The sequence below is a fragment of the Ostrinia nubilalis genome, chromosome 8, assembly GCF_963855985.1.
Source record: "Ostrinia nubilalis chromosome 8, ilOstNubi1.1, whole genome shotgun sequence".
Lineage (NCBI taxonomy): Eukaryota > Metazoa > Arthropoda > Insecta > Lepidoptera > Crambidae > Ostrinia > Ostrinia nubilalis.
The window spans coordinates 2782561-3070918 of NC_087095.1; the positions used below are offsets into that span (position 1 = coordinate 2782561).

At 37.1% G+C, this 288358-nt stretch overlaps 6 protein-coding genes across 11 annotated transcripts; 2 read left to right on the plus strand and 4 right to left on the minus strand.

Moving 5' to 3' along the window:
• Positions 1–41752: 41752 nt before the first annotated feature.
• On the minus strand, positions 41753–48547 carry LOC135073727 (oxamate amidohydrolase proenzyme-like). The gene is made up of 2 exons (XM_063967887.1): positions 48383–48547; positions 41753–43378 (listed from the first exon to the last, which is right to left on the minus strand). Exon 2 carries the CDS (start codon positions 43349–43351, stop codon positions 41765–41767), a length of 1587 nt encoding a protein of 528 aa, XP_063823957.1. The 5' UTR covers positions 43352–43378; positions 48383–48547; the 3' UTR covers positions 41753–41764.
• Positions 47742–81390, plus strand: LOC135073736 (calcium-binding mitochondrial carrier protein Aralar1). Its single transcript, XM_063967896.1, has 14 exons — positions 47742–47983; positions 49726–49864; positions 50669–50845; positions 52621–52907; positions 54647–54885; positions 59876–59966; positions 62653–62728; positions 63112–63320; positions 63443–63523; positions 65245–65457; positions 73819–73941; positions 74925–75027; positions 76111–76201; positions 76907–81390. Exons 1-14 carry the CDS (start codon positions 47933–47935, stop codon positions 77073–77075), a joined length of 2049 nt encoding a protein of 682 aa, XP_063823966.1. The 5' UTR covers positions 47742–47932; the 3' UTR covers positions 77076–81390.
• Positions 81391–81842: 452 nt separating this feature from the next.
• On the minus strand, positions 81843–86351 carry LOC135073723 (ubiquitin thioesterase OTU1). Its single transcript, XM_063967879.1, has 4 exons — positions 85805–86351; positions 85300–85472; positions 84894–85052; positions 81843–84692 (listed from the first exon to the last, which is right to left on the minus strand). Exons 1-4 carry the CDS (start codon positions 86205–86207, stop codon positions 84483–84485), a joined length of 945 nt encoding a protein of 314 aa, XP_063823949.1. The 5' UTR covers positions 86208–86351; the 3' UTR covers positions 81843–84482.
• A 600-nt stretch (positions 86352–86951) lies between these two features.
• On the minus strand, positions 86952–200724 carry LOC135073724 (tolloid-like protein 1). The gene is made up of 20 exons (XM_063967880.1): positions 200596–200724; positions 187649–187897; positions 131191–131444; positions 130543–131108; positions 129252–129579; positions 128649–128872; positions 126871–127049; positions 115452–115682; positions 105732–105872; positions 93928–94131; positions 93540–93652; positions 93081–93229; positions 92502–92707; positions 92073–92245; positions 91537–91665; positions 90701–90927; positions 90386–90500; positions 90026–90206; positions 89053–89303; positions 86952–88858 (listed from the first exon to the last, which is right to left on the minus strand). The coding sequence occupies exons 2-20, from the start codon at positions 187839–187841 to the stop codon at positions 88616–88618; spliced, it is 4107 nt and encodes a 1368-aa protein (XP_063823950.1). The 5' UTR covers positions 187842–187897; positions 200596–200724; the 3' UTR covers positions 86952–88615.
• Positions 200725–256876: 56152 nt separating this feature from the next.
• Positions 256877–263235, plus strand: LOC135073734 (methionine aminopeptidase 1). 2 transcript variants are annotated; one of them, XM_063967894.1, is made up of 6 exons: positions 256877–257306; positions 258563–258833; positions 259011–259182; positions 260524–260818; positions 261246–261382; positions 263025–263235. In XM_063967894.1, exons 1-6 carry the CDS (start codon positions 257192–257194, stop codon positions 263130–263132), a joined length of 1098 nt encoding a protein of 365 aa, XP_063823964.1. In that variant the 5' UTR covers positions 256877–257191; the 3' UTR covers positions 263133–263235. The 2 variants fall into 2 exon arrangements, with proteins under 2 accessions (XP_063823964.1, XP_063823962.1); XM_063967892.1 differs by lacking the exon at positions 256877–257306 and adding an exon at positions 258303–258488.
• A 2500-nt stretch (positions 263236–265735) lies between these two features.
• On the minus strand, positions 265736–286492 carry LOC135073726 (uncharacterized). Of its 5 annotated transcripts, none has more exons than XM_063967886.1 (8): positions 286261–286492; positions 273299–273495; positions 270128–270276; positions 268811–268884; positions 268593–268694; positions 268346–268492; positions 267164–268261; positions 265736–266827 (listed from the first exon to the last, which is right to left on the minus strand). In XM_063967886.1, exons 1-8 carry the CDS (start codon positions 286267–286269, stop codon positions 266615–266617), a joined length of 1989 nt encoding a protein of 662 aa, XP_063823956.1. In that variant the 5' UTR covers positions 286270–286492; the 3' UTR covers positions 265736–266614. The 5 variants fall into 5 exon arrangements, with proteins under 5 accessions (XP_063823956.1, XP_063823954.1, XP_063823952.1 ...); XM_063967884.1 differs by having other exon boundaries at positions 270125–270276; XM_063967882.1 differs by having other exon boundaries at positions 268811–268905; positions 270125–270276.
• Positions 286493–288358: the final 1866 nt, after the last annotated feature.

Genomic DNA, 288358 nt, shown 5'->3' on the forward strand with positions numbered 1-288358 from the left:
TATTGATGAAGTAGAATTAACATTATCAACCTTATAATGCTCCATTTGTACTACCCAATAGAAATAATATTATTCGCACAGAAGAAGGTCAATTTGGAACAATGCATGTCTATTTAGCCAGTTGACAGGTAGCTTAAAGACAGTTCATAAAAAATAATTCGTAACAACAGCAATAGTAATAACCAAAAGTATATTGGAATTTTATTGTTTTTTCTTTGGCTATTTATCAACTCTATCAGATCATGGATAAACTCTAAACTCTAGCTCGGTTAGGTTACACTTATTGATCAATAAGTGATCGTTTTTTTTTTTTCACATTTTTAAAGGCATCGAGTTGTAAAGAAATAGAGTACCTACTCTAGTTCAGTCATGTTTATGAAATAATTAATTTAATTATCATCATTTCAGTCACATCAAATGTCCACTGCTGTAAATAGCCTCCCCAAATGATTTTCAAATGAAATAATTATAAAAACTATGCATTTTATCATACTCTATCGACATCTACAAGAGCATTATGGAGTTGCTCCATGAACAGATTTTGAAACAATCTGTCCCAAATACGTTGGGAGCTCACGCCGGCTGTGTCCCAGGGACATTATGGTAACTCACAGCATGTCTGCACCAGCATTTATATTCTACATACGCCACGACACCTCGAGAGCGTGCTCGGAATAATCCATTACCCTTTGTTTTTAATTCATCCCCGATAATAAGCTTATTCCCTTCGTGTTCCCTTTTATCTTTCGCATGCGTTTTTCGCAGCTTATTATTACAACGCGCGACGTTTTCACAGCGTAAAGGACGTAGCATACTTATCAACTCGGAAAGGGATCGTAACAGTATCAACTCGTGTGCTTACCATGAGTTTACGTTAGATGTGCTCGCTAGCGACTGCGTAAAAAAATGACATTAAATGTATGACATATTGTGCAGCGCCCCTAGCGGCTACTTTCAAGAAATAAAATCTTCATAGATTTTTTTGACGTACTCGCTAGCGAGCACACCTCACGTAAACTGATGGTAAGCACACAGTTTACGTTAGGTGTGCTAGCTAGTGACTGCGTAAAAAAATGACACAAAATATATGACAGATTATACAGCGCCCCTAGCGGCTACTTTCAAGAACTACAATTTACATATAATTTTTTGACGCACTCGCTAGCGCAAATCTGACGTAAACTCATGCTAAGCACACAGTATTCTTTGTATGAAACTTCATACTGCAACGCACTTATCCGCACCGTAACGTAAACGCCTTGCCTTGCGATTGACAGCGCGCGAAAGGCAATGACAGCTTGCGAAAGGCGATACGGCGTTGATCCCTTTCCGAGTTGATAAGTCTGCTTTGAGCTTAATGCGGCGACTTTAATTATGCGAATTTTAATGGTTTTTGAGATATCATGCGTGCGCACGTATATTGCTGCGTTCGAATGAGGTCGTATAAATTATTCACTTAACTTTCTTTAATGGGTTCTGTACAAGTTGTTTGTTGTGTTTGAGCTGAGTTCCTTTACCCGTTAAGTGGGAGTTTGTATTGACCTTTGTATGTTTGTTTTTAATTGTTTAACATCTGCTCATGGTGAAGTAAACCAGTAGGTATTTAAGGGCTATATTTCACCGGGACACCATGGCGGCGCAACCAGTCGCCGGCTACCAACAAAATGTATACAGCTCTATAGAGAGTTACTCACCCGGTGTCCGTTTGATTGCGCAAAGCTGCATACATTTTGTTGGTAGCGGCGACTGGTTGCGCTGCCATGGTGTCCCGGTGAAATATAGCCCTAACAGTGTCATGTCGTTATTGATTTCTCATGATCTTACGAGGAATTTGTTACCATGAATTGATTGACTGTTATGAACTGTCGTTTAAAGTATGTCCTTAACAGAAAATAATAACATTGATCAAACTTTGTATGTAGTAAGGAATATCCTTAGGTACCTACTTCAACGAAGTGGAAAAGATGGACGACTGTTTTGACACAAAAGTCTGCACGTAGACATAAACTCAAACCAATTAAAATACAGAAAGACTATTAAAGTATACGTCGTTGCAAATTACAAAAAGTTATGTTTCTGATAGCATGTCTAAACCTATATTTGAAATACCGAGAGACTTTCACAGAAAATATTAGCTGTCTGGTATATAAATCTAGTATAAAGCGCCCATTAAGTCCAAAAAGCTTTTAACTTAAAATTCAAGAACAAATCTTGCGAAAAACCTTCTCAGTCGAGTCTAGATTATAAATTAGAGAATTGTTATTCAACACAAGCAATAAATAAAGCAGAAATATTGTTTGCTCGCAAGTGAGGCTCAGATGTCCACAGGTAATGCATCGGGCGGTGATCTATCATTTATTTCAACGTCAGAAATCCATTACGGCACGTCGTCTGACTCAGCCGTGCGACTATCTAGGATGTAGCTTCTCAAACTTTAGGAAAATCTACCCCTTCTCAGAACTCAGAGGAGAGTTGTGGCTTTTAGAACTTATTGACACTAGCGAGTAACAATTAGCGTTTTTTAGTTCAAGTCTCTAGCTACCAAATGCGTGCTGTTGCGAGCTCAACTAGAGTTTCCAAAAATCGACTACGTCACAACTTTCTTCTGTTACAACTCACCTCAGTGTTACCCTACCGTAGGTTTATTTAGGGCCTGTTTCAGCACTGATAGAGCCTATTTAGACCATAATAAGTCAAATAAATTTCCACTTTATATGACGATGAAATCTCAGACTTCTACTGGAACCGGTGAAAATGGTCCATAGTATTTTTGATTGGTATGTAAATGTGACCTAATGAATCAACCTAGGCAATATTAGTAATAGGTAGCTTGCTTTAGAAAGAGCAAGCATCAGTCGTTCAACCAATTACTACAACTAAACTACTAACTACTAAAGTCCACTGCTGAGTCTAGCAAATAAATGTAAGCGTTCACGAACTGTGGGATCATTCGAAGGTTTGACAAGCGCTGCCCTCTTCAAATACAGGTGTAATGGAGTCACCCTGCATGGATTTGTCAATATACATTGACTATTCGACAGTCTAGTAAATAATATAATAACCGAGGGTGATTGTTGCCAGATCAATCATGAGCATTGATGGATATGACAGCACCCATTATACCAAGCGAGACAAAATGGTTTTCAAATAAAATCTCTTCTCAATGGTCCATTAGCTTTTTCAAATCTACTCGGACTTACTTTTCTCATAGCTACAATACTTTATTTATCGAGTTTTATTTTTTTACCAGATATTCAAACACCGGTCATAAATGGTAACAGGCTGACTTGTTGTGCAACCATGTCGAAACGTCAAGCAAGGGTAATAATATCAAGAGTCGCCTCCACACCACTCTACCTAAAAATAAACTTGAAAAAATAGAACTGCCTAAGGTGGTAATCGAACCCACGATTCATTCAGTGTCTAAGTAGCTCATATAAAAGAGCAGTCTGTAGCCTGGCAAGCGAAAGGACGTGGATTCGATTCCCACCTTAGGCAGTTAGATTTTTTCAAGTTACTTATTTAAAAAAAAAGTTAAACATTTTATTATTTCCTAATTGAATTTTTCCTGTTTTTTACATATTACAATAAAATAAATAAAATAAAATATATTTCTTTAAATGAGTTTAATTTTAATAAGAAGTGCAAATTTATTTACATAAAAACAAAATACTTATTTTGTTTCACTTGAAACTCATCTCTCACTCACACAGCAACACCAATGGGACCAACTCCCATCACAATGAGAACCCAGCAAAATTTATACCAACGTCTATTCCAACATTTGCGTGTTCTAATATTCCATACATTTGAAACTTCGCTTTTGATCGTTTCACACAATCCTGGATCATGTTCAAACTTCTGTTAACACATTGTTCCTGAATGGGCAGATCACACAATGAAATTAGATTACATTGTAATCCGCGGATTACAACATAATCCGACTTAATAGTTAGTAGTCTGCGCCTCTAGGAGTATTTCTTAGAATTGCGTTTAATTTTCTTCTCGTCCCCTCAAGGGGGTACAAATAGCTACTTCAGTTATGCTAGCGGCTGAAATTCAGCCTGAATTTTTTGTTTGGAGGCTGGATTTTGCGCCCTGAGGGCCTAGTGCGAGTTTTCATCAAACGCGCAAAAAATTACATTAAATGTATGACGGATTGTACATCGCCCCTAGCGGGAAACGTTCAAAAACTAAAATTTTCATACATTTTTTATAAACTCACACTCAGCCCACTGTTGGGCTAAGAACTCGGCCATACGTCCGAGGTCTAGAGTTCGATCCACGCACAGTTCATAAAATCGGTTTTGTGTAGTAAGTAGTTTTATAACTCGGCTATGTTTTGAGTTTGATTGATCCCAGTAGAATAATTAACAATGTGATCATTATCTTATCCTATCCTACTAATATTATAAATACGAAATTTTGGATGTCTGGATGTTTGTTACTCTTTCACGCAAAAACTACTGAACGGATTTTGATGAAACTATACAGTATTATTATTTATAGCCCAGAATAACATATACCCTATAATTTATGACGATCTGTGACAAAAGAAATTTCACGCGGTTGAAGCCGCGGGCAAAAGCTAGTATTGGTAATACATAATAATATTTAATATTTGTCGTGTGTTTTCTAGGTTATAATATACATTATTAAATTTCAAATTAAATTATTCCAATAATAGGTATATTTTTGGTAGGAATAAACATAATAGACATCGTCATCTAGTCCCTAGAATACTATAAATGTGTATGTGAAATGAAATTCTTAAATATTATGAGTAATACCACATAATAATAATAATGACTACGTACAGAAGTTTTACTTCGCGAAGGTACCTATTTAAAAAATGTATGCTCAATGTCATTAACAATATGGTGTAATTTAGCCTGTCTCAAGAGTCAAGCACCATTTTGTTGACAAACGTCAGTGATCGGCACTGCGCCGAAGCTATAGGGCTGACTTCGGTAAAATGATGTGACGTGAGGTGCCAAACTGCGGAAAATGGCGGAGGAAATACATGATTTAGCATGAATTATCATGAATAATATTAACTACTTATTTACCTCTCAGTGTCTTGAGGCAACTTAAAAAAGTACATTCTGTGTTTTTATTATTATTTAGGCAGTTAAATACTGCACAGTGTTTAGTACACCATTTTCTTTATTTTCTTCCATCATACACAAGAATACGCGTGCGTGAGTCAATGTTCGCTCGTATGTGAGGCCTTGTCGAATGGTATCCTGTAGGTGGGCCATCGTGCGTGTTTTGTTTTCGATGTAAACTCGCGGAGATGAACAGGCCTGGTAATACTTAAAGTCAAGCTAGCCGCTTGGCCACTTATCACTTAACCATAAGACGCCAAGCGACGGTAAACCGCTTACGGCCAAGCGGTGTCCAGCCATTACTCCACAGCAAGTAAATACTTGTAACACTGCGAATGTCAGTCTTATTCCATACGAAATAAGGATTAAAGAACATGCGGAGCTTCGTCGTGATCCAACCGCAGACGCTGGTATTTCAAGCCTTGAGGTTTCCATCTCATGCCAGGACATGACATGTCATGCTAAATAATTACTTAAGCCATAGGTATAATGAGTCCAAAATGTACATCTTTAATATTATATTATTGCTTTGAAGTGTCTTGCTATCGATAACCATTTATGATAATGTGTAAATATTTATTATGTGAATGACAATTTACACACTGTGTCAATATCAAAAACATTAATAAAACCAAAAAGCAGCCTCCATGACAAGTTAGAAATACCAAGAAACATTTTGCACGTTTAGGACCTGCCCTTTTTTATTTGGGATTCTCGAAATATATTTCACAGTTGCTATTTTTAGCGGCGAAATGTTTAACGAACATCGGCCGAAAACTGTATCTAGTCAGATTTCGGGAGCGGGGTGGAAGCTTTTTAAAAAGGATTATATTTAATTAAACTAAGTGATCACGTCCTCGCCGAGTTGGAGGCGATTTAATAATGATTTAATATTGTGGCCGATCGCAGTCGTCCAGTACGGTGTTTACAATTTAGTTCTGCTGACACATCTCTTATGTGAATAACAATTCTACGAATGCTTACACTGTAGAGCGGAAAGTGATGACTTATCTTGTTTAGTCTAGAGCAGAGGGAGCTGACGGATGCATAACTCCTCCCTCCCTAAATGAGAAATTATCGGAAGTTTCATTTTTATGAGTATTCCGGTAATTTCGTTTACATAAAATTTTTATATGTTTGCGGAAGGCAATTAATACAATTAACATAAAAAGGATCAAAACTAATATAAATGTAAAGTATGTAAAATAAGAAGTGTCTGTTTCATTTTCACTAGCACTGATTGCTGCACTGTGTTTCAGGGCGTACGACATGTATTTGATTTCATCCAAATTGATTCCATGCATATTGAGTGCGCGTGCACCGGATAGCGTTGCGTTTACAGGTAGCTCGGGTAGGTGAATCACCGGTACGTGTTCTACGGCGTCTGATGAAATGTAGAGTCGATGGTGGATCTGCAGGCCATGGATTTCCAGGTCACAGGGCTCATCGATGGTGATGATGTACGTGCCGAAGACTGACTGCTTAATGACTTCGCTGTCGCAATGTTTGGTCAGCGTGCCTTTCAGTCTGCTGTACAGAATCCAGTTGTTCGCGTTGAGCTGCTGGAGTTTTACTTCTTCCAGCTGAATCTGGTGCTGCTTGCAGGAGGTAAGGTCCTTACTGAACCTCATCAGCTGTTCCACGCAGGTAGGCTCGTTATGTAGAGCCTGGTTGTCCGTAGAGCACAGGAAGCGATCGCCGGCGGCAAGCGGGCGACACGGTGTTACGATCGGTAAGTATTTCAAACCCTTCGCCAAAAGGTAAGGAAATTTGGGGAAAATGGAAAGCGTAACGTTTTGGGATTCTTGGAATATAGGAAGTGAGTATATCTTATAATAATTGTAAGTATAATTATCTATCAATGGTATTTCTAAAATAAATGTTATCTGATCCTGTTTCATATAAGATTTTACACAAATAGTTTCTTCTAAATTTAACAAATTACTTTCCGTAGGCTGGTAAACTAAATTGGCAGAGTTTGAAATTAACTTTAAATGATACAATAATTCTGTAGAGTTTACAATTGCTTGGTGTAAAATGGATACTCTACTTAATGCTAATGCTGTTTCTATTTCACTTAATCTTATAAATATTGTACGGAAACTACTTATGAATATGTTATACACTTCTAGTATGTATGTAGAAAAAGTCCAATCGTTTTGTGTGGACGTTATGTTTTGCAATAGGCTTTCAACTCGTTTCAAGCGTTCATCAATAATAATAGAGTTGTTGTTTATTTGCTCTGAAATATTTATGAAACTGTCGAACATTTTTGAGACCAGGGCAATTTTCTTAGATATTATCTTTAATCAGTTGCAGTTGAAGGGCCAGCGCCTGCGTCCCTATCATCAACAGAAGGCACCACCTGCGGAGGGCGTTTTATGTTTTTAATAGGCACTTTGGTAGTCCTATCACCTACTTTAATTGGTAAGATGTTTCGCTTGGCTTTGCCTACAACCTTTGCTTTTACATAACGTGGTTTGTCTTTGCTTTTACGCTTATTTACGTCTTTTGCAAATATTATGTTTCCTTCGGAAAACTCTATATCTGTTTCACCACCTTTCTTTTCCCTAATGGTTTCCTTTTTGGCTGTCGTTTTCTGAGCTATGTATTTATATAAGTGCTTTGTACGTTTCGCATGATCTTGAACTAATTGCTGATAATATTGCTTTTCGAAATTGATTCTAAATGGACTGTCTGAATCTGTATGACCAAAAACTACCTCAAATGGTGTTAACTCAGTTACAGAGTGGATGGTGTGGTTATATGCCATTACTGAATATGTCATAACTGATGCGGCATCTGTACATCGTCTTTCATATTTAGCCAATCTATAGATCTCTATAATTGTCGAGTGAAAGCGTTCGATAAGTCCCATAGAATTAGGGTTATTTGGGGTTCCGATGTGAAGTTCAACTTTATGTAAATTTAGAAATTCTTTCATGAGTTCGTTATTAAATTCGGTTCCTGGATCTGAGCTTATACGTTTTGGAATTCCGTAGAATGAGAAATATTTCATAAGTGCTCTAGTAACGTCTGATGTTGATTTGCTAGGTATCTCTATTGCTTGTCCTAATTTGCTGAAGGCGTCAATTAGGGTTAAATATGTGATTCCTTCAATACTGAAGAGATCAATGAAAATTTCCTGAAATGGGGAATCTTGAGTTTTAGTTAATTGTAAAAATGGTTTTATGGGTTTCCTATCGTATTTCATTTTACGGCAGGCTTCGCAAGCGTTAATGATTGCGGAAACTGTTTGTTGCATGTTAGGCCAAAAATGATTTCTACGAATTCTAATCAATGTTTCCTTAATACCACGGTGGCATGTTTTTCCTTCATGGTATTGGATAACTATTGCTTTTTGTTCACCCTCGTCTTCTATGTAATTTACCCGTTCTGTACACTCGTAAAACTGAACTACATCTTTCTTAAAAAGTTTAATAATTACGTCTGTGAAAATTCGTCTAAGTTGATCTGATTCAAAATAAATGAAATACTTTGTTTTAGGTTTGATATATTCTTTTAAAAACTGTTTTACTAATTCTGCATTATTATCAGGTAAATGTACTTCAAGAACCTTTTGCTTATCGCGTGAAAGGTTTTTGACTGAAAGTTCATTATTGAATCGTTCAAAGACTAATATTTGATTAGGTTTGTTATCGATTGCTTCGTTTAAGATTGGGATGCCTTGTGATTCGGTATCCTTTGCGGAATGAATAGTTTGTGAGTTATTTGATTGTTCATCGACACAGTCTGAATTATTTGACGACGGAATCGGATATTCTGAACCTAATTGTCTACTTCCTTCTGAGGATGTAGAGTCGGAAATTACTATTGTACTTCCTGATGATAATTTTTCTATTTTCTTTACTACTTTATCAACATGTTTTTGAATACGTTTTTCCTTTTTGCTAACATTTACTTTCATGGACTGATTATCTGAATCGATAGCATTTACTTTTATGCGGGATAACGCGTCTGCGTTTGCGTTTTGTTTACTGATTGATTCATTACGGTAATTAGCGGTTGCACTAGGCATTCTAACGTTGTCTGTGATTTTTTTGTAATTTAAAATGATTGGAATGCATGCAGTTTTAGTTCTGAGGACTCTATTTTTAATGTCGATTAATGCTTCCAATTGTTCCAATAAATCTTGTCCAATTACACCATCGTACCATTTGTGTACGTCATATAAATAAAATTTGTGGTATTTTCTGTATTTAAAAGTTGGCAAAAGAGGGATTTCTATGGTTTTGTTGTGCGTACTTGACGCGTGTGTACTCACAACTTGGAATGTTTCATTTCTTATGAATTCACTGAAATACTGATAGCCAATACGCGGACTGAAGAACGAACGCATGCTGCCAGTGTCGATCATCATGCGAGCATCCAGTTCCGGTAGGTAAATATATGGTAATGTTAATTCCGGATCGCAATTAATGTTTATCTGTTCTGTTCTTTGATGGAGGCTGTTTCGTGAAAATCCTGTTGGAATTCAGTTTCCTGGGTTTCCTCGGGAGTTTCCTCGAAATCAGGGTAATACTGTTCGCTGTACATGTTATTATATTCGTCTATAGGGTATTCACAATAATATTGATCGTAATACGACTGTTCTGATTCGTCGTAGTTCAGATCATTTAAGTTTGTTTCATTTACGTTGTTTGGTTTTGTAGCCGTACGCATAGACACGTCGGTCAGCTGCATACGTGGCGGCTGGACTTGTTGGGCTTGCTGAGCACCGAACTGTGGCTTATAGCCGAATTGAGGCGGTTTGTAACCGAATTGCTGAGGAGGATGTCTATAGCCAAACTGCTGGGGCGGTCTATATCCGAACTGCTGTGGAGGCCTGTAGCCGAACTGCTGCGGTGGCCTGAAACCTGGTTGATGCGGAGGCTTGAAATAGCCGAATTGTTGTAAAGGTTTATTTCCATATTGCTGGAAGGGTTTGTAGCCTTGATTAGGCGGAAGGCCAAATTTAAATTGTGGAGGAATTATCGGTTTGAAAGCATTAGAGCTGACAAAATGAGGCTGATTGCCTGAAAATTTCTGTTGAGTTGGCGTAAACGAATTGTTAGGTTTGGGTTGCGAATGCATTTTGCTTCGCATGTTATATTGGTCCATAAAGTTTACTTCCTCGAGCACAATCGAGAGGGCGGCTTCCAAAGTGGACGGTGCCTTTAGTCTCACAATGCGCACAAGGTTTTCTGGTAAATTATAGAGAAACACGTTTAACGCGGTGTTGTTGTATATGGTGATTTTGGCGTGACGGATTGACTCGTCTGCTATGGTGTTTACTTTGGATATAAGCATTGACCTGGTTGATTGCACGCGGTTGCAAAAGTCTGTGTACGATTCATTCGATCTGATTTTTAGTGATTCTAATTCAATATTAATGCATGCCTCACTACGCGGGTCTCCAAAATGTTGTGTCAGAATTTCCTTAAGTTCCGACCAGTTTGTTAAATTTTCTTGTTCTGATAACAGTGCTGCTGCATTTTCTGTAAGGCGGCTAGTGATAGCGTGGTACACGTATAAATCTTGCTCAACCCCACCTCTATATCTCGATATAACATACTCACATTTTTTAAGGAACAAATTTAGATGTTTTTTGTCACCATTAAAAAATGGAATTAATCTGAGCATCTCGTTGGGTATTGGCGTGATTTGTACGGATTCGATTTGTGGTGAAGCCATTTTTACTGAATTTAAATGTATTTAATTGATATGCGCCAGTCAGAATTTGTAACAGTACTTTACACAATATTCACAATTAAAATATACGTAGTGATTACCGTGTAAAACACACAATAAAATACACAATAAAATACACAGTAAAAATAAGAGTGGTTATTAATTTAATTGTTCAATTTCGAGAGACAATTAACTTAACAACTTTAATAATTTTTACTTTACACAATAAACTTATTTAATTCAATACAATTTATTTACTTTATTTCACTTTATTTCACTTTATTTCAATTTATTTACTTTATTTCAATTTATTTACTTTATTTCAATTTATTTTCTTTACTTTGTTTCAATATTTAATTCACTTAAATCTAAACGAAAAGTGTTAACGATAAAGTTTTATGACGAAAACACAAAATGCGATACCCTGGGAGAAGTTCTATCCCGGAGTAGCAATATTTCCCTACGATTTAAAAAGCATGAAAATTACACAGAGGATAAGGAGTGGAAGGATTGGCGAAAAGTTCTACTCACCAACCGACCGTTCTCTGCATACTCGTTCCACCCGTACTTCGATGACAAATTTATTTGGTTCGGCGGATTTATTAGTTTCCCGTAGTATCACGAATTTAAACGGCGGATTTTGACACCAATCGCGTAAACTTTAGGAAAACTTGCAGCAATAAATCCGAACGGCTGCGCCAGTCAGATTTCGGGAGCGGGGTGGAAGCTTTTTAAAAAGGATTATATTTAATTAAACTAAGTGATCACGTCCTCGCCGAGTTGGAGGCGATTTAATAATGATTTAATATTGTGGCCGATCGCAGTCGTCCAGTACGGTGTTTACAATTTAGTTCTGCTGACACATCTCTTATGTGAATAACAATTCTACGAATGCTTACACTGTAGAGCGGAAAGTGATGACTTATCTTGTTTAGTCTAGAGCAGAGGGAGCTGACGGATGCATAACTATCTTGACTATGAACCTCTTCAATATTTTGATAAATATGGATCTTCTGCGTATTGTTGCAAGTTATTTCCATTTATATTTTCATAATTGTACGGTTGTTTTTATAGAATCACAAAAACAATAATGCTGGTACTCACTTATTTATTATCAGCAAAGATTATTTTGTCAAAAAACAACGACGAAATTAATTTGTCACTAGCCATCGTTACTCGAGGTAGAATAATTTCTATGAACCTAAATTAGAACACCAAAGTTTTCTTGTGTATTTTTGCTCTTCTAACGGAGACACATAATAAGTAAAGAAAAAGCCCTTGACATCCTTTATTTGGCTACATTTTCCCACGACTTTCCACGTGTCTACGTCAAAAATATTTCCTCCAAAATTAAAGAGTCGGCAATAATTCTCGTATCTTGTCGTCCATCTTGAAAAAGCTCAAACTATTCCTCAAAGCTTGGGGACACAAATGAGATTAGCCAGAAATTGTATAAGCCTTGACACGGGCTGTAGTCGAGGATATAAGATAATGTGTACCTTTGTTACATCTGAGCTTTTGACTTTGGACTTTGAGACCTTTAGCTTAAGGTGTGGTGTAAGTTTTGAGATAGACGCCATAGCTTTAAAATAATTCACAAATATAAATTAAACTTACTATAACTATCTACTCATTTTAGTTCGTTTAGTTTGGGAGTCGAACCTTAACATCGAACTCCTCCTATGTTCTTCTGATTAATTTCGTTGCGGGTTCAATGACTTTATCTTTCCCCCGGGACAAACTTGACCTCCACTGGTTGGGTTTTTATTGGCGGTCAAGCTGTAGATTCTGGCTACTCAGGTGTTGCAGCAATGGGAAGGAGAGGTGGGAATAGTCTCACGTTGCGCTTTCCGATACGTGGCCTCCACTCCAGAATCTTACTGCCCCAACGGCCGTCAAAAATTTTGCTTACCTCACACGAAAATAGTTTTTATATACCCTTTCTTCTTTCCTGTAATTTTTATGTAACTTCCAATTGGTCAAACCTCCCACTCCTATCGCTCGCACCACCACCGAAACCAAGCAGGCGTGGTACGAATCCCGTCGGTAAATCTCGTAAAAAGGATTTGCCCCTTGTACTCACACCGATTTACAGTCACAGCGGCTCCATCTACAGCCGCATCAGTGTACTTCGTGGGTGACAGGGAAGGTTTTCTTTTACGAATTTGGCGTATTTTTACAGTTGTGTCGTATTTTTACGCATTCTGCACTGTGTGAACTTCAATTACGAGCTGCGTTCGCAACTTTGTAGGATTTGATATTGTTTCCATACCAATGTGCAGGCCAGTGAGTGCACAGTATGGAATGGGTAAAAGAGAAAGAATAATAACAAAACAATCGAGTAGGTAAACACTTTTCTCTGCTAACATAATAATCGCGATTATTAATTGTCAGGTAAATAAAGTTGTTTCGTATTATTTGTCAACTTTTGTCGGCTTCAATGTTTGGCAATACCTAGTCTGATGCCGCGTATTTTCTAAAACATTTGTTCTTTCGTTTCAGTCAAATGACCACTGCTGGACAAAGGCCTCCCTAAGGATTTCCACAAAATTCTAATACATTATTGTACTCAACACAGTCTTCGATTTCATTTAACCCTTCAAAAAATAAGCCGAGCTGCACCTTTTAACGATAACAACGATAGTTATAAGCCGTTTTTGCCTTCAATCTAGCCTCGCGGTTTATTTTTGCTCGTTAGCAATTTAACGATGTTTTCATGAGATTAATTAATCTCATTTAGTAAGGTTTCACAGACACTTCTAAGAAGGTTGGTAATTCTGATATCTACTTTTACTACTAATTGGATTAGGTACTAAGTATATGAAATTCCTAGATAAAGGTAAGCATTTTGCGATGGTTCCGTCCGTACAAGTACCTACCTATCGTATTCTGTCACAATCTTGAGTCTCTTTCTCTTATAGTCGTATAGTTTAACCTCTTGACTTCTTTTTGTTACCAATAATTTACTGCGCGCGAATAAGTAGTGTTGTTGTTTTAAACTTTCATGGTCACTAGCATTAAAGTAATGATTAACGGGATTGCTACCATGTACGTACATACCAGCTACTCCGTGATCATGGCGCTTGCAACAGTGCCGAAATATCGGAGGCTCGTAAATAAGGTACATGCTAGCAATCCCGTTAATAATTAATTACTCTTCGTTCGTTTCAGCCAAATGACGTCCACTGCTGGACAAAGGCCTCCCCCAAGGTTTTACTCTTATAAAGTGTTATTTAGGATCCTACTCTCCTAATCGAGTGTCAGTCAGACAAAAATACCGCCAATAACACTCATTTCAGCTACCTCCAGTCAATTATTTGTTATCTCTAAATCACTCAACGAGGGCTGGCCCTCACCTACGGCCGAGTAATAAGCCGTATCGTGGTTAATGAGAAAAATAATGGGCACCTTTATCTCACACCGCCGCGGGTGTTATCGCGGCCGCCAGCCCGGTGTTATCCAGCTTTGCGGCTGTGAACGTGTTAATGAGTGTTTCTTTTGCTAGGGCTGGTCAATTTTTTTACCCGACTGCGCCAGAAGGTGGGTTATTTCTAACGCAAAATTGCAGGGTTAAAATGTTATAGTGAAGTGCGAATAACTACTTATTTAAGGCGCTATCGTCAGCTGCTTCCTGCGGCCTGCTCAAGAATAGATTTACTAATAAAACTTACACGAGCGTTGAACACTTGTTTACAGTGACGTTTAGTATAGAAATGTCGTTTAAAACTACTGTAGACGTATCCTGGTTAGTGAAAAAATAATGGACACCTTTATCTCACACTGCCGCGGGCGGTATCGCGGGCGGCAGACCAGTGTTATCCAGCTTTGCGGCTGTGAACGTGTTAATGAGTGTTTTCTTTCGCTAGGGCTGGTAATTTTTTTTTTTAATGCCAAAATTGCAGGGCTTGAAGACTAAAATGTAAGGAAAATGACTGCTAATTAAAAGTTTTCCCGTATTCACAAACATTACTATGAGGTTTCGCGCGTGGACGCACGGGGTGACACACGAACCACAGAGCTCTATTTAACGCTGTGAGTCGCTGTGCGTTTGATTTGCTGCTTCACTTAAGCAAATATCGTGTATGAATACGGGCGTAGCTCCTAGATGATATAAAATATCTGTCTGTGAGAAAACCGTAAAGAAATAAATATTAAAACTCATTTTCGGAAGTGTTTTAACTGCTTGTTATTTCTAAGAATAACCTTTGCGTAGGAAGTTAAACAAAAGGCTTAGATTCGATTACAGATTTCAGAAATCTAATCTGTGCTTAATCTGTTTAGACTTTAGACAAACTATTAATAGCTAGTTATTTTAGAGTAAAAATAAAGTGGGCCAATGGTCGTTTACGTAAAATCATGAAGATTAGAAATTACAGGAGTGAGTTAATTTTATTTTGACCTTACCTGGACTGGACTACAAACTTTAAAAAGTAGTATTACGAATTATTTTTTGAAATAGTTTTTAACGTACGATTTGGAGACACAAGTTTCCTATTGGTTTTCAAGTAGCCATAAAAGCATTTTAAGAAATTTTTAAATCTACTATATAAAAATAAGTCGGGTTTTCCTCCCTGACGCTATAACTCCAGAACGCACGAACCGATTTCCACGGTTTTGCATTCATTGGAAAGGTCTCGGGCTCCGTGAGGTTTGTAGCAAAGAAAATTCAGGAAAAATTTAAAGGGGATAAAACGGGATCCACGCGTACGAAGTCGCGGGCGGCCGCTAGTATTGTATAAAGTTAAGTATTTGTGATTTAAAAATCTAAGACAACTAATTACAATTTTCTTTATCGTTGACATAAGAGGCTATAAAATAAGCATTTCTTTTCCCGGAAAACTGGTCACATACAAGATAGAAGATACAAAAACATTTAAATGTTATCATCTCTATTTCCTCAAAGAAACCCGTATCAAATAGGTACTTAGGTACTTGATTTTTAAAGCAAGCTGATTCGCAGAATTAGCCTGTGTCAATACTGTGAGACAAACGTCCAATACATTACACTTGCGTTCCAAGAACTATCGGATTCAGAAGGTTACCAACCGAAGACACGTTGTCGATGTTACCAGAAAAATATGAATTTAGTAATAGGGATGATGACTGGGTAATGAAATCGAAATTCTATTTAGTCCGTCAGACAGATAATAAAAAAATATTGGACTCATAAAATATTTTTGTTTTTTTTTTCATAATCGAATAATTACAGTATTATATTGAGTTGAAATGTCGCGTGACGTCACTTTTGAGTAAAAATTCTATTCAAGCGTGACGTATCGCGCCATTTCAAATGTAGCACTGTTATTATTAAAATAAGAAAGAAAATAAAAAATATGAGTCTAATATTTTCTAATTATCTGTCTGACGGATAAATAATTGAAATTTTGTGATCTAGCCTATTTTATGCAATTCCTAAATAACGATCGGAAATGTTATTACATTTGGAATGTCCATGGGTACAGTGGGTATTGTAGAGTGGGGAGAGCGCGTATAAATAAGTTTTCTAGCAGAAGTACTTTGCTTCTTGGCCAGTTTAAGTATTACAAAAATCCGTCAAGTGAGAATTACGCAATCTTGTAGGTATGTAAATATTGCCTCCATACATGTTATACATCGATATAAGTCACGAACAGTAGTTCACAACATTTTAGATATTTTACAAATTTCCTAAATACCTACCTAGTTATACACGAAATTTTTTACATTTCCTAGGCATTTTTATGCAGTTCCTAATATCCTACTTTTCAGGTAACAGATGTAATACACAAAATCAATCACAACAAAAAGCGTCCTTTTGTCACTGTATCACGTATCACGCTGTCATTCTGTCACTCGATACTCGGAATCGAATCACATCGTTACGGTACGTGTCATTCCGCGATACAGCGGAAGAATTGGCGTCAATTTTCAGGTGGGTTGGCTTGTCGCCGATTTGAATATTTCTTTGGCGTTTTCCCTTTGTAACACGAGTGATTTTTTATTTAGGTGAATACGATACTTAAGGATTCTATTATCCTCTTATTTATGAAATAGTGCTGTAGCTTTTTTTATTTATTTTATTCATAAAATCATTTTACACAAATGTTTTATGTAGGTAAGTTTGTGAGTTGGTTTATAAGAAGTAATCTTTGAAAATACTGAACCAATTTTGAAAATTCTTTCATCAATAGAAAGCCCCATTATTCCTGGGTGTACAATATATGACAGACCGGAATTCACACGTGAAAAGCCGCGGGCAAAAGCTAAGTGAGTAAAATCCCGTAAGTATCAAAGCACTACTTACTCCCTTCCATTACTGAAGGTTGCAGGTTCAAACTAATTTTGACAGCGCATTAACAACATAAAAGCCCCGATCGTCGGTCATCAGTGATGAGAGTGCATGAACAATCAATAGCATTAACAGCAATGAGATTAAACTGAAAGTAGGTAATTAAGTCGCTGACATAGCCCGACGGACTAGCAAGCTGAAGTGGCAATGGGCAGGGCACATAGTACGCAGAACTGACGGCCGATGGGGCAGCAAGGTTCTGGAGTGGAGGCCGCGTAGCGGAAAACGCAGCGTGGGACGTCCACCCACAAGGTGGACCGACGACATCATATCAAGGTAGCAGGAAGGCGCTGGACGCAGGCCGCTCCCACCCGGGCAACAAGAAAAGCATTGGGGAGGCCTATGTTCAACAGTGGGCGTCCTATGGCTGAGATGATGATGATGACGAATTAAGTGCAAGCAAAAACTAAAATGGCTTTTTATGGAAGCTTCATACCATCTATGCCAGACCTAAGGCCAGACCGATATTCACGCGGGAGAAATCGCAGTAAAAAGCAAGTAATTAACAAGAAGCATTTTTTTAACATTAAAAATTCAATTTTTATGGACAACGCACAATTAAGTAAACCAGCCACCAAACGCAATGTTACTACAGGCTCAATCTAATTTTGTCAGCACATTAAACAGCATAAAAGCCCCGATCGTCGTTGAACAATCAATGGCATTAACATTTATGGGTGCATTGCGATGACGCGATTAAGCTCCAAGTAATTAAGCTCATAAATCGTAACGCACGAAGCCACAGCTTTTCGCGCGCTCGTGGGTGTTGACATGTGTGACCAGGGGACACTTAATGGAAGATGAGCCTGGATTTTAAAGCCTACCAAACTTAATAAAAAGTGGCGAAGTTCAAGTCCGATTCACGCATGGCAGATTAAGCTTAATAGATTAATTATTAATGAAACTTAAATCAAGCAGACAACATTTTTATTAGGCCTAAATTAACTTGGCAAAGTCGCAGGCAGAATTTTGATTTTTCAGATACATTATTTCGTTATTATAAAGAACTTATTTTTTATGTTAAAATATTATGGTTTATGCTTTTATCGGATTATATCACAACGTTAATATGATTACTTCGACAGATAAAATAAAATCTTGTTTGAAAAACATTTCTAAATAAAAAACCTAAGCCAAATTCAATGAACGTTCTTCTAAAGCAAAAATACATAAAGTAATACGAATTCAAATTCACTTCGAGATTTTTAGCCTTCGCTGGCGAACAATAATCAAATTTGCTTCAGATTACACTAATGGCTAGGCTAAAAATGTAGGAGTTCTATCCAGTTTCTAATTGACAGAGTAACGTGGATTAAATCTGGTATGCATGGACTGCGGTAGAATAGTGTGGGGGCAGCCAATCCCGGGAATCTTTGCAAGATTAATTTAATATCATGAAAATGAAAAGTTGAAAATTATTTAAGATAAGATAACACTTTATTGCCTCGTTTTTACATGCTTTACACACATAGAAATAAAAAAATATTAAAAAACATAAGAGGCAAAAGGATGAGGCTCAGCATCAGCGAGGTCAGGCATACCCTACCCCGCGCTGATTTTCAGCCTCCTCCTATTTATTTGCAGAATGTGGTACATTACATGTTACATAATGAAGATGTCATAACAGTGATGGTAACTAATTAACTAACTGCTAGACTAGCAGGTAGTTAATTAATTTTAACACTATCTACATACTGGTTCTTTTAGCAACACTAAAATATCTCACAGTCATCTAGCTAGAACCTTCACGTGTAAATTTTTTGCAAAAAATTAACTGCGAATTAGCAATGCTCTACAATGTTATACAGCTCATTAGTGCGACGCTAAACTATGCAAAATTACAAAGTAATATAATATGTATCTACCAAAGGAAAAAGTAACGTTGGTTAAGCAGACTGCAGTGGCAACTATACCAATGAAATATTATTGCAAACACGTAAAGAAAATTCAGTATTTCACGGAGCGGAAAATTGAACTTGTACTTAATGGATGTAGAATTATTTAAGGTTCGAAAAGGATAGTGGGCATAATTTTGTATAAGTAACCAATCTATACTAATATTATAAATGCGAAAGTAACTCTGTCTGTCTGTCTTGCTTTCACGCCTGAACCACTGAACCGATTTTGATGAAATTTGGCATAGAGATAGTTTGAGTCCCGGGAAAGGACATAGAGTGGTTTTTATCCCGGTTTTTGAAACTTGGACGCGTGATTAAGTAACATGGCTTCGGTTAAGTTGTCTGCTCAGCTTTATTATACAACGATGTAGTAAATTGCGCTGTAAATTGTAATACACCGGGGAACATGAATAAAATCCGGGATTTCGTACAACACTATGCACGATCCCCGTACAAAAACAAATGTTTTTCCAGCAATTAACAGCTAAAATGTCTGTGTGTTCATTGTTGCGTGAATAATTAATTTGTTTCGTCGGCTGTCACATGGCGATCGAGAAAAATATTATGAGTGTGCTATGTGAGTCACAATGGACGGGATTACGGTAGATTTTATTTACTGTGCTCGTAAGAACATTGATTGTACAGTTTGCATACTATACGTGAAATTTTGTGAAAATGGATGTTCGTTACTTTGCTTGCTACCCTAAAACTACTGCATGGTCTTTGATGAGAAATACTAATAACTGATCCATGGGTTTTAAAGTTGATCGAGTTAACTCCTCGCTCTTAACTTCGACGCTCTGAGGGCTTAGTGTGCGTTTACATCAAACGTGGGCACTAGCGAGCGCTTTAAAAAAATATGAAGATTTTATTTCGAAAGTTTTGTCCCCTCAATTTTATTGTCACTACCCTACTACAATCATTGTATAATAACAAAACTCAATACTAAACTCAACCAGTTGAGTTACACCCGGGGGAAATTTAACTGTCTTTGAAGCAGCAATAAAAGTTGAGCGCGGTGTTAAGGTGTTACATTCTTTCGCCGCTTTGTATCTTTATAATTTACCGGTGTAGCTAGCAACTTATGTACTGGGAGTGACCATTTTCGCTAAGAGATGGCGCTACCTGTAGATTACATCGCGATTGAGAGATACTAAAGGTGGCAGCATAAAATAATTATCTACAGAATCATGTCAATGAACTGTATTGATTGAATTGATAAGTAATAGGCTGTTATTATTAATTTTGCCAATGGTTGTTATATATTATTTGATATTTCAACGGATCAAGCCCTGAATCGTGTACAGGCTTAGCGTTTTCCTGGAAATCAACACGTTTTGTAATATGGAATTACTTACTTCAAATAATTTCAAGCTATATGATTTAAATGACAGGTCATTAGCAAGGTAAATAAATGTGATAATGTATTATTATTATAAGACAAAATATAATTGTGCTCTATCTCAAAGAGAATATTGGTAATGGTAAGTTCAAACTATACAGGGTGTTTGGCGCATCGTGTGCCAAAATGATTTGGCAGATAGAATGGGTCATTTCCTATATTTTCAGCCCCTATAACACGTTCTATGCCAGGCGGCTACTTTTATATTAATTTTTTTAGTAATTTCACCAAAATACCCAAATCGCATCATTTAATTTCGATTTAAAAAAAAACTACTAGGCGTAGCCTCAAAGTAAATATTTTGTTTTGACGTGCATTGATGTAGAGTTGCATCAAATCTAAATTTACTGGCAAATATCATCTAGTTTTTTTTAATTCAGCTTTGAAGTTTTCCGAAAAGTTAAAAATGGGCTGAACATTTAAGTTTACATGGCTATAAAAAAATAAATAAAAGAGATAGCGATCTTCGGATTTTATCAAAACTTCTCTAGTCTATCCCCATTCAAACGGTATACTAATCTTATTTAAATAATAACAATAACTTCACAAATTCCTTAAATTAGTGCATTGACTCTACTCGGACTGATTTGCGAAATTTGTGTTTATAGCCCCTTAATGTGTGAATAGCACGTTATGAAACACCTAACAGGTAAAAATTATATCTTATGCAATGTAAAAACCTTTTCCCTATTGTTTTTCAATGTGGATTTCTTGAAATTAAAGACGAAAATAATTATTTTGATCGTTTATTAATTATTACAAATTTTGTTCAAAATGACCGCCTCGGCAACGTATACACTCACGACATCTTCTTCTAATTTTGACTGTTGTCGTATGCAGCTACATTTCTCTTTTTATTACTACAAAGGCGTTTTCTATTCGTGGATTAGAAGAGATGGCCCTATACAGTGGCCTGCACATTCCCCAGACCTAATTCCGTTAGATTTTTACGTCTGGGGACGAGCTAAAGAACTGGTGTACGTAACGGATTCAAACAATAGAAGAACTACAACAACGAATAAAAACGCCTTTGTAGTAATAAAAAGAAAAATGTGGCTGCATACGACAACAGTCGAAATTAGAAGAAGATGTCGTGAGTGTATACGTTGCCGAGGCGGACATTTTGAACTAAATTTGTAATAATTAATAAACGATCAAAATAATTATTTTCGTCCTCAAATTCAAGAAATCCACATTGAAAAACGATAGGGAAAAGGTTTTTACATTGCATAAGATACATAATTTTTACCTGTTAGGTGTTTAACGTGCTATTCACACAAAAAGGGGCTATAAACACAAATTTCGTAAATCAGTCCGAGTAGAGTCAATGCACTAATTTAAGGAATTTGTGAAGTTGTTGTTATTACTTAAACAAGATTAGTATACCATTTGAATGGGGATAGACTAGAGAAGTTTTGATAAAATCCGAAGATCGCTATCTCTTTTATTTATTTTTTTATAGCCATGTAAACTTAAATGTTCAGCCCATTTTTAACTTTTCGGAAAACTTCAAAGTTGAATTAAAAAAAAACTAGATGATATTTGCCAGTAAATTTAGATTTGATGCAACCCTACATCAATGCACGTCAAAACAAAATATTTACTTTGAAGCTACGCCTAGTAGTTTTTTTTTAAATCGAAATTAAATGATGCGATTTGTGTATTTTGGTGAAATTACTAAAAAAATTAATTTCAAAGTAACCGCCTGGCATGGAACGTGTTATGGGGGCTGAAAATATAGGAAATGACCCATTCTATCCGCCAAATTATTTTGGCACACGATGCGCCAAACACCCTGTATATTTGTGACCCTAGATTTTTGTGACATATTTTGACTCTAGTGATAATACGAATAATTTGGCACGTGTAAGGACCATAAAATTACCTAATTGTGTTTACGATTACAAATAATTAGGCTCCATTTCGAAGAGTAAATTAATCTTCGACGTTTCTGCGCATCAGATTTGAGTATTTTGATGAACCAATCGCCTTGTTCCGGCTCCCGGGACTCCCTGGGACAGACGTAAACTCCTTGAAATGCAGGGATTGAATGTAAGTCACATACGGTTTACGACTGAGATGTGCCATAATTGGATATCGGAGATAAGCTGTTTTAATGGCAGGACTTGGGTCGAATCAGACGTCCGTATTGAGAGGCACTATTATTCATGGATTTGGTCCGATTTTGAGACTCTTGTCGTCCAGCTAAATCTGCACTTACTATATTAGAATGAGTTGCTATCAGATAATATTTTACCTATCTTAGACCTGAAGTAATAAGATTGGTGAAGAAAAAGAAGAACTTTTTATAGATTCAGAAAGAGGAGACCCAAAAATTCCGATGGGTCGAAGATTACTGCGATACCTTGAATATAGTGAACAGCTTAATTTTTTTTAATAGTTTGCAAGACTGCATTTCTTGGGTGTTTGAAAACACGCATCTAAAACAGCCTGTCATCGTGTTACTTACAAAATTTTGTTACTTATGTGTATCGTTTAATTAAAACATGGAAGGATTTTTTAAAGGACAACTTATTGGGATTGGGTGGAACACAAATACGTAGACAGAAACATTATAAACGAGTACATCAAGCTAAATTCTGTGGCATCTTATATGAATTTGCAATGAGTGCTATTTTCCCACAAAAGTGCAAGTCTGATGTGCTCGATTGTACAACCCCAATCCCAAGTCTATAACGCGGCCATAGTTAAGAGTCGACGTCTGCTTTCCACACATTAGCGGAATAATAGCACTCAAAACATTTGGCCACAGAATAAGTAATAGTACAGGTACAGAAGGATTACTCCGCAAGACGATTTAAATAAATGCGAGTCTTGCTACGACGCGATACAGTGGAATTCAGCTCGCACAGCACTACGTACCTACAATTTTATTCACCTACAAGTTTTGTCTCTTTCTATCGCGTGCCTCTGAACTCTTCTTACGCTGTTAGGGTTGCTGTCTAGTGAAAAAATAATTAATCTACTTATTTGTAATGAGGTACGTAATAGGTAAGTATGCATTCATTATGGGAAACCTTGGGAGAGGCCTTTGTCCAGCAGTGGACGTCATTTGGCTGAAACGAACGAACGCATTCTGAGCAGTAGTCATAGTAGGTTAGGTTCCTATACTATCCTAAGAATTATTGATTACCTACATGGCCAACATACCTTTCAGCATCTTTGGGAAGCGAAAAAAAAAGATAAATCCGGTAGATTTCTTTTCGAATTTAAACACCCGAACGCCGCACAATATTTCTTTCTCTTTATGTCCATTTTTAAATAATACTTCGATCATAAAATTATAATCATACTACAACGCACGCCAGCGTCCTGACGGGCGCGCGCGTGACACTCGACTGATATAATACCCGCCGGCGGGGCGCTTCGCTGTAGGTAATTATCGGATGTACCGCGCGGAGTGAGCCAGGCCTGATTTGGCTTAATAGCTATTATTGTGGTCACCTTATAGCCGCTTGCGCTCTTCGATTGGCGCAGAGTAGTTATTCCCTTCGCTGAATAAAGCTGTATGAGCAGTTTTCTATGGTCCTGTAGGTGGATTTTGCACCCTGTGGGTCGAATTTAATTCCAAGTGAAAACCGCAGTGTGCAATACATTTTTACGAGGACCTTCGGCTAGTGTTTACTGTTATTGGAATCGCCTCGCGTTAACTGTATGCACTTATTACAACGCTGAGCGTTCGGGTTTAGTGGTTTGATTACTCATTTAGTTGATTGTTTATTTTGGTTGCGTATTTAGGGATTCCCGGATAAATATGGGCTGGATTTCAAAGGGGATCAAGTTGTTCCGGTTAATTATGATTATTGATTACCAAGCCCTCGAAGTAAAAGTGCTATGTTGGTTTAATGACTGATACTAAATATTTAAATGTACCTGAGTTAATGTTAGAGCTTTTGGCGGTTATGATTTTCATATAAAAAATCACGCGCGCGGACGCATTGTCAGTGTGTTGTGCCGCGCGTGTTTTCTATACAAACTGAGGTACTTGCATACAATAATTAAATCTGTCGCCCCGCGCTCCGCGGCGGAGCGCGGCACAGTGTGATAACCGCCTTTCATCTAATACTTGCCCTCGGCGAGATTCGATCCCTCAACCGCAGTTGGTGTAGTCCAGAATGAGAGCTCCTGTATCACCACTTGTGAAGAAAGTACCTGATAGCTTATTACGAACTTATCTGTAAGACAAACTTCGAATTTAGATTTAATAGATCTTGAAATAGAATCTTTTGTTAGACAGCGTTACTAAAAAAACTATAAAACTTTAACTGGAAGCTGTGAAAATGGATTACTTCACACCAATGATCGAGTTTCTTTCCCATTCAACTTTAGAAAAAGGCAACAAACATCTCACCCTCTTTCCTCAACTGAAAGTTTTCTTTCCACAATGCCATCCGTCAAGGAAGCTGAAACTTACCTAATTTACTAATGGCCACCGCATTTTCTTGATAGGTAAGAGACAATGATTATGGATCGCGAATTTTATGGTGTCACGTTTTTGTTGTATGAGATGGGAAAGTTTCTTGCGAGCCGTCATGTGAGGCGACAAGTTGGTCCCAAGTTTGTTGGGTAACCGTGTTCTATTGATATATTGGTACATCTTGTCCAACGATGTGGCTTAGGATGTGAAATATGGGGGAACTAAACTTTGTTTGTCAATTGTAAAACTAGTACTAAATCCTAGTTCAGCATAGCCGTGTCGTGAAACAATACATTTCCATAGTAATTATTGTTTCAATCAACGCAAAAAAACGGCAATAAAATAGAGGGCTCTCTATTTTCCCTCTCTCTCTCTGTGTGTGTGTGTGTGTGTTATTTATGCGCCATCATACTAAACATTTATGTCAATAGAAGCATTGGCAAGAAAATAATGCAATTTTGGGATACTCAGTGGTGCACAGATAGAGCTGTTTCTATTAATCTTAATAAGCTTTATTTCTTCGAATTTTTTTATAGAGACCTTCTTCAAACCCAACGTGAACAGATCATCAAATACTAAAACCCTAAACCCCCTTTCACTATCTGCGCAAACATAACAAGAACCCTTCCTGCATCTCAATTATGCTCGATTCCAAACTTTTGATTAACCAAGTCACCTTTGACGAAGGTTTGTTCAACTCCTGCCAATTACTGACCAGACAAGTGCGTTAAGGGAGAGTCCGCTAATTTGGACCAGTTTTTTTCAATCCCATTTTACACATAGTTTTCTTTTGTTTTTGCTAATGTCCATGGTATATAATAAAAGATACATTATTCAACTTACTATTTCATAAGTATTAATTAACATGATTGTTGTATATTTAGCACAAATCAACAAAGTAAGAGTTCAGAGCTTCGGTCCAATTTAGCCAACCGGTTCGATAATTTGTACCACAGGGTTACTAAATTGGATTTCAATAAATTTCAAGCCTATAAAAAATAAACTATGGCAAAATATTATACGATACATTCTCAACAAATTAGGAAACGAAAAGGAACAGTAGTTAATAACATAGACAATCGATATTGTTTTACACGTTATCACGATTTTGAGTACAAGTTTTGTAATTCCAATTAACGTAACGCACACTTATACCTAATCTACTTTGCCAGTCTTTTGCTTTCATTTATTGTTAGTCAAACATAACTACGCTATTATAACTTCAAAATATGATTTACTAAAAAAAAAATTCAAAATCCTTTGGTAAAGTTCCATACAACTTGATGTGGTACAATTTAGCCGACTAGGTGATAGTGCTTTTAAAAAATCGGTAAAAAACATAGCTTATAAATACCGAAAAATGTTTCAAATAATTGTAATACACACTAATTTACGCTTCTAAATAATATATTAGAAACACCCTGTGATTAAATTTAACAAAATTACAAACTAAACATGCATTGTCAAAAGTTACTTGAAAACAATGAAAAAATACTTTTCAAAATAAAACACACGTGTTTGTTGTCACGGCAAAAACCACATGGCTGATATTAATTGATTTTAGTTCATCATCATCATCATTTCAGCCACAGGACGTCCACTGCTGAACATAGGCCTCCCCCAATGCTTTCCATGTTGATCGATTGGTAGCGGCCTGCGTCCAGCGCTTCCCTGCTACCTTTACGATGTCGTCGGTCCACCTTGTAGGTGGACGTCCCACGCTGCGTTTTCCGGTACGCGGCCTCCATTCCAGAACCTTTCTGCCCCATCGGCCGTCAGTTCTGCGTACTATGTGCCCTGCCCATTGCCACTTCAGCTTGCTAATACGTCGGGCTATGTCAGCGACTTTGGTTCGTTTACGGATCTCCTCATTTCTGATTCGATCTCGCAAAGAAACACCAAGCATAGCCCTCTCCATAGCACGCTGTGCAACTTTGAGCTTCTGTATAAGGCCTATAGTGAGAGGCCACGTTTCCGAGCCATAAGTTATCACTGGTAACACACATTGGTTATACACTCTAGTCTTCAGGCATTGAGGTAATTTGGACGAAAAGATGTTGCGTAGTTTCCCGAACGCTGCCCAGCCGAGTTGGATTCGACGATTGACCTCCTTCTCGAAATTGGACCTACCTAGCTGAATCGTTTGTCCGAGGTAGACATACTTGTCGACAATCTCGAGAATTGAGCTCCCAACTGAAACTGGGTAGGGCGTAACATGGACATTCGACATAAGCTTCGTTTTGTCCATGTTCATCCTCAGGCCTACCTGTTGGGAAACTCGATTAAGGTCTTCGAGCATTGTGCCAAGATCTTCCAACGATTCTGCCATGACCACAATATCGTCGGCAAACCGAAGGTGAGTGATGTACTCGCCATTAATGTTTATGCCGAATCCTTTCCATTCCAGGAGTTTGAAAGCGTCTTCCAATGCAGCGGTGAACAGTTTCGGAGATATAACATCTCCCTGCCTAACGCCTCGCTGCAGTGGAATCGCCCTCGTGCTCTGCTCCTGTACTCGGACCGACATGGTGGCGTTTTTGTACAAGCACTTCAGCACCTCGATATACCGATAGTCAATACGGCACCGCTGGAGAGATTGTAACACTGCCCAAGTTTCAATCGAATCGAAGGCCTTCTCATAGTCCACGAACGCCAAGCATAGTGGCAAGTTATACTCCTCAGTCTTCTGTATAACCTGCCACAGCGTATGGATGTGGTCTATGGTACTATAACCTTTTCGGAATCCGGCTTGTTCGGGAGGCTGGAAGTCATCGAACCTACGCGCGAGACGGTTCGTGATGACTCTCGAAAACAGTTTGTAGACATGACTCAGAAGCGAGATGGGTCTGTAATTCTTCAGCAAGGTCTTATCACCTTTCTTGAAGAAGAGCACCACCACGCTTCTGTTCCATGCCTCTGGCGTAGTTCCCTGGAGTAGGACGGAGTTAAAGAGTCTCTGAAGGACTTTCAGTATCGGTGTTCCACCCGCATTCAGAAGCTCCGATGTTATTCCGTCATCACCCGGTGCCTTGTTGTTCTTTAGCTGTTTGAGAGCCATCCTAATCTCGTATAGGCTGATGTCCGGGATATCTTCGGTATAGTGTCGAGTTAGCTTAGCTCTTGGATCTGAAGTTGAGCTATCAACGGGTTTGGTGACCGAGGTATATAGCTGTCCATAAAACCTCTCGATCTCACCCAGAACCTCGGCTGTTGTTGACGTTACACTACCGTCCGCCGTCGTTAGCTTCGTCAGCTGGCTTTGCCCAATAGAGTTGTCTCTTGCGAACACTTTGGAGCCTTGGTTCCGCTCTATCGCCTCTTTAATACTGTTAGTATTAAAGTTGCGAATATCATGTCGCAAGGACTTCCTTATCTGTCTATTGAGCTGCCTATATGCCGTAGCGTCAACGGAGGACTGCAGCGTCATTGCACGTCGTTCTGCCATGAGGTTGAGGGTGTGGTCGGTGAGCTTTTGCGGCTTGTCTTTACGACGAGGTCTAAAGAATTTAAGCCCAGCCGCCTGGACAGTTTCTACGAACCCGTTATTGATCTCATCCACTGACTCGCAGTTTTCCAGGCATGCAAAGCGATTTGTCAACTTGATTTTAGTTGTGTATCGCTAAGTGTTGCAATTACAGGCATTCAATAAATACTTTACGAAATATTAGGGTGGTACAATTTACCCGGCGGTACAATATACCGAACTCTCCCCTATAAATTCAGCTATACAGGGTGGAATTTTGTAATGCCACCTGGAGGTAAATTACTACTAATACTGTAGATAGAAAAAATACTCAAAGGAAACATTCCTTTATTTTTGAAAAGAAATAGAACTGCATTCAAAGATTTCCTAAAATTTGCTTGCCACACCCGGGAATCGAACCAACTAAAATCTGTAAAAATCACACCCTGCATTTTTATTGCATCGATCGTTAGGGTTAAGTATAAGGATGAAATCTCTCTAACAAACTTGATAAATCAAATGAAAGGAAAACCATGAAATCTTAAATTATTTTAATTATGTACAGGAAATTGTATAGTAGAGTAGTAGTAGTAGTAGAGAATTTTCGAAACATTTTCGAAAATCTTTGAATACAGTTCTCTTTCTTTTCAAAAATAAAGGATTTTTTCTTTCAGTATAAGTTTCTACAGTATTAAGAGTACTTTCCCTCCAGGTGGCATTACAAAATTCCACCCTGTATACATTTTATTTGTATTCCCTGAGCAGCAGAGCGACGTAGAGTGGCGTTTAAACATTTTACAAAATAAAATGCAGCTGGAATGAGGCGCGGGAATAGGAACCTGTTATAATACCCTGAACTAGCACGTAGAACGTAAACTGGCAGGCTCACAAGTTTTGCATAAGATCGGTTACTTGAAAGCCGATGTTAGATTCTGCCAAAACTATGTTCTATCTTATAAGATTTTAAACTTCGGCGTTCCGTTTCAACTAAAATAGAGAAACACAGGTCTCAACGCGATGTTTTTTTATGAGTTAGGTACCTACATATGTATGTATTTATGTTTTATCTTCTTCATTCTCGTTGGGAAAAAGCGAAATAAACTGAATACCTACACCTGGACAAACCTGGGTAAACTGCCATAGCTGACGTCTGACTCTCTGGCTCGAAGGGTAATGGTTTAATTATGGGTAAAGTCATCCAATTTATTTTTTGGACAACTCAAGATGATGCAAGTCTGTAGCAACTAAAATTATTATAATAAGCTTTTTTCTTTGTAGTCACTCTCATCAATTGAATAGCTTTATATCATTTAGATGCCTAAGTAGATTAAAAGCAATATTTTAGTCATTCGCTCGTATTGTGGCCACGAATATAGCACTCAGTAACATTATGTACTTATTTTATTTAACAATAAATTAATCAATGAGGCCTATAAAGTGAAGTTATTACAAAGCTATCAAAGCTCAAAGCAATTATTAAGGTATCAAAATGTATTTATAACTTTAAAGTCATTCGACAGACGCATTAATAGGTTTTAGAACTATTGAGGTTCACTTTGTTACATTCAGAAATGTGGTTTCATTGATTTATTCTAATGCCTCTAATTATAAATTTTGGAACCCTTACTTCGTACCGAACAAAAACAAGGTCATAGATATCGATTGAAATGCTACTTCTTTTTTAACTGTAATTAAGATTAAGAATGAATTGTTCTGGAAACGCGTGGAACATGAGGTAACACGAGAAAAAAAATAACAAACAAAGTAATACAGTAGTTTTATGATATTTTTTAATAAACTTGAAATATTTCATTGTCAACAATCCAAGTTATTTTAGGGACAAAAAAGCTTAATAAATAACATGAGTCGTCGTCATACCTACGTCACCTAAAAAACTCGCCCCACGGTGAAGGCCAACATTTATTCATAGCAATAAATTACGTAGTTTTTGTGGGCCCTAGCTTAATCTTCAAGCACACCAAAATCCGTAAATAATGACGTTGATACTTGAAAACAGTGTAAAAATTAAAATAAAGTAGACTACCTAATGCCCCAAAAGTCCCAACTCTAGCTGGTTTGGATGCTTTTTAGCACACTTTTTGTCTTTCTTCCCATCTTTTTTTTCTCTTCATGAATGAATGATACTAATTAATATTCTCTGTGCCTTTGTGTGTTCTTTCGTTCGTTTCAGCCAAATGCCTGTGACTGTGTGTGTAATTCAAACATTTTTATTTCAATTTAAACCCATAACATTTCTTACTGCGAGCTGTGAAGTAGCATTGGAAAGCATTTTACTTCTCCAGACCAAGGGGACGTGCCACAGGTGAGCTTAGCGCAGATGGAATGTCGGGAAAAGTTGATTTACGCAGAACCACTTCATTTTAGTTACTCGTAAAAGCGGAGTAAATGCAGGGAAATCACTTCTCCATTGGTGCATTTAATATTCAACTTTCTTACATTTAAGTTTTGCATTGCGTCCTGCACATTTGTGCAAAGATTTTAAACAATTAACATCTAAATATAACTCAAAGGTGACTGACTGATTGACATGTGATCTACAACGCACAGCCCAAACCACTGGACGGATCGGGCTGAAATTTTTCATGCAGGTAGTTGACGTAGGCATCCGCTAAGAAAGGATTTTACGAAAGTCCACTCCTAAGGGGGTAAAACGGGATCCACGCGTACGAAGTCGCGGGCGGCCGCTAGTTTAGTATAGAGTTTCACTTTACTTGTTACTCAAATGGTACTGAAATTCGTAACACATGTTAAAAGAAGAAAAGACATGAAAATCTTTAGTAATACTGTCATAACTCGATGTAATTACCTACGACTGTACCACTTTTGTTCCAAGTGGTACAGCTTTTGCAAAAATGAACCATATTGCTATTTTCATAAGAACTAAAAGTTACGTCTGTATTTAGTTACAAAACAAATGTAGAGACAGTAGGTCCCTTAACATCCCATAAATCATTGGTTCTCAAAGTGGGGGGCGCCCCCCCCAGGGAAGGCGCAAAGACCTTTAAAGAAGGGCCCAGGCCATCTGTGTACTTAAGTTTAAAAAAACCTGCGACCGCTGAGAGAATGCATTCCAGACTGCTTGATACGACCAATAGATAATCTTATCATCCTTACCGATTTCCCGCCATTTGTATTTATCTGTGCACTAATATTACCTACTATTTATGTATGTTTAACTAGGCAATTTTATGCAGCTTACTATTTTATTTATTTTACCAATGGTCCCTGACCCTCACTCGGCATGGGGCACACTGAAAACCAGCGCCGTGGCCTTCGTCACCCGTTGCAGTGGTCATCTTGTTGGTGAATGGGTGGCACTGCTCAATTTACTCTTGTTTTTATTTTTTTCTTCTTCCATTATTATGTGCCACTGTCATGACGTCTATGTAATTGCCTGTATTTGTGTGATGTCCATTGTAATAAATGTATCTTTCTTTCTTGACTGGAGGAGGGGGGGCGCGGAATTTTTTGTATGGTCGAAAGGGGGCGCGCCTCAAATAAGTTTTGGAACCAATGCCATAATTAAAGGACAGGGCGAACACGGGGAGCGGTGCGGGTGAGTGCGAGGGAGAGTCGCATTCCAGCGAGGTACGCAGTTAGCTCAATGTAGAAGGATCTGCATTCTCGCTCGGTGTTTCTTTACGAGATCGAATCAGAAATGAGGAGATCCGTAAACGAACTAAAGTCGCTGACATAGCCCGACGGATCAGCAAGCTGAAGTGGCAGTGGGCTGGGCACATAGTACGCAGAACTGACGGCCGATGGGGCAGCAAGGTTCTGGAATGGAGGCCACGTACCGGAAAACGCAGCGTGGGACGTCCACCCACAAGGTGGACCGACGACCTGATAAAGGTAGCGGGAAGGCGCTGGATGCAGGCCGCTACCAACCGTGCGATGTGGAAGTCATTGGGGGAGGCCTATGTTCAGCAGTGGACGTCCTGTGGCTGAAATGATGATGATGATGAGAAGGATCTACTGCACTCGTATATACTGTGCCGCTAATTGGCAAGAGAAATGAGGGATTGCTGATTTCTTGTTTCTGGAAACTTCGTCCAGTTTATTTTTATTACGTTTGGAAAGTTTCACCGGAGAATCAAGTTGGGAGATTAAAGTTAGGCAAATCTGATGGGAATAAGATGGATGTTTGCAGGTATGTGGTGTGGCTGGATGAGCAACTTTATTTATTTTCCTTTATTTTATTTTCCTTTTTAAAACTTTTTTCATTTTTTAACATATTTTAGTGGAAACAAAATACATAAATTCCTGAGTAACCAATTAAAACTATTTATACTACTACTACTAATACTGAATAAGTTCTTTTTGAGTCGCTTAATCGTTATTCGTTTCGTTATTAAAATCGTTATTAATAGAGCTAGTTTGAAAAAACCTCTGGGTACAAGTAAACACCCAGCAGACTACAGAATTTTTGTCGGCTGATAGTTTGTTTATATCAGTATGAGGAACATACCTTTGTTGATTTGACCGGTCTCTCATAAAAATTGGAAGCCTATCAAACTATTGGCATACAAAACGTCTTTCGCCTAGGAGGAGTCTTACATTTACTTTCAGGTTTTTTAGAACTTATTTTAAGTAGGTACGGTCGCAATCACTAATTACTTTTACCTAAGTTGGCACAGTGTTGTACCTTGGTGCGCGTACATCTAGTAGGTATTCGTTTCAGCCAAATGACGTCCACTGCTGGACAAAGGCCTCCCCCAAGGTTTTCCACAATGAACGGTCCTGCGCTGCCCGCATCCAGGCTCTTCCCGCGACCCTTACCAGATCGTCGGTCCACCTAGTAGGAGGCCTGCCCACGCTACGTTTTCCTACGCTATACGCTAGTAGGTATACTCGTACCTAATCCAAGAACTACCTTTCAAGCCTGAGTTACTACACTTCCCCGGTTGGCTGCATAAGTGCAAACTCCCAAGTTCCTAACCAATGTTAATGCGGGACTTTTAAAACTAAACTATGCGCGATTAGCGAACGCTGTAGGGTTCAGTTGCTGCAAGTTTGGTGCTTGGATGAACACAGTTCGGTAACTAAGGCACTTTGTAACTACGCGAGCTAGATAGAGATCTGCGATGGTGCTCAATGAATGTTTTGGTCCGAGACAAGTTGTGTTTAATGTGTATTTAGTAGAAGTTGCTTGTAGATAAGTGCTAAATTAAGCTAAGAGCCGTTTTGCACTTGCGTATAAAGTGATATAGGTAATCTAAAGACCTTTCAGTTTGTCACACATAATATCAGGTCTTGGTTGGAGATACCAAGCATTTAAAAATTCCTGGTTAACACTTTATTTTTAGATGTACCGTCAGATAACGATCGGAAATTTTATCAGAAATCTATAAAACTGGCATTTATTCATGCAGTTCTTAATTACTTTAAAGTTTAATCTGTCTGATTGAATATGAGAAGCAAAAATAGTTAATTAAATTCTAGATTCTATTAAGTTTTACTTAGGAGGATAATATAAACCTTGATCTGGATTCTGGAACCAAATGGGGAGTTCCCCCTACTGAAAACCAAGATGTTTACCAAGCCTACATTAAATTAACGATATTACACAACAACTGCTCACATACAAAAAGTACAGTCCTGAAAAATGCAGCCTACAATATCTTCGTACTAATAGAGCCTAAAGTCAAAAAACAGTCTTAAAAAGTACGCTATTTGTTCGTCTCCAAGAAGTTTAGCAGGATTAACAGTATTTGAAGGTCCACTCCAACACCTAATGACACTATTAGTAAAGGACAAACTAAATTAACAGCGTTTGAGGTCAAGTTACTCGACTGACCAGTAACTTGGTGTAGAACTGTGAATAAATAATCTTTGAATCTTTGAACTGGTTAATAATTAAGGTAGTGTCTGCAACTTTGATAATGTGTAAATTATTCTGATAACTGTACTGAAAAGTTTACAAATTATAAACATCTATCCATAATAAACTTTGCCTTTAGTTAGAATATTGATAGGGTTTCAAACTATTCATTTATTGATTACTGTGACAAATACTGGTCCTTTTAGGTAAAAAGAGCTTACCAACGTTCATGTGTTGTGTGTAAATTCGGAATAAAAGTTGCGATAGGATTTTATAAATATTTTTTAATTTTCACGCAGAATAATGTCTGTCGGATCCGCTAGCTGTATGAAGAAAAAAATAAAAATGAGATGAACCACCATTAGTTTCTGTTCTGCGCATCAGTATCATACGATTAGACAATGCTTAAAAAACGTGCTAGTGTTGCCGAGACTCTTTTATTTCAAGTAGCGCCAGTCAGAACTGGAAACTGGCAGCAACCCAGCTCAATTCCCCGTCCTCTTATTTTTCCAACTTCAGCCGAATCAGAGTTCCTAAAAAAGCTATAAATCCTGTAATTTGTGTGACCCCGCTAATGTGAATGAATGGACAAAACATTCCACCTAGCTAAATTAAACTCTCAGAATAATGAAGTGGGGGCATTTGTCTCAATTTGCGACAGAGCTCGGTTTATTAGATACGTATTAAGTTGTGGCGCGTGTAGAGTAAGGGGATGCAGAAAGTCTGCTTTGGTTTACAAAGGTGGGGTATTTCGCAGGTACCAGTAGTGGCGCGATTTTTTCCAAGTGTCGGTAACGTACAAAGTTCAAGCTTCTTATTTTTATCAGTGAATAATACACTTGGCCAGGTAAGCACTAAATACCTTATTAACTTCATCCTACGGTTCCTCCTCGATTAGTTTAAACTATCATTTACCTACTTCGTGAAAACTCGACGGTAATCACTTACCATCAGGTGAACCGTCTGCTCGTTTGCCTCCTGTCACATTAAAAAAAAACTATCAAAATTTTACTGAACGAAATTAGTTTTATGCAGTTTAGCTGCCTAGTTCACATGCACATATCATGAAGATCAAAAAAGATGGTGTGTTGTAGATTTACCTACTTACATACTTTTTATTTCAAACTTTTCCGTCACACAAGAAATGATAAATGCTGCTTTTGAATGATTATACGAGTACGTCTCTTTCTCGTTTAATAACTCTTGACTGCATCGAATTAAGGGCTTAATTCGCGATTAAACTGGACGCACTATTCCTAACTACACTGTGGCATTAAGTTGTAGCAAGTTTGGGTCGCGGACTGGACAGAGGCAGGATCGGATTGTTTGACAGTTCGTTCCTAGTTTGCTGAGAGAGTGCCCTTATGAGAATTAACATTCTTGCTAGTTTATCAAGTTTTCTGTGCTGACACGTCAACTTAACATCTTTTAAAAACTGTTTGAACATCACTTGGTACTTTCTTTCGCATAAAATTGATTGACGAGCTTTAAGATATCTTAAAAGGCCAGTACACGTACAAAAGAATATTGTAATATTGCTCGATCGAATTCGATTGATTAATTAGAACCTACGAGCCTAATAAGTGGCTTACCAACAAAAGCTATTGAAGAAAAGACTGACACAAAAGTATTCATGGATCTAACCAATTACTAAAAGTATTATAGTTATAACGTTATCACGTACCGAAAAACACAGTGTAAGACGGCCACCCACAAGATGGAGTGACGACCTCATAAAGGGAGCAGGAAGGCGCTGGATGCATGCCGCTACCAACTGACAAATTATTGGCGAAGGCCTATGTTCAGCAGTGGACGTCCTGTGGCTGACGTAATGATAAAAATGGTGATGATGATTTTGAAAATAAACTTCTCATTTTAATATCAAAGCTCAACTTAAAAGTTCAACTTGTTCTTTGTTTTGCACTCGCTGCGACAGACAGTCAATTTGCTCTGCTCAAGAACTTATAAGAGATCAAACCCTCGTGAGACCATTGCGGTCTGATTGTCTGGCATGCATTGATTTTGTAAGGCAAAAGAAAATAAATCTTCTCACTAGCAGTAAGGTGGTTAATCTATATCTATACTTATAATAAATCTGTAGAGAGGTCAATTCTGTACATGAAATATATTTTCAAAATAACTATCAGGGGGTGATTAGTGATCGATACTGATGCCAAAAATGCAATCAGTAAAATTTTTGTCTGTCTGTCTGTCTGTCTGTCTGTCTGTATGTTCCTTATAGAAACAAAAACTACTGGACGGATTTTAACGAAACTTGGTACAATTATTGTTCATATACCTGGGCAGGTTATAGGATACTTAGGAATTCCCACGGGAACAGGAATTAGCGGGAAAATCCTTTTGTATGAAAAATCTAAACCGCTTAAGTAAGACTCTTGAAATTTGGCATGTAGGTACCTTAGTAAACTTAAAGCTTAGTTACAACAGGATATTGCAAAATTCCCACGGAAACGGGAGTTAGCGGGAAAAAATATTTGCATAAAAAATCTAAACCGCGTAAGATAGATGAAGGGGATAAAACGGGATCCACGCGTACGAATTCGCGGGCGGCCGCTAGTGTGGTTATAAATCCGCACCTATTACAAATTACAGAAGATCAGTGTTTAATCTTGGTATGCTGTCAACTGTACATACTTTTTTTTAAATTCTGGATCGTGTTACGAGTCCAAAACTCTTTGAAGCAATTAAGTGTATGACTATTCTCACAGCTCTAGCTGGCTCTGTATAGGTTCGAAAAGATCTAAAAAAAGATGTAGTAAAAGCTATAATAGACAGTGCGTCTTTTTCTTTACTGTGTCTTAATGACAACTTTTTCAACGACCACTAAACTATCTAACTAATTAGTCGTTATTTTGTAACAAAAATGTAGAGTCTACTAACTGGGTGTTATTTTGTAATAGAAATGTAGTCTGATGTGTTGTTGACTCTACATTAAAAGCAGGCGAAATAATTACCATCTACTCAAAACTGCAGAGCTACTCGCTAACGTCGTTTCCATATTTTCAAGTCTAAGGCCTCAGCCTCGAACTTAGCGGGCAGCGGCGCGGGAGCGGCGGCGGGGCGGGAGCGGCAGGATCTTATGCGTAAAATCAAATAGACCGGTTCTCGAAAACAGCGGCGCGGCAGCGGCGCCGGAGCGGGCAACGAGCAGGCAGCGGCGAGGGAGCGGGCAACGAGCGGGCAGCGCACTCCTTCTTTTGCCCACAATAAATCGAGCGTAAGGAATAAATTTGAATCGAAATAAAATTGTCGCCGTTGTTCAGACATTTCGTTCGCGAATAAAAACAAATATCTCGACAACACAACCCCGAACACAACACTTCGCCGCTAAAGCGCCGCGCGAGCTGCCCGCTGGTTTCGAGAACGGGTCTGCGTTGCCCGCCCCGCTCCCGCGCCGCCGCCGCCGCCGCCCCGCTGCCCGCTAAGTTCGAGGCTGAGGCCTAAATGTCTCTCTCACTCATGCCCGCATCTTGGAACGAGTGAAAAGGATGGACAGATCCAAAACTCCAGAGAACATTGCTGGAAATAAACCACTAATCTGTCGAATAAGCTGACGTGTCAGTATTCACGTTGATTCACGCCTATCCTTTGAAGTCCGCCGATGCCGGTTACCGATACGTCAGTGTGACGTCACAAACGACAACCCATCAAGGTATAGGTACTCAGTGAAATCTTATTGTGGTGGTAATAGATTCGATTTTGCAACCAAATATAGCTACAGTCTGTGCTGTCGGTTGTACCTTTGTAACAATAGCCTCACAATATATTCAGGCTTGACTGATTCTAGATCCAATGTGAACAGATATTATCTTAGGATACAGATTATATAATACGATCGGTTTAACCAACATTTAGTTTACCGCCAACTTAATGCTTCTCTAAATAGTAGAAGATTTACAGACTTAAACTTGTTTGTGCGTTTCAAAACAACTATTAGGTACATATTTTGAAGATCCCACTTTATAAATAACTAGCTTTCCGCCTGCGGCTTCGCCAGCGTCGAATTTTGTCTGTCACAGAAAAACTTTATCGCGCGCGTCCCTGTTTCAAAAACCGGGATAAAAATCCTATCCTATGTCCTTTCCCGGGACTCAAACTATATGCCTGCCAAATTTCATCAAAATCGGTTCAGTGGTTTAGGCGTGAAAGAGAGACAGACAGAGTTACTTTCGCATTTATAATATTAGTATAGAGTATAGATAAGAATACTCTGTACTAAATAAGTAGACATTATTTTTAGATACCTACAAAGCAAGACCATCCAAGTTATTTCTAATTTGGTAAGCAAAAACTTAAAACAAAAGTAGAAACACAAATGGAATTAGTTTTAATTCCACAAAATGTCACTAATTACTACAAAATAACTTCTCTTTTGTGTTCTCATTCATTCCCTTTTTAATTAAGCCCGTTCTATTCAATACGGTTTGTGTTTACTCAAAAGACTAATTAGTTAATTGAGTTACAGTTATTCATAGTAACAATGTCGTTATAAAATGGTCACTTGATTTACATTCGAATGTCTTTTGTTCTTATCGTCCAATAAACGAGAATTATAGTCGGCCACTGTTCGGGAAATCGGGAAAGTAAAGTATATTTCAAAAAGATTGTCTAATTTAAAACCGGTCTTGGTCCATAAATACGGGAGATGCAGTGAGCTTATTTCCCTCTGGACGCCTAAAGCGGATCTTTGCAATTTTGCATGAAGGTTGAACGGCTGTTAAATCTACAGGGTCCTTTAGTCAATCATTGAAATACTATGGAATCAGTAGTGAAATTTTAAACGAAATAAACGAACAGAAAGTGTAACAAATCAGTGAATTTTCCGTGGAAAATGGAATGTCATATCGCAAGATCCTCGCGTATACTTATCTCTTTTGCTTTGTATGTAGATACTTACTTACAAATGATACGAAGAGTTCTCCACCAATGTTATATAAAAGACCATTTAATTGCTAATTGAGTGAACTTAGTGAACAAGGTGAGAATTACATCCACGCCACCTCTCTACTTTTACGCTCAGTAGACTAGGGAAGTTTTTAGTAGGCATTTGTTTAAAGTCTAGTCCCCCACTAGATGGACCGACGATCTGGTGAAGGTCGCGGGAAGAACCTGGATGCGGGTAGCGCTGGACCGGTGGTTATGGAAATCCCTAGAGGAGGCGAAGAAAATCGGCATGACCTGGAGCGAGATCAAGCACGAAGCTCAAGACCGAACGCGATGGAGGACTGTTGTGGACGCCCTCTGCCCCATCTAGGGGACATAGGACCTTAAGTCAAGTAAGTCAAAGGGAGGCTTTTGTCCAGCAGTGGACGTCATTTGACTGAAAGTCTACTCATTCAACCTCTATTATGCTACTAATTTTAAAGTCCTATGCAATTACTCTCCCATTCCGAAGACTCCAACAAAGAATGTCGAAGATAACAAAGAGTGCATTGTGGGGCTTTTACTGGAATCATTTTAATCTCAGCATTTACCAAAGGGACAAGTCTAAGTGGCACAACTATTTTCTTGATTAAAAATAGACAGACATACTTGTCTTAGTAATAGAAATGTTTATTTTAATATAAGTAGGTAAATGTGTATTTACGCGCATATACAAAATTACGAAGTATTAAAGCTGTTTACGATGCAATGATACTTTAGCACGTTATTATTATACTATACAAACATGCTTTAAAATAAGTTTAAGAGACTCAAATGTATTATTTCGATAAAGGTACAATACAGTCTTTACTACAAGTAATACCTATCATTCCTAAATACAAAATACCAAATTTTTTTTTTTTTTTTTTTTTTTTTTTATCTCCAGCCGAAATTACCGGAGTTTGGTTTTTGCAAGGTAATGGTATTTTAAATATGCAGACAAATGAATGTACATATTTAGAGAGTGCAGGTAGCTTCTCGCCAATGTATACGAGCAAACTTGTAGGCTCCATACTTTACACACATTTATGTACAAGGTTTAAAATTAACAAAATAAGTAAGATTTTTTTTTAGAGGTTTTTTTTTTTTAATTGTTTTTTTTTTTTTTTTTATTATACATTTATGCACTTTTTTTTTATATATTATTTCTTAAGTACTATTGTATTCTTTTAAATTATTTACAATATATTTACACAGTTCTATGAATGATTTGATGGTGCTTTCCCTCTTTAACAGGTCCGATATTTCAAAAGGTTTTACTTTAAGGTACTGGCATATAGCCATGTGTTGCACTCTTTGCCGGATAAAACGCGGACAGTCTTTGAGTAGATGGAGTATATCCTGGACAGCATTTGGATCGCAATTACACTTGTCGGTCTCAGCTATCTTGAATCGATGTAAGTATTGTCGGTGATAGCCGTGACCGGTAAGAATTTGTGTCAGGTGGAAGGAGTATTCCACCTGAGCGAAAAGTTGGATAATGTTGTCCAGGTTTGGAAGCAAGTTACGAGTAAGGGCACCCGTGCTAGCAGTAATATACCGATCATTATTGAGACGTTGGTTAATTTCTCGTATACCGCGCTTTACATGACTGATCGGAAATCTAGAAAAGTCGGGAGCACGCTGAGAAGACGCTGCACTTTTTGCGGCCTCATCTGCTGTTTCGTTGCCTTCCAGGCCGGCATGTGCTTTAACCCAGACGAACTCCACGCATCCTGGATGGAGACGTAAATGATTATGAGTCATTACTGCCAAGCTGTTGGTGGTGTGCATATTTGCTAACTCTTGAAGAGCAGAATGGCTGTCCGAGAGAACTGTTGCCCTTTCGGTATTACTGGATTCTGTGGCCCATCTAACAGCACGTTCAATGGCTAACAGTTCCGCTTGAAAGACGGTACAGCTGTTGTGGAGCTTAAGTTTGTAAGTTATAGGCGTTTGGTTAGGCTTCACAATGACATACGCTGCTCCAACTTTACCATCCTCCAGCTTACTGCCATCGGTGAAGATCTTGGTGCCGTCAGATGGGCAAAGTCTGTCAATATCTTGCTCGGTATATGCCGAAGAGAATTTGATGCCCTGTCGCACTGCAGGGTGGGGAAGTTTTGCTGGTGGTGTGGGTTTTTGTAACTTGATGTTCGAAGGGAGATATGGGGAGCATTCCGAGAGTTTTGCACGCTCGGTGACGCAAACCTCGTGGACTTTTAGGTCAAGTGGAGTGAGCCGTGCAAGCGAGATAGCAGCAATAGTTGATACAGTACGGAAACCACGTATTATCTTAACAGCAAACCCACGCTGCAAGGACAAGAGACTTCTTTTAACCTTCTTGAATTTAATTGCATCACCCCAGATTCCGGCTGCATATGTGATAATGGGTTGGATGACTTGTTGGTATATTGTTGAGATGTTTTGGCTATGAACTCCCCATGTGGGGCGAACAAATTTACAAAGTGAACGATAGATTTTAAGAGCTTTACAGATGGTGTAGTCAACGTGTTTTGTGAAGGTTAGTCTTTGATCGATTATGATGCCAAGTAATTTTATGTCAGTCTTAAATTGCAGACGAATACCACGGTGGGTGATGCAAGCTTTACGAGCAGTCGGGGTAAAGCCAATCATTTGTGTTTTTGTAGGGATAAAATCAGTCTTAAAATTAAAAACCAGCTGCGCTCCCATCACTCCTCGGATCGAATGCACCTTCCATCATCCCATTGGCGTGCCTTACCAAAGCCCCAGCTTGACCAACCATTTCGTCATAAGCCTCAAGCATTCTAATTTTGTGCCCACGGTCCCTCAAATAACTAATCGTTTCTTCATCAAATCTGTTCTCCAAACTCAACTTGTCCCCGCCCTTTTTCAAGGTTTCGCCATAAACCCATCTAGGTGCAGACACAGATTTTTGTAATCCTAAACCTTGCACTGCATATCTATGAAATACCGCAGCCTGTGTTTGTGGTTGACCATCACCACCACGTGTCCCGTAAACCATAATTCGACCATCATTTAAAATTGCAGCAGCTGGGTTCAAAGTGTGTAAAGGTTTTTTCCCTGGCTTCAAAGACAAAATGTGATATCTATCCAATGAATACGATATACCTCTATTATGCCATACTATTCCAGTTCTAGGCAAAACCACACCACTCCCGAACGGGTGATATACACTCTGTATAAATGAAACCGAATATCCTTTGTCATCCATGACTCCTAACCATACTGTATCACCTGATCCTTTACCATTGGATATCTGATTGGCTTGATCTGGATTTATTCTTTTAGCCATAGATTCGATATTGAAAGAAGCCAACAAAAAATCTGAATCTACCTCCATATACTTTGGATCTGTGATATGTTTATTACGTAAGTCAAATGCTTGCTTTGTAGCCTCCACTGTTGCATGTATGAATTGCCCTTCATTAGTGCCTTTGATTCGCAAACGATCTAAAATTCCAAGGATACTTAGGGAAACCAAACCTTGCGTTGGTGGAGATGTGTTGAAAATCTCTCCACACTCGTGCACTATACTTATAGGTTTTTTCCTAACTGCTGAATAGTTCTTCAAATCATCAATCGTGATTGGTATGTCTAGAAGTTTCATATCAGCAATTATAGAATCTGCCACTTCACCTTTGTAAAAACTGGTCAATGAATTTCTTGCCAAACTTTTTAAAGTCTTAGCCAATACTGGCTGGCAAAATTTGTCCCCAACTTCAGGTAGCTTACCATCTGGTAAAAATACACTTTTAAAATCGTCTGACACGGATTGGGTGTTAACAAATCTTTCCAAATAACGGGCAAGTGAAACTGACACTGGAAAACCATGCTCAGCATAATAAATAGCATCTGTCAGAAGTCTTGAAACTGAGATTCTTTGATATCCGTTTTCTGTTACATAATTTAAAGCTTCATGCCAACCTGCTACTGTACCAGCTACTGTTATAGCTGATTTGGGGCCTGATACAGGTACTGCGTCATATCCTTTGAAGTATTCTTCAGTTGCTAAGCTTCCAGCGGCTCCACATGCTTCGATGACGACCGGTTCACCATGAGGAGGGACTATGAGCCAGAAACCATCACCACCAATGCTGTTCATGTGAGGGTATACCACTGCAAGGGTAGCTGCTGCTGCTACGGTTGCCTCCATGGCTGTTCCACCTTCTCTAAGGATGTTTATAGCGCTTTGCGAGGCTAGATGGTGAGGCGTCACCACCATGCCCCGAGACGCTCTGTTACTTCGTTCCATTTTATGCAGCACTTCTTCTCATTCAATCTAAAAAAAAGAAAGCAAGATATACTTAGTACACTAGTGAGTACTTCGTATCGACTAGATTTGTTAGTGCTTAAAACTAAGTTGTTAATCAATAGTTTCATAAATTTTGAGTAAAGACCGTTTAAACGCACGACCGCTTATGGTATTTATAAATATGTCGCTTTTCAAGTAAGATATTGCAAATAAGTAAGCCGAAAATCTGAAAGTAGACCACAGGAGCATAAATTGCACGTCCCGATAGCTTTTAAGCCCGATGTCGTAAATACTAAGAGGCTGTATCAAAAATTACCCTCAAGGGTCTGTACAGTAATGCCATAAAATAAATATCGATGGTAGATAAATACAGCTTAAAGTATCCACTCCACATCTTATGGTAGATGCACCGAAATTCCGTCAGGGAAATTCTTTACGAATTTAAAATCACTGGACCATTATTATATTCGTACATAAACTTTTCAAAATCAAAAATCGGCAATTTTTGATTTTGAAAAGTTGATCAACAATTGATGTTTATAGGTATTTTGTTTTACAAAATACAAGCAAGAATAGTTTGAGAACACTTATCGTATTCTAGAATAAGTAAGGGTGCAATGCATGCAACTTGTATTTTCTGAGAATAGAATTGGACGGCGACACGTGTGTAAAATTGATGTTGGCTAGACTCTGAGCATGAGTAACTACAACGAAAAACAAGGTACGGTGGAAAAATTTAGAGCTTTAACCTGAGTCAGAAGGAGTCAGAAATTAGTTAAGTTGTGAATTCGGTGATGTAAGAGTCTATTCACGAGGAAAAAAAATGAAAAATCGTCCCTATTAGCCTAGGCGCAGACCACCGACTTTTTGTCGGCCGATTTCTCATACAAATTGGGAGTCGACCCAACTATCGGCCGACTAAAAGTCTTTAGTCTGCGAGGAGTCTTACAGATAGGGAAGTGTTCCATTACGTTGAACACGTCAATGTCTAAATCTACAGTGAATACATCTAAAACTGGGCCCAGATAATGTGAGGACCTCGCTAGTCGGTCGTAAACCTGCTCTGAAATATGTTCGGCACTTGGGACATACTGCGATATTGAAAATGAAGTCTCTGTATGCATTGGGGGTTTTATGGCGGGCCGTGGCGCGTGACGAGCGAACACACTTAGGCTGGGTTGCACCATCTTACTTTAACTTTGACAAACATCAAAAATCTGTCAAACTCCATACAAAAAACACCGGTTATCGTCAAAGTTACGGTCAAAGTTAGGTGGTGCGACTCAGCCTTACCCTTCCACTGGTTGTAAAGGGAGACACTTTGCAACTCTATTCTTACGGTGTGATAAAGCTACGTAGTAGGTAGTTATTGTAGGTATCGGTGTAGTGTAGGGTGGGATGTAGAAAGGTGCAATCTTCAATCTGTATCATTAAAAAAGGACGGTAAAAAAGGACGGTGATGATGATGAAAAACTAAATTATTCTTAATTCAACGGGTCTAGGTTCAATTTGAGTCGGGTCACTATGGAAACGATTTATTCTAAATTAGTTTCTCCGTCGCGAGTTCCCTGAGGGTGTTTGAGTCGCTCCGGACAAAAAATAAATTTTTTTTTATAAGTAAGTAATACAAGGATGCAATTCTATTCCTTGATAGATGATAAGTTCAATTCATAATGTAAGTAAGGTTTTAAATTGAACACTAAACTCCCGTTCGTACTACTCTTTCGCAGGTTCTGCGTTCGTCGGGACGATTAATTTCACGTTGACCTTTGTTTCCAAAACATTGGACATTGAATCGATCTATTGTCTTAAAGAAGATTAAGATTGCGTTCTCCGAAGAGCACCATAAGCCGCAACGTGCCCATGGCAGACACAAGCTTGACACCAGTCAGGGTTGTGAACCTTGAATATTTGTTTTTACAACCCAATTCTACTAATCCTATCCTACTAAAATTATAATTGCAAAAGTTTGTGTGGATGTCTGGATGTTTGTTACTCTTTCACGCAAAAACTACTAAGCAGATTTTGATGAAACTTTACAGTATTGTTGTTTATAACCCAGAATTACATAATAGGCTATAAATTATGACGATCTGTGAGTGTGACAAACTAATTACACGCGGGTGGAGCTAGTTCAAAAATAAAATAAATAAATAGGTATCTATTAAACAAGATGGCTTGTTTTTGGAAAAAAATATTTATATTCACTTCATGCTGGAAGGTACTACACAATGCCCTTTGGACCCTCACGTGCAGGGCAGCCATTACGTTCGGGACGCGAGTGCCCTCACCACTCCAGACGACCAACGGTTACCTACGTTTAATTAATTTAGTTCCGACTACTTTCCCTTTGTGATATTATCCTAGAGAACTAGGTACACAAGTTCCTACGTATAAATATATTTATTTTTATTACCATATTGTACCACGCCAATAGGTAGGCTTATGTCATCTAATTTAGATTTTCATCATCATTACCATATTATTTTATGTACCTTTATGAAGAAGGTAAAACAAATTAATGTACCTCTAACTACTACGTAAAATCCGTGAAGATGCAGTAAACGCTTTGTATGTAGAGCTAAAATTCGCGTACAAACATTTATTTTTTATGTAAATAGGTAGGTGTGTGTAGGCCCTTTTCAGGGAACTTGTACACGTGTCGTCTCAAAATGTAGCATGCCCTGCTGATGGGGCACTGCACTTCGGGCATCATATCGACTGGTACTGAGAAGTGGCAAAAGAAACTCAGTCACCCTTTATCAGCCTTTTATTTATGTATATGTTACAGGAAATGTATGAATTCTAGGAATTGTATACTATTCCTAGGAAATGTATACAATTCCGAAGCTATTTAGGAAATGTATAAAATATTGCTTCAGAGATTTTTTAATACGCACATATCCTAGGACATGTATACTTTTCCTAGGAATTTTATAGAATTCCAATATTGTATTAGGAAATGTATAAAACTAAGCGGCACAAGCGCGGTCTTGTGATCGGGTGCCCCTCAGTAAGTACGCCTAAAATTTCCATTAGCCAAACCACATTGGCCGATAGGTACTTTTAACTCACAACTATAATAATATTGTTTAGCCTGAAAGTTGTTTTCGCACTATTATACTTTGGCTGAAAAAAATATTTTCCTATTGGCATACCTTTCTTTCGGCATCACGCATATTACGCTGAAGTATTGGAAAACCCTAATTTTAACATCTCTTTTATTAAACTATTATTGGCATGAAGGTTTTAGTACTCCTGTAGCTGGATAACAAAGTCTCGGTTAGGTTAGGTTAGACTTGCGACCTTACACATACACAGCGGCCGCGGCGCGGTAGCGCCATTTAAGTTTCGGAGAAAAAAAAGAAATCTTAATTACATTTCCGATTGCTGTTTAGGAAATGTGTAAATTTCCTAGGAAATGTGCCTAATATAATTTACATCACACATTTCCGGGTGATTTTAGGATTTATACACAAATCCTAGGAATTGTATACAATGACGGATTTCATACATTTCCTGTAACATATACAGGAACGCTTGGCTTGCTAGGCAACACTGAGGACATTTAGAGCATAAATTAATAGGTAAGTCCTAGACATTGATTGATTTTACGAAATTTGAATAGAGATGCGTTACGCGCACGAAAGGTGTGAACAAAGAGTAAAATAATTATACCAAGAGTAAAATAATTATACCAAGGTGTGAACTACTTACTTAGGTGTCAATCGTGCGTGAGTCACGATGACTCATGCATGCTCATTATTGCTCATGCCTATGTGACAGTAGTTGGGTGTTGGAAATGATCCAAAATGCGACCTTACATAATATTTTTTGGAAGCAATGTAAATAAATATACTCGGGCATATTTCTACACAACGCCATCTAGTAAAAATATAAGTAAAGCTTGTAGGTACTAAACCAGGCAACTGTGTTTTTTTACTTTCATCCAGTAGGTTCATTAAACTTAAGTTTTTAAACATGATAGCACTATCGTAAGTTATCGTAAAGAAGAAGCCAAACGCAATTTGCCAAAGAAAAAACAAAACACTACAAATTAACGAAATAGTAGCAATAAGCGACATCTAGTTAATGCTTCTAGATTTACCCTAACACTTTTTTCATGAAAAGTCCATCCGCTTCAGGAAATAAATTGAAATTATTTTACCCCGGAAGCTCGTCATTTATTTTGAATTTAGTGCTTAAATTAACAATTATCTGCCTGTAGTTTAATAATAATGTAGCACCTACATGCTATAAATATTTTTGTTAATAATTTCCTACATCCCTATTACGTCAAAATCTGCGAAAAAGTTAAAATTAATACAACCATGTTCAAGAGTCTTGCGATTTCTCTTGTTTCGCATAAAACAAAGGTCAATTAATTTTGTAGGATTACATTATAGCCGGGCGGTTGAGATGATCATGAACGCTGTGCGTGGTTAAACTAAAATAGATTTTGTAACATTTTTACGTATCGTGACGTGTTATCAAGGCAGACGAACTTCACACAATCGCTACTTATTTAAAATTTCCAGTTTTTACAGAAAAAAGTATTGTGTTGTGACGAAAAATACTGTAATGTTTAAATCGTTGTTAGGATCTCTGATTACTCAGGCCAGCTGTCAAGAGGTGGGTAAGTTTAGTTTTAACTTTATTGCTAAGGTTTATGTGCTAAAACCTTTTTGCGAAAATACTGAAAACTAGTGTTAAACATGAATGTAACATATTTTGTGATTTTAGCGTTTTAGTGCCCTTGAACAGTCCGCCCTTGAACTGCAATCAAACGTCACAATGCGGCCTTCTATCCTAATATTTGCATAACAACAACACCTGTTATCTAATAGCTAGTGTCAAGCCTTATCATTAAACTCCTACTTTCATTGACTATTGCACGAAAAAAAACAAATGAACAAAACTTTTGGGATAGAATAGCAATCTAACCTCCTTGACCTTTATTAAGATAGAAACAAAATGTCAAATTTAAATATTTTTTATTTTTAAAACACATTTGTAACTTGTAAAACTCACCAGTATTTTTTCTTGTTTTTACAAAATAGAATAAATTAACTGTGAATGGTTGATATGTCAGTCTTGTAACAGCAGCGCTGCAATAATATTCCCAAAGATAGCATGTTCAGTGAGTACACAAGATAAAATTGCCTTTATCAGTTACGTCAACTATTCCAATGGCCATCAATTCAGTTCAAATTGTGTCACAGCGACAATATGACTTCGCGTCGGGTAATTTCCTTTACATTATTATTAAATCTACAGATAGTTGAGTAAAAGTTGTTTGTTAGTGTTAATAAGTGCAATTGAAATAATGTCTAGTTTCCAGTGACATGTTAAATTACATCTTTAATTCAGTGACTAGAGTTCGAAATGGCTTGTTCTTTTACATCATAATTTACAGCGTTATTATCACTCGAATGTTAAGTGTCTCCCTAATTGTCACAATAGTATTTATTTCATAAGTATAGTTTCTTATAATGTGGTAAGTTCTAGATTGTAAATTGTTATTGGGTTTTTCACCTTATTTTATTACACTATCATGTTATAATGGGTCAGTAACGATTTTTCTTATAAGACTATTCCGTAAATAAAGGTTTTCTATCTTATCTATGAATGTGACTTACATAACCTATTAGAAGAGTATTGTTTGACCCACACAATTGAATGTCAGATAAGTTATCACGGACGCCATCGTATTAGGTTAATGTACCGTGACTTTCAAGTCTCTGTTAGTAAAGATGCAATTGAATTGAGCCAATTTATAGAGATGTATTCAAATAACTGACAATAAATATCATGAGAGTACCTAAACTATGTTTTAAAATATAAAAAAAAGGTTTAAAGATGTTTTCCCAGTGTTCATCATACTATTTACTCATGTCTTGCTAAATAATAATTAAAATTTTAAATGCATTCATGAGCTACGTGACAAAAAATGTTTACTCGTGTATTATAAGATAAATATTTTTCCTGCACAGTACGCTTAGTAACATTTCTGCATAATTGTTATTCGGAATTCGGGTATAATTTTACAGAAAGCTACTCTAAAGCTAACATACCTATTTAAGCAAAGATTCTATTACTGATCTTATATTTATTCCAATAAGATAACAATCTAAAATATGTTTATTCCTCTACGTATAATATGTATCATCAACTAAATAAACCAGTAGAATAAAATCATAATCTATGAAAAACTGTATTGCAAAGTTATTCTATGGAGTGAACAATATAAACCACTGTTGTAAAATTGTTGTTTGTGAAATTATGTTGATTACAAATAATAGTCAGCTCAAGGTTGTCATTACGCTCCTTAATTGTATTATTCCTTCGATACTTAATGCATTTGTTGCCCACAGGGGGCTGGTTATTTAAAAAGGGCCGATACAGAGAAGTTACATGAAATATTTCTGCAATACGCCACCGTTGAGAAGAATGGTGAGAAGCACATCACTAGCGAAGACTTTGTGAGGAAGTATCTAGGATTATTCGACGAAGGTGAGTGATCGTATTTACATATCTTATCATTGGTATTGTAGATAAAATAAATAGATAAGCCCATGGTAGTAAACAAATTAATGATGTATGTAAGTTATGGTTAATAAAAGCTAGACGTCACTTTGCTACGTAAATCACACATTGTTTGCATGTAAATAAATAATTTGATAATTGATTTTCTTATTAGAGTGATTTTTTTTTTATTTTCATATTTATTTACACCAAACTGTCACTCAATCGCTGGAATTACCATAACAAGTTGTTCTTTTGTTTAAATAACAACAATACCAAACAATATGTTATTCATAAGAATACATAAAAAACCACTAGGCAACATATAAAAACTACAAAAAAAGAAAATCAACCAAAAAGGCTTACATCAAATAATAAAAACAAAAGACGGCAATATCAAACTAGATTTTTACGTCATCAAATTTTGAACTTCAAAAACTAAAAAAGTGGTAAAATTAACTAAGCACAGAGGTTACAGTTAGATGCGGACGAATGTCCAAGTTTGGACAATAAGCCTAGGCGCAGACCACCGATTTTTAGTTGGCGATCGATCGGGCTGTTAATCTGTATGGTGATTTGTTATCGGCCGATTCTTCATACAAATAAGAATCGGGCCCAACTATCGGCCAATGAAAATTCGGTGATCAGCGCCTAGGCTAACTCGCGCCTCCATTTATGGCTTTACTGGGTAAGCCCCGCCCTTCTGGTAGGGAGAGTCCCACATAACCCTCTAGCCGTCCCCATCGGCAAACCATTTCCCGACGGAAAAAAATAGGATAACTTTTTTTCCAGATGACTACAACAAGGAATCAGTCAAGCTCATCGCGGGCATCGTGGACATGGACAAAGACGGGTTCATCTCGTTCTCCGAGTTCCAAGCCTTCGAGGGCCTGCTGTGTGTGCCCGACGCGCTGTACAAGACCGCCTTCCAGCTGTTCGATACAAATGGCAATGGACTGGTGGCTTTCGGTGAGATTTATATCTTTGATAATAATATAGTCCAGGGGTTCCTAAAGTGTCTGGACTTTCTACAGAAAGTAAAGAGGGCACCGTGAGTCAATCCATGACGTCGCGTTGGGCGCTTGAAAATCGATGATACCCTACCACTCCTACTTCTTTACCCGCCCGTCTTTCTACTGTATCTTTATCAAAGGCCTACCCTTTGAAAAATAGTTAATTATTGTAAGTGCGCCGCGGGATGCAAAAGATTGGGAACCCCTGGTATAGTATAAGCTCAAAATTATTCCTGTGGCTGAAATGATGATGATGAATAGTATGTCATTTGGTTCAAAAAAAGACCGCTAGAGACTTGATCTGGGGGCACGGCAGTGCCCCCACCAAGTCGAGCAAAAAAGCGGCACGGCCGTACCATCCTTTTCTCGAAGCAATTCAGGCCATTTTCGACCGCCTGTAACTTCGTTGTGGATAAAACTAGAAGGCTGAATTTTCATTAGCTATGCAGGCATTTTAAAGACACGGTATATTTCAAATTTCATTCAATTTGAACCAGTAGTTTAAGAATTATAACGGGTCAGTTTTTTAATTTTGTCACTCACTGACTGACTGACTGACTCACCGATCATCAAAATTCTAAGGCACTTCTAGCAGACCTAGAAGCTTCAAATTTGGAATATAAGTAGTGTTTGGTGTATGAATCAAGGAAAAACTAAAATATTTGGGGGCACGGTAGTGCAACCGCCAAGTCGAGTAAAATTTTTCAATTTCGGTCCAGTTTTCTAGATACATAACTGCTGTCTACAAAATACAAAAAGAAATGAGATCCCATCAAAAACAATACTTGTCAAAAAAACCAAGTCTCGCAACTCAGTTGTTCTACGGTAAAAAGTTGTGAGATCCATGTAATACCAAGTCCAGGCCAGGAAATCTTTAACGTTTTACATAAATATATTGACTTGGCCATCGCATGAAAACACGTGTAAATTAAATTATTTAGTGCGATGGCCAAGTCAATAATTTATGTAAAACGTTAAAGATTTCCTGGCCTGGACTTGGTATTACATGTATCTCACAACTTTTTACCGTAGAACAACTGAGTTGCGAGACTTGGTTTTTTTGACAAGTATTGTTTTTGATGGGATTACAATAATACTGGAACAACGACTTCAAAAATAATAATCTTCTCTATACATAGAACAAATCAATACGAAAGGCAAATAACCTTGCTACTTTCGATAAATTTAGAAATTATTTAGTCTTGTAACTAAGTAGTACTTGTAACTTAGTATGCAAATAAACAATTTGAATTTGAAAGTTATCTATTTTTAGAGATCGATTTTTTGCTCGCGTATTATACGATAATATTTCAGGTTATCATACATCAATGTTAACTTTAAGATTGCGATAGGGGGATATTTTTCTTTATCTTGACCTACTAAAGACAAAAAATTACCCTAACAACAGGAAAACAGTCCAAATTATCATTAACTAGCATTTGATGAGAAGAAAATTGAACAGCTCTAACTTCATATGGAACCTAATTGTATTTCATGCTATACAAATACTCGTAGTACCTATCAGTTATCCAGCCAGGTTATTTTTTAACTTCCTCTAGCTAGATATTTTATTAAATCATAAACGCAAAAGTTTGTCTATCAATATAAAAACACAAACAATCTAGTTTCCTTGATTTACGTATCCAAATCGGTATAAAATCACTGAAACTTTCTGATTTTCTTGATTACACATCCAAAGAAAACTCCCAATCTATCCGTATTTAATTACAGACGAATTCGCCGAGGTCATGCGCAAGACAGTTCTCCACAAAAAACTGCCTTTCAACATGGAGAGCACCTTCGTACGTCTCTACTTCGGCAAAGACAAGAAGCGTCTAGTCACATACCAAGAGTTCAGCCAGTTCCTCCATGACTTCCACGAGGAGTACGGAGTGGAAGCCTTCAAGAAGTGCGACAAGGATGGCAGTGGTTTCATCAGCGCTGGGGACTTCAGGGATATTATGCTGAACGTGAAAAGCCACTTGCTGACCAAGGATTTGAAGACGAAAGTGATCAATGTGAGTTTTTTTTTTTACACTGCACCATCTTCATCATTTCAGCCCCAGGACGTCCACTGCTGAACATAGGCCTCCCCCAATGATTTCCACAATGGCCGGGTGGTGGCGGTCTGCATCCAGCGCCTTCCTGCTACCTTTATGAGGTCGTCGGTCCACCTCGTGAGTGGACGTCCTACGCTGCGCTTTCCAGTACGCCATCTAGTCCCGAACTAAGCAAAGCCTGTACTATGGGTACCAGACTATGGAGATAAACATATTTAAATACTCAAACTTGTTATAACTACTCAGTTACGATAATCTACAAGTTGTATACCTCCCCAAAGTGGGGGTTTTTGTAGGCCAAATGATTACGAAGTAAATCAAAGAGGGTCGTGCGTGTGTTCGGTGGATAAATGATCTGATGGTTATGATGATAACAGGTTGTAGTAGAACCTCAATCTAAAGTCGCACTCTCTGGTCAGACTAGAGATACAATTTGCTTAAAATTGTGTAAAATCTCTTTTTCTTATCAAAATGTCGTAATGTGAAATTTGAGTAGCAACAGACACCAGATTCGTTATCACATTTAGTATGAGCAAGTTGGAAACCAGCTGCAACTCAAATTGGGCCTGAGACTAATCTATTAAATAATTAATCTCTTATCAGCGTTATCAATATCAAGACATCGGGAAACCATTTCAATTGGTGTGTGTGGGTTCTTACGTCAATCTCTCTGCTCGACCTGTGGTTGACTGGCAGATAATATAAAGTGTAAATAAAATAAAATAAAAAAATCGGATCAGATAATCTGAAATATAGTCTAGACTCTAGAGTACTCAATCACTTAAAAATATCAGTGAAATATTCCATTGTTTCACAAATACCTACATAATGCAAAAATGTGTTAAAAGTTACGTCAGTAACACATTGACGTCAAAAAACACTAGCTCACAAGATGTTTCCATATTACAAACAATCTATTGCATCATAAAATATTCTCTCGTAAACACTTCATTCACTCTACAATACACTGGCCTAATTTTTACCGATAATGATAAATAATCGTTTCTAGCCACACTAATATAAAACATGCAAAAATAACTCTACCAGCTACCTTTTCACGCTCAAACCATTGAAGCAATTTAGTGGTCTAAAATGGTTTGAGACTCAGGAAAAACTTACAATACATATTTTTGAAAGGGGGTCACGCGAGTCTTTCTGTAATAGACCGAAATTCATGCGAGTGAACCCGCGGGAAAATTCTAGTAGATAAGTAATAAATAATGTATCTACTGAGGATAATCATAGTGTAATCCAAGTATCTTTCAATGACATCTGATAGTATCATTGGTTACTAGCAAGTAGTTTTGTTATCTAAGACCTTCTTTAACCTTGATGTTTATCTGCATAGTTACATAATTATCTTATAAATAGAAACTGCATGTAGTTCAAAACAAAAAGTGCATTTGTTTATGTACAGGGAACAGGGAGGCAATAGGAAAAAATTAGAGAGGCAGGATGAATTTGAATTGCATTTGATATAAAGAAGTGTTCGGATAATCTGATTTAACACTGAATGTATTTTTCGTCTGAAACAATTTGACGGAGAAATTGAGCACACAACATTTTAAAACCTCTGCCGTTCATAACGCACAATTTTTCCATTCCAATTACCGTATTTATCTCTGCATGTGATTATGACCCTTAATTGGATGCTTTAAAGTCTACTTTCTCAAATAAAACACCCAAATCCATTCCAGGCGTCAGGCTTCCCCCAAGGCGAGCGCAAGATCAGTTTCCCCTTCTACATGGCTTTTAACTCGCTCCTCAACAATATGGAACTGATCAAACGGGTGTACCTTAACGCTACCAACGGCCATCGAACGCAGGAGGTCACCAAGGAGGAGTTCCTGCACTCCGCACAGATGATGAGCCAAATCACACCGTTGGAGGTGGATATATTGTTCACTTTGTGCGACACTCTGCATCACACTAACGGGTGAGTTTGGATTTCTCAAGTTACCACTTTTTTTAAACCTTAATGCTTTGTGTTAAGGTCATTTAAACTTGCTACTTTACAAACTTTTTTAATGGGAGACCACATAGATTTCACTTACATTACTTGCATTACACTATAAGATAAGATTTTAAACTTTCGCGTTCCTTTTTAATAACGTTAAACGTCACGTCGTGAGTGCATAATGTAACTCATTAATAAACGTCGCTTTAAGACCCGTGTCTTACTATTTTAATTGCATTACACGTTGCAAAATCCCAACCAAGTATTACAACGAAATTAAATGATACGTACATTTGTTCATTTAGATGTGGGTTAGGCGTTAATAAATGTCATGATTTTTAACTTCAAAAAATCGATGGGCCTCATAATATGAAATTAGAATAGTTAGAAAGACCAACACAAACCAATTTTTATCTAAATGCCATTGGATAAAATGATATAAACGATGATACATTAGCTTAACTAACGTAAAGATTGCTATGATAACTCTGTACTTGATATTTAAGCCCCTATTTACAGTATTTGCACTGGTAACAAGGTTAAATAAAGAATCGATTCCAATTTATATTCGGTCAAAGCAAATGTCACTGAACTTATACCCTTCGAGTATTTAACAAAAGGGACAAGCATTTTATCATTTTCGTTTACTACATGTTTTCAGATAATATTAGATATCGCGTTTATCTTTAATAAACTAGAATAAACTGGCTTAGTATCGTAAATGTTTTATAAAGTCCATCTTAGATTGCAAAAGTGTGACGGAAGCGTGGTTATAGCGTGATATTTACAGGTTTATTGCGAAAACAAGTGCTAGTCAATAAATTAGTAATCTATCTATACTAATATTATAAATGCGAAAGTAACTCTGTCTGTCTTGCTTTCACGCCTCAACCACTGAACCGATTTTGATGAAATTTGGCAGAGGACAGTTTATATCCCGGTTTTTGAAACAGGGACGCGCGCGATAAAGTTTTTCTGTGACAAACAAAATTCCACGTGGGCGAAGCCGCGGGAGAAAGCTAGTAATCAATATAAAACAAAATTATGACTCACTTTTATAATCTTGATCAGCAAAAAGACAATTGGTTTGAAAATATTCAGTTCTTTTTTGTCCACAATGTATTATTTTGACACTGTTTCTCCACAGAATGTAACATTAATACTAAGTTTAAATGTTGTTTTTGCTGGGTGACGACAGCTAACATCCGCTGATGTTAACTAAAATTGTTAGTTGTTGGCCTTTGACCGCGGTTATTGTCATTATTTTATGTCTCGGAGTTTTTAACCTTGACCGCGGTAACTGGCGCTATATTTATATCTCAGATATAGTTACAAAGGGTAAATAGACCTTTTTTAGTTAAACTGTCTTGACCAAGATTTGGCATTTATGAACGCATAATTTAGTAAAATAAGGCTGAGTTGCACCACCAAACTTTGACCGTAACTATAACGATAACCGGTGATTTTTGTATGGAGTTTGACATATTTTTGACGTTTGTTACAGTCAAAATAAGATGGTGCAACCCAGCTTAAGAATACTACATAAAATAAGTTAACAAGGAAAAATAGGCCATTAACTCTGTTAAACTGTGTGACGCTGGATCTAAAAATAAAGATATTGTGTATCTATACTTTTTGAAATAAAATTGAAAAATCTGTTATATAATTTTGACCAAGATTTGGCACTTATGAACGCTTCCTTCAGTAAGATTACTGCATTATTATTACTTAATTTTTAAACCTAGTGTAATGCAGGTTTCCCACTCAATAAGCCAATGATCTATTTTTTTTTTTTTTATGCATAACAAGGCAGGTATTTGACCACAATCGCAATTAAGATCTCGGGTGGCCCCTATGGAATGGAAATACACTCGACAGCAAATAAATCGCACCACCCGCGACGCGAACTTTAAAGATTTTCTTTTGACACAATAATGGTGCCCCAACAATATTGGTGTTATTTGAAAGCCCAATAAATATCCTTAAAGAAAAACACATTTAATTTCTTAATAAATGATTAAAATATACCATAAATGTGACTTGAAAAAAGACCTCACTTTGGGCTCACCTCTGGGATCAATTAGACCAATTTTTTTGGTTATAAAACCAAATAATGATCACACGTGTCCTCTTTAACAGATGGATAGCGATTAATCTCAACTTAACAGTTTTATAGTCATAAAAAATGGCTATAGCGTAACTTTTGAAGAAGTGTTTCTGGATCCTTGTAAAGACACATTTTTGGGGTAAAAACCTTTCCTTTAATAAAATGAAGTTTAGAACTAGGCTTTTAAATGTTGCCAATACTGGTGGGGAGTAGGGATGCATACGTTTGAAAATGCTTGTCGCGGGTGGTGCGATTTATTTGCTGTCGAGTGTATTTGTGGGGGGCCTTTGTCCAGCACCGAATGGCCTTTGGATGATACTTTCATACAAAAATACGAGATTTTTTTATTCCCTAGTTCTACTTCGGCAGTGCCGGGAGGGCCAGAGTATCAAGCTCGTCATACTGGGTTCGGTTAAGACAAGTGTGTTGCTATTACAATACGTTTGGCTCCCAGAATGATAGAGCGTTTCTCGGACCATTCATTGCGTTTGTACCGTTTTGAACTGGATGAACTTATTTGATGTTCAAATAATACGCACTGTACCTCTAGCATGATTAACTTTCGTCTTCGAATCGTTTGCGTATTCGACAAAATTCGATACTCAATCTTCGAATTAAACGATAACGTGACAATTTTGATTCTCAAAATAAGTTTCGTGCAACCATTTCTCATACTAAGTTCACTTTACGACACGTTCACAAGGGCGCTATTGTAGCTTTCGTACTAAATCTTTTGATGGCGATTCAAATACGCAAACGATTCGAACTCGAAAGTTTTTCGTGCTAGCCGTACTGTTTTAAACAATGTCTTTTTTGTTGTTTTGCATTAAGTACTTTTGAAGGTCATCCAATTCAAAATTCATAAGTAAAATTCACACCAGGATTAAATTAGACAACCAGTTATTTATTTTTAGCAAACAGACACACGAAAATGTCGATTAAATAACGTAATTTATGCATGAGCGAAACTCGGAATGAGCTTATTTAATTACGAGTATTATCACACTGATTATAAAAGATGTCACATAAAACTGACTATATTACCTACTCACTCACATCTTTGGAAGTATGCACATAGACCAGTCAATGAATGCCTTAACGACGGTGTAGAGAGAAATCCGTGGAACACAATTTCTGACCTCGGGACTTTATTTAGCCTAGTTAGGTGGTGAACATTGCAAAAGTCCCCGCCCTTAGCCCTTGAGCCGGCGGGGAGAGGGGGGTTTGAAGGTACCACTTTTCGGTTTTTCGCTTAATCCTCGGAAACTATGCGTCCTAGTGACATGACTACTATGAACCAAAAAAAGCTTATTCAATTTGCTACAGGTCCGGAGACCGTCAAGTTTTTCTATATCTTGTACAGTTTTTGCGCCATCTGCTCTAGAAGGTCTGTAAAATTGGAAATTTTATTTTTGTCTTACATGTTCTTTTCAGGAGAAAATCGACTAAATCAACATTGAGCAAACACTATAGACATGCGGGGGCATGTTAAGCCTAGTTCCAGGGAGGGGACTGCACCGTGCGTATATTTAGACGAACCAATTAGAGCCACTTTTGACTCCTCATCATTCAAAAACTACTGTGCATTAACACTTCAAATTTGGCTCATGTGTTGAGACTTGTAAGATAAACATCAGCTTCAAATTTCATAAATATACCTCAAACGGTTATTTAGGTATTGACGTTCAAAAATCGACATTTAGAACACTAACATCTATCTATAACATGTGAAATGTTAAAATTTACTGGTTTTTTATTTGTTCCTTTGTATTTACATAACTACCTTTCTGGATGCCAAATTTGAACCTTCGATGTCATCTGGAAGTGGTTAGAATTTGGTCTATAGGTCAAACATGTAGATTTTTGGACGCCAATACCTAAAGAACCGTTTGAGGGATATTTGTGAAATTTTAAACTGATGTATATCTTGCAAGTCTCAACACATGAGCCAAATTTGAAGTGTTAATGCACAGTAGTTTTTGAGTGATGAGGAGTCAAAAGTGGCTCAAAGTGGTTCGTCTAAATATACGCACGGTGCAGTCCCCTCCCTGGAAGTAGGCTTAACATGCTCTCGCATGTCTAGAATGATTGCTCAATGTTTATTTAGTCGATTTTCTCCTGATGGGAACATGTAAGACATAAATAAAATTTCCAATATTACAGACCTTCTAGAGCAGATGCCGCGAAAACTGTACAATTTATTGAAAAACTTGACTATCTCACCTGTAGCAAATTGAATATGATTTTTTTGGTTCAAAGTAGTCATGTCACTAGGACGCATAGTTTCCGAGGATTAAGCGAAAAACCGAAAAGTGGCACCTTTAAACCCCCCTCTCCCCGCCGGCTCAAGGGCTAAGGGTGGGGACTTTTACTATGTTCACCTCCTAACTAGTCTAAATAAAGTCCTGAAGTCAGAAATTGTGTTCTACAGTTTTCCATCTATAATGCTTTATTGACTGGACTAACAGTGCACGAAAACCCTTACAAATCACGAAAAAATGTTAACATAATATTATTTTAATAGCAAAATGAGAGACTTATGCCCGTTTTCACCATCAATCCCTATTTTTTAAGTGACCCCTATGAGAATATAATGCCTGTAAAGTGTTACCATAGGGGTCACTTAAAAATTAGGGATTGATGGTGAAAACGGGCATTATTATTTTATTTTTGAATTGTATTCAAATACCGTAATAACTTACACCTTAAATATATTCTTTTTTACGTTATAAAATAGGCTAAAAAATAGACGAATTATCACGGCCTATTACAAATTTCCACTTACTGGATTGTGGAAATACTTTCTTGTTCTTTATTTACGTTGGTTTAGTAAATTAACTACTGATTTGTCTATTCTTCCAGACGCATTGTCTACAACGATCTCAACTCAATCACACCAGAGCAATACTTCAAACATGTCACCCGAAGAGTAGCAGAAATAAAGGCGGTATCGGTAAGTATCCACCTGTCTCTCTCCCACCCGCAGACCGCCCATAACGCTGTCCCGTTTTAACGCAAAACTTCTCGAAAATTCTTGCAGGAGCCGGCACGGACGCGTTAGTTGAAATGTATGTTTAGTGTATATTAGTTTGTCGTTATGTGTAATATTTTGGAAACATCACTAACTTATAGCTCTGTATTTTCTCTCTTTCAATGCGCAAAAGGAGGAGGTAAATATGATAAGAGAGCCTTTTCGATTAGTTAACTTGTTGGAGCGCCTTATGGTGAGTACGGGTCACACGAGTTCATGATGTTTCTATGTTTACATTTTACATGAGAATGGTCGAATATTGCAGCGGTTGGCAATCAGTGGCCCGTGCTTCCTCTTACCGATGCTATAAAAAATGTAAACGTCGATGATTTTCATAAATATGACAGGTATGTCACAAAACTATCATATCTTACGATTGCATTTAACTCGCGCGCAATATGAAATGTTCCACGCACACTTTTTATGATATAGTTCAATATGTACAATTTTTAATGTTAATGTATTCAAAATGAGTCAAAAATCACCATACAATCGAATCGCTCGCTGTAGGTTTTTGCATCTTTATTAAAAAGTTAATGACTTGCCGTGAATAATTAGGACCCAGTTCGTCTTTTACATTTAATTTAAAAAATTATGCCCTTTTGCCCTAAAAGGTTGCCGACCGCTGCTATAGTATTCAAGTATTGACCATAAACTTTTAATCTTTCACAAACAACTCAAGGGCTGAATTTGAATCGCTGTCAAGTTAAGTTGCGCTATCCTTTTCTATCTAATACAGTAAGAACGAGACACTAATTTTCTTGTCAAACAGCGTTATTTCACAGTTAGCCCCATTAGGCTTATTTAAGCTAGCTTGCTCCTCTTAACATTGTCTCAAAAAACTATAATTTCATGTTTAAATTATATAAACTTACATTCATTAAAGCCCGGTCCGTGAGCACGTAGAATTTTGTCCAATGACCCCTAGCTACCCATCTTTATCGCTCGCGCGTAATTATATTGCTGTCGCGACTGTGCGACTGGTACCCGCAGTGAGTGTGCGAGCATAATTACGCGCGAGCGATAAGGATGGGTAGCTAGGGGTCATTGGACTAAATTCTACGTGCTCACGGACCAGACTATAGCTATATTCATAAGTTTTTGGAATGTTTTTATACAAAGTAAAATAGATACATAATACACAATTTGTCTTAAACATAAGTGGAAATAATTAGGTAAAGTTTAAACTAAAACTTCTATATGAGTTTAATTTGTGATTTCGATCTTGTCAATTACTACTAAAGGTAAAAGGGTGAATCCTCTTATTATTATTTACTGTTCAGTAGAGCTAAATAGTGTTTAAAATCGTTGTCATTTTCAAACAGTATCTTTATAATAAGTCGACTAAAATACAATATCCATTTCTTCAACTTCTTTCACGTTTAAATAATTAGCATGACGTCACATCACATTCCCTCTACAACCACAGGAATCTGCTTTAACTGTCACTTATTCACACATCTTTTCTTCCTTCATAACTTCTTCAAACTATACTTTTAGCTATCGTCCCGATAAAATAGATTATGTCTTTTAAATTCGCTAGCGCTATGTGTTCGTTTGTCACTGAGTACAGTCGCCAGCACATCAGCTAAAGTCCGGTCGCCGAGCAGATAGCATTTCGTCCAATGACCCCAAGCTACCCATCCTTATCGCTCGCGCGTAATTATATTGCTATCGCGACTGTGCGTCGGGCGGCCGCAGTGAGTGTGCAAGCGCTACAGTAATATTATTACGCGTGAGCGGTAAGGACGGTTAGCTTGGGGTCATTGGACGAAATTCTATCTGCTCGGTGACCGGACTTTACTCATGTTTGTTGCAAAATCGCACCTATTACAATAGGATAAGATGCAACTTGTACCGTACGATGTGCCGTCGTCTGGACCTGACGTACAGAGAAACAGTTACGCCTGTAGCACACCCTCGCGAAAATGCCCTGTCTTTTTTATAGCTCGCGCAACGAAAGTTGAGGCGGACACACACTAATATAATATTTGAATACAGAAAACACAAATACAGAATACGCAAGACTTCAGCGCAACAAGCATATACAAATACATTCAGTTTGCTCGTAGAAAATTGCGAGAAAGTACGAGTATTCTACTCTCTCAAAACTCAATAAAAGTAACTTAATAATAACTTAACATCCAATTAAACATTGATTCTGGCAGAAAAATAGGCCTACCAGTTAAAAAAAATGTGTTGATCGTCTCAACTCTCGCTGCGCGACCTATACGTTTGTTGACTTTCGGGGACTTATGCGTTGTACGATAAGCGAAACAATTTTTACGCACAGCAACCTTTCCCTATAGTGATTCCGCCTCTTTTGTGAAGCTGTATTAGCAAAACAGCTTCAAACAATATCAAGTAGACCAGTAGGTACGATCGGCGAATTTTTTTAGAACGAGCTATTCCTCTGTACGTCATCTATTCAGTGATTGTTTTCTATGTATAGAATCAGAATCATGGACAATCTTCAACACAGTTTTGGATATCAAACAATAGGACCTAACTAATATTAGGTATTTAATATTTATCCAATGTCGTTGATTGTCCACTAAATTAGTTGGTCTTAAAGAATTAGATTTATATTTGCGTGTGCTTGTTCCAGAGTCCAGAGGAGCGCAGTGTTCTCATTCAAATATTGGAGAGCACGTACAGATTCACGCTCGGTTCGATTGCCGGTGGTAAGTTGAAAACTCATAAATACTTTAAGAACTTTCAAAAATTTATCAATGAAAGAGTCGAATAAACTGCGAATATAAATAACCACGATTGAGACATAAACCACCCGCTATAAAAATAAGTTTCGTCCTCATTACCTACCCTCAGTAACTACCCCTATAAAATACAATATAATTCACGGAAGATTTCCTAACTCCTGGAGTTAATTTGTGCTAATATTTAAATTGTGCGATTTACGAAATATTAGTTTATCACACTGGGTTTACTTTTCTGGCAGGGAGAGCCCCATAACTATTGGTCTCACTGGGTCAATGCGTATGCAATTAAGTGCATTTCCCAGTTTAAAAAAGGTGACACAAACTTATCAATAAAATATTTCTTCCAGCCGTGGGCGCATCGACAGTCTACCCCATAGATTTAGTAAAGACCCGTATGCAGAACCAGCGTACAGGCTCCTTCATCGGTGAAGTGGCGTACAGAAACTCCTGGGATTGCTTCAAGAAGGTCATCCGGCACGAGGGAATATTTGGCCTTTATAGAGGACTTGTCCCTCAGTTGATCGGAGTTGCCCCTGAGAAGGCTATCAAACTTACTGTGAGTAGTTTTGAATCAACATAAATCATCATATCAGGTCAGGTTCGCATGTTTCTCCCTCACTTGGATGTGAAGAAAAAATATAGTAAATTATTTTGACTGACTTGTATTTTACTTTTCAGGTCAATGACTTAGTTCGAGACAAGTTTATGGACAAAAAGGGAAATATTTCCATATACGCTGAAATCATCGCTGGAGGTTGTGTAAGTAGTCACTCGATTTGACATTATTATTTCCCAAAAGCCTTCCATAAATACCTGTAACTTCAGGCTTACATTGTATACAAACCTTATATCCCTGTATACGTTGTTGGTTTAATAAATAAAAGTACTTGATAAATATTTTCCTTTGTTTATAAAGAGTGATCCGTCGCCGTACTGGCGATATTACTTGAAATTAATGAATAAAGTCCGGTCGCCGAGCAGATAGAATTTCGTCCAATGACCCTAAGCTACCCATCCTTATCGCTCGCGCGTAATTATATTGCTGTCGCGACTGTGCGACGGGCGGCCGCAGTGTGTGTGCGAGCGCGACAGCAATAATAAAAAGTGGTGACTGAGTTTGTTCCGGCGTTTCTTCTCAGCACTTGCCATAAATGTTTGTCTCGAAGCGCTGGTAGGGCCCAAAAGATAAGGAGACATGTAAAGTGCCCCATAAGGGCTACCTTTTCTTTTTTATTATTTTCTATTGACGTTCATAAGTGCCACTTGTGGTCTAAACTGAATAAATATTTTTGATTTTGATTTTAATATAAGTCATAAATCTTATTTGGCACATGATACAATATACAGTGTGAGTCACGTTAAAGTGTACATATGAAAATAGATGAAACTAGACCTATTTTTATCGACAAAAAAGAGGTCAAAAAATTTTTGAGATTTTTTTTAAATTTTTTATAGAATTTTTTTTCTTCCAATTACTTATTGTAAAGAAAACGTAATAACTTTTAAACTAAGCGGTATATCCTGATAAAATAAAAACAGTAATAATGCTAAATAACAGGCAATAGTAAAAAAATACATAAAATACACAAAAAATGCCAAAAAATAATAAAAAATGATACTTTTTGAAAAAAATCTGCTTAAAAATTCGTGTTTTTTTGGTTATTTGATAAATTTCTCCAAAAAATGCCCCTATAACAGGTGGTTTTTATTGTTTTGTATCATTCTCTATCGTATTACCTTTGTAAAACCAAAAATCGCATGTCTCTATCCCTATCACAACATTTGCTATGATCGTTTGAACTAAGCCTCTCCGGGCGCGCCATTCAACGCTTCGTTAACAACGAAACTGAAAATGGCTCTAGATTTGTAATTTTGATAAAGACAAGTTAGATTTCAAGTAAAAACAAAAGATTTCGAAGTAAAATAAGCATTTTAGTTAAAATTAAAATTGTCCCTACCTGTAGAGGAGAATAATGTTGTGATAGGCCTTTGTTCAAACTATCATAGCAAATGTTGTGATAGGGATAGAGACATGCAATTTTTGGTTTTACAAAGGTAATACGATAGAGAATAATACAAAACAATAAAAAACACCTGTTATAGGGGCATTTTTTGGAGAAATTTATCAAATAACCAAAAAAACACGAATTTTTAAGCAGTTTTTTTTTTCAAAAAGTATCATTTTTTATTATTTTTTGGCATTTTTTGTGTATTTTATGTATTTTTTTTACTATTGCCTGTTATTTAGCATTATTACTGTTTTTATTTTATCAGGATATACCGCTTAGTTTAAAAGTTATTACGTTTTCTTTACAATAAGTAATTGGAAGAAAAAAAATTCTATAAAAAATTTAAAAAAAATCTCAAAAATTTTTTGACCTCTTTTTTGTCGATAAAAATAGGTCTAGTTTCATCTATTTTCATATGTACACTTTAACGTGACTCACACTGTATAAAATCACTTTATATCATTTCTCCAGGCCGGCGGTTCCCAAGTGGTGTTCACGAACCCACTGGAAATAGTCAAGATCCGCCTTCAAGTGGCTGGCGAGATCGCGGGCGGGCAGAAGGTGCGCGCGTGGTCCGTGGTCAAGGACCTGGGCCTGTTCGGGCTCTACAAGGGGGCGAAGGCCTGCCTGCTGCGCGACGTGCCCTTCAGCGCCATCTACTTCCCGGCGTACGCGCATGTCAAGGTATACATTGGCAGTGCAGACAACTGCGCGTCACTACTCTCGCGCGTCACTAGACACTCGCACGTCACTAGACACTCGCGCGTCACTAGACACTCGCACGTCACTAGACACTCGCGCGTCACTAGACACTCGCGCGTCACTAGACACTCGCACGTCACTAGACACTCGCACGTCACTAGACACTCGCGCGTCACTAGACACTCGCACGTCACTAGACACTCGCGCGTCACTAGACACTCGCACGTCACTAGAGTCCCCGCCTCCTTGTGGGGCTCGGTCGCGGCGGGCAGAAGGTGCGCGCGTGGTCCGTGGTCAAGGACCTGGGCCTGTTCGGGCTCTACAAGGGGGCGAAGGCCTGCCTGCTGCGCGACGTGCCCTTCAGCGCCATCTACTTCCCGGCGTACGCGCATGTCAAGGTATACATTGGCAGTGCAGACAACTGCGCGTCACTACTCTCGCGCGTCACTAGACACTCGCGCGTCACTAGACACTCGCGCGTCACTAGACACTCGCACGTCACTAGACACTCGCGCGTCACTAGACACTCGCACGTCACTAGACACTCGCACGTCACTAGACACTCGCACGTCACTAGACACTCGCACGTCACTAGACACTCGCGCGTCACTAGACACTCGCACGTCACTAGAGTCCCCGCCTCCTTGTGGGGCTCGGTCGCGGCGGGCAGAAGGTGCGCGCGTGGTCCGTGGTCAAGGACCTGGGCCTGTTCGGGCTCTACAAGGGGGCGAAGGCCTGCCTGCTGCGCGACGTGCCCTTCAGCGCCATCTACTTCCCGGCGTACGCGCATGTCAAGGTATACATTGGCAGTGCAGACAACTGCGCGTCACTAGACACTCGCGCGTCACTAGACACTCGCGCGTCACTAGACACTCGCGCGTCACTAGACACTCGCACGTCACTAGACACTCGCACGTCACTAGACACTCGCACGTCACTAGAGTCCCCGCCTCCTTGTGGGGCTCGGTCGCGGCGGGCAGAAGGTGCGCGCGTGGTCCGTGGTCAAGGACCTGGGCCTGTTCGGGCTCTACAAGGGGGCGAAGGCCTGCCTGCTGCGCGACGTGCCCTTCAGCGCCATCTACTTCCCGGCGTACGCGCATGTCAAGGTATACATTGGCAGTGCAGACAACTGCGCGTCACTAGACACTCGCGCGTCACTAGACACTCGCGCGTCACTAGACACTCGCGCGTCACTAGACACTCGCACGTCACTAGACACTCGCGCGTCACTAGACACTCGCGCGTCACTAGACACTCGCACGTCACTAGACACTCGCGCGTCACTAGACACTCGCGCGTCACTAGACACTCGCGCGTCACTAGACACTCGCACGTCACTAGAGTCCCCGCCTCCTTGTGGGGCTCGGTCGCGGCGGGCAGAAGGTGCGCGCGTGGTCCGTGGTCAAGGACCTGGGCCTGTTCGGGCTCTACAAGGGGGCGAAGGCCTGCCTGCTGCGCGACGTGCCCTTCAGCGCCATCTACTTCCCGGCGTACGCGCATGTCAAGGTATACATTGGCAGTGCAGACAACTGCGCGTCACTAGACACTCGCGCGTCACTAGACACTCGCGCGTCACTAGACACTCGCGCGTCACTAGACACTCGCACGTCACTAGACACTCGCGCGTCACTAGACACTCGCGCGTCACTAGACACTCGCACGTCACTAGACACTCGCGCGTCACTAGACACTCGCGCGTCACTAGACACTCGCGCGTCACTAGACACTCGCACGTCACTAGAGTCCCCGCCTCCTTGTGGGGCTCGGTCGCGGCGGGCAGAAGGTGCGCGCGTGGTCCGTGGTCAAGGACCTGGGCCTGTTCGGGCTCTACAAGGGGGCGAAGGCCTGCCTGCTGCGCGACGTGCCCTTCAGCGCCATCTACTTCCCGGCGTACGCGCATGTCAAGGTATACATTGGCAGTGCAGACAACTGCGCGTCACTACTCTCGCGCGTCACTAGACACTCGCGCGTCACTAGACACTCGCGCGTCACTAGACACTCGCGCGTCACTAGACACTCGCGCGTCACTAGACACTCGCACGTCACTAGACACTCGCGCGTCACTAGACACTCGCACGTCACTAGAGTCCCCGCCTCCTTGTGGGGCTCGGTCGCGGCGGGCAGAAGGTGCGCGCGTGGTCCGTGGTCAAGGACCTGGGCCTGTTCGGGCTCTACAAGGGGGCGAAGGCCTGCCTGCTGCGCGACGTGCCCTTCAGCGCCATCTACTTCCCGGCGTACGCGCATGTCAAGGTATACATTGGCAGTGCAGACAACTGCGCGTCACTACTCTCGCGCGTCACTAGACACTCGCGCGTCACTAGACACTCGCGCGTCACTAGACACTCGCGCGTCACTAGACATTCGCGCGTCACTAGACACTCGCACGTCACTAGACACTCGCGCGTCACTAGACACTCGCGCGTCACTAGACATTCGCGCGTCACTAGACACTCGCGCGTCACTAGACACTCGCACGTCACTAGACACTCGCACGTCACTAGACACTCGCACGTCACTAGACACTCGCGCGTCACTAGACACTCGCACGTCACTAGACACTCGCACGTCACTAGAGTCCCCGCCTCCTTGTGGGGCTCGGTCGCGGCGGGCAGAAGGTGCGCGCGTGGTCCGTGGTCAAGGACCTGGGCCTGTTCGGGCTCTACAAGGGGGCGAAGGCCTGCCTGCTGCGCGACGTGCCCTTCAGCGCCATCTACTTCCCGGCGTACGCGCATGTCAAGGTATACATTGGCAGTGCAGACAACTGCGCGTCACTACTCTCGCGCGTCACTAGACACTCGCGCGTCACTAGACACTCGCGCGTCACTAGACACTCGCGCGTCACTACTCTCGCGCGTCACTAGACACTCGCGCGTCACTAGACACTCGCACGTCACTAGACACTCGCGCGTCACTAGACACTCGCACGTCACTAGACGCTCGCACGTCACTAGACACTCGCGCGTCACTAGACCCTCGCACGTCACTAGACACTCGCGCGTCACTAGACACTCGCGCGTCACTAGACACTCGCACGTCACTAGACACTCGCACGTCACTAGACACTCGCACGTCACTAGACACTCGCACTTCACTAGACACTCGCGCGTCACTAGACACTCGCGCGTCACTAGACACTCGCACGTCACTAGACACTCGCACGTCACTAGACACTCGCACGTCACTAGACACTCGCACTTCACTAGACACTCGCGCGTCACTAGACACTCGCGCGTCACTAGACACTCGCGCGTCACTAGACACTCGCACGTCACTAGACACTCGCACGTCAATAGACACTCGCACGTCACTAGACACTCGCACGTCACTAGACACTCGCACGTCAATAGACACTCGCACGTCACTAGACACTCGCGCGTCACTACTCTCGCACGTCACTAGACACTCGCGCGTCACTAGACACTCGCGCGTCACTAGACACTCGCGCGTCACTAGACACTCGCACGTCACTAGACACTCGCACGTCACTAGACACTCGCACGTCAATAGACACTCGCACGTCACTAGACACTCGCGCGTCACTACTCTCGCACGTCACTAGACACTCGCGCGTCACTAGACACTCGCGCGTCACTAGACACTCGCGCGTCACTAGACACTCGCGCGTCACTAGACACTCGCACGTCACTAGACACTCGCGCGTCACTAGACACTCGCGCGTCACTAGACACTCGCGCGTCACTAGACACTCGCGCGTCACTAGACACTCGCGCGTCACTAGACACTCGCACGTCACTAGACACTCGCACGTCACTAGAGTCCCCGCCTCCTTGTGGGGCTCGGTCGCGGCGGGCAGAAGGTGCGCGCGTGGTCCGTGGTCAAGGACCTGGGCCTGTTCGGGCTCTACAAGGGGGCGAAGGCCTGCCTGCTGCGCGACGTGCCCTTCAGCGCCATCTACTTCCCGGCGTACGCGCATGTCAAGGTATACATTGGCAGTGCAGACAACTGCGCGTCACTACTCTCGCGCGTCACTAGACACTCGCGCGTCACTAGACACTCGCGCGTCACTAGACACTCGCGCGTCACTAGACACTCGCGCGTCACTAGACACTCGCACGTCACTAGACACTCGCGCGTCACTAGACACTCGCACGTCACTAGAGTCCCCGCCTCCTTGTGGGGCTCGGTCGCGGCGGGCAGAAGGTGCGCGCGTGGTCCGTGGTCAAGGACCTGGGCCTGTTCGGGCTCTACAAGGGGGCGAAGGCCTGCCTGCTGCGCGACGTGCCCTTCAGCGCCATCTACTTCCCGGCGTACGCGCATGTCAAGGTATACATTGGCAGTGCAGACAACTGCGCGTCACTACTCTCGCGCGTCACTAGACACTCGCACGTCACTAGACACTCGCACGTCACTAGACACTCGCGCGTCACTAGACACTCGCGCGTCACTAGACACTCGCACGTCACTAGACACTCGCGCGTCACTAGACACTCGCACGTCACTAGAGTCCCCGCCTCCTTGTGGGGCTCGGTCGCGGCGGGCAGAAGGTGCGCGCGTGGTCCGTGGTCAAGGACCTGGGCCTGTTCGGGCTCTACAAGGGGGCGAAGGCCTGCCTGCTGCGCGACGTGCCCTTCAGCGCCATCTACTTCCCGGCGTACGCGCATGTCAAGGTATACATTGGCAGTGCAGACAACTGCGCGTCACTAATCTCGCGCGTCACTAGACACTCGCACGTCTCTGGACACTCGCGCGTCACTAGAAACTCGCGTGTCACTAGACACTCGCACGTCACTAGACACTCGCACGTCACTAGACACTCGCGCGTCACTAGACACTCGCGCGTCACTAGACACTCGCACATCACTAGACACTCGCGCGTCACTAGACACTCGCGCGTCACTAGACACTCGCACGTCACTAGAGTCCCCGCCTCCTTGTGGGGCTCGGTCGCGGCGGGCAGAAGGTGCGCGCGTGGTCCGTGGTCAAGGACCTGGGCCTGTTCGGGCTCTACAAGGGGGCGAAGGCCTGCCTGCTGCGCGACGTGCCCTTCAGCGCCATCTACTTCCCGGCGTACGCGCATGTCAAGGTATACATTGGCAGTGCAGACAACTGCGCGTCACTACTCTCGCGCGTCACTAGACACTCGCGCGTCACTAGACACTCGCGCGTCACTAGACACTCGCGCGTCACTAGACACTCGCACGTCACTAGACACTCGCACGTCACTAGAGTCCCCGCCTCCTTGTGGGGCTCGGTCGCGGCGGGCAGAAGGTGCGCGCGTGGTCCGTGGTCAAGGACCTGGGCCTGTTCGGGCTCTACAAGGGGGCGAAGGCCTGCCTGCTGCGCGACGTGCCCTTCAGCGCCATCTACTTCCCGGCGTACGCGCATGTCAAGGTATACATTGGCAGTGCAGACAACTGCGCGTCACTACTCTCGCGCGTCACTAGACACTCGCACGTCACTAGACACTCGCACGTCACTAGAGACTCGCACGTCACTAGACACTCGCGCGTCACTAGACACTCGCACGTCACTAGACACTCGCGCGTCACTAGACACTCGCGCGTCACTAGACACTCGCACGTCACTAGACACTCGCGCGTCACTAGACACTCGCACGTCACTAGACACTCGCACGTCACTAGACACTCCCACGTCACTAGACACTCGCACGTCACTAGACACTCGCACGTCACTACTCTCGCGCGTCACTAGACACTCGCCCGTCACTAGACACTCGCTCGTCACTAGACACTCGCGCGTCACTAGACACTCGCGCGTCACTAGACACTCGCACGTCACTAGAGTCCCCGCCTCCTTGTGGGGCTCGGTCGCGGCGGGCAGAAGGTGCGCGCGTGGTCCGTGGTCAAGGACCTGGGCCTGTTCGGGCTCTACAAGGGGGCGAAGGCCTGCCTGCTGCGCGACGTGCCCTTCAGCGCCATCTACTTCCCGGCGTACGCGCATGTCAAGGTATACATTGGCAGTGCAGACAACTGCGCGTCACTACTCTCGCGCGTCACTAGACACTCGCGCGTCACTAGACACTCGCGCGTCACTAGACACTCGCGCGTCACTAGACACTCGCACGTCACTAGACACTCGCACGTCACTAGAGTCCCCGCCTCCTTGTGGGGCTCGGTCGCGGCGGGCAGAAGGTGCGCGCGTGGTCCGTGGTCAAGGACCTGGGCCTGTTCGGGCTCTACAAGGGGGCGAAGGCCTGCCTGCTGCGCGACGTGCCCTTCAGCGCCATCTACTTCCCGGCGTACGCGCATGTCAAGGTATACATTGGCAGTGCAGACAACTGCGCGTCACTACTCTCGCGCGTCACTAGACACTCGCGCGTCACTAGACACTCGCACGTCACTAGACACTCGCACGTCACTAGACACTCGCACGTCACTAGACACTCGCACGTCACTAGACACTCGCGCGTCACTAGACACTCGCACGGCACTAGACACTCGCGCGTCACTAGACACTCGCACGTCACTAGAGTCCCCGCCTCCTTGTGGGGCTCGGTCGCGGCGGGCAGAAGGTGCGCGCGTGGTCCGTGGTCAAGGACCTGGGCCTGTTCGGGCTCTACAAGGGGGCGAAGGCCTGCCTGCTGCGCGACGTGCCCTTCAGCGCCATCTACTTCCCGGCGTACGCGCATGTCAAGGTTTACATTGGCAGTGCAGACAACTGCGCGTCACTACTCTCGCGCGTCACTAGGCACTCGCACGTCACTAGACACTCGCACGTCACTAGACACTCGCGCGTCACTAGACACTCGCACGTCACTAGACACTCGCACGTCACTAGACACTCGCACGTCACTAGACATCGATCGCTATGAAAACAAAATTCCTGATATGTGTTACCATAGGGATCACTTAAAAATTAGGGATTGATGGTGAAAACTGGCATTAGTCTCCACTCCAGAAACATGAGCCCACTATTATACCAGAGGCAAATACAGTGTGAGTCACGTTAAAGTGTACATATGAAAATAGATAAAACTAGACCTGTTTTTATCGACAAAAAAGAGGTCAAAAAATTTTTGAGATTTTTTTTTAATTTTTTATCGAATTTTTTTCTTCCAATTACTTATTGTAAAGAAAACGTAATAACTTTTAAACTAAGCGGTATATCCTAATAAAATAAAAGCAGTAATAATGCTAAATAACAGGCGATACTAAAAAAATACATAAAATACACAAAAAAGGCCAAAAAATAATAAAAAAATATACTTTTTGAAAAAAATCTGCGTAAAAATTCGTGTTTTTTTGGTTATTTGATAAATTTCTCCAAAAAATGCCCCTATAACCGGTGGTTTTTATTACTTTGTATTGTTCTCTATCGTATTATCTTTGTAAAACCAAAAATCGAATGTCTCTATCCCTATCACAACATTTGCTATGATCGTTTGAACAAAGGCCTGCCACAACATTATTCTCCGCTACAGGTAGAGACAATTTTAATTTTCACTAAAATGCTTATTTTACTTCGAAATCTTTTGTTTTTATTTGAAATCTAACTTGTCTTTATCAAAATTACAAATCTAGAGCCATTTTCAGTTTTGTTGTTAACGAAGCGTTGAATGGCGCGCTCGGAGAGGATTAGTTCAAACGATCATTGCAAACGTTGTGATAGGGATAGAGACATGCGATTTTTGGTTTTACAAAGATAATACGATAGAGAATAATACAAAGTAATAAAAACCACCAGTTATAGGGACATTTTTTGAAGAAATTTATCAAATAACCAAAAATACACGAATTTTTAAGCAGATTTTTTTCAAAAATTATCATTTTTTGTTATTTGTTGGCCTTTTTTGTATATTTTATGTATTTTTATAGTATTGCCTGTTATTTAGAATTATTACTGTTTTTATTTTATCAGGATATACCGCTTAGTTTAAAAGTTATTACGTTTTCTTTACAATAAGTAATTGGAAGAAAAAAAATTCTATAAAAAATAAAAAAAAAATCTCAAAAAATTTTTGACCTCTTTTTTGTCGATAAAAATAGGTCTAGTTTCATCTATTTTCATATGTACACTTTAACGTGACTCACACTGTATACAATTTGCAGCAGCAGCTTAAGTCCGAGCAGATAGAATTTCGTCCAATGACCCCAAGCAACCCATCCTTATTACTCGCATGTAATTATATCGCTGTCGCGACTGTGCGACGGGCGGCCGCAGTAAGTGTGCGATATTATATCTACTCGGCGACCGGACTTTAGTGGCCTTGAGTTAACGAGTCCCAATCTACTCAGCCAATGCAACAACACGGCTAATATTCACTAACCGCAAAGAGTCGCGGCAGTTGCTGCCATGAATAACTAGATTGATTACTACCTCTAACTTCGTGAATGTTTCAATGACCATTCTCCTCTATTTCAGGCTAAATTCGCGGACGAAAACGGCTACAACCACCCGCTAACGCTGTTAGCGGCCGGAGCCATCGCCGGCATTCCCGCCGCCTCGCTCGTCACCCCTGCTGACGTCATCAAGACCCGGCTACAGGTCAATTGATGAACCATTAATATAGTCTGGTCCGTGAGCACGTAGAATTTTGTCCAATGACCCCATGCTACCCATCCTTAACGCTCGCGCGTAATTATGTTGCTGTTGCGCTCGCACAGTCACTGCGGGCGCCCGTCGCACAGTCGCGACAGCAATATAATTACGCGCGAGCGATAAGGATGGGTAGCTTGGGGTCATTGGACAAAATTCTACGTGCTCACGGACCGGACTTAAGATATCTACAGGGTGTCCCAGAATGGGTGAATCAAACTGATAGGGGATTCAGATTTTTTTTAAATAATGTGCTCTAAACTCGAAATCTAGTCATTATTTTCAAAAGTTTGTTTACAGGTAAACGAAGCGATCATGTACAATTAATATTAGTAAGAAAAAAGTACAAATAACCTCCAAACGCAGCAATTATAGCCAGATACTTAGGCAAAGCTAATTTATAATAACTTAAAAAAAAATGATTTGTCCTTATGCGCTTAATTTTTTTTTTAGGGATAGTACATTAGTAGAGCTACCTCCCCTATCAGTATGTTTCACCCGTTCTGGGACACCCTGTATATTATAGGAGCTTAAAACATGAGCTACTTTTTATGTTCTTCGAAATTGAAATTGATCGTTTTTTCATCTCAAACTTTAAAAGCACGGGTTTTTGCCACGTATGACCAATTAGACCTAAGTTGCGCGCTGCGATAAGCGGTTATCACGCCATTTTATCGATTTTGCCTATACATTTGACGTCGATAAGAGTATATCACGGCACGCATCCTAGCCCGGGCCGCCCATGTTCAATAAAGAAGCAACAAAAAATTTTGTATTGATTTATCATTTCTCTATACATCTGTATATAAGTTATTTCATTCTAAAACACTTCTTGAGCTTCATATTGACCAAGCAACTGGGCCCAAACTTACGAAACGATTGAAACCACAAAGAAATAAAATTTAATTATTTATTTATTTTCCACTCTTCAGGTAGTAGCGAGATCTGGCCAGACGACGTATAACGGCGTAATAGACGCGACTAGGAAAATCTACGCCGAAGAAGGAGCTAGAGCTTTCTGGAAGGGAGCTTTGGGTAATTAACGTATTTTTAGAACGTCGTAGCTAGAATATACTTAATGTAAACTATGACCTATGATCACTGAATGCCCTAATATTTTTTTAGCACAACGTACTTTGCACTCAATAAAATACAGTAGGTAGCGCGTCTCAAATACACGTAGTCCACTAAGAGCAAAAATAGCGCCTGCACGAATAGCACCTGGCCTAGTCCACGAAGAGCACCTATCGATATTTTGTTCTCTCTGTTCGTAGACAAAAATGTAAAAAATCCACGAATATCAAATCGATAGGTGCTCTTCGCGACTAGGCCAGGTGCTAAATAAATAAATAAAAAATTATTATTTTTACTAGGAAAATTGCAACTTTTTACCTCTTAAGGACCTCCATAAGAAGTAAAAAATATTCATATTACAATTTACTCAGCTGTATTACGAATATTGAAAAAGTTAAAATATGTAACACAAAAGCTGTCCGAATTAATAGCATAAAATTATGTATCCAAGTTACATTTATTATGAACACGTTAAATCCAGGAGGTAAAGGACTTATTCTTGTTCTAAAATTTAATTCCCTATTGTACAGTCGCGGAATGAAAAGGTTCGTCACCTTAGTGTCGGTTTTCGCTTGCACTAGGGACTAGGTAATGTAAGAGTCAAACCTGCCAACATAACCGTGCAAGAAACATTGCTGCTAACATTTAAATAAATATGACGTTTGCTAACGAATAAGGTTTTGCTTGTTTATTTTTCTATCCCATCAGTGCAATGTCACAAAATGTAGTTTTTTTTATTTAATAGATAATGGCAGGTTGAACCAACAAGAAGGTTTTAGTTTATCAATCATAATAATCTTCTTGACAAGTTAAATTGTCAAACAACTTTGATCTGAATAATTTTGAACTTTACTGACGAACAGTTAAAGATTATTTTCTCTTAACTCGAGATTATTCTGTAACATAGTTTCAAAAGGTAATATCTCGCGATTCGTTGAAGGAATCGATTTGAAAACTGACGAACTTTTTCATTCCGTGACTGTACTTTTCTTTCCCCAAGCATTGAAAAGAGACAACGCTATAACATTGGTTGCATTATTTCAGCCCGTGTATTCCGTTCGTCGCCACAGTTCGGTGTGACGCTCGTCACATACGAAATTCTGCAGCGCCTCTTCTATGTCGACTTTGGAGGAACGTAAGTATTTTTAAAGCATAACCTATTTCGGATCACGATTTGACTAACAAAGTTACACGCACCTGTTGTGATGCACGTGGAACTTTTTCTACTACTCAAAATGAAGTACTTGAATGCACCAAATAAATACTATTAATTACAGCACTCAGTATCTATCTATATCTATCTATTATATAAAAGAAAGTCGTGTTAGTTACTCCACTTATAACTCAAGAACGGCTGAACCGATTTAGCTGAAAATTGTCAGGGAGGTAGTTTAGAGCCAGGAGAAGGACATAGGATACTTTTTATCCCGTTCGAAATAAAAAAAAAAAGTCTGCTTATTTATTGCCATTAAGGCGGAACAAAGTTCGCCGGGTCAGCTAGTTACTAATAAAATTCAGCTAAAGTCCGGACGCCGAGCAGATAGAATTTCGTACAATGACCCCAAGCTACCCATCCTTATCGCTCGCGCGTAATTATATTGCTGTCATGCTCGCACACTCACTGCGGCAGCACAAACATTTGTGTGCATATGAACATATTTGTTTGTATTGGACTGGGTGTTTTCTATGTATAATAAGTATATATTTACAAAAAAAAGTATTTAAGTATGTTTATATCCGTTGTCTAGTACCCATAGTACAAGCTTTGCTTAGTTTGGGACTAGGAGCGCAGTGTAAAATGTCCAAGGATATTTATTTATTTATTTTATTTATCTTCCAGTCGACCGACCGGCTCGGAGTTGCACGTGGCGACACCTATTGAGGAAGTCAAGAAGAAGGCCGATCACATCGGCGGGTACCAGGTCGCGATACCGGTCCTCACCGGCCTCGAAACCAAATTCGGTATCTCGCTACCAAGATTCTCGTTCCCGAAACCGGCGGCTCAGTAGGTACGGACCTAGTAAATACCACCTAGTACGGAACGTGATATTTAGTCACGTGATTTGGAATAAGCTATGAGTATGAGAGCCTAGATGAGGCACTCGATATTGGCGTCACGTAATGTTCGACAGAGTAACATTACGTCTGTATTGTAACTTTCTTCAGCAGTACTTGTTAGTCAAAGTTTTAATTTCATTTCTTAGTGCGGGCTTCTTTACAATATTGTATTGCATTCATGATTATTGGGCATTACAGAATAATGCTTCACAATACAAAAAATTATAATGATTAAAGGTTAATTTTAATTTCTAATTATTTTTAGGGCGGGACCCTGTGAAAAAAATATATCTATTTAAAATCACATGTAACTGATTATGTTAATTGTTCGTTTGCCTTGATTTACCGTCACTCTTTTGAGAAAGAAGCCGCACTATTCTAGTTATCATTCGCACTTACAGCATTTTACATCAAATCCTTCTTTTTTGAAGATTTTTTATATTAATTTTAATTTAAACCATTCGAAATCAGTCAAACTATTGTTAATTTGTTTTGTTATGACTTTTTGAGTGAAAATGTTTTTGAAATGATACTGATTATAAATTATTTATTTATAAACACTGCCTATTTGGGACCTAGATACATCCCTGTCATTTAAATTACGTATTTGTTGCCAGTTAACATTTAAAACAATCTTTCCACGGTACAAGCCTACGATTAACTTTTAACTTTTGATAAGGGTAACGCAACATCGTACAAAAGCGACCTACCTGATGTTAAACATTTGGAGATACTGAGATTAACGTATTTTTAGAACGTCGTAGCTAGAATAATACTTAATATTAACAGTTATTATATGACCTATGATCACTCTGAATTCCCTAATATTTTTAGCACAACTAGCGTAATTACTTTGCGCTCTATAAAATACAGTAGCGTGTCTCGAATACACGTAGTCCACTTAGAGCACCCGCCAAAATAGCACCTGCACGAATAGCACCTGGCCTAGTCCACGAAGAGCACCTATCGATATTTTCTTCTCTCTGTTCGTAGACAAAAATGTAAAAAATCCACGAATATAGCATCATCATTTAGCTAGTACCAAATAAATATTTTTTCTTTCTTTCGAATAGCATATCGATAGGTGCTCTTCGTGACTAGGCCAGGTGCTATTCCTGCGGGTGCTATTTGGGCGGGCGCTCTAAATTGACTATTCATCGAAAAACATTCTGAATTTGTATGAAACCCTTCTGTATTGCCAGTCTACAAATTAAACAATAAAGGACATTGTCAGAAACCGCCTTAGATACCTGGGCACAGCAGTAAAGTATCAAAATTAATCTCTTACTTTTTGAATACTTAAATATTAATTAGATTGTAACGGACACTTGAGGATTAAAAAATGAAATATTAAAAGTATTTTATATGTATTCCATAATACTATGACGACATCCGGACATTTTAGGGCGTGGCCTGCTCCATATCCTATGAAGTTCCATAATTTGTGTCGATAAAATCTATGTAAAATCGGCACAAGGCAATGCCGTACTTCATTGTTAGGAATCCATGTAATAGTGATGTTGACTGCGGTCATCATAGACAATAAGATACCGATCTTGTAAATAAAATAAATCGTCCAAATTGCTACAGTATGACTAGATTTTAATTAAAAGTTAAAAATATATTGCACGATACTACAAGAAGCTATCTAATGTGTCCAACTGGTCGAAGGTCATGAATAAAATAAAAAGAATTGTGATCATAACACTGATATAGACAATGACAACAATATGGGATCATCTTTAATATATCTGTTACAGTTTCAAAATTCGATGAAAAATCCAATGCCGCTTAAAGTGAGAGAAATGTCTAAAGTTCTAATAGAATTGAAAGTTTTATTCGCTCAAAATGCTTATAACAATAATTGGTAATACATTTCAAATATTAAGTACCTTTATAATGTATCGATAGAACCAAAATGATATCCTCTCAGCTTGGAAAGGGAAAACCCAGGATTGGGGGAGCGCTCCAGGCAATTTTTAGAACATTTCATAGGTGGTAGTAAATAATATTTATTTTATTATTAAAATTGAATATTTTGATATTGATAAAATTGAATATATCTTTCGATTCAAATACCGAATATTTTTCAATCGATAATAATTATCGAGAATTGTTAATAATATTCAATTAAAAGTTGTTCAATCCCTAGTCATGCATAGACTAAGACGGTAACCATGGAGATAGTTAGTTTGGTAAGTCACGTGTTAAATGTCAAAAGTGGAAAGTAAACATAGGATTCATGTTATTTATTTACGTGCAAAATGTAAGTAAGTAAATCATAAAAGTGGAACGCCGAGCTATTTCCAAAACCCGTCCAATATTATAATACAATTTGGCTGCGACAACTACAATACAGAACATCTCCCAAATCGATGTGCATAAAATAATATAATACAATACTAGTAAGTAAGAGGTTATGATAACAATATTGCTATCAATAAGTTTATAGAATTGGTCCGCCAGGAATAATTGTTCTTACATAAAGATTTGTGTCATTTAGAACCTAGAAAGTATTATTTCGGCACTGTTGATCTAACGGCGAACAATGTATGGAGAACGAACATTGTCCTTTATTATCCTAAACTTAAAGTCCAATTTCCAATGTTCCTTGTGATCGTAGGTCAGATTATACGCTTGGGCACGTCCATAGGTAATGCGTTATAATGCTTATGTAGTACGTAGCTGTGTATACGCTTATGTATAAGGTGAAATATACAAATGTACAATTTAATTGATCGTTTTATACAGGGTTTTAGGTAAATGGGTATATGAGCCGACACTAGCCCATGTTAACATATGCATATAAATGGTATGGTGAAGTCATAAAATTGATATCATAATTTTAATTATTTTAATTTTCATACAAATCTGATTTTATAAATTTTATTTTGTATGAACATTTAAAAAATTAAAATGAGAATATCATATTTCTGACTTCACCATACCATTTATATGCATATGTTAACATGGGCTAGTGTCGGCTCATATACCCATTTACCTAACACGCTGTATAATATCTATAAAATAGCCAAGAAATAAAATAAAGTTTTTTGACATTGTGAACGAAATATTGTACAGTTTATTGCGTATGTATTGTTTTAGAGAGTATTTAAAAACATTAAAAATATTAAAACAGTTGGCGCTGCCAAGTACTATAAAATTAAATATTATTACAATTATTCAATTTATTCCATTTAAGATAATTTTGCTGATTGAACAACTTTTTCGATGGAATCGACATCAAGATCGTTAATTTCCAAGTCGTGTTTGAATAGAAGAAAGATGATACCAAATAAATATTTTTTCTTTCTTTCTTTCTAATGAAGCTGTCTGTAGTAGCTCAGTTTAACAAGCACATTATACAGTCTTTTTTAATCTAAAATCCTATCTAATGTCTCACTAATTGCAACATTATTTCGCTAATTGCTATTGTATATTGCATTATAAATACTGTAATTAAATTAACATACAGTATTGTAAATACTTTGCACTATTTTTAGCATAACAAATTCTATCTAGCTGTTAGTAAATAAATCAAGGATTTTTATTATCATATTTTCTATGAATCTCTTCAAAAGGTTCCACGCCGCTTTATACGACAATTTATTAAGAAATACTCTAGACTCTGCAAGTTTTTGGACGTTCCAATATTTTTATACTTAAGATTAATTTCACACTATCACGGTAACCTTTACTATGTCGAATTTATGATTTTCATATCAGATTCAAATTAAGATATTGAAAAATAGCTTTTTTGCAATAATATAAGAGAAGTCATAAAATGTCCATAAAAGCGCACTAAAATATTTACTGGCTTATCTACTAACTTGTACTTTTTAAATGAAGTTGAGCTTAATTTATTAATCTTATTAGGGACCATTTACCAAATAATTGACCAAAATACACTGGCGATGTATTTTTCAAATTTCCTGCTTAATGCCACGTGACCACTTTTAGCCCCTCCCATATAGTATGTGGCACAATATAGTCAGTATTTGTGAATGGCCCCTACTAACCAGTGGTACGCAAATTCGTATTTGTACTATGGATGGCCCAATACACGATTGCACAAGTTGTAAACCCGAATCACTATTTATCTCTTTCTGTATCGATAATTATATTACTTATAAGCGAAATGTTGTCAAACAACGTTGTAAAAAGTGAATCATAGGAGTAAAGACAAGTGATAGAAAACTGATGTGACTACTATATTTATTGATATTGTACATTTTTGTGTTAAAAATAAATCGAATAAAACCTCGATTTCGTATTTTATTTCAGTAGAAGTATTTTTAAGCCGTGTGGATCTAACAGGGTTATTCATAATGATTGTCTCAATCATTACTAAACAGACAAACTTGTTATATTACTGTGTAAAGCCCGGTCTGTGAGCACGTAGAATTTTGTCCGATGACCCCAAGCTACCCATCCTTATCGCTCGCGCATAATTATATTATTGCTGTCGCGGCTGTGCGACGGGCGCCCGCTGTGAGTGTGCGAGCGCGACAGCAACATAATTACGCGCGAGCGATAAGGATGGGTAGCTTGGGGTCATTAGACAAAATTCTACGTGCTCGCAGACCAGACTGGGTAGAGCTACTATTAACAGAGTTTAATTCTGATATGGATTTTTTATAAAAGATTGTTGGCTGGAAATTGATTTCTACGTGTAATAAGTGGCGGGAAGAACTAGTAGGATGAAATGAAAATACCAGTAAAATTCAAAGCTCAAAAGAGTTTTATTTGACTTAACTGTGCGGTAAACGTAATGTAGTTAACACAACACTACTTTGGTGACATTAGATTACATTGAGCGTTTATACAAGACAATAAATAAATTATTACATCAAAACGAACGAAGGGTGTTAAAAATTAACTGTTAAAATTAACTCGTATATAATGGACGTGAGAAATAAACAATAAATAGAGTTTTTGAAGAATACGACAACACACAACTTGTATAATTTCACTATCTTAAAATATAGACTATATTGGATATCTACAACGTCATATTGTCAACTGTACATAATAAAATCCAATTCACAGGCACGTCTTAGTCGATTTTAGGTATTAATAGTCCATTCTTCAAAAACACTACATAATAATAAAAGTAGGTATTATTCTATGATACCTTCTGCCAGTCCATAAACTTGGCTGTTAAAAGGTACCCATGGTTTGTTTAAAAATAAGAATTAACTACTGTATTCGCTAACATCTTGATGTTGTGTCCACCCATGTACAGATTCAAAAAATATACGCGGTTTTATGTCAGGTGTGCGTAAGGTTTAAAATCGAATACACTCAACAAAAATAAGGTCAGAACTAATAGGATCAAAAGAACATTAAATAATAGATCTGTTTGTAGAAACGCAGTTTTAATTAAATAATTTATGACAATATGAGTATCACCAAAAAGCTACAAGCTTGATCAAAATGGTTGACAAAAACATTTTGAAAAATTAGAAAAACAATGTAGTCATGTTCTTATTTAACTCAGATAACCATGAAACGTAGAGAACAACAAATTATGGATTAAAATGTCAGTCACACATTACAAATTTTACTTGTAATTATTATTGCAACAATTTAGCCTATGAGATTTTTCTCAAACTAGTAGGAACTGTTTTTTGTCATGACCAATCCACATTGAATTCTGTGGTACAACCAAATATGTTAAATTAATAATAACTAAATATCGTCGTTTAGTGACAATACATCCCAACTGTTATTTTACAGGAGAAGAAAAAGCGATAAAAAATACGTAGGAAATATCAGAAGATTAGTCTACGCGAAATCGAATTTCAAGTTTGTATAATCGATTTGTTAAAGAATGTTAGTTATATTGTCACTTCAACGACGACACGCATTTTATTGCTATAAAACAGTTCTATTACATCTGTTACCAATTATCAATCCCAATTTTGCCATAAGCTTTGGGTGTTTATCTACGCCGTTTTAAATTCACGCAAGACACGCTTCTGAGTCAATACGTGGTTTTACTACAATAGCCAAACTTTATGCCTCATAGTGCCAAATACTATGAAAACGGTATCCTTCCGTTTGGCCAAATTACTTTTCGCCAAATTTCACTTCGCAAACAACTTATCGCCAAAGTTTCATTTTCCAAATGAACTTTTAGCAACTGTACTTTTCGCAACTAATTCATTTGGTCAAATTATCATTTGGCCAAATATTACTTGGCAAATGTTTTATTTTGCCAAATATTATATCCCAAATAATTTGTTTGGTAAAATTGCACTTCACATACTTCACCCACCGTTACCCACAAATCAAACCATAAGGCAGATGATCATGGTTTTCACAAGAATTTTATGTAAAACAAAGAGATTGCAGAAAACAGTATGGTTGCAGAAAGTAGGTATTGCATAAAATAGTAGGTTAGGTTAGGTTAGAACAGTGACCCTTAACGCGCGAAGGCGAGCGAAGCGTGCCGCGGCAGCGGCCGCCGAGCGCTAGAATCACCTCTATTGTTAATGAATCATTTGGAAATTTCGATAAAAAGAATGAAATATGAAAATTAATTTAGAACAAATTTTATATTAACTACCCACTAAACAAAATAATAACCACAAGTTAATTTGTATTCCATTCTATGCACCAATCAAATTATTTTGTAAATAGTGTATCGTGAAATATTTTTGCCAAATGAAACATTTGCCAAAACATACTTTGCCAAACAATAATTTGCTAAACAACAATATGCCAAAAACGGCATTTGCGAATTAAAAGTTTGCTATAAGTTGTTTTGCCAAATGAGAATTTGCCAAATGAAAATTTGCGAAACGTTGTTTGCGATGTGATAATTTGGGAAAAGTTTTTTGGCCAAACATTAGTAATCCTATGAAAACATCTTCTAAACTCACGACGTTTTCATATAACTAACATAATTTTATATTCGAGCGACGAGGCTTATCAATTAACGGCCTTGACTTTAAGTAACTTACACATGTAAGTGTACGAAAATTGTGACCAAATGATACCAATACTTTTTACTATTAAGGCAGTGTCAATTGCGATACTTGTCTCTACTCCACAAGTCACTAATGCCCAAGAAACTAACTACTTTGCATTCTAAAATCTATTTCATTTATATCAAAATCTTATTTGGTAAACCCATAATTTCACTGTCTTAAATAAGCTAGGTTGTATGAAAAATATTTTTTATATTAGTTCTATACTTTAAATTGTACAACATAATAATTATTCATCATTAACAACATTAATATATTTATTTCTGACAAAATTAGTTCTATGTGCAATCGCTACCAAACGTAAATGGACACAACTCAAGAAAATGTAACTAGAAACATAATAACATGTTTATAAATTAAATGCTAGACTTCTCCGAAAGATGTATGCATGGTTTCTTTAGCGTGCTTTTGGGCTTCAACTTGTCCAGTCAAGAACTTGTCACAGATCATACACTTTAGAGTAAACTTGTTTAAATCGGTGAATTGTCTAGATGATTTCGCTTCATGGGCTAGTTGTTCAGCTTCATGGTAAACATCCATATCTTCAGCAGGAAAAACTGTTTTGATTCCTCCCTAAAACAAAAAAAAATCAGTAACTTATGTTTAAAGCTTATCTTAAATATTTTACTCAGATTACACATCTCAAGGATCAAGAATTTGTTTATATGAGTGACCTGATAATTAACCCAATCAAAGTGGTACAACTTATTTACAATTTGTTTTAATCATAAATTTATATGTACTAGTATTAAATTATCGTAAACAGATTCTTACATCAGATTGTTCTAAATATAAAGGATCGTAGTGAACTCCATCGAAGAGTAGAAATACTCTTTGTCCATAGTTTTTATCTTCACCGAATCTATTTATTATTGCATTTAAAGTATCCACCACAGCCATTTCCAGTCCGTAGAAACGTGATAGGATTGCTACCTGCAATTATAAAACATAATGGAATAAGTTTTTGAAAAATGTTAGAAAAAAAAATTTTGAAAGCCTAACTATTTCAGTCACAATAAAATATTTTAATCTGAAATTCAAATTGCAAGTTTAATTTTGAGACATTGCATGCAGGACTCTTAAAATAATACATAACTATAAATTAATAGTACCTACTTTAACACCATTAATTAAATTAAATTTACAATGACATTAAAATACATTATTCTAGCTAGACTACCTCAATAGCTCCTCCCCATGAGCTCGGCTGTTGAATCCAGGCGCAGTACTCGGCGTTTGGCTTCCCAAGCATCGCTTCGTTGTATGTGTCTAAGTCGCTGGCCACCTCCATCGCAATGATCTGTCGCATGAGTGTGTGTACCGTTGTATCTACATTGCCATTTAATACAAAACCTGAAATATTCCAATAGGAAAATAAATTAAAATTGGAATCAAATTAGGAAGTAATTATGTAAAATCAATTTTTTGAGAGAACACTTTCCTTTTTTAAATAAACTTTCAATTTATAATACTGAGTCATTTCAAAGTGCAATGATATTGCAACAAAAGCATCCACAATGTGTAGGTAGCCTTTGTTTCAACATAATAATGAATGATCAACAATCATTGCCAGCTTGTAACAAATGGGCAATAAAAAAGTCAATAACACAATATCATTGGTTTTCTTGAACATACAACTACGTAGCAAATAATATAGGGCATAAAGTACGGTTCAAGATAAATACCTATACTTGTAAAAAGACATGAGTTGTCTGAAGGGACAACTTTCTTCATCAAAATGCCAGGTCTACATGACTCAATAGTCTCATGAGAGCCTACGCCATTCTCCACTGGTTTTTTCTCGATCTTTACAGGAGACTTCTCAGCCTGTGGAGGTGCCACTCCAGCCTTCTCCTCAACTATTAGGGTTTCGCCAGTTTTCAGACCTATTTCACTTATTTTCTTATTATTGTCACTGATATCCAGGGGTTTCGGTGGATAGCCACACAACACACAAATCCTCTCGAAGCTAACATCCGAAATGCTAGACAGAAACGTTTTTAGTTCACCAACAGTACTATCAGAGGTCAAATCTTTTATAACTTGTTGACCATTCTTGCTTTTCACTTTGAACGCTACTGCTGTCATTTTTGTCTAAAATTTTGATTTAAATATTAACTATTAAAATAAATCAACAGTGCCGCGTTGCAATTTCAATTTTTGGATCAAAGAGACGCCACAAATGAATGAATTAAAAATTACGGAATTGACTTTTTTGAAATGACAAATACATGACATGACAGACAAAAAATGACAAAGCGCGTTGCACTGACAGTTGAGAGTCAGTGTTGCAAGTAAGAAAAACTATTTCTAGTTAGATTTATTGCAGTCCGAACGAAACTCAAACTTATGCCATAAAATGTTGAATGTTGACATGTTTTTGTTGATTGTGTAAAGCAAAAGACCCGGCTTTAGTGTGTGCATTTGTATGTTAGTACCTAGTACCTAACAATATACAATGTATCCATTATGTGCAATAAATAAATAAATAAATTTAATAATTATCTGTGTCGCAAAACATCTTAGTAATGGATTAATTTGCATAAGCATGTGAAATCATTATGAGCAATAATATAATTAATTAAATTAATATTGAAATTACGAATTTTCATAAATCCTTTTATTTCACAAAGAATTCACTATTTCGCAATTTCATATTATGATTTAGCATTTTTCATATTCTATGAAATTTCATAATATCATATCCAATATCATTTAATTTTAGCTATGTTTATGTAGCTTTCGTGACATTTAATGCAATTAGTTGGATGTCAATGCATGGGGAGTTGATGTCAATGCATAGATGGGAAAAAAATTAAAATTAAAACCACATTATTAGAATTTCATGGCGTTTTAATAAAAATAACTTCCTACTTATAAATATTTTCATAATCTAAGTTATAAAACACTATCTTAATGTTTTTTACATGTCGTGAATAATTACACAATTTTTGGCACTATCAAGTCAGGAAAAGTAAAATACAACAGTTGTCTAATGTAAAAGAGACTTGTAACTATCTGTTACACAACACATTACTTAAGACGTACAAAACATTTTATCCATGAAACACTGCTATGGGTGGTTATGTACTTTATTGGTATAGAATAGAACAATTTGGCAAGCAATCGTCAACGGAATTGTACTTCCTTACTTGCTATAGTATACATTTATAATGAGAGTTGATTAACTATTAAATTGATATGGATTTGAACACCTAGCATTAACAACAAAATTAGTTTACACCTTATATCTTATTTTACATATTGTCAAGTTAATTTATTTCTATTTATTTGTGCTTCACTAATTTAAGAATAATTATTTATTTATTTATTATTAAGTTAAATAAGTCAAAATGCCGTTGCTTATAGTCTGTTCTAAATTTTGTTAAATTATTGAACTCGGGCCTTTTGTCTGAACTTCTAGATAGGTTTTGCTTATGAATTTATTGTATTAAAAAAAATATTAACGGTATAAATAAGTACCGTCATAAACTATGGCACTAGGTAATGTAATAAACAGTAAGTAACAGTTTTAATATGTCAGAGCTATTTTTTATTCTTTGGTAATTATGCAATATTATGACTACTAACAAAAATCGATTACGTACAGATTACAGCACATAAACCTATTCAATTGTCTTTCTAATAGTTAGGTATAATATTCTTAATGAGTATTTTTGTGGTAACCACTAGTTAAAATTAAGTAAAGAACATATACTTAACTATTTAATAATTTATGTACAGTTTCCAATCAGTCGTAAAAATAATTTCATTTAAACTTTTGCAGTTTAATATTATTATTAGTAGACCGTTTTTATTAAATATCAAAGTAATCAAGGTCAAAACGTCACAAGTGAGCTTAGTTATTTACCAAATGTGCGAATAACTAAACAGTTTTGTGTCTTTTAGAGGTGCATTATTGGCGGATTGCGAATTTTATAAAGGCAGTGGTTATTTAAACAAAAAGGTGTTTTGTTGAAGACTCAAATAATTACCGTTACAAGTTCTTTGCATGCGAAAAAACATTCAAGACTCCGCCAATACCTTTGATTTTAATGCACGCTCAACATTAGTTTAATTTATGCATCCTGTAATAGGTGAACGCTCCATCACGCGTTTTGTTGATTATGTCATACAAAACAAGCTTTATCTACGCCTGCAAGATACTAATAATGTGCTTCATTAAACAAAACATGCAAAATCCATAAAACATTATCAGTCTGATACGGACCTATAGTCCCAATAAAATTGACGTATGGTATATTTTTTATTTATCTGGCAACATTTGACAAACCAAAACTTTTATACCCGCGAAAGTTTAATTTGGAGTTTGCATTGCACACGCGCTAACCTTTCTAAGTTTTGCCATACACCCGTCGCGTTTTCGGAGTGAAACGACAAAATTACAATGGACCTGGACCTTTTGCCGGCAAAAACCGATTGTGCGTGTTTCTGTGTGGTCGCCTGTGCCTCGGATGCCGCGGTAATGGCCACCGTCACGTGGGCCGTCTAACGAATCTTGGCGAGGGGCCTCGGAGTCCCCGTCGCCCCACGACGAGTGGCGGCATACGTTCATCTTCTTCTTCCTCATCTTCTCCGCCTTCCGAGCTGTCTTCTCCGCTCCATACCTCTGGTGCGACGGCTTGGTACGACGCGGAGAATCCTTTGAATACGATGGAGTCATCTGTCCGGAACCTGACCAGCAACGCTTCGGTGGTGGACACTATTTCTGGAGGCATCTGTGGAAAATGGAAAACCATGAGGTAAGATTTGTTATCTACCCACCAAGGCACTTTTAATTTTATTGATTAGTCGAAGTTTTGAATGCTTAAAAAGTAATAAGATAATAGCTAATTAGTTAGGTATATTGTAGGCATGCTCCTATAGTACATAGCGAAAACCCTGAATAATCTAGTCTTAAGTTCCGAATTACCTTAGTCCCACAAAACGTGCCGTAGTCCCCAGCGCTCCCTTCCAATCCCCCGAAGACCTGGACGTAGTCATAGCCACAGTTAGCTTCTGGCTCCAGCTCGAATGTCAGGAAGGTCAGCCTTACGAACTGGCCCATAGGAGCTACGATACTCCAGTCGCAGTCTGCGCGAGATTCGTACGAGTCGTCGCCATAGCGCGCGTGGGAGTACAGGTGCTTGACTGTTTCTGATGCTGCTAAGTAACCGCCGCATGCTGAAAAAAGAAAGGTTGGTAAGAGCTGATCAGAAGACTAGCAGCTTTATCCTGCACGATCTAATCAAAACTGAGAAGATAGACAGATATCAAGACCAAAATCAGCTTCTTCCTTCCTGTCGATAGGAATAGTAGAGAGCAATAATGGCAATGCCAGATTTTGTATGGAAGGTGGCGTCTTATTTTTTCGCACGACCAAACCTTGTTTTTTGATTACAAAATAATGTTGTGTAATAAACCAAACTTTCTATGACATGTATACCTCTAAACTCAGTCTGAACTGAGTTACGAGCATGAGAAGTTTATTGATTTTACATACTAGATTTGCTTTTTGCGCGCAAGTTTTGTAAGAAATTGCAACAAAATTGTGATTCTGTATATGTAAACAAACAATACCATCCATTATAGGCTCCAGCCATCAGTGTGGAGCAGAATCAGCGCAATAAAAAGACCCATATCGACACAATGTATGTACCTAACTTCTTACTAGAAGTTAGGTGTACATTTATAATATGTGCCATCTTTTTTTGTAATAAAAAAACAAGGTTTGGTTGATGGCCGCGCGAAAAAAGAGACGCATTGTCTTTTAACTAGATTTATTGCTCTCTAATCTCTCTAACTTAAAAACAATCAAAGCTCTACAATCAGCACTAAAATTTTGACTTGTCAAAATCCCTAGTTTTCTAGATGTTAAAAAAATACTTTAATAAGACGAAAATTACCAGTAGAATGTGTAGCCAAGAATCCCTTTCTTTGCACAGAGGCGTCAGACTTGAACACCACGTACATCTGGTTCTGCGATGCCACCACTGGGTGCGGGATCTTGCTGCCACAGAAGCGGCCCAGGGTCTTCTCGTCAGCAGACGCTCCGTCGTAGATCGTGACGTGGTCGTACGCGCATTCCTGGACATAGAAAAAGGAAGGTATAAAAATGCCGTAGCAGAAAGGAATAGACAAAAAATTGAGCTCCATCTTAGATAGTGACGTGGTCGTACGCGCATTCCTGGACATAGAAAAAGAAAGAATATAAAAAAGTACCGTATCAAAAAGGGATGGATAAGAAACTGAACAGTCTGAATTACCTGATGAGGCTCCAGTTCAAATACGTTGAAAATCAGCTTGATGCGATGCCCAGGAGTTGTGGAGAACTGCCATACACAGTCTTTTCTAGACGGGTACGTGTCTGGATAGTTTGGGCTGTAAAAATATCGTTCATGAATTCAACATCATCATTGCTCGCGCTAGAGTTAAGTACAATGCAGAGTTTTTGGAACTTTTTTTTCTGCTAGCGCTCTGCATAAAGCGGGTTACAGACCAAGAGCTAAGCTAAACTAACTTAGCTTAGCTGTGACCTGTGACCGGCATAATCATGGTAAATGATTAGGACCATTATTTACCTGATAATAGTTCCATGGGGCTGCGTAACGTCATGTTTACAACCACCCTCTTTGCAATCGTGCTTATTTGGATGAAGAGTGAACCCACTGTGGCAAGCACATTCATATCCACCTAGAGTGTTGTGGCATTCGTGCTGACAACCACCGTTGTTCTCGGCGCATTCATCCACGTCGATGTAATAGACTGCGGCAAAGCCTGAGCGATGGACTGATGAGTCTGAAGTGAACTGGAAATAAATAATGTTTTAACTAAGTCACATAGTACTTCCTATGTCAAAGTCAAAGTCAAAATTTCTTTATTTGTTTAGACTAATAAATAGTTCTTACAAATCGTCTTGATTTTAGACGATTTGTATCGACGAATGTATGACGATTTGTATGACGATCGCTAAAATCAAGTGGCAGTGGGCGGGGCACATAGCTCGAAGAGCTGATGGCCGCTGGGGCAGGAAAGTTCTTGAGTGGCGACCACGAGCTGGAAGACGTAGCGTGGGCAGGCCTCCCACTAGGTGGACCGACGATCTGGTGAAGGTCGCGGGAAGTACCTGGATGCAAGCGGCGCAGGACCGGTCTTTGTGGAAATCCTTGGGGGAGGCCTTTGTCCAGCAGTGGACGTCTTTCGGCTGAAACGACGACGACGACGACGACAAATCGTCATTTTGCTCTTAAGGAGCCTCTACATGTCTCATAATCTTTTTACCCTACCAGCGCTTCGAGACCAACATTTGGCAAGTGCTGAGAAGAAGCGCCGCAACAAACTATTTTCACGTTTCTGAAAATGACCTAATAAGTTATCATGAGATCTGAGTTGGGTATGCTATGACGTCATAACTAACCTGGACCCGCAAGACTGAACCGTCTGACGTCACAGGCGGCGGCAGAGCGTTGCCGCAGAACGCACCGTGACGGCGAAGCACGTCGGCGCCGAGTTTGGAGTTCACCGTCACGCTATCGTACTCACATTCCTGGAACAAAAATTCGAAACATGTCTTGTTAAAGTCATGTACCCATTGCATTAATGAGAGTAACTTAATAAGTAACGTATTCATTCAATCATTCAATAAAAGATAATCGCCCGAATTCGCAAACGATGCTTGCATAACTAAGTGAAGCAGCAAATCTGGCGCACAGCGTTGAATAGAGCTCTGTAATTGGTTCGTATGTCACTCTGTGCGTTCACGCGCACTGTGAGACCTCATAGTAATGTTTGTGAATGCGGGCGTAAGACTTGGTTTACATGGACGCTGTACTTTAAATATCCTTTTTTTCTATCTTCATTCAAATAATAAATTATACGCACCAAAATTGAAGACCAACAAAATGCATACCACCACCATTTATTCAAAAAAACACATACCCTGACTATAGCTACCTGTTGGTACATGCTGTTGCCTTCCAAGTCAAAGTGGGTGAAGTTAAGCGTGATCCTATGCTGAGGGGGCGCCACAATCTCCCATAGACAATTCTTGGAAGGAGGGTAGAGGTCCGGGAAAGAGGGGGAAGTTATGGTCCCGTTCGGAGCATAGAGAAGACCTCCGCATGCATCTGAAATGTAGAGGTGGTTTAGACGAAGTACATTGATGAGGTGTAGGACTGTAAATAGATTTCAAGCAATAGTTTTCATATCACTTATGAACGAGTTATATGATTAGGTAGGGTTTTAAGACGATGACTCATTAACAAGAATAATCGAACGAGGAAAGATTTGCTAGAGCTTAAAAAGGGGGCCTTAAACGAGGAATAGAAGAAAGAAACATTGGTAGAGACTAGAGTTAGTTATAAAACCTGTTCGAATACTCACTCTCGCACTTCTTCCCGTCTGAATGCAGTTCATATCCGATATCACAAGCGCACTCATATCCTCCTAAGGTATTGACACAGGAGTGACTGCACCCGTGCTCAATGGACGCACACTCATCGAACTCCTTCATGAAGGTGGCAGAGAAGCCGGCCTTTTGGACAGTGCTGTCGGATTCGAAGATCACGAGCAGTTTGTTGGAGGTGGATCTAAAATAGAGAGAAGGAAGAAATACAATATTGTTATGAATAAACAGTGACATAGTGAATGAATGATATTAGTAGAGAGAGACAGTACAATTATTATTTTCTCATATAAAATAAATAAGGTAGATAGAGCTAATTTTTGCACCTATACATATTAGCCTACATACCTACTTACCTACTTACTTTCCGTACTAAGATGTTTTTAAAGTTAATTTCGTACCGAAAATAAAATTAATAATTCCTGAAGAAGAATACAAAGAGAGAGTAGAAGTTAGAGCGTTACTTACATTATCTACTAGAAACAAAATTAGATAATTAAATTATTTAGGTACACCAACTTGATCTTAATAAGAGGAATTCCCAGCATTAAAATTACCTGATATCCGGAGGTATCTTATGGCCACAGAACATGCCAAGAAGGGGGCTGTCCATAGAGTCACCATCTCGAATGAGCACCTTATCATACGAGCAAGTGTCGTGGTTCTCCACCTCGAAGGAATGGAACCGCAACGCCACTTGGTATTCCTATGAGAAATATCAAACTAATTAACAGTTCAAAAAGTATTTGAAAGCCACGAAATTTAATTAAAGCCAACTTTCCCACAAAATTCGCTTTAAATTAGACTCTTAACCTTTTTGCAGTCACAGTACTGACCACTTTTAAAATTCAGTTTAATCTGAGTTCGAAACTCAATTAACCGCAGCTAACCGAATAGGGAAAGAAGATTAAGTAGGCATTAAAAAAAGTATAGGATGAGAGGTTTTTAAAGTCAGGCAGTTGCTTAGAAATCGGGCTAATATAATAATATTTTTTTGAGGATTTGTTAAAGCTTACCGGTGGCACTGACAGGCTCCACACGCAAAGCTTATTTGGTTGGTAGTCATCAGGGTAGTTCGGAGACTCCAAGTGACCACTGCTGTCCACCTCAATGTCACCACCACAAACAGCTGCCACAAAAAATACTTTCATTACCCGACTGCGCGACGCAAAGTAGTAGTAATGTGTTTATTTTCAAACTCTATCAAATAAAGTCTCAAAACTTTTTACAAAATTACCTAATTTCTTTTCTTACTAAAGAGCATAACTTTAAATTCAAAACCATAAGCTCACATGGAACTTGGTCATTTAACATACTCGAAAATCTTTTTTCTCCATCGACAATAATTATTTTCACTGACTACTAAGTAGTCGTCGTTAGAACCTATTGAATTTACCCACATACCTTCATAATGTGCCTTAAATCCCTTATGCGGCTTCAGTCTTGGGCCAGGCTGGTAGACCACCGTTAGCCTGGAGCCAGTGGACCTCATGATAGGGCCCTTCCCTGAGCCGCAGATCCTGCCGAGCACGGGAGCGTCTGGCATGTAACCGTCGCGGACTTCTACCCATTCCGATCGGCATTCTTCAGATTTGTGGATGTCTATTTCTGTGGACAAATATGAATAGTTTGATAGTTATTAAAAAATTTTAGCGATTAGAGTCGCCTCTCAAACTAAATTGAACGGTCTAAGCCGGGAATCGAACTTCTTGTATAAAGAAACCGTAGCTAGCCTTTCGCTTGGCAAATGAGTGCTGTGGCTTATAAATCTTTAAAATTTTTAACGTTATGAGTAGACATTTTGTACGTAGCAATGGATAATATAATTATCGATCAGTAATAATAATTACGAGTAAGTAGGTTTGTAGATTCTACAAAAATCAATAAAATGTAGTTAAAAGATCCATACAATATTGTTCTTTTAATATTTTCAAAAGTTACAAGTGTACATTTTGTAAGTTACTTAGTTTGCTCATTTTATAGACTAAAGTTACGACTAACCACTTCCAAGATAACACAGCAGATTAGGTTAAAAGTAATAACTCTTAACTCGAGACCAACAAATCTGAACTCCACAAGATAAACGCGTCTGCAAAGTTGCGTCCAGAGTGATGGTTTGGCGGTGGGTTTAATTAACAAAACTATTGTCTTGGACGGATTACTCGGACTTCTGCTTAACGGAGATTTATGAGTGCCGGTTAAATTGCTGCTGCAACTAACGCCTGAATTATTATCGTTGGGGAACTGGATTTCCTTATCAAGAGAACCACTGGAGTAGTTTTATAAAGACCCGTTGGTGGTTGATGGTGGTACTCTAGTCGCTTTTGTTATCGTAAAAATTGCAACTCGCAACAATTGAACGTTTGAATTTGAAATTAGAAGTGCCGAATACCAATTTGTCTTTTTTTCTGAATTTGCCTTTAGTGGCCAGTCCTTTCTGTTTGGTTCTGTACCTATGTACTCCTTGTAATTTCTTCAAAATAGTTGAACACACGTTACAGCTGGACATAACTGTGGGTCTAGACAAAGTGCACTTTTTGATCGAATCGAAAATCGAATCCGTCAAAACTCCATACAAAAAAAGGCTTTTCGACCACTTTTCGACTGGTTTGCGATTAAAATGTGCACTTTGTCTAGACCCACTGGTCGGATAGCCAGAACTAGAAGGGATCTTTCCTTCTAACATCTTTCAAGAACAAATACTTTTCTGAATCAAATGAACAATATGGAAACTGCCCCACAACGATAGTCTTTTTGCAGCACATGTTCCCAAAAAAGTTAATTGATAAATTCCGAATCATCCACACCATCGCTTCCGACACTAACCCAATAAAACTGAAACAAATCAACGCGTGAGGTGATTAATTCGTAATCCAGCAGTAATTAATGTGGCTGATTGATCACCCGCCACTCTGATGTGCGCAATAATGGAATACTTATGTCAGACACCATTGGATGGATAGAGTAAGTGCCGGCTATCAATTTGTATTGCGCGGTGAGTGATAGCTACTAGTTGACGAAGATTTCACATCTATTTGGGATAAAATGGGAGAATGGGAGAAAAGATCCCAAAAAAAATCAATTTGTCATTATATTTATTTTATCTCATTAAAATGTTGGTATTTTAGGAGATATAAAACGTGTTAACGCGATTTGTCTTTTAACGATTCATATTTTTGTTCCAAAGTAGTTTCTAAGTTGTGATGGAACGTATAAAATATTTTGACGTGAGTGTAATTAATTAATAACGAAATCCTGTTATCCGATAAAAAAAAATTTTGAATAAGGCTTCCATGTCCAGTCCATTTTGGATTTGAATTTTCAACAACAATATCTTTATTATTCCTCATCTTTCGTCGCATAAAGATCTTAAAGAACTCCATAAACACAAAAGACGTCCACTGCCAAGGTGCTCAATTCAGGTTGTTCTTTGATTACAAAGTTTCCAACCCTTTCACGCCCCAGGATATTTCAAAACCCCTTATTTAATGTTTCGCCACCCTTTTAGACTTGGAAGCTGTAAGTATGGCAAAGATTAGTAACTTTGCTAGTCTGTACAAGACCTAAACTTTGGTTTGACGTGCACATTGGACCTTAGAATAATGTACGGCCTGTTATACCTCTTGCAAATAAAGACCCTAATATGTACTCACTCAGCCTATTTTAAACTTATCTGAAAATTTTCGCAGGTTCTCGGGTTTACTTGTTAGATACAACTTTATCAGCATAATGCTGAATCTGGCCCTTATTCTATTAAATTGACTACCAGATGTTAATTCTAAATCGTATTTTTACCTATGCCCTAATTGGGGATCGGAACTATGATTAAGATCTAAGTTTATCTAGAGAAAAATTCTACGTATTCTTTGCACGATTCAACGTTTTCCAAAAATAAACCTAAGTTTTTTCGATTGTTTCGGATAAATTGAAAGTGCGTAGTGGCTTATGAAATAGAGCTCAGTATTTCATCTCGATTCTTAACAAATACCTCGGAGCAGTCCAGCGGAATAATCCTCAGCAGCTGTCGTCGTAACAAATATATTTTGACAGCGGTCAACTCGTAATCTGCTGTCGGTACTGGCCGGGACAAATGGCTGTTCTGACAACCGTACTTAATCCCCTATTGTGGGCAAGTTGGGAGTTGGGCTTCGAGTAGTTTTATCAACCGACCTCGAGTTAAGACGATTACTACCTTACATGGGTGAAAGAAGTTTGAAGGGAAAATAATTTTAATTTTAAGTGTAAGATATAAACTGAAAGTTTTTTTCAGTGAGTTAATATTACGTTTTTAGGTAAAGATGGTGGATTTTCTGAAAGAAAATTCCAGTGTGTAATTTTTTGTTTTAAGTCGTCGCGTCTCGTAATTATCCTAATACCTATTATTCTAAATGTTTACCATGTAAACATTTTTATTTTTTTAGTATCTTATACAACAAACATACAACTCTCAATATTAACTTTGTACTTAATAAGAAAGACAGATTATTTATGTTACGTAATTATTTGATAGAATGGAAAATATAACGATTTTTAACGAATCATCACTAAAACCGTAACAAATCACGAGGAAACCTAATACCGTAATGAAAATGGGTTTTAACATTTCCATAGATAAATTAATTTACTAAAACTCTCACTAGCGTTTTGACCAAATAAATGATCTCCTGCAACAACAACGCAAATATATTCCAGTGAATTAATGAATTTATCGGGTCGCTTTTGTTTTAAGTGGTGTCACAGACAAGCTACATCAAGAGTCGCCATGTCCAATAGAGTTATTTGAGCAGTCTAGTTGAGCAGTGGGGAAAAAGGATTTTAAGCTAAAATTTAAGACACAATTATTTAGCCTCTAAATCATTGGTTCCAAATGTGGGGGCGCGCCCCCTAAAATTGAATAAAACAGAACTAGAGGTAACTGTAACTCCCAACTCTACAGTTAGTGTAAAAACGATAACACTCAGGGATCTGACCTGAGTAAGAAAATTCAGCTGATTGATTATAGAAAACCTTCTCTAGGTTCTGAAGTTTGCTTTTTGTTAATCAACCAAAATAGTTGAATTTTGCTTAAGTATCAGCATTTTTTTTATGTCCTCAGAAAAATATTCCATAGTACATTAAATACTTTATTGATCTACTGAAAATTAGCTTACAGATTCCACTTTTATGTCGCTAAGCAGCGAATATTTAATAACAAAAAGTACCTAAACTTAATAAAAAATAACAAATGAATTATTAATTTTCGCGCAGCCAATTTCTCATAAATTGGTGAAGAAGTGTGGGCAGTAGTTTCTGAAAAGGACTTTACTATGGACATTTCAGTGGCATCTATAGAGTTTAATAGTCTGCGAGGGCTCAGCTGCCGGCCACCAGGTCATAAATCTTGTAATGCCCTTACAGGAGAATCTCATTTCAATGTGTTGTGGACGGAATGCTTTTGAGTAAATAGAAAAACAAGTCTCGAACATTGTCTGCGTAATCAGCGACCCGCCAGCCCTCTGATAAATCCATAGGATGGTGACTATGTCCATACTATACATTTATACAATATTCAATATTTAAAACGCTTAAAACAATCGATTGCCTCAGGTGGAAATTGAACTCACACTCGTTTGCTTGCCAGGTGACTGCTCTGACCATCACTTGGCTAAGAAGGCAATAGTAATCCCGTCGAAACATTCAAGGGCCTACAACACAATAGTCCAGTCGGGGATCGAATTACCAACCCTTCGCCGACAGCTTGCTGTGTATTTTTACGGTCGTCAAATCATTTCTCAATTAGGCACCTACTAAGTAAAGTAAGTAGATCTAAAACTGTATTACCTACTTATGCTTTTCTGAAAAATTCAGATATTTTAGTAACGAAGAATAAGTGCAATAAGCCCATTCAGAGAGAGTATCAATGAGAATGCGTTTGGTGTATTTCTCAATACGAAATGAGAATAGTCCTTCTTTTATCATAAACCTACTTTAACCGCTCAAATGAAACTTAACAAGAAGGAAACTTCAGCCACCAGCTACGAACACGGTGTGTCATAAATAATCTGGGGCCTTTATTTCAGTTTTGTTTTTAGGCCAAGAATTTTCCATTATTCTCTTTACAGTGACCTCCGCGAAATATTCCAGAGTTATTTTTCGTATAATTTCCTTTTGTGATACCAAGATGAGAAGAGGTTCTGGCCAAAGTAATGAGGATCATTTCGATTTTTAGCTGTGAATGCAGATTTATAGGGCTAAGAAATCCTTAATACACAGTCCAAAAATTTTTGTTCTACGACAAAAATTGACGAAGTTATGGCCAAATTACTAAAAAAGTTCACTGACCGCCCGGGGACGATGACGTCATTATATCCGATCCGAACGCTGCCGGCGTACTGCGTGGATAGAAAATATTTTTTTCTAGCCAAACTATCAGTTTTAGAGAAAAACTTATAATGACATTTATTCATCAGAATAAAGTAAGCTATCGATAGGTAATTTTTAAAAATAGAAATTGTGAAAAATAACGCAAAAAATCCATACGCTCATACGATTCAATGGAACGCAGAGACGCGATTGGGGTCTCCGCGGTGGTATATTTGGCGATTTATTCAAATAAAGTGTTCATATTAAGTGTTGTTAGAGTCATATCTTCTTCCAAGTAAAATATAAAAATATATAAGTATTAATTTATTTACTTCTAACAATAAGGTATAGCTGAGGCAGATACACTCTGCCTAGGCTACAAGACATTGCTATGAAGATCATTTCGATGTACTTACGCAATACCTACCTGTTATTTAGTTTTTCTGAGTTAAACCTACGTACCTACCTATCTATTCGCCTTTCCCATGGGCGGGCCAGCTGCTGCAGGAAAGGACAGCTGCTCCCTCCTGGAAATCTATTTAATCTTAGCCTAGAAGCTGGGTATGACTCCCCCGCCCCCTTCCTCTCCCCAGGTCATAAGCTGGGCATGACTTCTTCCTCGGCCAGAAGTTGGGTATGATTTACCCCCCCCCCCCCCCCAGGCCCGAAACTGGGTATGACTTGACCCCCCCCCCCTCCCCCCAGGCCAGAAGCTGGGTAAGGCTAGCCCCTCCCCTCAGCCCATAAGCATAAGCTGGGAATGACTCCCCTCGGCCAGAAGCTGGGTATTACATACCCCCCCCAGGCCAGAAACTGGGTATGACTTGACCCCCCCCTACTCCCCCCAGGCCAGAAGCTGGGTAATGCTAGCCCCTCCCCCCAGCCCATAGAAACTGGTTATGACTTGACCCCCCCCTCCCACCAAGGCCAGAAGCTGGGTAAGGCTAGCCCCTTCCCCCAGTCCATAAGCATAAGCTAGGTATGACTCCCCCTCGGCCAGAAGATGGGTATGAAATTGCTACACTTTTTTAATCTTTGTAATTTTTTTTGTTCCTTTTTTGAATTAAATTAATTTAGATGAGAAATTTTTGATTGTCTAATTAATACTGGCCACAGCTAATACTTTAAAAAGCGTTTCAAATAAGCTGGATTAAAAAAAACATGACTGTCCGGTTATAAAGGTTAACCCTTCATAGATTGTCGCAGTAGTGGTAAATAGGTTGTTGTTTTGTCCAATTTAGATTCACTTGTTTTTGTTCATATCTGCATTCTATCGGCCGGAATATTCAAATGTTCTCTTGACAACTTTGTTAGCAGTTGTCGGCAGATGGCGAATCGCGATCGGTTGCATGTTTGGAACTATCTGATATTGTCTTTTGAATTAAGTGTTAGGAACGATAAGTATCTACAAAATCATTTATGATAAGAAGAGGTAATTACTAGATGTTAGAAAGTAACTGCCTACTAATGTAATTTAAGTCAATCCAACAATCCAACCCAATTTAGGAACACAAAACTTCTTTCAGGGTCTGAGTTCAAAATATCTGATAACACAGCTTTTCTGTGAAAGCCATTAAGGTCACGGGTAATATTATTACCTAATTCTAGCCAAGGTTAAATAGCAGACATAGGCAGGTATAGCCTAACAATTATTATTACTATAGGTATCACAAGCCCTAGTGAAAATATTTAAAAAATGTAACACTTTCAACACAACAGGGATTCAAAAAACTTACAGTAACTCGAAAAATAAACACGCAGTATAAGATTTAACCTTTTTAAAATGAGGTTTGTACGTAATACAAAAGATAGGGGATCGATCAGACCCATCGACGGCCGTAAAAGAGCGTCGAGTTGTGTGCTCAGGGCTCCGGACCCGGAGCCCAATTCCCCGCTAAGTGTCCACTCGAAGCCCCAAATTGTTGGGGCCATAATTTTGCGGACTCATGTTTAAGATATAATGGCAACTCAGGGTAAATATTTTATATTAATCGCTCGAAAATGGGAAGCGATACGGTGATAATCGTGGATCTTCCGAATTTTGACGAAGTTTAATGTATTTTTCAATGATTGATAATAATAATATTTTATAGTGGCTCGATGGGCCTCAATGTTGCGTGTAGTGTATGTACTTTGGGGTACCGTTACCGTCGTACGTACCGTAGTAATACATGTTAAACTTACAAGTAGTTAATAACTTGTTAAATGGTAAAACGTGAATACAATAAAGGCTATAACAAAAATTTTTTTTTACAAAATCGAGTGTGGAAAATGCGTGAAAATTCGAGCACCGAGAACGAGAAAAACAAAAGAACATCTCAAACAATATTGGTTGGCGAGGTAAGAACGCAGTTTTCTAGGTGGCCAGTAGTACCGCGCGGCCAAGGAGGCGGCCAATTTTTTTGAGAATGAAAGTTCGTGGTAAAATTAATTAGATAGAATCGTCACCTGCAGTTGGGACTAAAGTAAGAATATTGATAAATAAATGATTATTATAATTCATGATACTCACATTATGATAAGAATTTTTTAAATAAAAGTTACTGTCAATATAAAGAACTCTGCATTTTCATTTATTTTAATAAGCTACAATTATTTGGTCGTATTTTCAGTCAGCCGCCGAGTTCATTGACTGAACCAATTAATAAACATCATTGCTGAATTTAAATCAAAAAGCTGCGGGTAATTGCGTGTAAACCGCGTTTGTACTGCACACGAACTGTTGCGGACCGAAACAATTAATATAATTCGGAACGTAATTAAATTCGTGCCAATCCACCGCCATTAATTAACGGAAAATCGTTTTACATTTACGTTTAACTTGATTTTCGATATGAATTCGCGGTAATGGAACGGGGTCAAAAAGGTATATTTTAATAACTTTAGCAAATAAAGACAGCATTATCAGATCATTATTATTTTTCGTTAAAATTGCACTTATTTTCTTAAGATGCCACAAATGTCACAGTGATAAACACAGCTTGATATATGCTACGAGTAATGTGGTTCGCACGTAGTAATATCGTTTGTACGTAGGAATAAAGTTTTGCATCAGTGTCAGAATAGAATCAAACCCCAGTGGTAAACTGAACACTTAAAAAAATCTTCTCTTCACTGAAAATATTTGAAATTAGAGCTACGGTTTTCCCCAACCATTTTATAATAATTTGTTGGCCGTGATACATTTCCATAGTGTGAATTTTGGCTGCTCAATGCCCATGGCCAACAAAGGGTCATTTGTCGTAGTTCTGTACTGTATCTGAATCCCAGTGGAACAATTAATTCCACCACATGGACCGAGCGATGCCAATAATTAATTTGACCGCAGACCGAGTACGCTAATGCACACCTCACTGGCGGACCTTAATGTAGTCATGTTTACTATTGACATTTCAAATAAACATTATTTGATGAGATTGACATTAGGTAAAGTAAATGGAGAATGTTTTATGTTTCCAAATTTGCAATGAGGATGCTTTTTTTATTTCAATCTTATTCCGGCCATTGCTGAACAAAGTCCTCCCTTGGGGATTTCCACAACAGCTGGTCCTGCGCTGTTCACATTCAGATACTTTATGGCCGCGACATTTACCATGTTGCTTTTTAATCATATTATTAACAACAACAATCAATTTATTTGGTCTGTTCATCTCCGCGAGTTTACATCGAAAACAAAACACGCACGATGGCCCACCTACAGGATACTATTCGACAAGGCCTCACAGGGCCGGATCTACCTATGGGCTGATTGGGCTGCAGCCCAGGGCCCCGGGGTTACAAGGGGCCCCCAGATCCCGCTAAAAAGTAGGCCATAATTTGAAAAAAAAAAAAACAGTTGTCTGTAAAGTCGGTTTACGGACGATATTTTTACGTGACAACGTCATAAGAAAATATTGATTAAAAAATTTCTTTTATACAATGTACATCTCTATTTCGGTTTCTCTCTCACCCAAAGGTTACCGGAAAAGAGATTGCTACACAGTAATAAGGTCACCTTTTGTACAACTAATACTTGCGTAGATTTAAGTATTTATATTATCTTTATGTTTTTTGTGCAATAAAAAATATACATATGTATAAGAATAATTTACTGGTCATCACAAAAATCGGCCCACCTACGTTTTACAGGAAAACTCGTTTCTACTGACACAATCATGGTGCCCCAACAATATTGGTGTTATTTGAAAGCCCAATAAATATCCTTAAAGAAAAACACATTTAATTTCTTAATAAACAGTTAACATAAACGCGATATACAATAAATGTGACTTGAAAAAAGACCTCACTTTGGGCTCACCTCTCGGATCAATTAGACCAATTTTTATGGTTATAAAACCAAATAATTCAATTCAATTCAATTTATTCATTTAAAGATAACAATGATCCACATGGTTATTAAATGGGTGCCTTATACAACTATGTTAGTAATTTATTTATTATAACATACCACTAATTATCCAACCCGTTCGGTAAGAAGTAGCCGAAGGAAATGTCGGATAATAGGAGAGTACCTCTCCGCCACGGTCTTGAGGATACTGTTGGGGCTCGCCCGTATCCTACTGAGCAACGAGGCAGTCTTCTTGCGTAGGACAGCAAAGAAGCCGTCAGTATGCGACTGAGCAAACATTTCCGAAGCACTGCAGAAGCGAGGCAAGCCCAACAGCACCCTGAACCCGTTGTTATATTGGACCCGAAGGACGCTAAGCGATTTCTGCGAGTACGTGGTCCACAGGCTCCCCGTGTATAGACTCTGACAGTATGCTTTAAACAGAGTGATCTTGACATGGTCATTACATCGGGCAAACCTGCGAGCCAACATATTACACCTTACTGCCAGCGCCCTTCGTTCCCTCTAGATATCAACATGATCTTTAAGGTCATCAGTAACGTAGTGTCCGAGATATTTAAATTTAGTGACTCTGTTTAACTTAACCCCATTCAGCAAGAGGTCGGGTACCACGTTTGGACATTTACTGGCGGCTTTAAATACCATGTATTCGCTCTTCTTCACATTATACAATAAGCCATGGCATTTAGCATACCCTTCACACACACCCACCATCTTTCTGAGAGCCCCCACTGTTGGCGCCAGCAGTACCATATCATCAGCGTAGCTTATGTTGTTGATACAAACACCATCTACCCAGCATCCGATACGCATACTGCTAATGAGGTCATTTACGTATAGGTTGAAAAGCCTGGGAGACGTCAGCCCACCCTGTCTCACTCCGCACTGCAACCCATACTCCTCAGAAAAAGCGTTAGCCCATCTTACGCTGTTAATTTGGTTAGCATACCAATAATGGAATATTTGTGATACTTCTGACGGGACAACCTGCCTCCTCATCTTATCCCAAAGGATGTCATAAGACACAAGATCGAACGCCTTGGAGAGGTCGAGGAGGCATGCGTAAATGGGAGTCCCCCGATCCGTGTAGTACCTAACAGTGTGCTTAAGACTAAGGATGGCGCTCTCGGTCGACAGTCCAGGCTTAAACCCAAATTGAGCATCATGACGTGATTTTAAATATTTATCTAGTAGAGAGTCAAGCACACTGTCAAGGACCTTTGCCGTGATTGTAGCTAGAGAGATCGGAAATAATGATCTCACGTGTCCTCTTTAACAGATGGATAGCGATTAATCCCAACTTTTATAGCCATAAAAGTTGGCTCCAGCGTAACTACCTATTTTTTGAAGAAGTGACTCTGGATTCTTCTACAGACACATTTTTGGGGTAAAAACCTTTCCTTTAATGAAATGAAGTTTAGAACTAGGCTTTTAAATGGTGCCAATATTGGTGGGAAGTGGGGATGCCTACGATTGAAAGTGCTTGTCGCGGGAGGGTCGATTTTTGTGATGACCAGTGTATATCATTATAGAAACAGTTTTTTGGCATGGCTATTAGTTGAGTACTATGATAGGCCCCCAAGTAGTTTCAGCCCAGGGCCCCACAAATTCACGATCCGGCCCTGGCCTCACATACGAGCGAACATTGACTCACGCACGCGTATTCTTGTGTATGATGGAAGAAAATAAAGAAAATGGTGTACTAAATACTGTGCAGTATTTAACTGCCTGAATAATAATAAAAACACAGAATGTACTTTTTTAAGTTGCCTCAAGACACTGAGAGGTAAATAAGTAGTTAATATTATTCATGATAATTCATACTAAATCATGTATTTCCTCCGCCATTTTCCACAGTTTGGCACCTCACGTCACATCATTTTACCGAAGTCAGCCCTATAGCTTCGGCGCAGTGCCGATTACTGACGTTTGTCAACAAAATGGTGCTTGACTCTTGAGACAGGCTAAATTACACCATATTGTTAATGACATTGAGCATACATTTTTTTGAATACCTTCGCGAAGTAAAACTTCTGTACGTAGTACTTATTATTATTCTGTGGTCTAGTGTAATAAACTGATAGACCACCAATTAATTTTCTTGAAGATACGATCCCTTTAAACCTTTCCAAGTATGCTTAATGTGTATTGTATTGTATTAGGAGTAGGCTCTCTGCATTAATTTCATTTGAGAATAGAGTATCTATGCTGGACTGAAAAGTACGCCTGGGTAAATTAGAAACTTGTTTTTTGTAATTTTGTATGATGAAGAGTATGCTCTTCTGTGGTTAGAGTAGATGAAAACCACTCCCACTCTTCCCGTAGTAACCGTTAGATGCGACTAAGGAACAATCACTCGACATCCGCAATCCGTCTGACCAGCGTAGGAAGTGTAGATCAAATTCTCCATTAGTCTCTAGTTATTAAGAGTGTCCTGCACCAGCAGTGGAGACTGCATGACCTGCTGATGCTGTAAAAAGTAATTTAATTTTCAAGTGTAAAGCATAATGAAACTTACCAGTAATATTGAGCACGACTCGTTCACCATGCGTAGCGACGATCCGCCACTCGCAGCGCTCGGCTGTGGCCGGGACTGCCTCGGAGCCCCACCCGGGCGAGTTGAACCAGCCGGAGTTACCCAGCAGGGTTTTACCGCATTCTAGAAAAAAATAGTGATCTTTTAAAACCTGTAAACCTTTGAAAAAGAGGCTGACAATAGTGACTGCGTTTCTTGCGCTGCTTCTTCTCAGCACTGGCCCATTTATTGTCCTGAAGCAGTGGTAGGGTTAATGCAGGGACGTGTAAAAGTGCTTTTTTAAAGCCTGTTTGCAGAAATAAATGAGATTTATGAGTTTTTTATGACTTTATGATCATACTTTCTTTATGTACCCCCGAGTACAAATAGTTCATTTACGAGCACTTATGATTATGTTTTTTTACAGCGGTTTTACTTGAGAAGTTGCAAAAGTACCTACTCATGAATAAGATAAGGTAAAACTTAACTTATGAAATATAAAACGTAGTGTGGGCAGCCCCCTCTTCTCAACCGATAGGTAAACACGGCAACGCGACATTTATATGAGTAACTTAATGTACTCAAGCTATAAAAATCTGTGTACTAGAGGCACCCTTTAGCTAGGTGTGTTTTTCAGCGGGAAACCCTTTCACTGTTGAGCATCCTTCTGATTCTGAAGCCTAAAGTTTCAGACCATCATTTTACGTATTCTAACTAAAAGGAATAAAGTTTAATTTTCCTTCTCATTAGGTAACCAAATAACGCGAAATATGCTGCTTAGGAATTTTAGGTAACTGTATGGAAAAATAAAACGGTCTAGGCTAACTTTGCTTAACAAATATAGTAACTGGAAGTATCATTATTCAGAACAAAAGTGTACAAACTCCGTTTAATGTTAAATTACTTTACCTACTTTGGGTATTCCTTTTGAGAATCAAACTTTGAATTGATTAAGTTATACAATTTAAGTAAAGGACAACAATAATTTTGAGCTAAAAGTTTTAAAAGTGGAAAGTCCACCGCTAGTTTATAGGGTTACATACTCAAAGATAACTCTATAAAAAGAGTTTTTTTCTGATCTTTTTGTTTGTACAATTATTATTACCCTTAAAAGCATTTTGTAATACGCCGTCTATTAGTCCCAAGCTAAGCAAAGCTCGTAGACATGAGTGCCATGCCAGACAGCGGATAAAAAAATACTTGTAACTAAAAAATAATCATACAGATATTCGTATATCTTCGGGGATCGAACCCAAGACCTCTGGTAGAGCACGCGACCCCCTAGGCCAGGTGGTTTTTGACGGATTACAATTAGTAATGTTATTGGAAAAAAAAATTGGTATACCTTAGTTCTTTAGAAATTTCCCTAAATGTAAACAAATATGGCCAACTGACATTGACGAATTTTTAGTCTATGTCAGTTGATCTACTAGTGATGCGACAAAATCTCTCGTTAATCGCAATTCTGTAAATGTCATTTACGGACTGCAACAGACGATTATTAGATTTTTAAAGATCGTTTGTATAATTATTAAGATCAATCCTTCTTCTGATTGATATTGAGATCAGTAATGTGATCGTCAAAATAGGATCTTCTTAATCAAAGAAAATTTAATTTTCCCTTTTTTATTTGTTTAGGAAATATAATTTAAATTATACTGTGGGTCTAGACAAAGTGCACAATAAAATCGTAAACCAGTCGAAAAGTGGTCGAAAGGCCTTTTTTATGTGACACGACATGTGTATAATAAAGCTGAATTCAAAGACTTCTTCGCAAAGTGTGTTGTTGCATTCAATGAAGAAAAATTACATTGTTGAATATAACCTCGTTTAGATTTTATTTTAAATTAATATTATCAAAGTAATTGGTAATTGAAATAATTGAATATTTGAAATAAAATCAATAAAATTTACAGATTATTATCTATGAATATTGATAGACAATATTCATAGATAATAATCTGTAATAATAATTGAATATTTGAAATAAAATCAATAAAATTTACAGATTATTATCTATGAATATTGATAGACAATATTCATAGATAATAATCTGTAAATTTTATCGATTTTATTTCAAATATTCAATTATTTCAATTACCAATTAGTTACTTTGATAATATTAATTTAAAATAAAATCTAAACGAGGTTATATTCAACAATGTAATTTTTGCTTCTTCGCAAAGTGTGTTGTTGCATTCAATGAAGAAAAATTACATTGTTGAATATAACCTCGTTTAGATTTTATTTTAAATTAATATTATCAAAGTATAGCCTGACCAGGAACATAAAAACCTTCGCCATGTTGCGGAAAACTAATGGTACTAATTTCTTTTAATGGCAACAGTAACTGAAAACTTCATTGACATGTCACCTTGCATGTCAGTCTATTGCTGTCAAAGTGTAAACAAATTTTATTTTAAATGTGCGCAATTGGTTTTATGAATTAAATTGCTAAAATATTTTTATAGTCGTGAAAGAAAAGTGGTTCACAATGTGTTAAAGTATTTGTCGAAGAGAAATACTAAGGGTTCGGACAATATTTTCATTGAATAATGTTTCCGACAAAGGTTGTCAAATTGACTGACATGTTTATCGTATAGTACAGTCCACTATGAAAATTAGCTGTGGTTTGTTTCAACTACCTATTTGAAAATTTTGTCACTTTCTAAGTGTTGAATTTTATAGGATTGGGAAAGAAGTACCGAGTTTGAAGTGTTCATGAGCAGACATTGCAGTTGAATATTCAAGTTCTGAATTTGATTATTGATGAATAACAAAATAAATCTACTAGCTCGATTGATGGTTTCATTTAATTTATTAAAATCAGGTTACCTATAATAATATTTTTTCGTTAATTTATGAAAATATCAAATTAGCCCGTAATCCTGAATCCTGATACATAAAGTTAGCCTATTAATTTAACACAGGTACGACTGTACTCAGTGTTGCACTATCAAATGCAATTGACGCGCCACTATGCCAGGGTTTTTATGTTCCTGGTCAGGCTATAATTGGTAATTGAAATAATTGAATATTTGAAATAAAATCGATCTGGGGGCACGGCAGTGCCCCCGCCAAGTCGAGCGCGAAGCAAACACTGCCGTACCATCCTTTACTGGAACCATTTCGCCGCATTTTCGGGCCCCTATTTGAGAACCTCTGGATAAGACCAGAACGCAGAAAATTTTGTCATCTAATAAGCTATAATCACATACTTAAAATCCAAAATTTCAAGTCTGTGGGTCATTTAGTTCCGAAGTTAAGCGAAAGCAAAGTTTCGCATTTATGACACTCACTCACTCACTGATGATCATCAAAATAGAACTAGTACTTCCCATAAACTCAGAGAGCTGAAATTTGGTACAGAGTTAGGGTTTAATGGCCACATAAAGGGAAAACTATAAAAACTAGGAAAATCGAAGATCTGGAGTAACACCACATTCATAATCAATACTACTAGCGCCACACCGGCACCGTGGTGTTTGCCTGTACCGCTCACCGCTAGATGGCGCTAGCACTTTGAGCGTCGATTTTCTGCACCGCGGTGTCCAGATTTTTTTTCCTTTCTAGACCCCCCCGTCGATTAAGTTGAATGTTGTGTAATAGAGATGGGTTATACTAGGTAAATTTGATACTAGGTGCACGTATTCCTAGTATTTATTAATACTCGATCCAAATACCTATTCCACCTAGTACGTAGTAATTTAGCATACTTGATAGTGCGGATAATCCACGTAATATGACTTTAAAATACAATTTTTTTTGAAAAGATACAACCGTAGTATGAATAATGCAATTTGAAATTGAATAATAATTCCTCCCTTCATACTTCAACAGGCTGACTGTCAACTTAAAAGTTGGCGTATTTAAAAGATATCAATTTCATAAAAATATTTACATATTTTTTCTTATTTACATGAATATGGTTTGACTACGTTTGTGTGCGTTTGCTTCGTCGCGCTCAAATTTGTTTGGTCAGACAGAGACGGAGTGAATCTCTACGTTCGCACATAAGCTTAGCGAGAAATACTAGGTGCGCGTAATACACGACTACGGATTACGCAATAATAACCTCTATTACTTTGATGATAGGGTCGGAAATCGTGTAATTTATAAAATACTAGGTGGATCAAGTATTTAAAAAATTGGAATAGGTGCCGCCTAGTACTGTAAAATACCTAGTGTGTGGATCTGTTCTAGTAAATACGTCTCATCTCTATTGTGTAATTTGAATTTGGTTGATTTCGTTTATTTTAACGTGAGGTTCGCTAAGGTTAAGTTATTATTAAAACAATTCTGATTCGTTGTCCATTTTAAAGGTCGCTGTGTTTAATATCGTAAAAAAAATGTCGATAATATTAAAGGACGACGACGTTAAATAATTATGCCACATTCTACAAAAAGAAGTGAAATCCCACCAAAAACATTCTGTAAAAAACTAGCCAAGTCTCGATGGAGCTGCTTGTTTATCTCTAAAAAGTAATGAAATCTAGACAAAGTCGTGCCAAGTCTATGGTTCTTTACTGCGATTTCTTTATTATTATAGTTAATGTTGTGTGACTTGGCCGTTGAACAATCTTTATTAAGATAATCAATAATCATGCATAAGTATTATTGAAATACGCAGCTTTATTAAGCCTACAATAATTGACTGGTTATTAAATCAACGTTTTCCATGTGGCAATTTTCCATCGTCAATAGGTAGCGGTTCTGGCAACAGATTGGTGCAATGGTGTCATGGAGCACCTGGTTTTGTACCCTTCAACGGCCAAGTCACACAACATTAACTATAATAATAAAGAAATCGCAGTAAAGAACCATAGACTTGGCACGACTTTGTCTAGATTTCATTACTTTTTAGAGATAAACAAGCAGCTCCATCGAGACTTGGCTAGTTTTTTACAGAATGTTTTTGGTGGGATAAAATTTACAGATTATTATCTATGAATATTGTCTATGACTTACAGATTTTCCAGAGATAGGACCTAAATTATTAAACGTCAAATGTCGATTTGACATTTTAACATGAAGCACAAATTTTCACCATCCAAATATTTTGTTTTCAATGTTAGATTTCATATTTGTTTCATCATGAGAATAAAGTTGGTTTCATGAGCTTGTGAAATAATGTGTATGATATTAAGAAAACGTGAGTATTATAGTGTAATTGTGTGCACAAGTCTTTGTTTACATCGATGGAAATTTCTAAAGAATTTAGGATTACCTAGTTTGACTTTTGAGAAAACAATAATTTTATATTTCAGGGTTTCATCTCAAAGACTGAATATTTTTTTATGTATTTATGTAAATGTAGATTGTTCTACTTTTTGAATAATAAAAAATAATAATGAGACAGTTAAAAAAATAATCAACAATTTTTAAGTAAAATAAGTATAATTAAGGTTTATTTAATTTATTGTTTCTCTCTATTACGACAGATTAAATGAAACTGACTAAAGACTTGTCAATCAATTTTTATTCGGATTTCGGACGCATGTCGCCGTAGTAAGGACAATCTGTTCAGGTAGGAATTCTTGGATAGCTCAAACTTGGAGTGTAAGTGTGGTTGTGCTTTTCAGTCGATTAAGCACATGATGTCGTGCCCTGCGTGCCCAAACAACTGCACGCAGGAAGATTTAATGAACGCTACTGACAAGTCACTGACTAACTGACTGGTTTAATGAACGGGCAGAACCTTAAGGTTTATTGTCGACACGACAAGAAGAAGAATCAATTTTATTGCGATTAGACCTTACCGGAGACGACCTAGAGCGTGGTTATTAAACTGAATAGAAACATTACATTTTTACGAAAAAAAGGCTCCGTCTAAGCTGTAGCAACCATGACTACGGAGCTGCACCTTAGCGTACCCAAACTATTTTTATACGTTCCCCAATACTTACTGTAAATGGTTAAAAGATAAGCAGCATTTATCGCATCTTGCCAACATTTATTTGTAACTAGCTTTCCGCCCGCAACTTCGCCCGCGTGATTTTGTCTGTCACTGAAAAACTTTATCGCGCGCGTCCCTGTTTCAAAAACCGGAATAGAAACTATCCTATGTCCTTTCCCGGGACTCAAACTATTCCTATGCCAAATTTCATCAAAATCGGTTCAGTGGTTTAGGCGTGACAGCAAGACAGACAGACAGAGTTACTTTCGCATTTATAATATTAGTATAGATTATCTCCGATGTGTTAACGCGGAAAGTCACGTGACGCACGTGTCGGCACACGCAGCCGCGGCCGCGCCGGCGCACGCGTCGCCGCATTGCAACAGGGGTTTTGAGTCAAAACCCCTGTTGCAATGCGGCGTAAAATGTGTCGAATGTCAAAACTTTTGACATTCGACACATTTACACAACTTCTAAATCATTCAAAAATCTAGCAGTTTGAGTTCTGACATTGAAAATTTACATTAAAACGTACCTATATTAGGTAATCATGACTTTTTGGCAATTCAAAAGTAAACCTAGCAGACCAGTTTATTTGTTTTATATATAAATAACATGTGACAAAACTGACAGGATGATCCAAGCCTTCAAATCCTTAGCATACTGAAAATACTGATTTTAGCTTTATTTTTACTTTTACTCAATGATTTTATTGAGTCACATTTATCTTATTGCTAGAAATCATAATCATAATGCAATCTTTAATTAGAATTATTTTGCTTTCTTATTAAATTCCTGTAAATCCTGCAGCTATAATTCCTAAAGCGCGATTATAGGCTGCGATCTGCTCCGTGACGACGTATTCTACTTTAGGTGGTCTAAGTGGAATAGGCCGGGTGCTATTCGTGCAGGTGCTATTTGAGCTGGTGCTCAAAGTGGAATACGTCTCCGTAACGTCTACTAGTCTAGTCTGGTCAATAGTAGTCAGTAATAGGCCTTAGACCTAGACCTAGAACTCAGACCCATAACGGGCACGTGTCGACGCAGTGGGAGCGCGTCGACCTCGGAGCACCTTCCTTAGTTCATCTAGCAATAGATTCTAGTAACTTCCCACGATCGTTCATTGTACAGAAGACACAATCTTATGCAGATTTAGTGCCTGGGTAGGTGACAACGCATCGAGCTAACATACTTAGTTACTAATTAGTGCTACTTTGCAATATGCCACATCGTGAAAGACCTTTTTGACCTTTTTTAGAAAACGACTAAAATAAGCCATTTTCTTGTCAAATTACATTAATTTGTAAGTCTATCCTTGTACTTTTAACCCTTATTCAAACGCGAGCTGGTATGCATTTTTTTTACAAAGTTGAAGTGGATTTTGGGTAATTGTGGGTCACTTATTTCATATTTTTGATCAAAATTTATAAAAAAATAGGGGAAGGGGTAGTTTTTTGGGTGGTAAATAATTTACCATTATCCATTCATGACTACGAATTATTAAATGTTGGTGGTAAAATAGTTACCATTGTCCGTTTTGGTTTATTTTTGGTTCTTGACTAGTGACTTCCTCTTGGTTCTACCTATATTTTATTAAATATTTTGGGAATGAAATAAATATATTGTTTTTATATTTATTAATATTACTTATTATGCTTACAATTAGGATGCTTACCTTGAGTCTGAAACTAACAATTCACTAATTACGTAACGTCAAAACGTTACGTAAATAGATATCAAAATAACTTAAAATTTCTCCAAATATTTATTTAGTTTTATTTGTGCACATACAAAAAACAGCAGTTTTTTTATATATCATCAAACTTTTGTCAAGACGGGATCGGACAATGGTAAACTATTTACCACTTCTTTAAAATGTCTAAATTATATGAATAAATCAATTGCAGACGTTGCCTATAAGTGAGATTATACAATAAATGTTATAGTTTAGGAATTTGAATCCAAAAAACACTTATCAGAATTTTCGTTGAACAAAGTTTCAAAAATACCAAAAACGCGCGCTAAAAACTTGAAATTTTTCACACCAAAACCGTTTGGTTGACTTTGACATTACCTGACAGTGACAAATGACGTTGAAAAGTTGTAAAATGGCATAGATAAGTAAAAAAATATATTTAAAAATATAAATAAGTGACCAAGATATCTTTAAGTATTACCATATCGAAAATTAGGATTCTTTTTTAAAAGTAAAAAAAGTGGTAATATATTTACCTTTATTTGAATAAGGGTTAAAAGCTTTGATAAAATTTTTCTGTTAAAAAACAAAGCTTTCCTCATATTCGTAGCTTCGTAGCACTGACAACGTTACCGAGTAGAAATCATTAAGTTGTTTCATAATGTTGCATAAAATAAAATCTAGATAGTGTATTTGGCACCTAACTAGCTATCAATTTGAGGACCACGCGCGAGATCACGTGCGCGAGAGTGACAGCGTCCGCCGGCCTCCAGGGCATCCAATGGCGCTCCTAACGCAGGATCGCGCTGGATGTAGCGCCCTCCCTCTGCACGAGACCAAATATAATATAATATGCTGTCGAGGGTAATGACCGCTCTAGAGGCACGCGACTTTTTTGCTGTTCATCGCGAAAAAAATCGTGATTGACGATATTTGTGATCATCTTTAATATTTAGGTATTTTTGTATGTTCTTTTTCAACCATGTGTGCGCAACTTCTTGAGATTTTTTTAAGCATAGATACTAAGATACTTATTACACTTAAAGTCGGATTCTTTAGAAATTTCCCTATATGTAAACAAATATGGCCAACTGACATTAAAACATTTTTAATCTGTGCCCTAGTGAGGCGACAATACCTCTCGTTAATCGCGGATTGAAATTATTGTAGTACTTACGTACCTATAGAAAGAATTTATAATGCTTTATAAAGCAATGCATTAAACAATTAGTAGTACATTATATGAAGAAAAAATACATTGTTGATTAAGACCCTATTTAAATCTATTTAAATGCAATCAGTAATAAAAATGATTGAATAATTGAAATAAAATCGATTAAATTTACCGATTATTGTCTATGACTTACAGGTTACAACACTGATGTGTCAGAGACAACATGGAGATAACACATAATTTTAAACTTCAAGTCAATTTGACAAGTCTCACAAATTTTCATCGTCCACATATTTTGCTAAAATAATTTGTTTAAAGATTGATTCCAAACTTGTATAATCGTGAGAATAAAGTTGGTTTCATGGGCTTGTGAAATAATGTGTATGATATTATGAACACGTAAGTGATTATGTTGTAATTGTGTGCACAAGTGTTTGTTTACATTTAAGGAAATTTCTAAAGAATTTAGGTATAGATACGAGTATCTATGAAGGACGAACAGTCCATTCGAAGCTGCGGGCAGGAGCTTGTAGATTTATAAAACCAAATCGTACTGGATAAAGCCCGAAACAAACAACAGACGTGCCGCAAACTTTCTGGTAGGATTAGGAGGAACGTTTGTAGAGTTCGTCTTTTCTATTTTTGTTTTTGATGGATTCTAACGGTGACGATCTAATAACTTTTTTGAGTTCCTTATTACAATTTGTTTAATTTTTCTAGGGCTGTAGTTTCGGAAGTACGTTATTAAGAAGAGACGCCGCGCGCTGGCCGGTTGGAATCAATGAGAAGCAAAATAAATGAAAAAAGGAAGTTTGGTTATCCATTTTTATCTAGTGCCTTTAGGTAGGTTTGGCTGAATAGGTAGTGCAGGACGAAGACTCTGCGAAATTGCCTGATTCTTCTGGCACAGAATAAACGCAGCTTATCAGAAGTAATTACAAACAAAAGTATACTTACTGGCACATTTATACAGTAGGTTCGTCTGCGCTATATCGCTGACACTCAGTCTGACCCTCTGCCCAATCTCAGGCCGCTTCTTGCCATGTACTTCTAAGGGCAGGATGGTGTCCAGGTACGTCCCTTTGCTGAAGGTGTTCCTGGCGTAGTGCATGATAGAATCGTAGTCGTAGGTCTGCCCGAGGGAGTTTACTTCTTCAGCTGTCAGTTTGTTGAAGTTGTATTCTTGGCCTGTGGTAAAAGAGTACCATTATAATCAAATTCGAGATTTCTTTCAAAAATTAAGATTAGCTAAGTTTTATTGTTTATGAGCCCTTTTTAGGGCACCTACACAAGTCTTCGGGATATTAGCTTCGGGACAGTTAATCGGCTGATGTTGAGAAAATGTAGAGAAAGGTAAAAAAAGTATTACAGTTTTCTGGAAAATTGGAAAAAGCTGTAAAATAGAAATAAATTGGAAAAGAACGGAAGTCACATAAAAACGACTGTTATTATAAATTAATTCCAATCACACTAAAGAAAAAACATTATCTACAGTTTATTTGTATCAATTTGTGGCCTTTATCACAGGCTCATTTATATTCAGCTTACTTAATTACTTTGAAAATAATTTTTAACAAATTCTTAATTTGCTTCTTTGAATATTTAATTACTAAAATGCCCGCAGTTTAATCAGCTCCAAACACCATTATTCCTGAATCGTGTTCAAAACTGGGGCAAAACGTTGAGCCAGCTTTTGTAGAGCAAATAAACAGCGTATAGTACGGACAACCTTATTGGACGCAAATTAAACGAATAAAATACATCTTTATTTTGTTAATTATAAAATTCATAATTATTTGCCCCTTGTATGTACAAGCTAACCACTACAACACTACGTATGTATTTGTAATAGACTGGATCATTGGAAAAAACACCCCTTGAACGTTCTTAACGAATATAACTTCAAATGCAAATTGCTATTGGTCACCTTTATAACTCCATATTATTATGTTGTAGTGGATATGCTATTTTTAATTCCATAAAGATCTGCCCAATAGCTCTAAGACATGCCCTTACGTGTCCAATGACTGGAAGTTTACCCTATGTGCTTTTGCAGTCGACTGTATCAATATAATTTAATTTTTCTACTGCTTTGGAACAATTATGCAAAGAACCAGGACAAGAAACCCCAAAATAGTCCTTAATTAGTTAATAAAATGTAAGGTCACCAACTTTTTACATTACTTAGGGAAACAAAGTGTTTAATTCATCAGGCTTAGTTTCAAAGCTTCGTATTTAAGCCTCGTTGAAAACTGGAAGTAAATTAAAAATATTCCAGAATAAATAATAGCGGTACTAAAACAGACCCCTGAGGAACGCTACATAAAGTGGTTAATTGTTAGCAAATTGCTCAGGCGGATTCTGGGGCTAATTAAAAGCAATAATTTCAGGCATCGCCTCATAATAGCTTTATCTGAAATCAATTAACTGCTAAAAGCTTCTAAACTGTGAAATTGTGAAGAATGTACACACACAGGCCATAAATTGATCTAGTTATGAACATCTATAATGATTCCCTTGAGCAGCGAATACATTATTTGCGTATTTCAGGAAAATTTTGCACCTGGTACTAGATGCCTAATACGTTCTTACATAAGTATCATTAAAAAAAATATGTCTGTATACAGACATACGAGTACATGACATCTTTATACTGCGCACAATGAATAAAATACCCTTAACCAACGTCTATAATCACCGGAGATTGTGACAGGATAAATAAAAATACAGGTATTAATATAACAAAAATAATGTTAGAACTAGCAGATAAAAATATCTAGCTAAAAATAATAACACTTTACGTGGAATTCGTAGAAAATCAATAGAACAACGGCAACGAAACTATTTGTTCCAATATACGTGCAATGAATTTATTTCTCTTGTCAGCCATGTTCCCCCGGGAACATTTTCACGTGGATTGACAGTCTTACCGACCAAGAACATACTTGCGATGTTCATTTTTATTTTTTACTAGCGGCCGCCCGCGACTTCGTACGCGTGGATCCCGTTTTAACCCCTTAGGGGTGGAATTTCGTAAAATCCTTTCTTAGCGGATGCTACGTCATAACATCGATGCCTCCTAAGTAAATAATCGTAAGCCACAAAATATCAATTTTGATTTTATAAGCATTTTATAATTACTAAAATACGTATTATCGAACCCGCGAACAAAAATTGCAATATCATTTAAAATAAAAGATTTTTCACACGTATTCAATCGTATGTAATCCACGCTCGCAACGTATACTATCGTAATGTCCTGTGCGATCGTCTACAGGGGAGAAGCGGTTTGGTTCACCGCTAGCGAGCGCATACTATTAGGTAAGTAGTAATTACAGTGTTCCTTTTGGTGTTGAAAATTGCCTTATATTTTGTTACTAGCTATTCAAAACTATAGTAATTAACACATACGATTCTTTACGTTCCTTTTTTAAGCTAACAAAGTATCGTATATTTTACATACCATGATAAACGTTGTTAATTAAATTTATTTTTTATCGTATGTAATACATACGATTATTAACGTGGTTTGTTTTCGTACGTTTGATATTGTATGTGTAATTTAATATAGTTTACGTTAGTAAATTGAGTATTTATTCCTATTGTAACGTTTAATTACGATTTTTTCGTCTTCGTTGTAAAGTTAAATTATATTTTATGTTTGTGTTTTTTTAATATTTTCAGATTCGCCATTTCCTGAAGGAGCTGATTTAATAGAAATCCAAGCATTTTCTAATTTGATCTCCAGTGATTTACTTAGTGATGAAGGTACTTCGATCCTACTAATATTATAAATGCGAAAGTTAGGATGTCTGGATATCACGATGTCTGGAAATTTGTTACTCTTTCGCGCAAAAACTACCGAACAGATTTTGATGAAACTTTACAGTATTTTTGTTTATAACCCAGAATAACATAACATATAGGCTATAATTTATGACGATCTGTGACAAACTAAATTTCTTTAATTAGTGACATTTTTATGTATTTTTATAAGTAATCATTAATAGGTAAAAAGCTTTATAACAAAAAAAAGTGAATCTGAATCACTCTCAGCTTTACGATTAAAAGAATCTACAAGAAGATTGTGATAGAATTGGTGATGCACCGCTGGAATAACACCACTAGTACAAAGGCTTACCAAGTATTTTTTTTTAACTTTGGTTATAGGTAGCATATTTTATGGTTAAAAAGGAAGCAAACATCAGAGCAATCTTGCTGTCGTCGTCTCGTGTTAGTTTTAGTAACAACAGTCATATATTGAGACTCATCCAAATGATATTTATAATGGAGTTTATTTGAACACAACATCACCGTTCAAGGTCGTAGTCTAATTTTTACAGCCTAAGATTGACTTAAAATCCAAAAATTTGGTATGATACAACTCGATTACAGTATATGGTTTCCCATCTTGTTTAGCCCATCGTACCAATGAAAACCATTCTAAAGGAGTATAAATACATTTATTTTTGGAACATCTTTCAATCAAAGCATGAAACTACAACCATGTACTGTGATCGAGTTGGATCATACCAAATTTTTAGATTTTAAGTCAACCTTAGGCTGTAAAAATTGGACCAAGAACTTGAACGCTGTTGTGCAATGGATGAAAATAAAAGAAGTCAAGGTGCTTCCTTCTGAGCCAAATAAACTCCATTATAAATATCATTTGGATGAGTCTCAATATATGACTGTTGTTACTAAAACTAACACGAGACGACGACAGCAAGATTACTCTGATGTTTGCCCCCTTTTTAACCATGTGCTACTATAACCAAAGGTAAAAAAAATACTTGGTAAGCCTTTGTACTAGTGGTGTCATTCCAGCGGTGCATCACCAATTCTATCACAATCTTCTTGTAGATTCTTCTAATCATAATGCTGAGACTGATTCAGATTAACTTTTTTGGTTATAAAGTTTTTTACCTATTATTGATTACTTATAAAAATACATAAAAATGTAACTAAATAAAATAAATATCTTTAAAAGTCCAGTAGAAAAAAATAACTCATAACTTAAACTTAATTGATTTCAGAAAAAAAAACACAATTTACTGAATTATCATTAATTATTATTCATGTTACCTATTATATAGATTCCTTATGTGAAATTTTCGAATAATATTAGAGGCTCTAATAAGATTAAATACTATTTTTTTAAAGTAAGAACAATAACGATGTAACTTTGTTAATTGATTTTATCAATTAAGAATAGATTTTGCTTATTGTAAGGTTAATAAAGAAGATAAATATTCCTTTTATCACTTTATAAATAAAACTTTTTAATTTAATCGTAATTGCTATGCTTAAAAATAATCAATGTTTATTAGAAAACAAAAAAAAAATTATTTGATCTCGTCAGTTAATTACTTTTGATTTAATTATTTGTAATAACTTCACATTCTATGTTAATTTAAAATTATTTTAATTATATTTTCATAAGAAAGAAAGACTGTTATAACGTGATTCTTTGGTACAAATTAATAAATATGGTATTTAAAACAGAGGTTGCATTTCAAGACTTTCATTGTGTTCAAATTGATTTTGTGAATCCTTTTGTCCAAAATAGATGAGTACCTAATTGAATAATTTAGTTTTAGCATGAATTTACAATGAAAAATTAATAAAATGTAACATACCTTCGACAGTATAAATGATTATGTTCCCGTACAATGGAGTATGTGGCTCTTACTATATATTTTACCTACAGCTAGACAAAGTAAATAATTGTATAGTTATGTTACGATTTCTATGACTAATTTTATCCGCCGTAAAACACCGTAACAACAATATCTCCAAAACTACAATATATTTACAAATAAATGTTATTTTATAAGAATACACCTTAAATCGACTATATATTTTGAAAAAATCGTATCCCTAGCTCAAAAGATGGGAAAACTGCACACATAAATATCTTTAAATGGCTCTACTGTAAAGTTTGGTTTTAAGACATACGATAGTTTACTTAGGAGGCATCGACATCTAGTACCTGCATGCCAAATTTCAGCCCGATCCGTCCTGTGGTTTGGGCTAGATCACTATGTCAGTCAGTCAGTCACCTTTGAGTTATATATTACTAGCTTTCCGCCCGCGGCTTCGCCCGCGTGGAATTTTGTCTGTCACAGAAAAACTTTATCGCGCGCGTCCCTGTTTCAAAAACCGGGATAAAAACTATCCTATGTTCTGTCCCGGGACTCAAACTATCTCTATGCCAAATTTCATCAAAATCGGTTGCGAGGTTTAAGCGGGAAAGCGTAACAGACAGACAGACAGACAGACAGACAGAGTTACTTTCGCATTTATAATATTAGTTGGGATTTAGATAGGTATACCCCAGTGACTACGCTTACGTAGATTTGAATACGTCACAAGTAAACTAGGTATATTACCTATTTAAATATTTTTTGAGATTACTTTCGTCATTCTTGTACAGTTAATTTGTATTTTATACTCGTATTTAACTTAGAAAATGCAGGGCTCTTAATTTTCATTGAGAAAATAGAAGCTAAGTTTGATGAGTTTCTATAAAAGGAACTGCCCCGAGTTTAATGAAAACTAGTTGAATTCTTCAAAGAAAAATTCAAACTCAAAGGAAAATTTGTACGCTACATAAATTCTTAAGTGAAGAATATTCTAGAGTATATAACAATATTGGGTACGGAAATATAGCGTCATGTTCATACCCAAATCTTAGCGCATCAGGAATTCGAGAATCTTAAGCGTTTTCGATTTGGCAGTCTCCTCAATAAAACCTTCAAGACAATCCCAAACTTCATGTCCTACAACTTAAGTCTAATTTCATTTGAACACTCAGAAATTCCTGTTCAATTAATTTTCAATCTTATGATCGGTTATTAAAGCTGTAAGTTGCTTAATAGGATTTTGAACGAAGCCATCTAATTTAAATAGTTAGTTGAATATTTGCAGTCTCCTGGTTATCCCAGTAATTCATGTCTGGAGGTAACAATGACCTGATTATGCTCGCCTAAATGCCTCCCTGTGAGCGTTCCTGCAATATCAAGCATTTGATTAAATAAGGCCTGAGTGAGTACAGCTATAGCTGGATTAAAGAATTCGTCGACAATTAGATGTCTGGCATGTTTTGTAGTAGGCTGTAAGAAACTGTATGAGTGGGATATTGAAGCTGATGGAAACTAGGAGCATTGTTATCAGAACATAGAAACAAAAAAGAAAAATAATGATTTTGGTAATTAAATTGTAAACTGTTATCTTTTTATTTGTTAGGGTGAGTTGCACCACCTAATTTTGACCGTAACTATGACGGTAACCGGTGTTATTTGTATGGAGTTTGACAGATTTTTGACGTTTGTCAAAGTTAAAGTAAGATGGTGCAACCCAGCCTTAGTGAATAGGCTTTTAACAAATTGGATGTTTGTTGTCTATTTTGCAGCAACCTGTCTCAAATTGTGTGTTTCGTCTAATAAAACGCCGTCTTTATGTGGATTGCAGGAAGGAGGATGCTATTCGGGTGTCTAATTTCAAACAGTCTTATTACATTTATAAAATGTCTTGGATTTTGATTATGTAAGGAATAGAAATAAGAGAGTTTTGGACATAATATAATTATTTTCTAGATACTCCTATCTTTCCACCTAAATCTATAATACATTTTGTTTGGCATGAGGTCACTATACCCTCTATTTAATGTGGCAAATGAGATGAAAATAAATACGCTATTCACAGAATAAACTAATCATTCAGTTTGATGACCATGAGAAATTCTATTGAAGAAACCTTTGGATACAAATCTAATAGCTCAGCTAAATGTTACAGTGGTTTCTGAACACGAAGTCTCTGTTATTGGCTGTTTTGAGGGCTTAGTGTGAGTTTACGTCAAAAGTCCTCACTAGTGAGCGCGATAAAAAAATAAATGAAAAATTTTGTCCTCGAAAGTTTCTGCTAGGGGCGCTGTACAATCTGTAATCCATTTAATGTAATTTTTTACGCGCTCACTAGTGACGACGTTTGGTATAAACTCACACTAAGCCCTCTGAAAGGGTTGGAAGTTAATATTGCTCTAGAAATTAACGTGGACATAAAACACAAACTTTACGTAGGTAGAAGGAAATTCATTTAAACGTGAATCGGTTTAATAGTGGACTTTGTGAAGCCCGAAATTAATAACTTGTTTGTAAACTCTTTGATTAAGCTCTATGTTTGGATTTCCGGGTAATAACCAGATAATTAATTTTCAGTAAATTAATTCTAAAAATACATTATAATAGGTTTAGCATTATTTTAGAGCAATTTTAATGAAAATGGGAAGAAAATACTTAAGAAAGAAGGACTGATGTTAGCGGGTCCAATATAGTAGTAGATTAGAATATTCTTTTTTATTGTTATTAGACGGAAAAAATATTAGGATGATTAGTTCTTACTTTATGCGTGTAAGAACGAACAAAACAACTCGATTGACAATATATACATACTCGTACATGTGGTTTTCAGCAAATGGTTTTGTTACTTAAGGTTAACTGGCAGATAATGCCCAATGGTTTAAGTTCGCCTTATGTACCAATTATATGGCATTAATTAATTAATAAGTATTTGGAAAACATTAAAAAATAAGCAATAAAAGCGATAAAAGTTTGGTAAGTAACTAAAAGTTGAAGAATTAAGAATTCAATACCTATTAATTTTCCTGTGACTAACGAAAGCCAAGACCAAACTGAAAGTGAAAACTCTTTCCTTCTGCGTCCAAAGATTTGTAATGCGTAAAATCAACATTAAAACTTACAAGTTTAATTGTAAAAGTTTCGCAAAGCACCACCACTTTGTAAGTCCTAATTACTGGGTAGTTTAATGTACAATAGTTGCCCACTTAACTGGGGCAAACTCGCCACATATAGGTCATAGGCAAATGCAAATAAGCCATTTGCATATAAAATGCCTGGCAAAAAATGCCATGCGATGCAGTGTGTATTAATATTTTAATTGGTTTGACCGTGGGTGTGCATAAAAAAGCCATAAGCCCTGGCGGTCTTGATGTACGCTGAGCGGGTGCCTTTTTGTCAGAGGGGCACAAGCAGTTAATTGTCCACTTGTTTATTTCTCTCTGTTATAATCTATGTCTTACCTGCTTGTATACCTTTCTTGCAAATAAAAAGTTTTCTATTCTATTCTATTCCATAACCATAATAGAATTGATATAGAGATATGTCTTACATCTGAATTCACAAATATTACTATGAGGTCTCACAGTGCGCGTGGACGCACAGGGTACACGAACCAATCACAGAGCTCTATTCAACGCTGTGCGTTCGATTTGCTGCTTCACATAAGCAAGCATCGTTTGTGAATACGGGCGTTAATTTCAGTTAATGATGGAAGCAATTAATGATTGAGTATTAGTCAATTAAATGATTTTGCTAATGTAGGTAGGTAGTGTAACTTATTATTTAAAGCACAACAGACTATTTATCGTTCGTTCATTTTAGCCAAATGACGTCCACTGCTGGACCTCCTCAAGGCCTCCCTCAAGGTTTTCCATAATGAACGGTCCTGCGCTACCCGCATCCAGGTTCTTCCCGCGACCTTTACCAGATCAGACTATTTATCGTAATTTATTAAAACAAACAAAAAACAGGACACCTAAGGCTTATTTAAATTCATGTGGATTGTTTGATTACTTTTTAAGTAGGTACCTATTTGTGAAAATTGCATTACCTAGAGAGACTTTTTTTTTTAGTCAAGGATTAAATTAAATTAAAATCAAAGCAAAACAAAAAAATTACACAAACTTTTTGAATGTTCATTAGGTAACCACTGAACTGACCCAATTTTAAACTGCAATGGACCAAATGCAAGCGGATTAGCTAGTTCTGACCTACGCGGTTGTGAATCACGTAATGCCTTCCTAATTTATGAGTTCACGGATCTGTTAATAACGTGTTTAAATTTGGCTTTATTTGGCTATAGGTTTGGTATTAATAGCATGATAATGGTTTAAATTAATATTAGAGAAAGCTGATTTGAATTGATTACGTAGCGCAGTCAAATATTTAATTAAGTGGCTAAATGACCAAATTAAATACGTAACTAAGTTTTGAATGGGTTAGCGGTGCTATTGATAATTTGTGCAATACAAAAAAAGTTTATTTCCTTTCAGCGTTCTTTTCTTCAGTAAGAATACAGTTAAAATTTAATTTACGGATTGATTTTAATCTCATAGCATGTCATTATAATTTAGTAGACACTATCGATACTTAGAAGCAACGATAAGCTCTGAGATTAATAAAGTTATTGTACTTAGAAAATACCTATTTACTTAAATAAAACTTAATGCTCAAACTTTACTGATGGGAAGAGATATCACCCGAAAGATTTTTATAAGTAAATATAAGTAGGTCAAGAATATTGTTAACCCCCTAAAGGACAGGAAGCGGGCTCCGTGCTCTTTCGGGTGTTCGACAGCTGATTATGCGTCAGATGTCATGGTGATGTGACGCGTTCAATACGACGTGTTCTCTGATGACACACGGTCACACTGTACTGGTTTTGGAGTTCAAGTTGTAGAACTTGGCTACCATAGGAGTTACAGTGATGGGAACGAATTGAAGTTGGATATAGTCCCGTATGCTGTATTGTTTCTGAAGCGAAATCTACCTTCTCAGAATAATTTTTTATCCTCTAAAACAGTACCTTAATACTCGTGCTGAGAAGTTGGAGTATAAGTAAGATTAATAAAGCAGTCTTCTTCAGCGATTCCTAAATTTATTTAAAGACAATTAGATTTCAATTTCGATGTCCATTAACTTCCACTTTTACTGAACCATTCTAATGAAACCCACTCCTCACAAATATAATATTATGTTTAGGGAGGGGTTAACGGGTTTTACTCTAATCAAAATCGGCTAAGCTTTATTTATTTTCACGTATCTAAACCGTTTAAAATTACGGCTTACTTCCTCCTTTCTCTCAAAACTTGGGATAATGTATTATTTCAGAAGTTGTTGTTCTTTAGTACCTACTCGTACTTAAGATAAATATTGTTAGGCTTTTCACAGCGTATCACTTAATGTCCTTTCAAAAACTATTTGCTCTCTACGGTGTGGTTGAGGAGCTCTTGTAAAGATTTGGGAAGACGCTGTATTCGGGTCAAGTATGGCGCGTTAGTTCACGGGTGCAGACATTACTCTCTATACCGCTTCGGATGTTAATCCTGAGTGTGCTATTTCAATCATGCTCTGACATGTGGAGATGGTGAATGGCAGTGACATAGTTAAGGAGATGGAGAGATTAATAATATCTTATTTAGGTACTTGAGTAACTTAGATACAATATTAACACCTTCACTAGTCTGGTAGAGTTCGCAAAGCTCTTTAAAAAAAGAGCTTTAATTAAATTTAAAGAGGCTTAGTGCGATTTGATTGCCCTACTTATCTAAACTCTTTAAAAATATCTATATCCGTATTTAGCAATGTCAGACGCCACAGCAAGTCTAGCACTAAAGTATTGTAATCCCTAACTTTAACCGTAACTATAACGATAACCGGTGCTTTTTGTATGGAGTTTGATAGATTTTTGACGTTTGTTAAAGTTAAAATAAGATGGTGCAAACAAGCCTTAGTTGCTACAAGCCACAGTCCCACGCAATATGTAAAACTCTTACACCCACCCGAGTGATCAATATACTATCTTTTACACCCACTCGATTGATTTAGATTAGAGCATTTGTAGCAAATTACATGGATTTCAGCCACAAAACCTAGGTAGTTCTTCCTAACTTGCGTGCCGCAGATCCAGGCACGCAAAGGCTATAAATAAAGCAATAAATTATACCAAACGAGACGTGTCATACGTCGGTCTCGTCCTAATTTCGGAATGAAACTTTTTATGAGGCTGAATCGTTCTTTGACGTTTCGAATGTGCAGGTATTTGATGAAATGTAATATGTAGAGTGGTGTGGGACAATAAAACGAAGACTTTTATAGAGGTGAAAACTATACTAAACTTTATCTATTTATGTATTTGTAAGCTGTTTGTTTTTTGAATAAAATAAAACAAAACAAGACTTGAATCGTGTCCTGTAAAATGTGTTTTCATATTATTATGATTGTTTTGTGATTGAATTGTCCCAGTACCCTCATTATTACTTCACTTTGTAATCAATGTAGATTTACTTAAACCAAATGGGGTATAGATTTTTTTTCGCATAGCTACGTGACACAGTATGTGAAACAAAACACGATTCGCGATGGTTTTTATGTCCTTAGTAATTAATTTTGGAAGAAAAGTCTGATGTGTTGTCGACTCTACAATGACATGATATTTAGAGGTATTTTGGAGGAGTTTATTAGTCTGTGAAATTGCCAGTAACTGGCACTAACTAAAGATTATCACTATTATCTACCTGTCATAATATTGTCCCTGATGATCTGTACATGGTTGTCCCTATCAGGCCGGGTGTGCTCGTGCCAGAAGCCGACGACGTGGCCCAACTCGTGGACCACTATACCGAACTTGTCGCAGTTCTTGCCGATTGAAATGGCCTGGGCGCCCCCACCACGTTTGCCAACGAAGGAACAGCATCTGAAAAGACAGGAATAGAGTATTGTGGTAGCAGAGAATAGTCACAATGCTATTTCAATCAATAGTAGTAATCATCAATGGTAGCTTGTTCAAAAGGGATTGGATTATTATAAGTTTCATCATCTTTAGGAAATAGTTTAGCGTTATGACTGTATTGTTCCTTTACTGCGATTCCATCAAGGAAGAAGTATCTATTATACAGGTACACACGATAGAACATCAAGTTAAATACTGTGGCAGTTTATGTTAATACAGCACACTATGTTAGATACCTAATAAGTTATTTTAAGCAAATGCAACGTGAAAGGTAGTTTTGGGCAATATTTTTAAAACAAAGATTACATTAAATGAAAAATAGGAATAATAGTAACTTCATTGAAAACTGTACTATCCATGAAAGAAATTCAGAATTTCAGTTTCAAGTAAAAATTGGAACAATGTATCAAAGTTATCATTGTAACTCTTAAGATATCGTCTACCCGCTTACATCAGCATTAAAAACGGCTGTGAACCGCTTAAAAACCCATAAAAATGCGGTAAAATATACTACTGCGATTAACGTCGTGCCCAGCTGCGCCCATTAGTGGCTGCAAGCTTTTTGGATAAACTATTTAGTATTTACGTTAATTGACTCTATTTGTTTGTATCAATCCCTTTGCTTAATCTCGTGCTTGTAATTTTCGTCTAACTAAAAGGCAATAAAGACAAATCTTTTGCTAATTGTTGAATAATGTTGGAATTTTGCAACCGAACTGGTTCTTGACCTAACTTTTTTTCTAACAAAGGTTAATTTGAGCTTATTATATTCGTAACTTATAATTATTTTGGTTGTAGTATTAATCGAACAGAACATCGCCACTATGTGATGATTTATGTCATGTAAACTCACACTAGGCCCTCAGGATATAAAATCCTCATATTAGTCTAATGCCCGTTTTCACCATCAATCCCTAATTTTTAAGTGACCCCTATGTAAATAAAATTCCTGTTCCATAGGGGTCACTTAAAAATTAAGGATTGATGGTGAAAACGGGCATTACTACTACAGTGGACCCCCGGTAGTCCGACAAACATTTTGCAGGTCAATGTCGAACTATCGAATTCGTCGGATTATAGAGTACTTCCTAAGACCCCCTATAGTCCGGATTTTTTTACAAAAGAGTACCTTGTAATCCGACAAATTACAGATTCAATGATAAGATTCTTTATACATACATATTATACATATATACATATGTTATGTACATATATGAACTCTGAAATACTAATTATACTTCATTATGTATGTCAAATTTAGTAAATTAAACAACAATAGAGAGCTTACGTTTTATATTTCTCTCCTGTAATGGTCATGGTGCGTACAAGTTGTAACTTGTTCAATCATGCTTAGCGAATACGTATTCAATAATAAATAATAGACCATGTCGGATTACAGGGGGCGCCGGATTAGACAGGGGCCGGACTACCGGGGGTCCACTGTATACAGTTCGTTGTAAAGTGGCCAAGACATATGGAACCGTAGTCATTTTTCCTGCACAATTAAATAAAAGATAGGTTAAGAAGATAAAGCAGCTGCCGTATTTCCAAAAGTCGACTTACCCACAAGGTCTCTCCGTAAACACTATGTAGTCTTTGTGCAGATCGGCGTCTCTCTCCACAAACTTGACGCAAGTGAAGTTCTCCCAGTGCCTCATGGCTTGCTTGAAGAGGGACTTGTGTGCGCCGCTGAAGTTGCCGTCGATCTCGTAGGGTATTACACCGTTCTCCCAGATGCGCTCCTTGCGGTTGGTAGCGGCTCGGGCAGTGCGGTGCCTTGAAGTTGTCTGTTGAATTTAAAATACTAGGATTAATTTAAAATATTGAAGAATACTGTGTTAGGGCCATACCTACATTCTGTTTGATTAGTCTCTCCTAAGGCCGCTTTTATGGCGTTAGAAGTACGACAGCAGCGCGGCAGAAGCGTTATTTTATTGTAAAGGCAGGCATCCGCTGTCATATAATATGAAATGCGCGTTTGCCGCGCTATTAAAGTCGCCTAAATGTGAAAGCGCTCTTAGTAAACGGTTTTAAGATAAAGAGTAATCTGCCTAAATATGCACAATAATATAATCTTATCAACCTTAGGCACATTTCACTAATGTTCGGTAAGAAGCGTCTTCTTTCCTTGCATTGTAAAGGTCAACAACGAGAATCAAAACTTACCTCAGTATAATTATGCTCTTGCTCATACAATTGACTTTCCATAGCATCCATATCATCAGATGTATCACGGTAGTACCAACCAGCAAACGGGTTTCTCTCTTGAGTACTATTTTCATTATCTTTCGCAGGTGGTTTCACTTCAAATTTTTCTTCAAACTCATGTACTGGAATCTCATATTTTTTTGGTGCCTCGCTATGGTCTCTACTGGAATGTTTCTTGTGGTGACGAAAAAACTTTTTTCTCTCAAAATGGGATTCGCTGGTACTCTCTTCGGAATGTCTTAGTGTGTTTTGGGACAGTCTTTCAGTGGAATGTATATTTCGTAACCTGAAGCAAATATCATTTAATTTTAATCGTGCAATAATTTATTAAAACTTGCTTCAAAAGTAACTTAATACCTACTCAGAGATACGTAGCATGAAATAAAATTTCTCGAGTAAAAAGATATCTCATTTCCGCGGAAGAATACATTGGGTAACGATGACATTTGCGACTATTCATTCAAGACCGTAGACTTATTTTATACTTAAGACATTTTTATTCATGAAGACAATTCCTATAATTTCCTATAATCATTAAGATAAGTCTTCTTAATTCAAACAAACATAATAATGAAGTTTTTAATTACAAATATATTCTAAATTCCTAAAGTTTCAAATTAAACGAATCATCGTTCGCAGTTAAAGTCCTGCTTAACGAGCTGTCTGACGGCTTGACCCGAATCATTGCTAACTAGAAGGTGCGAACGTTTAGTTAAACTGCAAGGACTAAAAGCGAGTAAAAGGCTTCCAGTGCAATTACGGACCGAATAACGAACCTCATTCAAGAGCGTATCGACGTCCCGAGTTTCAGACATTTTAGTTAGACATATCTGGGTCTCTTAAAATGTAAAAGTTTTAACATGCAGTCTGGCATTTGAAATGAGCTATCTGCTTTATGGGCAGATATGTACCATCCTAGACAGCATCTCACTTAACACCAGGTACGATTGCGGTCAAATACCTGCCTTGTCATGCATAAAAAATCTATCATAATTTCAGCCATAGGACGTCCACTGCTGAACATAGGCCTCCCCAATGACTTCCACATCGCACGGTTGGTAGCGGCCTGCATCCAGCGCCTTCCTGCTACCTTTATCAGGTCGTCGGTCCACCTTGTAGGTAAAAAGTCTATATTTTTTTATTAAAAACACATTAAATTTTAATGTTTGGAATTTGTCAGACTATTCCACGATGATAGAAGTATTTTAGATTTACTGTACTTACTTAATTCTAATTAATATCAACATACCTTCTACCGTTTCCATGCCTTCTTCTTCTTCTACGTTTTCTACTGTTTGTTTCTTCTACTAAACTTTGTAGGCTCTCGGTTGGCTTCAACAAATCATTAGCTTCTACATTTAGACTTAAATCAGGAATCGTTTTGTTTATTACGAATTTATTTGCATTTAATTCTTCTTCTTGTTCATTAGTCGACAGAACACCATTAGTTGGTGCTGGGGCTACTGTTATGTTGTCTGGAATGTCTTTTATTCTAATATTTTTGGAATCACCAGTGATCTCTCTACTATTACTTTGTATTTTGTTAGTGACATCTTCCATTTTGTTAGTGAGATTAGCTACTTGAATATTTAAGTACAATTCATCAAGGTTAAGAATGTTGTCAGTAGATACATTGACAACTAACACGCCGTCTTGTTCTAAGCTATCATACTCAGTTAGGTTATCTACTGAGGATTGGTTAGTATGATCTAGTTTAGTTTGACTAGGAACATAAGTAATATTTTCTATCATCTCTCCCGGCGGTATTCTTCCGTTTTTCATCAGAAGTGACTTATCCAAGCCCGCTGGCAGAACCTAAAATGAAAACCAATTTGTTATTAAAAATCTTTTTAGAGCCTGCTTTAGATTGATTGTAGTTTCAGACGAAAATGTATACCTTTGTAGATATTATTGCATCATTGTACTTCTTTGGTTTCTCTTGTGATAAAGGCACTGGCTGCTTCGTTCTCTTCCTAAGAATATCCGTGAGTCCTTCTTCTTCTACCTGTAGGCCTTCAAGCAGGACTTCTTTTTTCAGTCTTTCAACTTCTTCTTGTAATGATTTGTTAATTTTTGAGGCGGGAGGTGGGGGTTTTGTTGTGGGCTTGAAGTAATCTGAGGTTGGGATTGCGATGTCGCCTTGAAAGTTATCTGTAAAGAAGAAAAAGTTAAGTTAGTATTGTCTAAAACGAGTCGATATTGAGGGGCATGAAAAGGCGTAATACTTAATTCATAATTTAGATCAAGAGTTCCTTGATTGAACTTTATAAAATTCTTCAAACTAGTACTAAACTAATCTACATGGATCTTAATGTTTATTAGTATCTAGATGTAATTCATCAACGCTATTTACCACGATTACTTTTACCGAAACAAAATTAAATATTGGATAAAATAAAAAGTAATAGTCATTGTGTGACTGTGTCGCTCTGGAACGGGTAAACGACATTAGGTATCTCGGTGTTCTACTTGATGAAACTATGTCATGGGATGCTCAAATTGCAAGCCTGTCTTCACGTACCCGGAAATTGATTTATATGTTTTATAAGCTTAGAAATGTACTTAATCCCCATTCTTTAAAATGTGTTTATTATGCGCTTGCACAGTCTGTTTTGAGCTATTGCATCGCAGCATGGGGAGGAGCATGTAAAACTATAATCATCAAACTCGAACGGGCTCAGAGGTCAATTCTCAAGGTTATGATGAAAAAATCTCGTCGTTATCCAACCACCCAACTTTACCAGGAATGCAAAATTCTTTCAATCAGACAGCTGTTCGTACTACATTCTATTCTTCTTCAGCACTCTGCGCTCGTATACGAACCCAGGAGAACTAATAAAAAACCGCATAAGCGTAGGCCTGACAAGGTATGCTCGGCAATTCTTCCCCGTTCAACATTCATTAAACGCCAACTATATTACTTAGCACCGTATCTCTATGATAAAATAAATGTAGTACTTAATTTCTACGACAAACCAAGATTTGACTGTAAATTGCTTTTGATAAGGTGGCTACTTCAACAGGACTACACTCAAACAGAAGCCCTATTTGCAACAGCCATATAATTTCTTATAAAGACACACACACACACACACACACACACACACACACACACACACACACACACACACACACAACGGAGCAAATGTCGTCATCTTTATTTTTCCTAACGGAATATCTTTACATTGTATTGTATTCATGTCTTTATTGTATTCATGTCTTTTCACTGTTCATGTCTTCTCATTGTATACATTCAACCTCACAGGTGGGACCTGGAGTCCTGAAATACAGGGCTGCCCTACATTAGGCTCCAGTCACACCATTCTCTGTTCCTTCATAATGTATGTTTAATTCTAATTGTAACTTTAGATGTAATGTATAAGCCCTATAAGGTGTGAAAATAAACAATTTTATTTATTTTATTTATTTATTTTAATAGAGTATTATACGATTTCAAACGGAAATCTTACTGAAAAGACATCTTTAGTCTAAATATTTTGATATATCGACATAAGATATTGAACATCATATTTAAGTTTCATAGGTAATCAAAGAATAAAGCTAAGCATAACAACGTAACCTAATCCATGTAAATATAATTGGAGAGCCAGTCACGTGTTTAACAGTTAATTAAATTAATATGAGAATCGCGGCATACTATTTATATTAATGTAGAAATTATCTGTTCATATCATGTCACCTTTGCTCCCGTGATGCGTCTCCTTCACGTAGGGTTACATACGTTATACTTTGGGAACAAATTTTTCGTGAAACTAGGTTTATACTGAGCTTATACAAAATTATATTTACATTATTTTATAATTTCTATTATAAAATTTTCATAGATTTAACCATAAATAATTTATATTTCTTGGATGATATCAGTTTAAGCAATAGTGGTAAAGTGATAAACCTGTTTTTTTTATTTATTTATTTTTTATTTATTTACACTTTTGCACATACAATTGTACAGTGGCGGACTTAATGCCAGGTGGCATTATCTGCCAGTCAACCACAGGTCGAGTAGAGAGACTAAGGCGGTGCAATAAATATGACGTTTAATTAATATACTTACATAGCATTAGATAAAATAAATAACATAAGAATACATATTAATATAATAGACATACACCTAGATACATAAACATAATAATAATATTGGCGTACACAAAACACATGTCAGAGATAAGAATAAAGTTTACTTGCTTCAAAATAATTGCGCAGAGCCTTTTTAAATGTAAATTTGGAGGTTGCTTTTCGCAAATTCGCCGGAAGGCCGTTCCAGAGCCGTACTGCTGAGACTGAGAAGGAGTCAGACATGAAGCCGGAGGTGTGGCGAGGGGTGACAAGCTGAATAGTCTGACTAGAGCGAAGATTTCTGTTGTGAGTAGAATGAAGGTACTGGAACCTCTCTTTTAGATAAGGTGGAGAGTCAGGATTGAAGAGAATCGAGTGAAGCATACAGAGAGAACGAATGTTTCTACGCTGTCTAATGGGAAGCCATCCAAGCTGTGAGCGAAAAGACAAGATGTGGTCAAACTTGCGGAGGCCGAAAATAAATCTGATGCAGTCGTTCAGGAGGCGGTCCAACTTGTTCAGGAGTTCCTGTGAGATGTCCGTACAACATATGTCACCATAATCAATGATAGGCAGGATCAGGGACCGCACAAGCAAGGTCTTTGTGCTGGAGGGTAGAAAGTTTTTGAAGCGGTACAGTGCCCGCAATGTACCAATCACCTTTCTGCTGGTTTCCTTGACATGCTGAGACCAACTCAGAGTGCTATCAATGACGAGTCCAAGATTTTTCACACACGGAGAATAGTTAACAACAACTCCGTCAAAGACAACACTAGGAGCCGATCCCAGATCCAATTTAGCCAGTTGCCTAGAGCCCCCCAGCACTATCGCCTGACACTTGCCAGGATTGACCCTTACTCCGAACCTACCCGACCAATCTGCAATACTGCGAAGGTCTGAATTTAGCTGCGAGACTGCATCAGAAATATTAGAGGGGTCAGCTTGTACGTAGAGTTGGAGGTCGTCAGCGTAGAGATGAAAGGATGAAGAAAGGTGAGAAGTTAGGATGTTAATGAAGACAGAAAAAAGGATGGGTGAGAGTAAACCTCCTCGACCTCCTTGAGGCACGCCGGTTGCAAGATCTCGCCATTCCGAGCATGTTCGACCGACTTGCACCGCCTGTCTCCGACCGCAGAGATAAGATGAGAACCATTCCGCAGCCGATGGAGAGACTCCAAGGTGGGATAGAATGGTAAGAAGGATGTCATGGTCCACCGTGTTGAAAGCGTTTGAGAAGTCTATTAAGACTAGTACAGTAACCCGTGACTCCTCCATGCCAGCCCTGACATCATCCACTATTTTTAGGAGTGCAGTTGTAGTGCTATGTCCTGGGCGAAAGCCAGACTGAAATTGGCTAAGGAGACGGTTTTCGAGTACAAATTTTGAAAACTGTTTGTGAGCTGCCGCTTCAAGAACTTTAGAAAGAAAGGGTAGAATGGAGATAGGACGAAATTGGTTTAAGGTGGTAGGGTTGGAGAGTTTGGGCAACGGAATGACATGAGCCAGACGCCAAGCGGAAGGGAAACACCCACTGTCAAAGGAGGAGTTAATGACATGGGTGATGGCAGGAAGTAAGTTATCCAGGATCATGAGTATCATCGCTCTACTAACCTCATCCGGGCCAACAGCTTTCGATTTAATAGAGAGGATGATCTTTTTGGTCTCATCAACGGTGACAGGGGAGAATGAAAAGGAGCTATGTGTGGAAATAGGAAGAGAGTTTAAATAGGAGATCGTAGAGAGCTTAGTAGTGACGTCCAAAAGAGTGGCCGAGGAGAAGTGTATATTCAGCTCGTTGGGAGTGAAAGTTGTGTTTTTATTTATTATTGAAAATAACTTTTAGGCTAATAAAATTATAATGCTAATTCGTTTTTACTACTTATCTGTTGTTGTCTTTATTGTTATTATCGTATATTTTTATCTCAGCTTTAGTGCTGGTAAGATTAATTGTTATTATTTTTTTAATTTTGTGTTGTTTTATATTATTATGTTCATTAATATTGACTGCCTGTATGCCCCCTTTGCTGCCCTCCTATTTGCGTGTTCCCGCCGACGGACAGGCACTTTACGGAGTGCTTCTCCTTCGGCGGTTGGGCGCAGCAACGTCAAGGGACCCGCTGAAAATCAGTGTCAAGGCATTCCCACGGCGTGCCCCGATTAATGCTGAGCGGGCCCCTATTTGACAGCAGGGCACAGTGTTTTTCTTTTTGTAATTTGTGTAAATTTTAATGTGATGTCGCCCTTTTTGTCAAATAAAACATTTTATTATTTATATTATTATCTGATTTGTCTACTAGAAATTTGGTAGCCCTAATACTATGTCAGTAGTAATTCACTCACAAAGCTTGATAAATGTCCTCGATATCACGTTCTTGTATTATAAGATAAGGTATGTAGTATGTACTGACATCGGGGAATCACGCAAAAAAAATATTATGCAGGAAAACTAATATTTATGTACTATTTTTTTTATGCATAACAAGGCAGGTATTGGACCACAATCGCACCTGTTAAGTGTTAGGGACTTAATTTGGGACTAGTAACAGCAGATTTTATTATTGAAAAAGAAAATCTGGCAAGTGCTCATTAATCTATACTTTTAATATTATACATACGAAATGTCTGTCTGTCTGTCTCGCTTTGACGTTTAAACCACTGAACCGATTTTGATGAAATTTGGTATAGAGATAGTTTGTCCCGGGAAAGGACATAAGATAGTTTTTATCCCGGTTTTTGAAACAGGGACGCGCGCGGTAAAGTTTTTCTGTGACAGACAAAATTCCACGGGGCGAAGCCACGGGCGGAAAGCTAGTCATTAATACTTATTTTGTAAACAAAACGCGTGATAGACATTAAATCAACGCGGGCAAAGCCGCATGCCGAAAATAGGTGTAGAATTTATAATAAAAAGCTTGTCATTGTATAAAAATAGATAATAAAATAACATCATGTCATTAAACGAAAATCATCGGCCAATTCATTGATCACATGATTACCGGTTTATTAACGTTTTTCTCAGTAGTCTTTTTATCAACAAGGTACATTAAGATAGCTTGTAGAACATTACCCTGGTCTATCAGCCAGGGTCATAGGTTCAAAGCGTAGTGATGACGCAATGTGTGCCCCACACGTCACAAATAAATACCTAGGCACAACTGTATTTAATACACTTGTGATTACAAAGACTTGTGAAAACTAGAGAAACAGATTAGACACTTGAATACGTGGGGTTTCATTGTTGTTATCCGATTCAGTGTTGGTACTCTCTTGTTTGCCGCAGATCGTTTACAGTTGGTTCTTGTTTGGTTCTGTAAGGTATCATGAAAGTCCATTGAGTGGCCTTTGCGTTTTGTTGACACGTTCGCATTTTGTTATTAGTAGTAGTAATTTATTAAGTTAAGTATCTGTAGGGTACGTTCATTGCATGTTCATTTTATTAAACTAGGATAACGGTGTTGTCTGTCCAATTACTTAGTCTTTATATTTATTGAAGTATCTTAATAAAAAATATGTACTGTTCAGTTGTTTGTTTTCCTAAATAAATTAAAAAAAAAAAAGAGAATTAGAACTTACTTAACTGTGGCATTATACAAGTAGCTAAATCAATTTATGGTGTATTTTAGAAGAGCTTACAAAACTGAGGCTAGCTCAACAGCTACGCGTCTTTCAGGAAGTTGTATTGTGATATTTTAACGTCTACTTTCTTCCAGAACAGAACAATCTGTGGCCTTCCTATAAATATCTAGAGTCTAGACAGTGCCACAGAGAAAGAATTGGGATCGCAAACTCATAAGTCCGGGTCAATATAATTGTTACTAATCCCTACTAACAAACTATGGATGAAAGTCTGAAATAAATTATTTATTATTATTATTATTAATGCTATTGACTCACAAGAAGAAAATCATTATGTAAACAAATTAAAAGATGTAGCCCGTAACATTCAATATTCGATCGTATTGTCTTGATATTCAGATCAAAATGCTCTACAATCGCTACATAGCTTACATAGGATTTTTCGCGTTCCATTTCAATTAAAATAGTAAGACAGGGGTCTTAACGCGACGTTTATTAATGAGTTACATTATGTACTCACGGCTTGACGTTTCGGCTGCGATGCTGCAGCCGTGGTCACAAATAAACGTCGCGTTAAGACCCGTGTCTTACTATTTTAGCTTACATAGCTTTTGGCAAGGCTGCTAACCCAGAAACTATCGCCCGATCTAAGTTGGTCAAAGTAATCAAATTCAATCCAAAACAAGCTCTGAATATTCATGCTGCTTCCCAAGCTGTGCGTCCGATGCTGGCCATGTAGCACACACAGCGCTGACTAATGGTGTACCAGCTGCACCGACACGCGTGAGCTCGTTAAGTTTTACGACCGCTCCAGATGTAGTGGGTTATGCATCTGGGTTAGTCCCGTAATTACAAGCATTCGATTAGTAATTAGTTAGTTATTCTTGATGTTAATGCAAATGATTTAAAAAATAGAATAGAAACGGTAGAATCGTTGATCCATAAACATAACCCAATCTCTTGCTAACAATACAATCCACAATAGGCTTTGTTCAATTTAGGTTTAAGCTACCGTACAGTCATCTATCTATAGCAATCAGAAAGCCACAATTAAGATTATTTTATGTCTAGGAAACAATCTAAGTTTAACACGTTTAATTAATTTAAATTCCTCAAACTTTATAGTCACTCAATGTTTGTAATATCAAATCGGATTCAATCTTCCCCAAGCCTGAATATTCATCGCAGACCTTGTATCCAATACTGAACGTGTAAGCACAGCTAATAGCTGTCCAATAAACACTGACACTTAATGTCGATATAATAGGTGCGTTATTGCAACAGCCATGTATAGTGTAAGGTGCTAGTACCAGCTGTAGGGACACGCGCCAGCGCTCGTTAAGTTTTACGACCGCACCAGATGTAGTGGCGGATCGGGTGCGATCGCTGAAATGTGCATCGAAATTAGCGTAGCCGTAATTAATTCGATTAAGAATCGATTTTAAAGAAAGGATGTTCGAGTTGTAGTAGGTATCTACTTACTCGTTTGTAGAGACCTACCTACATATTGCATAGTGATTCTTAAATCTTAATTTACCCGACTGCGCGACTGTTTTTTGATAAAATCTTTAAAAATCTCTCGTGGTAAATGCTCAATGCTGAAACTTATGAAAGAAGAATTAGGTAGTTGATTCCTCTAATCTACTTACTTAATTTTTATTAAATTTTCGAGTAGGATTTTCTATACTAGCGATTCTCCAATTTACTTGAATAACTAAGTATTCATCACCCAGCAACGAAAATTCAACTTTACTCTTCGTAAATAAATGCTAATTCGCTTTTCAGGCTTTGAAGTGTTTTGGAAAAGGTGTCTCGAAATAATATTAGTTAATAGTGTCTAAGTTTATTCAACTGAGGAAAATCGAGCATTTACTCAAACATACACTTAAAACTCACTTTAGATTTTTATCTCGAGTACTAAAGATTGTGTATTATCTGCAGATGATCTAAAAATAGATTTACAAAATGAGTTACACCGTGAAGCGACGTAAAACGGCGATTTTATAGCGTTCTTTATGATTGGCTGTAAAATCTGACACTAAAACAAACAAAGAAGGTAATGCCGACATCAAAAAATGTGTCATTAGATGGGAATATTCCCAAAAGTGCTTCAAGTTTGACGCTTTAAAGGAAGATTGTTTATTTATGGAAACAGTAAATAAGGTCGCCTTTAAAATAATACAGACATCGGATACATAGAGGTTAAGTACGTATAGTTTAGTTACACTATACATTCTGTGACTATATTCTATGTATTCTGTGACTATACGTACACACTATTCTTGCAAAACTAATTTTAATTGAAGCTTGTGTGAGTGATAGAAAGCAGAACGAGTTTTAATAATTAAAACTCGTTCAATTATTGAAATAGCAAACATACAAAATAAGTTATTAGTTATTTAGACTATATTTGAATTTTGGTTCTATGTATTGATAATAATCATCAAGATAATTATCTATATTAAAATAGTATGGAAAATTCGGTTATTATAAAGTTTTTCAAAGTAAATAGATAGTCCAGTCAATGAATGCCTTAACGACGGTGTAGAGAGAAATCCGTGGAACACAATTTCTGACCTCGGGACTTTATTTAGCCTAGTTAGGAGGTGAACATAGCAAAAGTCCCCGCCCTTAGCCCTTGAGCCGGCGGGGAGAGGGGAGTTTAAAGGTACCACTTTTCGGTTTTTCGCTTAATCCTCGGAAACTATGCGTCCTAGTGACATGACTACTATAAACCAAAAAAAGCTTATTCAATTTGCTACAGGTGAGATAGTCAAGTTTTTCTATATCTTGTATAGTTTTTGCGGCATCTGCTCTAGAAGATCTGTAAAATTGGAAATTTTATTGTTGTCTTACATGTTTAGTTTAAGTTTAAGATTGGAAAAATAACTGCATGATTTTCAGCATAATTAATATAATATCTGTTGAGAAAATCTCATTTTTTATCCATTGGTTATTAAAAAACCAAGTTATTTTTTAAAATATCTATTTCCCCAACATTATTTAGGTGTACAGAAAATACTCGTAAAATAGCGAAGATAGCCACTCTAAAATGAAAATCCTAACGGGTTGACAATCTCTTCAAGTCGCATAAAATATTACAAACATTCCCGGAAACATCGTCTCGGACAACATCTCGGGAAATGCTTACCGCCATGTATTATTCAGTTGAGAATATAACATTTTCATATTTTACATGCGAAAACGCTTACTTAGGGCTTAGCTAGTACACGGTGCGTAGCGAAACACTGATACAGTGGTAAGTAGAGTCAATATGTTATGGAACCTAGAATACCTAGTGATAGACAAGCTGTTTTTTAAATTACCAAGGCAATATCAGGTCCTGTTTTAGAAACTCTTTCATGGCTGACTCACGAAGCTCAAGACCGAACGCGATGGAGGACTGTTGTAAACGCCCTCTGCCCCATCTAGGGGACGTAGGACCATAAGTCAAAAAAGTTAATGATTGACTCGATAACTCACTACTCACTGAATCGTCATCATGTTCGTCAGGTCATTTGATTTCCTCTGCAGGAGCACGACCCTTTTGACCGACATTTTACCATAGGCCAAGAACTCTCTCACTTACTGTTGATAAAAAATAAGTCATTTTTATTCAATTTTCCGTGTGCGGTACTTAAGACTATACTTATTCCAGTTATACTTATTTGAAGACCCATTATAACGTGCGCTTCCGTTAACTTCTCGAGTTCTACTTCAGTTTCGCACAGTATGGCTGCACCTTTACAATAGGTTAGTGCAAACAATAACACTAAGTGCGGAAGCTGGACCCGTAGGAGTTGCATTAGGAGTTATTACAGAGGGTATTGAGTGCCGAGTCTTAAGAGGGGGGCGTTGAAGATGTATTTTATAAGGATCTATAAATGAGTTCAAATTTCAATTCGATAAAATAATGTAGTAAAAACACGAGAAAAGTTTTGTTATGGAAACCAATTTTAGGCCATCAGAATTCAAATCAAATCTCATCAATTATTTGCTTGATAAGCGGTACAGCAGATGTCAATATAAAAATAGTTTATTTATTTGCTAAAACTTAAATTCTATTTTTAGTTTATTAATCAATATAAGTATTTGAATAGTACTTAAAGAAGTCTTTACATACCTATCGCAAAAGTGGGAAATTTATTTTTGTCGGCAAAGTAAATAAGAACTGATTGGTGGTGTATTTATGTAAACTACGAATCACCAAGTTTGCTCTCCTCTCCTAAATTAACCCTCAGTTATGCATAGTACAATTTAATCAGAGAACACCACGTTGCCGCGTTGCATGTCTCAATGCGATCGATCTGTTGCACATTTTGCATATCGAATGTTCCCGGATGCCAATTTCAATTTGTTATCGGATCCTGTATGCCGATACAATATCAAATTGAATTTGTAGTTTGTGACTTGCGCTGGAAATAATTCCATAGATTTGAATAAAGAGAGTTGAAATAAATTACCTTTCCATATAGATAGGTAAAAAGTTTGATAGCGCATAGCGTAGTCCATTTAGCCCACGATATTCTCGATAAAAATAGTGATCATTAGGTAGCCGATGTTACCATCTTCATAATTGTCTTCTGTTTATAAGTAGATACGTATTGTTACTAATAATAACACTGTATATTTCTGATAAACAAAACATTCAATATGTCATCGATACGCCATAAACAGAAACGAGCACCGACAACCGTTAAATCCATAAAATACCGAGTTAACCCAACGCGACCGCGCAAATGTCAAAAACAACACATGATTGCCTATTTCGTTCGCGATGTATTTCTTTAAAAATTGCTGGGGTCCGGGAATTTCCCGGTTCCCGGCACCTGTGAAGTGAGCCGTGACGGGAAAACCTGCGGCTGGCAGTTGCCGTGTGATATACGCCGTGAGCATTTGAGGGTTAGGTGCAATCGCAATTGAGATTATTTTGTTATTTTATTTTGGTTCGGATATCGCGTTGGAATGTAGCTTTTGATAAGTTACGTAATTTGTGGTTTCAAAATTATTTAGGGGCAATCATGAATGAAGATAATAAAATAAATTATTCGTTTTAGTATTTAAAATGACGCATAGTAATAACTCTTAAAACTTTATAAAGATGAAGATAAATTAACGTTAGCTAAATAGTGGAAAATAAAATAAACACAGCTAGCGGATAGTGAAGGAAACCGCAATGGAAAACCAACCATTAATTTCGATTCCATCTGCAGCTTCAATTGTTATGCGGCGTTAAAAACCGCTCTAGAGTTAGGTTCGTTTTACACGGACACTCGTCAATGCTTGTAAAAACAGATTATTTATTTTGTAGATCATTTACATGCTATCGGATTAAATAACGCACAATACAAACTATGTATGCCTGAGATTCTTTTCTCAATTTCTGAATTCTGACAAAGTAAGACTACCCCCTCCCCCAATTTTTCCGTGGATGTTGTAAAAGGCGACTAAGCTGAGCTCCTCTACCCGACTGGCTAAAATGTGAGTAAAGGCCTATTCTTAATTTGCCTCTGAATAATTAGAAAAGGCCGAGCTCCTGCAGATTGGATTGGCAGGTCCAAAAACACAAAAACCGGATTATGTGCTTCATTTTGCCGGACATTTTACCCTAAAAGCCGAACATGTGATGGGGGGGGGGGGGGGTGCAATTAGAGTGAGCTCACGAGTGAGTACTATCATCATCGGTTGCCCAAGGTCCTGATGCGTGCGCTTCATATTATTCTGTGGCAACCCTACCTGCAGAGGAGTTAAAATGATCTGATGATGATGGTCATGATGATGATTTCTTTACACGCGTTGCGTTGATGTGCGTCTATATGAACTCGGCCTTACTGCGGCGCTCACGAGTTTTCTGCACTTCTTTTGTGGTTCTGTGGTAGACATGAGACTGAGGGGTGATAGTTCCTTGAACGTTATACTTATAGGAATATAGTTTTGTTATTTTACTTCCTTTACATTGCTCCAACACATACAGCGTTTTGAATGGGACCAATACTAATTGAATTAAAATAAAGTAACTTGAAATGCACACCCCTTAGAATTATAATCCAACTTATGAGTATATTTCTGACTACTTAGAATTTAAAATTTTTGATGGATAAATAGATTTTTGGTCTTGACGACTACTACCCTAAATATATTGAGATCCTAATTTTGTAAGAAGTAGCGGTACACCTAGTTTTAAGTAAACTCTACCCATTTTTTCTCACAAGATATTTTCCTCAAACAAAGCGACAAAATGGAATCAGAATTCAATAAAGCCGCTATTTTGCTCAAATTGAATGAAGAGTAATCGGCGCCACTATTTTTACCCCACGACGGATAAGGAAGTTGTTTAAAAATGCGTTTCATTTATGCCCCAAGTAAAGAGTAAAGAGTAAAATGTTTTATTTTAATTTATAGGTGAAACGATTAATGAAATAATCTGATAAATAAATAAATAGGTACCTAAGGAAACGTGACTAACGTCATAGAATAACTTTTTAGTTTTGTGGGCTGTTAGGATCTCTTTTTCTCAACTTTCCCTAAAGTAACTCGTAGGTATATCGTTTTATAGTAGGTATTTCTAATCGATAGTTTGATTTCATTAGAGATATTTTATTTGAGATGCAGATTTTAGTATTGCAACAGTCAAAGCCCTAAGCAATCTAGTTAGCGGATTGTTAACTGCAGATCTTGACTACAACATTTGCAGCAGTGGGTTCAAATCAAACAGTCCTGTTTCTTTATATTATAGGAGGATATTTGATTACCTATTGTAGGAGTGGTTCATCATCATATCAGCCATAAGACGTCCACTGAACATAAGTTCCCCCAATGATTTCCATAATGATCGGTTGGCAGCGGCCTGCTTCCAGCGCCTTCCTGCTACTTATATGTAGACCACACGGGAAAAACAATGAATGTCACCTTTTTGTGAAACTGACTTTTTAATGCCATCTGTTAGCTTTTTAAGGAAACATTCTATTTCAAAAATCAGAATTGGGAAAAATCATCGTAGTCAACTGTAATATAGTTCCAAAATACTGGACTGTCCTGTCGATGACATTGACAGTGGGGCGCCACCGTCAATACCGGATCGCTGGTTCAGATTTTTGCCATGTTGGAAACCATATAGTTGAACGATGGTACCGCCCCCCTGTCATTGAGTTTGGTGGGACAGTTCAGCGTGGGTCATCTATAGTTCAATTTGTGTTTGTTTGTCCATGGCAAGAAACGTTTATGTTATGGACCATCACTTAAAACTTATTTAAACAAATCGAGTTTTAGAAGTACAGACAAAGCATGTTAACACAGTAATAAGTTGTTTCAATATCTATATATAAGAGAAAGTCGTGTTAGTTACACCACTTATAACTCAAGAACGGCTGAACCGATTTAGCTGAAAATAGTCAGGGAGGTAGTTTAGAGCCAGGAGAAGGACATAGGATACTTTTTATCCCGTTCGAAATAAAAAAAAAGTCTGCTTATTTATTGCCATTAAGGCGGAACAAAGTTCGCCGGGTCAGCTAGTTTCACATAAAAGAGTCTAAAATGAAAGAAATATAGACTTTCAAATTACTTTAAAAACTGTTTTTCTCATAATTGTAGTTTTTTGACATTCTTTGTTTTTCCCGTGTGGTCTTCATATGAGGTCGTTCGTCCACCTTGTGGGTGGACGTCTTACGCTACGCTTCCCGGTATGTGGCCTCCACTTCAGAACCTTGCTACCATATCGGCCGTCAGTTCTGCGTACTATGCGCCCTGCTCATTGCCACTTCAGCTTGCTAATCTGTCGGGCTATATCTGCGACTTAGGTCAGTGGTTACAATAATCATAAAAGTTTTCACACGGCTTATAGACGAACCCTTTAAAATCTCACTCTCTAACCCCAAAGTTTGTTTCATTCCGGGGATTATTTTCCCACATAACGTGCGGCCCGGACCCTTGCCGGTTTAATCTCCTTTTATCCGGTTATATGCGGAAATGTGCATCCAAGTGGGCGGGATATTTTATGTAGGGCCGCTTACGACTGCGAATCTAGAGCCAAGTTTTTGAGTAGGGATGTGGATTTTGCGGTGGTATCGATAAAAAGGTGCATTCGTTTATAGTTTTATACTTAAGGATTATATTGAGCAAAAAATAGTTTTTTTTTTAAATGTTTGATAAGTTTGTAACTTTGTTCCTCTCTTTAAGTTGCAAGGATTGAGCTCAGAGGAGCAATGCATTGGGTTCCCCCAATTCAGACCTCCCTATTCATAAATCAGCTGGAAGCATCCAACAGTAAGCCAATCAGGATTATGATGGATACCCTTTAAAAACTTTCGTTTGTCTTATGCGACGATTCAAAGTTATGTTGAGACGGCTTTATTAATCTAAGGTTAGGACATAATAGAGAGTATTTAAAGTTAATTTGATAATTTGAAGTTATCCATCGGCTTTTGATTTCCTAAAAAAGGTTGACATTGAAATGAAATTATACCAAAAACTTAAAATGTAAGTTAATAATTTGATTAAAAACAACAGCATCTCATCTCTTCCATACATCTTAATAACTATTAATAGACTTCCAAGTCTTAGTAAGCGTACACCTAAACTCAATTACAAGTCTATAAAAATATCGATATTCCTAGTAAATAAAACACCGTCACGAGCCTATTTGAAAGGCTTTGAGGCGCATTTAGCGGGAGTTTGTATTTCTGATAGCCAGGTAATTGGGAATTGGAGATTCTATTGTGGCCGACATTTTAGAAATATAAGCAGTTTTAGTACTAGCAAACGGATTTTAGAGTAGATGGATTGTTGTATTATTCTATAGCTAAGAAGAATATCAGACTACAAATTCTGTGCAAAATAGCAAATAGGTTACTAATAGCGTGAGAAGTACCTCCTATACAATATCATAAAGGTACCAGGGAAGCGCTGGACACAGGCCGCTACCAATCGATCAACATGGAAAGCATTGGGGGAGGCTATGTTCAGCAATGGACGTCGTATGGCTGAAATGATGATGATGACAATGAAGAAGAATATCAGACTACAATTTCTTTGCAAAATAGCAAATAGCATGGACCTATAAAAAAAGGCGGACGGAACTCGCGCTACAACAAAACTGTGACGCAAAATTTTGGCGTTTGTCTATTGTGTGAGTGAATTTAGGGATGCCATGTTAGCCAAAACATTTTACCCATTTATCTTAAGAAAAACATAGATGGGCAGATATGTTACTTGGAAATGTAGACGGAATTATATCGTGCCATTTGAAAAGGATGAAAGATGAATGCGTTGAGGTAGACGCGAAATTTTCAAATTATTTTCTTACTTTGTTTGCAAGTCAGTGTCAGGTTATATGTTGATCAAAATATGATTCACGCAGTTACAAATTATCAATCTTGTGTACCTACGTAATCATAATCTTATGTATCATCAATATTATTATCTCTGATAGATTTTAACATTCAACCTGACACTGACTTGCAAAAATATAAGAAAATTTGAATTTCGCAGTTCCACGCCCTTGGGAAGGATCAAATCTGCCTACGAAAATATATCCCATTAAAACACAGTTATTAATAAATTATTTTATTTCTATAGTAACTATACGTAATAAACACCTAAAAAGTCTTAAAATTATAGATTTCCCACTTTTCGGGTAATTTTCCCACGTAAATAACTGAGAACACTGGCCTTTGACGTATTATTTTGTCGGGTGATTGACGTTTGATGTTAATATTTTAATGTTTATAAAATCGGGGAAATAAGTGATTAGATTATTAGTTTACCTGTGAAATGTGATTCCTTGATTTTTGTTCGTTCGATCAGAACGGTTTTTACACAATTTCACCACGCAAGACATGTCGTATTTGTGTTTTTTTTTCGCCGCGTAAATGTGTCAACTGTGTGAAGTTTGCACTCGAAGTGGTGTATCAGGGTATGAATGTGTGCGTGCCGGCCTGTACGTACAGGCGAGCTGGTATATCCTAATGTCACAGTATTTTGTTGATGAGAATCCGTCCGACTTTTTTTATAGGTCCATGAGCAAATAGCTTATTAATAGCGTGAGAAGTACAAGCCAAATCCTTTTTGCTTTTGATAAAGTAGAGAGAGCGTGCGTCTATGGAGACTAACATTATTTTTTCTCTTTATTTAAGGAGCTCTGTCAAGATGACATAACATTATGATGAAGACTTATTTCAAATGTCACAGTGTCTGCCTTGATAATGCTGTCGTCTGAAATTGCCGCTATAGTTAAATACAGTCCTCTCAACTTAAGCTGAGAATTGCATTTGTGTGAGTGCACACCGATAGTTTAGAGTGGCAATCGGCTTGAAGCGCGGCGCGTCCCGCGCATGGTTTATTATAGCAAGCGGCCTGAAGCGCGGCGCGTCCGCCACGCACCGCTTCCTTGTCGCTCACATACTTCACTTCACCCCCGGTACTGGTAGCAGATACGTGTAATTTTATGTAATTTTAAGTTTTTAGTCTGTTTTTATTTTGTAATTTTATAAAGTTTGTCTTTTTGTTGTATTTTGTAAGGCTGGCTGGACGCCCTCTCTATAAACGGTGCTCGCAGAATATCAGCGTCGAGGTACTTCGTGCCTTGGCATATGCTGAGCGAGGACCTGTTTTTATTTATTTATTTATTTAAAAGGATGTGTCAAGTGTCGTTACATAGGCCCAATTGAGAATGTTACTAGGTATGCAAAATCACTTGAAACCTATGTTACAGTTAAGCTTTTACATTTACAAATACATTAGTTTTTATTTCATTCAAAAATACCCAGTAGTTATGATTTTATAGGCATTTAAAGTTCGCTTAAATATTGAATCCCGCCGATGGTCACGTGACCCCGTGTGACGTACATTCACAGCGTCCGCTCACTAGAAAACGGATATAAACATACTTAATTTTTTTTTTTTTGTAAATGCAAACTTATTATACATATTAACACCCAGACCCATCACAGAAATTAAAATGGAACCAAAACCAAACTTGATGCGATTGTGTCGTTTTATTGCGAATTACCTTCCAGCTCCATCATTAGACCCCGATTACTATATAGAATTAAAATACTCATCAATACAAAACGAACGAGCCCCAACCCCATGCATTTAAGTCGTTTTATTATAGAGTTCCTATGGCCACCTTCCAGCTCCATCATCAGATCAGCTCCATGTCATCATAATATTGCATGGTCATCCAAATCACATGTGTTTGCGAAATTTCAGCTTAATCGGTTGCCTGGAAGTGGGTCTTAATTCAGTTTGCAAGATTCCACCCATACAAATATGAGCCAGTCGTTGTAATATGACGTCACGCGCATAAAATGGCGGGCCGGCCGCCGCCCGCACTTTTAAAATTCAATATCTTGGAAACTAATTGACGTATCGAAATAATTCTTTCACGTGTATTTTTTATTTTTAACAGAGAATACAGAAAGCTAAAAAACAAAATTAGTGAACATTCTTCATTGGTAGCAAGTGTTTTATAGACTTCCTTTTAATAAAACATTAATTTTATTTGTATGTGTTTTACTAACGGTACTTTTGGTGATCACTCACACAAATGCAATTCTCAGCTTAAGTTGATAGGACTGTACTGTGACATAGAGCGATTTACTTCAGTTTACTTACATACGATTTTTATAGAAAATCTTTTAAAAAAAATGTCTTCGTTTCGTAAATATATCTTATATAAAACAATGCTATGACTTGTAAAGTGACTTGTAAACAGTGACTTGTGAAGGCAAGTCGTGAATTCACGACCCTGGACGCGCTACGCGTGAAATCGCCTTTGTTCTGCCGCGGAATCCTAAGCGGAGCCGCTATCTGTCAGGTGCAGGACGCAAAAATAATGTCGCCAGGCTTGCTATGTGTATAAAATCAAAAATCAAAATCAAAATCAAAATGAAAAATATTTATTCAGTTTAGACCACAAGTGGCACTTATGAACGTCAATAGAAAATAATAAAAATAGAAAAGGTAGCCCTTATGGGGCACTTTACATGTCTCCTTATCTGAAGAAATACAGGGTGGAAACGTTAAGTGATCTCACTCGATTATTTCTAAACTATATAAGATATCGAAAAACTGATTACTGATCCTGAAAGTGCTTTACGAGCTCTTTCAAATGATATCAGTAATAGATTACAGAATTAACAGGATCTATCCGAAAATTCATTGTTTTCAGCCTCCATACTAAATGTATGCTACTATGCCAGCCACACAATATTAGAAGTGTTATTTTTTTTATTTTAAATAATAAACACTTAAAATTAACTCGTAAATTTCGTTCTAATTTAAAATTATTCATTGAAAACATTTATTTTAGGCTTTACTTGCTATAATATTATCAAGACATGAGTGTCATGACTGTGGCTGTACTAAATGTATGGAAGCTGAAAACATTGAATTTTCGGATAGATCCAGTTTGTTTTTTAACTTGTTATTGGTACCGTTGGATAGAGCTCGTGAAGCACTTTCAGGAGCAGTTACCAGTTTTTGGATATCTTGTATAGTTTTTAATATTATGTGGTTTTACTAAATGTATGGAGGCTGAAAACATTGAATTTTCAGATAGATCCAGTTTATTTTGTAACCTATTATTGGTACCGTTGGATAGAGCTCGTGAAGCACTTTTAGGATCAGTAATCAGTTTTTGGATATATTGTATACTTTAGAAATAATCGAGTGAGATCACTTATCGTTTCCACCCTGTATATCCGTATATTATGTACATTTACTAAGTCCTGAAAGGGAACTATGTTTATAAAAACAAGAGTGACAAGTAATTTAAGTTATTATGTAGAGTAGAGCACTTATCACTTTTTGCAGAATAGTAAACATCGCTGAAAGAGCCTGATAGATGAGTACAATGTTATTATCATAAGTGTAGTGTAGGCCGAATACTTCTTTGCCCCGGTAAATAAAATACGATCGTGCTCCTGCAGTCGTCAGATCGCCAATAGAGTGACTTAAATATTATAAAAGGACACTATTTAATAAAGAGTATAGAACATAGAGTACAAATTTTTTGCGTAATTGCCTCTAATACAATTTCACAAAACAAAATTCTTAAAACTTTTCAGTTTCAGAATGTAGGATAACAAATGCATAAAATACGAGTAAAACCTTTGGATTCACGTTTTTGCTGCCGGGAAAGAAGTAATTAAAATAAATAAAATTTTATGTCACTGTAAATTCTTGAAATCCTATATAAAAGTCTTACAAATTTTTCAGGAAGCACATTCCGTCAAAGCCACTGTAAAAACGTGTTTACAGAGAAAAATGCGATTTCATTTCATCTCAGCACTCATATACGCGCGTGTACAAGCATCAGCAAATCAAGCTAAACTTACTGCCCTTAGCTAGATGTAAATAAGAGTTATTTTATAAAAAGGCATGTGCGGTTGTCTGTACAAACTAGTCACACATACACAACGACCTCTGGCGCAAAATGAACGCGCTTTTTCCGTGATCCGCAGTATAATCCCAGGTCGCAGTGCAAAGGTGCCTGCGGGTACAGTTGATGGCAAAATAAAGAACGCTTTGAATACGGATGGAAAAGCGTGTGTCGTCTTTTCAATCGAATTACGGATTGGCACAAAGATAGTGTGCACAAACAAGCAAAGTACTAAGTTAAAAGAGCAAGAAGGGAATATTGCGAAATGATGAAAATTTTCAGGTGAATGATTGATGAATCATGTATACTTCAAGAGAAAAGGTAATAAAGTAGGTAATTATCTTCAAGATACTCAAGTTGTTTTGTATGAGACGTCTCTACAAGATTTTTTTGGTTCATAAAGTTCGAATTGTTAGCTATTTTTGATCGCGATTGTACCTAGTATATTAATTACGCAACGAACATACTTTTTTGTGGATAAAAATGAATATTTTATCATAATACTTTTCTCGTGTGACAAAGTATTTAGTTCGTCGTAAATAAAAATGTAGATAGAGGAACATTAAATTAATTTCACTGACATTCATTGGCTGATGTAGATCAAAAAGTTTCAAGCTAAATTTTTCACCACATTTGATAAACAAAAACTTGTCATGTACCTAAATGTTACACAAGTAAATATGCGTCACTATTTCAACTGAAATCACGCCTGTCACGTTTTTGTGACGTTTCATATATCTACGCTGCTTTACATCCGACAATTCGGCAAAATCCGTGTTTTTTCCTAACTTTACAAAAAAAGGAGAAGGAAGAAGTGTAGGTACTTATTACATATAATGCATAGACGTTCTTTTATAAGCCCTGCTATGCACTTGCTCCAATTTCTCCGCAAGAAGCCACCGCAGACATCTTGAATGCGCCTTGCATTTATCGTGTAACTGCATCTCTTATACGCATGAAATGATCGTGTGTTTGTGACATACCTACTTTGAAATGAACAACGTTAATGGACTAAGGCTATAAGGAAATCTTTTATTTGCTAAAAAAAACCTTGAAAATAATACTTGTCTGTGCACGAACTGAAGATCCCTAAGAGTATAGTACGTGAGAATCACTGGACGTGGATTCGCCGTACGTCTGCGAATGAACATGAGTAATTTTAGGATCGCTAACGAATAATGCACGATTTGCATTTCACTACCAAACGTCAGTGCCAGTGAAGGTGGACTGACGACATCGTAAAGGTAGCAGGGAAGCGCTGGACGCAGGCTGCTACCAATCGATCAACATGGAAAGCATTGGGGGAGGCCTATGTTCAGCAGTGGACGTCCTATGGCTGAAATGATGATGATGATGACCAAACGTCAGCAGATATACGGACCCTAAAGTAGATACCTACTAAAGTATTGTCTTATTCACGAAATCTTAATAATATCGAAGGATAAAAGATTTATTCAAGTGAACAACCAAAGAAGTTATTTAACTAGATGTACCCGTGTTCTTCGCCTTTATTAATTTAAATCGCTTTTAAGTACTCGTATATACCAGGTACATAAATATGTAGTTTATTTACCTGGTATACACGAGTACTGGTAAGTGCCACTTGTGGTCTAAACTGAATAAATATTTTTGATTTTGATTTTTGATTTTTAATGGTATATACTTAATATGGACATCAGAGGTGGAATTGTGTAAAGCAATCGTAATCATTTGACAGTTCATAATGTACGATAAAGTCAGTTAAACAAAGCGTTTGACAGAATAATCGTACGTTATGAACTGTCAAATGATAACGATTGCTTTACACAATTCCACCTCAGAACAAAACAATGAGGTCGTTAATGTTTTCTTGGATAATCCAAGTACCAAAGAACAAGAATGTCATCGAAGAATGTTCATTGCTAGTAAGAAGGCGTAGACACACGTTATTAAACTTACCTCGAAGCAACTTGGCCGCATAACAGGGAAGATTTAAAGCCCTGGGTAGGGTAGGCACTTAAAAAGCCGTAAAATGGGGACGAAAAGACGAACTTTCGTCATAAGACCCTTGGACAAACACTCATTGAATTTTTGAGGGGAGATTTTACGCTGAAGTTTTGTATACTAAATGAATTGTGGAGGAACGATTTACCTTCTAAATTAAATAAAAAATATTCACCATATTATAAATAAATCAATTCGACAAATAAATATTTATTTTAACCACCTAGCGTAAAAAAGAGAAACTAACTAGAAACTAGTTAATGGGTTAAAGTAACAAAACATTTAATAGAAATGAACAAAAAACATTTTTTTCTGACCATTTGGAAGTTTTTATTACCTAATAACTTCATATTTATTCCATTATCAATTACCTAACTTTTAGAAAGTTTTTTTTTGTCAACCCTGAAACTTCTCCGAGCTACTGTCGACACAAATGAATGATTTCGTTAACTCCCGCGTGAAGTTTTGAACTTCGACGAAGAAGATTAACTTAACTATACAGCTAATATCGCCTTTATCCCTAGGTAAAGGTGTGAACACACGCTTCTATCAACAGTTAAGCAAGTTTAGAAAGTTAAAGTTTTGAGTTATGTATCACAACAAGATGGTGCGACGATATCTTGCAAAACTTGTTAATATCAAAATATATTATCTTCGCGTCAATTAAAAAAACGTCTAGAGGTTAACTCTTCCAATAGATATCATGGTCCATGGCATCTAAGATACACAAACCATATTAATTCAAATTATTAATATAGAAAAATTTAAAATTTTAGTTTTTAAGTAATTTTAAGTTTATGTAAATATAAATTACCTAATTAATTTGAAAAAAAAAAGTCTAGTTTATTTCACAAGAAACTTACTAAGAGAGCTCAGTAGGCGGTATTATTGCGGTCATAAAATACAAATAAAAGAAATACACACTCTTTTTTGTGTCTGAAGCTTACGGAAAAGCAATAATTCTTGTATCTAAGCTGGTTTAGTAACAAAAAGTATCATGTCTAACAAATTGTACTCATAATTTTGTTTATCCTTTCTTTTTGTTAGCAAAGGAGTTTAATCTGAGCCGGGAGCAAGAATAGAGTTGAAATATAATAACAGTAGATTCAGATCTTCACTTCACTAAATAATTTAATTTACACGTGTTTTCATGCGATGGCCAAGTCAATATATTTATGTAAAACGTTAAAGATTTCCTGGCCTGGACTTGGTATTACATGGATCTCACAACTTTTTACCGTAGAACAACTGAGTTGCGAGACTTGGTTTTTTTGACAAGTATTGTTTTTGATGGGATCTCATTTCTTTTTGTATTTTGTAGACAGCAGTTATGTATCTAGAAAACTGGACCGAAATTGAAAAATTTTACTCGACTTGGCGGTTGCACTACCGTGCCCCCAAATATCATTTCTTTTTGTATTTTGTAGATAGCAGTTATGTATCTAGAAAACTGGACCGAAATTGAAAAAATTTACTCGACTTGGCGGTTGCACTACCGTGCCCCCAAATATTTTAGTTTTTCCTTGATTCATACACCAAACACTACTTATATTCCAAATTTGAAGCTTCTAGGTCTGCTAGAAGTGCCTTAGAGTTTTGATGATCGGTGAGTCAGTGAGTCAGTGAGTCAGTCAGTGAGTGACAAAATTAAGTAACTTTGACCCGTTATAATTCTTAAACTACTGGTTCAAATTGAATGAAATTTTAAATATACCGTGTCTTTACAATGCCTGCATAGCTAATGAAAATTCAGCCTTCTAGTTTTATCCACAACGAAGTTACAGGCGGTCGAAAATGGCCTGAATTGCTTCGAGAAAAGGATGGTACGGCCGTGCCGCTTTTTTGCTCGACTTGGTGGGGGCACTGCCGTGCCCCCAGATGAAACTAGAGTTAATAAGATTAATGAAATTCTCTTAAAGACTAAATAATAAAATAGTATTTTACGGTAATAATAATCGTTCTAAGCAGATTTTTAGGGCAGTAACTCGATCAAAAAGACGAATCAACATAGTCTACGATTGCTTTGGATTGGACACATTTAAATTAAACCACAACCTAACCACTAGACGTGTGGTTCCGGTAGACACGAATAGAACCACCCCCGATTTTCGGAAAAGGCGACTAAAAGTGAACTAATGCAAACATAGGGCTCAAAATTATATGAAGTATACGCTTAAAGGTCATTGCAGACTTATCAACTCGGAAAGGGATCAACACTGTATCGCCTTTCGTGCGCTGTCTACCGCGAGGCGAGGCGTTTACGTTACGGTGCGGATAAGTGTGCGTTGCAGTATGGAGTTTCATACAAAGAATACTGACCGCCTCGAGTTGATACGGTTACGATCCCTTTCCGGGTTGATAAATGTGCTATGTCCAAGTCGCAAAATTCTTGTGTCTATTTTGCAAATAACATCACGTCAAAACAAAAAAAAAACATGTGAAATTGACGTTCCTTTTTTTTAATTCGAACACACAAGCGAAGTGACGAACAGAATGCAGCATGCAGCCGACGTGTCGCCAGCACAAAGGTGTCGCGTCAACCGACTACAATGCTGTCGCACTTCGCAGCCCCATCAAAATGGACGATTTTTACTGCATTTTATGTGTGGAGGTGTTCCACGTTTATTCAAAGGGGAATTTCAGCGGAAAACTGCAAATATTTTTGCAAGCTATTCAAATTATTTTAGACTGACAGCAGACCGGATCGGGTCACTTTATAATATTAATTATAGATCGTTTCATCCACGAAGACGCGCCCCACCATTCTTACGCTAATGTTTGAGTATTATCGGTACACGCTAAATCATCCATGAGTGCACACGCATACTACAATAAAACTCCCCGCACCCGCGCTTCCCTCGACCAAAAATTGGTGGGGCGCGTCTTCGTGGATGAAACGAACTATACTACAAGCACGCACGTGTGAATAGGCATATTCTTCGTAATCTTGCTCTACCATAGATCGCATCTGCACACTTCAAATAAAAAAATAAAACACTGTGCCAATATATTTTTAGACAATTCTTTGTCTTTCAATTTAAGCTTCCTTAATTTGTGTAACGATCAGATGTGACTGAGACAGTAAAGTCAAATTCACAGTCTTTCAAAGCAGCCTGTTGGCAAGAGCAAACTTCGAAAGGCTTCCCACAAAGCTCGTCGAGCTTCAGCGCAACAATAGCGTAGACTCTATACAGCCTTCATTATCCTGTCTGCACCTAGTTTTGATAGAGCTTTTTCTGTTCATTCATGATTTTCCCACGTTGAACATGCGTCAACGTATTGAACAACTTGCAACGTAGTTTGTGGCGAAGCTTTCCAATTTCAAAAGCAAATATTGGTGACAGCTTTTAATGGTGTTGACATCGTTATTAATGCTTAATTAAGCGTCGAATGTTTGTATCTAGTTTAACATGGAAACTTTAATGAATATCGACACACATGAAACTTTGATTTAATATTTAACATTTACAACTTACATAATATTTCAAAATTCAAATTCAAATTGCTATAGAAGCCTAACCAAGGCAAGCAACAAAAACTTTCATTTTGATTTTTCATTTTAAAAACGCGTTTGCTAAAAATTACAATACTTCGAAATACTTACTAACAATTTCTTAAATTGAATCGATTCAATATTACTAGCATTAAAAGCTCTCTGTAGCTTTCAAAGTTCACGGAAGCCCTTCGCTCAAAGAAATTATGCACTACTACGGCGCTACGAGCTACGTTACGAAGTTCCAATACTCGCGATAACTACGGGCGTAGCACTTCTCGTACGTAAGTGCTACGTCGTAGCAGAGCCTCTTTGAGTTAAACTACCTCTAGCAGTATTGAAAAAAAATTAAATGATTTACTTTTTTTAGTAGGTGTAGTGTTGTTAGAGATTACAATTATATATCAATGAAAATGTTTTATTGTGATTGAGTGGCGACCACGAGTCGGAAGACGTAGAGTGGGCAGGCCTCCCACTAGGTAGACCGACGATCTGGTGAAGGTCGCGGGAGGTGCCTGGATGCGAGCGGCGCAGGACCAGTCTATGTGGGAATCCTTGGAGGAGGCCTTTGTCCAGCAGTGGACGTCTTTCGGCTGAAACGAACGAGTGTAATGAAAATGCTAGTGATTATTCTAAAAGATATTTATTTTATATAACTTATTTCTAAAAAGTATACTATTTTGTTATTTTGATCCGACAAATCCCTGTGACAAGCTTGATAATATATTTTTACTACAAAATGTTCCCGTAAGCGTAGCAAGAGGACTAGTGGTATGAAATAGCTGCTTAGTAGTTCAAGGAAGCGCTCTCAAAGGCTTTATACGTTATACGAAGTTCAATAAACACGTGACAACTATGAGGTATTCGTAGTATCGTGAGTAACAAGAACATAGTCTGTGCAAAAGATTAGTTTTCTTTTTCAAGAAATTAGAACTGCCGTGTGTTCTTAGCTATAACCATCTGACAGTTTAAGGCTGTATCAAGAAGACAATATTTAAAAAGTAATAAATTATCAAACTCGGAAACAAAAAGGGATATTTATAACCGTGTATCTCTATATCCACATCTTGTGGGAGTGTGATCTTTGGAAATATGAAGTTCTCGACATTTGTGAATGTTATCAAGTAACAGACCAAAAGCTTTAGTGTAACACTTAACAGGCTGTATATAAACCAAAAAATAGCTCAACGGCTATTTCGAAGAGCCAGTGGTTTTTTAAAGAGTTAGTATTTTAGGCATACTTACAACTCACAAACTTTTAACGATGTTACATCTTGAGAAAGTAACACTTTAATTCCAGATTGTTAAGTTTTAACATTCCTTTTTTGCTGATCCTGTGAAAATGCTTAAATGGGCTGAAAAAGGAAATTGTTTTAAGACTTAGTACAAGTTTGAGGACGCGGACAGCAAAAAAGACATTTCTAACAGACGTACCCCATTATGAATTGAGATTTTTGGCTTGAATGTACTCATCTAATAAAAATCTTGTGTCACTGACTGTTAAGTAGTTGCTAAATTACATAAATTACAACATATAATCGATAAATCGTAATAATTTTCTTGTGTCTTAGCTAGGTAATCGATAAGATATACAAACACACATCCTACGAGTAACAAATACAATACAGCTACACAATATGTGTAGCTTCAACGACAACGCGTGTACTTTTGAATAGAGCCCCACCTTCGATTGATCATACGAAGTGCACTCGTAAAGGAAATGTTTAATTTAAAACTATTTAAAAAAATGATTATAGATATTAGCTCTTGCAACTCACGAAGGCGAGTGAGTTTTACTTGTGTGTGTACGTGTACATGCACATAACGTTAGTGTAATGTATGTCAAAAGTTTTTATAAACGAACAGTAGCGAGCCACTACACATGTAAAGCTCACTCGCCTTCGTGAATTGCAACAACTACGAGTATACCTGACTTAATGGTGACTCGTCACCACAAAGGTGCAAGGTGACCACTAATTGAAGGAATAGTACCTATAATTGGCGTGGTTTATAAATTACATAAATAAACATGGCATTATGTGGTATTTTTTGTGTTGCGTGAAACATTTTGGGCGAGGTTTGTGTTTTATGTTGAGTAGTTGAAGTCTCGTGTTATCACAACGACTGTTAGTGGTGAATAAAAACATTTTGCATCAAAATTACACTTTTACTAAAAAAAAACATAAAATATCAAACAGCTTCGGATGTTAAAATTCCACTTTCAAACTGTTACTACGAAATGATGAATTTTCGACGAATTGACGGTCAAAAACGGAAATAGTTCACCGGTTCGGAATTGATTGTCGAAAGCTTGCAATCGAAACTTTTTCGAGCTCTAACAACTACTATGAAAATCGGTTTAATTCCTTTTTGACTGTACATTTACTTTTAACTGTTTTTTTTTTATTATAGTCTCTGAAATTCAATTAGTAACAAACAAGGACTATTCCAAAAATAATTTTATTCAGACAAGATGAACCTAATAGAGTTATAATTTATTACTCAGTTTTATTCATAGCTTATAAGATAATTTTAAAGGACTTTTTTTATTAATTAACAAACCAAGTGATTACGATTAAACGGAAACGGAAAATAAAGTTTTATCGATAAGTGTGCGCGACTGTACACACACTTCTCAATACAACCGCTTGTAGCAGACTCGGACGCATTAACGAATCCGCGCGCAGTTGCAGCGATCGTAAAGCGGGCCCGTTTCCGGCCATGCAATAGTGCTGCTACCGTTACTTATATCGTTGTCGATGTTTTTGATTTGAAGTAAAAAAGGAACACGAAACTTCGATGGATGATGTGCAAGGTGAGAGGACGCTAGAAATCTATATCAAAGAACTCTACAATGAAATGAAAATGTATAAATCTTTCACTACGATGTACTGGCATACTCATTTAAAATCAGCAGAACATGCGAGTTTATGATAATTTGTATGTTTTACTGCAGTGCATAGTCTCACCTCCGCTGCATTTACATTTATATTTATCGAAAATTACATTATGTAGTCTTCTTACAAATAGTAAGTAAAAATTTTTATAACAAGAGCAGTGAAATTACTTAGTTTGCGTACACTTCGATAACCTCTGTAAATGTGTCCCCACATCACTAAAGCACATTGAAACCCGATACACTATTATTTATCTCTTACGTAACTGTTACAATACCAGAAAATGAGGTACGGCTTTGCGTAGTCATGTCCACGTTCTGCCATTGTCTGCCTTGGCCAGTTACATGGCTCTTATATCGACGGCTTAAGGTTCAATTTGTTTGGCTGTATTGTGTAGTACGTCCACAATGCTATGTCAACTTCTGTGTCTGACTATGTCAATAGGGCTGCTCCGATGTTTTGTTTGTTAGCTCTACACGGTATTACTACAGATTGGGAGCGCTTAAGTCTTTCCATCAAGTTGGATTTGCTGGTTTTACTCAAGTAAAATGTCTAGGAAAATCTCGGGAAATAAATCAATCAGGTTAGAAAAGAGATAATGGTCAGTCTAAATACTTACACAATTCTTTAGGTCTAATTTGAATTGATTACAAAGGTCGACAAGATTTATTGTTGCCTAAAAACTAGGAATAAATCCGTCGTATTAATCATATTTTTTTTTTAATTTTTAGGTACATTACTTTTAATCTTTGTAAAAACCGATGAAAAAACCTTCAATATTACATTCATAGTACACTGAAGGACACACGAAAGTCGAACGTTTCCGAAAGAGATTAGCATTTCGTCTCAAATCTGTTAATTCTATCTAACGCTCGAAAAGTTAGTTCAAACAAAAGGTTTACTATTCAGTAAACCGCAGCGCCGGCATTCGAACACAAACACAAACCGAGCATAGTTACGACGAACATTCAATGTTCGCAATAAAGTTGCGAATGCCATTTGAGCTTGTAAAGGCTCGTTCACAATTACATTCATGATTTAGAGCGGCAACAATGTTAATGTGCACAAGTCAAGTTCCGTGAGTATGTATTAATACTCGTACATAATCTGTGCAACCATCAACTAAGATTTTTTTAATAATCTCAATACTGTGTATAGTTAGTTGCCATTCATGGGGATTTAGTTTCGTTCGTTTCGAAAATTCTACTTTTATTAAATCTTTTGGTTCGTTCTAGTACCTGTCATTTACTTAAGCCGGCACGTGTTAAAAGCGACACAATAAATTAATACACCTAGTTCATTCGACGTTCGTTCGTTTCAGATAAATGACGTCCACTGCTGGACAAAGGCCTCCCCCAAGGTTTTCCACAATGAACGGTCCTACACTGCCCGCATCCAGGCTCTTCCCGCGACCACACTCTACGTCTTCCAGCCCGTACGACAATCGACGTAGGTATGTATTTACTATTTTTATTTATTTTGATAGGTAAGTATTACTTCGTAATACATACAGTACATCTTTTATCTTCAATGTTAAGCTATGCCTATAAGCTCTTAGGTTATTTATTTTAATCTAATCATTCATGACCCTTCAACGAAAAAAAAAAAAAAAAAAAAAAACGTCACACTTAAGTATGGCGCCGTATACCCGTAGTGTGAACACGCCTTTAATCGGTACTATGTTTGTTCTACGAACGATTCGAAGTGCTTTTATTTTTAGCCCCTTTATTGGAAGGCTCAAAAATGAGAAACGTGATATTCACGGTCCGTGTCCTGCCAAATATTGGCTCTGCGAGACACCATTGTTACCCGTTTTAGAAAAGGTCAAAATTGTTCAAATGTTAGTCTGTACACAGGGTCAGATCACGCGTGAAGTTTGTGTGATCAGTGTGTACTTTATGGATGTTTGTATGAGTTTATAGAGGTGATATTATATTGCCTGAGTTATGAGATTAAACAGTGTTTTAATGTGCTCCTGTGATAGGCAGTAAAAGTGTCAGGCACATTCAAACTACGTACATTTTTATGATTTTTATTTATTTTTGCTGTTGTGCTATGTTGTTGGCATATAAGGCGAACTTAAAACATAATGCCATTGGGCATGGGCTGTGCCAGTTAACTTTTGGGCTAGACAGGAAAAAATCGTGATGATACTAACTTATAAATGTATTTTAGAGAAGTGCAAAGAGTCTTAAGCCCAATATATTTAAGAAATACAACTTACATACAAAATGACGCACATTTGGCCTTACTACGCATCTTGCGCGCGCTTTTCTCGTTATAATAACATAATCCCGCTGGATTCTCTTAAAGCAGCTTCACACCTGTCCGCAATTTTTCTCTAAGCTATTACAGAACAAGTAACACATTAAAGTTGGCGAAAGAAGAACCGTTCCAATAAGTTTTTGTGGGAACATTTTCCGCGGAGTAACAAGTTTTGTTACAAATGAGCGTGTGCCGTGAGAGATGGCTTTTGTGTTACTTTTCTTGTTAATATTTAGTGTTTTTGATAGGTGCGTAACTTTGGTGGAATTGAATTATTTTTCTACCTATTATACCACCTACTCAATGTGGTCTTTATTTACCAGTTATCAGGTTCACAATGCATCATGATAAACACGCATGTGCTGTAACTGTCTATTAATATAGGTCATCATCAGGTTTCTCATGTCCGTGTTCACCATCAATCAATCCCTAATTTTTAAGTGATCCATATAAAAACAAAATTCCTGTCCATACCATGACCATAGGGGTCACTTACAAATTAGGGATTGATGGCGAAATCGGGCATTAGTCTCTATTGTAGGAGCACGATCCCTAAGGTACTTTGCCAGAAATAAATGATGGATTTAGCCTACGTCATGGTGAATATAGATGCCTCCCCTATAAATTCCATACTGATCAGTTGGTAGCGGCCTATATCGTGCTACCTTTGTTAGGTCATCTGTCCACCTTGTGGGTGGACGTCCTTCGCTACGATTTTCGCGTCAAATCTTCTTCTTCTTATTCGTTTCGCTCTTGGCAGAACGGTCGTGGTCACGTTGAGGCGTTGTTCTGTGCTCTCATGTGACTTTCTTGGGAATGTGATCGCAGTGGTTTCCCCGTGCCTTCTGCGTCATGCATTTTAGAGATTATTTTGATCCCAAGGCCGCGGAGCCTCTTCTTCTCGGTTGCCCGAGCAGGTGAGTGGTTATCCCACAAATAGATAATCTTTTACGTACCCAGGAAATTTCTGCGAAAATTCATTTATTTACTACTCGCGACTCAATCGCACTCGTACCTACATTCAGTGAATGAATGAGTGAATCAATTTGACTATTCCACGGCCCAGTAGTCGCGCATAATCGCGGGCTCGATCGCGCGGGATTACTAGTGCGGGCTTAGGTATAATAAAGATAGATACAGTAAGCCTAGCAGACCATCGACTTTTAGTTGGCCGATAGTTGGGCCCGATTCTAATTTGCTTAAATCGGCTGATACCAAATCCGTGTAAAGTGCGCACTTTCATACATCTCCATACGGATCAACAGCCCGACTCAACTATTGCCCAAGTAACATTCGGTGGTCTGCGTCTAGGCCAGTCTTTCCCAAAGTGGGCGATAACGCCCCCTTGTGGGCGCTGCAGGCTTAAAGGGGGGCGGTAAGAGACTGTAGTGTTAGGATTTAGGGTGTTGAAGACGGCAGTAGAAATTGAGTGAAACACATGTTTGATGTACGGTGTCTCTATATTGAATGATTTAAAATTCACATGATTACAATGTTCGTAGTTTGCTAAAACCCTAAAGGTTAGACCAGACCAACGCGTGCAGGCGGCGTGCACGATGACGATGGCGATGGCGACCAGACAGCGTGTATGAATTTGTAGCGATGTGTTCACATCAACGCGTCCTGTCATTGGTCGCGGCGATCTATGCAGCGTCTGCACGCAGCGATCAGCGATCATCGCGACATTTGTCACTGTGACGTTTCTGTTTTTTAAAATCGATGTAATAAATAGTAAGTAGGATCTGTTAAAAAGTTTATACACAATTAAAAATGAATTATTCATAACATACCACTAGTCTGACCTACTTGAATAATAAAAAAGGTTTTAGAATAAAGTATCAATATCAGAATTTGTTTTTATGTAATAAACAAATTATTCTAGTTTTCTCGAGAACCTGCTTCTTCAACTTCATAAATAAAATTGGGATATTAAATTAACTGCAGAACAAAATAATTGAGAATGTACATGTCTGCAGCTTTCTCAAAGGCCCTAGAGCAATTCTAAGTATGCCATAAATAAAAACCTAATTAAAGTCATCAAACGTCTCAGTCATTAATTTAGTGCCACTAGAAACACCTAGTTGATCAAAACTGATGTCTTTTTGTATTTTTAGGTTATTATTAAAGACAAAAAAGATATTTGGACTCTTAGATTAATAAAACCTAGATGGATAGTCTTCATACAAACGCTTCGTCAAGAGTGAGGCAAAAATCTTATGTCATTAGTGTCAATTTTGTTGGGGAGTGTAGACAGTGAAGGCGATTTTCCCGAAAGTAGGGAAATTTTTAATACGTTTTTAATTATTTTATAACTAACAAAAACAAAACGCATCATGTACTTACTTATTTATTGAATTCAAAGTACCTACCTAATTACAATAAGATAAATCGACTTAAAAGTCTCGATTTCATAAAAAAGGAAGTGTATTTGTACGGCGAACAATTGGGAAATAAATTTTCTTGTTACTGGTATCATTCCCGTATTTAATTTTTGAAAGCCAAATTCAAGCAAAATACGCGTCGAATCGTAGTACTTACTTATGAAATGTAACACTGGTCACTTTCTTTAGTTTTTCTGATGTATTTAGACACCCGTTCACAGCACAAACCGTCTTAATTAATTAAAAGTCGTCGGACGTGTTTACCAATTTTTCACTTTGACAGTTCATGTGACGTTTACGAGTAAGCCATTCTGGCTCACTAAAATCTGCCTCACCTTTCGTGCACTGACTATCTATCTAGGTTTTATTAATCTAAGTTTGGACTATTATGTACTCTGTGGTTTGGGTGCTTAATGGAATTTCCTTTGCCTTAAAAAAGTAAATGTCAAGATGACTGCTGTTGTTGATGCTGTTTTTCCATCAAGGAAAAAGATGAATTGGTTATAATCTTACTTGCCCACAAGGATACTGTACGAGCACGTCAGCATCGACCGCGACCTACAACATGCTAGCCGACTGGCCCATGAACCCTGAACGAACGTGCACCGTACTCACTCTACACCGACGGCACATTGGACTGGACACATTGAATTGTGTACATTATGTAAATCTTGTATATAGCAATAGCATAACAGTAATAAACCAGATACCTATAAACCGTCCGCGTTGTGTTTCATTTCCCCCACTGAGGCCAAGAAAGCCTTAGTGCAGTCCTCCTTCCTATCAAACCTTTCTTTAAATCTAATTAAAAGGTATTGTTAGGGCTCTAGGAACTACAAACGAAGCCAGAAATATAGCTTGGTATATGAGTAACCAATACCTACTACCTATACCGCATGTAATCCTGTCTCATTCTATAATATATGGCCGCCTGAATAAACTTGAATGAAAAAGTGTTTCCACTGTCTCAATTGCATCAAAAGCTCCAAACAAAATTTGTTTGGAGCCTTCCTGAGTTAAAATACCTTCCTGAGTTATCTTGTGTCCCAGGTATACTATTTCTTTTCGCAGAAATTCACATTTGATGGGATTTAATTTTAAATTTACTTTTCTGAATCGATTTAGAACATCAATGAGATTTTTGTTGTGGTTTTCGATACAATTTCCTATTACAACGCAATCATCGAGATAAATGAAACATTTTTGGTAATTAAGACCGGCCATGGCTATCGTCATTAGTCTAGAAAAAACACTTGCGCTTGTTTTAAGTCCCATAGGACAGCGCTTCATTTGGTACTGTTTTCCAGCTGTGAATGTGGTATATTTTCGAGATTCACTATCGAGAGAAAGTTGGTACATTTTATTTAAACTAAATGAGGTATATTTACGTGAGTTTGGACTTAAAGATAACTGATAATATGACTGTGAAAGGTCTAATTTTGAAAAGTATATACTTCCTGATAAAGAATCTAAGATTTCGGTAATATTGGGCAACGGGAATTTATCATCTTGTATTCTGTTATTTAACTGTCTGTAGTCAACTACTAACCTCCATTTCTTTTGATTTGATTTGTCTGCCTTTTTTGGTACTAATAAAACTGGACTAGACCATTCCGAAACTGTCTCCTCTATAATGTCATTATCGAGCATTTCCTGTACTTGCCTATCTATCTCGCTTTTTAAAGCTTGAGGGACCCTATAAGGTTTCATATAGACAGGGGTCACATTATCTTTTAAAACGATATTGTGCTCCATCAAATTAGTTACTGATAAAGAATCGCCTGGTAAGTGAAATACGTCGGCGTATTTGGCACAAATTTGTTCGATACTGAGTCTTTCCTCTTTATTTAAGTAATTCAGATCGAGTAAATCAAATAAAGTTTTAACTCGCTCTACAGAATTATGACTTTTTCCGAGATGTGCTACTTCAAAACTATTAATAGATTGTATATTAATATTCGAAAAATCAACCTCAATATCCTCATTAGTTGTATTTAAAATTCGTAATGGGATACTATTATTTGAGGGCTTTGAAATCATTCCGGCTATAAAAACTCCTTTCTTTATTTCTTCCGCTAAAACTACACTGTCCTCAGTTAAAATGCAAGGAATGTGTTTTATCACTTCACAACGCGCGGGTATCGTATGTACATACCTGTCGCGATTTCTACCTATGCTTATACAAACTAAAGATCCTTGATTGGATAACCTTAGTGTATTTGTTCCATAATCGATAATGGCATTATAACGCCTAAAAAAATTTTCACCTAAAATACCGTCTGCAAGACAAGATAAATTCTTAAAAACATAAAACTTTTCTTTTAAACTAACGCCCTTACATGATAAATCTAAGTATATGTAACCTTCAGAAATTAACCTACCGCTAACACCTTTTATAGTTAATTTATCGTAATTCAGTGCATTCATATACTGTGGGTGACGTAGTAGCCACTCATATTTCATGACACAAATACTTGCACCGCTATCTACTAATAAGCTTATATTTTCATGCGTACCTAACTCTAATTGAACCGTACTATCTATGTTATAGTTTAAAATGAAATGTTCGCTAATTGAAGGGGCGAAAAAACTCACTATTCGGTGCAGATTGAGTGCGTTGTTCGCTCTCATTTTGTTCAGGCTGCACCTGGGCAACGCGGGCTTCGTTCACGTTTGACCGGGGTGAGGCATACTGCCCACGCGGGGTACCTCGTTGGTACCTTCCGCGACTATTTCCCCGTGTCGAACGACCTCTATAAAAAGTCCTATTATTCTGGTTATAATAACCGTTTTGCGTATTCTGGTTATCATTATTGCCCGAATTATACTTATTCGTGGTATTACCGCGTCTACCACCGAATCTGGCATTTCTATTCCCACGATACGATTTATTGAAGTTCATGACTTGCTCTTGACCGACAGATAAACTACTTTCGTCGAGGGCGGTTTGGATTGCCTCTGGAAGGGAATGGAACTGTCGTGAGGCGATAATGGTACTTAAACGTGAATCGGACAGTCCATCTGCAAAACGTTTAATTGCGATTTTTTCGTTTAAAGGACGAAGGACGTCAAATTTTTTGTCGTCTCCGTCAGCCTGTGCTATCGTTAGGTTAACGAATAACTGTTCTAATTCGGACCCAAACTTGTCAATCGACCTGCGACCTTGGCTAGCGCAATGAAGTTGCGATTGAATTGCGATCGCAGATTTTTTTTGTAGTAAATGCATACGCATATCTTTAATCAAATCATGAATAGATGTGTAACTTGATTTTAGTCGTAACTTAGCACTACTAGAAAGCCTAGTTTTCAAAACAAAATCTACCAATTGTTTCCTGCCTTCGTCGTTAAGCATGCCACTATAAAGTTGGATGCTATCTATCAATTGCAAAGTAATATTTTCCTGAGTAGTCATTATAGGTAACAGCGCTAAGGCCGTTTTCAAGTCAAAATTGTCGGAACCCATGGTTTCCAAGCTATCCTCAAACTCTAAGTCTTCGGAAACACAACACAAACTTAAAATGTTTTTATAAATATTATGTATATCGTCTATGCACTTATTAATTGCTTGCAAGTTACTTGTACTTATCTCAGAATTCTCTATCTTAAGTTTAATGCTAGATGAAATATAATCTAAACGTGAATACAAATTTTGAGCCTCTTTAAATTTATTTTTAGCGGTTTCTGAACTTTGTCTACGAGTTGGCCCAACTTTCACTAAATACTCCTTTATATCTTTTAAATTTTTATACACAATATTAAGTTCACTTAATGACATTACCTAACAATGTAAAATAAAATATAGCTAATGTACTTATCTAAGGGCGTAGTTAAAAGGATGCAGTGCAGGACGTAGTGTGGGCGTCGCTCATGTTCGGCGCGGCGAGGCCGGGGCTGGGCACGGCGCGCGGCGGCAGCAGGAACTGGTCATCTGCTTGATGTGGGCCGGGATATCCCTGGACTCCTCTTGAAGTGGGCCGGGCATTCCCTGGACACCTCTTGAATGTGGGCCGGGCTTTCCCTGGACTCCACTCTTCTTTCTTCTTAGGTACTTAATTGCGTGACGCGAGGTTTTCAATGGAGATGGCGTTTAATTCTTTCCTCAAAGTCTTCACGGCGCTCTTGCGGCACTTTTTGAAGATGTAGACGGCGATTGCGGCGATAATTAGGACGAGAGCCACGATGAGGAGGGTTTGAGTGACGTGGTCGCTTTGTCCTTGGTTCAATTTCGTGTCGGCCGAAGCTGCTCCGTTGGCGTTTTGTGCGACGACGACTTCTTCTTTTGAGTATGATTTTCCCATGTTGTTGTTGATGTTGATTCTTGATAATTCGGCTTAATTCTTCATTTAAAATTTAGTTTCTGTTTTTCTTTTCTTCTCCAGCAAATATAAAGTTGGCCAGGTGTGGCGGGGTCGCCATGTAGTGTTAGGATTTAGGGTGTTGAAGACGGCAGTAGAAATTGAGTGAAACACATGTTTGATGTACGGTGTCTCTATATTGAATGATTTAAAATTCACATGATTACAATGTTCGTAGTTTGCTAAAACCCTAAGTCAGCAGAACGATACGTGCGCGTGACCGGTTTACGGGAATTGGATGCTATTTGTAAAGTAAGCAATTTACATACTTCAAGACTCAGAAAAAAAATCGGGACGTTGTTTAGAAGCTTGGGAGGCGTCATTTACTAGAAGGACTCTTAGACACCGACTGAGCTCGACTCTTGACTACAAAAATGGGGGGCGCTAAAAAATAATTTATTCTCAAAGTGGGCAGTAGACCAAATAAGTTTGGGAACCACTGGTCTAGGCTAACGCGTACCTTTAAGTACCTATGCCAAATTTCGAGATAAATAGAATGCTAGAGTAGAAGCTCTATTTCTAGTTTTGTTCTAAGGCTAACTGTAGGAGAATGCCAAATGGCATTAAGTTCGCCTTATGTGTTTTATGTGCATCAAAGTTATTTAATAAATAAATTCCTGCGCAAACAAAACGGCATGTTTTCATAATTAAAATGCAGTGCGAAAATTTACTTGAAATATTTTCATCATTTCAGAAAAATAAGAAATATTATCACAATACGTTATTAGGAATAGTTGAGAAAATTATGTATTTAAATATATATCAGTATTCAAATGAAAACAATCGTCGCTGATCGATTCTGATCGTTTGCGCTGGCTATCAATTAAATATACCTATCTAAAACGCAATGAGTACCTTTCCTTATAGATAAAAGTAAATTCTAACCGTCTCTCTCATTGTGAGAATGAGAGAGGTCTTTTTCTAGGCCCCGTAAGCCCAGTAAATATTGACACCATTAATTCAGTACAAAGCGGATAACAGATGACAAAGTAAGTAAGAGATAGAGGATTACGAGCACAATTAACGCCTAACGAGCTCTCTAAATAATACCTCAAGCTTTGCGGTAAGGATGTCTCATACAGCGAGGTCGTTTTTACAAGAGTGCCCTTAGAGCGGGTGCACACTGTTCGGACTACAGTTCTTTTGGGACGGTAAATACTCGTACCTATGTCGCATGGGTGTTGGAGTATCGTTAAAGTATTTATCGGACGGAATAAATTCATCAGGGAAAACTTTTCAGGTGCAAGAAAGTAATTATTTTTCATACGTGCCGGAAAGCGCACCTTAGGACGTCCACCCACAAGGTAGACCGACGACCTCATAAAGGTAGCAGGAAGGCGCTGGATCCAGACCGCCACCAACCGGCCATTGTGTAAATCATTGGGGGAGGCCTACGTTCAGCAGGTATGGCTGAAATGATGATGATGATGAAACTAAAAATTAGTGTGGAGTACGAGTATTCTTGTATAGACACTATAAGCAGCGTAGGACGTTCACGATATTTTTTACACGTTAGAAGAAATACACGTGATCGACTATATTATGATGAAGGTCGCGGGAATCACATGAAAGGCCTTCGTCCAGCAGTGGACCTGAGTGAGTCCTTTGTTGAAACACTAACCAAAGACAGCCGGTAAAATTGTCGGCGCAATATAATGTGAACGAGCTCTTGTACCGCAATTATACCGTTTTTGCCTCTTTGCTTGAGCATCGTATTTATTTGATGCGTAATAAGGGTGTTTTTCTCTTTTATTATATGTGAGAGTTTTTCTAGGGTACAAGATTTAGTAATGCTTGTTTTGTCACTACACATTTGAAAAGGGTTTGCTGGAAAACAAAAACTCTTCTGTTCATTTTCTTATGTGGATGTTAAATGAGTTTAGATCTAAATGATCTAAACTAAAATAAATGATAGATCAAAATGTGTAGGTTGTACTTACTTCATTCATGTGCTCTTGGATTTATAGATTCAAATCGGAATTATAAAGGTGGTGTAACAAAGCAAAATGCATAATGCTTTGACGTAAAGCACAAAATTGAATCTCACATTGTAACATTACGTGCGAATGCTATATTATCCTATACAACCTTTGAGCTGACATAAAAGCTCTAGAGAAGCATTCAAGGGCTGCAATATCTCACTGCTAGCACGAGTTGCAAGTGGCAGGTATTTGCATCTTACACCCATAACGCATTGGCTATACGCCATTTTTGCTTTTTCCTTATCACCTCACTAGAATATGGCTTAAGTGCTTATTTAGATAAGTACTAAAAATATCTCAATATTAGGAAAAAGTGAAATACTATTTTGGCGGTTTCCTGAACATTTACAGTATGTATCTTAAGCTATCTTGGGGTTGATAAAATAGCAATTAAATAGGTGAGATGGTTGAAGTATGTCGTCACGCATAAGTACATGACAATATAAAGAAAGAAAAAGTGATCCTTTGTAATTCGTGCTTTTTATACAAAAGCTGAAGGTCTTAGCATACGTAACGGGTAAATCCTCAAACGGGACGAGGTGACTGCGTCCCTTTCCGTCTGTGTTTCTCGCCACGTATTTATTGCCTTATATTTTTAAATGCAACGATGTCAATAATTTGTCCCGTTTCGTCCGCCACGAGAAAAAACACGCCCCGTATGCTAAGAAGACCTTTAGTTTTATCTCATTTTTGACGCTCAGTAAACGGATTTAGAAGCCATGTAAAATTATCATCATAATTTATGTACTAAAATGTTCACTTCCACCAATTCATTAGTCAAAATCAGTCACCAATTAGTGAAAGTAAAAATTACTGCAAGTCTGACCCTCATATTTCATTGCGGTTGGGTACCATACGTACGGCAAAGGTATAGAAACAGTTCTTAATTTTGTTTGAAATCTCAACTAGCACCAAAACAACGTTGTTAGTTTTATGTGGAATCAACCAAAGAAATAGCACTTGTAAAAGTACCTAGTCTACATATAATAATAAGAATAGGTGTGTAGACCTTCTTTTTTTGATAAAAGTTTTTTAATTTTATTGTTGTTGCGACTATTGCGATCACAACCGTGGTAAGATTTTATGTGCCGCCGAAAGAGTCTCGCTAAATTAGTGATCATTATCATCATCATCATCATCATCATCATCTCAGCCATAGAACGTCCACTGTTGAACATGGCCTATGTTCCCCCAATACTTTCCATGTTGCCCGGTTGGTAGCGGCCTGTGTCCAGCGCCTTCCTGCTACCTTTATGATGTCGTCAGTCCACCTTGTGGGTGGACGTCCCACGCTAAATTAGTATTTGGTAGAAAAACGTCAACAAATAATTATTATTTTAAATGGTCGTACCTTCTATGTTTTTTGACTTCACTGGGCAAGGGTTAAAAAATCTCAAAGGGATGGTTGCGGACCACGCATTTGTCATTGTTTGCTTTACTGCTGGGAGTTATGGACTGGATTTTTCGTTTACGGACGTAAAATAGAGCCCTTTTTAAGTGTTGCTTTAATTGACTTTAAAAAAGAACACGTATGCCACATGGTTCTATTTTCCGTAAACAAAAATGATAAATACGTGAAGAAATTATTACATCTTGTTATTCCCTAAATTATTATCTAAACATATATCTAACTCAAAGGTGACTGACTGACTGACATAGTGATCTATCAACGCACAGCCTAAACCACTGGACGGATCGGGCTGAAATTTGGCATGCAGGTAGATGTTATGACGTAGGCATCCGCTAAGAAAGGATTTTACGAAAACGGGATCCACGCGTACGAAGTCTCGAACGGCCGCAAGTCGAATATAAAGCTTTTCAATTCCAATAAATAATCTAGCTCCACCCAACATCTGCCCATAGTGGAATACGAACCTGCGATTATAGTTTACTAAATGTCGAAGTTTGTATGTGGTTTACCATTTAATTACAGGATTTAGTATTTTCTAAAATCCCTATCGTATTTTATGAGTTATTTTGCAGTAAAAATGACTAATATACTGGCGACTGTACTATAGTTACAGCCTATAGGTAAACAACGATCCATAAATCATAACAACGCAAAAAAGGTCGAACGAAACGTAAACCGATCGGCAGTTAAAACTAAATGGAGTGTTAAGTTCAGCCATCTATAATACAGGGGTCTACCATGCAACAATATCTGTACCTACCTCGAATTGCGTCGACACGTATTTTCCAAAGATATTTATTTATTTATGTCCAAAGATATTTATAAAATAATATAGTAAAGTAGCTTTGCCAGTTGAAGGAAAGCGAATAAGATCAACATAAGTACCGCTAAACCTAAGAAGGTTGTTAAATCAGTCATGATAAATTTATCTCAAAACAATCGCTCCAAAACTTTATAGTTATTTACGTCAGTGTACTTATAAGACTTGGACAGTACTGCGCCACACCTCATCTTTCAAATGTTGCACATAAAAATTGTTTACACTACCCATATTAGTAAAAATATTTATGTAAAAACTAGCGTTCTTTTAAAAGAACGCTAGTAACAAGTGGGTTAAGTGACTTAAACCATAACGGGCGTTTTTCGTAAGAAAGACAGACCTATGACGGTTGTGATGTTTGTTAAAGTTAAAGTAATACCTATGGTGCAACTCAGCCCTAAAAAAACAATAGTTGCTGTTGCTCATCATGACCTTTAATAATATTCTAGCTAGACAAATGACTTTTAGAAATCTTCATGATGGGTGAGGGAGAATAAGAGAATCGAATAGATCAGACACGTTTTCCAGAATAGAGTCCCAGGTTCGGGGTCGATCTGAGGCACGGTTAACAAATCGTCTGCACAAATCAAGGGCTTAACCCTTCCGGGGTGTTCGGTTAATTGTTAACAGTATTACTAGGGCGTTATGGTGATGAGGCGCATTTATATCTGCTTGGGATAATCATTCTAATTGCGTTAGAGGGTAATTTAATTCTCAAGTATTTATCTGACTTTGCTGTGAATCTTTTAAATGGCCAGTTAGATTTATTATGAAGGAAACAACTCAAAAACTCCAACTAGAGGTCCTGGGTTTGGCTCAAACGTACACTGGACCATAATAGAATTGAAAAATGATAATCCAAACGAGAAAAAAGTTACTCCATGCTTTAAAAAGATAGCTTTCCCAAACAATGCTTTTTACTTTTTTTTTTAAATTATTTCGCAATTAGCAAAATAGTTAAAACAGGTATTCTAAAAATCGAGATTCGAGGTCCATAAGTGATTAAATATCACTTCCGTACATTATGTGAATTGTAGGTATTTCCTTTTGATATAAAGGGTGATTTGATAAAGTCACTATACCTACCTACATCTATGTGTATCATAATCTTTTAAATCAGGATTAAATGTAAATTATAATTGTCTACTATCATTATCTTTTGAATTGAAATTAAATCTTTCATCAGACTTACTGTAGACTCTACATTCTAATTCCCACCCCATGACAGAAAAAGAAGACGAGTCGTTTGTCCATCAAGCACCTCAAGGATAGTTTGCGAGTCCGTTATCATCGGACAAAGGAAACGTAGTGGCATAAAGGGAATAACTCTTAAAAGTTATCACACCTCTTATCGCGCCTCATTTGGGCGAACGGCATGGGCGGACGGACGCCCTTTTTCATGATGCGAACTTCTTTCAGATGTCTGATAATCTTGGTACACACGGCTCAAGAGAACGGACAGCAACCATTAATTTTTGTAGTAGTAGACCGTTGTAAGTCAGTTGATAATCTTATAAATATACAGTGTGAGTCACGTTAAAGTGTACATATTATTATGAAAATAGATGAAACTAGACCTATTTTTATCGACAAAAAAGAAGTCAAAAAATTTTTGAGATTTTTTAAAAAATTTTATAGATTTTTTTTTCTTCCAATTACTTCTTGTAAAGAAAACGTAATAACTTTTAAACTAAGCGGTATATCCGGATATAATAAAAACAGTAATTATGCTCAATAACAGGCGATACTAAAAAAATACATAAAATACACAAAAAATGCCAACAAATAATAAAAAATGATACTTTTAGTATTGCCTGTTATTAAGCATTGTTACTGTTTTTATTTTATCAGGATATACAGCTTACTTTAAAAGTTATTACGTTTTCTTTACAATAAGTAATTGGAAGAAAAAAAATCTATAATATTTTTTTAAAAATCTCAAAAATTTTTACCTCTTTTTTGTCGATTAAAATAGGTCTAGTTTCATCTATTTTCATATGTACACTTTAACGTGACTCACACTGTATAGTATAACTCAAAGGTGACTGACTGACTGACTGACATAGTGATCTATCAACGCACAGCTCAAATTACTGGACGGATCGGGCTGAAATTTGGTATGCAGGTAGATGTTATGACGTAGGCATCCGCTAAGAAATAATTTTACGAAACTCCACCCCTAAGGGGGTAAAACGGGATCCACGCGTACGAAGTCGCGGGCGGCCGCTAGTAAGTAATAATTTCAAGAACTAAGAAAGTTGGCGATCAAGTACATAATGGTCTTTGTGAGTTCATCTGAAGTAAGTCGATTTTTTTCCAATTTGAAAGCATGTTTTAGCTGTTTAGTCCATCAATCTATTGACTCATCACGTTAGTAGTAGAGTCATAGATTAGGTCCCTCCACTCCATACGTAGTTATGTTATGAGAGACTTATTTTATCGTAGGTACTTCTACTTTATCATAAACACAAATAATTGTCTTAACATGTAAGTAACAAATACTTCATTATTCTGTTTATATTTGAACTTCGCATGATAAACGTTTCCCACGTTTATTTGTTGAATCAAATGAGAACGGCAAACAATAATTTATTTGCGAAGATAATTTAAACTGTACTAATTACATTAATAAACAAAGTTATTTACAAGGTTTAATGAGATAACACGTCTTCCGCTCAGTTAATATTTTGTCTAGTCTATAAATTTATGTTTGTCAACGTCAGCTAATGTTACTGTCAAGATACATAATTAGAACCAAAACAATGAGGAAACATTGCTCTTTCTTTGAAAATTACGAAAATGGTTGGCAACGAATTAACAAACTAAATGCATATTTTTTCTGTATAGCAATTGCAAAGGATCATCCGACTCGAAGGTCCGATTTAGCCACCACAGGTGCATATCACGTTATAACCTATGAGAATCTACTGTGTGACGTACATACCCCCATAGGGCACCATATAGCATAAACTCCTGCTTTTTTTCAAAAACCTTCCCTTGCATAAAAACGGTTGTGACCTTAGTGGACCTACAACTTATTCAATAAGAAATTTTTCTCAACTATTTAGAATAGCCAGCTATGTTTTCCATTCACACTGTCCGTATGTCACACTCCACATTTCGACGAGAAAAAATGCTAAACAGTCATCTTGTGAGGATATCACACCGTTCATTTTACACGCGCCGCTCAGTGATTTCCTTCGTGTATGTTTGAAGGGATATTACTTGAAACGTACTTTATTTCTTCATTTTGTTTCCCTTTCTTTCATCTTTACTTCCTTTGCAAGTATTGTTAGGGATAAAAAAGGTACGACTGTCAAAATTTGAAAAGCAGCGTTTACAATCATTTGGGTGACTTTATAAATAACCCTTCTTCTGGCGCAGTCGGTTAATAAACATGAGCAACAGTACAGTGCTGTAGTTTTTATACTTTCAATTACCTACTATTAAGATACATAACATATTATCTAACTACAAAAGAATTAGGAACAATACAAACAGGTATGATATTAAAAAGCAAATAACACCGAAACTCATGTATCTACTCAAAAAATCACAGAAACACGTAATATTCTACCTAAATAACTGACAAATGGTCCGGAGGCAATCTTTCCTAAAAACCGTACTTCCACATTATTTGACAGAACCATTTTAGTACCTTGACCGATTTACCCGGATACTTGGTAACCCTATTTGTGAAGGGATGGGTTAGTACGCTCGAAAGAATTGATCCTTCCAAATATTGTAAAGATTTTCTCCGACCCAATACAATTGCGCTTTTGGATTTTACATTTGACGCCTCAAATCATAAATTGGTATGGATTTGTGTGCATTGAGTTGTATGGGATTTTTTGACTTGAGCTGCCTTGAAATTATAACTAAGCGAGCGGGCTTTGCGAGGTTTCTGGGTCGTACTCCTCATTTATGTTTGTATTTACTAAGGATTTCCATAACGACCGGTCCTGTGCTGCCTGCATGCAGGTACTTCTCGCGACGTTCACCAGATCGTCGGTCCACCTAGTGGAGGGCCTGCCCACACTACGTCTTCCGGTCCGTGGTTGCCACTTGAGAACTTTTCTTCTCCAGATGATTATCACATACTGGTACAAAACCATAATAAAAACATGCAAACGCATTTTATTTTAAAAACTACAGAAAATAAAACTGTAGTAAAAAAGTCCATATAATAAGTTACAAACGCCTGATAAATATAATTTTCCCGCCTCCTCTTTTCAACCCGGTTGTTTTACTCATACTAAACATGAATTACCTTTTCCATAACAGATAAAAAGCTCCACAGCCTTTAGATAAAAGATAGGCCATGTCGCGTTTTACAACACATCTGCCTTGTAGCTTTTGGGAGCTTTGAATATTAACAAGGGCAGACAAAGGGATGGGTACTAACAGCTAAGGGAGTTTTTTCGGCGACGCAAAATATGAAATGGCAGTTAAAATGTCATTAGAGGACAGCCCAAGTAGCATTCGGGGTTCTATATAGTATGTCTAGTCGTTCACATGTACTCCACAAGCTGTGTATGTCAGCTGTATACGAGCTGTATAGCTTGCTATAATGCTTTTATAGAACCAGTTTGGGCACAAATTAGACAGCCTTAAGTTCACTATGGCTGTACATTAGCAGTATAATAGCATTATAATAGCAGTTTAAGTAGTAACATCGGACTTAAGGCTGACTTACGGCACTATATGGGACGCAGTGTGAACCATACAACGTACGTGAGTGTAATAAAGAGTAACAAGTGGCTAAATGCACAGCTTTCAAAGTTATAAAGTCCGACAAAAGTACTCCAATGCTACATAAAGTTCACGTGTGTACTAAATTATTTCCACATTTTAATATTAGTTTGGTATTTGTACGTGAGTGCCAAGAGGGAAACAACTCGGGCGGATAATCATTTATGCAAATAATAACACGGGTTTTAAATACTTAATAATGTTAATGCCATTGGGAATGCAACTCTATCGTGAAATGTATACATATTTACAGCTAAAATATTTACGCGCCTCTGTAAAAACGCGATATTCATATTAAAATATTTAAAACTGGCTGAGAGGAAATCTACAATTTTCAGTTTTTGATATTGTATTGGCATTATAATTATATTACGGTAATTAATTATAACATGAAACCAAAACTCAATCGCTCTATCTGCGAATTTTGTGATAAATCTGCATTAATTTTGGATATTTATTTGGTAAATATTTTAGGTTATGTAGAACAAAATGGTGGAAATGAAATACGGCTATGTGAACTGTTATAACTCCAATTTAATGCGGTGAGCGTATTAGGTTCACATGTGTTCTGTTAGAATGCTGTTATCTATATGAAGTTCCACATTTGTACCACTATAGCGCTAATGTCTATAAATTTATTCTAATGTGAACTTATGTATAGCTTTAAGATGTACCTAGTTCAGGTCAATTGTGTATCTTTAATTCTTTCAAATACTGAAATTTTAGAGATCCGCAATAAAAATTATTAATGTCCGTTAAATCGCCTAGCCCAGGTACTAATAGTCAAGTATGAATACCTAAAGCATCAGACGGTAGTGTTCCCGGTTTAAATTCGTTTATTATGCCTGACAATTTATTCAAAGCGGAATGAGGAATACGATTTTCAATAGCCCATGTTCTTATTTTTTTGCGAAAGGTTAAATAATTGTCCAAATCAAAATGGTATTCACTATCACTAGAACTGTAATCATCACACTCTGATATCTGTATATTTTGAAGGGAAATTTCAGGTTCAGGCATAATATTTTCCTCTGCATCATGTACAGAACCACCATGAACAACTAAAAACAGGCTTGAGGAAATGTGTAATAGAATATCACATTCACATTAATGTTCAGCTTAAAGCAAATAAGAGTAGTATTTGTGGACAAATAAACTGCTATTGATGTTAATGGACAACACATATAGTCCTTTTAACAGCCTACAGTGCACATGCGAACCATTGAAACACTTTTGTACAGATAGTAAAAAAAGGTTATTTTAATTATCACAAACAAGTCCTACTACAGCTACTAGCTGTATAACAGTCTAAAACAAGTAAACATAACAGCCTTTGGCTTTATAAATGACCACGTGTATTCTATTAAAATGCTAGCTCTATAACATGGTACAAGTAGGCCGTTAAACAGCGGTTGCCGTATCTCTACCCTCCTATAATGCTCTTAGTCAGACGGCTGACTAAAGGATAGTTGTTAGAGTATTATAACACCAACAATCGTATAAAAGTATAACTCTACACTAGGCTACACTCCTATAAGTCCCTTAGACAGGTATAGGTGTAATTATATGCAATAATACAGCTTATACATCACGAGTGAACTGTACTAATGCTTTAAGTACACATTGGAACTAAATGTGAACTCTTAAATGGAGTAAAATGCTACTTGGGAGATGTGAAACGGGTAATTGATATAATTTAGGCAAAGACTTTGTACCACTGTTACGTGATATCCTGAACTGGGATCTTACTGAGACTGAGGTAGGTCTATTGACTACAATAAGGTTGTGATTGCTAACCTCATTTAGTCAAACCCCTTGCTTGTTTAACTCTGTTGCTTATTATCACAAGTTTATAGTCCTGAATTATGGTGAATTAAGATAAGTAGTAGGTATATTCATAATTCTAAAAATGTCTTTAAAATATACATAGGTTTATTACGTGACATAACGTCAGTCAGGGAGCTATGGAAAGATCGTTACTTGGGGTCTTGTTATGGGGAAAATCCGGGAAATTCATTCAAAAGAAAACCAAAGAAATGGACTTGTTATTTACATGTACTCGTATATTCGGTTAAACTTTAAGCAGAATCTCGTCCCACACATTCTAGACTTCGATTGGATCATTTTCTACTTAGTAATTAAAACGCGGAACCTTTAACTTAATAGAACCATTAACCCACCTTCCGAATTCAATTAACACGTTCAAACCTAGACCAATTCGTCGTTTACGTCGCGGCAATAAAGTGTCTGTAGCCGGCAATAAACGTCATCTTCGTCACCAACTCGTAAAGACCCAAACGTAGAATTACGGCTGCGCGAGACGAAATTAATTTTCCCCTCGTGTTACATCTGCGCATCCCAAACCTTTTATGATCCCCATTTTGGATATAAATAACTTGTTATACGCAGGCCGCTACCAATCGATCAACATGGAAAGCATTGGGGGAGGTCCATGTTCAGCAGTGGACGTCCTATGGCTGAAATGGTGATGATGATGAAGGCACTGGGGTAAATTTATAGGCTAAAATTAAATATAAAACGTTGATAACTGACTCTACCTAACAAGCGGGTTTAAAAAAATGCATTCTATTCTTCTAAATGTTTGTGGAACATAAATAGCAAGAAATTACTTTATAACTTTATCGAAATTAACATTTTAATTAATTACGAGTACCTACCTCTTAGCCGCACGAAGATTGGATTCAATTGAGATAAAGTTATTTTTTTTTTCATAACTTCATAACTTTACATCTAGGTGCATATGAAGTCACATTAAATAAGACACAACTTAGATAAATGAGTAAGCCATATAATTGTCAACTATCGAACTGTCTAACTTTTTCTTTACTATTTTTTTTAAGATTTAGCCGACCGCAGTTTGGGAAGCGCATGTTTGAACAATAGGTGTATTCAGAGACGCGTGCCTCTTGCTGATTTGCGTTTTAAAAGGATTGGGTGTATCGCGTAACGCCTGAGGAGTTGTATAGACTTAGGCTGGGTTGCACCATCTTACTTTAACTTTGACAAACGTCAAAAATCTGTCAAACTCCATACAAAAAACACCGGTTATCGTTAAAGTTATGGTCAAAGTGAGGTGGTGCAACTCAGCCTTAGAGACCATTAACGAATGCGAGATATACGCTTCTCTAACATTCTGTTAAAGTTACTCACAGCTATCGAATTTTAATGACGCTAAGGATGTAACAAGTTTGATTTTAATAATTGGAGACTTAACTACATCGAATATAATAATTATGATCATTGAGAGAATGCCTAAATTTTCATTAGCAGTATGTTAATCTGAAAAGTATAAACTAAATACGGTAGACGAGTAACTCACCTAGAGTAAGAAATAGGATAAAAACGGCATATTAACCTAATTAATAATATTAATGTATGATAGTAAAGTATTGCTTTTTAACGATTAATAATTTTAAAACAACTCGCATCAATCTGGAAGTTTTTTTCCACGGACTCTGTCACAATTTTAAGCCGGTCATTGTGGCGGGGGTCTATCGAGACACAATCGAGAGAAAATATTACGAGCTGATTCAGCGTTTTTGAATAGACGCCCTGAAAATCAATCATCATCAGATGCTGTAAATGTTGACAACAAACCTCATGGGAATGTATTTATTATTTGTGGGTGAAACTCTGTCCTTATTGTTATTGAGATAAGAAAAATTAGTTGAAATTTTAGTGGAAATACCACATCCCTCTGTAATTTACTTGAAATTTAAGATAGCAAAAAGAATCTAGGTTAATATAATTTGTTCAGACAATTTACATTAAAAGTAATGTACTTGCTACACAATACAAACATTAGATTTAAGGAAGGAAAACGTGATGAAATGATCCTGAAACTATTGATTTTTAATTTAAGTGTGTCCTTGCAACTCATAAAGGCGAGTGAGCTTTACATATTGTGTGGTGGCTCGCTACTGTTTGTTTTTCAGAAGTTTTTATAGACATTACACTATCATTATGTGCATGTACACGTACACACACAAGTAAAGCTCACTCGCCTTCGTGAGTTGCAAGAACTATAACTATTTTTTGGATGCTGTTTATCCCATGGATTACATAGTCAGTTTTTCCATTTCATCCATTACATTTACGCAACAGGTTTCGTACAAAAACTCTACATTTTACACGAGGGCCATGGGACCATTGCGGCTGTCTTAATAATCGCCTTTTTTCACTCCGCAAAATTAAATTATGGAAATATTAACTCAACTGGCATTGTACAAAGTAAACAGTGGGCGGAAAGTAATAAATATTAATAATTGGGATTTATTACAAGCCCTGCAAATGTTTTAACACTAGAAGTGCCGAAGATTACGACCCCCCTAAAAGCGCCGCTGGGTCAATTCTGTCCCAGCATGTATTTTGTAACATTTTTTAGTTTCAGGCATGAATATTATGGTTAAAACTATTTGTAGTATCCTTAAAAAAAGGTTTTTCTATGTAGTTAAATCAATATGTACTTATTTCTTTAAAAATATAAATGTATTCAATTTTAATTTTAAATTATTAAAAGTCAGACATTTTTGGTTTCATTTAAAAATAGTCACATATTACGTGGTGTTATACTGTATTAAAATAATGAAATTACTACTTTAACTAGTCATTATTATTTTTAAAGAAAAAATAAACATCTTACAAATAATAGTGCACATTTTTCACAAAGTTTTTTTGTATGGTTTTTTGTCTCTCTGGTGTACTATGTGTTTAGGAATTTCTATAGGTATGGTTATTTTTCTGTTATCTGTATACAAACTGTAAAGTTTTTTACCAATTACAATGAAAGTATGTACGTTTAATCTTCAAAATTTTATAAGTCACACATTTTAAAAATGTATCAAATCATACAATGTATGAACTGGCTTATGTCTAGAAGCCACCTTCCTACTAATATTATAAATGTAAAGGTTAATAAATATTGATGAATTGAAGGATGGATGGACTGATGAATGGATAGGAAGGATGAATGGGTGGATATATGCCTGGAACTTGAACTAAGTGAGTATTGATTCATGGTTAGATCGATAGATGTTTTTTCACTCTTTTACGCAAAAAATACTAAGCCGATCTTAATAAAACTTTGCAGTTTAATTGTTAATACTTCAGAATAACATAATATAGGCTATAATTTAGAATAATATTCAGTTATTTGGTCAACAAGCAACGATAAGTGTCAAGAAATTAGGTCTTTCTATGATAAACTTAATTTCTCACGGGTGAAGTCACAGGCAAGAACTAGTACAATATATTTACATTTCTGCACTGTCACGAGTCACCTAAACTCTCCTCACCTCTCTACTTTCGTATCTCCTCGAAAAAAGGACTATTCATCGAATTATTGTGGTAAATACCAGGGTGGGACAAAATTGACCCAGTGGCGCTTCTAGGTAAAACCGATTTAAAAAAAAAATCTATTAATGTTATAGTATCAAAAACATTAAAAAATGATAAAATTCAATAAATCAGAAAAAGTCAAAAAGTTTCATGGACTTTCGTTGAAAAATAAAAAAGTTAGAGACGATCAAACTCGCGAGTGGGACAAAAATGGGACGGCGGCCTTTCTAGTGTTAATGAAAATGGACGATGAATTTTATGAATATGCGATGCCTTAAGATGGTTTGTGTCACTTTGAAGACGGTGTTGTGAATGTTTCGTAATTTTCCGGTGTTGAAATTGGTGTAGGTTATTATACCTAGGTAGTACATTATTTAAAAAGTTTATACAAGTAATAAACTAGTTTTTTTTTGCAAATCATAGTATAGGTAAATTATAACTTATCAAATTCAATGAAACGAAATATTTTTCAGCATAACATATATTTTTTACGAGAGACCAAAATCCACGATGGAAAAGCCGCGTGCAAAATATAGTGAAGATTTAAGATATGGTTACCCACAGACGCCAAAATAAGCGATCGTAAGATATATTAACTAGCATGAACGTTACGAGGTACCTACAGTTATTTTTACCTCGTATATTTGTTCCGCCTTACACTTTCTTCCCTCTGGGTTTGGAAATGAATTATTTATCAATATACCTTGAGCTGACATGCGTGGTATCAAGACGTTCGTAGTTGTCAGACTTAAGAGAAAATAATGTTGTATTTCGAAAAAATACCCCTTTTTAGGGTAAAAAACTGCTTGCAGAATCATGAGGTACGGACCGAGTGCTCATATGACTATGTTACGACTTCGAAATCTATTTGCAATACAAAATAAAAAGTATTAAATCCAATCTTTAATTCAATTGTATATTCTTACTAGCAGCCGCCTGCGACTTCGTATGTTTACGTGGACCTCGTTTTACCATTACCCCTTTAGCGGTGGAGTTTCGTAAAATTCGTTCTTAGCGGATGTTTACACCCTATGAAGAACCTGTCTAATTTCAAGTTTGTAAATATCCTTGGGGGAGGCCTTCGTCCAGCATTGGACGTCATTTGGCTGAAACGAACGAACTATGTGTTATAGTTTCTGAGACTTCGTGATTAATCAGTGAGTATACATAAAGATTTAAAAAGAATTAATGTATATTTGCAGTTCAAATTCCCTGTAAATGTAATTAACGAAGTCAAAGGGCTCGTTATCAACACCAAAAGTGTTGGATTCTCTTTAAATTCAATTCAACTTAATTTTTACCCATTCACCGGAGCTCCGGCCCTAAATTTAAAAGTAATGGCTCCACTCCACGCCTTTCGATCAAATATATTTTCAATTCCATTTAAAAATTCAATTAAGCACCGATTTTGGTATAGCTGTGTTCAGATTAGACCAAAAACTATTATTAGACACTGGATAGAGCTTGTTAATGATCATACTAAACGATTTTGGATGGATTTTGACACAAAAAATGAGTCGTTTGGTTTCCGATTGGATATTTCTAGTGGTCCTTGCTGTTAGCTAGCTATGCGCAAAAACTATGTGTAATAGATATTATATTGTAGGTATACAACATGCTACGTGATTACTACGAACTGTGCTACGAAAAACCGCTGACTTTTAGTTAGATTCCTTCTACGGATTAGAAAGTTACGTGCTACAACTATCTACGACGCTACAATAGCTTATGATTGTGCAACTACTACTACTTGTGTACCTATCACAAGTTGTACAGTCGCGGAACGAAAAGGTTCGTCACCTTAGTGTCGGTTTTCGCTTGCACTAGGTACTGTAAGAGTCAAACCTGCCAACATAACAGTGCAAGAAACAGTGCTGCTAACATTTAAATAAATATGACGTTTGTTAACGAATAAGGCACGGAATAAGGTTTTGCTTGTTTATTTTTCTATCCCATCAGTGCAATGCAATGATGACATTGACCAATTGACAATAGTTTTTATTTTATTTAATAGAAATAATAATGGCAGGTTGAACCAACAAGAAGGTTTTAGTTTATCAATCATAATAATCTTCTTGACAAGAATCGTCAAACAACTTTGATCTGAATAATTTTGAACTTTACTGACGAACAGTTAAAGATTATTTTCTCTAACTCGAGATTATTCTGTAACATAGTTTAAAAAGGTAATTATGTGCTCGCGATTCGTTGAAAGAATCAATTTGAAAACTGACGAACCTTTTCATTCCGTGACTGTACATAAGCTTATACGCATAGTAACGAGTATAATAGTATACTCATAGTGTAACAAAAGCATCGTTCCAAGATTCCTTTTTTTCCATTTCCAAGATTTTATAAACCAATTCCTATATTTTTTAATTTAGGCATTTGTTGTATCCAATCAACAATTCGTCGACCTTTGATTCCATCGCTGTCCAGACAAAGGTACCCGTATTCACTCGAAAACGAATCCAAAACACATTTCGATGTATAAAACACGTAGCTCGTCAGTGTTTCCAGATGTTTATCAGCACTAAAGCAAATAGGGGCCCAAAATAAGGGCGAGCACACACCGTATCTGAATCGCCAGGTCACACTAGTCGTATTTTTGAAGTAGTAGAAGTCCATCTGAATAAAATTATCGTATGGAAGCGCGTTTTGAATCTTCTACATTTAAAATTTTAAACGATTTTTAAATAGAAGATTAGTAGGATAGGATAATAATACTCTAGCGCTAACTGGATTGTAAATGCATAATTTTCCATTGGGTCTGATCCTAAGGCAGTGGTTTTGATATAATATAACCTAATCTATGATATAAAAAATGAATCGCAAAATGTGTTGGTAAGCGCATAATTCAACAACGCCTGAACCAATTTTACCAATACTTTTTTCGAGGAAAAAATCGAACAAATTTCCGGGAAAAGCCTAAAAACAGCCCTTTTTTACGCGGTCGAAGCCGCGGGCAGAAAGCTAGTTTATGATAAAATCACAATAACTACCTAAAAAACTATTCCTAATAATGTAAGTACGTAATACATTCTTCACCATGAACATTCTTCTTTAGTAGTCCATTTTTCTTCTTCTCGTAACTCAGTTGTAAAATTCGCGTAAATCCTATTTTCCAAAATCGTAATGTTACGTTCTCGTGAACGATCCCCGTGATTTCGTATGCGAATCGAAATTCGGACGGTTCAAAAATACGTCACCTGGTATTGTGCGATTTTTACGGTCGACTTGATGAGGGTCGCTTTATTGACTTTAAAGGTTTATAGAGTGCCAGATTCCAATTTACGGGCATGTGTCCGTTCGGAACGATAAACTTCGCCGGTTTTGTCGATTGTGAACGGTTTTCGCGCGCTACGTGTGTGGATATGCGCCTTTATACGCCGGTCAAGAATTTTAAATGCGTATTTATTTTAACTTCTTTTAGGCATAATATTTAGCTTTTAAGAGAATATTTTTAAATGAAATTTTAAATTGATATTCTAAAGAGCTTAATAATTTGAAAGCCTATTAATGTAAGTCCTACTTTATATATTTTCGTGAAGCGGCATATAATGCTGATATTATTGAAAGAAAAAGTCGTGAAATATTTGATACTTAATTATTATTAATTTAAGTAAGTAACAACTCTCAGAACAGACTTTCTCTTATATTTTGCATATGAAAAGTTAATCATACAGCTCTATCATAACCGGAGTGAATGAACTATGAAATGCATTATCACTGGCAACACATTGTCATGTGCATGTTATATTTTTATAACAGTTATCAGCTGCTGACAGTCTAGTGAGGACGATGTCCATGTAATATTGAAACATCGCCAATAATACCGGTTTTTTGGAGGGAACAACTCTTTGTAAAATACAAATAAATTGATTTGATTTGATTTGAAATGTCCGAAATCCGAATGAAAAAATACCTATTTAAAAATGTCTAATCGTATTCTGAAATAGAATTAAACTCTATAGCTGTGTTGCACTATCTTACTTTAACTTTGACAAACGTCAAAAATCTGTCAAACTCCATACAAAAAACACCGGTTATCGTCATAGTTACGGTCAAAGTTAGGTGGTGCAACTCAGCCCATAACTTACAAAATAACATTACTGTATGTTTAAGAGATTCCTTATTTTTTCTCTCTCTTAAATATTTCTGGCCCATAATTTCTCAAGAATGCTTGTTGATAAGGAATTCTGCGTAAAAAGGTCTAAAATCCAGGTAAACTGTACTAATTAAGGTTAAAGAAGTGGAACGAAGTGTTTTCGCGCAAAAAATAACTGGCTGGTATCTGCTTCATAAACTCTGCGAATGTTTAGTTGAAAAAAAAAATGTTTTGAAATTGGAACAGTGTGAGCGTTTAATCGCTCTGGGTTGCCATTAAAAAGTGCTAAAACAGAATTCAATGGCGTCATACCAACCCTCTGATAAAACGGGAATCCGGGAGCGTGTGAAGGACAGGATTTAGCGGAAATTGATTCTAAAAACGATTGACTTTTGTGTCACTGGCCGTTTTATAGCGGTAATATTTTTTTAAACGGTGGATAACGATGAAATATTTTTATTTCAATAGAAAAGGCAGGTTATAAATATGGCCAGATATTTTTTTTTTCATTTTAGTTGACACCTTATTGTATAATTTCAATTAAAAAGAGTTTTACACAACAACAACTGAAGAATATGCAGCTTAAATGTGCCATAGAGGGGCAGTACCTAAATGAATGTAATTTCAGATAAAGTGCGGGATTGAACGTGTTATTCCTATAAAATATGATGACGTTTCAACAATGGACAATCTAAAATACACACCGAATTCACTGAGTAATCAATGTAAATAATAAGGTGTTCTGTTGCTGGATCCGGTCCGAGGGACCCGCGTTTGTTCCGATGGTCCGCTTTGTTTATTCCTTTGACACAATTAATTGTGTTATGTTTTTGGTCCCATTCAACCTTTCGAACAACGCCAAACAGCCGGCGACAATTGGGTCGAGATAATACGCTTATTTTTCGATTCGATTTTGGGTGCCTACACTATTTTCGTGGATGGTTGCTAAGTAAGGGGTTATTGAATAAATCTTTAAAATAATTGTGTAAATCTATATCTTCTATCTATACTTCTCTACTTCTATCTATACTAATATTATAAATGCTAAAGTAACTCTGTTTGTCTGTCTGTCTTGCTTTCACGCCTAAACCAATGAACCGATTTTGATGAAATTTGGCATAGAGATAGTATGAGTCCCGGGAAAGGACATAGGATACTTTTTATCTCGGTTTTTGATACAGGTACGCGCGCGATAAAGTTTTTCTGTGACAGACAAAATTCCACGCGGACGGAAAGCTAGTCTGATATAAATAGAAGTTACAGGCTTTTGCAAAATAATACTTACCCCTTATTTAAGATTCAATTGAAGAATTTTTTTGATGATCTTCTTGATAAACTATAGTCGAAAAATCGTGGGTATGTTCGAATTCTCTGATGTAAAAATCTTTACAAACAAAAATCAGACTGGTTCTACATTTATTATGGCATCATGAATTAATGCAAAACCTACAATAAGAATTTAGGTGATAACTATTTGCTTAAATTAAGAAGAAAATGGATAGTAGGTATGACTTACCAGCTTTACAAGGATCCAATCCAAGGTCTCCCGAATCTTTGTTCTCATAGCTAGTAGACAGCAGCTCGTCTATGGTGAACTTGTGGGGCTCCTCCCTCCCCTCCACCGAGGTTACCTCGGCCACGACACTTAACACAATCGTCATTATCACAGCAACCGCCATCACGGACGGACGTCTACACTGGGAAGTCATTTTTGACTGTATTTTGAACACTTGATACACTATGACATTATTTCCCTTTTTGGTATCTGAAACAAAGGAAAATTTGGTTAGATAAAGGAAATAAGTTACATTCATATGTACCCTAATAAGTAATTTTAATTTAAATAGTTGGACATGCTATTCTGAGAAATCTGATCGGAGAAGTATAGATACGATCTATGATGAAGGTTACAATAAAATCTATTAACAATCCTTCAAAACCGTTCAGTCGCGTGAATTCAACAGGGTTAATAAAATGTAATTTGATTACTGAGGGTGAATTTGAAGTTGTCTAGACACGGTCTGGATTTTATTGAAATTTAATTCATGTAACATCGATTAGCTCTTAAATTGCTTGCACACTTTTTAATATTCTTAACGAGTAAATCAAATTCATTTAAATATGTTCTTGTGCTGCTTCTTCTCAGTATTGGCCTATAAATAATACCCCAAAGCAGGAAAGAGCCGCGTAAAAGAGATTTAAAAAAGCAATCTTATTGAGAAGAAATAAAGCGTGGGCGTATATTTTTGCTAATAAATGCTCAAATTAACACTTCATGACGTCAGACGCTTACAAACAGATTAGACGCGGCCAAAGGGGCATGATGGAAACTTTTGTATGACAAACTTAGGACAAGTCTTGGTCCAAACTGAGGACCGTTAATCTTATTTACATGGATCAACTGCTAACAAATAGAGCGGTACGCTTGTGTCACAGAAGGGCTAACCTTTAACCTTTAAAGGTTGATTAACATCTCTTACTTTATCTTAGGATCCGTTTAATTTCTTTTGTTGGTTAAAACTTAAAAGTTAAGTGAATAATTTAGCAGATAGAGCAGTTTGTACTGAAGAATTTACTAAGTTTCTTACTGGATAATGGTCACAAAAGATGTGGGCATTTTATTTTAAAACAAGTCAAGCATTGCTTTGGCATTTAATATCAAAAGAACTATAATTATTACCATACTTCATTCGAATGCAGTCCACGGCTGGAAGTGGGCCTCCCACTGTGTTAATTCAGCTATTGCCAGAAAATTTTTGAAGGTCGTCAAACTATCTCGGTCTTAAGAAGTTAAGCTAGAGTGATCAAAGGACACCAAAGTGTCGCCTAGGATCCACTTTGATCACCTGGGTGATCTAATCCAGGGATCAAAGTGATCAGTGATCAGAGATCTTACTCCAAGATTTGGTCCCCAATTCAAGTAGCCATTTACTCCAATATTCTAAAAGCAAACAAAAACAATTGACGAGATTCTCTTAAAGAAAACGACAGTCTTCATGATTCCTAACGATACAAGTTTCCAAATAAGATGGTACCTCCACGATATACAGTTAAGTGCTCCCTCAAGACACTGACATTGTCAAAGGCATGTTACCCTGTTGCCGGGTCACGGATGTATGCTAAGAATTTCATACAGACAACTTTAGGCATTACTCGAGGTACACTTAGTTACGCAACCTACGCTTTATTTAATGGCGGAGACTTAGGAACATAATGGAAAGTATTTCAATTTTCAGAATAAGTTTGCAGAGTCCGAAAACAGTTTCAGAATGGTAGAATGTAAATACATAATGAAACGATAATTCGTACAAGTACATAATGATTCCATAGCATACTTATGTAATCAAAAAGCTAAATCATAGTTGGATACTCTGTTCTGTAAATCATACAAAACTAACTAATCAGAATTAACAACAAAAATGATAGAATGTATTTTATTTAAGAAGTGATCTCTAACAGATAGAATGTTAATTTATTTTTTTTACTGTGGCATTTCAATGCAGTGCAATAGAAAAAGTAGTCAGTCACATTCTCATCGAATAGATCCTGCAGTCAAATTCAAAAATTTATTATAGAAAAGTAATATCCTATGAATATTGTATTCTATGGCAGCGCAGGACTGTTCACTGTGGAAAACCTTGTCCAGCAGTGGACGTCATTTGGCTGAAATGAGTTATTGTATTCTAGACCTAGCTATAATATTCGAATGTACCTATCTTAGCTTAGTAATCTTGAAGCCTCAAGGAATTATGTGTTGAACTTCAAATATTGTTTGACGTCAGCAAACTCGTTGATTACCACGGCCGATTGTTAGCGGCCTGTCCCTTTGAAGTGATGATTAGTGGGTAGTACCCACTGGGTACTGTCAGCACAGAACTTCGGGGGTTCCGGTTCAGTTGATGTAGTTAGGGGCGGTCGCCGCAAGTTTTTGTCAAAGAATTGCTCCAAGTCATATTGCTTGATTTATAGTTTTCGATTTTGGTCTTATATCATTCAAAATGTGAATGGAATTAATTTTTGTAGCAGTACTTGGATATCTTTGCGACACTGAATGAGAGGTTTTTTTTACACTAATATTATAAAGTGGAGATTTCATTGTTTGTTTGAATAGTCTCTGAAACTACTGGACTGATTTAAAAAACTCTTTTACCATTAGAACTCTACATTATGAACATAGCCAAGCATGAATCAGTGCAAATGAAAAAAAAAAGTATTTAAGTATGTTTATATCCGTTGTCTAGTACCCATAGTAGAAGCTTTGCTTAGTTTGGGACTAGATAAGAAGCGTAGTGTAAAAATATCCAAGGAAATGAAAAAAACAATGTCTCCATAATATTTTGTGAAATGCTGAAGTTTTATTACTTCTCGTTCGTTTCAGCCACGGCTTCAGCTAAGAACGGTCCTGCTAAGCTGCTTATTACTTCTCACAGTAAATTATCTAACAGTATTCTTTATTCATTGCATATTTATCAAACGTATTCTTTCAAAGCCACTAATTGCCAATTATGTTTAATAATTTTGTCTAAAGAAACCTTTGTGGGACTGTTGTATTTGACTCGTATAATTTGTTATTGAGTACCGAATACCTCTTAGAGTGAAGCGAGTGAATGAATACCTCTTTGAGGCGATGATTAGCGACCACAATAAGGTAGAAACTTGTCGAGCTTGAGTTCCCTAACTTAGTGTGAATATAGTTTGGGTTTTAGTTTTAGTTTTGGCTTGACTATAAAGCTCAACCGGAGCTTGTTTTTTATCATCAAAATGGTTGGACTAAGCTAAGACATCAAGATTATTCAGCGAACTTGAAGATTTATGACCTATTGAATTTGGAAGTGATAGTAAAATGAAATTCTAATTACCATAGTCAAAAAGATGAAACCTCACTAATACCCTGATATTTTCTGTCATATTATTGTATCTATCTTTGAATTGTGTGGAAATAAAACCCGCAACGTGTGGGAAATAAAAAACGATAAATTGTAGAATATTTATCCATAGCTCCAATTCGTCATCAAAGTTAAAAATACAAACAATGAAAAACAATACATCAACAACTTTTTAATGAATCTTAATCTAAAGGGCAGCCAGATAATTTCCAGCAATATCCACTCAATTTATCCAAAAGTTTTGGGACAAGAATGTAAAAATAGGACGAAAAAATATTCAACATCAAGCTCTGTGTACTCTTACTGATAACAAAGGTCATGGGCGGCGATAAGAGCGGTCCTTCTCAGAAACAAATATTGTTGTTGTGGTAATTTATTATGAAATTGGGAATTTCAGATGATAATCGGTTGATTTATAACACCAACTTTGTATTAAGTATTTTTCCTTAATCTAAGCGCGATATTAAAACTAGTTTAACACACAAAATGGTTAGTTAAAGGAACATAGTGTTTACTGGTTCGATACCGTCTTAAAAACTTCATGGCACTTGCCTTCACATTCAATTTAACTTAGGCCAAGTTTGTAAAAAACGGTAATAAATATTTGCTAGATGAATGAATTTATATCTGTGTTTGCTAATATCTCAGTTCACAAATCACTTTGATAATTTGTTTTTCCCTCCATTTTTCAGGTTACCTCAATATAAACCGATTTTAGATAGCCATAGTGTGCTTTTCATGTTTGCGTTCGCTTAAATGGTAAACATCTAAAGGTATTCCAATAAGCACACCCTCGTCATCGGCTGGGGATTGTCTGGGTGACGCGTCTGGCTTGTGCATTTGACTTTTGAAGGTGACCGAAAATGCCTATTTACAATTTTGTTGATTCCGAACCCAAGGGGCACCCAAGGGACCATTCTAAGCCTCTCATGTCCGTTCTGTCTGTTCGTCTGCCAGCTGTATATCAAAACCATGTAAGTAACAGTTGAGATGCCCTTTAATTTCGAAAGATAATAATCTCTATTAATCCCTACAACAAAGCTATATTAATTTGTGTTGGTGGAGTGGGTTGCCCACAATAGTTCAGCGGTCGACGGGCATCAAACTAGCGTTCCCCGAATCTCTGATACCAAGATCGTTGGGCTTGCCAACGGTGCCGTTTTCGTTTTTGTTCGATTACAGTTAGATTCGAGTCCGGCTAGACAAAATACAGTTTTCAGATATAATAATACGACTGCGAGTCCGACTCGAGCTTGGCCGTTTTTAGGACATAACTATTCAAATAAGACGCATAAGTTCGCACTAATACAATTATAATTCCTCTAACGTGATATTCCAATTTCTGATAATTATAGCATGATAATTATTCCAATTTTTGATAAAACGGCCAATAGAGTTCAGCGGCATTACCACCATTAAACTCATCAGTCATCACTATTAATAAAGTTATAAGGGTGAATAGTCCTTAAACGTAACTTTAAGTGGCAAACACAAATTTATAAATCAACATTTTAAGCCAACGTTGACTCCCAATTTTTAGTTCGGAGAAACGTAAATTCATTAAGTATCTGTCTAATAATATCAATTCCCCGTCCATTTAGAAGGAAATCTTTAATCTAATTGTTCATCATGAATCACCGCTAATTTCGTAATATCAAAATCCAGTTCGTTACTGTCTAATTTAAATAGTCCATCAATCTCTAATGAAGGGCAAATATTTAATCAAGCGTATTTCGAGGGTAATTTGGTTATCTGCGAAAGATTAAATATCTAAAATCTAAAGATGAGCGATTATACTTGGCTTCTGTCGAGTTCACGTGCTTCTAGTTTTGTAGGATATACTTAGGAATAACTTATTTATTTATTTAAATACAATTTGATTTTTGGTTAACAGCGTCTTATATCGTATTAATGAACTAATTTTCCCATTTAACCTTTTAAGATTGTGTTCAGATAGTGTTCATTGTATGTAACCTCTAGTTAACTCGGTTGTGCTGATGATTTTGCTACTTGTTTGAATATTACAGTAGCCTTTTATCTTGTTTATAATATTTGATTATTACTTTCTATGTCACCTTACCCTACCCGTTTATAAGCCAACCACTAACCGAATCCATAGATCATAGAAACGCCAACCTTTTTACGAATCTGTCAAATGTGCTCAGATAGAAGATAGAAGTGATATTGTGCCTAAGCAAATAATTTAACGCCCGTATTTAGAAAAATCACTATGAGATCTCACAGTGCGCGTGGACACACATGGTGACGCACGAACCAATCCCAGAGCTCTATTCAACACTGTGCGTTAGACTTGCTGCTTCATTTAAGCAAGCATCGTTTATGAATACAGGCGTAAAAGTCATTCGTTCGTTTGTTTCAGGCAAAAGACTGCTGTTAGACGAAGATTCTCCCCCAAGGGTTTCCACAATGACCGGTCCTGCTAGTTTAAAATAGGTAGGTACTTACTAGGAGAATTTTATCTTATCGACTCATGTCGGTTGAGTATTTTACCAAAGTATATAAGTGTTCAACGGAACTTTTTGTAATACGTAAGCCCCTCTTTGTTTTTAATACCTATTTTGATTTGTATAACCTCAGCAACATTTGACGGCCGAAGTTCTAAACCTTGTAACCCGCAATTTTGTTTTCGCGGCATCCTAAACGCAACGGACACGGCGCCCGGCCAGAAACAAATGAGGATACGGTACATATCCACCGCTTTACTCAAGGTCTTCAGTTCATGGCATTGACATTGTTTTTGTAGAGCACTGTGTTAACCTAGTTATTTCATAATCTCGGGACTTCTTAAGCCAAAAAAATGTTACACTATTTCTTTTTTCAGAACAGCAGTAGATAGATCAGCTGTAGAATTCAGTCCATTAAAATTAGAGCTTTCAATAGAATGTTCCCCTTGGACAAAGAAAAAGAAATGAAGGATAAAATAAATATTGGGATACCGTTATGACAGGTTTACGTTATTTTCTTAACATTCAAAAACATGGTTTACATTAACAGTAAATATATTACAGATAAGATTCATTAAAGAGAAAATGTTGAAGTAAAGCGTCAGGAAATGTCACAGGCTTATCAATCGATCATGAGGTGACTAGACCTCGTTCAATGAGATAAGTAAATTATAAGTAATTGTAAATAAATTAAATTAGCCCTTGTGCATACATCGAGGCAAACATCAAACATTGAATAACAGCATGCACATTAAATAGCAGAACTCAACAGCTTTATCAGAAAACAGCACGTTTATTCTAAGTACAGACAATCGGTACAACTAATCAACCACTGTTCTTTGACCTTTGCTTTTGTGTTCATTTTACAACTGCTCTCATTTCTCCAGTGAATAAGCAGTCTTTGGTGGTTAGAATAGAGTTGTTTTTGTTTTTGTGAAAAGTGGACTTACGCTGTTTTGCTCGGCGGAATGAGTGGAGCGGTTGCTATTATCGTCGAGTGATAAGGGAGATACATTCCAATAATAAAGCATTTGCTTTCTTTGTGCGCACATCTGGGGGATAGTGGGGCGTTAATATTACGACTTAACCTGTCTTGATAGCGATTACTTGCGACTGATTTACAGATTTTTTCAGTCATGAAGTAAGATTTAGTTTCGTTTTCTTAAATAATCTAAAAACTCATAAAGTAACGTTCCAAAAATAAATATGCAACACATGAAAAGTTTATCAACGAGCTTCTATTTCTTCTTTTTAATTCGGACAACATTTAATTTTTAAACACGATAATAATATCTACTCCTGCATAATTGCTGTATGGTTAAGAATATTGTCTTATCATGATAAATAAAAAGAGTAAGGCTGAGTAGCACCATTTTACTTTAACTTAACAAACGTCAAAAATCTGTTAAACTCCATACAAAAAGCACCGGTTATTGTTATTGTTACGGTTAAAATAAGGTGGTGCAACTCAGCCTAAAAGAAAAAAAGGGCTTTGAGTAAAAGACAAGATTGTAGAGAGCAGTAAGTAAAGTTATTACAGTTTTGCCGGATCTTCCGAGCTTTTTCAAATTGAATGTGGTTTTAGCGTGGATGTAGCTATTTGTTTGATGTCACTCTGCCGTATTTATTTTGAATTGCTTCCCTTTTTTATGTCGAGTGATCTTTATTTTGGCGAAGTGGATTCAAGTAAGAGTTTACCTTTAGCGCGGTTACTTTTGTATTAACGCCCGTTTTAACAAACATTACTATGAGGTCTCACAGTGCGCGTGGACGCACAGGGTGACACAGGAACTAATTACAGAGCTTTATTCAACGCTGTGCGTTCGATTTGCTGCTTCACTTAAGCAAGCATCGTTTGTGAATACGGGCGTTAGGCGCTGGCGATGACGAAGACTTTTTTTAATCCAACATGAGATTACGAGTATAGTCAAATTCTGTTCTTAATTGATAAAATAAACCCGTTTAATATTATCTGTAAGTATTTTTTCATTGCCATATACCTACTATTAAACTCGATTGACTCTACATTCTACTTAAAAAAAATTGTTATCTGTTTACTCATTATTTCAGTAGTAATCATTAATAACAACGTCTTGCTCGTTTTAAAGTTTTAAAACTAACTAAAAAATCTTGTTTCTCGTAAGGACTAGAATTCGCTATTTGCAGTCTTTCCCGAACACGAGTATAATCCGGGCCTTTTCAAGGCAATTTATATTAAATAGGCACTTACAGAGTGGGTATGTACCACCTAGACTGCATCTCAGTTAACATGGTGCGATTGCGATCAAATACCTACCTTGTGTTGCATAAAAAGTTTTTGGTGAAATCATACGCCTAATAATGAATCTTTTTTTTTTAATCCACAACGAGGAAGCTCATGGCCTGTATCTCACCTGATGGTAAGTGACGATCAGCCCGAAGGTGGAAGCGAGCTTCACCTGGAATCCTCAACCACGGAGGAACTGGCTATCTTACCTCTAACTGCCGGAACACAACAATGCTGTGAACATTGTTGTTATGGCGACAGACTTAGATAAGATGGTGGTAGCTAGCCAGGCGGACCAACCAAACCGAACAGAAAAATCTGCCCCCACTGGGAATCGAACCCGGGACCTCTGCGTCTGAAGCAGGTGGTCTTACCACTAGACCACAGAGGCAGTTAAAATCGCTTATGGTTGATCATTTGGGTGACGTTTGACATTTGCTGGTAATATTTGTCTTAAATATACGGCGTGTACAAAGACAAAACGTTTCATACCTGTCTATTTTGTGTAAGCATTGTAATTCAAAACGGTTCTCGCTCTCACGGACAACAAAATAACGAAATTACCCACCGCCTACGCAGCGGGACAGTCGGGGTTAAAATACAATTTTACAATTGTACACAAATTGTAATTTTTTTAACAAATTCCCTTTATGGACTTGCGCGTACATTATTTGACGACCCCGTCGATTTGAATGTAAATCAGTACACGATTTGCATTTTAACTGTTGTAGTCGTAAAAATAATGTAATAATTTTAATCCTGAAAGTGAGGAATAAACAAAAGGCTTAATTGGTGTAGCGCGAAATTATACTGAAACATAATATTTTGGTTAGCGTGGATGAGTTTTTTTAATTAAATATTTCCCGTTTTTGCAACATTTTTCTTTACTGCTTCGCCACTATTGGGAGTGATGGTATTTATTTCTAAACGCATCCAAATTTAACGAATAATGTTATTGCTGTAGGTCTTTAGCTAGTCTTCAACATTTTATTAAAATCTTGTACCTTTTCGTACGTGATTGTACCCGCGCGAACAAATTACATTTAAGCACGGAACCAAACATGACATCCTAATTTACGTTTTGTCAAAATTAATACATATCGCCATTGTAACGACAGCGCGAACGTCGCGTAATGCTCGCCGTAAATCGTAAAGGTGAGTATAGACTGGAGCATTCACTTGTAACAGAACAACGAGCATATGAAATGTCTAGTGTATCACCCTGGTCGCAAACCAAACATCATAAATTTTACTATTTGCAAGAAAGTTATATTTAGGTGGGTTAGACCAAAAAAACAAAAGTTTTTGTGTAAACAAAAATTGGCTTTCAGCGATTACCCCACGCGAATATCAACAAACCCAAGAACACAAAGATTATAGAATAATTTTATGCTCAAGCATTCTAGAATCTTTGTAAAAAAGGCAGAACAACTAAGAATGCTCTATCTCTGTTTACAAATAACTTTGCTAGAGTGGGAATAAAGTGAGCATTCGCTCGTTTGGTCTAAAGCCACCCTTACATAGAATTGCTCTAGTCTATGCTCACCTTAATGTTCGCCGTAAATCGTAACAGGTGACGGCAATAGAATACCGGACGGATCGCTATTCGTATTCGCCCGTCTGCGCTAATGTGTTGTACGCTTTATGTTTAGATGAGAATTACGCATTTTTGGTACGAAGTATGATGCCTTTATACGGTCGAACAACAAAAATGTGTAGAAAAAAATAAAATCTGATAGTTTCAGTTTCATTCTATTGGTCTGGTGGTCCTGTATTCGATTCCCATGTGGGATAGATAATTATATTGTTAAAACAGTTTGTAATCAAAGTTTTATATGATTTGATTTAATTATTTACCTACTTACTTAGTTTATAATATGATACACAAACTGAAAGCAACAAGACTCGTTTTAACTTACATTTGTCTCGTATTAATTCTATGTATTAATTTTGACAAAACGTAAATTGTCGTCGGTCCACCTTGTGGGTGGGCGTCCAACGAACAAAAGTCGCTGACATAGCCCGACGGATTAGCAAGCTGAAGTGGCAATGGGCAGGGCACATAGTACGCAGAACTGACGGCCGATGGGGCAGCAAGGATCTGGAGTGGAGGCCGCGTACCGGAGAACTGTTTATTATCCAGTTTAATTTATAATTATAACAGTTTAAATACCAATCTAGAAAGGGAGGAGGCGTAAAGATACGTAATGTGGGTGTCGAGAGGAAGGACCTTTCATACAATCCTCAAACAATTGTAATCCATGCAAACGTATTTACATCTCAATGAGTTACCGAATGTCGGAATTAAGCTTTTGTATGAATTGACGAGCATATAAAAGGTAAATTGTATGAATTAAAGCCCCTATAAGTGTATGTAGAGTGAAATGAATAGAGCCTCTAAAGTGTATATTACAGAAGGAAGCTCGAAACTTGGTAGATTTTTTACCCGACTAGTACTGCGCCAGAAGGTAGGTTATGATTTTATCATAGGTGAAGCAGCAAATCGAACGAACAGCGTTGAAAAGAGCTCTCTGATTGGTTCGTGTGTCACCTTGTGCGTCCACGCACACTGTGAGACCTCATAGTAATGTTTGTGAATACGGGCGTAAGACTAGTGACTGCAATTTCGATAAAGACCACATACTTAGGATAGATAGAGTTTTGAGCATTATATTTTAATAATGTTTATACGTGAGTAGAAATGATGAGATAGATCATCATTTCTTTGGGTTTAATCAAGTTGAGAATGAATAGGCATTTAACAGACACGTACCTATGTACCACCCTAGACTGCATGTACGTGTAGGTACAATGAGGGTTTTCGCGAATGAAAAATCCGCCAGATGGCAATACGTAGACGCGAGGTCCAAATGCTGCATGATTGGTTATTTTTGACATGACATTGACAGATATGTCAAAATCCACCAATCACGCAGCAGTCAGACCCCACATCCACGTCCCGCCATTTAGCGGATCTTTCATTCGCGAAAACCCTCATTGCAGTCATTTATGTACTTGCCTTTTGCTGTTTAAAAAAAAGCTTGTCTTCTTTGTTTGCTTTTGAATAATAATCAGTTACATTGTATAAAAATAATACACAAAGGGCACCCTGAAATTAGAGACTGAACATTTGTACTTGCGAGTAAAATACAAACATTTAATATTGTAGCTTACAATTTGAAGCAGGTGCCGTCTGCGGTGACTGATCTGGGCAATAATTAAATAAATTCAAGAGTTCGCGCTTGATGCTTGTCACTCATATTTAAATTAGTTTTAGGTAAATAAATTTACTTTATATGAAGCTGTAAATTAAATTCTTTAGCTCTACAATTTGAAATCAAATGTTTCTTTAGAGTCACTTATTAAACGAAACGATAAGTACCTTTGCTATTTTCTGAGTGAATGAGTGGAGAATATTTAAAATATGCTTATGAAAAAATAATATTTAAAGTCTCTATCAAACATTTTAGAATGCGAAATTGAATTTTAGGGTGACCTTAAATCAACCGTAGCGGGGGTAAAGACGAGAGAGGGCATCTGAGGTAGCATCATACAAGCTTTTTATAATGTGCTTGAAACTGCACTTATGTTACATAAGGCAATATTTTGATGTTAGCAATGGATTTCGAATATAAAAAATGTACCTACTTTTAATTTTAATGGATAAAAAATATCAAATATTGAGGCATACCTCAGATTTTGTTTCTGTCGTGGTCTGGGTCACGGCAGATGACCGTTCTTCTTTACCTGAGCAATTGATTGCTTCCAAAATAAATAATAAATAAATAAATAAATAATAAATCTTTAGACCGAAAATCAAACGAACATTTAATTTTCTTTTGTGTTCTTTTTATGTATTGAACAACTTTTACTATCGTAAAAATAGAAGTTATTTAATTGTTTCAGGAAAGCTTTACTGAAGATTAATAGTTCTTCGATGAAAATCGTGGCTCAGTAAGCGCAGCGTGGGAAGTTGGGAATCCAGTAAAATGGAGCGACGAGATTCGCAAAGTTCAGTAGTTATAAAAATCAAAAGGCTATTGTCTTGTTGGTATGAAATGGAAGAGGCCTTTGAATCCTATGTAAGTCTATATCCTATCTAGTGTTTTTAAAACTTTTTTTAAACATCTTATGTATTTTGTCGCCACGTGAAAATACATAGAAGATACACAGTCAACATTACAGAATCAGTCATAAATGAACATATTATTAATGTTATGCAAACTATTTATTTAAATAGGTAAGCTTTATAAATAGCTAATTTTTAACCATTTTTTCAGCATGCAAAGCTTGTAGTAAGAGACTAGTTATTCTGTGACTTATTTAATTGTAACAACATAAACAGCGTTAGACGTTTTTTGTTTCAATTAGGTATATGAATTTACGAGTATAGCTGTTATTGATTTATTTAGATTTTTTAATAGGTATGATTATTTTTAAACATTTTGCTATACCTTAATTAAACCCGATGATATACAAATACACAGATCATTATGAAGACCGACTGTGTTAAAAATTATTAAGAGTTGTGTCATCTCGTTACAAAAGAAAACGAATTCACGAATGAGTATTAAATATTATAAATACTTAAGCCTAATTGATTTATATTTGCATAAGCATTCTCCACGCAATAATAATTGCTTATGTCAAATTAAAAGTTACAAAGATCTCTAACTTCGTTTTTGGAATTTTGTGCTGATAACAACTTTTTTAACTAAATAGATAACAACATAAGGCAATAAGTCATTCACTTATCATTACTTAAACAAACTGACTCGACAAAGCTAAGAAATTCGAATTATTTAACTCACTTAAGTCCGTCTTAAATTGCAAAACATATACTCACATCCCGAAAAAATCACGTGACCAACTTTCTCACTGCCAACTCACTCGCAACTCGATTGTAAATCACTCACTCGCGGTCATCACACAGACGGATACGCGTGGCGGGGTCCTGTGGACAACTGACACCGTCCCGTCACACTACGCCGCGGGTACTGATAGGGAGAAAAGTTTTAACTGGCCATTTCGTTAATATTTCACGCGAGAAAATTAAAAAGTATAGTTAACTAGATGAAAAGTTGAGCGGGGCTGTGCCATAAATGTAACACGAAGGGTTACGTTTAAAAAGTGATCTAACTTTTTACTGACATAAGTTTGAGCGGCGAGTAGAGCGTCTAAAGTGAAAATCGAGCTCAATATGATCTACATTAATGACTGAACCAGATAGAAGGATAAGTACCTAAAATGGGTTTGCCTTTTTGTGGTGGTATGACAAAATATTTATTTATTTATTTATTTGTAATAGGTATACAAACATAGGTATACAAATATGACAAGCATTAGTTTATTTTGTGAGTTAAAATTTTAAGAAAAGTTTCACTTTTTTGGGAAAAGATAATATTAATTTGAGACAAATCGTTGGGTACCTGAGCTTAATATAGCCACCAAAAGAATGTTTCACAACAAAACATTGCATATTCTCCATATTGCAGAACAAACGTCTTCCTACATGAGCCCAATAATTCCTCATTTAGGACGGCGCAGGATACAATTGACAGTCGTGCTAACACCCGCCCACGCATCGCTGTGGTACTGGCAGCTTAAAAAGTTCAGTGGATTTAGGATTAGCGTACAAAGTTACACTTTGTACTAAACTCCATTTAGGTTGAGATTTTATGTCATGTTATTAGTATTGTACGGACTGTTTTAAGTTGGGATTAATGTTTTTAATTAAATAACCTAGACAGACAGCATTGTCTAATGTCTCTACTGAAGTTGCACGACCCTCTCTAAGCAAGAGGATTTGGCTCACACTCTCCATTCTGACCAAATGGAATGGGGAGACCTGAAGTTAGCATATTTATTTCGTCCCATATGTGACTTTTACGACACCCAGAGATAGAGTGGGATTATTGTTACTGATAATAAATCCAATATTTACTAACCTAGAGTTATAACACTCAGTCGAGTAAAAACCAGTCATTTCCACAATTAATACGATCGCACCAAGGGTCTCTATGATGTCATGTCTACATCACTCTAGTGGGTAGTCGTTAATAACGAAGTGTCATACACATATGAAGTCATACACAATCATCCAGCTGACAACCACTAGTGAAATTACCCACATTTTAATCATGATACTTACTTTTACAATGTTGAAAAATCATGAGAGTTAAGGTTACTAGTGCTAAAGTTGTTACTTCATTCATTAGAACAATTATGTTATTCAAATATATTTTTGTTTATTCCAATTTTCATGCAGACTGTACTCGGTCTTAATTCAGCCGGCTGTCAAAACTGTGCACAACAAGTCGCCGTGTTAAAGTTTATCTCAAGTAAACAGCGCTAATTAGCGTGGAGATAATCAAATTAAATGACCACGGGCCTGCATAGCAACTTTGAACTGTCAGTGTCAAAAATGTTTTTTTTTGTGTCATGTATAAAATAAAAAATCTGAGGTTAATGCCTGATAAAATAAGTGTATTTAGAATGTATTTCCGAAATAATACATGGCTTCTAGAGTTTTAGATAGCTTCTGACAAAATTAACTTATTGCCAGATATCAAAACGTAAGATTAAAGAGCTTTTCGATTTGATAAAAAACATTAAAATTAACCATTAGAATTAAGAAGAAAATAGAGTTTTTACAATTATTTTCGATTATTTCTAGTTCTAGTCTAGAAGAATCTGCTCAAGCGGGTAGTTCAGACGAATCAGCATTACTAAGCATCATGAAAATGACATTCATGATGTTATCAAAGTTATCTCTTTTATCAAAGTAATTCGACCTCATTCATAGGTCATTTGGACTCGTAGAGATTATGTCCTCTGACGTCAGAGTTCACCAATAGACGCTAAATGTTAACTTAAAAATCCATAGAACATTGTTAGAGAGAGTTAGAAATAAAACGTTTACCTACTTAGGCTGGGTTGCACCATCTACTTTAACAAACGTCAAAAATCTGCACAAACTCCATACAAATAAACCGTTTATTGATAAAATTTACGGTTAAAGTAAGGTGGTGCAACTCAGCCTTACAGTATATTTTACGTCAGTTGAACTCTAGCCTCTCTAGATTAATTTAAAATTACGCATTAGTATGACCTTTTGTATGATATCTGTTTACGCGTGATAATCAAGGTAGGTAGGTACAATCATTATCATCCATCTCGCACGAGTAGCGACACTGACATTCAGTAGTTTATACTCCCTAACTGGAGGTCTTTGCAACTATATCATATAATATGCGATTATTAATACTGTTGGAGGTCACGTACCGGGAAACTCAGCGTGGGACGTCCACCCACAAGGTGGAACGTCGACATCGTAAAGGTAGCAGGGAAGCGCTGGACGCAGGCCGCTACCAATCGATCAACATGGAAAGCATTGGGGGAGGCCTATGTTCAGCAGTGGACGTCCTATAGCTGAAATGATGATGAATACTGTTTAACGAATAATATTAGTAGGCCCATTTAAAACAATGATTACCTAGCGTATCGTTACCACTTTTTAAATTCTCAAATTAAAGCTAAATATTCATCTGTTCTGAATTTCCTCTGTTTGATTGATTTTTATTGTGATGGCATGTGCGTGTCAACGGTGTGTAAGCAAAGATAAAACTTATAAAAGCATGGCATTGCTAGAATTTTTATTTCAAAAGATTTGAATAAGTATTTTACTCATATTTTTTTACTAATTTTTAAAATCCAAAAAAGTTTTGTTACGTATGTAGGGCACAAAAAGTAGAAACATACAAGTACGATATATCACGGAATCCTCTCGCAGGCACATTGATCCTCGAAGGTTAAACCTTTTGAAAAAAAGGGATAAAAATCCGTCTCCCGGAGCAATATTATCTCTTTCGCTGCATCGCGCGGAAAGGTATAAGCTGAGTTAGCTGCCACACACGTTAGGATGTTAGGTTCCGTGCCATTTTTTAAATTATTTGTTAAAAAAAACATTTCAAACTGTTTGTTTGTTTTTTTTTCTTTCGCTGCATCGCGCGGAAAGGTATAAGCTGAGTTAGCTGCCACACACGTTAGGATGTTAGGTTCCGTGCCATTTATTAAATTATTTGTTTAAAAAAAAACATTTCAGACTGTTTGTTTGTTTTTTTTTTCTTTCGCTGCATCGCGCGGAAAAGTATACGCTGAGTTAGCTGCCACACACGTTAGGATGTTAGGTTCCGTGCCATTTTTTAAATTATTTGTTAGAAAAAAAGCATTTCAAACTGTTTGTTTGTTTTTTTTTTCTTTCGCTGCATCGCGCGGAAAGGTATAAGCTGAGTTAGCTGCCACACACGTTAGGATGTTAGGTTCCGTGCCATTTTTTAAATTATTTGTATAAAAAAAACATTTCAAACTGTTCGTTTTTTTTTCTTTCGCTGCATCGCGCGGAAAGGTATAAGCTGAGTTAGCTGCCACACACGTTAGGATGTTAGGTTCCGTGCCATTTTTTAAATTATTTGTTAAAAAAAAACATTTCAAACTGTTTGTTTGTTTTTTTTTTCTTTCGCTGCATCGCGCGGAAAGGTATAAGCTGAGTTAGCTGCCACACACGTTAGGATGTTAGGTTCCGTGCCATTTTTTAAATTATTTGTTAAAAAAAAAAACATTTCAAACTGTTTGTTTGTTTTTTTTTTCTTTCGCTGCATCTCGCGGAAAGGTATAAGCTGAGTTAGCTGCCGCACACGTTAGGATGTTAGGTTCCGTGCCATTTTTTAAATTATTTGTTAAAAAAAAAACATTTCAAACTGTTTGTTTGTTTTTTTTTTCTTTCGCTGCATCTCGCGGAAAGGTATAAGCTGAGTTAGCTGCCACACACGTTAGGATGTTAGGTTCCGTGTTATTTTTTATGATATTTATTTTAAAATATATATTGTAACATAAAAAAACCAACCATGACATGGCATTCACATTGAAATATTTCAATCAATTGGTTGGGTTTTTATTGCGGTCAAGCTGTAGATCCCTGGCTATACAGGAGTCGCAGCGGTGGGAACGTTTTGGCTCAGAAATATGAGTTTGATTTCCATCTTACCTGGTGATGAGATCAAAGATAGAACATGCTTGCTCAGTTGAAATGTAACTAATCGTTGCTTTAATTCCCAACACTGCCAACTTTTGTACAGCCACGATCAACATAATAATCAATAAAAGTCCTGGGGAATAGGTAAATTATAACCCGAAAAGATATAATCAGACGAATAGTAACAACAATGAGGAATTTGATGTTCAGTATGGTACTAACATCTAAATATTTTAAAACGCTCAGACGTACTAGGACTCTGACATAGAGCCACAGAGTTATGCCTACACTTCTTATCCTTTGACATTTTCCTATTAATACATGTACGCAGGTATAAGGATAAAGTTAATTCCTCTTTCCTGAACATCAAATAGCTGACACGATGTGATTGAAATTCTAATTGTAGATACAAATTAAAATCTATTAATAAAACTAATTATTCGGTTGAGTACGCTTGAATACCAATGAATTTGAACTGTTCATTTGATAATGTAGCTTTAAATTATACCTAAGTGATACAAGAACAATTAAACTACTAAATTGCGAACTAAATAGGTTTATAGAACACTTATAAAAAAAACATTTATTTCAGGCCAGGGCCCATATAATTTCAATAATAATTGCATTAAATAAATTAAATAAGTAAAATCATAATAATATCATACTTATGCTGGGTTGCACCATATTACTTTAACTTTAGCAAATGTCAAAAACCCGTCAAACTCCATACAAAACACACCGGTTACCATCAAAGTTACGGTCAAAGTTACCTAACTTTACACGTTACTAAACCTTAAGTTACTGTTTTTGCTATCATTTCTCTTCATTACTGCAATAAAAGGTTTTAAAAAATAAATCTATAAGTACAGTATTCAATTAGATTCAGAAAAAGAAGCTTGTAGAGACTGCACCATTTATTTTGGTTTTATTTAAATTTCAAATCAAAAATGCTTAAGAATTCAGCATAGGGAACCTTAAAATCACATTACTTCCGAGTCGCCGTGTCCGACTCTACATGACGAGGGTCGCAAATCTCGCCGCCATTATTCCCAGTTTTTTTATTGAAATACACATTAGGATGGGTTTACATCGCTGTGATTTTATTTTAGACTAGCGGCCGCCCGCGACTTCGTACGCGTGGATCCCGTTTTACCCCCTTCATCTATCTTACACGGTTAAGATTTTTTCATACAAATGTTTTTTCCCGCTAACTCCCGTTCCCGTGGGAATTTTGCAATATCCTGTTGTAACTAAGCTTTAAGTTTACTAAGGTACCTGCATGCCAAATTTCAAGCGTCTATCTTACGCGGTTTAGATTTTTTCATACAAATGTTTTTTCCCGCTAACTCCCGTTCCCGTGGGAATTTTGCAATATCCTGTTGTAACTAAGCTTTAAGTTTACTAAAGTACCTGCATGCCAAATTTCAAGCGTCTAACTTAAGCAGTTTAGATTTTTCATACAAAAAGATTTTCCCGCTAATTCCCGGTCCCGTGGGAATTCCTAAGTATCCTATAACCTGCCCAGGAGTATGAAGAATAATTGTACCAAGTTTCGTTAAAATCCGTCGAGTAGTTTTTGTTTCTATAAGGAACATACAGACAGACAGACAGACAGACAGACAGACAGACAGACAGACAGACAAAAATTTTACTGATTGCATTTTTGGCATCAGTATCGATCACTAATCACCCCCTGATAGTTATTTTGAAAATATATTTCATGTACAGAATTGACCTCTCTACAGATTTATTATAAGTATAGATAACTTTTATCCGAGATTTGCTCGCGCGGATTTTTAAAACTGTTTGTTACATAGCCTTATGGCACTCAGGAATGATGTGTCTTTTTAGTAGTTGAATTTTTTTCATAAAAGGTTTAAGTAGTAGCTCCAAACAAACACCTACAGACTCTGCCACTTTATAACCTAAGCTATCTGTTCTAAAACACACTGCAGTTAACTGAAAACTTCAAACAATGCAATAAAACGAATGCGGTCTAGAATGACTCAATGATTCATTTTAGGAATTCAAATTCCGAAAATTCACATTTTTGGATTACCAACTAAAATTGAATTGAATGAAAAGCACGAAAAAGTTGTGAAGTGCCGCTGAATAGACGGAGTTACTGACTCTCACAGAACAGCTATTAAACGATCCTTGACTAAAGAAAACAACTTAAGTATAATTAATAACTTAAGTACCTGGATGCGGGCAGCACTACTAATCATTGTGGAAATCCATGGGAGAGGCCTTTGTCCAGCAGTGGACGTTATTCTGAAACGAATGAATTTATAAAGCTTAGCGGCTTATAAAAGTGGTCAGTCTGAAACTGCCCTTACAGAGCGTGAGTTTTACTAGATTGTCGATACGTGAACACAATAAATCGTGCTAATAGCGCCGCGGCCGCTGTGCGCTTCACAAGCTTTTTGAAAAAAAAGATTGCGGTTTAAATCTGTTTTTGATAATAACAAACAACACCAGGACAATACAAGAGGTGTGGATTTGACAACACAGGAGTACATGGTACCAAAACCAACATACATGATTCTGACTGTCAGTGATGCAAACCTAATATAATAATTCTCCAGACAAATTAGGGATAAACTTTATTGAAAATCAAATCCAAGATCTATGGATCAAAATTCTCAATTCTACCCACGAAATGGATATGGAGACGCATTAAAGAGCTTTATTATGACAGAAGGATTTAACTAGGCGCCTACAAAGTAAGACGATTTTTTTTCTTTTAACACGCGATTCATACTATCATAATAGCCCAGTACAAAAAACGACTACATTTAGGCTGAGTTTCACTACCTTATTTTAACCGTAACAATAATAGTAACGGGTGCCTTTTGTATGGAGTTTGACAGATTTTTGACGTTTGTTAAAGTCAAAGTAAGATGGTGCAACTCACCTTTATTATTGCAAAACTAGACACAAACAAGTTAAATTAAAGCTTGTAAAAGGAATATTTTTTGTGTAAGCGTACACCACTACATATACGCCATACCTACATTTAGGTACATCAAAACGTCTGTCTTTCTGTACCATCTCCAGTCTATTGAAGAGCATGTTTTCCCTGAATAAAAGCCTCGGTCTGGAAAATACATGGGAAATGTCGGATCCTTTAATCTCTTAAAACGCGCAGACGCGTCTCGAAACTCAACGTACGGAAGTCACACTGATGGATTTATTTTTTGGTGAAAATTGCTGGGTAACTTAGGATTTTTATGTTGTCAAAGAGTTTAAAAATACATTTTTAAAGGCAGTTAGGTAGGTATTATGACTGCAATCACAACTGCAGAGTACCTATGTTTCGATCCAACTTCGATCAATTGACAATCGTTTACTATCTCGGAATAAGATTGATCATCGATACTAAGCTAACTGAGCTTTCAAAAATAAATGATCACAACACTTGGAGAACTCAAGTTCTAAAGCCCAAACAATTGCAGCCCTACCCGCAAACCAAGACAGTAGAAATCAATTGTTACTGCAGCCTCATGTGACCGCTTAGGGTTTGATGGGATAAGATAATAAGTTATAACTTTATTCCTATAGGTATACCAATGCTACATGATGCGTTGAATCCGCCATCCCGTTACATTACACGACCGTAATTATGAATAATTGGCGGAAATAATGGCTTTGGCGATACACGCCCCTCTACACATCGACAATACCATACAGAGGTCATCCCGAACCAATCATGCCTAACGATTACATTCCTCCAAAAATGAATGAAAGAATTTCATTTCCATCTCGCAAATTAAAAGACCGTAATCTGTAATTGAATAAGAATACTTTTCCCCTGAAAATAGGTGCTCGGCTGAAACAATTCGGGCGAGTTTATTAGCTCATAAAGTTCCGAGGGTCGCTGTCAGTCAGGCAGTTGGAGACACCACAATCCATTGTTGCAGGAAATCATTGAAGAAAAATAAAATGGGGCGCTGGAATAGATTTATGTAACGGGGAGTACCTAGCTAACGGTTAACATTTTTTAATTTTAAACCAAAAGTTTAAGTTTTTAATTATTTTTTTTACATTTTTTTTAAACAAAGGTTTACTACCTTATTTTTAGAGGATGAAACGTACAACCGACAGCAATTAAAAGCTTTCAATATTTTGTTCCTAAAAAGCACAAAGAACATAATTTTTATGACTAAGGCTGGGTTGCACCATCTTATTTTAACTTCGGAAAACGTCAAAAATCAGTCCAAACATATCAAATCCTTTAAACTAGTATGTGTATAAAACTGGCTAATCGAATATGCTGTAAATAATAAACAAATTAAAAAGTACAGCATTAAAATTTTACTCTACTAGAGCTTAAATCATGATAATGTTGTAAAAATGTAATATTCCCTTTGAATGTAACATTTTCGACGAATTTATTAGCTCGTAAACTTTCCTTCGTCGTCACTCCAACGAAAACAATGGGTAAATGGTGTGTCTATCAAAATAGACATACAATCTGCCCATCTCTCCCTTTCCATAGCCAATCGCTGCCAAATGGAAATTGAAAGAAATCGCATAAAATACAATAGACGTTGAGTACTTGAGGAGGGATGAGTTTTGTTGTAGGTAAAAAACTTTTTCCCTTTTATGAAATGATCGATGAGATGATAAAGGGAAACCTTAAAACCGAACAAAACATTATATCCAATTTTTGAATTTTTGCCTATCCTAGGTGTAGTTATAATAAAATGGCATTGAATCAATTTACAAAGTTAACTCATCAAATCCCGAGCGGTCGCATAAGGCCGCCGCGTAACACTTGATTATAATAATCTGATGTGTCTGTAACGGACCGACGACCTGATAAAGGTAGCAGGAAGACGCTGGATGCAGGCCGCTACCAACCGTGCGATGTGGAAGTCATTGGAGGAGGCCTATGTTCAGCAGTGGACGTCCTATGGCTGAGATGATGATGATGATGATGTGTCTCGATTCGCGAGGCTTGAAGGGTAACGTGTCAAGTAAGTCCCTCTTCCCGTGATAAGCTGAAGTTTTAATAATACAATTACATATTACAATAAAAAGTAAACAGGAAACTTACAGGCGTTCTCACAGTTATTTCTTAGTGGGCATTCCACTCGTAGAGGCAGCCAAAGATATTTCAATAACTTGACATGGCGAAGTCCTTAGGAGATTGCACATTTCACCAAGGTGCTTCGGTCTATATTACCTTCTATATTTAAAGATGAAACCTCTTTTATTTTGCCAGAGTATAAATAAATACCGCAGCACACCTAAGCTGTAAAATGAGGCTTCCTTATTTAAGTTTTGTGATATAGATACAATGTTTTAATAAGAGAAATATTAAAATATTTTTCATGAGTTAATCATTCATGGCATAAGGGTGGACAATCTCCCCTAACATCCAAAGAATTCCTTCATATAAAAAATTGCCCTCTCGGTGCGGCCAGGTCGGTGCTTAAACTGTCATTAAAGACATCGTAAAACTAATAAGTTTTTCTTTGGGACCGGCGTTTTCAAGTTGTGACGTTAACGACTGGTTATCTTCATTTGATTAACTTCCAGAACTTGATTAAGTGGAAATTAATTAAATTTCTTCCATTCCAACTTCGGGCAGACAGATAAATGTCATTTGAGAATGGAGGGTGATTTTTTCGGCTCCTATTATTACATTATAAGTTGTGAAGAGTGTTGTTGTTCTCAGTTTGGTAAATTAAGGTTTAACTGACTTGTTTTTTTTTTGTTAACGGGGTAATGTTAAGTATCTCCTTTTTCTCTAAAGCTCTACTATGACTCATCTGGAGTAAGTTTTCTACCTAGATACTCATGAAAATTGACAGTTATTGAGTTATCTGTGACAGCAACACTGCATCATTGCAAAATTGCTTAGCGTTGCAAATTGGCCTCTAAATAACCCTTCAACGTAATTGAAACACCTCGATTATAATCTGGTTATATTTAACAAGCCGTTAAGCACTTCAAATCTTCATGACGACGTTACGTCAAAGTGGCTCTAAAGTCTAAACCGAGGGGTGTAAAGTGACTTTTCACGAGGGTATTTTTAATTAAGCCCATTTTACAGGATCGCCGGGAATAATCGCCTTGGGGGACATCGCGTTTGCTGAGCTTGCAGTATGCATATAGAATTTGGGAAAAAAGAGAGATGGACAAATACGTGCTTAATGTGAGGTGCGTTAAGGTCGATTTCATTTCTGAAATCATAAAGACGATTAGGGATAAAGTGCTTAAGTGAAAAGAATGGATTCTATTTATCAAAGGAATACTTAAACTTCTCCACTTTAAATGGCCCATTGCCTGTTGAAAGATTGGTGTGGGTTTGTATGAAAAACATCTTGGATGATACATAGATATTGTTACTGAACAACAGAATAAAAATCTTATATTTATCTAAATATAATAACTCAAAGGTGACTGACTGACTGACATAGTGATCTATCAACGCACAGCCCAAACCACTGGACGGATCGGGCTGAAATTTGGCATGCAGGTAGGCTATAACGTAGGCATCCGCTAAGAAAGGATTTTACGAAACTCTACCCTTAAGGGCTATATTTCACCGGGACACCATGGCGGCGCAACCAGTCGCCGGCTACCAACAAAATGTATACAGCTCTATAGAGAGTTACTCACCTGGTGTCCGTTTGGTTGCGCAAAGCTGCATACATTTTGTTGGTAGCCGGCGACTGGTTGCGCCGCCATGGTGTCCCGGTGAAATATAGCCCTAAGGGGGTAAAACGGGATCCACGCGTACGATGTCGCGGGCGGCCGCTAGTGTATTATAATCCTGTATTTTAAAGACTTTAGAAGTCAAGCTGTCCAAGTTGATTTCAACCCTTTTCAATGAAATCAAGAGCAAATTCCAAGACAGGATTAATTACTATCTTTTTCAAAAACACCGAACAATGCCTTCGCTACTTCATTCCTTCAGCTCACTGTTCAACTTTGCCCATTAGGTTTTAAAACGTCGATTTTTCAGCTGCGCCCGAGACGATCAATCCGGAGTTTCACTATAAATTCAGCCATTACTCAGTAAATGAGCAATTTGCCACTTTCAATTTGCCAATTTGATTAATTAAGCGTCAACGCGGGGTCGTGGCAGGTACCATTCAATTTTAAGAAGAATTATGAAGCAAACAGTCGAATAAATATTATGATTAAACAGTGGAATTGCCCATTCGAAAGATGGATGATGGATGACTCTATTATCGCATTCAGTCCACTTATACTTTAAAGTAAACGCGTTTATTTACGTCCACTTCACAAAATTGACTCTATTATAAATTTAAGTCTTTAAAGTAAAGTAAATGACTCTTTTGTAAAACAAAACCTCTAGTAAAGTAAAAAGTCTTGATGATTTTGTTACATACAATCGATGACTGCATCATAATCTGCACTAGGAATAACACCAATGGTTTTGATATAAACTAGCATAAAATAACTGCAGCGTGGGAATTCCAAACACAAGGTGGACAGATTACCATAAGAAAGCTGCAACTTTTTGATGCAGGCGGCTTCCAACTGGCCAATCTGGAAATGAACATATTATGTCCAACAGTGGACAATAACCTTAATGAGAATTAATAAGAAGCAAAAATTTTGCAAGAGCGTCCCATAATTACGATTATCGTCAATTTAACCGAGTGTGTTAAACTCAGTCATTACTCAGTAAACGAGTAATTTGGTGCGTTGATTAATAAGGGCCGTCAGCGCGGCGCAGGCGTCAGCCGTAGTGATGAGGCGGTCCTTGATTTGGGCAAATTTTTCAATATTTTTCTTGCTCATATTTTTCGTGAATAAGTTGATTTAAACAAAATTTACATTACTAGTCAAATAATCTAAAACAAACAATGGTTTCTGTCATCTTTGGACAAGTGAATTTCAGTTTGTAATGAGATTTTAGATAGTACAGAAATGCCTTTAATACAAGAAACCCAAAGCCTACCAAAAGCATTCAGCAGAACTTTTATTTATATCATTTCAATTTTATCATGTTTTGACTTGACTTTTGACGATTGATAATTATATTGAACGAAGATTCACTAGCTGTATAATACGTTGAACTACATGTAAGATCAGTTTATGAATAACGTTGTGTCTGAATCAATCCACAGCGGTGAAGTTTGTGTAGGCACCTGCCAACATTTACTAATCTGTGGTTTGACGGGGTGACATTGGGTACCGTCAGCAAAAATGTTGAAATTAATAATAATTTCTTTTGAAAGAAAGAAAGAAAGCTATACAATTTTGATCGAAATTACAAAAGAGCACAAATAAAAAAATAGAGAATTAAAAGGGTAAACCTACTTGGCTCTGTCAATTTTTTTATGCATTAGCACAATGATGACCACGACCACTCTGACAAGACTGTACCGACTGAGGAGGAGGAGCAAGGCAAGTATTTGACCGAAAGCGTTATTTAAAAGAAGTAAGTCAGTCAATGTGTTGAACAAATTTAGAATATCGTATCATCATCCTTAATGGCAGGCTTCCAATAATAGAAAATGATTTAACCCAATCGCAGACATTCAAAACAGTTTAAAGAAGTCTTTTAGCTTGCGTCGTCAGTACCATTTCTATGTCCAAATGTCATGATTTAACATTAACCACCAGCATACATAAAGCTCAATCATATTGATAGCTTCAATAAAATTCAAATAAACTAACTTTTTGCTGACCCAACAAGTTTTACACTAAAATACTTTGCTGTCTCTCACATGAAAACGTCGTAAAACATTTGGTTCAATTTAAAGTTTTATCGGGGAGAATAGAATGGGGTGCGATAAAATTGTAAATGTCCAGCTACCGTGTTAAGGCTTCGTTTCCACCAGAGCTGTGAGAGGATGCGTAGCGAGGGATGCGTTTGTGAAGAATCAATAGAATTGCCATTCACCTCGCCGCGGTCTGCGCAGTTCTGGTGGAAAGGGCTTAGCGGAGCGAGGTTTTTGTACCCTACTTACAAAACAAGATGGATGTGTGCTAGGAACGTTAGCGAGAGATGTGATCGAGGGAGGTGTGCTAAGGATAGAGGTTAGTTCACCTCAACCCGCTCGCTCGCATCCGAAAAGAGGCCGCTACACATCCTCGTACCGCTCATATTTGCGTACCTGCGTATTGCGTATTGCACAGCTTCACACATAATTATTTCGCTCCATTCATCTTTCTAGCACATCTCTAGTTGAAACGTTTCATTTACCGAGACGTTGTAAATGAAGCAATTCTATTGGTTCTTTACAAACACATCCCTCGCTACGCATCCTCGCACATCTCTAGTAGACACGCAGCCTTATCGTAGTGTGGCGATGACTCAGAATCGACCCCCAATTGGCAAGGCAATAAGCTTTGCAAGGGGTGACGTATCTGATTTCATCCCACTTTCAATTTAAGTACACCTACGTCTTTATTTTCCATTGGGATTACTCACCGCCCTTACAAATCGTCTTATTAACTTCCACACACAACAAAGTATTAAATTCTTTCTTATTGTAACTTTGTTGTTATATTTTGTTGTTGTATTATTAAACTGTAAGAAATCTTGAAAATTACAATTTACAGTTTAGTTCTCTGGAGTCATATTTCCAAAGCTTTCTGCTCTACCTGGGTACCAAACCTAGAACTCTAACCATGTAGACGATTCTAAAATGAAACAAGGCCCCTGTGCTGTGATTTCTTTAATCATTTTACAGAAATTTTAGCATAAAACTACACGTTACTCTCAGACCGTACCTGCCTCAATTATCAAAGTCTTTCGGTAATGTTTGTCTCAAAATAGACATAAATACTTACTACCAGGTTTTCCGGCATCCCGAGATTACATCACTTCAATTCGGCACATAAACGAAGTAAACAGAAGCTCCTTACGAACTCATTTCATTTCCTGATTGCTTACCGACAAGCAACTTTTTGAATCCCGGGATAGGAAAACTTAGAAAAACAAGAAATAGTCTAAAAAATTATCACTTCACGGGATTTATTGCAACAATATCTATTTTAACGGTAAATAATAAACGGGTGGGTGAAGAAAACTCATCGCGCCGGAGCAGACGACGCCGCATCTCTTCAGTCTGCCCGCGACCATGACTCGTGCAACCGAGCCGAAACGTCGGGAGGGTAAATATTATTTACCGTTAAAATAGATATTGTTGCAATAAATCCCGTGAAGTGATAATTTTATAGTAAAAAATGCAACATAATAGTTTAAAAGAAATAGTCTATGGTGGAAAGCAACCTTTTAGAATTAAAATGTGTTCCAATTTTGAATTTCATTTAAAGAAAGTTATTTGTAGTGATAGCTAATAAAACCCAACTACGACAAAAAACGACGCTGAAAAAGTATAAAACAAGATTTTCAGAATACTGAACTGAACAAACTTGCTAATGTAGTTGCATAGTAATTTTCATGTTTGGAAAGGCGTAGTCACACGTTGTCAAAGTGCTACGGTAGGTAGGTATATGTAACGTGTGACTACGCCTTTCCAAACCAGACCAGACAAAAAACGACGCTGAAAAAGTATAAAACAAGATTGTTTTATACTTTTTCAGCGTCGTTTTTTGTCGTAGTTGGGTTTTAGTTTTTTTACTTTTTATTTATTATTTGTACTATTTTGGTGTTAAAGTTTATTTGTGGCGCATAATATTAACAAAAATTAAATTGATGAACTAATAAGTAGTAAAGAAGCTATGAACGAAAAGATGTGAATTATATGCAATCAGCCCTTGAATACAGGTAAAGTCACAAGCAAATGCTAGTAATATAATATATATATTCAAAATGTACAAGTAAAGCGCTTTCAAATGATACCAAACACGGCATATTTATCTTAACTTTATTTTTTAACTCTGTATGTTTTGTCCGCTAGAGGGCGCCACATTAGATTTTGTGAAACCCCATATAGCCTATAACCAGCGGACAATTAAGACGCTTCTAATGATATGTCATTTGTCGAATTCTGATAAGTAGTTTAGAAGTTACGAGGGAACACATGAACATACATACATACATACATACATACATACATAGCCTGTCAAAATCATAACCCTCCTTTGGCTTTGCCGTAGTCGGGTAAAAATCATAACCCTCCTTTGGCTTTGCCGTAGTCGGGTAAAAAGTTTTAATCAACATTATTTAGCACTTTCAGGCTGGGTTGCACCATCTTACTTTAACTTAGACAAATGTCAATAATCTGTCAAAATCCATTGTAACGCAACACCGTATGCCAGCCTATGCCTGCCTCGCCAAGCCAGCGCCAAGCCAGCGCCAAGCCAGCGCCAAGCCAGCGCCAAGCCAGCGCCAAGCCAGCGCCAAGCCAATGCCAAGCCAACGCCAAGCCAACGCCAAGCCAACGCCGCCACATCCGTAACGCAGAGTACGCCATTTGACTACATCCGCCATAAGACTGTGACGTCACTACCGGTTGGTTATCGATGGCCACACCATTTGGGTGGGGGTTTTGTATTATATAGCTGAGGAGCTCATTTTCCGAGGCATTCGATACCGAATACTAAGTTAAGCTGAAACTCTGTCCGATTACTGTGCGAAATATAAAAAGTTGACTTGTAAGCAAGTGTTTCCATTCCCTTCTGTTACACCATACAAAAACACCGGTTATCGTTATAGTTACCGTCAAAGTTAGGTGGTGCAATTCAGCCTAAGTATGACACTGAAAAATTGAAATATTTTTATGCCTAATATCTCTGGTCTCTACGAGAAAATAAGTGTTATGAATTTTTTAGTTTATTTGACTGAAAATTGACGTGCAGAACAGAAAGAGATAAATAAACACACATTTATTATTATGTAAAAAAAGCAGTACAGTTTGACTAGTACATAAATGCGGTTAGTACTTAGGTATAACAGTTATCCCAACTAATATTATAAATGCGAAAGTAACTCTGTCTGTCTGTCTGTCTGTTACGCTTTCCCGCTTAAACCTCGCAACCGATTTTGATGAAATTTGGCATAGAGATAGTTTGAGTCCCGGGAAAGAACATAGGATAGTTTTTATCCCGGTTTTTGAAACAGGGACGCGCGCGATAAAGTTTTTCTGTGACAGACAAAATTCCACGCGGGCGAAGCCGCGGGCGGAAAGCTAGTAGTATATATTACTAGCTATAGGTATTCTTATAACGAGGTTCAATGTACTGAACCGATATCCAGTTTATTTCGAAAATCGTTTGCTGTTTACGCTTGTCAGTTTCAGACGACATGCGTCAATTCTTCACCATTTTCACGGATTCTTAGAAATTTTTATCAAGGTTAACACTTCGGCAACTTATTGATTGACTAGCTCTGCCCGCGACTTCGTACGCGTGAAAATAGTTTGAGTAATATTGCCCGTTTTTGCAACATTTTTCGTTACTGCTCCGCCCCTATGGGCTGTAGGGTCATGTTCTATGTACGTAGGAAAATGTAAGGGTGGACCGACGATCTGGCGAACATCGTGGGAAGAGCCTGAATGCGGGCAGCGCAGGATATTTGGTTGAAACGAACGAATATTAAATAGCCTAAAACCTTCATCGAATAATGGGCTATCCAACACAAAAAAAAATCAAATCGTACCAGTAGGTAGTTCCTGAGATTAGCGCGTTCAAGCATATAAAGAAACAAACATACTCTTCAGATTTATAATATTGTAAATATAGAGGATAGATATTTTATCAAGATTGTCACTTCGCAACTTATTGATAGATATCGTTATCTGTATAGTAAAGTGTCATAGCTATAGTCGCCTATTCTTCTACGTTCGAGTGGGCATTGTTCAAGATCAAAGCCTAGTCGAGAGCGATCGTCAAACGGGTCTGTAATACGAAGCTCTTATTGTTATAGTGATAGTGCTTAGAATGAATGCTTCGGTCTTTCAGAGAACTTGTGACTCATGTATGGATATAACTTTATGAACAATACAATATTTTTCTCTATTTTAGTAGTAAGTAGGTATTACTTGTATTTATTTCGTCCCAAATTATTTGTATGGACAACATTTAAATCGGCAAAAACACATCTAATGTGATTGTGATAGCGGTTATTTTGCAATACACTGCTGTTAGGACTGCTGTACTTAAGGTGAGAGGTAAAATTAAATAAAATTGGTCATAAATTCGTATACTAAAACAGAATTTGTTATCAAATTAATAGTAATTCATCAAAGTCCCTCCCATATTTTGCTTTCCCAATATGGCGGCAAGAGTAAAATCGGCAATTCGGCAATTTAAATCACATTACAAATATGAAGAGTAGACTCTTTTTACCCAATTGCGCCAGGAGGAGGGTTATTTACAAAATATTAGACATTACATACGGTATACAAAAATATTATATCAATTCGTTATTAGAGAAAGCCACTTCTGAAGTTATGGGATAAGTAGGTATGTATAAAAAAATACTTACCAAAACTATTTTCCACCAACTTAATGTTATTGCAGAACAACATTTTAGCCGTCAATAATACAGCCGACAGGGCTGTTGTTTATTACCCAACTGCGCCAGAAGGAGGGTTATGTTTTTTGTTAATGTGACTGAAAAAACGATACCTATTTTATTTTCTTTCACCTAATTTAGGTTAGGTACGCAAACTTACTTAGAAATCTCCAATTAATTTAAAACTTTACATCATTAGTTTAAGGTTCAATCTAAGGAAAACGTTTAATAAAAGATAGGGAAATGATACCAATAATAATACTAATGGGTATTCTGTACGATTTTGTTGTGTATCCAATACCACTGTTTGGGACGTGCCATTAATTTGTTTCAAACAATCAGGTGCCGTTGATAGAAGGTGCCAACCCTACCGCGGTTGCGGCAAAAATTTCAAATACAAAGTGTTCAATACGGAACATAAAAAATTAAAAAAGTAAAAAATATTGTCTATGATTAGATTGGTCTTTGCTCTATGCTCTCTCTTCTATTTTGGAGCGCAGCGCAGCCATGTTGTGTGCATTTATAAATTGGTTTCAATAAATCAAAATTTGCTATAAAATACTCCGCCTGTTTTATTTAACAGGCGGAAAGTGGTCCTTCGAGCCGGATTTGAACCAGCGACCTATGGATTTATTCAAAGCAGTTATTGACAATAATCAATCATTATCCAATGTTCAAAAAATGTTTTATCTAAGGAAATACTTGCAAGGTGATGCGTTGGCAGTTGTTATAAACTTGCCTCTCGTTAACGAATCATATCCCGAAGCGGTTAAATTGTTACAACAAAGATATGATAATAAAGTTAGAATTATTGCAAACCATGTCAATCTTCTTTTGGATATGCCCCAAATGCAAAAGGGGACAGCGGCAAGTATTAGGTCTTTTATATCAGATGTGCGTCAACAACTTCATGCTTTAAAAAATTGTGGCCAACCTGTTGAGGAATGGGATATGTTATTAATATCTTTGCTTTCACGTAAGCTTGATAGCTATACCAACCGAGCTTACCACCTTGACAGGCCATGTCCTGATAACTTACCTACTATGGATGAATTTTTATCATTTTTAGAAAAAAGAGCAATAGGTCTTGAAGACAGTTTACCTGTAAAAAATACTTCATATGAAGGAAAAACTAAATCTAACTTTAATCAATATAAAGTTTCCAATGTTGCCACAAATTCAAATAACAAAACTGTGAAAAATTGTTTCTTTTGTAGTAATGATCATCCCATTTATGCATGTCCTAAATTTAAAATGGCACCAGTAGCTGACCGTAAAAAATTTGTATCTGATAACAACTTGTGCACAATATGCCTTGGAGTTCATTCAGAAAAATGCAAATACAACTTTAAATGTAGGGTTTGTAAAAATAGCCACAATACTCTTTTGCATGAAGGGAAACCAAAGGGAGATGTAATTACTTTGCATTCCAACTTATCATTGAATGAAAAACACATACTCTTGCCTACATTAAAAGTGAAAGTTGTTGACAATCTCGGGCAGGAAACCTTTGCAAAGGCACTTCTAGATTGTGGCAGTCAAATATCTATTATAAAGCGCTCACTAGCAAAGCAATTGAACTTGACCCCTATGGCTCAAGATTTTAATATCACTGGTTTGGGCAATACACCAAACAAAGTTCATGAGTATACTAACCTACTTATCAAATCTTCAATACAAGATGTAAAATTATCAATTAAATGTCATATTGTGGATGCAATAACTGCTAATTTGCCACAAAATTATTTCAAAAAATGTCAAATTCCTCCTCATATACAATTAGCAGATGATGAGTTCAATAAACCATCTGAGATATGTCTGTTATTAGGAGTAGATGTTTATTCTAAAATTATCCTCGATGGCATAATTAAATTAGAAAATGGCCTTGTTCTGCAAAACACTATATTTGGTCATGTGGTCTCTGGTACAGTTGAGAGCACCAAATTACATACAGCCAATGTCAACCTAGTGTCAAACTTTATTATTCAGGATGACAACTGCAATGATAGGTTAGAAAATATAATGAAAAACTTTTGGCTTTCAGAAAAGGTACCAGAGGAAAATAATAGTCAAAATTGTGAATTTATGCAGGCGGAGGCATGCTTTAAAAACTCTGTAAAATTAGAAAATAACCATTTCTATGTTGACATTCCATTAAAATTTCCTTTGGAAGAATTAGATATAGGAGATTCCTTTTCACTTGCCTTGCAAAGATTTCATGCCCTAGAGAAAAAATTTGCTACAAATCATGAATATTTTGTAAAATATAAACAGTTCATTGACGAATTTGTGAAGCTAGGTCATGCCAAGGAAGTTGACATTAGTCAATACAATGTCTATGATGATCCCGTTTACTTTCTTGCTCATCATGCAGTTCACAACGAAGATAGCAAAACAACAAAGTTGAGAGTTGTGTTTGGAGGTAATGTTAAAACTAAAAATGGTGTCTCAGTGAATGACTTGATGTTGAATGGCCCAATAGTTCAAAATGATTTATTTAACATACTTACACTTTTGCGAACCTACAAGTACACTCTCATGTGTGATATTGAGAAAATGTTTAGAATGTGTTTTGTTAGTGAAAGGTTTAGACCATTGCAGAATATCTTGTGGAGAGATGACCCTGAAAAACCTATTTCATGTTTACAGTTGCAAACAGTAACTTATGGTCTTAAATCCTCCATGTTTTTAAGTACCAGATGCTTAATTGAACTTGCTCAATTATATCAGGATCAGTTTCCAGCTGCTGCAAAGGCTATCAAACAAAGTACTTACGTTGATGACATAATCTGTGGTGCAAATAGCAAAGAGGAAATTTTTGAGCTAAAACAACAGTTAATAGAATTAATGAAAATAGGCAGTTTTAACTTACATAAGTGGTGTTCAAATTTCCCAGAAACTCTGCATGATTTGCCTGATAGTATTAAATATTTTGATCAGATTGCCCTCAATAAGGACAATATTATTAAAACACTAGGTTTAAAGTACGATGTACTTACTGATACTTTTTTATTTTCATGCTCCATAGCTGATGATAACAATAATCTTCAAACCAAGAGAGACATATTGAGCTTTATTGGAAAAATGTATGACCCTCTTGGCTTAATAGGCCCTATAGTAGTCAAAACTAAATTGTTCATGCAGGAAGTGTGGAAATCTAAGATAAATTGGGACTCTCCCCTACCTACTGCTCTGTTGCCCACATGGCAAAAAATCCTTAGAGAACTAAAAGACATGGGTACAATCCAAATACCCAGAGCAGCTGTAGGCTTTGATAATATAGAGACAGTGGAACTGGTTGGATTTTCTGATGCATCTCTACATGCCATAGGTTGCTGTATATTTCTTCGATCTTTATCAAATGATGGTCAGGTCCAGGTCAGTTTATTGTGCTCAAAATCTAGAGTTGCCCCTCTTAGTAGAAAACTTACCATCCCAAACCTAGAGCTTAATGGCGCTCTCCTACTTTCGGAACTCTCTTCAAAGGTCTATAAATCCTTGATTGACAGGTACCCCAACTTAAAAGTGGTTTTATATACAGACTCGCAGATAGTCTTAGCATGGCTCTCCTCTGATAAAGTCAAAGGAACCTATGTTTCCAATAGAGTCAGAGACATTCAAGCTTTAACTAAAAATTTCACCTGGTCTCATGTCAAAGGAGTTGATAATCCTGCAGACCTCCTATCAAGAGGTATTGCTCCATACAAATTACAAGATAACCAACTATGGTGGCACGGCCCATCTTTTCTATCAGATTATCAATTTCAGCACAATATTACTTTTTCAACTCCTCAAGTTTCAGAACTTTATAAAGAAGAAAATCAAAATGTCTGTCAATTACAACAAAATGACTCTGAAATTCAATACAATATTTTTGATAAATATTCAGATTTCAATAAGCTTCAAAGAGTTATAGCTCTACTCTTAAGATTCAAAAATAATTGTCTAAATAAAAATAATAAGTTATCTGGTTCCATCTCTCCCCAAGAGTTAGAATCGGCTGAGCTGGTCATCATAAAACATATTCAACATGAAACATTTTCAAAAGAAATTGAGTTATTGCAAAAGGGTAATCAAATTAATTCTCACATGAGCAGTTTGCATCCATTCTTGGATAGTAATTCAGTATTAAGAGTAGGAGGTAGGCTCCAAAATGCAACTAATTTGTCCTATGACAAAAAATATCCTATTATTTTACCAAAATCTAACAATGTTGTGTATATGATGATAAGAAAAGAACACTTGAGACTCCTTCATGCTGGAGCCAAGCTAGTTCTGAGCTCTCTTTCACAAAAATTTTGGCTATTAAATGGAATTAGAGAAGTAAAAAAGGTAGTTCACAAATGCTTAACTTGCTTTCGAAATAAAGCAATAGCTGCTAAGCAACTTATGGGTTCCTTACCTTCACCTAGAATTTCAGCATCTCGACCATTTCAAGTCACTGGAGTCGATTTCTGTGGACCATTCGACATCAAGGTTGCTCGTGTACGAAAACCTATTGTAAACAAGGGTTATGTTGCTGTCTTTGTATGTTTTTCTACTAAGGCTATTCATGTAGAGCTAGTCAGCGACTTGACAACTGCAGCTTTCTTGGCATGTCTACAGCGTTTTATAGCTAGGAGAGGTCTACCATCCTCCATATATTGTGATAATGCTAAAACCTTTAAAGGAGCATCTAACAAATTAAAAGAATTGTATGATTTGTTTTCAAACAAATCTCATGTAAATGATGTAGAAAATTATTGTTCAAATAATTTAATAAAATTTAAATTTATCCCAAGTTACAGTCCTGAATTTGGTGGACTCTGGGAAGCAGGGGTCAAGAGTGTAAAATACCACATTAAGAGAGTAATTGGTAGCTTATCTTTAACTTCAGAAGAATTTAATACAATTCTTACACAAATAGAAGCCATTTTGAACTCCAGGCCACTGCTTCCCATGAGTAGAGATATTTCTGACTTAAGTTACTTAACACCTGGGCATTTTTTAATTGGTTGTCCATTAACTAGTTACCCAGAGGTGGATCTTACTAATAAAAATAATAATAGACTCAAGATTTGGGATCTTTGTTGTAAAATAAAGCAGGACTTTTGGAAACTCTGGTCTCAAGATTATTTAACATCTCTTCAAAATAGACCAAAATGGAAACATGATCATGTAAACCTTAAAGAAGGTGATCTAGTTATTGTAAAGCAAAAAGATGTTTCACCTTTATGTTGGCCTATGGGTCGAATTGTTAAAACTTTTCCAGGACCTGACGGTAGAGTCAGAGTCGCAGATGTTAAAATGGGTCTTAATAATAAAATTTATGTAAGGTCTTATACCAAATTGTGTCCTTTACCCTTGCAAGACATCTAATATGTTTATTGTCATTTGTATTAAATAAATTAAAAGTAAATAAGCATAACAAATATAAAAATAAAATGTAACAAGTAGTATAATAAATAATTTAAAAGTAAATATAACAAATGTAAAAAAATAAAGATGTAACAATTAACAAAATAAAATAAAAAGGCACTAACTTAGAATACTTTATTAACATATAATTAGCATTTCATTATTGTAGATGTTAAGAATAAGTTTAAGACATAATGATGTGTTATGGTTTACAGTATTAGACAGTATGTCTGTCACTTAAATTAAAAATGGGCTTTACTTTCTAATTAGGTATATCAATAATTGTTTTTGTAACTCAGTGCCCGCCCCAACTTATGTTCAATACGGAACATAAAAAATTAAAAAAGTAAAAAATATTGTCTATGATTAGATTGGTCTTTGCTCTATGCTCTCTCTTCTATTTTGGAGCGCAGCGCAGCCATGTTGTGTGCATTTATAAATTGGTTTCAATAAATCAAAATTTGCTATAAAATACTCCGCCTGTTTTATTTAACACAAAGCATTTGAGTATTCAATTGATTTTGGATTTGCGTTGTTTGCAAACTGTCCTCGTAAATATTTGCCTGTATTTTTTTGCATAGACAAATAAAATTGACGTTCGATTTTTGAATCAGGGCCAATTTTGGGCGGGAAGTAAAATTGGCGGTTAATTTTTCGTATTTTTTTTCTTTATACCTATTTGCTTTCGGGCCATCACATAATGTGGATCTTAAATAAAAGCACCTATTTAATAGGTACTAACGTATAAAATCAATCAGCTCTATAATTCATTGTCGAACTTGACGGCCGACCGTCAAAAGGGTGTAAGCCAAACTTTGCAACTTCCAAGACACTCCGATAGCGGTAATGTCCCCGAACTTTGCTCTTCATTGTTCTGCCACAATATCTCGTATTTCAACCAATTCTTTGATACGTCTTGAGAAAAAATTGCCTTGTTTTGCCGAGTCTAAATTAGAAAGTTCAAGTTTGCCAACTTTTTGAATTCTGCAATTATTTCTTTGACTGACATGAGCAAACTGAGTCCATTTCGTGTTGAAGTTGGTTTTTCCTCTTTTATTATGTTGGAATACTTTTATTGAATCTTCTTGTATTCTTAATTCATTGATTTAAGGTGTACCTAAGTATACAAGAATGGCTTAGTATTACAGACAATCAAGATTTTCTGCTGAAACGAAAAAAATATGATTCTTGAAACATTGTCTTCTCCTACCTACTTGACCTGTATGAAGTCTGTAGAAATTAACTGTGCATAATTTAAAATCATAATTAAATGTTTTTTTCATAGAAATCTAGAGACCTTTTTAGTAGAATTACACGCAAATTAAAACTAATGTAATTTGCAAAAACTGGCTAAAGGTGGTTCTGCGTCTCGGAATGTCATCAAAGTGGAAATTTTTAATGAATCCGGATTAAGTGCGCTGGAGCCGATTCGCTAAGTCACAGTTAAGGCTTTGAAGGATCCGGATTGATGGAATAAGCTGAATAAGATCTGGGATTGCTGGGGTTTCATATTTTAATATTTATTTAGGTAAAATTGGAACGTTTTATTAAAGTCCATTTTGAAAATACATCCAAAATGCTATCTTGCGTTAAAATCTTTTGTTTAATAAATCTCTCCATGAAATAATATTTATTTAGTTAAAAAAAAGTTTAAATTTTCTGCTGATTAAATACACAACATTTACACGTCTCTATTTCATAATTAGGTGTAACGACAATAAAATTGAGATGTTTCTGAAGAAAATCTGAACAATAATCGAAAGTCTACTACCAAAGGCCACTACATTCACTCAAGTTAGCAAACATCATAGCTATGTCAGACATCAACCAAGCTATTAGAGTTAACTTAATGTGAGGCTCTATCGAGTGGGCGCAGAACAACATAAATTAGAGCCGTCATAGCCAGCCGCCGCAGCACAGTTCAAATGTCGTGCGATATTGATGGGCCAGATACGAACACATTGTTGGATCTGTAGTATTGGTATAAAGACATACGATAAGTATGACTTACGCCCATATTCACAAACGACGCTTGCTGAAGTGAAGCAGCAAATCGAACGCACAGCGTTGAATAGAGCTCTGAGATTGGTTCGTGTGTCACCCTGTGCGTCCACGCACACTGTGAGACCTCACAGTAATGTTTGTGAATACGGGCGTTAGTTAAGTGTCATACCTATGTCATGTCAGATTATAAAAGGCGAAAAAAAAACTCTGAAAGAGAACCGCCTTTGATCACTACTGTGTTTAGTGGTTAGACTACTGCTTCTAACACAGATTCTGGATACGATTCCCATACAGTGGGGGTAAAAATTCTGCTCGATTTGACATTTGGTTGGTTGGAGAGCTTGTTCACAGCTATCGTCTCACCTAAGTCTGTAGCCATAAAAACAATGGTTTTCCTGTAGTTGGAGTTAGATAGCCCGTTCTTTTGTAGTTGAGGATTCGGGGTACAAAATCACTTTCCATCACATGAGATGCAGGCCAAGAGCTTCGTTTTTGTGAAAAAAAATAAAACCGACTCCAAAAAACCTACACTAAAACGTAGAAAAATAATTACTAATTACCTACTTATTTATTAGGACGAATTATTAATATTTATGTAGGTATACCATGATTGATACTTCTGGAGTCGGTGCCAAGATTATGAAACATGTAAAGTTTGCCTGCACCGACTCCAAAAGAATAATAATAAATCAATCATGGTATACCTACATAAATATTAATAATTCGTCCTAATAAATAAGTAGGTTTTTTGGAATCGGTTTTATTTTTTTTTATAAAATTTTACTTATTTCTTGCTTTTTAGTTAACTAATTATTACCTTGATGTTACCACTGAAGGTAGGCAGTACACTGAGACCAAAAAAAATTGGTTCATAATCGGCGGAGATATTGCGTATTAAAAAGTTCATCCCCAATTTTCCACCCTTGGGGGTGAAATATTTTCTTCAAATTCGCATGAAACCACCCTTTTGATAATACCTATTCAACAAAAAAATAATTGTTCAAATTGGTTTATAATCGGCGGAGATATTGCGTATAAAAAAGTTCATCCCCAATTTTCCACCCTTGGGGGTTGTTTTTTTTATTATTAAATTTAAATGGGACCACCCTTGAGGTATTACCTATACGCCGAAAAAAGATTTGTTCAAATCGGTTCATAATTGGCGGAGTTATCGCGTAACAAACATAGAAAAAAAAAAACATACGGGTCGAATTGAGAACCTCCTCCTTTTTTGAAGTCGGTTGAAAATAGATGAATAAAAATCTCAAATCTGCCACGTATCAAAAATAAAAATAATATTATCTTGCTGTAATGTCCGTGACAGTTTCCTCGAGATAAGACTAGGCTATATTTAAGAAACACATAAAGTCGCAGAAATAAACCATTTTCCTAAAAAACTGTTGGATTTAAGTAACTTTTTTTTCCTGAAAAATGTCTTGTCCTTTGGTCTATGCTGATGATTGTGACTTCATAGAGTCTAACTCAATAATAATAAATAAATAAATAATAAAATAATTTATTTGACAGAATGCGGTTACAAATGGTTATATACGAGTAGAGAGAAGTTTCCAACATTTTCTATCCTACATACGATGTGCAAATATTACAAAAAATTACAAAAAATACGGTTATGTTTTTAATATTAAAAAGTAGTATCATTATTAATTGAATGTCATACAAATGTCAGAAAATGATTATGAATTATTGAAATAGCACAAACATACATTAGATTCAAACAATGTCATGTCAATACCCGTATGATGAACAAATACTTAGTAAGTTCTATAAAAAGGATTAGAATATTCTAATCCTATTTATTTAAGGACCTACACATAAAATTAGAACCATTATTAAATTCCATTCCCAGAAATTCTAGATAAGTAGTTCCAAGAATTCTTTCATTGGACATGTAGGTCCACCCACGCACTTCAAGGGCCTACTATTGGCTGTTACCCTTTTCTAAACAGAAGGCAATAACTACAGCAGGGATGTTTTGGATATAAAGTTTCGGTTATGGATACGGTTACGGATATTAGAATAATATTATACCGGTTACGGTTACGGATAGTAAATGATTTCGGATTATACGAAAGTTTCGGATAATTTCGGTTACGGATATTAGAATTTTAAAAAGGTACATTTTTTGTACTATGACGGTAGGCTATGATAAAGGTAAAGCAGGCGGGTATATCAGAATGGTGCCAGGGGATGCCAGAAAAGTAACAAATATTAAAAATAATAATTAGACTCCGCCTTTATCTGAAATTATCCGAAACTTTTGAATCGGTTACGGTTACGGATATTTTTTTATTTCGGATATCCGATAGTTTCGGTTACGGTTACGGATATCCATAACATCCCTGAACTACAGGATAGATCTGTCTGTCCGTCGCGACCCGCCTAAAATAACATCCCCGGGGGTGCCTCGGTATCCACGGACTTATTAGTGTCCATAAATAAACATCAAAAATAAATCGCTGTGGGTGTGTGTCAACGTTAACTTGGATTTAAATAAATAAATATGCCCGAACACTCAAGGGTTTTATATTAATTTGAATTGTTGTTCAGCCGAAAGACGTCCACTGCTGGACAAAGGCCTCCCCCAAGGATAATTTGAATTAGGTATATTTAATTGCTGACGCAAAATAAATTGTATGTCCGTCTAAAGGACTTCACCTATCCCAAAAGCCCAGCCTGATCTCGAAGCCTTTATTTCGAAAGAAACACGTCAACAACAATTAGTACTTTCTTTGAATTTTCATCTTGAAAGGCGAATTTAATCGAAAATTCTTAGCTTTAACTTTTTTGTCACCCCGATTTATTTTTGAATGTGAACAATTACTACTATACAACTAGTTTCGTAGTTCGTTCGTTCGTTCGTTCGTTTCAGCCGAAAGACGTCCACTGCTGGACAAAGGCCTCCCCCAAGGCGTTTCGTAGTATGCCATGTTATTTAATTTTATACCAGAATAATGTTCTATGAACAAAAACCGTGTAAGTAAATCTTGAAAATCGAACCCACGACCTTTCGCTTTCCGGACGACGCGACCTACTCTTAACCATCCGAGCTACATTATAGACATTGAGTGATCAAGCTTTTGCTGTTAGAGTCAGCGTTTGTTTCATCAATGTTGGCAAGCCTTTAAATATTTTAATAACTATGTTAGAGTATTCGCAATAATGAAATAATCATTCAAACAATCAACAATATTCGTATAGCTCTGCAATAAATCCAAATCAATAAACCACATTCGTTTGTAAATACTTAAGTATAAACAAACTGTGTGGTATCCTTCTTCCTCCCAAATAGCCCGCAGACTTATTTGCCTTCCCAACATCATTAGGCGCAATTATTTATTTAACGGATACTGCATTTGCCAACGGACTCTTTAACGTCCTCTTGGGATCAATTTGACGTTGTGTGACCCAAATAAATAAATAATAAATAAATAAATCTTTGGACAATTTCACACAGCGCCAGCTAGCCCCAAAGTAAGCAACTTAATGCTTGTGTTATGGGTGCTAGCTTAACGGATATACTACTTATATACTTTTTTTTTTAAATACATAAATATTATACATAGTCACACCCAGACCCGTCACAGAAATTAAAATTCATCATTTCAATTTCTGCCCGGCCGGGAATCGAACCCGGGACCTCGGCATAGTAGTCCGTTCTGAACCACTACACCAAACGGCCGACAAATTCTAATAAAGTAATAAAATATAAAATTATTTTGAACCTCTGTAAGATACAATTTAGATAGAGGCATGTTTTAAGACATAGTTTGAATTAATTACTTAGGTACGTAGGTTAATACCTCGTTCGTTCGTTTCAGCCAAATGAGGTCCACAGCTGGACAAAAGCCTCCCCCAAGGTTTTCCACAATGAACGGTCGTGCGCTGCCCGCATCCAGGTAATACTAATGTATTACAGGCTGGTTTTTGTAAGCTACATTGATTTCGTGTAAAGAAAAAAACGCGTTCGACTGTTAAATCTTCAAATTCAATTAATGAAAAAAATAATGGCTACTAATAAATATGTGATGCCTTCGATGTCAAGTTGAATTAAGAGAAAATTAATACTACGTTTTTTTTTTCATTACATTGATTTGCCTGCCTGTGTTGATGAAACGAATTCAAGAAAGGTTTCATTTTATAGATTTCTCAATATTTAACCCTTGTAATAAAAACTTTTTAAAACGTTTTCATTCGATCTTAACCTCCTTTGTAGTTTAATAAAATTTTAGACTTAAAACCTTTTTATATTGAATTAACTTTTATTAAATGCTTCAAATATTTTGTTGAAAGGGAACCTTTTAGCGAAATATTAAACAGAATGGGCAGTGATTAATCCCGAAAGATTACGTCAAATGATCCCTAATAAATAACCGTTAATAGCGGTCAGCACATTACGGACCCTTGTTTAAACATGTCCCTTTGACGCTGGCAAGAATGCAAACATAGTCATAGCGAGGGTGGGAGGTTACCCTATTTATATATGGTCTATGGTAATTTGTTAGTTTAGAAATACTTTTCAGAAATTTAAATTAAAAATTAGCATTTCCAAAATAATAATGTTCCTGAAACTATCATTAAAATCCATGGTTTCAGACACCAAACTAAGCTGACTAAAACATATTAACATATTATTTCCTCCGTTGGGAATTGAATCTACAACTTTAGCTGACGTAATAATACATTATAACATTATTCAATAAAGCGGCAGTCATGATTATAATAATGGCGCGATTTACGCAAGTTAATAAGTTTAACTTTAATCAACAAACGCAATTAAACGACAAACATACCTATAAGTATGTTGCATCGAGCAATTACGGCGAAAATTGTTAACTATACGATAAGTAGACACAGAAGGCTCTATCCGTTATACAAATGTTTATTGTGTATGATAGAAGACTTGTGTATGTTTGTTTCAGCCAAATGACGTCCACTGCTGGACAAAGGCCTCCCCCAAGGATTTCCATAACAACCGGTCCTGCGCTGCCCGCATCCAGGTACTTCCCGCGACCTTCACCAGATCGTCAGTCCACCTAGTGTAGGCAGGACACTACATCTTCCGGCCCGTGGTCTTGTAGTACCTAACTAAATATACAAAGAGAGGTACAAAGTAGGTAACATAGACTCTTTAGCTTCCTCTTGAAATACCTACACGGAAGCTTAAAATTGAAAAACGATTGACAGTTTCACATGTTTCGACAAAGAAAGCTTACTGGATCAACTGACAATGTTAAACAACATGTAAACAACCTGTCTAATCAAAAAAGGGTGATAATGAAAACTTATTACTTAATTGACAAAAGTTATTGTATTTTTTTAAGCTCTTAAGTGATTATTATCTGATCCCATGGGATTTTAGATTCTTACATCATCTATTTGAGTCTTCTGCTTAATATTACGTTTTAATTGCAATTATTAATTTAATACCTAACACAAACATCCTTTGGAGTATTCCTAAATTACATATTCATCACTAATTTAAAGGTCGAAACTGTTAAATTTTGAATAATGACTAAGTTAGACAATGGAACTAGCAAACTAAGGGCAGGGTCTGTTATTGTTCGGTTTGTAACGATTACTGAACCGTTTGGCTTCATTAAGAACTTGTCGAAAGCTCAAACTCTTCTTTGATGGCGAAATTGGCTAATTGTTTTGATAACTTTGCGAAACAGTGCAGTTTATTGCGTAATAAAGTTAGCTCGGTACTTGGAAACGGCTTCACAATCCGGTCTATTGAATCGACTGGTTATAGGATCGATGAAGGAACTTGATTTTGACTTCAACCTACGCAGTGGAAATTCGTTATTGTAACATTAATAAAATTAAAATTATACATAAAGATGGACTGGCCTTTGTGGTTCTGGCAATTCCAGTTGTATAACGTAACGGGCATTTATTAATAGAATAATATACAGGGTGTTAGGTAAATGGGTATATGAGCCGACACTAGCCCATATAAATGGCATGGTGAAGTCAGAAATTTGATATCATCATTTTAACTTTTTAAATGTTCATACAAAATAAAATTTATAAAATCAGATTTGTATGAAAATTAAAATAATTAAAATGATGATAACAATTTTCTGACTTCACCATACCATTTATATGCATATTATGTTAATATGGGCTAGTGTCGGCTCATATACCCATTTACCTGACACCCTGTAATATACTCAGTCTTTACAGTTAGATGTACTCTAAAAATCTCCAAAAAATTACTTGTACATATTTTACTTAGTTATTAAGATTAATAAAAAAGATCTAAGGGCCCTCGCTCACGGCGACTTTTTGTAGCGATGCAGTCGCGCTGCTGTAACGGGTTAGTAGCGCGTTGGCATCACTTCTGTAGTGCGTTGCAAATGCGACTAACGCGTGTTAGCAGCGATGCGACAAACGCGCGACAAAAAGTTGCCGTGGGCGAGGGCCCTAAGAAGGAGGACATGTGACATCATAAAGTGCTAAGTCTATGGCATAGTCGAATTCAGACTGCTCAAAGTTGTGTCGACTACAATGAAACATAAACAAGACACAAGTTCATTTACTAAGCGCTGGCACAAACGAAATTCCCCTAATCTTTAATCAAATTACCGAGCAATAAAACTCAAATTAAATTAACAACAAGTTTGGTTGTTATGATTTAGGCAAAGCGGTCCCGTATATCATAACGCCGAAGTTTGCGCCACACCTCCGCTATGAGTTATTAGCAGAGAATTGAGCTTAACGCAATTGGGGCTAATTGAGAAATGGTTCTTTAATTGTTCTGGTATAAACAAATATAAAACTTTGAGGGAATAACGCAGGAAATGTAGAGTATGAGTTTCAGACTAGCTATTACAGCCAGCGGAGTGTTTCGACTGTATTTTGTACACCTATCTACCTCCGTGCGCTTATTTTACAGGATATATTGAGCGAAAGTTTTATATACCTGAATTGGGAGATAATTAGGTGCTGAAAAACATTTTGGATGGCAGATATTACTGGTAAAACTTTGGCAAAGAGTCCTACAGCTACCATATCAAAACTTATTTCTGTAATTATAGGTACAGATCTTTGTTTGATAAAATTATTGGTAGTTCGACAGAAGTAGTTGGTAGTCGGCGGGTGTCTGGCGGACCTTTGCACCGGATTGCTTCCAACGTGCCATTAACACATTGAGTGCGAAACCAGGTCTATAGACCTTGTGTACGTCTCGCTTACCGTGCGGCTAAGAAAATTATAGTCTTTCTTGTCGTGCGAAAGGCATAACTTCAATTGGGTCCGGTGTAGGAAAGTGATGAATATAATATGTCTATGATGTATTCTTAAAATAGAATCCAATGATGTACCTACCTTAATACCAGGTTTTTAGACCTGGTACCGCACGGAAGTAATAAAATGTCTTCACAATGCGAAACCAGGTCGAAGCACCTTGTACCCTGCGCACCTGGTACCGCACCCCACGCTAGCTTCGTGCAGCCAGTGTTGCCTCGCATTCGTAAGAAACGCACATGTCGACATGGCGTCAAGAGAAACAAACAAAATCAAAACTGCAAATTGGTTATAATTTAATTTGCTACACGATTGATAATTTAAATAATGTTTTTCGTGACAAACATTTGAAGTTGTAACTAAATGTTATTAAATAATATGTTTTCTTTAAATATAGCTTATTTAAGTATTTATGCACGTATGTCTTATTTGTAAAATATTTAGACTAAATTATTAAAACATCTTTGTTTGTTACTTTTTAAAAATTTTATTAAAACTTAATTTAAATTATCGATATTTGTATTTCACATCCCTAGAATACCCACCAGACTTCCCTGCTTCAGTGCGGCACAGGGTGCATAAGCCTTGTATTTTGAATATAGCTATAATTTTTATACTAAACAAGTTATTCACGAACGCCTTCAGGTGTATGTCAATAAATGCATTATTATTAATATTCAAAGAAAAAAAACGAATGAAGCCAAATATAAAATTAATATATCTTAAATATTACAAGGTCTTTCAGCCTTGTGCCGCCACAATGTAAGTTTTAATACCAGGTTTTCTGACCTTGTACCGAAGGAATGGAAAGTATTAGAAAGTTACTGCCGCAGCAAAGGTGTTAATTCGGGTGCAGTGTCTAAACTATGCCAGTCAAATTATCATTTTTGCAGGTCTACCGACTTAGATCTGTTGGGAAAGGCACTTACTAGCAGTTTCATAAAGGCTGAACAAGAAACACATAGGCGGTACTCGTAGGCTGAGTTGCACCACCTAATATTGACCGTAACTATAACTATAACCGGTGTATTTTGTATGGAGTTTGACAGACTTTTGACGTTTGTCAAAGTTAAAATAAGATGGGGCAACCCAGCCGTAGAAAATAAGAATTAACTTTCGAATGAAAACCCCCGAGTTCATATCCGCGCTTCATTAGGTCGGCAGGTGTCTGGCGGACCTTTGCACCGGATTGCTTCTGACGTGCCATTAATTCGTGTGCAGTGCTTAAACTATGCCAGTCAAATTATCATTTTTGCAGGTCTACCGACTTAGATCTGTTGGGAAAGGCACTTATAAGCAGTTTCATAAAGGCTGAACAAAAAACACAGGCAGTACTCGTAGGCTGAGTTGCACCACCTAATTTTGACCGTAACTATAACTATAACCGGTGTATTTTGTATGGAGTTTGACAGACTTTTGACGTTTGTCAAAGTTAAAATAAGATAGTGCAACCCAGCCGTAGAAAATAAGAATTAACTTTCGAATGAAAACCCCCGAGTTGCCATACAGCTTCATTAGGTCGGCTTGTGTCTGGCGGACCTTTGCACCGGATTGCTTCTGACGTGCCATTAATTCGTGTGCAGTGCCTAACTATGCCAGTCAAATTAACATTTTTGCAGGTCTACCGACTTAGATCTGTTGGGAAAGGCACTTATAAGCAGTTTCATAAAGGCTGAACAAGAAACACATAGGCAGTACTCGTAGAAAATAAGAATTAACTTTCGAATGAAAACCCCCGAGTTCATATCCGCGCTTCATTAGGTCGGTGGGTGTCTGGCGGACCTTTGCACCGGATTGCTTCTGACGTGCCATTAATTCGTGTGCAGTGCGGCTCGCATCTGGATGGGTTGGGGCCTACTATGCAAGTCGAATTCCAGAATTCCATGTTATTTTTTTTTTATGGGACAGGATCACAGGACAAGAGGCAAGAGAGCAGACGGTATGATGGAATATGAAGTGGTTACTTCTGGTAATTAATTTTTTAAGTTAAAAAGTTAAGTTTTAATTTTAAGTAAGCTTCGTTTAATGAGTTCTACATTATCAACTTGATTATCTGTGTACTTACCATGAGTTTACGTTAGGTGTGCTCGCTAGTGAGTACGTCAAAAATCTCTATGAAAATTTTGTTTCTTGAAAGTAGCCGCTAGGGGCGCTGCACGATATGTCATAGGGGAGACCGGGGATAGTTGACTAATTTTTTACTAAATCATAAATATTTTTTGTGTTTTCATCCATACAGACAAATAAATCGCATTAATGGATAGAAGAACTATTAAACTAATAAAAAACAACATAACATAGTTCATTATTAAATATCATCATCATATTTAAATGCATTTTATAGAACATCAACTCTTAGTCAATCTACCCCGGTTCCGGGGTAGATTGACTATATGCCCGGGGTAAGTAGACCTACGTATCAATAAGCAGGAAATTATGAGAAGAGTCAAGTAATAAAACACTATTTTCACTTTAATTGAACTCTTTATTCAAAAACAATTATAATCAGGTACAGACATCTTTAATAACTCTTATCTCTCTCTCTTAAATAAGTCTTTAAAAAAACTATAAACTCTGAGTATTTAAACTTTTTAAACTAAATCTTCAATCTTCTTAAATCACTTATCAATCTTTGTATACAGGGTGTCCCAGATGGGTGAATCAAATTGATAGGGGAGGTAGCTCTAATAATGTACTATCCCTAAAAAATATGAAAAAAAAATAAAGCTCATAAGGACACAATTTTTTTTTAAAGTGAAAATAAATCATCTTTGCCTAAGTATCTGGCTATAATTGCTGCGTTTGGAGTTTATTTGTACTTTTTTATTACTAATATTAATTGTACATGATCGCTTCGTTTATCTGTAAACAAACTTTTGAAAATAATGACTAGATTTCGAGTTTAGAGCACTTTATTAAAAAAAAAAATACGAACTCAATTTTTTTTTTCATATTTTTTTGGGATAGTACATTAGTAGATCTACCTCCCCTAGCAGTTTGAATCACCCATTCTGTGACACCCTGTATAGTACTTTTACGTTTCCGAGTATTTCTTCTATTATCTAAACGTGGCGCCGCTTTAGGAAAGGGTCTTATTTCTTCATCGTTCAGTCGTTCGTTTATAGATCCTCATCGTGCTGTAGCAATAAAAAGAATGTATGTATTAAGAATCGAATAAATAGATAATTTTAAAGATATTTTAAACTCAAAATGTTATTGGGGTTGGTTGATTCAACCAGCCCCGAAAGAAATTAGTCTACCAACCCCAAACGACATTTTAAGTTTCGATGGCATGGATAACCTACACACTGCCACCTAATAAAAAAATAACACAAGAAATAATATCAATATGGACTCATAAAACACTCTGACTAATAGGCAAACGGTTACCATAAAATGTGTAGGTACCAAATCAAAAAATATGCAACACGAAAATATTACTTACATGATATGAAAACAAATCACGGATAACTGCTCGAAAACGGCGTGTGCCGGCGACGCGGCGCTACCGACGACTGAGCGGGGGGCGGAAAGTGATGCGCGGCTGCGCTGGGATCACACAATACTCAAACCGTTGGCGAGTTTTTGGCGGTTAGTCTACCTACCCCTATAGTCAACTATCCCCGGTCTCCCCTACAATTAATGTCATTTTTTACGCAATCGCTAGCAAGCACACCTAACGTAAACTCATGGTAAACACACTGATCCATCATTTTGAGTTACATTTAGGCAATAAAATTGTTTTTCATCAAAATTGAATTATTTGGATTTGTTTTACTTAATAAGTAGATTTCGGAACCATTAGATCAATGGTTCCGAATCGCATAATACCAAGTACTGACGACCGCACTACTAACATAGAGTATTAAAAACACTTTAAGTAATTTTAAGAGACGCTGCAAAAATTAAAAAATATGCACGAAATAAAATAATCTAGTGTACTGTCGACTCTACCACGAATATACCCCAAGTTACCGCTTCTAGTTACACAAATAAAATAAATAAATAACAACGGCGCCGTTAGAAGAGTGTAGGAGAAAGATACAGTGGAAAACTCGTCAGTATTGCAGAGTCGACCCCCAGATTTCCCGCCTATCGGCCAGCCGAATGATGAATATGACATGCTACTGATCGTCTTTTGGTCAGTCGAATGGACTACGCAACACCAGTCATGCCAAAATGCACCCTATTGACAGAATCCTTCTTTTGGATATCCTAATATTTACAATTTCATCATCATAACCAACAGGTATGAATATAGAACGTCGAATTTTTAATCTGATTTCGAAGATGATTTATTCGCATGTTAAAAACGGGACTATTCCCATCTCTGTTTCCTACCGCTGCAACTCCTATGTAGCCAGGATCTACAGCTTGACCGCTAATAAAAACCCAACCAGTGAAGGTCAAGTTTGTCCCGGGGGAAAGTTAAACTGTCATTGGACTCGCAACGAAATTAATGAGAAGAACATAGCTAGGAGGAGTTCGTATGTTAGTTGATTTTAGTAAGTAGAATCCAAAACCCTCACAGATGGGGGCAGCAGAGGCATTTGCCCGTGTCCATTCCTTGGAGAGAGTTCCTTTCGATACTCCTTTCATCAGAAGAGCCAACAATTTTATTTTTCTATTTGTCTCGTTTTTTGACGCCAAAATCGCGGAAACGGATTGGACCTAAGGGAAAGAAAAGGCTACCTTTGTCGCAAAAAGAAAACTTGAAAGGTTAAAAATATAAGTATACGTAATAATAGTTTATTATACCCCCATTATTTCTCGTGTTTAAGAAGTTGATATTTACGCTTTCTGTGAGAAATTGTACGTTTTCGATCCCAAAATCTGATACCTATTAAAGATTTTCTTTTGAAAAACTAAGCAAAGGACGCTGCGAGCAGCTACTATAATAGGTACTCGAGCGAATAAGGTGTAGCAATACGTAGATCAAAAAATATTCCTAAAGAACAGTAAAAACATTCTAACAGGCACAATATAAATCATCATTTATCTCACCTGATCATCATTTACCATCAGGTGAGATACAGGCCAAGAGAAAAAAAAATAAAGAAAAAAATAAAGCTCGTACCCGTACCTTTTACCAACTCCAAATTGGGTAGTTAAATAAACTTCACTTTTACCCCTAACATTTTCAATTTGCTGTAAAATTTTATTTAAGTATCTACCTAGCTTTGAAAGAAATAATCCCGTAGCGTAGCTAACGAAAATCGATGGGAAAAAAGCATGTCAATTGACTAATGGTGTCTAGTGGACTACCCTATTCTTCCCCAGCAGTATACCTACTATGTAAAGCTGTACCCTGTCCCCATATAGGTATAGAATGTGACCTGGCCTCCATTAAAGCAGGCTTTTGTCTCCTGGATGCAGGGTCCTTTGTGCGAGCCCGCGAAGACACTTGTTATCGGAGCCCCATTATCACGGGTACTTAGAAAATTGCTACTTTCAGCCGAGTAACGATGAAGTATGGGAAATATAGGAGAAAATGGCAAAGACAACAAAACCTCTTATAGAAAATCTTTCAGGGAAGTAGTTTTCAGATAAATTAATTTCACGTGCACTTTTTTAGCATAAAATTAAAAAGATTTATAAAATAAACCAATGAAAATAGAAAAAGTAAATCGCAGTCAGTTTGCAATTGGGTATTTGAAGAAAAATTGGTGTTAATTGTCAATAAAGCCTAGTTCAATGTATTCTTACGTTTGTAAGCTTTAAGATTGGTACAATTTGCCCCAATGATTTATCAGCAAAGATCAAAATTGGTAATCAAGTCTCGGCGGCGACTGTACCCGAACCAATGGACCAATATCGATTTCCATTGGAACTACCGGCGAACAATACAATCAATTTAGAGCACTTTTGTACAGTCGCCTCCGTTATCGAGACCAAAGTCTCGATTAATTTCCAAGAAAGATCGGCTTTCCCCAAATTTTCGATGCGATTGTAAATTGGAGCTTTTGTGGGCTTTTGCTGAATTTCCAAAATGAATTTTCAAAGCCTTAACCAATGAATATCGTCGTTTCAGCGAGCAAATGATATCCACTGCACACAAAAAAAAAGGATTTTCACAAAGACAGGTCCTACGTTGCCCATATACGTACTTCCCGGGACCTTCACCAGATCGTCGGTCTCCTGCCTGCCCTTATTAGGTCTTCCGGCTTATGGTCGCCACTCCGGAATTTTCTGCCCCAGCTCTACGAGATATGTGTCCCGCCCTCTGCCGCTTAGGTCCAATCTTATTCAACGAATATATTAGTATCCAACATCGTTTCTTAAGGTGAATGAGGCTAGTTTCCTAAAAAAATTTTTATAGTCCGTCAATTTTAGTATAAAAAAATATTGAACACGTATATTTTTAATTGTCAATCAAACAAATAATTACAAAGTTAATAGTGCGTTGAAGTTCCGCGCGACGTCACAAAGTGCTGCACTTTTACGCACTCACTGACGTCACGGGCCTTTTCTTTAGAACTTTGGCACGCTTTATCTCTTTAGATTTTCATTAGTTTTAAAAAGTGAAAAATATGTGTCGAGTAGTTTTTGATAAGCTAACTGACGGACTAATTAAAACTCTTGCTTTTTTACCCAGGAAACATCCCTGATGTATTTAAAAATAAAATCTCCACCCTGTATTATTTATTTATGGAGCTCTAATGGAAAATGTCTTCTTTAGAAATCCGCACACACCCACAGCTTGACAATACGTAGCAATTTCCCACCACCCACTTGGCTGCAAACGACGCTTAGAACCCCCACAGACTTACAGACTTTTTATAGTTTATTCAGGATGATAATAAATATGAACATATTGGAAGTACGCACACCTACACCAATTTAGTATCGGCCGATTCCTCATACAAAGCCGAAAAACATAAGTCGATTATAAAGTCTGCAGACGCCTTGTGCAGATAAAGGTAACTATTATACTTTTGTTACAAACAAGGGACACCATCATAAAGTTGCTGTCTCCGGTAGTTGCAGTCAGACAGTCTATTTTTCTTGCACACGGTACAGAGCAATGCATTCAGTCAATATGGTAGAAATATTATCAGGTACTATCGGCAACAGTGTTCCCTGCCGGACTAGTCGTCTCGTTTTATCGCAAAAAATCACGAGATATGAGAGCAAAAACGGAAATGGATAGTTATAACTCTGTGGCCGATAGTACAGGGTGGCCCAGAAGAAAGTTCACTTTTGAAAATTCAAGGAAACGAAAACTGTAAATTTTTATACAACTTTTACTATTGCAATTTAAAGGAAATTTAATGCAATTTATTTTTAAATTTAACTTTATTTAATTACATAGCCCAGGAGATTTCCTTGACGCTTACAACATTCGATCAACATGCATCAAAATCTTGAAATGCGTTCGTAAGAATTACCTCAAACCTATTTTTTCAATTTTTTTCCGAATGCTAAACTTCAGTTGCTGCATGGTTGTTGAATTATAAAAGTACACTCTATTCTTAATGTAACACCACAAAAAATAATTTTCTGGAATGAAATCAGGGCTTCCTGGGGGCCAGGAGATGTCACCCCTGCCTGAAATTATTTTTTTGTGGGAACATTTGTCTCTTACCATCTAAATGCTCTCATTTGAAGTGTGACACGTAGCCCCATCTTGATGAAACCAAGTGCTCCGGTCATAGCCTTGCGAATCTTGCAGCTTTGAAATCAAAAAGCTTTTCAGCCTACCAGTATGGCGCTCTCAAAAATTAATCATCCTTTCAATGCAACAAACCAATTAAGCAGGGGTGAAATCTCACTGCCTCTAAGAAGCGCTAATCTCATTCCAGCAGTCTTCTTTTTGTGGGGTTACCCTATGAGCAGAGTATACTCTAATAATCCAAAAACTCTGCAGCATTCATCCATCCTGAATCCATTTCGAGGTAACTCTAACGAAAGTTTTCCAAAATGTTTATGTATGTTGACCGAATGTTGTAAACGTCAAGGGAATCACATGTACGATAAAATTTATGAAAGAAAGTAAATTTTAAAACAAATTGCACTAAATTCCCTTTAAATTGCAATAGTTAAAGTTCAACAAAAATGAACAGTTTTCGTTTCCTTGAATTTTCAAAAGTGAACTTTCTTCTGGGCCACCCTGTACTATGAACAATGAACATAATTACCTATTTAATTATTGAGTTCATGTGGTAATGAAGTAGTAGTATTTACAATGCTAGCTACCCATGTACGAGTAGAGAATTCAGTTGCCAAGTCCTAAGATATATTTTTTGTGATAAGTATCTGTTCACATATATTTCTCGTTTAATAGGACAAAGTAAAAGAAGAATAATAAGTTTGTTTTCCGTTTCTTGAATATTTTAAGTCTTTTTTTTTCTATTTATTTGGCACAAAAACAGTCATTACAAATATCACTTTTAAACAAAAATAGTAACTAAGAAAAAAGACAACGAGTGCCCAAAAGTAACAAGAAAAAAGACAACGATTGCCAAAAGTAACACCAAACTTTGACCGTAACTATAACGATAACCGGCTTTTGTATGGAGTTTGACAGATTTTTTACGTTTGTCAAAGTTAAAGTAAGATGGTGCAATCCAGCCTAAATATTTTATAAGAGTTTATGACTAATTTTCGATCTCAAACCCTTTAATCTCACAATTTGCAAATTATTTCATACATGTACGAACACTTTAATAGAGGCACCACATATTTGTCGTACACCCAGTACAAAAACAAAAACATTTTAAAATCTGGTGACAAAACTCCAGCCTGTGAACAATGCGACACACCGTGCGCTTCAAAAGTGGAAAATGGAGAAAATAGAGCGCACCCGCCATTATTTGACCCGCAACTCCAAGGATTACCGGACAGTATTAATTTCCCTCCGACAATTCCCCACTCTTGGAAATTGAATCACAGTGGATAAGATCGTTTTTTTTTTTCATTACAAAGTGACGCTATCAGCCAGATTAGATTTTAACAGGGACCTTGTATTAATTTTTGAGATGGAACTTTCAAATTTGGACGCATGCAAAAATGGCAGCCTATTTTTCAATCTGATAGTCGGAATGGAGCCGTAATTTCACGATTCTGGCATGAATGTTTGTAAATCATGACACTTTTACCGAATAGACTGTTTCGTTTGCCCGAATAGAATAAAAGGTAACGTTAAATTGTTACCTGGCTACTAAATCTACGTCTGCAACTTTGTGTACCTACGTGAAAATCACTTACATGGTCTCTCATTTCATTTTGTGCCAAAGTTTACACGTGCTGAAACTGGTAATAATTTAGGTCTTTCAAAGAAAATCTTTATCGCTCGTGCGTCTCCCAATCAAAGACATTAATTTCTTACATATTAAATTTCTTACATAATAAGTTTACTTCTTTGAGAAACAATTTGTGCCCGTCAATTTACATTACCTACTTTACAAGCTTCACTTTTATTCTCTAGACAAAAAGCCTATACCTATTCTTCAAACTTCAATTTATCTCTAATACATAGTACTAATTATATTTGCCAAAATTCGCGGAATTGGTTCAGTGTTTAAACGTGAAAAGACAATAAGCAGAGCTATTAAAAAAATCAGTTTCAGTTTCATGAATTTTATTTCCATTGATATTTTTAAATAAAGTGCTTTTAGAGGAATTTTATGGTTGTTATTAATACTATTAAAATGAGTTCAAAATTCAAATGCCTCTATTTTTATTGCCCTATAAAAACTCTTACGTCAAGTAAATCACTACAAAACCATACATACAATATTACAAGCCGGAAGAATGGATATGCTCGTACATTGTGTTTAACAAGATTACCACCGGCAATTTACCCGGTTACCGTAATCACATTAATAGCTCGAACTGGATAACATTAAACCGGTTAACAGCTTACCGATTGTGCAAGCTGCTTTAATATGAGCACTGATAACGTATGAAGCATACATTTATCTTTAACTTTTCATATTCTTTGGATAATGTTCTTTTATGCAGAAAAAGGAAGGTATTTGACTGCACCTGATTTTAGGCATAAAAAATACCAGAGGATTTTAATTTGAAGAAATATTTAAATAATTTTCACTTAGCCTGAAGGCTTAAGCATCACAATGAAATGTAACTGAATTTAATGACAACTCGACCACCACACCACGAAAATGTTTTATCAAACCATAAAAATCAAATATTAATGTAATTTTAAGCTCTTTTTTACTTTTCCTTTATGATTTTGTTTATTCAATGTAAAATTGGGAAATATCACAATAATACTTTAACTTAGGTATTATAGTTATTTTATTTTTCTTAATTATCTGCTTATGCTTATTTCATAAAACGTAATCAATTCTCCGTCCAAAAAAACTAATAGAAATCTTACTTACCAACAGCCAGCTAACACTCGTCAACACAACTTATTTCGCGAGCGCTTGGGCGGGCGGGACACGTGCGATCCGCCCCAGCGACCGAGACCGTCTGCCGCCCGCCCAACCGGCCGCCCTACTTGAATTAATTGTATCACGAAGCACTTGTGGCCGCTTAAAGCGAATCAAATGGACAATTATGTACAAGTGATGCCGAAATGATAAATTGGCCAGACGAGTTGACAATAGGACGAAAGCTTTGTGCTACACTATGCAGATTAATGGTTACAATAAAATGATTTTGTGGTGATATTTACTGTTGTAAAGTGATAGTAATTTATTGTTTTCGTACTTTGTAGCAAAATATTGAGTAAAATTTTTTCGTAGAGTATTTAATTTTGGTTGTCCACCATTCCATAGGTAATTAATTTTAGGGAAATTGTGAGTGCTTAACGAGAACCTACACAATACGATTTTTATATTGAAAGTGTAAAATCCGTACGTACATAACTTAATACATGTATTTACGCAACTGTCTTCCTTAAATAATAAACAAAGGATCTGTGATTACTATTTAATGTAACCCAGAAAGAAAAGAACGAAATCTCAATCACGACGCAAAATAATGTGCCGTTCCTTCCTGGAAACGGCTTAACGACAATCTATGGACTTGTAGTAGCCTCGTTTCTTTTTTTGTTAACACGTGCATTTCCTTCGTCTTTTTTATTCGTTTTTGCTCTATTAAACAGTCTTCCTGTAACCTGTGTAAGTGTATAGGTCATCTCTCCACGTTGTGGGTGGACGTCCCACGCTGCGCGTGTCAGACGCAACCTTCTAAAATGAAATGATGATAAATGCAGGCTGCTACCTACCAGCGAATCTGAAAATCATTGGGGGAGGCCTTTGTTCAGCAATGGACCTTGTGTCTGAAATGATGATTAAACAATCGCTAGAGCTACTTTATAATCCGATCTAAATATGAGTAAAAATTTCAATTAACAATAATGCTTATATGTAAACTAAATGACACAAGTTAATAGTATCGAAATAACGAATAAGGTATAATAATTATGTACTCGTATGCGAAATAGAAAGAAAGAAAAAATGTTTATTCAGTAGGTATCACATACACAATTGACAACAAATTTAAAAAAAATGTCCATTGGATACACAATGATGATATTTCAAACTTCAGAATTATGAAGAAAAAGTATAGAAAAGGTTATACATATACATATAATGTACTCCTTCTTAGAGATAAAATAAACGCATGTGTTGCTCTGTAAAATAAAAGTTTTATTCAATATTAATACATTTCTCATTGAAACAAACTAAATTCCTTATTCATTGGCTATAACACAAACCTGTAAAATAAAAGAAACTACATTTAAAGTTTATCTCTTAAAATACAGTGTAGGTATTTCCTCGAATCGAAAACCTACCTATTAGTTCAGCAAACACTATCAGACCGGATTTGTGGCGTCCAAACAGATACAAGTCTTAATCTTATCGAGCCGATGCATCCAGATAATCCCGACAAATTAACGGAGTCTACAAACGACCGCCCACAGTATTAAGAATTCCCGGGAATCCCGAAAATTCCCGGGATTAGCAAAAGAAGAAAGACTATAAATTTTGCTAAGCCGTCACGATTATAGCTGGTACAACAAAACTGGTAAACAATTTGTTAAGGTTCTTATTTAGGAAGGATCCACCTTATTTTTTTGTTTGAGTAAGTGAAAAAGCTTTTTTTATATTCAACTATTTACTTCGCATTTAAATTCAAATTAAAAATATTAGTACGTCGTGTAGTAACGATTGATTGACTGATAGCGTGTATCTGTCTGTACACACTGTGCAGTCTACGGTTTCGACTGATTGACTTACCTGTCTCGTAGACACCATAATAACCTCATTTTATTCTGATCTGACAAAAAAATGTCCAGGTTATACTTAGTACATCAGACAGGTACTCAACACCGAAGATCTATGCTTTCATAGCACTGTAACAGTAATGGGCTTCAAAACTACGCAGAAGAAAATTTTCGTAGATGTGCTTGCTAACTTACCTTACTTATTATACGAGTATTATGTAATCGTACCGATATCATCAATATTACTCGGATATCATGAAAATACGGTAAAAATAGAATTTAATATGCCGTATAAGTATTTGCCTAGTCCCTTCCACCCTTTATAAGTTTATACCTAGATGGGGTTATCGCCAAATACCGTTGCCAAAAAGTTTCGACAGAAAATTTCAATAAAAGTCCAACTTAAGGAAACCAATATCGCGACAAGTTATATTTTCGAGAACCATTTTCTGTCCTTCTTAAGGGCTTCGTTATGCGTTTTTGTTTGTATTTGAAATTATGTAAGAGGATTGGGTCTTGTGAATAAGACAATGACTTCAAAACTCAATATAGACACAGTGGATATGGTCGACTGGTTCATAACAAATTGCCTATCTAATAATCTACGGACAATCGTAAGGCGACAGGACATTAAGTTCAACGCTGTGGCATCTTCTCTCCTTGTAATACAGGCTAGCAAACAAAAATGTATAGTTTGATGTGCTATGCGACGTCAAGACCAAGGTACTTAAACGCTGTAGAACTGTATAGGTAGTTTGTACGTTGTAAAGTACCTAATAGGTAAAGAAAACTTTCTTCATTATTATAATGATAACAAATTTTTCCAATTCCATTTTACTTTTCCAGCACCAAACAATCATGATTGTGAGTGTATTGACATTTATCCACAAGTCATCAAAGAGACGACCCAAATTCGTTTACTAAAACCATTTTTCGAGTTTCCATCTCCAGTTTCTCCCGGCCGCCGGAAAATTAGCGCGCAATCTCGGCATCACTCGCCTTCCACTTTACACACACAAATTGTTACGTTTATTAAGGCTATTGAGAATGATATTTTTGCGGCTTCGGATTATTTTATCGTGGCTTTTGGGTAGGCTTTGTGATCTGAAATTGATAGGTAGGTATAAAGATTGCGGTTCGTTTGAATTCTAGCTTTTTTCGTTTGGTAAAGTATGATAACTTTTAATGTATGAGTTTGGTTGCCGCAGAAATGACATGGGCAACTGCTTCATCTCCGTGCCATTCGTAGTAACTTATTTTGCAATGCTTCGTGATATTGATAATAAGTAGACCATGGCTCACATGGGTACAAAATCCTATAGTTTGTGTCCCAGTCATCATCCTCTTACATAACTTAACTCTATCTTCGTGGGATGCTGTTGGCGATAAAAAGATAAAAAAATTTAAATATATTACCGAAACGGAAAGTTCCAGCGACATAATAATGTAATGTTTTATGAGAAAAAATAACAACTCATACACTTCCAAAATAAAAATATACGAGTACTGAGTACATACCTAGTTCGTTCGTTCGTACGTTTCAGCCAAACGACGTCCACTGCTGGACAAAGGCCTCCCCAAGGTTTTCCTTAATGAACGGTCCTGCGCTGCCCGCATCCAGGTTCTTCCTGCGACCTTCACCAGATCGTCGGTCCACCTAGTAGGAGGCCTGCCCACGCTACGTCTTCCAGTCCGTGGTCGCCACTCGAGAACTTTCCTGCCCCAACATAGTACCTAATTTTATTATAATAGAGATACTGCTTTATTTGTTTTGACCTAGAAACCTAGAGACGCCACATCTGTCCATCTTGTATGTAAATACAAGCAAATAAGAGTTAGCCTTTTTGTTCTGCAAATTAGTGGTTGACAGTACACTTTCAAGGAGCGAGAGTGTGAACTAATTTCATTGTTCTAGCAGTTTGCACGATCAACCGCGCTACGGCTACAGTAGCTAGGGTTACCATAAGTTGATAAAAGAAGGCCATTATAATGATAATGAAACTAGCTTTACGCCCGCGGCTTCGCCCGCGTGGAATTTTGTCTGTCACAGAAAAACTTTATCGCGCGCGTCCCAGTTTAAAAAACCGGGGTAAAAACTATCCTATGTCCTTTCTCCGGGACTCAAACTATCTCTATGCCAAATTTCATCAAAATCGGTTCAGTGGTTTAGGCATGAAAGCAAGACAGACAGACAGACAGAGTTACTTTCGCATTTATAATATTAGTATAGAGATAGTATAGATGATGACGTCAAGTATGAGTAGGGAGTACAACATTGTTTTTAAGATGAAATGGTATTTTGTCTTTTCAGGACACCCATAGGCTTATGCAGGATATTTCTTTATTAATTTCAGTGGCCACAGTTTCAGTTCCAGTGTGCGCTATTGTTTTGTAGACCATGTGAAGAATTATGGAACATTGTCGACGACTGTCTGGATGATTTGCGTTCCGGCTTTTGATGCTGACTGTAGTACCTAACGCGTTCAATTCTCGCAGAGGACACAGTGACACAGGCTAGTGTGATAAGCATTAAGCTTAAATAAATTAAGATATAAGCATTTAACAGACAAAAATTGTATTTTAGCGAACTTTCGGACGATGTTATTGTAAAGACCGTGCACAGAATTTAGATATTTTATCCAAATGTGCAGTGAACAGACCAGTTAATGCCCAGTTTCCGGTTAACAAGGCAGCATTGGCAACCCTAATGGCAACATTGCCCCAATTTGCCAGGACCCTCTTCTGAGTTCGTTAAACTTAAGTGGCACACATTTATATGGCAGGTAAGTAAATTATTATTTTGTTTACCTTCTGATAGGATCGCTGTTTGCGGGCACGATGGGTTTTGTTAGCGGAACGTCCATGGGAATAGGTACTTGCATAATTTCCGTGAAGTGGGTCAAGTCTCTTGCATGACGGGAATAATATGACGGAAAGATAGGATAGTAGTAGATAGTAGTAGTATGTATTATGGACTTGCTTTATAGGTAGGTTATACTAGCAGTAAGACAGGACCTACCTGGAATTTCTGGTAAACTGTATTTTATTGTCGTCGGCCGTTTGGTGTAGTGGTTCAGAACGGACTACTATGCCGAGAGGTCCCGGGTTCGATTCCCGGCCGGGCAGAAATTGAAATGATGAATTTTAATTTCTGTGACGGGTCTGGGTGTGACTATGTATAATATTTATGTATTTAAAAAAAAAGTATATAAGTAGTATATCCGTTAAGCTAGCACCCATAACACAAGCATTAAGTTACTTACTTTGGGGCTAGCTGGCGCTGTGTGAAATTGTCCAAAGATTTAAAAAAAAATGATTAAAAAAAATAAACAAGAATTGACCATAACTTTCAGTTTCAGGATTTGACCATAAGAGTGGCCTTAATAGTGCAAATATAGCTTAAATACCTTAATAGTTTCAAAATTGATTGCACTTAGGATCTACTGTTTGCCTAGATTAAAACTAAGGTAAAACTGTGCTAGCGTTGCTTGATTTTAGCAATGCTTTTAATACAGTCGATTTTGACATACTAATCGGGATACTCCGTTCTCTTAACATATCTCCGACAGTTCTGGGCTGGTTCCATAGTTACCTGCACGGTCGCCGACAACGCATTCGCGCGGGGAACTGTCTCTCAGCGTGGTGTGACATCAGTGCCGGTGTGCCGCAAGGTGGTGTGCTGTCTCCTCTCTTATTCGCAGTCTTCATTAACTCCATTTCTATAAACCTTAGATCCTCTTTTCACTTGTATGCAGACGATCTCCAGATTTATTCGCAGGGGGGCCTTGGAGACCTTTCGAGAGCTGTGGAAGTCGTGAACAGCGATCTCGAAATAATCCTGGACTGGAGCAGGGCTCATGGGCTTAAGGTCAACCCCACCAAAACGCAGGTTATCGTGTTGGGTGGTTCCAGGCAGATTTCCCAGATTAACTGGAGTGCCCTTCCACCCATCATGTTTGACGGTGTCCAGATACCTTTTAGCAAAGTCGTGAAGAACCTCGGCATTCACATCGATAGTGCTCTCACATGGACAACCCAGATTGGGGAGGTCAGCAGGAAGGTGTTTGCGGCTGCAGCGTCAATAAATAGGTTGCGTAACTTTTTATCCATACCCACCAAAATTGCTCTTGTTCAAGCTTTACTCTTCCCTATTCTCGACTACGCCGACTGCTGCTACCCTGACCTCAACGAAACCCATTTGGCTAAGCTCGAGCGCCTCCAAAACTTTTGCATTCGTATTATCTACGGCCTGCGAAAGTATGACCATGTTTCTGAGTACCGAGCCCAGCTAAAATGGTTACCGATCCGACGTCGGCGTGACTCTCACATGCTATCCCTTCTTTTCTCTATCCTCTTTAACCCAAAGTCACCACCATACTTGAAGGAGCGTTTTCAATTTATGCAGTCGGCCCTGGGTCACGAAATGCGGTCGTCAAAACTCCATCTTAATTTTGCTTCTCACACCTCACATTCCTATGCGCGATCTTTCACTGTTCAAGCTATCCGTCTATGGAACGCCTTGCCGATGTCTATTCGGCAATCTGAGTCACTTCCTACTTTTAAGAAAAGACCCAAGTCTCACTTCCTCACGCTACTACCTTAATTTCCCAACATCTGTATTCCTTTTAGCTTCTTAATATTCCCACCTATTTTCTGCTGGCTATCTTCTATCTTTGGTTCGTATCAAAAATTGTATGTGTATGTAGGTATACAGGGTGGAAACGTTAAGTGATCTCACTCGATTATTTCTAAACTATACAAGACATCGAAAAACTGATTACTGATTCTGAAAGTGCTTCACAAGCTCTTTCAAACGGTACCAATAATAGGTTACAGAATAAACTGGATCTATCCGAAAATTCAATGTTTCCAGCTTCCATACATTTAGTAAAACCACATAATTTTAAAAACTATACAAGATATTCAAAAACTGGTTACAGATCCTGAAAGTGCTTCACGAGTTCTATCCAACGATACCAATAATAGGTTACAAAATAAACTGGATCCATTCGAAAATTCAATGTTTCCAACTTCCATACATTTAGTACAGCCACAGTCATGGCACTCATGTCTTGTTAATATGATAGCAAGTAAAGCCTAAAACCAATGTTTTCCAAGAATAATTTTAAATAAGAATGCATTTTACGAGTTATTTTAAGTGTTTATTATTTAATTTAAAAAAATTATACTTCTGTTATTGTTTGGCTGGCATACATTTAGTATGGAGGCTGAAAACATTAAATTTTTGGATAGATCCAGTTAATTCTGTAATCTAATATTGGTACCGTTGGATAGAGCTTGTGAAGTACTTTCAGGATTAGTAATCAATTTTTTGATATCTTGTATAGTTTAGAAATAATCGAATGAGATCACTTATCGTTTCCACCCTGTATATTATACCCATCAAAAACAATACTTGTCAAAAAAACCAAGTCTCGCAACTCAGTTGTTCTACGGTAAAAAGTTGTGAGATCCATGTAATACCAAGTCCAGGCCAGGAAATCTTTAACGTTTTACATAAATTATTGACTTGGCCATCGCACTAAATAATTTAATTTACACGTGTTTTCATGCGATGGCCAAGTCAATATATTTATGTAAAACGTTAAAGATTTCCTGGCCTGGACTTGGTATTACATGGATCTTACAACTTTTTACCGTAGAACAACTAGACTTGGTTTTTTTGACAAGTATTGTTTTTGATGGGATCTCATTTCTTTTTGTATTTTGTAGACAGCAGTTATGTATCTAGAAAACTGGACCGAAATTTAAAAATTTTACTCGACTTGGCGGGGACACTACCGTGCGCCTTTATATTTATATGGTATTACAAAGTTATTTAAGTAAGTTTAAGTAAGTAGTTAAAAATTTATAAAACTGGACGGAAATTGAAAAATTTTGCTTGACTTAGCGGTTGCACTACCGTGCCCCCAAATATTTTAGTTTTTCCTTGATTCATACACCAAACACTACTTATATTCCAAATTTGAAGCTTCTAGGTCTGCTAGAAGTGCCTTAGAATTTTGATGATCGGTGAGTCAGTCAGTGAGTCAGTGAGTGACAAAATTAAGAAACTTTGACCCGTTATAATTCTTAAACTAGTTACTGGTTCAAATTGAATGAAATTTGAAATATACCGTGTCTTCACAATGCCTGCATGGATACTGAAAATTCAGTCTTCTAGTTTTATCCACAACGAAGATACAGGGGGTCGAAAATGGCCTGAATTGCTTCGAGAAAAGGATGGTACGGCCGTGCCGCTTTTTTGCTCGACTTGGTGGCAGAGGCGGCGTAAGGCGTAGGCGACGTGGGCCACCGCCTACGGCCTCGCGGTACAAGGGGCCTCGCGCATCAAAAATTTTGAAAAAATGTATACAAGGTGGAGATGACAATATCACAATACGAACATTGACTATTAAATATAAATTCTTGATAGCTAAACAATGTAGTTAAAAATAAAAATATATTTTTTTCCAAACAAATTCAGCCATAATCAGACACAAAATTAAGCAACAACACGGTTTTAAGTGACGAACATTATTCTTTGGCGCAATATTCCTTTAAAAATAATCACTGAATCAAGAAATCAGAAACTGTCAATGTATAGACCTTTGACCCTTTTTTTTATTATTTCATTATACAGGGTGTCCCGTAATGTAACGTCAAGCCGGAACTGGGTGTTGAGGCAAGTTATGCTGGTTATCAGAAAAATATAAAAAAAAATCTATGTGGCATATTTTCAAAATAATGGGCATTTTAAAAAAATCAAAAATTTCTACTCCAGGTGACGGTCTTTTTACTCGTGTTGCCACAAATCTTCACTTTTTCCAAATTTTTTTTTTTGTTATGTAACCCTGAATAATGCTTCTCTAAATTGTTATCAAAATTACAAAACCAGCTGCTCCAGCTTGGATGAAAAAAATACATTATTCCCAAAAAAATTTTCAAAATAAAAATTTTGCCTAGTTTAAACTGACTGTACTGAAAAAAAATTGTACTACGCGAGTGTGGCAAGTGACGTCATAATTTGGCGCATTTAGTAAGGATTCCAAAATGGTATAACACTTGATAAATTCTTGCTGTAATTGTCGACAATTTTTGGTTTTTTGGAAATAATCCCGTTTTTAACTTTATCTACCTTGGTTAAAAATTATTATTCTAATGTGCCCAAAATTCAAGTTTCTGGCTTAAATGAGGTGGAGAAGCCATTTTAAAAGGTATGAGCGGGACGGAGAGGGCCATCTTACCAAGCAGGGATGTTATGGATATCCGTAACCGTAACCGAAACTATCGGATATCCGAAATAAAAAAATATCCATAACCGTAACCGAAACTGATTCAAAAGTTACGGATAGTTTCGGATAAAGGCGGAGTCTAAGGGTACAATTATTCCAAACTGCAAAACTCTATGAAATCTGCAGTATACACGCCGCAGCAGCAATGCCGCGCTGCCGATTTCATAGAGTTTTGCAGTTTGCGGTCTGCGGCCCGTCTTGGAATTGTACCTTAAATCTTAATATTTGTTACCAACTTGTCTGGCATTCCCTGGCACCATCTAATATGCCAGCCTGTTTAACCTTTATCATACATAGGTGTCGTCTTAGTTGGTACATAAAGTAGCTATGTGGGTCACGCAGCATCTTGCTATTTGAATTATACCTACATTTTTGAAATTCTAATAATTCCGTAACCGAAATTATCCGAAACTTTCGGATAATCTGAAATGATTTCATATCCGTGACCGTAACCGAAACCGGTATAATATTATTCTAATATCCGTAACCGTATCCATAACCGAAACTTCATATCCTTATTATCCCTGTTACCAAGTACAAGTGCAGGCAGAGCAGGTAGTAACGGCGCGCACGCACGGGTGACTTTTGTCACAGTATGTCAACTACTAATTGCTGTCATGGTGACAAAAGTTTCTGTGACTGACTGTACGGTAGTCAGTCACAGAAACTTGAATTTTGGGCACATTAGAATAATAATTTTTAACCAAGGTAGATAAAGTTAAAAACGGGATTATTTCCAAAAAACCAAAAATTGTCGACAATTACAGCAAGAATTTACCAAGTGTTATACCATTTTGGAATCCTTACTAAATGCGCCAAATTATGACGTCACATGCCACACTTGCGTAGTACTTTTTTTTTTCAGTACAGTCAGTTTAAACTAGACAAAAATTTTATTTTGAAATTTTTTTTGGGAATAATGTATTTTTTTTATCCAAGCTGGAGCAGCTGGTTTTGTAATTTTGATAACAATTTAGAGAAGCATTATTCAGGGTTACATAACAAAAAAAAAAATTGGAAAAAGTGAAGATTTGTGGCAACACGAGTAAAAAGACCGTCACCTGGAGTAGAAATTTTTGATTTTTTTTAAATGCCCATTATTTTGAAAATATGCCACATAGAATTTTTTTATATTTTTCTGATAACCAGCATAACTTGCCTCAACACCCAGTTCCGGCTTGACGTTACATTACGGGACACCCTGTATATAAGGTGTTATTTTTTATACTGATCATACTTTACCAACGCATCTAATAAAATCATACAAATACAACCCGTGTTTTTTAAAAAAAATTCAGGCTAGTTTTCGAGTAAAACGACAAAGAATGTTTCGAAAAAAATAAAAAATAAATCATCCTTTGAGCGCGGTGAGTATTCGTTTACGCACTATCGTAGTAGCCGGCCGAGGGCAACGACCGCTGCCACGTGCCGCGCCGCGTGAGTCGGCCATATTGATATCGCTGCCAGTCGCTCCGCGCCCACAGCCCGCGCCGAGCCGCCGATCGGCATGCGGGCGGGAGCGCAACAACATAAATAATCGTCCCAGTCCGTCCAATGCGCCCAAACGTATTGCAGTGTATGTGCGAGTTATTACAATGCCGCGCTTGATCAATAACAAAACGCAGGTGAAATTATGTTTCGGGCACACTAACTGGCCGACGAGAAACATTGACGAGTCGAAAACCTTCACACCTTGCTTGTTTGGAGCCGCGCAGCGCTTCAGGGAGCGCAGCCGTATCCTGACTTGACGAGATCCCGTGCGCTTCGAGGACGAAGTTCTGGATTTCAATTTCAATCACCGGCACAGTGCTGGCGGTACCCAGATGCGAGCGCCGCAGACGGCGGCTTTTGCGTAAAAATACGGAATGCCTTATCAAGGAGTTGTTGCCAGAGGGCCACAACCGCGACCGAGTTCTATCGATGGATATTGCGAAGTCTACCTAGGTACATACCTACAGTGTGATTTGGACAGATGAGTGCTTGTTTATGCGAAAGGGACTTTTTCCGTAAAAAAGTTAGTGCACGAATTGTGAATACAACATCCGACGTGGTGTCTAGTGAACAGCAAGCAAGTGTGCAGCCCGGAAGCATTATCTCAATTCGATCGTGGCTAGATTAGACAGTGCAAGACAATGTTTACGTGAACATTCAACAAAGGCTTGACATTCAAAATGTATTGTGATTAGTGTAATAATAACCTAGGAACTTTAAATAACAACATTCAAAATAGGTAAATGTGTGAATAAGTAAAATCAATGAATCTAAAGTGTGATGGCAAATCATAATTTAGGAATTAAAACCAGGAAAATTGATCAGTGAGTTTTATTTACAACACCTATTCATATTCAATATAAGGGTGCATTTCCACTGACGCGAAGCGAAGTAGTAATAGGTATGTACCTACCTATCAATTTTTTATTACGTCTCTAAATAAATTGCGTAGGCATTACGAAACCGTAGATATTGAATTCCAATTTCTATCCTTTTCTAAATTTCTAGTTTAACGCGGATGATTCGCCTCGGTTCGTTGGAAAAGTCCCCCGCTATTACACTAATGAAAATACCTACACTTATTTACCTACCTATGTGGTTAGATTTTGTTTCTCCCAGCGCGTAGTACCTATTAACATGACGTAACATCGTACATACTCACGAGTGATAATTTTTGGTAACGTACGTTTAGTGTAATCTAACCTTTATGTGTGTGAACGTTGAATGAACGCGCGCGGCCATTGTTCGTACTCGTATGAATGAAATGAGTAAAGAAAGAGAGAGAGGCAGTGAGTGAAGACAGGATGGTTGTAAAAATAATATCTTTTTTTTGTTAGGAAAAGTAAAAACAAAAACTAGCCTGAATTTTTTTTTAAAAACACTTGGTTTGTATTTGTATGATTTTATTAGATGCGTTGGTAAAGTATGATCAGTATAAAAAATAACACCTTATATAAATCCGTCTTCAGGTCGCCACAGAACAAGGCCTCGCGAAATCTGTCTTGCCCACATCAAATTTAGGTCTTGCCCCGCCTCTGCTTGGTGGGACAGATTTTATGTATGTAGGTATATATTATATTTTATATAATTATGTATATATTAATATATTTTTGTGTATTATTTGTATGTATTATTTTGGTTTAAATTTTATGCCTTTTGTTTTCATTTATTTCTTTAGTGTCGACACCGCCTTCCCCTTCATTTTTTTTTTAAGTAACTGTCCTCACCATGGGTTGTCTGGAAGAGATCGCTTCATAGCGATAAGACCGCCTAGTTGTACCTTGTGTGTTCCTTTTCTTTCTGTTCTTATCTTTGGTGTGCAATAAAGTGTATTTATTATTATTATTATGTTTGTACGCTTTGGAGCTCACGGGTCAAAAGTGGCCCGGTCCTTTATAAGGCTTGCGTGGGGATACAGATCCAACACGTAGAGGCCGTTTTAAGCGCAAAATAATCGACAAAAGTGAAAGTGGTGCACATGCTGGATCTAGTCTCTGACTATATCATGGGATGTAGCCAGAGACCATCCCCAGCCTGTGCACAGGAGCTATTGCAGCTATTGGAGAATGGACTAGGGTTATGGATGAAGGATGGATGGACTGGTTACTGGGCTATGGATGGAGACTACGGGACACCTGCCTGGTTCATAGTCTCGGACTGAAAAATTGCAGGCGGTGACTAGCCAGCGACTAAATGGGCCCCCCCTGGCGTCATGGGTCGTATAGACCGGACTGAGGGGCAACATTGGCGTCTGCCAGCTCAGGGGTGTAGAGAGGTGTGCTGCGCTTTCTCCGAAGTTACTCGCGGCGTTATGCCCTTTAACACTTCCACCCCTGGAGCATATAGCTCTAGCGACTCCACTCTGGCCGGCCGGTTAAGGCAAGCCAGAGGTGAAAGTCCTGCAGACCCTCTCGGATTCCACTTCGGCAAGCCGAAGACGAGGGTCTTGACCGACTCTCGGGAGCACTCGGATTAACAATTATTATTATAAGGTCTGCTAGTGGAGATACTTCATGATGCCATAGATTTCTACCAATGATCTATTTTTAAGCGATCAATTTTAAAAAAAGTGTAAGTGCAAAAAGGTGATCGGAGTAATAGGAGTTAGGACTCAAAGTCACATATAGGCTAAAATACTAGGTAGGGCTCTGCAATACGGAGAAGAAACACACGAACGTACCTAATAGATTTCTGAATCTGCCCAAACCAGAAATCGAACCTGGAACCCACTGCATTCTAGGCGATTCACCACACGATCCTTCAATAAAATACTTAATTTATGTAAAATTATTATGTAAATTAAACAGTAGATGTGCCATTTATCTACAGCTGGTTAGTTTCACAAGTTGGGCCGTTTCAATTTTCAGTTAAACAGAAGCATTACTAAACGTGTCCAATTTAGTGATAAGTTATCTAGTGAATTTTTTTATTGATAATAAATTATTGTGTGTTACTCAGCTTAGCTTAGCATAATATCAGTTGTGTTTGTATCGACTACGAAGTAAAATACCTACATCTAATAATAACACGTAAAAGAATACGTAACTACTTTGCAATACCAAAATACTTTTAAACAAGTGCATTACGCGTAATTGCTTCTTCCCATCGAAAGTCGGAAGGTCAATGAGCGTCCAAAAATAATTTGTGTTTACCATTACGTACTCCGCCTGGGTCATAACTAGGCACAACAAACAGATTTAAACTTAGAATCACGTCAAAACCACAGACTAACTTAACTCCGGAACGTCAATGTGACAGCGCATACGTGAAAAGTTTGGCGAAATTTCAGTTTTTTCGAATCAATCGGAATTAAATGATAAAACTTTTAGAAGTGAAATGACCAGTGATTTCGTGTTGTCGTGTAATTACCTGTATTTGCAGTCGAGGAACGCTTTGATTCGGGCCTGGGACACCCCGGACGGTTGGTTGTACGGTTTCCGAAGCCTTTACAGTAAGTAACAATTTCTCTATCCTAAATATTTTCAAATAACATAAAAACTGTGAAATTCTACTAGTCATAACAAGGTCACCAACTTTTCTTTTGTAACTCTTACACTGCAAACTCATAACTGGTAGAGAGATCACTTATAGCGATAAGACTGCCTTTTGTGTGGTGTACAGTAGAGTAGGTCTATTCTATTCTTACTACATTAAATTAGATACTAGATAGTACCTACCTACCTAGATAGATACCTACCGTACGTTCATGAAGAGTAGCTAGGGAACTGAAGTGCAGAATTGCCTCCGATCCGGCATTCTGGAAGGACATTATTTTATTTCTCATCTCATTTTATATCTTTCTTACCTACTTAAGTTATCAAAATTGCAGAACGAAATTAAACAGAAGAATGATTGAAGTGGAACTTCCTATCGGTGACTTAAAAGTCACTGATAAAGGTAATATTAATTCCTTTTAACGTAATCATACATTTCGTTTTTAATTTAAATAATAATAATAGGTAAAATAAACACATAGGACTAGTTTAGTTTAACATTTTGAATCATAAATTCCTTACCTTCTTACTCTATCTCTATCAATTTAAATTATTTTTTAGTCGCTTTATTCTGACTGCACACTGAAAATTATGTAAATGTGCAAAGTATAGTTTAAAGTTTAGAGGCGCAAATTAAAAAAATGTTTAAAAACAGCAGCAACAGAGCTACGACGCTGCGCGGTCAGTGAATGCGGTTAGCTTTGGAAATATTTTTTTATCTGTTGAAAAAAATATTCCTTTGGTAACGAGACTAACTGTTGCCTGGCTCTGGTCAACAAATTAGAAGTCCATCAATTTCCCACATTTTTATGAAACTCAGTCATTGATAACGGTATTGCGGTATTTTTAATAAAAATATTTTTAACATGAACGCATTCAAAAGTCGTACTGTTCCGTTTCCTTTTGCTTGCTACGCTGTGATTGGTCCGTTTTGACAATTTACGCAACCTCGATGACAGCGAGCTTGACAACCACAAAAATGGCGGCGATTGGAATGTGTGAAACACCCGGCTGCAAATCAGTTGCACAATTACAATGTCCGACGTGTATAAAATTGGGTATTCAGGGCTCATTCTTCTGCAACCAGGACTGTTTCAAGAAATCTTGGAAATCGCACAAAATTATCCATTCTTTGGCGAGTAAGTGACGTGTTCCGCGGTTATAGGTTATGTTGCGGTGTTCGGTTACATTGACGATTTTGGCTTTGTTTTAGAGGGTGAGAGTACAGATGGATCGAATGTGGAATACAACCCGTGGCCTTCTTACTCGTTTACGGGGAAGCTGAGGCCTTTCCCCGCGGGGCCGAAGCGAACTGTGCCTCCTCACATTGGCCGTCCTGACTACGCTGACCATCCTACTGGTTTCCCGGCTTCTGAGAATGCTGCGAAAGGTTCCGGACAGATCAAAGTGTTGGATGATGAGGAAATTGAGGGCATGCGCGTCGCCTGTCGTCTGGGAAGAGAAGTTTTGGATGAAGCTGCCAAGTATGTTATTGTTTTTAAAGTTTTACTTGCTTGAAATCATTATTGTTCCATGTTAGACAATGTTCAACTTAAGATCCACATTTTCCTACAACTTTCTGGTGTATTATTTAAATAAAACATATTTTTACAATCTACATGATTAAAACCTATTTTTAACAATAAATATTTGAATTTCAGAGTGTGTGATGTTGGTGTAACTACAGATGAGATCGACCGTGTCGTGCACGAAGCTTGTATCGAACGTGAATGTTACCCGAGCCCGCTGAACTACCACAATTTCCCAAATAGCTGCTGTACTTCGGTCAATGAAGTTATTTGCCATGGAATACCAGATGTGCGTCCATTACAGGTACATAAAAGTGTTTTTTGTGGTTTTTTCTGAGCTATTTCTAGTTAAAAAAAAATGATTAGATAATTATTTTCTCATTACTATGTACTCTTGAAAGATTAATCTAGGTATAATTTTGTTTTGTAAAGTTACACTTACTTTTAATTTACTACTTAAGGCCAATGTACTCCATGGGTAAACTTAATAATGAAAAATAATAAGTCAAAATAAGTAAAATTTTATTAAAAAAAATAAAACCGACTCCAAAAAACCTACACTAAAAAGTAGAAAAATAATTACTAATTACCTACTTATTTATTAGGACGAATTAATATTTATGTAGGTATACCATGATTGATACTTCTGGAGTCGGTGCCAAGATTATGAAACATGTAAAGTTTGCCTGCACCGACTCCAAAAGTATCAATCATGGTATACCTACATAAATATTAATTCGTCCTAATAAATAAGAAGGTAATTAGTAATTATTTTTCTACTTTTTAGTGTAGGTTTTTTGGAGTCGGTTTTATTTTTTTTAATAAAATTTTACTTATTTCTTGCTTTTTAGTTAACTAATTATTACCTTGATGTTACCACTGAAGATAGGCAGTACATTGAGACCATATTCTTCATGTCTAGTGTAAAATAATATTCCCTACAAAATACAGGTTACCATATAGGAAACCTAAAAAGACCTTAAACCGTCAGCCCACCTTAAAAACATGAAAGAATACAACTGTTGGTCTATTTGTACTTATAATATTTAAAGAATTATCCTCCGACTCCTAAGCATTAAGGAGTTGTACCTACCATGACCAGTTCATCATGATGAGATGATGAATATCTGATGTAAACACTTGAATAACTTTAGAAACTATACTTATCTATAAAATTAAAAGAATTATCCTCCAACTCCTAAGCATTAAGGAGTTTTACCTTCTATCATCAGCTCATCAATATGAGATGATGATTTCCAGGAGCAAATACTTGAATAACTTAAGAAAAAGTTTGAAAAACGATATACGTGCCTATAAAATTTGAGGGTTGCCCTCGATTTCCCTAGGATCCCATCATCAGATCCTGACTTGGTGACAATGGGACCACCTCAGAAGTATACCCTATCGAACAAAAAAAGAATTTTGAAAATCGGTCCACAATTGACGGAGTAATCGGTGAACATACATAGAAAAAAAAAAAATACATACAGTCGAACATATAACCTCCTCCTTTTTTGAAGTCGGTTAAAAATTAAAAAGTATCAAATCTTTAACAAATCAATTTTCTTTATTTGGCTATGCATAATTATTAATTAATTGAAGAAAGTGAAAGTCTTTTGCAAATGTATTTTATTTACTATTACAGGATGGTGATGTTTGCAACGTTGATGTGACAGTTTACCATAGAGGATTCCACGGTGATCTCAACGAATCATTCCTAGTTGGCAATGTACCTGAGAGCACACGTAAACTGGTGCAAGTTACGTACGAATGTCTCATGAAAGCTATTGATATCGTAAAACCAGGAGAGAAATACCGTGAGATAGGAAATGTTATTCAGAAACACGCTCAAGCCAACGGATTCAGTGTAGTTCGGTCATACTGTGGTCATGGTATACATAGGCTGTTCCACACTGCACCAAATGTGCCACATTATGCAAGTAAGTCATTATTATTACCTATTGTAAGTTATTTATATCAAGTATCAAGCCCATACAGTCATGCCACCTTTTGAGATTGTCAGAATAATTTTATTTGGCACACAGAACTAAATAATAACAAGCATGTTCACACAAAAGTATGCCAAAAAGGTCCCTCAATAAACTATACTTATAGGAGTATGCCACTGCGATTTTCTGACTTATATTTCAGTAACTGACTTGGCGAACTTTGTACTGCCATAATGGCCATCAGAAATAATGTAATGAATGAATTTTTCAAATCAGTCCAATAGTTTTGGAGCCTATTCAATGCCAATAAACAATTAAATCTTTCCTCTTTATTTTAGTGAAGATAAAGAATTTATTTTACAACTGGCTTCATATTAGGCAGAGGATCTCAATTCAATTTTACATTGTTTTTCTCCAGAGAACAAAGCGGTAGGCGTGATGAAGCCAGGGCACTGCTTCACCATCGAGCCGATGATCAACGAGGGAGGCTGGCGCGATGAGCAGTGGCCGGACCACTGGACAGCTGTCACTGCTGACGGCTCACGCTCCGCTCAAGTGAGTGTTTTAACCTATATTTAGTATGTTCTTTAACACTGAAATGAGCTATGACCCCAAGCTACCCATCCTTATTGCTCGCGCGTAATTATATTGCTATCGCGACTGTGGGACGGGCGCACACAGTGAGTGTGCGAGCGTGACAGCAACATAATTACGCGCGAGCAATAAGGATGGGTAGCTTGGGGTCATTGGACAAAATTCTACGTGCTCCCGGACCAGAATATAGTTACTAGCTAGTAAATTAAAAATTCTTAGCGATTAAAGTCACTTCTCAAACTAAATTTTACGCGGCCATACCAGCGTATTACCCGCCTTAGGCAGTACGATTTTTTCAAGTTGTTTATCTAAAAAATTTAGACCTAGTAGGTAAATGGCGGGCAAATAAATCTAGTAAGCTACATTTATATTATATTTTTATGCTCTCCCATTTATTATTTAGTAATTAATTATTATTATCTGGTTGTCACTTGTCAGAAAGAGATCGCTTTCTAGCGATAGGACCGCCTAATGTGTGCCATTCGTTTAGAATTATCTGTTTTGTGTCTGTCTTTTAATTTATACCTCTAGTGTTCAATAAAGTGTACCTATTCTATCGCTATCTCACCACAATCTATGTAATGCTGTATTTGCAACTAAAGCCTGGTCCGTGAGCACGTAGAATTTTGTCCAATGACCCCAAGCTACCCATCCTTATCGCTCGCGCGTAATTATATTGCTGTCGCGACTGTGCGACGGGCGCCCGCAGTGAGTGTGCGAGTGCGACAGCAACATAATCACGCGCGAGCGATAAGGATGGGTAGCTTGGGATCATTGGACAAAATTCTACGTGCTCACGGACCAGACTATACACAGTAGTAACTGGTAGAAATCTTAACGAACGAACGAACAACAAACCTACAGGGTCAACCCAAAACTCCGTTACAAGAGTGGCGTTGTCAGCAGCATTCATTAAATCCTCCTGCGTGCAGTTGCTCATTCTATTATTGATATGCTTAAGATAAATCATACTTATCAGATTCTAATGAGGGCTATCGTTTTTATACTTAACAGTTGGCACCCCTGGCGATTGACAGGACCTTACTCTACAGTGGCACCATCTTGATGAGTGCAAATGCGATAGTCCTGCTACCACTTTAGCGCTCACCAGTTGGTGCCACTGTCTTCGCTACTAGCAAGTGACAGGACCTTACTCTACAGTAGCGCTAACTGGTCCTCATTCCATCTCTTATCTCATACTTACCATCAAGTCAGCCAAATGACGTCCACTGCTGGACAAAGGCCTCCCCCAAGGTTTTCCACAATGAACGGTCCTGCGCTGCCCGCATCCAGGCTCTTCCCGCGACCTTTACCAGATCGTCGGTCCACCTAGTAGGAGGCCTGCCCACGCTACGTCTTCCAGCCCGTGGTCGCCACTCGAGAACTTTCCTGCCCCAACAGCCATTGTCTCTACGAGCTATGTGTCCCGCCCACTGCCACTTGATTTTAGCAATTCTGCGAGCTATGTCGGTTACTTTGGTTCTCCTGCGGATCTCCTCATTTCTGATTCGATCACGCAGGGAAACTCCGAGCATAGCCCGCTCCATCGCCCTTTGGGTGACCTTGAGAGCCCCATACTTACCATATTCCATTTGAATTCCAGTTCGAACAAACCCTGCTAGTGACCGAGACGGGCGTGGACATACTGACGAAGCGCGGCACCGGGCGGCCGTGGTTCCAGGACCAGCTCGATAAGCTCGCCGCCTGCTAGGCCCCGGCCTTACCCCGCTGAGGTGACGTCACTTTCTATGCCCCACGACAACAGCCAGTAGTCTTGTAGATGTCACCGTAATATTGTGAATTCCGTCAGATTATATTTTTTTTTTCGGGGAAAAATGCATTGAATTGCATACCTACCCTACGGGGACAGGGTAGGTTATGTGGGGCTCACCAAGTCAGAAGGACAAGGCATACCCACTAAAAGACCCCGGTAATCCATCATTCGCCTTAAGTGGGAAGGAACTGTGGGATTCCGGACAAAGCCTTCACTACCACAGTCAATTACAATCTAACCTAACCTAACCCACTGTTAGTTTACAAACTCACGCGTTATATTATAAACTGACGGAGTTCACAATTTCGCGTTGACAGATTAGTGTGACCTTAAAGGCTGATTTACACGTGTTAAGTAGGTAACTAAAATTTTAACTTAATTTTTCGGGCAAGTTGGTGGGCGGGGCTTGTCACGTTTTTACAAGCAGTTTCACAGTAAACAAGAGCTTGAAAAAAGGGACAAGACTGTAGCATTATCTAAAATACTAAAGCGGACTAAAGTATGTGTCTCCTAGAACACTTGACATTGGCTGAATCACTGCGGCAATAAATCCGCGGGAGATTCCAAAAAAATTACAGCTCTCTAGTGCCAATAGTTTCCAAGCAAAACCTCAGACAGACAGACATGACGAAACTATAAGGGTTCCTTGTCAGGACTACGGAACCCTAAAAAAAGCTTGATGTTTGGACATAGAATTTAAATTAAGTTAAAATTTAGTTATCTACTTAACACATGTAAATCAGCTATATGGCACTGATTTGAGCTAAATGACACCACCAATGGATTTGGTTTTCATCATCATTTTAACCACAGGACGAGCCTGCAGGGCTACTCGGAAACGCTGTTTACGGAATTTCGGGTCTATCTGTCACTGTCGCACATGCTGGGATCTCGCTTTGCGTGAGAGGGATGGCAACATTCGAAACTTTAGATAACGTTTTTCCGAGTAATTCCGCTGTAACTGCCTCTCACTGTAGGCCTCATAAAGAAGCTCAAAGTTGCACAGCGTACTATGAAAAAGGCTATGCTCGGTGTTTCTTTATGAGATCGAATCAGAAATGAGGATATCCGTAAACGAACTAAAGTCGCTGGCATAGCCTGACGGATTAGCAAGCGGATTTTGTTTTTATGGATTCTAATACGGCCTAGTTTATACTTTTGGTTAAGACCTATTAACTAGCAGAAATAATGAATATTGATGGGTTCAGTTTTCTTATTGAGTAGATAGATAAGTAGGGAGGTCCATCCACAAGGTGGACAAAGACTTCATAAAGGTAGCAGGAAAGCGCTGGATGCAGGCCGCTACCAACCGGGCGATGTGGAAATCACTGGAAGCTATGTTCAGCAGTGGACGTCCTGTGGCTGAAATGATGAGACAAAATCTATTGATGAAAGAATTTAAAAATATACTATTTAGCTCTTATCAGCCTCATAAGGGCACATTTATGTAACACCAGATAACTTTTACCAAAGTTGACAATACCCCACTTTTATTCAGGTAAAAGTTACTTAACTGGTTATTGTAAAATTGGACGTGAATGAACAAAGTATAGAATTACAACGATAGGGGTTACTGACATTGCCAAAAATACTAATGCCCGTTTTCACCATCAATCCCTAATAATTTTTAAGTGGCCCCTATGAAAACAAAATTTTTGTTATGTGTTACCATAGGGGTCACTTAAAAATTAGAGATTGACGGTGAAAACGGGCATAAATGTAACAATTTGCTAGTATAATTCCTGTTTCATTACGAAAAGTAATTAAGATTGTAAAAATAGCAATAAATTAGTACTACATCACAGATTGTAAGACGACTGTGATACTTAAAGAATATATAAATACATAATTAAATATGATCAATTTCTTTAAAGCCAAAGATCCTTGAGAAAGTAGACGACAGAAACCACCTCAGCGGTTTAACATAATAAATATAATTAAGTATTTGGTTAGTAATTCCCCTAAATCTTATAATGCTAGAAAATGGGTTTTCTACAGTTTTTCACTTTCACACAATTTTGTATCTAAATCGGTTTACCGATTTAATATGGAACATGAAGTATATTCCAGATAATATTTAAAAGATTTTTTTCTGTACCTAAAGTGGCCTAACGGGCCTAGTGAACTAAATATAGAATTTATAAAGAAAGACGCACATAAAAACTGCTTGTTTTTATTCAATGTACATTTTATAATATCTTTATAAACGGTAATTAGAATTTTCCCGTAATTTATGTTTAGATCGACAGTCTTGTGTGGCACATCCTTAAAGTGGCAACACCACAGCAATAAAAGAAAAACCCAAAAATATATTGGTACTGCTATATGACTAAATATCCTCCGCCCATGTAACATAAGCATTTATTTAATGACAATATGTTATCTTATGTTTCTATGTGTTTCACAAATCTAGTTTTAGTCCGATTTGTAAACTGTGACGACAACTTAGTCACTTTGAGTGTCTTAAATTATAAAAACAATTTTATAAACTGGCAACAAAAAATAAAACATATTAAAAGTTATTTTGTTTTATTTTAAAACAATTTGGCATTTTATCATAACAATAATACATTCTAAATGCATTAAATATTTCTTAAATAAGTGTTAACTACATTAAAATTAATAAGCACTATTTACATTGCAAAGTAATTGACAGAAATTGCACAAAAACGTTATTATTATGAAGACATATTCATTAACGTTTAGATTAGGGATGTATCAAAAATACCGATACCGATATTATGTTTACTACTATATCGACTGTATGATTGTGTATACTTATTTAAGCAACGCAAATTTCGCACTATAGATATTCCATTATGTGTATCGCACTATCCTCGGGCCTATATTACTTAATGTAATCGAGCCCCTAATTATACATTTTTAATTTGAACTGAGTATTCTATGACATTCCAAAAAATAGGAAGTATTATCTGTTAGATGTTATCTCAATATCTTAAAATTTCGTTATCGGTATTGGTGACTGTGATACTATTATAAAACCGGTATCGCATTGACAGAAGTGCGTACCTATTGCATCCATGATATAAATTAGTCAATAAAGTGTTTACATCACAAATTAATACATTAAATACATAAGTAAGTATATTTGAAAATTACTTAGGTCTGCACTGTCTCAATTACGATCATAATTATACAGACAGACATAATGTTAAAAGGTAGTTTTATGTGGATAAAATATCTTGAGAAGAAATGCAGATTTCTTTTTCACAAATTCCTCATCCAGAAAAATGAGAACAAAATTGTCTTTGTAAGAAGTAACATATTATACTATACATGTCCCGTACATATTTTCCAATTTAAAAGATAATCTACATGATGTACAACTGAGACAGTGTACCTAAGTTTTAAATAAAAAGGCACAGACTTATCATAAACATCACTCCACGAAACTTAAACTACTCTTCATACTCCTCAAATAAAGGAATATAATCGTCGCTCCTCGACCTAAGCTTGAGTCCAAAATCAGTGACCTGGTTAGCATCATGTCCTTGGGTCTTGTCTGCTTTCCTCACCATAGCCGATGTCCAGTTTTCCACACCGTCTGGCTTTTTGACCACTATTTCTTTGACGTTCTTTATGTTGTTCAGTTTAGACGCTAATAGTTCTTTCTGTAATAGAATAAATTGTATTGTTTACAGCCTCATTTCTAAAAGTTTATATTAGTTATGAATAGGGTTAAAATATTCAAGACTGACGCACAACTGAAGTCAAAACCATGGAGTAAGACTAAAATGCCATAGTACTCAATCAGACGAGCCCCCTAGACAAGTTGCACTTTTTGATCGAATCGAAAGTCGAATCCGTCGTAACTCCATACAAAAAAGGCCTTTCGACCATTTTTCGACTGGTTTGCGATTATAATGTGCTCTTTTTCTAGACCCTCAGCTTATAACGTCGGAAATACGGAAAATACATCGCAAAAATTATAATATGTTTGGACTTACCGACTTACTTGGGTCGACATAACTTGCGTATATCCTCAGCACAGGCTCTCCAGTTTTATCGTCAAAAGTCAGTTTGCTTTTCGGAGGTATTTTCGCCTTCACCACCGTAATTTTCGGAGGCACTGACGTCGATGTGACTTGATCTTGTTTCTTCTCTGTCACCGCTATTATTCTTAATGGAGCTCTCCTTTGAATCAGAGTCGCCTTTTGTTTGTTGAAGTCTTGATCCTCGCTTATCGTTGCTTCAACTATTTGACCAGCATAAACGTTACCTTCTTTTGTCACTTGGGACTCTTTATTGTTTGCTCTAAGAAGAGTGTAAGCTATGTTAACAGAATCGGCAGTCTTTGTAAATGGAACTCCGATATGAGGTTTAACCTCTGTGTGATTCTTAAAACCTTCAGGGGGTTGTACAAAATATGCCATGAGCTCTGGAGCGGCAGTAGTTGTAGTAGTGGTGGTCGCATTTTCTTGTTGTTCTTGAGGTTTCTCGACTTGAGCTAATGCAGCTGCTGCCCTCACGTCATTGATTGCCGAATAGAATCCATTTGCTATAATGTTTCCAATGCTTTGACCGACCTGCGCGTAGTAGATAGGAGTCACGTTTTGCTCTTGAGTGGTGCTTTCGATTATGTATTTGACTGTGGTCGTGCTTGGTTTTGATTCTGCCGTTACTAATTCAACTGTGACATTGTGAGGTTGAGATGCAGATGTCACTTCAACATGCTTTTCCGTAGTATTGTTTTGGGTGAAAGAATGAGGGATGAGCGACATAACGGCACTCTCGTGGGTTTCTCTTTGCACAACGCTCTTTTGTGGTTCGAATGATGTTGGCGTTTGTTTTGTTATTTCCTCGTTCTCCAACAAGAAAAGGTTATTCTGTGGTTGTTGCTGGATATGAGGTTGGTGGTGGAACTGCTGGATGTTATTTGAGGGTGTGTCAGCGGGGTAAGGTATGAACTCTACGGAGGGGTATCGTTGCATTAGCTGCTCTTGAAGTTTTTGCAAGAACGATGGGTCAGCTTGGTATAACATTTGCGGTGATATTACTATGCCTTCTGAGCCTGCGTTTACTATATCCTGGTGAGAAGGGAAACCCTGGAAAAGAAAATGTAAGTGTTAGACATTTACCCTCCGTTTTCTCTTATGCATCATGGAGTTATCATGCTGATATGATGGTACCTGCATATTAAATTGCGGAGGAACAATTTGATGTGGTTGCACGACGGATGTCTGCGGCAGGGATACTGACAAACCATAATCCGACGCGAACTGCAATGCTGCTGCATTGTTTGTAAACAAGTTCTGCACACCATTAGACGACGGCGACTGAAAAAAAAAAACATTATCAAACAAATACACTAAACATTTTTTCTTTCAAGTCTGTAACAAAATAAAAATTTCACATTTTCCACTGATAGTAACTTACAGAAGGTTTAGAGAATCCAACGGGTATTTCAACTTTGGGTGATACCTGGTAGACTCCGGGCTCCAAGAATTTTTCTGTCACTTCATACGTAGGCCTGTGACCCTAGAAATTTATAAGCAACTTCAAGCAGATTCACTATTTTCGCAATTGAATAATAATCCAGTAATATAACGATGCCGGATTTCATAGTCAGTTGATAAAATCGTTGTTCAACTTACGTCCTGTGACGATTTGAGAAGGTTATCCGAGTCGACGACCACGATTGGCTTCTCCGAGAGGCTCAGGTTCGGAGCTGGGATGGTGTGGATGGCACCTGCCGGTCACACAACGCTAAACCGACCATCGTCCGTCCACAGAAATATTTGAAGCTCACGCAAACTTGACCAGAATACCGCAAAGTAGTTTTAATAAGGCTCTATACTGCTTAAAAATTCTATAACTATGTTAAAAATTGTTTATTTTTGTTTGTTTGCGTGAGCTATAAAGCCTCGTCCGATTAGGACACAAGTAGACTCTCTTATAACTGGCATATTTTTTGTCTTTTCGTACTTTCATACAATTTAACTTGTGCCGAAACTATTTTGTATTAATGTGCCCTAATACGAATGAGGCTTCAGATGTCAAACATTTTGTAAATGACACCTTTCATATTTCTGTGAACGGGCATCTAATTTTCTTGGTGCAATTAGTGCACGAAGTGAAACATTGTAGAAAGCATAGCGTTGCTACCAATAATGCTTACATTAGATTCCATTTGTAAAGAGTGAACAGCAGCAGATACAAAAATATTTTAATTACATGTAAATTATAAAATGCCTTCGTTGTATTTTATGAAAATAATATTCTAAAAGAAATAAACTAAGTAACGCAAGTTATGATGGAAAAAATAAATGAATTATGTTATTATGCGTGAAAACAAAAATAATATACAGCTGCTGCACGTAATAATAAAAGTATGTGTCAGTTAAATCTTTGTTAAAGATTAATTTGTGGATAATGTGAGGATACAAAATTCACCTTGGACTAAAATGTTATTGCAGAAAGAAGCAGCATTAATCTTGCCACCATGGAAGCCAATGCATTAAACGTAATGTGATCCCATCTTATGCGATTGTATAGAATAGAGAATAAAATAGGACCACCACCACTCTTCCCTTGGAAGGCTTTTCTTTTTATGCCTGACAAGGCAGGTATTTGACCGCAATCGCACCTGGTGTTAAGTGAGATGCAGTCTAGGATGGTACATTTAACTGCCCTGTAAAACTGTGCCCTGTAACTGCCTTGTTGTCATAAAAGGCGACTAAGTAAGGGAGAATGATAATAATTATGCAAGGCAGTGGTAAATTGGAGAGGGTTTTGTTCCTGCAGTTGAGACAGATGATCACCCGGACCTTTATCAAAACCTGTCTAGGAAAAGGATATGTGGTAGGTAATGTTACCAATCACCAGTCTAGAAGTTATTATTAAGCTGATGCTGATATGGTGTATAAATAAAAGAGTGCGTGTGTGCGTGTGCGCAAGTCAACCTGTACCACCATCGTGCACCGCCGGCGGCGAGGAGGCGGCGCGTACGAACTCGTATTCCGGCGTGGAGGGAGATAGCGGCGGGAGGCGGGCTGTGGTCTTCCAGCCGTGGCTGAAGACGGTGCGAGTCGGTCCCGGGGCGAAGTGCTTCATTGCGTATCTGTGGTGAGAAGGAGAGGTTATTTCCTGGTATATTATTTGCCTTGCTATGGTCGATTGCTGATAGATTTTATTTGTCGCCTAGATCAGAAGATCAGATGGTAAGTCTTGTTGACTGGGAAACCGAAATCACTTTGAATGAGACGGCAAACAAGGAGAAAGAGCATACCGAGATTAATGAGGGCATAAACATTTTTGAAATCTTAATTAGTGATGGGCATGTCTTTATTGATCTTCTTTAAGGCCGGGTAGCAGAGAAAATGGCGAAAATGAGGTTTTCATTTTTCATTTTTGAGGTACTAAACAGTAAAATTAAAGGCTAAGATTTTTATTGGGCATAGTTGAGGATATTTTCTAGGGCTATTAACGGATGGAAACACGATTTGATGAAGTTGACTCGATAGAATAAATTCCCAAAGTTACCTCTATTCGTTTTCTATTTATGGTTTTATTTTTAAAATAAGCGATTTGAGATTCTAAATCTTTTACTAAACTAAAGTTCAGCAATAACTTGAGGGCTTTTAACGGATGAAATTTTTATATTGCGTCTTATTTAGTTACTATGTTAAAAAATGTGGAAAAAATCGTCCATGACGGCTTGGACAATCTCAATCAGTCGCGCGGTGGCGCTTACGGAGGACGGACGCGTGTCAGTTTTTTGGCCGTGACAGTTCGCGATTTGTCAATATTTTTGACAATGATGACTTTAATGAGTCACAGTATAATAATATCAGTGTTACTGGAGAAAGCTTAAATTTTTTATAATTAAAAATTATCAATTTTGTCTACCTATTGAAATTTAAATCGTTCGCATCCTTTTAAACGAAGACTACTCATGATACATAGTACATTCCTCAAATATGAGACAAAACCAATGAGTTAAAATTACATTTTAATAGTACCTACATACAATCGTCTTACACTCTTTAGAAGAGCACACTGACACAAATAAATAATAAAAAATACTGTCTAAGGTCTGTAGCTAAAGGTCTAAGCTGTAAGATAGAAGAATCTTCTAGCCAAAAAGATGGCAGATGCAGCAGATGTCAACGGATTTAAAACTGGAGTTCATATGACTCCTTGTAGACTTGAGTCTCTAGAGCGTCCCTTCCTCCACCATGCGTAAGAATTTTCACAAAAATACTGTCTAAGGTCTGTAGCTAAAGGTCTAAGCTGCAAGATAGAAGAATCTTCTAGCCAAAAAGATGGCAGATGCAGCAGATGTCAACGGATTTAAAACTGGAGTTCATGTGACTCCTTCTAGACTTGAGTGTCTAGAGCGTCCCTTCCTCCACCATGCGTAAGAATTTTCACAAAAATACTGTCTAAGGTCTGTAGCTAAAGGTCTACGCTGCAAGATGGAAGAATCTTCTAACCAAAAAGATGGCAGATGCAGCAGATGTCAACGGATTTAAAACTGGAGTTGATGTGACTCCTTGTAGACTTGAGTGTCTAGAGCGTCCCTTCCTCCACCATGCGTAAGAATTTTCACAAAAATACTGTCTAAGGTCTGTAGCTAAAGGTCTAAGCTGCAAGATAGAAGAATCTTCTAGCCAAAAAGATGGCAGAGGCAGCAGATGTCAACGGATTTAAAACTTGGAGTTCATGTGACTCCTTCTAGACTTGAGTCTCTAGAGCGTCCCTTCCTCCACCATGCGTAAAAGTTTTCCAAAAATACTGTCTGAGGTCTGTAATAAAAGTCTACTATGAGCGACAGTTTCCTGGAAGAGTTGTTGAAATAAGTTTTCATGCCTTTGGTAATTTGCAAAACTGTTTCCAAATTACACCAATTACAACTACAACTGCAAGATAGAAGAATCTTTTAGCCAAAAACATGGCAGATGCAGCATATAGCAACGGATTTAAGGCTGGACTGGCACCACCTTGCAATGTCATCCTCTCATTGTTATCTGTAATGTAAATTATTTTTAAAATGTATTTAAAAAATAAAATGTTCGTTTTATTATTTCAATAATCTGAACTCTCAACTCAACTACACTACACAAACACCTTTGTTCGCAACTGTACTGACGAAACCTCGATATTATACCGTTGATTTAAGATGGCAAGCTTTTTGCTGCGGTAATGCACTCCAGGTAACCGTGTGTGATGCTTATTGCTCATAGTGATTTTCGATACAGAGCCCCGTACACACGTTATACATAAATTATGGAAAGAAAACACCCAGACCAATACAAACAAATATGTATGCAATTTTAGTATGATATTTTTATTTATTAATAAACAAAAAGACTGAACAAAATTGATGCGTGTACTGATTAATGTAATTAACCACATGCAAAGCTTTGTGAATTGCAACAACTATAATTTATTATCCAAGCTCTAAATAATCGCTACTACGAGTAACTGATCATAAAATGTTTTTCCAATCGCTCAAGCTCCCGAGGATCTACCGATAGGTCGGGTGACGTAATCTTGAAATTCTTTTAGCCGGCGCGGAACTTCCGGAAGGTCGGGTGACGCCACGCCTCTTTGAACCGTGTTTACTTTGGCAGTTATATTCTATATTTATTCGATTCTAAAATATATTCCCAAAAATTTTGAAAGTTGTTTTAATTTGTATCACTTGGATATGATTTGTATTAGAAAGTGCTGTGAGTGTGACGCTTGAACGGAAGGAAGTCAACCTAACCTAACCAACTGCGTATTTCTAAACTGCGTATTTCTATACTGTGTAGCCTCGAGAGCTCTTTGGCGCGCTGTCTTCGGCGAAGTATTGCGCGCGCAGATTTTGACAGCGCGAAATACCTACTTTAGCAGAAATACCAAGCCTTAATCCTTTTATGATTTCTCTGGAAATATTTGATTCTTCTCACTTCTCAGTCAATTTAATTTTATAGGTACTCTTAGCACTGAGTACTGTTTTTATATCAAGTTAGCAGTGGTCCTTATTAGACTCATCTACAGTTCTTACTTCTCAGTGACTTTGAAGTAAATACTTATTAAGCACGGAATGATGTTCCCATATCTAGCTAGCTAACATCATTAGTTGTGGTTCTCACCTTTGGGGAGCATTCCTGTACACCACATAAGGCACTCGGTGCGACGCAGCCGGCATCAGACGCTGGTGAGTCCAGGGCCTTTGAAAAGTCACCCCCGGCCTAAAGGCTGTTGGCACTCGGAGCCTGTTCACTGTGGCCATCCGACTGTAGTACGCCGCTTGCGTCAGCGAGCATAGCGTGAGGTAGATTAACTGGAACTGAAGAAAAAAACGTTAAATTACTTTATTTTTTACATCAAAAGGCAGATAAGTATTTGAGGTGCAGTCTTGAGGCCGACAGGGCAGGTGTCTTGGAAAATCCTATTCTTTTCCGCCTTGAAGAGGTCCCGATTAAAGTGTTCGGGAAATATAAGCAGACAGTGAATTCCAGTCCCCAGATTCGGTTCCCAGTTTTTCGCATTTAAAAGAGTTGGCGAAACGCTAAAGTATGTAGGGATGATACGTTAACCCGTTTCGGGTTCCCCGGGGCCGGTGGAATTTAAGTTACCTGCGTTGAACGCAGTTTTACAATGGGGTACCTAGTTCATACCACTGGGACACACTGTATAGTATAAGGATCCAGGTTCAAGCAAAATAATCTCGAATAATAAGCATGGAGCCATCCAAAAAACAAGTGACAATAAGGTAATTATAATACTTAAATCTCCAATAGCCGAAACGTGTAGGAAGGTAAGAAGTGTCATTATCGCTGACATTTTAAGTTATTCTACTTTTTCTTTACTTTCACAGTTCCTTTTAAAATGCAGCAACTCTTGTTTGTCTCAGTTCGATAAGGCGACAAGTAATGGTCGCCAAGTCAATTAAAATATTTATTATTTACTTTACTTGCAAATTGAGCTTTTCCCTTTCAAGCTTACAACAGCCATAATTTTCACAGCTTTTCACTTTGAAGCGCTAGAAATACCTATTCAATTAGTTCAATTACAGGTGAGTGAATGAATAATGTTTATGGCAGGGCATCGCAGTAAAAAAAATAAAGTTTGGGACGTTCTGTATAAACACATCCTGTCTCTGATTACCAGCGATTCATTTAACAAGATTATTCATTATGTCAACTTATTATACATAGATTATACATAATATTTTCATTTTATATACTTCGCGTTTAGGTTTCTTTCACACACCCCGTGTATTTTATTTCACCAATTTCTCTCAGCGCCTATTCCACGCCCTGAACAAAAGTACTAGATCAATAAATGCTAGGTTCCAGCGTAATAGTGATCATTGCTAAAAGTGTTGCAGACTTGCCAGACCGGTCTATGAGAAAACGCTTCACAGTAAACACTCCCATGGGCGTAGTGCCACCATGAAGAGTGAAAAATTCAGGATAGAATAGAATGTTTGAAGTTTTGCTTGAGCCTGGAGTCAAGCAGCAGTGTTATACGAAAGCACACTTACTGCCTTTTTGTTTTATTTTTGGGGGCAAAAAAAGCTTGTCCCTACCTTTAAAATATTGTACGCCTAATCGGCAAGATCTGTTACTGTATTACCTATAACTGACACAATAAATGCTTTATTGATTGATTGATGTTGATTGTAGTTTTCGTCTTTAGGATTATGTTCAAAATGTCCTATTACTCACTTTGCAACTTTTCAAATTACCTATTATTATTCACGGACATAGACAATCGATGTTAATGTCTATAGATTCTTTACCAAACCAAAAATTGTATTCCAGTGTGCATAACATTTTTCCAAAATTCTGAGTTCTTAAACAGATGGAAATCTGAGATGTCCGGAAAATTCCTCGGCTTTATGGACACCCTAGTCGTGGTATCTAATAGACACCATACAACTTAAAAGCCGTTCATTACAAGCCTGCAGAAAATTGTTAGGCATTATGCTCTAGATTTTCATCTTTGAACCGGATAAATGTAGTGTTTTGTACAAAATTGTCATGAAAGTGTTTTTATCGGATCTTTAATTAAAGCTATACCGCAGTGATATTAAATAATATTATTTAACATTTAGCACCAATTTTAATATTTACGGTTGAAGTTTTTATTAGGTGTAAAATTGTTATTTTTTTAAATATTTTTGGCTCGGATTGCCCTTTAACTTGAAGGTGTCAGGGACCAAGGTATTACATGAAAAAGAGTCATTGTGCCCTCACCATTCAAAAAAAAGAAAATTCAAGATGGCGGTAAGTCACAGTGGTGCCGTTCGCGTTGTTGTCATAAAAGCAAAAACCGCGATTATGAGTTATTTTGAATTCCATTTCGCGAAGTTATCGATATTAATATGAATTTTTAAAATAACATTAATTACATTACCTAATTCTAATGGTCTACGTCATCAAACCATTTCGCGTGAACTTTCCAGTCGTGCTAAACATTATGCCGCTCAAGATGTAGCCTCACATAGGGATTAACTCTCTAAACTGTAGCCTGGTGAAACTATGTTAATACTAAGTATCAACTCACTTCGCTCTTGATGTGTGGATAACATTCCGACCGATCATGCGAGGCCTCCTCGGGCAGTGAAAGACGTCACGGACTGGTGCGGGCGAAAACGTAAGGTAAGGGTAGATGTTTGTTGTAATTGTGTCTTTGTTTTAATCATTTTGGACACATTCAATGCGGTCTGCGGTCAGGAAAGAACGCAGCTAGCACTGTTAGGCGTTCTTTGGGCACGAGCAAAGATCGCATCAATACAAAATTAGACCGGCAATGTTGTTCGTACATGATACCTACAGGCTGCGTTCACTTTAACCGCACTGCAGAACGACGCACCCAGTGTGACAGATCCTTTAGGCATGTACTTCCAAATTCTGATTCAAGCCAGCAAGCAGTGGCGGCGTAAGGCGTAGGTGACGTGGGCCACCGCCTACGGCCTCGCGGAACAAGGGGCCTCGCGCATCAAAAATTTTGCTCACATGTCAAATTCAACTTTTAAATACTACTAAATATAAATTATTGATAGCTAAACAATGTAGTTAAAAATTTTTTTTTCCAAACAAATTCAGCCATAATCAGACACAAAATTAAGCAACAACACGGTTTTAAGTGACAAACATTATTCTTTGGCGCAAAATTCCTTTAAAAATAATCACTGAATCAAGAAATCAGAAACTGTCAATGAATAGACCATTGACCCGTTTTTTTTTATTATTTCATAAAATCCGTCTTCAGGTCGCCACAGAACAAGGCCTCGCGAAATCTGTCTTGCCCACATCAAATTTAGGTCTTGCCCCGCCACTGCCAGCAAGCTGGATTGCTTATTTAGACCAAATAAAGGCATGAATCTTATTTGAAAGAGTCATTAAAGTTATTTATTTTTTGTAATTTATAAGGCGCTTGTTACGTCCCAGTTTTTCAGGAATATGATGTAAAGCAGTGCTGAAAAGAGGTATTCCTTAAAAAAGTGTTACTAACCTATTATATTTATAACTAAATTGTCAAAAATTTAAGAACGTTTTCTCTATGTTTCTTCTAAAACTCTTCAAGCTGTGCTTACTTAACTCAGTCGCCATTATTTATTAATGACTAGCGGCCGCCCGCGACTTCGTACGCGTGGATCCCATTTTACCCCCTACATCTATCTTACGCGGTTTAGATTTGTTCATACAAATGTTTTTTCCCGCTAACTCCCGTTCCCGTTGGAATTTCGCAATATCCTGTTGTAACTAAGCTTTAAGTTTACTAAGAGACCTTCATGCCAAATTTCAAGCGTCTAACTTAAGCGGTTTAGATTTTTCATACAATAGGATTTTCCCGGTAATTCCTGTTCCTGTGGGAATTTCAGGAATTCTTTTCTTAGTGCACCTCTACGGTACCTAAGCTACGTCCCTTATAAATTTCAAGTGCCTACGTTTAGCCGTTTAGGCTGTGCGTGGGTATGTCAGTGAGTCAGTCATACAAAAGGAATTTCCCGCTAATTCCAGTTCCCGTGGGAATTTTGCAATATCCTGTTGTAACTAAGCTTTAAGTTTACTAAGGTACTTGCATGCCAAATTTTAAGGGTCTAACTTACGTGGTTTAGATATTTTCATACAAATGTTTTTTCCCGCTAACTCCCGTTCCCGTGAGAATTTTGCAATATCCTGTTATAACTAAGCTTTAAATTTACTAAGGTACCTGCATGCCAAATTTCAAGCGTCTATCTTACGTGGCTTAGATTTTTTCATACAAATGTTTTTTCTCGCTAATTCCCGTTCCCGTAGGAATTTTGCAATATCCTGTTATAACTAAGCTTTAAGTTTACTAAGGTACCTGTTTGCCAAATTTCAAGCGTCTAACTTAAGCGGTTTAGATTTTTCATACAAAAAGATTTTCCCGCTAATGCCCGTTCCCGTGGGAATTCCTAAGTATCCTATAACCTGCCCAGGAGTATGAAGAATAATTGTACCAAGTTTCGTTAAAATCCGTCGAGTAGTTTTTGTTTCTATAAGGAACATACAGACAGACAGACAGACAGACAGACAAAAATTTTACTGATTGCATTTTTGGCATCAGTATCGATCACTAATCACCCCCTGATAGTTATTTTGAAAATATATTTCATGTACAGAATTGACCCCCACAGATTTATTATAAGTATAGATATAACTTATTCCTATAAGTCTTTACAGTTCGAAGCCCAGTAGATAAATTCCCTAATAAGGAACCGCCTACAAAACAACGTCGTAACTTAAGATTTTACATTTTCTAATTGCATCTCACTACTTACTCGATTAGTCACGAACTGTTTAGTACTAGTGCGATTATAAAATGATTATCATAGGTAATTGTAGTATATTCATTCTAACTTGCTTGGAATCCGGCAGACAGTGGCAAATGCGATCTTTCTTTGAATAAACCCGCATGCGATAGGTGAACGTATCTTTTAAATGGGCTGGCATTTTCATCGATTGTGTAATAGTGCTAATAGCGATTCGTTTAATATGTAAACTAGCTTCTGCCCACGGCTTTGCCGGTGTGGATTTTGGTTGGACGCAAAATGAGTTCAACAAAAACAATTTTAATCAAATTCGCCACTCTTCCCGTGGCTAGTAATATGGAATGGAACCTTGGATCTCCAACCAAACTTTCCAATGGAGAAGTGACCTATCCTTTATCAAAAGTTTGAGAGAATTTTATCGATCTCTATTAAACCTCCCTCTAATTTAGTAAATGTACAATTTGACATGTAATGAATATTAAAAATAAATTTCTTATTCTTAATGTTTAAGATAATGCCAAATTTTCTTCAAGGAAATCTTTGTCGTGTTGGGTCTATCTCTTTCCACATTAAAATAACTTTAACATGATTTAAAGTGGGGATAAAGCAAATCAATTTACTTTTGTATTTAAACAATTATAATTTTATACAACCATAGTCCATAGTATTTTTCATTGTCACGATAATCAGTTTTTCTTAGTTCACTGTAGTGTCTTTTGTCACACATTACAGCAGAGTTTAATCACCGTCTTTAAAAAAGTCTTTAATTGCTTTAGTATGATTGACGGCTTAATTCTTTTGTAGCTGATATCTATTTTTTAACTCTTTACAAATTGCTTTTTGTCGAGATTTTTCAGCAATCGTGTTTTTGTTTCTTACATCGATGTTATTGAGTAGTCAATTCATATGATTGAGTGCGTTTATTTCTTTATTGTTGTGATAGTTTTGAATTAAAATACCTAGTTATAGTAGTAGTAGTATCTGTTATCATCTCCCTCGGTAAAAACCATACCTACCTAAATTTTAGTAATACCAGTTTGATTGAAATGTAAAATTAAAACATTTTTCGTCGCTGAGACCCGTGTTTCTCTATTTTAGTTAAAACTTTTTTATCCACTTGTAGCTGTCATCTGTAGTTGCTGTTTACCTGCTGTTAACAGACTTGAGCCTTTTGATACGAGTCAAGACAGTAACAACACAGAGACACGGTAATATGAATCATAGAAAGTGACACTTGCAAAAAGATTTCATCAAATAGCTAATGAGTAGTGATGTAGCAATCGTCACCTGCCTGATCTAATCCAAGACAATTGTACATTAAATTACATGCATGAATGCACTCGCTCATAGTAAAGCGATATATACCTAGTAGGTAGTAGGTATATTAAACGCATTCGTTGATTTGCGTATAAGCGTGCTTCTAAGTCGGGACTGTTCCCACCGTTTATTCCCAGCTCTGCGATTGCTATTTGTATCTAGAGCATAGAGAAAAAATCTACAGTTTGACCGCCAATAAAAATCTAACTAGACTAAGTTACTGGAAGTACCTACTTAAAGGAATGTTATTGGACTCGCAATGAAGTTAATAAGAAGGACTAATAAAGAGGAGTTCGAAGATAGGATCGACGTCCCTTCAGCGCAAAGCGGATGACAATTGATCACGGCAACTATTGTCTATCGTATACGGACAATAATCATTTTACTACTTAGAGTAGGCGCACACCGTTGATTTTTCGTCGGCCGATAGTTTAGTCGGGCAGTTGATCAGTATGGGAGTGCGCACACTACGCCGATTCGATTTGGCCGATTCTTCATACAATTTAAAATCGGGCACAACTATCGGCCAACTAAAAATCAACGGTGTGCGCCTACTCTTATAGAGACCGCACCTAGTATTTTTTTTCCGGAAAGGAAATTCTATGGTAAATAAAGTAACTTCGTAAACGTTTTTCTTATTTTTTACTATGACTACAAAACGCGCGTAAATAAAACAGAACACTAACGGTGCTCCTCAGTCTAATTGCTGCCGAGAAAATGGATGCATGCCACTAAACAGTGTGTTATGGCCAAACAGTTAGCCAGTAAGTAGCCGTTGTAAACTGAGTTACGCTTAGCGGATTGTTCAAGAAGATAATTAAGAAATCAGATGATTTAAACTGATTTGTAGTACACGTTGGTAATGTTGATGGATGAGCAGTAGCGGCGTAAGGGGGGGGCGGTGGGGGCGGTCCGCCCCGGGTGCCAAGCATCAGGGGGTGACACAAGTCGCGTAGATTAGTACTCACTGGCACATCTGCATGGAAAATGTGCGGTCTATGTCATGATACGGGGGGTGCGATTGTCTTTCTCTAGCTGTGTCCCTGACAATAAAGCTGTCATACACAATCTTACGTCAGATCACTGTGGTATTAAAGTAGAATTTATTTGTAATAATTTGAATAATAAAAGTAATAAAAATGCCGTATGTAGACCTGTAACCATTAGTCGTCTAGAACGTTTTAAAAATAATCTTGAAAATAAATTGCATTTGGTCCCGTATGTGCAGGGAGACCCAGATGCTCTTTACAATAACCTTTTCGAATGTATTAAAACCGAACATGACAAAGTTTTTACGGTAAAGCCATTAAAACCAAATACCAAATCTAAGTTTAGTGACTGGGCTACTAAGGGAATATACAAAAGTCGAAATACGTTATATGAACTTTATGGCATGAAAAAGTATAATAATAGTATATCTTTTCTTGAGCATGTAAAAAAGTATTCAAATTTTTTTAAGAAAGTTTGCTTCATGGCTAAGTCTTTTTATATTCGGGACAAGATAGGGAACGCCAGTAATAAAATAAAAGAAACTTGGAATGTTATCAACCGAGAGACTGGTAAACTAAAACCAAGAGATAATGACTTTTCTCTCAAAGTTCACGATAATTTGATATCTGCAGATAAAGATGTAGCGGAAGCTTTTGATAAATTTTTTGGTAATATAGCTTCAGCAACAACTGCCAACTTAAAGTCATCTCCCTCCGAGGCTGAAGAAATATTGAAAACCCACGTGACACCCTGTGACTCGCACTTCTCTTTTAAACATATTACTCCTTTAGATATCACTAAAACTTTTAATCTTTTAAATGTAAAGAGTACAACTGATATCTGGGGCATCTCTGTCAAGATAGTCAAACACATTATTGATATAATTTCCCCACAGTTAGCGATAATATTCAATAATTGCATAGAGAAGGGAATCTTCCCCGACCTCATGAAACATAGTAGACTAATGCCATTATTTAAGTCTGGTAGTAAAACCGACCCTGGCAATTATAGACCCATTTCTATCTTGCCCGCTCTGAGCAAGATTTTTGAAAAAATCATACAGGAGCAACTTATGATTCACTTTGGCTCTAATAAACTATTTCATAGTGAACAATATGGTTTTACCAAGGGTCGTTCCACCACCGATGCCGGGGTTGCACTACTTAAACATATCTTCGAGGCTTGGGAGAATTCTCAAAATGCACTAGGGGTCTTCTGTGATCTCTCAAAAGCTTTTGACTGCGTAGAACATCAAACGCTAATTCGCAAACTGCACTTTTATGGGGTGAAGGACTCGGCTTTGGATTTAATACAATCCTATTTAAACTTTAGAGTTCAAAAAGTTGACATAAATGGTGTTTTGTCTTCTGGGTCACCTGTGAAAATCGGAGTTCCGCAGGGGTCAATTCTGGGTCCATTCTTGTTTCTTATATACATTAATGATCTACCATATTTTGTTAAGGACTCTTGCGAAATCGTGTTATTTGCTGATGACACATCTTTGATTTTTAATATTGATAGAAGTAAAAATAACTTTGACGATGTAAATAATGCACTAACAAGAGTTTTAAGTTGGTTCACTACAAATAATTTACAACTTAATGCAAAGAAAACAAAATGTATAAAATTCTCTTTGCCTAACGTAAAAACAGTTAGTACCCAAATAGAACTTAATAATAATGCCATCGATCTGGTAGACTCTACTGTTTTTCTGGGAATTACCCTGGATTCAAAACTCCAGTGGGGCCCCCATATAGAAACTCTGGCGGGAAAGCTCAGCTCAGCGGCTTTTGCAATAAAAAGGATACGGTCATTAACCGATGTTTCAACAGCTCGCTTAGTTTACTTTAGCTACTTTCATAGCTTAATGTCATATGGAATCATGCTATGGGGCAAAGCTGCAGATTTTGAAACAATATTTATTTTGCAAAAACGTGCGATAAGATACTTGTATAAAATGAAAGCAAGAGCGTCCCTTAGAGAATTGTTTAAAGAAATTGGCATTCTCACGGCCGCTTCACAATACATCTTAAACTGTATTCTATTTATTCAACAAAATATTAATGAATTCAAAAAGAAAAGTGATATTCACCAAATTAACACTAGAAATAAAAATAAATTGGCTATACCCGCTTTTAGACTTAATAAAGTGTTTGCCACTTTTATGGGACAAGGTATCCATTTTTATAACAAAGTCCCTGATAAATATAAAGAGCTACCGTATAATAAATTTAAAGGTATAGTTAAAGATCACATGCTTAAAAAAGCCTATTATACAACTCGAGATTTTCTTAATGATAAGTCATCCTGGGAGTAGGATTATGGTCCTCTCATGCTCGCACTAAAAATAATTAAAATGGAAAGTAATGTATAAATATAACTAATAGTAATAATTTCTCAAATGTTATAGTGTCATGCTTCTCAATCTGGACTGTTACTTAGCTTTATTATTAATTTTTTTTTAAAGAGATAACTTGGAATTGTCATTCTCACTAAAATGTCTCTGGGGTGGTGGCGTAGTGAGGCGGGTCGTTACATTCCCTCTAATATGGTCGAGTGAAGCGATGGCTGGTTCACTCGTCATGTCTGTGAACAGGCGCTGCTTTCGGGGACTGGTCAATCCAAGTTATTCAAATTTATGTATGCGAGTCATTTCTACTAGTATCTTAATATGTAAGTCTAGATATTAGCACGTCACTACCTTGTTTAATATACCACGCAATCTTGTATACCCATTCTTATAAGATAACACCATACAAGAATGCATGGTAAATTCAGTGAACTGCTCCTGAATCGAATGTACCTACTACTACTATTTATATTTATTTATATTAACCGGCAGACAGTGGTGACTGAGTTTGTTGCGGCGCTTCTTCTCAGCACTTGCCAAATGTTGGTCTCGAAGCGCTGGTAGGGTAAAAAGATTATGAGACATGTAGAGGCTCCTTAAGAGCAAAATGACGATTTGTAAGAACTATTTATTAGTCTAAACAAATAAAGAAATTTTGACTTTGACTTTGACTTTGACTTTGACTTTTCAATCTTCGAATCGGTAGGTAACCCCAAAATCCTGGGGGGTACCAGGGGGTGCCTTAGGACTTATGACGGGGGGGGGGGGTGATCGCCCCGGGTGCCAACCCATGCTACGCCGCCACTGTGGATGAGTACACTTTAGAAGCTTGATCAAAGATGTTTTTGTAAGAAAGATGATTAATGCGCTTCACTTTTTTTGGTTATCATCTTAATAATTAAAAATGAATTGCTGTTCGTTACTTTGGCTAAAACTCGAGAACGGCAGGACCGATTTGGCTCATTTTTGTCTTGAAATATTTGTGAAAGTTCAGGGAAGGTTTAAACGGTGAAACCCCCGTTAACATTTTTTTTTTTTTGCAACGACAGTTAAGTAATTTAACTTAAATGTCCTTTGTTTAGACCAGTGTTCTCAGGGGGTCTATAGGGGGCTCGCGATTGGTCATAATAAACTACCTCAGTAAAAAATAGATTTATCTGAAATCTAATTATGCAAATGTAATGCATAAAATGTTGTATGGAGGGATTGAAAATATTCGGTTCCTACAACATCTTTGTAACATTATAAAATGCATAAAAAAGCGAGCGGTCGGGGGGTCGCAATATATTTTTTCATACTAGGGGTGTCGTGTCATGAAAAAGGTTGAAAAATACTTACCTAGACTAACCAAATTAATTAAATCTGTTTCAGTGGCTATAAACGTGGAAATGTAGAGTTGTTTTCAGATTTATGGATTATTTATCTCCTCTCTTGGTCAAACTTTGTTTGTTCCACCAACTATGTTTACTCAAATGTAATAAATAACAGATGACACTGCGCTGAGCTGTTCGCAATGTGAAACGCGGGTCGACCGGTCCGGGCGGATCTCTCTTGCATGGGGCAGTGGAAAATGCGCTCGAAAAATATTGGCCATTTTGTTGTAGATGAATTATTTTAATTGATACAAATTTATTTATGATGATAATAATTTATTTTTACTACCCTTAGTTAAGTTATTATTTGGTATCAATACAAACTATCAAGATACAATTACTTAAATTATTCTGTATTATTTAAGTTCGGTATCTATTGCTGGTTTTTTTCGTCATAATAAACGCTAAAACTTTGCTGAATTTTAGCAAATACATATTATTATGTAACTAGTGAAACGGACAATGTGTTTGCAGCTAAAGTGAGTTTAAATGGGAAATTCGGAACTCATGTTTTTTCAATAAAAGAATGGGAGACTTTATTAACCGAAAAGAACATCCTTTCCTCTGAAATTCACGTGGGCACTAGTTTTTCAGTTTATTTCTATGATTGCATCAGTTCAATTTACAATGATTAAATCACTATTATTGTTTCTGTCATCGCCTTTAATCAATTTAATTTCCTTGAAAGCTAGTTTATGTCGTTTTCGTGTGCAACGCAAACTGTGGACGGCAAGTCATACTGCATTTACCGACCATGTCACGTAAACGCGACAATATTATGTTGTACGAAAATAATGTTCAGTGAAAACAGAAAGTTATTGCCCGCGATATTACAAGCACGAGATACTAAGACATAAGTGGCTTAGTTTCTTTAATGACGTAATCACTGCAGTTATAGGTTTGCATTTTTAAACAGTGCGTCGAGGTAGGCACTTTACTTTTGATACGATTAACAAATAAAATAACACCTACTTAATTTACGCCCGTATTCACAAACGATACTTGCTTAAGTGAAGCAGCAAATCGAACGCACAGCGTTGAATAAAGCCCTGTGATTGGTTCGTGAGTCACCCTGTGTGTCTATGCGCACTGTGAGACCTCATAGTAATGTTTGTGAATACGGGCGTAAATTACAGTGGAACCACCTCTTAAGAGACAAAAATCGTGGGTCAATTATTATGAATATTCTACAGAAAGAAAACAAAATAAGGGGTTCGGTTTTTCCTTTTGATGTGCCTACTGAACCTTAAAAGTAATTTTAGAAGGGTTTCATTTTTCTTTATGAGGTACGGAACCCTGAAACCATTTATGATCATGGCGCATAAATCTAACAGCTAACTAGCTAGTTAATTAACTGGTTAAGTATAATTAGGTGTTAAACTGTGTGACGTTTCGCACGCATAGAAATTGACACGACGCGACGCGTCGATGCCCGCTGTCTGACGAAGCTTTTAACCCTACACTTGACTGTGCACTTAAATGCACACTTATGCACTATTTCAGTCTTCAATTGATTCTCACTTAATGGGATCTAAGTGTTAAGTAAAAGTCTAGATTTTTTTTCATTTTGCGCTGATATAATTTTTTTCCCAATCCTCATTTTCTCAATCAATTCAAGTCATTTTAGTCTAATAAAAATGTGTGTGGTTAATTCCATTCATTTCCAGGAAAAATACTTTCCACAATTTTTCAATACCTATCATAGTGTGCCTATCTTAAAATTAAGTCCATGTTATTATGCTCTAAGAAATGTTGCACAATCTTGAAGGCCGATGCCCGTCCTTGGGAGGCCGTTAATGAATGCATAGCTGCAAATGCCAATTGGATTTCTCTAATACAGCTTTGAGATCTTATAAACCAACCCGTCGCATGTTTTACAAGTTTAATTAGAAATCTTGATTATCTCGACGAGTTGATTGATACTGGATGAGTTTATGAGAAATATGAGGTTTAGACATCTTAGATTGCCCTTTTAATATCTATACTTTATCAATAAAATATTGATTAATACATATACATACAGTTGAACTAGTCTAGTACCTACTATGAATACCTACTATGAGTTTCACGCCATTTCTATTGTGTACTTATTTGTTTTAATTACGAAAATTATGAATAGAATGTTAAAAATCGCTCTATTGGCAGTAACAGTAAAATAAAGTAACTTTTTCGTATGCAAGTTGTTTCACTGTCATTTGTTTTTATTAATTTTAGTTATTTTTAAACAGAAAGAATCCTTAACTTTTTTAAAAGAGAAAAGAACAACCAACCAACCTTTAACATCTTGCAGTTCTGGAACACAGTCCTCAAAACACTGGCCACAAAAACAACACAAAAGCACAATCGATCACGTGCTTGAACACACAGTCATTTCTGTCCAAGATTTCTTTGCCTGTATTTGGATTTAGAAAAAATATAAACGTCAACTGTTTGGCGGGAAAGTTTTTTTTTTTCAAACCGTCAGCATGTATGCGGGCCACTGGCGAGCTAGTGAGAAATGAAATAGGTCATCGCGCCGCTTTATATGATCCCCTCTTTCTTGCTTCATAATGCACTGCCACTTAGCTTAGACAGGTGGACATAGAGTCACTTCACTTTGTTGACTTGACTTAAGTTACGAACTTACGTGCCTGACGTGACATACCTAGGCTTTTTAAATAATTAATTATTTATGAGCTGCAATTACTCGTGTCAAATTATCGTTTCATAAATTAGCTTACTAAATTAATTGCGACTGCAAAGTTAACATTGATTACCTACTCATTTTATTTATCGGTTTGTATTGAATATACTTATCTTCTGAATAATATGAAACGTATTGACGTGAATTTGTGAAATTGCGAAAAATATCATTTTTATTTATCTACATATTTTTTAAAAATAAAACATGATTTAAGTAAGATTAACTATCTTAATAGAGAAACAAATACTTACTTTAAATTAATTTAATCAATTTTAAGAGTAGTGTAGAGCCCTGGGAAATATTCGAAAAAATTATAATGTAGAGCTATTGTTAGAGCGAATGTACCTACATCAGTTTTTACAAGTGGCAATTATTACAATCAAGTACATACCCCACTCAGAATTTTTGTAAATTATGTACTCACCTAACTAGAAAATAATTATTTACTTAAAACTTACTTTTCAAGGCGAGAGTGAATAGGCACTTACAGGGCAGATAATTATGTACCATCCTAGACTGCATCTCACTTAACATCTGGTGCGATTGCGGTCAAATACCTACCTAGTCTTGCATAAAAAAAACATCAGCTTGTTGCCGATACATAATAATTATAACATTTTCTGCAAAAATAATAATAATAGTTCAAGTAAAAAAATAAAAGATAACTTTTATTTATGGAATTTGTATCATGAAACTTTATTGATTCACTCAACAAACTTTATAATGGCACCTGGCTTGTAATAACCCACGCAAGCGCATTGCAAGTAAACCAATTAGTGGTTAGTAAATTTTAGCGGTTTGTAGCTGTAAATTAACAAAAATTTAACGTGTTTGATTGTACACAGACAGAATACACAATGTTCTTCAGATATTCATAGTGAGAGCGCGTTTTTTAGCGGACACGAGTCACCGACTCGTACGCACGCGAGTAACGCAATGATAAATCGCATTTTGAGACGCAAATCACTTTTAGCTGACTTTTCCTAATTATTTTCATATTACACAACAGTAATAGCTCCGATTATTAGTCTAGATTACAGAGAAGATATCGAGCTATTTTTCAAGCGAAGTATACTTATTTATAAACGTCTTGATTGAGCATTAATCATTTGACGATATTTGTTGCGGCGCTTCTTATGCTGGGTTGCACCATCTTACTTCATTGACAAACGTCAAAAATCTGTCAAACTCCATACAAAAATCACCGGTTATCGTTATAGTTACGGTTAAAGTTAGGTGGTGCAACTCAGCCGTAACATCTACTAAACATTTATCTCAATTTGCCAAGGACCTAACAATAATAATTTCTGAAAGAGCGAAACACAGCTTTTTTATTTCTTTCAATGTTTTAAAGCTTTCACCTAACTTTCTTCCGTGAAAAAACGCTACAACCTTTAATTAATTTTCAATTTGTACAATGTGAATTGTCACTAAATTGAGCAACTTGTAATTGGAAAATAATTTAATTCCTGCATTGTAAAGTTTGGATTAGGTACAATTTTTTAAAATAGAAATCATTTATTTTAAAAAGCATAAATGGTTTGTTGTATCCGTTCCCCGTTTTCTTTTTAAAACCTAACGTAACAGCAATTCCTTATAGGATATCGACCAGTGTGTTTTCTATTCTATCCAGAATGTCGTTATTAACTATGAATATGATTATACACGTCATGATATCCTACAACCCGG

What these genes read in the sequence shown, in the direction of transcription:
- LOC135073727 (XM_063967887.1), bottom strand. Translation starts at nt 43,351, where the DNA reads ATGGAACGAAGTAACAGAGCGTCTCGGGGCATGGTGGTGACGCCTCAC.
- LOC135073736 (XM_063967896.1), top strand. Translation starts at nt 47,933, where the DNA reads ATGTTTAAATCGTTGTTAGGATCTCTGATTACTCAGGCCAGCTGTCAA. An exon ending in TGAAGACGAAAGTGATCAAT is followed by an intron (nt 52,908 to 54,646) that starts GTGAGTTTTTTT and finishes AATCCATTCCAG; the next exon opens with GCGTCAGGCTTCCCCCAAGG. An exon ending in AAATCATCGCTGGAGGTTGT is followed by an intron (nt 63,524 to 65,244) that starts GTAAGTAGTCAC and finishes TCATTTCTCCAG; the next exon opens with GCCGGCGGTTCCCAAGTGGT.
- LOC135073723 (XM_063967879.1), bottom strand. Translation starts at nt 86,207, where the DNA reads ATGACAGCAGTAGCGTTCAAAGTGAAAAGCAAGAATGGTCAACAAGTT. An exon ending in ATGTCTTTTTACAAGTATAG is followed by an intron (nt 85,473 to 85,804) that starts GTATTTATCTTG and finishes GGAATATTTCAG; the next exon opens with GTTTTGTATTAAATGGCAAT. An exon ending in TATATTTAGAACAATCTGAT is followed by an intron (nt 84,693 to 84,893) that starts GTAAGAATCTGT and finishes TTTTTGTTTTAG; the next exon opens with GGAGGAATCAAAACAGTTTT.
- LOC135073724 (XM_063967880.1), bottom strand. Translation starts at nt 187,841, where the DNA reads ATGACTTCCCAGTGTAGACGTCCGTCCGTGATGGCGGTTGCTGTGATA. An exon ending in CCTACTGTATAAATGTGCCA is followed by an intron (nt 105,873 to 115,451) that starts GTAAGTATACTT and finishes ATTTTTTTCTAG; the next exon opens with AATGCGGTAAAACCCTGCTG. An exon ending in GTTCAGTCTTGCGGGTCCAG is followed by an intron (nt 90,928 to 91,536) that starts GTTAGTTATGAC and finishes ATTTATTTCCAG; the next exon opens with TTCACTTCAGACTCATCAGT.
- LOC135073734 (XM_063967892.1), top strand. Translation starts at nt 258,329, where the DNA reads ATGGCGGCGATTGGAATGTGTGAAACACCCGGCTGCAAATCAGTTGCA. An exon ending in GTTTTGGATGAAGCTGCCAA is followed by an intron (nt 258,834 to 259,010) that starts GTATGTTATTGT and finishes TTTGAATTTCAG; the next exon opens with AGTGTGTGATGTTGGTGTAA. An exon ending in ACGGCTCACGCTCCGCTCAA is followed by an intron (nt 261,383 to 263,024) that starts GTGAGTGTTTTA and finishes TTTGAATTCCAG; the next exon opens with TTCGAACAAACCCTGCTAGT.
- LOC135073726 (XM_063967881.1), bottom strand. An exon ending in TACAGGAATGCTCCCCAAAG is followed by an intron (nt 270,277 to 273,298) that starts GTGAGAACCACA and finishes TTCTCACCACAG; the next exon opens with ATACGCAATGAAGCACTTCG. An exon ending in TTCTCAAATCGTCACAGGAC is followed by an intron (nt 268,695 to 268,810) that starts GTAAGTTGAACA and finishes ATAAATTTCTAG; the next exon opens with GGTCACAGGCCTACGTATGA.